This window comes from Colias eurytheme, chromosome 15, assembly GCF_061535395.1.
Source record: "Colias eurytheme isolate Ceu_HAF_F1 chromosome 15, ilColEury1 Martin Lab GWU primary, whole genome shotgun sequence".
NCBI classification, from domain to species: Eukaryota; Metazoa; Arthropoda; class Insecta; order Lepidoptera; family Pieridae; genus Colias; species Colias eurytheme.
The window spans coordinates 10,012,938-10,255,152 of NC_142994.1; the positions used below are offsets into that span (position 1 = coordinate 10,012,938).

General features: G+C 34.6%; 4 protein-coding genes and 1 long non-coding RNA gene across 11 annotated transcripts; 2 read left to right on the forward strand and 3 right to left on the reverse strand.

Moving 5' to 3' along the window:
- Positions 1-345: 345 nt before the first annotated feature.
- Positions 346-19,029, reverse strand: nej (CREB binding protein nejire). Its single transcript, XM_090110478.1, has 23 exons — positions 18,464-19,029; positions 17,026-17,237; positions 16,390-16,585; positions 15,645-15,811; positions 14,462-14,776; positions 13,876-14,091; positions 13,138-13,276; positions 12,696-12,842; positions 11,954-12,189; positions 11,286-11,404; positions 10,555-11,038; positions 9,370-10,188; positions 8,605-8,762; positions 6,416-6,526; positions 5,808-6,126; positions 5,449-5,592; positions 4,858-5,331; positions 4,280-4,513; positions 3,058-3,852; positions 2,594-2,797; positions 1,977-2,156; positions 1,221-1,397; positions 346-1,016 (listed from the first exon to the last, which is right to left on the reverse strand). Exons 1-23 carry the CDS (start codon positions 18,546-18,548, stop codon positions 639-641), a joined length of 6,309 nt encoding a protein of 2,102 aa, XP_089966604.1. The 5' UTR covers positions 18,549-19,029; the 3' UTR covers positions 346-638.
- A 794-nt stretch (positions 19,030-19,823) lies between these two features.
- On the reverse strand, positions 19,824-22,592 carry ArgRS-m (arginyl-tRNA synthetase, mitochondrial). Its single transcript, XM_090110440.1, has 3 exons — positions 22,455-22,592; positions 21,266-22,364; positions 19,824-20,332 (listed from the first exon to the last, which is right to left on the reverse strand). Exons 1-3 carry the CDS (start codon positions 22,488-22,490, stop codon positions 19,833-19,835), a joined length of 1,635 nt encoding a protein of 544 aa, XP_089966566.1. The 5' UTR covers positions 22,491-22,592; the 3' UTR covers positions 19,824-19,832.
- Positions 22,593-27,472: 4,880 nt separating this feature from the next.
- On the forward strand, positions 27,473-54,834 carry Oseg6 (intraflagellar transport protein Oseg6). Its single transcript, XM_090109866.1, has 21 exons — positions 27,473-27,611; positions 27,686-27,843; positions 28,008-28,232; positions 33,537-33,747; positions 34,017-34,297; positions 34,610-34,869; positions 35,210-35,430; positions 35,867-35,989; positions 38,818-40,052; positions 40,767-40,973; positions 41,333-41,544; positions 42,047-42,134; positions 42,358-42,636; positions 42,931-43,815; positions 43,894-44,002; positions 44,461-44,610; positions 45,090-45,183; positions 45,501-45,610; positions 46,003-46,170; positions 47,898-47,974; positions 54,292-54,834. Exons 1-21 carry the CDS (start codon positions 27,597-27,599, stop codon positions 54,401-54,403), a joined length of 5,220 nt encoding a protein of 1,739 aa, XP_089965992.1. The 5' UTR covers positions 27,473-27,596; the 3' UTR covers positions 54,404-54,834.
- A 4,042-nt stretch (positions 54,835-58,876) lies between these two features.
- Prosap (SH3 and multiple ankyrin repeat domains prosap) lies at positions 58,877-209,626 on the reverse strand. 7 transcript variants are annotated; one of them, XM_090110484.1, is made up of 25 exons: positions 209,507-209,626; positions 177,258-177,288; positions 145,432-145,585; positions 136,045-136,062; positions 85,834-85,959; positions 84,975-85,155; positions 82,477-82,796; positions 82,023-82,217; positions 81,420-81,486; positions 80,782-81,015; positions 79,997-80,167; positions 79,012-79,133; positions 78,532-78,632; positions 76,627-76,831; positions 73,639-73,744; positions 73,134-73,247; positions 72,474-72,566; positions 72,017-72,112; positions 71,590-71,719; positions 71,006-71,135; positions 70,471-70,612; positions 61,570-61,709; positions 60,773-60,871; positions 59,923-60,047; positions 58,877-59,503 (listed from the first exon to the last, which is right to left on the reverse strand). In XM_090110484.1, the coding sequence occupies exons 3-25, from the start codon at positions 145,570-145,572 to the stop codon at positions 58,954-58,956; spliced, it is 3,606 nt and encodes a 1,201-aa protein (XP_089966610.1). In that variant the 5' UTR covers positions 145,573-145,585; positions 177,258-177,288; positions 209,507-209,626; the 3' UTR covers positions 58,877-58,953. The 7 variants fall into 7 exon arrangements, with proteins under 7 accessions (XP_089966610.1, XP_089966609.1, XP_089966612.1 ...); XM_090110483.1 differs by having other exon boundaries at positions 209,478-209,624; XM_090110482.1 differs by lacking the exons at positions 177,258-177,288; positions 209,507-209,626 and adding an exon at positions 168,861-169,113 and having other exon boundaries at positions 58,879-59,503.
- LOC149902552 (uncharacterized) lies at positions 151,977-154,255 on the forward strand. The gene is made up of 3 exons (XR_016457531.1): positions 151,977-152,553; positions 152,677-152,738; positions 152,813-154,255. It is a non-coding gene; the product is annotated as an uncharacterized LOC149902552 (long non-coding RNA).
- Positions 209,627-242,215: the final 32,589 nt, after the last annotated feature.

The window sequence follows — 242,215 nt, forward strand, 5'->3', positions numbered from 1 at the left end:
GACTAATAATAATATACTAGGTAATAGTATTTAAGAACCAAGTTTTGTTACTTTATTGAGACTCAGCAATTAGTGCAATAATTTGGTTTAGTGTGATTTTTGTAAATACAGTAATTAACGTAAAGAATTCAGTTTCAATTAAGGCTTTATGGACCTTGATGGCAAATCTCATATTTTTATTTGCTTGTTGTATTTTTTATTTGTGTTATACAATATTTTTTTTTCACATATACTGCCATTTTAAATGGCGTGCAAAATTCTATAATATTATATCTTCCATAATTTGATAGCTGTTATTGTAACTTTTCATCGGAGTAGACAGGGGTAAAAACTAAAACAACCATGTATAATATCACATAATTATATTATAAAATGATTTAATTACAATAAACAGAATAAGTATCATAATGTACCTACAGTACGAACAACTTACAATTACGTAAAAGCGGACAGGATGTACTCGTTTCATATTTACATTTTGTACATTGAGCGCTCGATTCGTTCATCGTAATACTAACACGTCCTTCGCGACGATATCAATAAATAAGGGGGATGGGGGGTAGGGGGGGTAGGGGGTGGGCGGGTCGGCGGGGCGCTAGGCTATATGGTACAGCCCGCCGGCCGCGGCGCTATGTACACTACAACTGCTCCACGAACTTGGTGAGCTGGTCCTGCGGCGTCATGGGCGGCAGCTGGTCGTCGGGCGGGTGCGGGGCGGGCGGCGCGGGCGACTGGCGCAGCAGCAGCAGCTCGGAGGGCGTGGGCGGGCGCGGCGCCGGCGTGGCGGGCGGCGAGCGCTGCACCGCGCCCGGGAAGTAGCGCGCCGCCAGCCGCGGCGCCGCGCCCGCGTACGCGCCGCGCATGCCCATGGCGCCGCCCGCCGCGCCCACGCCCACGCCGCCCACCGCGCCCTGCGGCTTGAACCACGCGTTGCCGCCGCCCGCCATGCCGCCCAGCCCCACGGACGACACGCCGCCCACGCCTCCCACGCCGCCGACGTTCGACACTCCGCCGACCTGACGATACAATTTTTTATTAATCACTTGAACAAAGTAGATGTAATAATACTTTTATACAAAAATGATAAATATATGTACAAAGTTTTAATAAAAACTGACATTTGAAGTGAATCAAATTCCAGTCTGAAAGAAACCTATAAATAAGCGAAAACTGTAACATTATTCAAAGCACGAATATAAATTATTGCGACTAATACTTACTTGTCCCTGTTGTGGGATCATCTGGTGCATCTGCTGCAGCCGCTGCTGCTGCGGCTGCATCATGTGCTGCAGCTGCTGCGGCTGCTGCACGCCGCCCAGCGCCACGTGCCCGCCCACGCCGCCCACGCCGCTCACGGAGCTCACACCTCCGCTCGCTTGTTGTTGGTTCTGGGCGTTCTACACGACAAACGCATAACATTAAACACATAAGCTAAATCGACAGTAAAAAGTTATTTTATGGAATTTTCTAGACATCAATATACAAAAAATACATGTTGATGATCTTGTTTTACAATGTCTTTGTATTTTCATTAAAAACTACTAGACACACATCATCTAAACAGTCACATAAAGTCTGAATGTGTTAAAGTAAAATCAATCTTTTTAGCATTACATGCAGTCAATAAATTGTATTAGCATAAGCTAAATTCAACCTTATTTGCATTTGTTGCACGTATAAAAATGTATGTATCCAAACTGTGGATAATGTTGTTGGTTGGGCAGTTATACCTGTATTTGAGTAAGTTTTATTGTACAATTTGCCACTGTTCTGCTGTTTATTATCCCTAATAAAGAAAAATAGAAAAAAAACCTTATTCGAATGAATTAAGATCAGATTTATTAGTTATTGATCTAGTTATTATAAATTATTATGTCTATAGACATGGTACACGTGTGTCTAATCAATAATTACTTTTTATATCAAAATCTGTATTTCCTTGCGTCAAATTAAATAGTATGTAGCCATATATTAACCTGCGCGCGCTGCTTGATGAAGGCGGCCATGAGCGGCGGGTTGGACTTGAGTATCTGCAGTATCTCGTGCTGCTGGTTGGGGCTGGTGGGCGAGCGCAGCGTGGCCATCAGCTGCTGCAGCGCCTTCTGCTGCATGTGCTGCGGCTGCGGCGCCGCCGCGGGCGCGCCCGCTCGCTGTTGCTGCAATTACATTATAGTGAGTATAGCGTGTACACAATAATATAAGCAAAAAGGTAGTAAAACACAATATTCAATTTTCAAAAACGCACTCAGAATTAGACGTTGCCATGTTCCAACTATCTTGAAAGAGTATTTCAACTTGCCACTTCTAAAGCGTTAATAATATATATTATTTTTTTTTTTACAATTTCTTTGCATGAGCATAAGTGGAGTCCAGTAGCTGCTTCTAGTATACAAATGACCTGCATGTTGAATATTAACACTGGCACAGTAGGTACGCAACTAAGTGCGCTTGACGTGTCAGGCAGTTTGGTATCACTCAAATATTTGGAGTTTGTTGCGCGGAAAGTGTTCTATATGCGGACATTCACGGCGCGCGCGTCTCTTGTGGATAAACAGCTACCACACACACAAGGTTAGTACACACTCACACGTACCTGCGGCGGGTGCGGGTGCGGCGGGTGCTGCACGTGCGGCGCGTGGTGCGGCGCGTGCGGCAGGCGCGCGTGGTGCGGCGCGTGGTGCAGCGGCGGCGGCCCGCGGTAGCGCGCGGCCCAGTCGGCCCGCGCGCCGCCCGGCGGGCCCATCGCGCCCTGCTTGCCGTACGACGGCGCCTGCTGCCGGGCCGCCTCCTCTTGCACCTGTAGCGGTTTGCACTTATTGTACACTAAAACATTTTCTACAGCACGACTATCACATTCACACGTTCTATAAACTTTATTACTTTAGTCTTGAATTTTTTAGCTTTATTTCATATTTGAACTCGAGAACTTTAAGTTATTTTTATCGCGAAAAAGTTAATTCATAAAAAAATTACAAAATAGTTTAAAATATCTATCTGAATATTGAATCTAAGTAAATAAGTATTCGGAAGCATGTAAGTATAGGAATAAGAAGTCACCTGCTGCAGCGCCTTCTGCACGTTGTGCGGCAGCGCGTGCGCGGCGGGCTTGGCGGGCGGCGGCGAGGCGAGCGGCGGCGCGGGCGGCGGCGAGCTGGGCCCCGCGGCGCCGCCCCGCGTGTTCATGGCCGCCATGCGCCGCCGCAGCAGCTGCTGCTGCTGCACGCGCTGCTGCACCTGCTGCTGCTTCAACTTCTGCTTGATGCTGCTGCAGAACGGCACCGAGCACTTGCTCTCCTGGCAGTGCTTCGCGTGGTAGCAGCACAGCGCGATGAGCTGCTTGCAGATCGGGCAGTCGCCCTTGGTCTTGCGCTTGCAGATCTTGGTATGCGTGACGACGCGCTTCATCTTCTGGCAGGACGGCAGGCGGCAGTTCGCGTCGCGGCACTGGCACGCGTGCACCAGCGACTGGATGCACCGCTGGATGGACAGCTTGCGCGCCTCCTGCGGGTTGGCCTGCTTCATGTCGCCCGGCGACGAGCCCACGTCGAGGTCCAAGCCGAGCTTCTCCATCTTGTGCGGGTGGCCCTCCTTGTCGTAGCAGGGCACGCACAGGTCGAAGTCGTCGCACACGGTGCAGTGGTAGCGGGTCTCCACGTGCGACTTGCAGCTGTTGCACGTGTACACGAACTTGTCCTGGCCTTGGTTGTGTAGTTCGTACAACATGCATAGCGTTGAGAAGAAAGCTCGTCTCGTCGAGGAGAATTCGTAGTGTCGGTCTCGCGCCATAGTGAGGAAGGCGTCGCGACCGTCCATCAGATCACAGTTTATTAATGGGTCGGGGTCTTGAATAGGCTGTAAGGAAAAACATTAACTTGTTTAGTAAACCCCAAATAAACTTAATTAACATAGACATAATGTATGTCTTAATCCCAATGATACAGGTGTAAACAATCATATGATTGAAGGTTTAATTAATAATGGACCATATTTTTTCAATAATTGTGTAACTTAGTTGTTTAACAAAAATACAATGTGGAAAAGAAAATAAACTAACATATCAAGTTGACAAAAAAAGCATCCAAATTATTCAAACTGACTGATATAATATATTCAACGTTAGTTGGTGATTAAAGCTTTGTCTGATATTTTTGAAAGTTAGAACAAACTCTGCATTCGTAAAAAGAATCTTAACTGCATCAGATGTGAACATAAGTTCGATAACCAAAATGTCTTCTATTTTTCAATAAAAGATTATCCATGAACAACACAAAATACTCACAGCTAAACTAGCGGCAGACTGCGCAGAGTGCAACCGAATCACAAAGAACACCTCCTTGTGCTTCTCCATGGTCGCAAATATCTTCGCGCTGAGATCGCTGCCCTGCTGCTGGTCGCTCTGCTTCTTGCTGTTCTTCCGCTGCGCCGCTTTCGATTTGTTCGACTTCTTCGCTTTCTTCTGCCCCTTCTTCTTGCCGTCCGGCCCTTGTTCGCTCTCTTCTGACGACTGAAATACCTAAAATAATGTTACATTTCGGTACAATGTTGCAGTACCCAATTACGCGTTGGTAACCAAATTGGAAAAATAAATGAAACAAAGAATGCTATTTTAACGTGATAACGTTTTTAAAATCGTTTTAGTCGGGTGACATGTTCAGAAACTTGTGTCACACCAAAACCTCACGAGCGCGATCGCAGGTATAACGAGAGAGAGACGGACCGATCTCCCGTCTCATCTCAAGCGCTGCCACCAATAAGACGTTATCACGTAAACATCTCGATCGTAAACCTACTTTACAAACAACCAATTTTTTTTTAGTTGGGTTGCGTAAGTAATGATCTAAAATATAGGATACTGACCACTGCCTCGGCGGCTTCAGCCTGCTTCCTCTTCTCCTCCTCCTCCTGGTCCAACTCCTTGATAGACTCTTCTAAAACATTCGGCCAAAAGTCCCCCTCAAAGTACGGCAACTCCGCCGCCGACGAGATATTGTCCTCCATGGCTTGCTTTAGAATATCTTTATAATCTAATATTATCCTTTCTATAATTCCTTTATCTAACATTTTCTTATACCACTCCTGCAATCGCTTCGGTTTCGGTATTTTTTGGTCGGGCGGATGGCAGTGAAAGATATAATCGTCGCCTTCTGAAGGCGGACAGGCCCAGATGTGGGCCATAGTGTAGCCTAATTGTTTGGCGTAGTCCAAATAACCTAATAGTATTTCGTGATACACGGCAGTACGGTACTGCTTCGGTTGGAAGAAATGTACAGAATCTAGATATGCTATATATACACGCCTCGTATTCGGCGACGGACTTTCGCTCCCGTATTCCTGTAATAGAATGAGATTCATATCATATTTGTAAAAATGTTAGTTAAATAGATAAAAAACTATTTTACTGTCGTTGAGAGTTGTTAAGTTCTCATGATTAAAGATTGTAATATTTACCTGCACGTGCATCCCGAAAAAACATACATCACTACCGTCTACTTCTTCAAATGCAAATAACGCTTTCGCTCTATAGGGGAATTCTGACGCTAACTCCCCGGATTCTACAAATCGCGATCTCATGCCTGGCTTCACTTCTACAAGCTAAAATGGAAGAAAAAACATATAAATTTTCGTATAATATTTTTAATGAATATCGAAATAGGAATATTATGGAATAGAATTGTTACAGAGTTACAATTTGAATATTGAGGTTTAAAAATCCAAATAGACTAAAGCCATAAACACATGGTTTAAAAATTGTTTCTTTTTCGATCCCAAACTAATACCACATTATAACAATAAGTATAAATCCATACCTTATCCGACGACGCGACCACCCTGATATGCACTTCGCCAGCACCAGCCTCTTTTTTCTTAAGATAATTATTCACTCTAGTCTCAATAAATATGCCGAGTTTCGACGTCGGCAGTTTCTTAGCGCTGAACTTGTTATCTTTCCGTTTGGCCCCCTTCTTCTTCAAACAATTATCACAGCAGAAGCCTTGAGGCCAAATCGAGTCGTGGTGCAGCACGCATATCTGATGCTGCTTCCTCCCGCAATCTGTACACACTACGAACGGCTCTTGTTCCAGATGGTCATTCTTCATTTCTTTGAACTGATCTTTTTTGATTGCGCTGAAAAGTAATTTTGTTTTATTATTCTGTGAAGAGTCATACAAGGTAACAAGTATATTGTAGTTTTTAAATGTACTAAAGAAAATTTATTCAATATTTACATAGCGAAAATGATGACTATTTTCATTCGGTAAGAACAACATAAATAGTGCTGAACGCAACATTATTAAGAATATTATTTAATATTTAATCTTACGAAAGTAAAATTTAATGAATCAATTTCTCAATAAATTATATAACAATTTACACCTTATAATAATAACAATAAAAGATGTCGGTATATACTCACGTCTGCGGCTGCAGCGGGTCGTCGCCGAGCGTGACGGTGTCGCCCTGGATGTCGTTGAAGCATTTCTGGCAGAAGGTGTATCTATCGGACACAACCCCATATGCTTTAAGACTGTTTGCGCAATCCCAGTGAGCCGTGAGGTGAGATGTGAAGCGTGACGGGAGCGTGCGGGGCGTGGACGGGCCAAAACAAATTAGTAAGCGATAACAACATAAAGGGGATTAGTTCCGTGGCGCTTTGGCTCGGGACCTGCAGCAATACACCCCAAACCAACACACACAGTTAAAATGTACACACGTCAACTTTGAACCCCGTACAAAGCTTTGAATGTAGACTTCTGACTTAGTAAATAGTTCACAGTTATTGCTACAGGTCCATTGTTATGTACAAGCCAAAGTAAGAGGACATAGTGACAATTAGAAATGGTAGATTGTATGAGCTGTTGATGTCCAGTATAAGTGTATTTTTATAGTAAGACAATTATACTGGATTTGTTGATATTGCCATGAAAGCAACAGAAAGCCTTGTAACATAGATACAGGACATGAATTCAGACAACACTCAGTATGCATTCGTCATTACAATATATTATGCAGGATAAGAAACACAGATAAATAAAGTTTTAAATTTTGTTAAGAATTAAATGGCAATTATTTTATGAAGAATACACTTTTCCCCCAAGTACAGACAGTAGTTTAGTCACACATAAACGTTCCAGACAAGTTATCTTACAAGCTTCATGAATGCACAAAAATGCTCACTTTTCAATTTCAACATTTCAACATTTACATAAGAAGTCTTAAAATACAGTGTTAGTTCATGTTTTGGGGCTTTTATTTATTAAACTTTACAAAAAATATAAACAATCAATAAATGCACTTTGTTTTCAACATAATATGGAAAACGAATAATTTCCCTATCTACAATAAAAAAAAATATCCGACAATGCGGTCATTCACTTTTATATTAAGAACAAAGGTATTGAATCACGTATCGTGTTCATCATTATAGTGCATGTTAAAGTTTCCCATTAAATTAGGCTTCATTGCACTTGAGTACACGGTGCGCTCGATTTACCCCGTCTCGGGTTACGGCGTAATGTCGCATTGTCTTTAGACAGCGTTGGATATCGGCGCGGCGCCGATTAAGACATAATGTCTTTCTTAATCATTATGTGGCAAGCTAAGTATGATAATTGTAGCGCTAGTACAGTACTCCCAAACTGATAATGCGCATAGAAAAATTCGTCACTGTTCGGCAACTGTCATATTCCCCGAGCCTCCGAAGACGATATGTATATAGAGTGGTTAAATGTATTTTCTTCATGCATAATTTATTAGAATTATGAGTTTTATTGTGATTTTATGGTAAAAGAGTTGAGTAACGAAATTTGTTTCGATAATTCAATGTAAGTTAATAGCGAGGATATAAAGCCACATGATTGCGAATATAAATTCTGATGATACAATTTTTTTTAACCACAGAACATGAACAACACATAAAAAAATTGATAGACATGTTAATATGTTCCAAATGAAAAAGCATTTCTTTAAATATTTTTTGCTTTAGATTGATTGATTTCTCAAGTATGAATGAATGAATGAGTCTTATATTCTAGACATATCTAATTTTTAAATTTTATATGTACACTTAATAATTGATTGAAATAGATAAAAATAGATTCTGAATAACGCCTGCAATGCTGATAATGTACACACACAATTGAATAGAATAAAATATTAGGTCCAAGATCCATTATTAAGTGTTTATTTATTGAATATCTCTTAATATCTTTCACAGTGTCATGTCCAGTTTCTATAATTTAAAACTGAATTACCTTTATAGATATTCTGAGCACAAGTAGAACATTTAAGAATATTATTTTTTGGAATCTTAAAGATTTTCGACATACTATTTGTAAAAGCTCAAATAGCAACTTTCCGACACATTTTCAATATATAACCAATGAGCCGCGCAGTATGCTGATTTGCCCTATCTTCTCCGTTATTTTTTTTATGTAAAAAAATATTATATAATTTAAGGGTCAATTAGTTATTAAGTTTTTTTTATGTGTTTTTTTTTTTTGTTATATTGTATGGCATATCATTAAATGACAATAAATTTCTTTCTTCTTCTTCTAAAACATTACAGAAACTGGGCACAAAACTGCCCAATACACGCATACACACCTGTTCTGATAGCTGAAGTACTTCGCGTCCCGCGGTATGGTGCACAGCTGCTTCCCGTAGCAGCAGAGCACCTGCGGGTTGAACGTGTACTTGCGGCCGCAGCAGTAGCCCAGCGACTGCATCACTGGGTCTATCTCCACCTCAAACACTTCCGATAACTGTGGAGGAGGGCGGGGTTAGATGGACTGGTACAGAATTTTTGTGCTTTTAAAATGATAGAAAAAAACAAGTGATAACTGCGTTAAAAACAACCGACTTCAAACTTGCACTTGCAACATTTACAAATACAGACAAAAATGCTCATAAAATAAAAACTACTAGGCCTATCCGAATAAAATTTTTATGGGACCAATTCGACACCATCCCGCATCGAACAAAAAAAGAATCACGTAAATCGGTTCAGAAACCTCGGAGTAATCGGTGTACATACATAAAAAAAAAAAAGCATACCAGCCGAATTGATAACCTCCCCCTTTTTTTTGAAGTCGGTTAAAAAGGAATATTAGCAAGAATATTTAATATTTTTAGCTTATAAGCAATGCTAATAATTGATGCTTGAATTATTTAACACTATTTGGACTTTTTTCTACTTTTCACTTCGTCTTAATTATTGGACAGATATAGTTCTTTTTCCAATAAGACAGATTTTATGTAATGTTAGAACTTGAAGTTACAAAATTGAAAATATAAAATAAGTTAGATATTTAAACAATACTTTTTTATATAGTAGCAAAGTGCTATACAAAAGCAACGATAAACACTCACCTTAGTACAATATCTATACACTCGCGAATTTTTCCTATTGTAAAGCCACGCATTATCGAACATTAACCACACATCGTCCACATACTCCCAAGGGTCCTTATATTCACCACGGTCTAACTTCATCTTAATGGTAGATAAGTCAATGGGTTTCGTCACTATATCGAAATAGTCCGGGATGCCGAGCGCCGTCGCGTCGACGGGCTGGCGGAAGGGCAGCGACTCGGGCTCCAGGCGGAACAGCTTGTCCAGCGTGGGCAGCAGCGCCTGGCGCAGCTCCTCCGCCTTGAACACGAACGGCGTCTTGGGCCCGCGGTCGGGCGGCGCGGGCTCCGGCGGCGGCGCCTCCGCGGGCTCCTCCTTCGGCTCCTGCTTGATCTCCTGCTTGACCTCCTGCTTGGCGAACGCGTCGGCGCGCTCCGCGTCCCGGTCGGGGTCGGGGCGCGCGCCCTTGCCGCCGGGCCCGCAGCTGTCCTCGTCCTGCTCGTCCCGGGGCTCCACGGGCTCGCGCTTCACGTCGGGGCTGGGCGGCGCGGGCGGGGCGGGCGGCGCGGGCGCGGGGCGCGGCGTGCCGGGCGCGGGCGCGGGGCTGGCGTGCGGCGTGGCGGGCGCGGGCGACGGCAGCTCGCGGAACGCGCCGCTCGTGAACGGGCTCGCCAGCCGCTTGTCGGGCTGGTGCGGCGACGCGAGCGCGGGCCCGTTGCTCTGCAGCGAGTACTGCGCGGGCGACGGGATGGGCTGCCCGAACGGGGACATGCCCGGGTTGCTCACGCTGCTCACGCTGCCCACGCCCACCGTGCCGCCGTTCGGCGTGTGCGGCATCTGCTAATACACACATTTACAGTCAGACACATCTCAAATACATGTTATCATTATATCGATGAATGTTAAAATGAATTATGTGTATTTAAAAAAAGACAAAATGTATATTAAATAATTCAGTTTATAATAGTTACACAAACACTAATGTGTATTACTTGAATTCCATATTTACAGTTACATGTTGCTAAACTCAAAACAAATTTTTTTTAATACTTAATATAATTAAAAAGTCTTACTAAAATACTGAACATACAAATAACTTCAGTTGCTTAATATTAAATTCAATATTTTACTTTTTTTTACAACACTATTTAACACACATTTAAATACACAGGACAAAAGAAAAGAAAATTTAATATTATGTACCTGATTAGGACTAGGGCCAGGCGGACCAACGAGGTTAGGCTGATACGTCATTCTATTCGCTGACATAGGCAGGTTCATGCCGGGCGAAGGTATTCGCATGGCGGGCAAGCCGGCTTGCGCGGGCAGGCTGGGCCTACCGACGCCCACGCCAATGCCCACGCCCACGCCCACGACCGGCGCCGTGGGCCTCACGCCGCCCATCACACCCCCGCCGGGCAGAACCCCAGTCTGCTGCTGCTGCAATTGGTTCTGTTGCTGTTGCGCCTGCTGCGCTTGCAACTGCTGCTCTTTTCTCTTCTGTCGTTTTTCCTCCAACTCCTTCTGTATTTTGTATATCTTTTCGGCTAGTAAATGATAGTATTCCGAGCGCGTACTAGCCATTTCATACATGTCGCCTTCTACTTTTCTCGCGTATGCAACTAAATTGTGCATACGTTTGTCTTGCATTGCCGTGGGATCGGGTGTCGGGAAAATGGCTTGAACCCTGTTAAAAGTTAAAATGTAAATAACATTATAGTACTATGCTTGATACATGATTTAAAATACCAACGTACGTGGCACGTACGAACACAACGTATTAACGTGCGCTAATTAATTAATTTATTAATTGCTATATTTGTTTGAAAATAAAAGTATGAAAAACATCGAAATAATGATGATTTCGATGCATATTATAAATGTTTTTCCTGAATGAATATAATGTATGAGTAGGTAATATTTGCTTCACTTACAGTTTATGCACGAGGTGGTTTCTGAGATCAGGTGTTATAGACTGGTGCCACTCCTTGGTGCCCGACACGGGATTGGCCGTCACCGGCCCGCCGCCTAACTGTAATCCCCCAGCACCGAGCTATACAAATAACAAAAGATAATTTAATGCTTTGTTTTGAAACATTTAAATGCTATATAAACAAAAAATTTATAAAAAAACTCGCTGCGCTCCACGGTTTCACCCGCGTGGCTCCGCTCCTGTTGGTCTTAGCGTGATGATATGCCTTCCTTGATGAATGGGCTATGTAACACCGAAATAATTTTTCAAATCGGACTTGAGCGCATTTAAAGAAACAAACAAACTCTTCAGCTTTATAATATTAGTATAGATTGAAAAAAAAAAATCCAACCACGAGCCGGGATTCGAACCGATCGATTTTTTTGCATTTTGCATTCTTTAAAAATTTCCCGAAATTCGACAATGTTTAAAGAAAATACATGATCCTTTGTTCTAAGACAATCGAGACATAAAATTTTACAAATTTAATTGTTGTAAAAAATATTTACGATGCACACATTCTGATACAAATAAACAAGTGCCAATTTTTGTTTAAGTTATATTGGGTAAAAAATTATAATTTGCAAGACAAGTCGCATAGCCACACTAGCGCCAAGTGTAATCACTGACCTGCTGCTGCACGTCCTGCTGCTGGTGGAACAGCTGCTGCACGGGCTGGTGCGGCGCGGCGAGGCGGGCGAGCGGCGCGCGCGCGTAGCCCATGCCCGACGTGGGGCAGATGCCCAGCCCGAGCGCCTCGTACGCGCGCTTCAGCTCCGGCGGGCCCACGCCCACGCCTGCGCCGACGCCCACGCCCACGCCGCCCGCGTTCGCGTTCGACGCGTTCGTCGCTACGTTCGCGCCGCCTGTGTTATGTGATGAGTCAGTAATGCCATAGAATAATGGTTGTGGAATATTTAAAACTATGTTTTTATTTAAATCAATCAATTTTTGAAGTGAACACTTCTTTAGCGGCATTGGGTATAAAATCTTAAACTCGCGTCAGGACACGTGGCCTGATCGAAAAAGCGTAAGACGGTTTTTTTTTAGCCCTTATATTCCATGCGTAAGACGGATACCATTCCAAAATATCAAACATGCTGAACGTTAATAATCAAGTTTTCACTTCTGCGGGCTCTCCCGGAGTGCAATCTCAGTGTCTTTTTTTTTCTCTCAATTGTATTATTTTTTTTTTCTATTAATATATCAAAAATATCAAATTTTACTTTAGCATTCTCTAAACTTGAAACAGTATAAGAATAAAACTTCATCATTGAATAGTAAAAGAAAAATAGCTATATAAATGTATACTTTACAAGAACCTTGTAAAAAGCACGTTAAGTTCAATTTTCAAGTGAAATGTGAATTATACCTTGTAATGGGTTGACGGGCGGCAGCGTGTTAGGCGGTTGCGCGTTCACGTTGACGCTGACGCCGCCGACGCTGGCGCCCGCGCCGCCCACGCCGCTGACGCCCACGCCCACGCCGACACCCGTTGTAGCGTGGGACACGGCGGCCGCTGTGACCACACATAGTTATAGTTAAACTGCATTTTTGAAGTGTTGTGTTCAGTTAACTTTTTAGGTCAAAAATGTACTTTTTAAAGTTGTGTGTATAGTGCGTAGATGTTAAATGTGTCTACTTAACGATATTTTGTGGTAGCAGCAGCAGTGAATATTGATAATTACAGCAGAGAAGCACACACAAAACATTCCAAACCCTCCCACTCAGATAGTAAATGATAACAAAAACTTTTAAGTGGAAAATTTGTTTCAGCATGGTGTATAAATAGGTCATTTAGAAGATACACTTACCATTCATAGTATTAGATCTACTCCTATCTGCCTGTTTGAGTGGTAGACAGACAGGACAGTCATTCTTATTGCAATGTTTCCAGTGATTGATGATTTGTCTTGATGATGAACAGTGAGGTACTGCACAGTTTTTTCCCGCCTAAAAATAATAATATTGTCATTCTCAAATAAAAAATCAGGTTCAATTAAATTGTTGAAATTCATAATGTAAAAGTAGAATAAACAAACAAAAAATGAAGTGTTCATTTTTACATCAATATTAATGATTTTATGTAGAAAAAAAAACTGTGGTAATGAACAACATTCTGAATGAGACATTGATGGGAGTGTTCAGATTGCATAGATTAACATAATATAATGTTAGCATATCTTATGATGTAGTAAATAAGCTATATTTGTTTTAAGAAAAATTCTTCATCTAATTTTGATTAACACTTTTTATAAATCTATGTTATTAAATTTTGTTAGTAGGTATAAATTAATCTGTTGTAATGATTAAACATGAATTTTTACATCTGTCATATTATATTATGAGTAATAAGCTTTTCAGTTATGATATTCAGATCATTTTTTTTTGGTGTTAAAAAACAAAGGCAGGCAAGTATGCTCAATAGCAAGATAATAGCTGCTTATACGATTTTAATAAATACAATGTAAATGTAGGTGAATTTTTCCGTGTGCAGCCGGCGCCTGTGACTGACACCAGGGCACGCTCATTATATCAGAGTATCCACAAACCTGACACGACATCATATGGTTGAGCACGCCCTTCATCGTCTTGCAGTGCGGCAGCGTGCACGTCCACGTCTCGCCGTTGGCCTGCGACTCGCGGCGCTGGCACTTGTGCGCGTGCAGCAGCAACACGAGCTGCTGCTGGATCAGCTTGCGCTTCTCCGGGTCCGCGATCGAGCCCGTGCTCGGCGCGGCCGGCGCCGCCGCCGCCTGCGGCTGTGACTGACACCAGGGCACGCTCATTATGGTGAACGGACGAGATATGCTTTTACAAGCGTTTGTTGCTAGCGTTATAAATTACTTGGGCGATATCGTTTATCTTTACTTTACTCTTTAATTCATTTTAATATCTTATGACCCTTATGGGCACATACTTTACTTATCTACATTTATATAAATTCTTTTTATGTAAGTTCCTTATTTTAACTATTTTTTACTTCAGTGAATAAAAAATAATTACCTCCAAGCTACACAGCCTACCACTCAAATCAAATACGAAATCTTTACATTTCGGCCGATTCACAAAGGGACCAAACAAGAAACAGGTGTAGCCAGTTGCGGTACAAGTGGGTGCATGGCTGTGATCGCTCACCTGTCCGCCGGCGGGCGCGCCCGGCGTCTGCGGGGAGGGCGCGGGCGGCACGGCCTGCGCGGCGCCGCCCCCCGCCTCGGGCGGCGCGCCGAAGCGCACGCCGGCCGCGCGCTGCACGCCGCCGGCCGCCGGCTGCCCGTACGGCGGGTGGTACGGCACGAGCGGGTGGCCGCCGCCGGCGCGCGCGTGCGACATGCCGTGCACGACGCCCTGCCCGAGCCCCGAGCGCATGGGCGCCTGCATGCCCACGCCCACGCCGACGCCGACGCCCACGCCGCCGACGACCCGCCCGCCCAGCGGCCCGTTCTGTATTGCCTGTATGTTAAAATATAAACATATAGCCTATGCAAGAAGATTATACTTGGTCTGGTTGATAACAAATTATTGGTTGGTTTAAACAAGACATAGATGGAATTTAAATGCTGTAAAATATTATTATTGAGGGGATATAAAAAGAACATAATATAACATGTAATTAAAAAAGCTACCTGAATACAAATATACAGGCAAAAAATAAGGCATGTTTATTATTGTATTATGCACAAACAATTGCTATTTTTTTGGCATGTCAATTAGTGCACTTACAAATTGCTATAGTAATTTTTGCAATCACAGAAAATTATTCTAAGGAAATCCTTGAAATGTTTAGCGCATATAAGTATGAATTATCTAAATTTACAACCAACCAAAAAATCTACATACAACATTAAACAGTACAACAGTATAGCTAATATTTTATGGGTGTGTCACTACTAGCTTTTTGTATGTATGTTTAAAGTAAATTTACGATTCTCATATTTTCTCCTAAATAAAATCCCAATTAAAATTTAATAAATCCTATACAACAAGAGAGGCCAAGTCAATTGGAAGATGCCAGAGCAAGATAAAACTAGCTGCCCAAAATCGACATGCATGGCAGAGTACTGATGACGCCCTTTGCCCCATCTAGGTGCCTTAGGATATTAAGTATGTATACAACATTTCTGTTATAAACTTGGGAAAATCCTAAATCTTTCTGATGAAGTAATTTAAATATTTTAATTTGATTCAAAAAATACAAGTATATTATTTATAAAAGGCTCACTATATATGCTACAAGTTTTTATTATATCTTTATGAGTTAATTCCACACATAAAATACATCTTCAAGAGCAAAAATCAATACTTAGAAATTCCAACTAACCTGTGCATGCGGATGATGCTGCGCGTTTGGGTGGTGATTATTGCCCATGAGTGTCGGCAGCTGCTTGTTCACATTGTTGATCATCCCACCGCCCAGCATGCCAGCACCTGACATATTGCTGTTCGTCACCACCATGTTACCACCCACATTCGCTACATTCATACCAGCTGCGGATTAAAATGATGGATATATGTTCATAGGAAAATTTATTTCTATAAGGGCTGATTTTTCAATCCTTGGTTAAAACTTATTCATCAAATAACGTATTTGACAGTATACAGGTGACATTTTAATATGTTCATGTAATACTTTATTGGACGGATAAATTTTAACCAACAATTGAAAAATCGGCCCTAACATAACAGTAAAATCGTGAAGTGGGTATTTGCATTAATTGTAACTCTAATAAGATCATGGAAGGCAAAACATGTCCAACATTAATGTTTATATAAATAAATCTAACGAAGTAATACATTATATTCAAGTTCAACTTGATCAATTTTAATTTAGCAATGAGATGATAGATTTAAAGATATTCATTTTGTTTATTTTTATAAGTATTTAGATTTTAAGTATTGCTCTTATGCATAACCTTAAATATTTTGAATGCATATAATCAAATATCCTTGCACACTTATCTCCATATATATTTCTATTAAACTAAACAACAATTATAGGCTACATTAAATATTAATTATTAGTAGTTTTAAAACAATTTGAAGCTTAATTTAAATAATATACATACCTTGAATAGAACTCATAGGCATAGTGGAATGCATTTGATTGGGATGACTTGTATTTGGTATAAGTTGCTGATGCATCCCTCCCATGAGATCCTTAGATACAGAGACGTTAGGCGGCGATTGTAGATTGGGACTCTTACTACCTAAGCTACCCAGTGTTAACGGGTTGTTGTGGCCAACTAAGCCACTCTTATTGCCCTGTGAAAAGACCCGCACACGAAATAATACACTATTAGTATAGGTTGTTCATCTGGTTACTGTATTTATTTTTCATTGCAATTTTAAGATATTACATTAAAAAATAGAAAGAAATGAAAAACTTAGTTATTTGTCACCAAATAGATGATGATATTGATAGTGCGTTGAAAAAATTATATTACATGGAAATAATTATATCTGCATAATTTTTAGCAACATAAGAATGAATTTTTTTAAAACTAATACAAATAATTAAAATATTATTATTAGATCATGTTTGTTTTAAAATTAGTACTCATCTTACACATCATCTATAATAACTTAATATTATTAATTTTCTTTGATTAAATCACTATTTTACCAACAGGTTGTTATTAAAAAAAATAAGCAACATGTATTATTAAATATTGTGAATAATTACATCACTCCCAGATACTCACTTGTTGTATAAGATGATTATTAATTTGCCGTTGCATTGCAGCAGTAGGATCATCCCCATTCAGCTGCTGCTGACCCATTTGCCCCCCAGGCCCTGGACCTTGGGCTGGAGGCTTAGGGCCTGTGACACCGGGCTGTTCACCCCAAGAACCCCCCATCAACTCATCAGGGAGGTCCTTTTCAAGGTCGAACATGTCCAGGTTCGAAAACCCATCTGCTAGAACAAATGTTTATTTCTTATTGTTGAACAAGAGTATTGTTACAATGTTTCCCCAAATGTGAAAAGTATAATTTGTATATTATATACATGATGCCTCATAAAAATATTTGAAAAATCTACCAGTAATAATCATCATAAATATATTTGACTGATATTCTGTGTGATTGCTTTTAAAATTTATCAATATTATGATTACAAATTATAAAATTACTTACATAAATAAAAGCTATCTAACATCTTACTAAATTTAAAAAAAAACATTATATTCCTTCTGAATATAAATTACTACATGTTTTCGCATTTTTCATTAAAAAAAAACCGAGTTAATAGCTATTAGTTTAAATGTCTGTGTGTTGTATGTATATTATTTTGACTGAAGACATTAAGAAAGTTTTCAAATACATCTTACAAATGGTTAGAAAAATAAAAAGTTTCATCTCTTTTCATTGGACTAAGCCGTATGTATTTCATGTTATTAATTATAAAACTAAATTGTGTTTATTTATTTAATGTTAGTTTGACAGAAATTAGAGGTTATGTGTCATGTTGTACACATACCTACATAAATAAATCAATTAATATTTGTGAAAATATAATTTTTCTACACAAATAATTTGCAAATATCGCATAGAATGGTATTAAAAATAGCTAAAATATCATATTATAAAATATAAATAGATTTTGTAAATAGGTCATTTATAAATTTGGAGCAAATAATTTGAAAGTCAAGACTTCTGTGAAAAATAATTGGTAAAAGTTAAATAAAAAGCCAGAAATTTACGATTGTATGGCTTTGTTCAGTGTAACACATAATATGATCAGAGTGGCCTAATTTATTAAATTATTTTTTTTTATAAATACACAAGTATGTTAAATTAATATCCCGTAAACTTTCACTTTTTGAAAGATTGGGAGATATGTTTCTAGTAATCGGGAATATTCTAAAAGTTGTTCAGTTTGATGTTATATATTAACAAGTTATACTGTGTAAAATTAGTGTTTCGCAGACCATATTAAAATTTAAAATAATAAATTATTCAAAATTATAGCATAAAAACACGTTTTTTCTTATTCATTTACTCAAGAAATAATAAATACGACGCAAAACTTGCAAGGCGCTAACAAGAACGACGACAAAATGTCAAAATTCACAGTAATAAAGTAGTGACAGTAGAGTGCTCAAACATCACAAAACTTTTAAAATATGAAAAAGTACTTACCCGCGGTGTCCGATGGACCCTGAAACGGGTCCCGGATCATTTTTGCCCGCTTATTTGGCGGCTCATCCACATGATGATCGGCCATGGCTCTGTTTACTAAACGTAAGCCGTCGTGAATATTTCGGCCCGCCGATTCAAATAACACTTTTATGTCTAATATCTTTAAAAAACAACATTTTAGAGCGATTTGTCATTCATCACAATATAATTCACCCACATCCCGATCGTTCGATGTCCTTCGAACCATTGAAGGCACATATTAAAATTTCTCACTCAAGTATTCGCCATTACAAAGCTCCGAATCGAAGAGCTACACAGACCCTCTCACCATCTTCCGACGGAACTAGCACAATAAATGAAAACAATATCACCAGATTTTTGCTACTTTATTGAACTTATTTTAGCGATCCTACTACACTATTTCACTTAACACTTGAAAATATAGGGAATGGACAAGTTTATGATAAAATGATTAAGAAAAAACAGAAAATTTACACGACAAATTCCGAAATACTTCTCAGTCTCTCCAGCGCAAAATGGCGGCTGTTGATGAAAACTTTTTCTACGCTTGTCAGAAAATGTCGGCCTATAAAGAGACAAAGCGCGCTGATTGGTTGAATTGCACCACGTGACTAACGGAAGTGCAGTCTTGACGCAGGATCGGTCCGATTGTTCTGACGTCAACGCGTTTCGAAACGAACAATGGCGACGCCAGCCGAGGATATTTTAAAGGTTTAAAACTATATCTAAGAGCATGTAAATTTTACTTTACATTGTAGATTTATTCAAAAGTGTTAAAAATTTAATTTGATATTCATAAAATAGGGTATTTTTGTGAGCATTGCGTGAAAAATATTAAAACTTCGAAGTGATTTAAAACTCCCTCCAATTTCGGGAGGGGTCGCCATCAATACAACGTGTCTCTAGTCTATGCTTTCACGGACAACAAAGAGTAGGTAATAGATATATTATAATAAAATGTAGTAGAAATATAATGTTATATGAAACAATAATGACTATTATAAATTTTTTAAATTATATCGTTTTTACTTATAAACTGCTCTATTTGTTATTTAAAGCTTTCTTTTTATTTATTACTGTTTGTCGTTTATATGAATTTAATATTTATATTGTCTTTTTGTCCGATACAGTCACGATAAAGTCAAGTACTCCATTGTACGTGTTTTATCTTTGTTGTATGCATGTTGTATGAATTTTCAAATATTTTTATAGGCATTTGTCTGAATTCAATAATAATGTGATTTTTTAAACTTTTTTTTTTCGTTCCCATCATTCCATTCTAATATTTAAAATGGTAGCATTACGTTAAAAATAAATAAAAAATACATGGAATAAATTATTTATTTATTTACATTTCATTTAGGGGTTTCACTCCCAATATTTTAAGAGCAGTATGTACAACTTGCCTCACAGCAAAGAATACAAGAAGTCTCTGCGAAGCTACATCATTACTGGCACCTTTTACTCGAACTTCATTGAACATTCTGTTAACATAACGAGATAGTCTAAAAAGATAGTTGACAAGAATACATGCTTCATTTTCTGTATAGGCTCTCTGTAAAATATTGTCAAATTTCGCTAACTCTGCAACCACTTCACCAATAATTTCTTCTTCTAAGTACTCTGGGTCACAAAAATCTGGAAGACCAACTCCTGAATTTTTCTCTAAGCTCCATAATCTACAATGAAGGTATTGGAGCTTCACACCACTGTCTCCCTCACTTTGAAGTGCTCTATCCCAGTCAAATACATAATCTTTCTGTCTTTTCTGCTTTAAATCATTGATTATTACTGCTGTAGTGCCGAGTATATCACATGTTTCTTCATTCATCGCTGATGATCTTGTATCTGTAAAAAGAAGATAATATTTTTATGGATTTATAAAAATAATTTTGCAAGTTCTTTTAATATTGTCCTCATTTAGATCAGACTCATTTACTATTTTCTGATTCAGACACCCTTAAGTAATTGGAAAACCCAGGATAGGTACATATATACAAAACAATTGGATAATGAAGCTAATTATGAAATAAAAACTAATGTACTAATAAGTTTTAATTGATATTTGTAGAATTCAATCATACTTAACTCTTTTTTTTTTAATTAGTCACCCATATACCTTTTTTTGAAATACAATGTGTACCACAATAGTAACAAGATTTTTTTAATAAAAATGTTCCAAGATAAATATTCTATACTCTGTCCATTATATTATTTGCTTTTTGACAGCTTCACGCCTAAGAAGGATTGTATTGTTTATATTAAAATGTCATACAAATAATTATCGTACTTCATGGACAGGTCCCGCCCACTTAGTGATGTCTACACAGAATTATTCAATGATGGGTCGATGGATTATAATAATCGATAGAAATACTCTGTAAAATATATCCGATACAGAAAAACTCTTCTATTATGTTATATAATTTAAACGTAAAGACAACCAAATTGTAAGATAGAAACCAATAAATAATAAAATATTAGTTTAGTTTAGTTTTAACATACAATGCATAGATATGTGGTCTTATTATTACATATCTTATTAGTACGTTTACGTTGTAATTATTATTTTCGTACCTGATTCGATTTATGATAATATTTTTAATTTATAATTGAAATGGTATCACAATCGATAATCTTTTGAACATCACTTCTGGTATCACCCGTCGAGCTGTCAAAAAGCAATTCTTATAGTGGACAGACTATAAATGCATTTAAGTCTTATGACAGCTTCTCCTTAATATTTAATAATATTTATATAAGTAATAGTAGATAACTTACTTTTTGATTGCAACTGCTTTTCATGCATTTTAGCTTTTGCCTCATCCAATATATCATTTAGAAATATCACATTTCCTTTTCTTGTACTCATCCCTTTTATTCTTCCAAATTTGATGTGTCTACAGCCCGTCACACATTCAGTGTTAAATCTTTTAACAATTTCAAAAAGGACATTAAAATGATCCGTTTGCGCATTGTCAACAACGTACAGCATTTCATCATATTTATATCTCTCATATCTACTAAGTAAAGCAGCAATATCTCTTGATAAATACAATGTGGAGTTGTCACTTTTAAGTACTGTTACTTCTCTATCTTTTACTGTGGCAACCTTCTTCCCGGACTCATGAGTTGTTATAATTTTATGTTTTTCTAATAATTGCATTAAATCTTTAATAGCACCTCCATTGTAGTCAGACTCCCACTCATAATGATCAAATGTTATACCTAGTCTTTGATAAACATTTTTCAATTCTTTAACTGTTATATCCCTTATACATCTCCAAGTTTCCAAATCTGCATTTCCCTGTTCAATATCGGTGAAATATTTTTTAGCCTCGCTTTGTACTTTTTCATCAGTAGCTGCTAATTTATTTGCTTCAACATACACATTGTATAAAGTGCTAAAAGAGTTATTTTTTAATTCATCTACAGTAATATTCCTAGCTTTAAGCCCATATTGCAATAACCCAAACTGCGTCCCCCAATCACCTAAATAATTTAATTTAAATACTTTATTATGGAAATGCGTGTTTATATTTGCAATAAAATTACCGATTATAGTAGATCTTAAATGACCGACGTGGAAAGGTTTTGCTACATTTGGTGAACTGTAATCAATCACAATCCTTTTTGGGTTTTCTGGTACTACATTCTCCTTTTGTTTGATACCATCAAGCACAGTTTTAATAACAAGGTTTCTGTCAACTTCAAATAATAATGATTCAGAGTCCCTTTCCTTCTTTGCTTGCTCGGAAATTACTGTACTATCACTTGGAAATAAGTTCACCACATAGATGTGTTCTGTGTGTTTATAAGTTAAGTGAAAGTTTGTTAATCTTTTTATCGTATCTTTCTTAATCACAGGGTGACTGACTAGCTGAAAGTAGTTAATACAATGTTTAATATATAAACAGGAGAACAACACAATAATACGAAGTTCGTTTGAGGTTATAATTAAATTTTATACCTGGTCTGCAAGAATTGACATTAATCTAGTGGTCATTGTGTATTTCTATATTAACTTGATATTTTATTAACTAGAAATCGAATCTTCATACATATTTATTGTTAAATTATTGTTTATTTATAAATAAATAAATGTCAATGAAATGTTGCCATTTATTAAAATTAATAAAAATTTTATCGGTATATGGCAATATCAAAATGGCAGTTTTTGGTTTTTTTTTACAAATTATAGAAATAAAAAAATTGTGTAATTAAAATTTTTATTTTTGAATTTGCGATTTCATACCATACATTTTAGCATTTTACTCTCAAATATATGAAATTCTTATGTATCATTATAGCACAGCTTTTCAGTTTTTCATCATAGGAGCGTTTTCACATTATCCGATCCGTATGTACACCGATAGCCTTAAAGGGGTGACAGACGTACGAGTAAGTACGCGAACTTGTGGCTCGACGACCTTTTTCGCTCGTGTGTCACCCCAAGTACGCGTACTTAAAAACCGTCGAGTAAGTTCGTTGACGATCCAACATGTTTGAAATTTTACTCGTAGCCCGCCTTCGCTCGCACGTCTGTCACCGCCGCGAGCCGCGAGCCTAGCCTGTCTAGCTATAATAGGTGTTACTAAGTGCAAAAGTTCAATTAATTTCGTCTTCTTCTTTTAGTTTTATGAAAATAATTTAATATAATTAATATGAATGAATATAATATAATTGAATATTGGCGAAGGTATCTTTGAATCACGCCAAGGAAGTTTCACTCCTGACGCGTGGGCTCGGCGCACACGCTCTTTTTTTGTAAAGTACCCTCAAAATATAATAGTAAAAACGAAAATACATATATCCTTCAATTTTTGAACATTTATTTTGTTAGAATGCTATTTACTTAAAAATAAGTGCTGGTTATTAAATTAAAAATGTCTATATTTAATTCCTGAATAACATAAAATTCCCTCTGTTGATGACATACTACATAGAGACATTCGATATCGGTGACACGCACAGACATAGATAGACTACGCAAGTACCGCGATCTGTATGAAAACCAAGCGTGTCATATTTTTTGTACTGACCTTGACGCGTTATGACGTCACGAGCGCTTTTTAGTGATGGTAATTTCATTTTACGCTAAATCGATTAGGACGCCACTCGCGCGGCGATTCTAGTATCGTCCTATCCCATCGAAGTAAATCGAAAGAAATCAGATCAAACTAGATCTATGTCTAAGAGGTAATTAAATAAATGAATCGTAATCGATTACTAAATCGATTCAAGGCAGAAAAATGATAATTACCATAGACAGAGGAATGATAAAATAAATTTATAAACCTTTTAATATTCTAACAAGTAAACTAATGTGTTTTAGCTTTTTCTTACATATGTCCATTGAGTTACCGTGTACTACGTACTAGAGAGGCCATCGAAAGAAAGTAATGAAACTGTCAATCAATCAATCTTTATGTCCCGTTGCATCAATCCATTTTTCTTTTATGTTCGGGTTACTTGGAAAACTGAAAAAACAAACATAGTCTAAGCAATAAGGAGTTTTCTTAAAAAACTCCCAAGATGACACTTTAACTAATGGCGTCCATGTCATAATATTTATTTTTAGTACCTTTGTATTAAAATACTTAAAAGTTCTAGGTCAAGTCGTATTAAATGACAAAAAAAATCTATGCCTTTTTTTCTGAAAAATTGCTCCTTCAAATTATCATTTTTCTGTTCGATTATAAAATCGATTAGAATCGAGAACTGTTGCATCAAATGAACATCACTAACCACAAAATTGGACAGAAAAATGAGAAGACGCTATTCATTGCTTGTTATCATACGACTCGATCTTTACCGTGCCAAGTAAAAGCCGCAATGTATTCCGAATCATTTCGTATGATTTGGTATCCGTGTTTGTCACGATCGTTTTCCACAGATATTCTTTATTTGATTTTAAAATAAATAGTGCATATTCTGATTAGAAAATTACTTACCGGTGGAAGGAAACATCTCTGCTAACTCGGCCACTCACAGCTGTGGAGTTTCTACAGTTTATAACGGCGTAATTCGGCATTTTACTTTATTCAGCTTCACGTCTTTCCTTGGCGAACTGCAAGCGCGGACTGAGTGTAGGCCAGCGTCAAGTAAGTTTCATAATCTTAGTTTGGACACGGGAAGTACATACACTCGCTTAGTCTATCTTGATACATGTCTGTGGTGACACGCGAGAAGCTACTGACCAAGCTCTTGCGTGTGTCACCGACGTCGAGCCGAGTAAGTACGCGAACTTTAAAACCGCGGTTTTAAAGTTCCTACGTGTATCAGCCCTTTTAGATCATTAAGTTACTTAATGATCTAAGCCGATAGCCGATATCCGATATCGGATACAATTTGGTCTTTCAGTTTTCACATTTTATCCGTTTTAATCGTTCCGATATCATCATGAGTGTGTGACAACTATTGGGAGGATACATATTTCCCTCAGTACTACAGTAATGTACCACATAGTTTATCCAATATTGGGACACACTGTGGGGACAGAGTACCTTCATATTTTAACAGTTAACATTTTTGTGCTTCAATGTATATTGAAAAAGAGTTAAATGACAAAATAACTTTTTAAAAATAAAACGGGAAATATCCAAAAATTTTCCATCAAACACCCATATATTTGGTATGAGATATTATGACTATCCCAAACATGTAATTATTGAAAAATTTTGTTTTTGTTGTTTGGTTTTATGCTTAAATTACTTCGCAAATTTCAATGAAAATTCATTTAGAAACTGTAAATTGAGCTCTATGTGGAATACAATGGTATTCCAAAATGAGGACGTCACTTCGAACATTTGCTTTGAACATAAAATGTACGGGAATGTAAATGTATGGGACTGTTTTTGGATGGTATTTCATTTGTAATTTTACTTCACAGTTTTACTCATTATGGTTATGTTCTTTCGTTATCAGTATAAAGATTTTTGATATCTGTAATAGTTATGAAATAATCGCCTTTTTTTTATGTGAAGAGCAGGCACACTTATCGATTACACCCGGTATATGTGTACTGTGGTGCACTGGTAAATACTGTACTAAAAATACAATAAAATTGCCTCTATAAAATTACAAAAATTACCGAAATAAAATTGTATATAAAGTACGAAATTTGCGAATTCCTCTTCGTATTTAGATGAAAATATAATTGTATGTTAGTATTGGCAAAAGTAATATAATATAACTATGTAGTGCTTAGATTAAAGTTGCACAGTCTAAGAGCGTTTTCACATTATCCGATCCGATATCGGATATCGGACGCCGATAGCCGATATCCGATATCGGATACAATTTGCCCTTTCACATTGTCCGATAAAATCGTTCCGAAATCATCATGAGTGTTGCAAGAAATTTTTAGAGAAAACTAAACTAAATTGCCAGTTGATAAAAAAAACCTTTTTAAAAAAAATCAAATGTTATTTAAATCATAGTTGTACATGTACATTAAAAATAACTGCGATAAAGAAAAACAACTTCAAAAAAGAAAAGTAAAATATAAAAAAAGATTTGATATCACAAATTACTGCATATTATTTAGACGTGATATTTACTAAATAGTTTTGATATCGGTCATTTGTATAACATAATAATATGTATACTTATGTAAACACATTATAAATTAAATAAATTTATATCAATACCTACTACAACCTAGTATTAGTTAATAGTTTTAGTAATACATATTAGTAAATACCTTTCAAAATCTATAAAATGTATTTTTAGCAAGACGTACCTAGTCATTTAGTCATTTTTTCACTACATACATTTATAAAAGTTCATGTAGTACCTATGATAAATTTATTAAGTGATACAATCTTTGTTCACATTTTCTTTTCTTTTTCTTATTACACTGTAATATCTTAAAATGATATTGTCACTCGTTCAAATATATTTGTAATATGATTGTTGTAATTTCCTGTAAGTAAAGATACATAAATAATTTTAGACTTAAGAGTTTTCAAACTTTGTATTCTTTGTTGTAAATTCAAAATAAAAAAAAATCGGTGTGAAATCTCCTCCTTTTTTTGAAGTCGGTTAAAAACAAAGCACTCAATGACAACAATACAATAAACAGCACAACCAACATCCGAGTAGGAGGAGGAGCGAGGCAGAATGAGGTAAAATAAAGATGATAGACACTAATGTTTTCGAAGATAGATATTTGAATTTAAGAACGCAATATATTTTTGTTTACTTCAGTTCAGCCAATTGCCGTATATTTCAATACGGCAAATAAAAATACCTGCCGTATAAATCGTATTTTAAATGCCTATAAATACTTAAATGTGTGTTTTCTTAATAAAAAAAGGTTTCTTTTAATAGAAAGGGTTTTAGGTTAAAAGCAAAGAATTTTTTTAAAGATTGAGCGCCCTATAAGACTGAAAATACACAAACTAGTGCTTTTTTCTGTTGGTATACTGTCTTTTCGAAAATTGAGTTGGCAACACTGAACATTATCGTCCGATAGCCACTGGGAATATCGGTGTCGGCTCCAATATCCGATATCGGACCGGACAATGTGAAAGACAGGCACATATTTCATACATTTTACTTCCCTCCGATATCGGATATCGGCTATCGGCTTCCGATATCCGATATCGGATCGGATAATGTGAAAACGCTCTAATGCTCGATATGTACTGAGACCAGGAAGGGAAAAGAAAAGGATTCATAATTTTTGATAGATATATTAATGTCTTATTTTAAGAAAACTGTTTATTTGCTATATTTATTGTGTTATTGAGATTTAAAATATTTTTGTAGTATATTTTATAGGCTTATGTTTAGAATTTATAATCATGAACGTAGCCTAATAGCCTCGGAGCTAAAAGCTGTCACTCGGTATGACATTTTTTGAGTTTTACAAGCTCAGAGGAATATAGGTTTATTGCCCTGAGTTTACAAGAGTTTTTTTATACTCTCATTTTTATGCTTGAAAATTGACATTGTCAATGTCATTAAAGCTGAAACTTGAGGGCAAGAAATGCCAATTTGTATCGGTCGCCTAGCAACTTAGAATAAAAAATAAACAAACTGAAGATGTAAAACTAACATCAATACAACTAATAATTCATGTGAAATAAAGCGAAATATTATCAATATGTCGGCACCGAAGGTAGTGTGTTTTTAAATTCAAATACATAAGTACAATAGGTAATTCGGTTATTGAAGTAATAATCTTGTTTTTAGTTATTGTATACGATAGAGCAGCCTCACGGGTTAGGTGAGCTTTACTTCATGTGGCAGAAGGGTGAGGCTGGCTCCTTGCTCGCTACAACTGGAACAGATGCCACAGTTGCGATCCACGACCGATCTGGACAGCTTTTGGAAAGAATTAAATTACCTGGGTAAACAATTGTTTGAAATGACATATAAAAATACAAAATTAATTGCATAATCTTTCTTTTTCTTCCTATGTCCAATGTAATTCTTTTAATTTAAAGCAATTACTTCTATAGTTTTCTTTTTTTTTATTTAAAAAAAGTTTATTTTTATTTTATTTTATTTTTAGATTATGTGCTGGCATGGAATGGGACAATGATGGTGATTATCTCGCTATGATAACACCGAACAGCAACTCAGTTTTCTTATGGGAATGTCATGCCAATAAGAAAATAAATATAGACACAGGGTTACGAGAGCCACCTTCATGTTTGGCTTGGTCGTATGGCGAACCGCTTTTAGCTGTTGGTACTCAGAAAGGCAATTTAGCACTGTATCATCATCATACAACTAAGTATGTTTTTATTGTTGTTACTTTCAAAATTATTATTATTAGCCTTTGTTCGGACTTTACATATGTATGTAGTTATATATGCTCGGTTTGACCCATTTTTGCGTGTCCGTTTGCCAGTTGGCAAAGGCCTCCTCCAATCTCTTCCATTCGGGTCTAACTAAGGCCACTCTACCCCAGGCTGTACCCGCTACCTGTCTAATGTCGTCATCCCATCTTTTTTGGGGTCTCCCTCTCTTTCTCTTTCCTTCTCTTGGGTACCACTGTGTAGTAATTTTGCTCCATTTTTCTTTACCCCTGATCATGTGCCCCGCCCATTTCCACTTTTGCCTTCTTATCTTCAGAGTTATGTCCTGGACCTTAGTCTTGTATCTGATGCTGCTTTGCTTTATTTTGTCTTTTCTTTTGATGCCAGTCATGCTTCTTTCCATGGAATTTTGACAGATGCGGAGTTTATTTGTTATGTTTTTTGGTAGGGCCCACGTTTCACTTCCATACGTCAGCACAGGTAGGATGCATGTGTTGAATAATTTAGTTTTAGTTGAAATGTGTAGGTTATTGTCTTTCATTACTTCTTTAAGAGACCAGTACTTTTTCCAGCCATTTATAACTCTTCGATCGACCTCCTTGCTTTCGTTGTCCTCTGGGGATATTAGTTGGCCGAGGTAGATGTAATCTTCAACATATGACATTTGTTTTTGTTCCACTGTTACCGGGTATTTTTTGCCATTGGTCATAATTTTTGTTTTGTCCGGATTTAGCTTTAATCCTGCCTTCGCACTTTCAGACGCTAGGTCATTTATCATCTTGCTTAAGTCCTCTGGTGTTTTTGCAAATAATACAATATCATCCGCGAATCTAAGGTGCGTCAGCGTGCGGCCATTTATCAGTATGCCCATGTCTTTCCATTTCATATTCCTGAAAATCATTTCCAGTACTGCCAGGAAGAGCGTTGGTGATAGGGGGTCGCCCTGTCTCACACCCATGGGCGTAGCCACGGTGGGGCAGGGTGGGGCACTTGCCCCACCCTGGCTCTAGCCTGGAAAGTACCTAACCAAATCTAAAAAAATAAATTAAATTATCAAGTACCTACTGACTACAAAACTTAGTATCTGTAAGAAAATTCACTCTCGAAGTCGTCACACAAAAAAATGCGATCTAAACAAAAAACTTGCGCACGATTGACCCCATGCGTAAACAAACGTAATCCTTTTATTTTTCGTTTGTGTGTTTTTAGCCGATATCTCGGAAACTATCCGTTTAAAGGCAAAAGTTATTATGAATTTTTTGTAGAAAGTAAAATTTCACATCTTTTATTCCTTGTAAACTTTTTTGTAAAACGTACCGTTTACTATTTATGGCCCATTTAATGAACAGATTTATCGTTTTTGACTAATAACTCTTAAAATATTGGATTAATTAATAAATTACGTCTTTTCATTTTTTAAATTCACTCTATTCTCTACAACTTTTGCTTGAAACTTTTTTTTAGGGTCCCGAACCTTAAAAGGAAAAAACGGGACCCTTATAGGTTGTTGTTGTCCTGTGTTGTTGTCACTATGTTGTCCGTCTGTCTGACTGTCAACACCCTTTTTCTCCTCCCGTGAACACAGTCTTGAAATTTGGTAAAAAGCAATGTCTTATAGCACAGAGAAAGGAAAAATTGCTAAAACATACATTTTAGAGTTACAACATACTAAAAAGTAGGTTTGTTCGGAGCCCTCGATGCGCGAGTGAGACTCGCACTTGGCCGGTTTTATTTCTAATGCCCATAATTTTTGAGTTATTTAATGTTCAATGTTGGATTACAAAGCTTAAAATGAAGAATTTCAAGGTATGCATACCATATAATGCTACAAATTTAACAAACTTATTGAAATAATGTCCTGTAGTACTTCAAAATTAATAGTTTGTTTCCTCACCTGCAATAGACTTTTAAATATAGACTTTTAAATATTTCATTTTATTATATTTCGTACAACTAAATAATATTGAGTATATTATTTTATATTCTGATGCAAAAATAAAATAGAAGTAAATGAGAGTTTATTTAGAAAAATGTGTAAAAAAAATCATTTTTCTATAAATAAAATCTAAATTTGGTCAAAAATCCAATTGCATTGGATATCTCTTCTTCGTCTTCATTACATCCTTAAAAAAAAAACTTTAAGGCTCCCGCGTCACCCGCCGAGCGCCGACATTTCTACATTAAACGGATTACAACTCAAAAAGTATGGGCACTAGAAAAGTTTCAAACAAAAGTTGTCGAGAATAAAGTCTCATCTTAAAAAATTGGTAGTTGCATTTTGTTGATTAATCCAATATTTTAACAGTTATTAGCCAAAAACGAAAACCGGTTCATTAAATGGGCCCTAAATCGTAAACAGTAAGTTTTACAAAAAAAGTTTATAGGGTGTAAAATATGCGAAATTTTACTTTCTATAAAAAAGTCGAACTAACTTTTGCTCTAAAGTGGATAGTTTCCGAGATATCGGCCAAAAATTTTCTTTAACCCTTAATAGGGCGGAGGTAAAAAATATTAAAAAAACAGTTTTTGTGTTATTATTTATTCGTATATTAGGACCTATTTTAATCGTATTCAAGAAAATCTAAGAATATATAATCATAAGTACGCGAAAATTGGGTGGTAATTATTTGACCTTAGCCCGTCAAGGTACAAGAACTAGAGCTGCTACAGTCCCTAGCTTCTCTTTCTTCTGGAGCAATATGAAAGCTTTTGAAGCATGGTGTAGCACATAAAGCTACTTTGCAGATGTTACAAATAATTCTCGATCGTTTTTGAATGCTTTTCGTGCTACATAATCGACATCTAGTAAATTTTTCCTGGTTTTCTGGGTAGTGTGGTACAGACGAGCGTCTGATTTCAGCGGGTACTCCGAAATTCCCACCTTGTTTATTCTTGAAAATAATACTTGTTGTTCTTTTTTTGCATGTGAATCCATCTATTAGATTCCGAGCCAAACGCGCATATTTACAGTTAGCACTTTGGTATGCTATGCCTTGGAATCTTATCTGACCAATTTTGTTAGTGCCCCAAAGTGGTTCTTCCGAGATACTTTCGTCACTGCTTTCAATATCGGAGAGATTTCCTTCTAAAATTATCTCGATTGCAGTGTGCGAAAGCTTCTTTTTCTTGATGTTAGTATTCGACATTTTCTGAAATAGCAATTGCGAGAAGGGTAATGGTAACTATATAACCACCAAATACTATAGTATGTTGGTGTAACCAGGCAATGGTATAAGTTTTACCACCGAGTTTACAATGATTTTCTGAATAGTACAAACTTCATTTCAAAAATTACTATAACAGTCATGCAGCTAAACATATTCAATAATGCTACCAAATATCACAAAACCATTTACCGGAATCTTAGTAGAACAAAATTATAACTAACGCAACCACATACCTCCAATTTTCAAATTTTTTCGATACTTTTTTTTTAATTGTTGGTAGTTTGTAAACTTTTTCAGTTACGTTATTGCCAGGTCTAATAAAAGTTTATACGCTATTTACACCTTCCAAAAGATGAATTTATGAAAACATGCATAAAATGTTCCTTGGTTTATGGTCAATAAACTGAGGTGGTAACCAATTGGCCTTTGCCCTATTAAGGGTTAAGATTGCGAGCGAGGCTCCACCTGGATCTGTCAGCATTTTGTGTTTTTATGGTCAGTACTTAAGTGACCCTAAACTTCCCGTGAACCCAGAATCTTGAAATTTCGTATTAAGTTACGTCTTATAGCGCAGATAAAGGAAAAATTGCGAACCCTTTAGGTTTTGATTCCCTTTCAAATGTCGAAATGTGTGAAAATTTGCAACACAAACGGCTGTATCTTTTTAATTGTGTTGGTTTATAACTTTGAATTTTTCACAGCTTCAAGAGTTCGTTTTTTCCTTTTTAAGGTTCAAAACCCTAAAAATTAACCGGGACTAGACTTAGGATAAAGTTGCTAGTTACATTTTTTTTTTGCCCCACCCTGAGCCCATGGCTAGCTACGCCCATGCTCACACCTTTTTGTATTTGAAACCTATTTCCTTCCCTTTCTAGTTGAATGCAAGCAGAACTGTCTTTGTATATGTTTCTGATAATTCTAATATAGTTGTGCTCTATTCCTAGTTCCTTTAATGCTTCCCAGATTTTTGAGTGTATCAGAGAATCAAATGCTTTGCTGTAGTCTATGAAAGCTATGTAGTATGTAAGCTGATATTCTGTATATTTTCCTATGATTTGTCTTACAGTATGGATGTGGTCTAGTACCGAGAAGTCTTTGCGGAAACCTGCCTGTTCTATTGGTTGTTGCTCATCTAGTTTCCTTCCTATTCTTCCCAAAATAACCTTTGCAAAGATCTTATAAATGTTAGACATTAGGCTGATGGGACGGTAGTTTCTTATGTCGCAATGATTTCCTTTTTTGAATATAAGGATAATGGTGGATTCAGTCCATTGTTTTGGGATCATTTCAGTGTTAATTACATTGTTGAAAATATCGGTTAAAATTGGTGTCATGATTGTTTTGGTCAGCTTAAGTATTTCATTTGTTATGCCATCCGGCCCTGGAGCTTTATCAAGTTTCTGTGTGTCAATAGCTTTTTCAGTCTCTTCCCACATGATGCAAGGTATCGATTCATTATCTGGGAGTTCAATTTCTCTTTCATTTGTTTTATATTTGTATAGTTCTGTGTAATAATCAGTAGCAATCTTAAGGATTTCATTTCTTTCAAACTTTCCCGCTCCACTGGTTTCCTCCATTTTTACAATCCATTCCTTCTTATTAGTTAATTCTTTGTATGCCTTTTTTATTCCTCCTGTGCGTCTAATATGTCTCTCTATTGTTTCCATTTGGCGTTGTCTCCTGTCTTTCCTTATATTCTCTTTTATTTCTTTACTAACTCGGGCAATTTCTTTCCTGTTTTTTTCTGTGCTTTTTGCTTTTATTAGGTCTGCTCTTTGTTCAAGGAGGTTGACAGTTTTGTTGGACATCCACTCAGGGGTATCTTTCTTGTTTCTAAATTCTATGGTACTTGTGGTTATTGCTCTTTCAAAATTCAAACTTTCAAAATTAAATGTCAATAAATTAATCATATAAGGGCTTTCAGTATAATTTAACTAACCGGAAAATGTTTACATGTATTGTTTTTTGGTTAAATGTTGTAAAATATATTTCATAAATTATCAAAGTATTACTGCACAATTAAAACAAATTATTTTTAATACAACTAAAAGCATGATTTATAATTAACAATAACTTGAACTAGTAAATAAACCTAGTCTTTAACTTTTGTAGGAGAATACCCATAATAGGAAAGCACACAAAGAAAATAACATGTGCTGCTTGGAATAGAGATAGTATTCTTGTCCTCGGGTCTGATGATAAGAGTTTGTCAATAAATAACTCTGATGGAGATACCTTAAGAGTGATAACTTTGAGAGATATACCAAATGAACTACAGTTCTCTGAGATGAAAACAGATGAAAGAGTTGCTGGTGAAAATACTGTAAGTTTTTTTATGTAAATCTCTATGTTTTATTTATCACCAAATATTATAAATTAACTTATAACTTTAACAACTTGTGAATAAAAGACTGTGTGTGCCGAGCACACGTGTCAGAAGTGAAACTTCTTTGGCAAGATTCAAAGATACCAAAATCATCGCCTTACTCCATGACGTGACAGTATTGCCATGATGCGACCTTGAAATGTTACTTTCAAAGCCTCAAGAAGTTTGACTTCAAAACTGCAAAATTTATTTTTGTAATATTTCAGATAAGTCTCATTGTTGGCAAGCGAACCCTGTACCTATACAACTTGTTGAATCCCGAAAATCCAATAGAGCTGGCATTTCAACAGCGATATGGTTCCATAATCTCATACAAGTGGTATGGAGATGGGTACATTTTGATAGGTTTTAGTGCTGGCTTTGTGATCGCGATATCAACACATATAAAGGAAGTGGGAGAGGAGTTGTTCCAAGTTAAGAATCATAAGGACAGTTTGACAGATGTTGCTATATTCAATGGACAAGCTGCGTCTTGTGGGGATGGACTGTGAGTAACTAAATCTATGTATTTATCTAATTTTATACCGAATTTATTTTGAGTTGCTATTTTGTACATACTCAAGATAACAGGGAGAAATTAAATAAAACAAAGAAATGTCAAAAATCATTTATTAGAAATTATAAATTACACTTTAAATAATATTTTACAATGATGATGGCATTGCTGCATTTTACTCTCATTATATTTTTATGAAATTATTTTTTTAATTATTTATTTATCTTCATAGTTCAACCAAAATGATTACTCATCTCAGATACAATTTTATAACAAACATTAATCTCGTAAAAACTCATCTAGACTTAAACTAATATCCGTGTGGAACAACGGCGAAGTCTGCGGATCAGTCACTCCCTCTGGCGGCGCGGAGCGTTGCGCGTGGAGTTCCGATGGGCGGTTACTCGCTACCGCAGGCCGTGCGTACTTGAACGTGTACGTGACTGCGTTGCCGCCGCTGTACGCTGCGTACGGTACGAGAGTGTTGACGCTGACTAATTTGGCTGAGGTCACCGTGTATCAGTGTATTGCGGTGGGGGATGAGCCGGAGCCGGTTAATAGAGGTGAGTATTTTGTTTAGTTTTGGGAGTTATTTTACACAATGATTTAAGTTAGTAAGTGTGTATTATTATGTATGTATTTATTTATGTTTTATTGTACATACATACCAGGAAAAACATGTATTCTTGTGTAGGTAGTATTAGGAATGTTGATGAGTGAAATAATTGTGTTGCAGAGACCTAAATCCATTAATCCATCTATATTTAACAACTTTGTGGTGGTAATTCAAAGTGGTGAATGTTAATGTGATATTTCTATCAAGTGGGAGTTGTATTATAAACACGGAGGATGGAAAATTTAATAATTTTATTTCGACTTAAAAATGTTCTTTCACCCCACCAGCGGAACCAACAGTCCTAGCGACGTACGCTCTCACAACCGAACCCACATCCATCGCCCTCGGTGGAGCACACGTGTGCTGTGCGAGCGGTAACCACGCGTGGTTCTACCCGCTAGCGGGCGGGACTCCCGTACGCCGCCAGTACCCCGCGCCCGTGGACGCGCTGCGTGTGGCGGGGCAGTACGCGGCAGCGCTGTTCCAGTCCAGGGCTATGTTGCATTCCGTGAGTATACATGTCATAGACAAGATAAGAACAGAGGCGGCGGATGACGGCCTCGCGTTGCTATAGTACCTAATAAAAAAAAAGACGGGTTGCACTCCGGGAGTGCCGGCAGAAGTGAAAACTTGATTATTAACGTTGAGCATGTTTGATATTTTGGAATTGTATTCGTCTTACGCTTTTTCGATCAGGTCACGTGTCCTGACGCGAGTTTAAGATTTTATACCCATTACAGAAAAAGTGCTCAACGCCGCTAAAGAAGTTTTCACTTCAAAAACAGTTGACGGAAGTTGACGGACTATACAAAGCTAAATTCTAAAAAAATGTCATACTTCTTACATCTCCCCAAAATATCAGAGGGCCTTGCGGGTCTCCCGTTGAGAAGATTCGATAGGGTATTTCATGTGAACAAAATATGATAATCACTCTTTTTTTCTAGATCGAACCGCCAGATCCCTCCGAACCAGAGAAAGAAGCTATGTTGTTTCCGGAACCGCACATGGCCACTGCTAAAATAATTGACATACATCTCACGAGCGATTTTTTCATTTTTGTGACTGATGTGAGTGAAAGAACATAATATTATGATTATTACTTAATTTTTGACATTTCGTGTTTGTTACAGTACAAATATGAGTAGAGCTGATATTATAATATGAACATGTTTGGTTTTGAGAAAATTTTAAAAAGTATAAAAAAATTCGATCATGAGTCAGGTTTCGAACACGCGTATTTCTGCCATTCCATGGCCTGACCTATCGGACATGAAATGGTCAAAGGCCAAAAAAAATATGAATTCCGCCTCGTGACAAAAGAACAGGGTCCCACTATCGGTGTACTAAGCGCGAAGGGACTTGTAGTTTTGCATACACTGATCATGTAAAAATTATGTCAACATTTTTTTGCTACACTCTTCACTAGCTTCGCGCAGCCGGCATATACCGCTTCGCTAATGTGAGCATTTTGTCTATGAAAACATAATCTTAAACGATAGATCACGTGCGGGTGGCAAATTTGGGCAGGTTGCTTGTTAGGGTGTACACATAGAGTGTTGAGAATTCATCTATTTGAAAAAAAAAATGTGTCTGGAATTTTATAAGTATTTTTTACGTAGTCAGCGTCTGCAAAATTATAATCTCCTTTGAGCTTAGTATACCGACGGTGGGGCAATCTGTATTATTATAAAGCATTTGAATCACAGAACAGTAAAAACAAATAGAAGTGCTATAATGTCATAATTAGTATGAAAACCACTGTCGCCAAAACCACACATTTAAACCGATAGCTAAACAGTACACACAAGTAAACTATGCCTTTTATTGGACAGCTTTATTTGAGTAAAAACTGACTTAGGTAATAAATTCAGCATTTCAATATGTACCCTAACGCACGATGTTACGGTTTATTTTAGTATAACATCCCTAGGTATATTAGCTGTTTTGTTTCTCTTTGCTCAGAAATTCCAAATTCGAAAACATTCAGCTATTCAACAACAGAGGGCGTTAGTTTTCGATAGATATAACTTTGAACTTCAACACATAGAGATAAGGTTGAAATTTGTGTCACTCTACTTTAATGACATTAACTTGATATTAACTTGATGCTATGCCCTAAGGGATGTCAGCCTTGTTATCGATAATTCACATATAAATAATTTTTTTCTGAGTTTTTTTTACGCGTGCGTTTTTTCTATTATATGAGTATAGTATAATGTGTCACATTTTGGAGTATGTTTATTACTACTAAGTACGTTTTTTTAATATTATTATTATTAAATAAAAAACGGAATAGAATAGTATAAACCTTTATTTGAAAAATAAAAACAGAAAATATGCATTATTTTAAATCTTGGAACTAGCGTACGTATCGGTGGCCTTTGTTAGACTGCTTAGTGCTGTTTGGCATCCAGTTAACTCGTCCCGTTGCATTTATCCATTTCTCTTTTAAATTAGCCTCTTTGGGAAATCTATAAATAAATTGTACAAATGAAAGCTAATGAAAAATAAAATAAAATTTAATATTTATAATGTTTGTCTTTTCTAAAGTATCGATATTGTCGATATGCGCCACAACCGACATCACTAAACCGACATTCGTTTGTTTATTGCAATAATATTCCAGAAAGTCTTGTTTGCTGTTCAATCTATGATAGTACTTATTTCTTATGGATTAAGGTTCATTTTGACTAGATATTTAAATAAATTTTTGACAAATTACGACAAGCGAAGTTATAACATAAAATATATGTAAAATAAATAAAATTATGACTTACCGATGGTATGAAATGCCTCCATTGCTGATTAGAGCAGGCTCCAAGGAGATGTTCGTTTGCAAAAATAGTGGACCTAAATCTGACTTCTGATATGTATTTTATAGATCCCAGACATCCTATAGACAGATGTTGCCAACCAGTTTGGTGTCCCCCTCCCCGCACCCCGGTAATTAAACGTTCAATAGTTCGTAATATAATATAAGTGAGCTATGTGGTGGATTTGATGACCCCACAAAATGTTTTAAATTGCAAGGTGCAACTTTCACTGAAGTTACTGATTTGAAATCTAATCACACAGAGGCTGATTCAAGAATGTTCTGCCATATTTTTCATTCTGTGAAACACAACGACAGTGACACCGATATTTTTGTATTAGGCCTTTATTTCTGGCATAAACTTGAAAATATACTCGCCATCTTTGAATGCTCCCCCCTTCCCCATGCAACTATTTCACTGTACGAACTATTGAATCGTAAACAATGGACTATTGTTAATTATTTAAAATAATAATTTAAAAAATATATTTATGAGTTTTCAATCTATAGTGGTTTAAAGTTAACTCAAAAATGGAGCATTTTCGTAAATTTTCTAAAAAATCTTAGAGAAAGTGTAAGAAATGTTATAGTATGCTATATATTCGTGATCTACTCAATAAGCTCTTTCATTTGATACCCCACACGGCATGTTTTGGAAATTTTTATTTTTTTCTTTGTATGCCATATTTAATTACCGGGGTGCGGGGAGGGGGACCACAAAACTGGTTAGCAACATCTGTCTATAGGATGTCTGGGATCTATACAATATATATCAGAAGTCAGATTTAGGTCCGCTATTTTTGCAAACGAACATCTCCTTGGAGCCTGCTCTAGATATTATTTCGTCTGCTATCGTTTTTCCATTCTAATACCGAACAGAACGTCCAAATTAATGAATAAATATGGAAAAAAGGTTTGACAGCTGACAACCGACTCGAATATTTTTCTGCGCACAACTGAGAGCAAGTTAGGTGATCTTACCTTATTATTGACACGTGGGCCACGCCCACATCACACTTCTATTTGTTTTTTACTGTTCTGTGATTTGAATGCTTTAAAACTAAATATCAAACGGTTTCCCAGGAGGGCGACATAGAGTACATCGGTCTGGAGGAGTGGCGGCGGTGCGTGCGCTACAAGCACTCGTGCGGCGTGCGGGCGCTGCACGCGGACATCAGCGGGGCGCGCGCGCTGCTGCTGGACGAGCGGCGCCGCGCGCACGTGTACTGGCCCGCGGCCCCCGAGCTGTGCGCCGTGCCGGCTGGCAGGTGCGCGGACATCAGCGGGGCGCGCGCGCTGCTGCTGGACGAGCGGCGCCGCGCGCACGTGTACTGGCCCGCGGCCCCCGAGCTGTGCGCCGTGCCGGCTGGCAGGTGCGCGGACATCAGCGGGGCGCGCGCGCTGCTGCTGGACGAGCGGCGCCGCGCGCACGTGTACTGGCCCGCGGCCCCCGAGCTGTGCGCCGTGCCGGCTGGCAGGTGCGCGGACATCAGCGGGGCGCGCGCGCTGCTGCTGGACGAGCGGCGCCGCGCGCACGTGTACTGGCCCGCGGCCCCCGAGCTGTGCGCCGTGCCGGCTGGCAGGTGCGCGGACATCAGCGGGGCGCGCGCGCTGCTGCTGGACGAGCGGCGCCGCGCGCACGTGTACTGGCCCGCGGCCCCCGAGCTGTGCGCCGTGCCGGCTGGCAGGTGCGCGGACATCAGCGGGGCGCGCGCGCTGCTGCTGGACGAGCGGCGCCGCGCGCACGTGTACTGGCCCGCGGCCCCCGAGCTGTGCGCCGTGCCGGCTGGCAGGTGCGCGGACATCAGCGGGGCGCGCGCGCTGCTGCTGGACGAGCGGCGCCGCGCGCACGTGTACTGGCCCGCGGCCCCCGAGCTGTGCGCCGTGCCGGCTGGCAGGTGCGCGGACATCAGCGGGGCGCGCGCGCTGCTGCTGGACGAGCGGCGCCGCGCGCACGTGTACTGGCCCGCGGCCCCCGAGCTGTGCGCCGTGCCGGCTGGCAGGTGCGCGGACATCAGCGGGGCGCGCGCGCTGCTGCTGGACGAGCGGCGCCGCGCGCACGTGTACTGGCCCGCGGCCCCCGAGCTGTGCGCCGTGCCGGCTGGCAGGTGCGCGGACATCAGCGGGGCGCGCGCGCTGCTGCTGGACGAGCGGCGCCGCGCGCACGTGTACTGGCCCGCGGCCCCCGAGCTGTGCGCCGTGCCGGCTGGCAGGTGCGCGGACATCAGCGGGGCGCGCGCGCTGCTGCTGGACGAGCGGCGCCGCGCGCACGTGTACTGGCCCGCGGCCCCCGAGCTGTGCGCCGTGCCGGCTGACAGGTGCTGCTAGGGAATGAGATCGAGATCGCGGAACAATTCGACACAATACCCGCGGCCCCATCATTAATGCGGCTCGACGGAACACAGTGGGGTTTTAGTCAGTAAGAATCCGACATGACCCACGGCTCCTTCCCCGCGGGCCGTGGGCATCTTATGCAAGATTTCCCCACTTAAAAAAAGGGATTGAGATCGAGAGAGATTGAGAAAGGACGTAGCATAGCAAAGAAGTTTCACTTCTGTAATGTATACTTTGTAAGCACGCACTTTTTTTCATTGCAGGCTCTAAGTTACGATGTGCGCTGCATAAAGAAATGAAAAAATGTTATTAATCGATTTAAAAAAAAACGAAGAGGTTCTCAATTCGACTGTATTTTTTTGGCTCTGTTACCTCAGAATTTTTGACTTGATTTACAGATTTTTCTAAATCTTTTTTTTTCAGAGATCATGCCTACCATGTGTTCTCATTTAAATTTGGTTTAATACATACTGTCAATTTGAAGGTGATTTTTAGTTTTTGTTGAAAAAAAAATTAAATTACACATCAAATAAGTAGGTAGAACAAAATTTCCTTATCTTTTTTACCCCAGCTGCAGCATCAAATTAACAGCATACTCGACATCTAATGACCAGCATTTGCACGAACAAAATTTCTCTATCTTATTCCTATTACTTCAGAATTAATAAACAGTAGATTGAACAAGCTATTTTGTCCAGTTGCAAGAGCGTGGTCTGGGACATCTGCCTGTCGGACCGCAACGTGTTCGCAATTCACTCGGGCACCACACTCGACACGTACTACTTCACGCCGCACTCCACGAGCGGCGCGTACTGCACGCTAGTGGCGTCCACGCCACTGCTCGCCGATCAGATACCGCTTATACTGTTTTCTGGAGATGTGTATTGTTATGCGAGTGGAGGGAGGTAGGTTATATTTAGTTTTAAGGATTTAGCTATTTTTATAGACCCGAATAAACCGCATTGGCCAATAGAAATATTATTGTGCAAAAATTATCAACATTTTCTGGATATTTTCAACGTTCAAGTTCACCATGAGAGAACACTATAATTAACAGTGTACCAAACAAAAAAATTAAAGAAGTGAGCAAGGAGTGAGACCCGGTCTTCTATGTTATGTCTTTGCTTGTAGAAAAATACAACAAGCAAACACATAACTCTCTATTGTCCGTGTAATAAGAAAAAAAAAAACACTTGTTTTGAAAAAAAAATCACTTGGTTGAAATATAGTCTGGTAAAAAAAAATCATCTTTTTTCAATTTCAGCGTAATAAAAGTTGCCCTCGAGTCGCACAACACGAGCGGGCTAGCTGAACCCGACACAGAGAAACGCGTCGCCAACCAAAAGAAGCATATCGACAAGTTGTTACTTTTGCGACGTTTTAGTGAAGCGTGGTTGTTCTGTGATGCGATAGACGAACCAGAAGTGTGGAGGAAGCTAGGAGAAGCTGCTATAGCTGATCTTAATGTGGAGTTTGGTAAGGCTCTTGACTTCGGACTTTGATATAAGGTCGATAAAGGCTTTTGGACTTTGATATAAGGTCGTTAAAGCCTTTTGGACTTTGATATGAGGTCGTTAAAGCCTTTTGGACTTTGGACTTTCATATAGAGTCGATAAAGTGTTAGAATTAGGAGCACATCGAAAAGTTGTTACTGCTGAGACAATTTAGTGAGACGTGGTTATTCTGTGATGCGAAAGACGAACCAGAAGTATGGAGGAAGCTGGGAGAAGCTGCTATAGCTGATTTTAATGTGGAGTTTGGTACGGCTTTTGGTATTCGAACATTGAATATAGAATCGATGTTGAAAGTACTGCACCAGAACTAGAAAATTATATAGACAAGGTTCTATTATGGAACTTAGATTTGATGGTAATAAGTCAATGCCGTGGTTTATGGTGAATTTTAAAATTAAGAGAATAGTTTTTAGCCTGGATTTTCTAGTTAAAAAGAACAAGAAACAATTTATTTTAATTTTCAGCTATCAGAGTGTACACAAGATTGAGCGATGTGGCCATGGTTTGGGCTCTGGAAGACGCCTCACATGTGGAAGAGTTACCTATTTTGTGGTATGTTATATAAATTTATTGCTTAAAATTTAGCTTTAAATTTTTTTTATTCTGTATCAATTTGCACTCGATTTTATTTTAGCTGTGCGCAGCGAGCCTTAGAAGAAAGTACACTTGTTTTTAAGTTTACAATTATAGTTAATTATTTATTTTTTATACTTATAGGTTGCTAAATGAAGAAAATCTTTAGCCAAGCCAAAAGTGTATACATTAACTTTTACAGTGGGTTACTCTGCGCGTGCTTAGACAAGGGCGACGCCGCACTACGCTGGCTAGAAAGCAGCGGAAGTAGTGACAGAGAAAGTGCAGAAACCGGTATGGATATTGGGATTGGCTACATCGGGGAAAGTGGTTATAGTGGGGGAAATGTGGGGGCAAAGTATGCGTTGGAACTGCAAGCAGCACGCGGCGAGTGGGCCCGCGCGGCACAACTAGCGCAGACAGCTTGTCCTGCTGCTGCACCGTATCTTACCTTGCATCATGCTGCACATTTGGATTTGACGTGAGTCGTGTATTTTTGCTTAATAATAGTAATCAAATTTGAAAATAAAAAGTAGTCGTCCTGTGTTGTGGGGTGTAAGGCAGTAGGAAAGATGGGTGCATAACATTTTTTGCATTGATCGAATTCTATTTACGGGAAAAGTCCAGTAAACTACACATCGAAACGTACACCTTTTTATTCGACTAGGGATCAAATCCAGATTCATCTATATCAAAAATTAAAAATTGAAGTAAGATACGGTCATTACTCCATCATTTAATAAGTGGACTAACAATTAGTAACAAACTATTTCAGAGCGAATTATCATGATGCACTTGCGACTTACGAGAAAAGTATAATTAATGAAAACACAGATAACGTAAAAGTAAGAGAACACAATGCAAAATGTGAAGCTGGCATCGCTCGGATGGCCATCAGATGTGGTGATATTATGCGTGGCGTCACTACTGCTATGAAATACTCCCACGATGTGAATTTGCTTAAAGACTGTGCTATGTTACTCGAAGAAGAAAAACAGTACAGCCATGCGGCTGCTCTATACGATCACGCGGGAAATACTGAAAAAGCGGCGTCGTTGTACATAAAACTGAAATCTTGGCTGAAAGTTGAAGCCCTTATACCCAAAATCAATTCGCCGAGCATTCACTTGCAATATGCAAGGGCTAAGGAAGCAGAAGGACGATACACTGATGCTCTAAAATCTTATATGAAAGCTCAAGACTATGAATCGGCTATACGGCTCAATTTGGACAAACTTGACGATATAGATGAAGCTGTGACTTTGGTTCAAGAATCGAAATCAATTCAAGGAGCCAAAATGGTTGCGAATTATTTCCAAAACAGCGATGATCCTACATCGGCAATTAAATTCCTGGTCATGTCTTTATGCTATGATGAAGCGTTCCAATTGGCGAGGAAGAATGGCAAACTGCAATTATATGGAGAAATTTTAATTCAGACTTCGCAAGCGAGACCGGAGGATTTCAAAAGCTTAGCTATACATTTCGAAGGGGAAAAGAATCATTTGTTGGCTGGAAAGTTCTACTTCCACGCGGGGGAGTACAATAAAGCGATGTCTCATTTGTTGAAAGTCGGTGGCTCGGAAGACGAGGAAAATGAAGCTATTACTATTGCTATCGATTCAGCAGCTGCAAGTGATGACGAAAGATTGACAAGAAGGTAATGTAGCGCTTAAATTTTGATAAAACTCTACTATGAATAATAAGGAGTGATGTACTAATAAATGGAAATTTCCAGATTGATCGAATTTTTGCTAGGAGAGACAGATGGCAATCCCCGAGATCCACGACATTTGTTCCGTTTATATATGGCTAAGAAACAATTCACGGAAGCGGCTAAAACGGCTGTGAGTATATTTTAAAGATAAAGTAAGACCATCATTACAACCATTTATCACCAAATAAAGTGTTTTTTTATTTATTGTCAAAAAAACTGAAGTTCTCTTATGGTACTTTGAAAATTTTTGAATTCGTTCAATAAAGTTTATTTATGATTCATTTGCATCAATAAAATTGACCTATATTATGCTAAATCATATCCGGTTCGAAGGACCAATGATATCATAATCGTATCGTACCGTAATATGTAATCGTATTGTATTTTTGGTAAAATATTATGAGTATGATATGTTATTGGACAAATATTGTACGTAATAACACCGTTTATTACATTTGAAAACAACGACAAATAGCAAAAGCAACGTCTTTTATAGCCGACTATTAAAAACAAAAGGACGAAGTACTTGCTATATTCGTCTATAATACATAAATTCATTTTTTTTATTAATTGTGGTTTATTATACAGGTAATCATAACAGCGGGTGAATGTCAAGCGGGGCGGTACCGCGAAGCGAGAGATGTATCGCGTGGGCTCGTGGGAGCATTACGGGCTCGTGCTCTGCCCGCACCACGTGATTTGCGCCGTGCGTTGGCTTTACTGCACTCTTATATACTGGTAAAGTTTTGACAATAAATACCAATTATTTGTTAAGTTACGACTTAGGGACCTTCAAGAAAAGAGCGTACTCCTACCTTAAAGGCCGGCAACGCACTAACAATGTCCCCGGCATTGCTGGTGCCTATTGGCGACGCAGTACACTTAACATTAGGTGACGCGTCTGCTCTGTTGCCTCCACATATATATATAAAAAAAAAATAAAGAAAATCACGGTCCAACTACTTACTAGAAGGAGAAAATTTAGACGAGTTTATACATAGGCGCTCAGCAGAAAAGTTGATTTGTGAAGCCGTAATATTGATGCCCATGGTGAAGGATGATGCGTGCCGCGTTCTGACCCTATTTTTCCATCTGTCCGTAAATTTATAATACTGAAATTTATTGCAAAAGTGGAACAAAAAAAGTTTTCAAAACACAACGCCGCCAAATTTATAAATGCTTGCATAATAAATTGTGTCGTTTTTTTTAATTTGTAGGTACGAACACATGTTAAGAGAGGGCGTCATGACTTGGCTGCTAGGCTGCTGTTGCGGACTGCAGCTGAAGTTTCCTTTTTCCCCACACAACAACGTAAGCAATATACTTTTTATTCATTTTGAAAGAATTAATTTCAAATATAATATTTTTTGTTAATTTGCGAGATTAATTGAACTTACATATTATAATGAACACTAAAAAAGTATTTCGGCGTAAGTTTAGACGTTTTAATAACCATACCATATTCTTAGTATTATAGGACTTTCAACTGCATCTACTGCAACTAGTGAATTATTTTTAACATAAAAAACGCAAAACCCAATAGAGGATTTTTTGTGGGTTATTTCTGTACTTTGATAAGAACTTGTATAATTTAATTTTACTTCTATTAGTGTAACTTGCGTTTGTAGATCAAGTGTCAATACTAACGTCGACGGTGATAGAGTGCGTGCGCGCCGGGCTCAAGCCGGAGGCGCTCCACTGGGCACGTGTGCTCATGCAGCCGGAGTATAGGGATCAGGTACTTTATTGTGTACTAGCTTTCCGCCCGCGGCTGCGTCCGCTTTGTATAAAACTTAATTAATTATATACTAAAACCTTCCTCTTTCGTATTTGGGAATAGTTAGTGATCATTTAAAAATTAAGTGACAAACGTTACTTAATTGCGTAACTACTTTCCAATAAAAATGTATGTAATTTTGTAATCTATGTTGTCTAAATAGGTAATGAATCCTTAGATTACTAAATTATATTCTGTATTTTTTTTATTGTATTACAATATAATATTTTAATTTTTATTGTTAATTGAAATAAAAATTCATGTTTGTTAACAAATAATGTTATGCGTGATTTACATTCAAATACCGCTTTTTAGTGTACCGTACATATAGAATAACATCATCTAATTTTCAGATCGACCCCAAATACTCAAAAAAGATCGAGTGGGTAGTCCGCCACCCCCCCCGCACGGACTGCTCCCCCGCTCCCACAGCCCCGTGCCCGCTGTGCGGAGCCGCTCTGCCGAGCGCGGAGCTGCACTGCGCGAGGTGCGAAGCGGATGTGCCGTTCTGCTTGGCTACGGTACGTGTTCGGATTTTGAATTTTATTTTTTTTTCTTCTTTTTTTAGTATGTGGTCAGGATTTTGTTAGTGACTTTTTTTTAACGGCTTGGATTTATTTAGTGATTTTTTTAACGGCCAGGGTTTAGTTAGTCTTTGGTTTAGTTTAGTTAGTCTTTGGTCAGGGTTTAGTTTTTCTTTTTTTGCAAACGGCCAAGGTTTAGTTAGTGTTTGGATTTTGTTTGTGTTTTAGTAAACGGCCAAGGTTTACATAGTGACATTATTTTTGATAGTTTTGTGGTGGCTTGAGTCGGATACTAGCAATATTTTTATTTTATTTTAAAGATAAGGTTTTTTTACTGCTTACATCTGGACACTTTCAATTATTCTCCTATGCAAGAATGTTTCCCTGACTTGGTGCTTCACAATTCAATTGAAAAACTATCATTCGATAGAATGTGTGTATATATAAATCTTAGATTACAAAATAAAATACAGATGGAGCATGTCAATCATTCATCGACCTTGTCAAAGAAAATACGAAATCAAAAACGAATACGTTCCTCCGCTAGTGCCATAGCGATTCTAGTGTCATGCAATACGTCAAAAGGGGTTTCATATTTTAGTAAAAAAATGCTGTCTTGTGATATTAAAACGCTGTAAAACTTGTTCCCGAAAACAAACAAAAAGATAAAACATCGTTTTACAGATTTTCTGTAGATTATTTGGCTTATTTAATTTTGTATACAAATAATAATTTTACAAATACGAAGGAATTCAAAACTTCAACGTATGCTGCCAGTATTTTGAAAATGAATTTGCCATTTTTAGGGGTAAAATGGTTAAAAGATATTCGGGGTAGTGCTGTTTTTCGGGATTTTTCGATCGTGAATGTGATTATTTGTATAGTGCAATAAAAGTTCATGGTCATTATTAGATTATTTTAAAAAGCATTATACATTTTTTTGTTACTTTTATAAAAAGCGTCGTTTTCGCTTGCGATTTAATTCATGTGAACACATGATGGATATGATGAAAATAAAATGTCCAGCATTCTCGACTAAAAACTACCGCTATTCGCATTCATATGTTTTGAAAAATAAAAACTTTTTTTAATGTAATTTATTTAATAAATTTAATGTAATTAATTTAATAAATTTAATGTAATTTATTTAATAAAAATTGAATAAAATTATTTTGTCCATGTATAGATAACTTTAGTAGATACTAGCTAGATAGGTGATAAAATAATTTTTACAATATTATAAAATAATATCAAAAACCCGAATTTATATTAAAATAAAAATTAAAACATGACTGCTAATAATTTATGTAGTCTACGTCACTACCATCACAGCTACCTTCATAATTCAGATGATTGCAATGACACCTCACAAGTCACAAGTCACAACTCAAAATCGATCCAACAGTTTATACTGCAGGGCGTGTCAAAGAAATATTATACATACATACCTACACTCGAAAAACATAACCCTCTTTCTTCCGTAGTCGGGCAAAAATTTGGGAAATTTTTCATTATCTGGTAACATAACACGCACACAGAAGCACCGTGTACGTACAGTGCAACGGCGAAATGACAGCACACATAGCTTTATGGAAATGACGATAAATTATTCGGTTTAGTTCGGCAACGCTCCATCTGTCTTTTATTTTGTAATCTAAGATATAAATATAATCAATTTCAAATAACATTAAAAACTACGTTAAATAATATATTTTTAATGGCAGGGTCTTCATATCGTCAAAGATGATCTCACAGCATGTCCGGAATGCGACTTTCCAGCTATCTTAAGTGAATTTACTGAGTAAGTATTATAATATGTTTTTAAATAAATTGTCATATAGTTTTTCTGAAATACTTTTGAATGCATTGATTTTTAAGACTGTAAAGAATGCATTGACGGACTATACAGGGTGTCCCAAAAAGTAGTGATGAACGGAAGCTGGGAGGTAGAGGACCTAGAGGGCTATCCGAATCATCCCCATGCATGGTATGCGATTTTTCGTATTTTCGGAGTTATGACGTTTTTTTCAATTTTTCACCTATCGCCGAGTACGATGATATTTTCACTCATGGTGACGTCAATTGTTGCGCTAGATGCTTGATTTTTTTTTGTTTGCTAAGCTGAAAGATAGGCCAATTCAGTATGGAATAAAAAAAATAATTAAATGCCAAGAAAGATAAAATTACCCAGTATATTCACCACTTTTTGGGGAACAACACTACTCGCGTCCGTAGGCAACGACTCTAGATACCCTACACGTGTTCCCTGGGTAGTGCCAAATGAGTAGTCAACTGGTGGGAGACCCTGTCGTGGCTTGTAACCACCCACTGGATAGAGACGTGCCGCCAAGCGGTTCCGTGTTCCGGCACGAGTTCCAGTGCTGCCAATTCGGGAGTTTGGGTCTGATCAGTTGTGTTAGTGTTTATTGGTTACATGAAGTATCTTTAGTGGTGCGCCGGGTGCCTGTTTTCGGAGGGTAGCGGGATCCGTAGCACGGTTGTCCGCTGGCCGACCGCTAGTTGTAGGGGGCCCAAGTAGTAGGAAAGCCACCTACGAAAGGCTGCCCCGCCGCTTGCGCAAAATCCCGGAATTGCCCCATCGTGCCGGTTGGCGACCGGATGGGAGGACCCGATGGCGATTGCCGGGGGGGTACGGGCGTCCCCGCAGTCTCCGACATCAGGCCCCCACCAGTGCTCTATTATTGTTTGCTTCGAATTAACCAGTTCACTTCACCTCGATCAACTGCCACTCACCTGCCTATTCACAAAAAAAAAAAAAAAAAACAGAAATGAAAAGTACAAAGAAAAGAAATAAGTTTATACAGCGGTCGCACTTCCTCCCTTTTAAAGTGCATCACTCGAATATTCGTGGTCTGCACTCAAATATCGATCCAGTCCACCACCACCTCGAGACTGAGAAACCGCATTTGCTTTTTCTATCTGAGACACAAATAAAAACACCATCCAGCACAGCATACCTCAACTATCCCGGCTTTGTACTTGAACATAAATTTAAGCCAAAGGCCGGAGTGTGCGCGTATATTAGAGACAATATCTGTTATCAGCGTCTTCGAAACTTTGAAAATCCAGATTTTTCAGTACTCTGGCTCCTTGTTGACTTCGGTGCAGACCAAATAGTTTACGGAAATATTTATCGCTCCCATACAGGTGATTGGGGTACAACACAATTGTTCCAGTACCTAAGCGAAGCTGCTGATTCCATCCAGCAAATATACCCGTCTTCACAGCTTGTTCTCTTAGGAGATTTTAACGCCTGCCATAAAGATTGGTTATTTCCCTATCTTAAAACTGACCACGCTGGTAAGGAATCATACAGTCTTGCAGTGTCGCTGAATCTCACACAACTTGTGAAACAGGCTACTAGGGTTCCCGACGTTGAAGGTCACACAGCCAACTGTCTTGATCTGTTTCTTACTTCTGACCCAGATAGATATTCTACTACCATTTCGTCACCCTTAGGTTCTTCAGACCATTGTGTAATTAAAACCGTAGCAGCATACTTTCCGCCGGATAGTAATCCTCAAACAACTAGGCGCATCTGGCGATATAAATGGGCTGACTGGGACGAAATGCGGCACTTTTTTTCATCTTACCCCTGGCGTCAAATATGTTTTTCTTCTGACGATCCGACAGCTTGCGCTACCGCCGTCGCAGACGTTATCAGACAGGCAATGGAATATTTTATTCCTTTTTCAGAAACCACTGCTTCATATAAATCCCGTCCTTGGTTTGATGCTGTTTGTAAACGCGCTGAATCCAAAAAACATCTAGCTTACTTGAACTGGGCAAATGCTCGTGCACAAAAGTCTTCTGATGTCCACGCTAAGAAGAAAGCTTTTAATAAAGCGACCAAGATGTACAAAAAAGCATTACGAGAAGCTCGCTTTAAGCGTATACGGCATATTGGGTCCAAGCTGGTCTCATATCCATCAGGCAGTAAAGCTTTCTGGACCTTGGCAAAGGCCGTAGAAAACAGCTTTTGTCGAACTTCGCTACCACCTCTACTCAGGCCCAACGGATCACTAGCTCACTCTGCTAAAGAGAAGGCGGATTTATTTGCCTCTCTTTTTGCAAAAAACTCTCATTTGGATGCTTCGCAACTGTCACCTCCTTCTTTGCCGCACTGTGGGTATCATATGCCCGAAATTCGCATTAAGCAAAAAGAGGTACATAAACTTTTGTGTAATCTCGACGTAGATAAAGCTAGTGGTCCGGACGGAATTCCCGCCTTGGTACTGAGAAATTGTGCCCCAGAACTATCCCCGATACTAACTCGTCTCTATCGCCTCTCGTACTCTACTGGAGTCGTACCCGAATCTTGGAAGATCGCAAACGTTCAGCCTATTCCCAAAAAAGGTTCTCGTGCCGATCCTACTAACTACAGGCCTATCTCAATAACTTCTATTCTAGGTAAAGTTATGGAACGCCTACTAAATAAAAATCTCATGTTGTATCTTGAAGGTAACGATCTTCTAAGCGACTACCAGTATGGATTCCGTCGAAACAGATCAATCGGAGACCTCTTGGTACACATGACGCACACGATTGGGCAGGCTATTGATGGACAGGGAGAAGCACTAGCCGTCTCTTTGGACATCTCTAAAGCCTTTGATAGAGTATGGCACGAGAGCCTTTTACGTAAACTTCCATCCTTTGGAATCTGCCCGGACTTATGTACTTGGATTAGTAACTTTTTGAGGAACCGCTCTTTTCAGGTCACAGTTGAAGGATGTTCCTCTGACATCCATCTAGTCAATGCAGGTGTCCCTCAGGGGTCAGTCTTATCTGCAACTCTCTTTTTGCTCCATATTAACGACCTCTTCGGACCAGGTATTTATGGGTATGCAGATGACACTACAATTATAGATAGTTACATATCCGACTCACGACAGAATGAGATGCAGATTCAACAACAGCGTGATGCAATGCTTGATCGTTTAAATATAGGTTTGAACAAAATATCTAATTGGGGCATCGGCAATCGTGTGGAATTTAATGCATCGAAAACGCAAACTTGTTTGTTTACAGCGAAACGAAGTCAATTAAAGTCTACACCAACATTTCACGGAGTATCTTTGGAATTATCCGACAGATTGGATCTTCTTGGTCTTACGCTCTCTCCAAATCTAAACTACAAAACTTTTATTGAATCCAAAGCAAGTGTTGCAGCAAAGAAGCTAAGTATACTTGCCAAGGTAAGGCAGTACTTTACACCGGAACAGCTTCTGAATCTCTATAAAGCACAAGTTCGGTCGTGTGTAGAGTACTGCTGTCACCTATGGGCTGGGGCTGCGAATTACCAACTGTCAGCACTTGATTCAATCGAAAAACGAGCGAAAAGGCTTATTAACAATGACGTATTGGTCAATTCTAAATTGACCTGCCTCGAGCATCGTCGTAAGGTTGCCAGTTTGTCGGTATTTTACAGAATATTCTTTGGTGAATGTGCCGAGGAGTTACATAACTTGATACCGGCATCACCTTTTCACCATCGAACAACCAGACGCGGAGCAGATTTCCATCCTTATGTTGTAGACATCCCAAAAATTCGCACAAAGCGATTCACGTCATCATTTCTCTTGCGAACATCTAAGGACTGGAACTCTCTACCGAATACAGTTTTTCCACCTTCTTACAATCTATCCAAATTTAAAGCAAATGTGAATACCTTCTAGGTAAACATGTTCCAACTTAGGACGCGTTGTCACTTACCATCAGGTGAAACAGCGGCCAAATGTTTACCTATTCATGAATAAAAAAAAAAAAAAAAAAACTTCAAGGGCCCTTAAAAAACTAAAATCACATAAAAAAAAGTTTTCCGTTTGGCTTTTAAAAACTTGCTCTATCTATCAGGTAGCTACCGTGAAAATTTCATTTTATTATTCAGAAGGCTTCAATCGAAAAATTTAAATCTAAATGTGGTAAGTGCAAAAATTGAATTAACATGATGATCAATAAAAACAAATTAAAACGAATAACAAGGTGTTTAATTACCAGAAATTTTTAAAATGACCCCCCTGTTGCTCAGTGCAAGTGCGACATCACCGTAAAAAGTTGTCTTTTAAATGTCTGAATGCCCTTTTATCATTTTTAATGGTTTCTTCTGCTACTATGAATTTTCGGGTTATTTCGTTCAACAAACGGAAATATTTTTTTATGTGATTTTATTTTTTTACGGGCCCTTGAAGTGGTGATGTTCACCACTGGGTAAGTTTATCTTTCTTGGCATTTAATTTTTTTTTTATTCCATTCGAAGATCTAACGATAGTAAATGTTACCACTTACCATACTGAATTGGCCTATCTTTCAGCTTAGCCTGCATAAAAATCTCCGTGTGAAAATCTCCGTGTCTAAACCTGCATGAAAATCTCCGTGTGAAAATCTCCGTGTGAAAATCTCTGTGTGAAAATCTCTGTGTGAAAATCTTTGTGTGGAAATCTCCGTGTGAAAATCTCTGTGTGAAAATCTCTATGTGAAAATCTCCGTGTGAAGATCTCCGTGTGAAAATCTCCGTGTGACAATCTCCGTGTGAAAATATCTGTGTGAAAATCTCTGTGTGAAAATCTATGTGTGTAAATCTCTGTTTAAATCTCGGTGTGAAAATCTCTGTGTGAAAATCTGTGTTTAAATCTCGGTGTGAAAATCTCTGTGTGAAAATATCTGTGTGAAAATATCTGTGTGAAAATATCTGTGTGAAAATCTCTGTGTGAAAATCTCTGTGTGAAAATCTCTGTGTGAAAACCTCTATGTGAAAATCTCTGTGTGAAAATCTCTGTGTGAAAATCTCTGTGTGAAAATCTCTGTGTGAAAATCTCTGTGTGAAAATCTCTGTGTGAAAATCTCCGTGTGAAAATCTCCTTGTGAAAATCTCCGTGTGAAAATCTGTGTGAAAATCTCTGTGTGAAAATCTCTGTGTGAAAATCTCTGTGTGAAAATCTCCGTGTGAAAATGTCTGTGTGGAAATGTCTGTGTGAAAATGTCTGTGTGAAAATCTCTGTGTGAAAATCTCTGTGTGAAAATCTCTGTGTGAAAATCTCTGTGTGAAAATCTGTGTGAAAATCTCTATGTGAAAATCTCCGTGTGAAAATATCCGTGTGAAAATCTCCGTGTGAAAATCTGTGTGAAAATCTCTGTGTGAAAATCTCTGTGTGAAAATCTGTGTGAAAATCTCTGTGTGAAAATCTCTGTGTGAAAATCGCTGTGTGAAAATCTCTGTGTGAAAATCTCTGTGTGAAAATTTCTGTGTGAAAATCTCTGTGTGAAAATCTCTGTGTGAAAATCTCTGTGTGAAAATCGCTGTGTGAAAATCTCTGTGTGAAAATTTGTGCCTGTCGAGCGCAGTCGCGAGCGACAGGCACAGATTTTCAATAAGTGACATTTGGCTTACAGTTGTGCGTAGCAGAGAGTTATATTACGTGATGGTCATATTTTACTAAACTATATGCTTATTTATAATGTCCAAACTCAAGTAGGTATATGAATTCATTCAGAAGTATCGTGAAAGGCCATAAGCACAGATGTAACGCTATGAAATATCATGTAGCTGTAGGAACGCTTGCAATGATTTTTTTAAAGTATAGATACGTCACCCGGGCACGTTTTTTTTATGTGATTTTATTTTTTTACGGGCCCTTGAAGTGGTGAACATACTGGGTAATTTTATCTTTCTTGGCATTTAATTCTTTTTTTTATTCCATTCGAAGATCTACGATAGTAAATGTTACCATACTGAATTGGCCTATCTTTCAGTTTAGAAAACAAAAAAAAAATCAAGCATCTAGCGCAACAATTGACGTCACCATGAGTGAAAATATCATCGTACTCGGCGATAGGTGAAAAATTGAAAAAAACGTCATAACTCCGAAAATACGAAAAATCGCATAACATACATGGGGGTGATTCGGATAGCCCTCTAGGTCCTCTACCTCCCAGCTTCCGTTCATCACTACTTTTTGGGACACCCTGTATATTTAGAAGTATCATAATCTAGGTACAAATATATGATATTGCTAGACAATTTGCGATCTCTTAGTTATTATATAAAATAATATTATATATTATTAATAATAAAATAATATAAAAAACAAATTTTTTCAGAATCCTGCGTGAAGAAGGCAAGTGTCCAATGTGCGGAGAGAACGTGGATTATCGGCGCTTGGTGAAAATTGATGACGTCACACTATACTTAGATCTTAATACTGGAGAATAAGATACAAAAATTGCGGAATAAAATCCATTATGGAGTAAATGTATTTTCTACATGTATAGATATCAGATACTACAAGTGTGTCACTTCTCAAGAACATTGCATTTAATAAAATATTTGAGTTTGGATTATTCGTAGTAATCGTAAGTAAATCGTCCCTAATAACCACCGAGCTTAGAATATCTTTATTTATATTTATAATGCTATTAGGATACTTATGTGAATTGTTTCTTTTCTATAAATCTGTAATTTTACATTTAAAAATGTATAAGTGTTACAACTGTGTTGTAGAAAGTATTAAACTAGTTAAAAAGAATACTGTAAAATTACTGTGATTATGTATCCGTCCAAGTAAAGCCTCACTGTTTTCTTCAAGGCTCTAAATTGTTTACATTCCGTAAGATAACTTCGTATTGTCAGTTAAGTGTAAGTTTTATTTTTGACCGAATAAACTTTTGAAAATTATGAAGTGTTTTATTCTGTACCAATTAAAATTGTGTGATGTGTAGAATATAATACAATATAAATTGGGACTTGAAAATTACGTACAAACTTAAAATTATAAGCAATTACTGCTTCTTAATCTATTAAAAAAACAATATACATATGTACTATTGATTTTTTTCTATTGCATTACTAATAAGTTAATAACTACACTTTGATTAGTATTCAGTGTGGAAATTTTCGATGGGCCCTGGAAGGAAAGTACTAGAAATACTAGAGATAGCAAATTTTGCAGAAATGAAACATTCCTTTATTTTTTAAAAGAAAACTGCATTCAAAGATTTTCGATTAAATTCACTTGCTTTGGCAGGGAACCGAACGAACTAAAAATGTAAAAAAAATCTATTTTATTCTTCATATCGACACGACTAGGTTTATTTTAACAATATTATCCGTAAAATATTAAATCTTTATTATTGAGTACACATGAGCATTGATCCAACGTCTACGAAAAGTTGTTATAATTTGCTTATGAGTCAAAGTAATGACGTTAAACATGTTTGCGGTGTAAGACCGCAATTCACAAAATTCGATTATTATTTTGCCTTTTCAATTTGTTTTACTTTTAATTATTACCAATATTGTCAGAAAAAAATAAATTAATGTATCCAGAACGCGAGTCTCATTTTGAACAATTTATTTGCTAAATACCTAGAGATAAAATCAGTAGCGTTCTTATGTTTACATGATGTTGATGATACAATAAAAATGTTCGACTCCATGATATTTTTAATTCTAAGAGCAAATATTTTTACCAGAAATTAACAATTAATTATCTTTAATATTTTTTGTGTCGATTTGAAAAATGAAATGTGATCTTTTTTAATTTTTAGTTAGTTCGATTCACGATCGAAGCAAGTGAATTTTCGAAAATCTTTGAATGTAGCTCTATTTCTTTTTAAAAATAAAGGAATGTTTCCTGTCAGCAAAATTTGCTATCTCCAGTATTTCTAGTACTCTCCCTCCAGGGCCAATCGAAAATGTCTACACTGTTTAGTTGTTCAAAGTAACTGTTAAGGCTGGTATTCAGACCGGAAATTAAACGACACCTTGAAATGTTATTATTTTGCTAGGTACGATATATCCACAGCATATTATGTGGTTTTACGGTGTATTTACATCAAATGAACATAGAGCTATAGAGCAAGCGCATTCTTTTGTGATCTTTTAGTGTAAACGAAAACTCGTCTTCAGTGTTGTTTAGTAGTAGAAAATTGCATAGAATATTTTCGGTCGCACTAAGAACAGCGAAAGAATGCTCTACGCCTGTTTACACTAATTTGACATAGTGGGGTTAGAATGAGCATTCGCTCGTTTGATGATAATGCATCGTTATAGTATTATAATTATTATCATAGGGTACTTTTAAACTCATTTATACTTGCATGAAAATGAGAATATAGGCTAATAACTGGTGAATTGATATTATGTTAAAAATGAAACACAAAAATAGTGATGAAACATTTATTTTCATTTGAAAGTATACCAAGTTGTAGTTACACGTCCGTTACTGAGATTCAAATGAAATAAAAACAATTGGTAAATATTATACAAAACAACGGCTGGCCCGCCATTCGGCAAAACTTAATAATAATGGAATGATAACATAACAATCACATTTAAAATAGAATACAAACAATAATAATTGATTAAAATAAACATTTTTTTCGAAATTATTCCTTATACAATTGTATTCATAAAATCGTGTTTCATAGATTTTTTTTAAGAAATTTAAAACTGATTATAAACGTAAAGTAACATCGAATAGCAGGTCTGCCGTTCGTCACTCCGTTTACTCTATAATCATCAAATATTGCCCTAATATAATTACCACTACCTATCTATGCCTTAAGTAGACAATATATTTATACAACTTAAATTAATGACAAGAAGAATAACTCAATAATACACCAATAATAAAACATAATTGTGCTAATACAATAGGGTTCTCGACCCGCTACGTTTCAAACGACTCGTGCTTCAGCTGAGTAAAGTTGAGTACAGATAATGTTAGTTCCAAATGATCTAAGGAAAATCATTTCGCGGCATCAATTCCCATTTGTGTTACAAAAGTCAATAGTTTTATAAAAACCGTATTTATCTGTACCCAACTCTATGCATCAAGTATACCGCAATTCCCCACTTTTTAACGAACAAAATCAAATAACATTGCAAACATTGAAAACTGAAAATTATATTGAAATGCTAAAAAATATAAAATAGTCGTATCGATAGGCTGGGAGCGAGATCGGCTTCACCAAATCAATTTGCTAAATAACGAATTTGGTATACGCTTCTCGAGAATGAAATTGCACCTAAGAAATGAGTAACAGTTTTGTAAATTTTCGTTGCGAAAATTGACTCAACACGTTTACGTAGACGATCTAAAAATGCAGTTTAACTCGTTTTAATACTCATATAAAAACTAATATCGACGGTCTAAAGATTTCGTTGGCCTACATCTACACGCACGAGCGGCTCTGCGGCGGTCGAAAGCAACGGTACGCAGTTAAATATAAAAATGTAATATACAATGGAACGGATAAAGCATCGGAATACAAACGCGCCGCGTCTCACGCAATAGGACTCTCTAATATATCATCGTGCTTATATTTCTCAATTTCAATATATTTTGATGGCCGGATACTTTTTGTCTGACGCTCGTCCGCTCTCGACTGATATCGTAGCTCTCGTTAAATATTTACAAATATATATAAAAATATTTAAAACATCAAAGACGCGATGGCACACGGTTGTAGTAGAAATTAAATATACATTTATGATTTTTATAACGAACATAAATAAGGGAACGGCCGTCGCTCGCTACGAATAAATAACGGTTCGAACCGAATCGGCGCGGCGTTACACTAGTTACGAGGGAATGTATAAAAATTAGTTTCGACTATATCAATGTTAACTCCTCAACAATAAATACTATAAATCTTTGGTTTCATTTAGTCATTTGATTACAAAAAAGTATCGCTTCTCGTTCGCGGGACGAGCTAAGGCCTAGGTCCCGCGGAACACTAAACTAGTTCATAAGAACGACACCTAGCAAACGTAGCTCACGTATTCATTAAATCAGTGCATATTATGAAAAATAGTGAAAAATCGATAGCGTCCTGTTATGGAGCGCTTAAAATTTGGCACCAGAATATTCGAGTGTGGTGACGCTTGTCCCAGTGTTGGGAAAGTTTTATTTAAAAACATAGATTAAAGAACAATCCTCAGTAGCCATTTATTTAGTTTGAAAAACTGTGTACAAATTTAAGTTTCCTCAACACTGGTCGAAGGCATTCAATAATTCAACTGTTCTAAATTTCCTATACAAAATCTACGTTCATCAAATTATTAAATGTCTCACGCGCACACTCGTGTGTTACAATAGTTTTGTTGATTTATTTCCTCACATTTGAGTACGTCGAAATATTTTACATCAAATAGATGTATATTGCCCTTATCTCTTACACATAGGAATGGCGAAATTGTTATTTTGGGCTATTTATATGAATTTCACAAAATAATTCTAGAATATACTACTTACTATGAATATTATTTTTCACGGTTGTTTTGGATATAAATTTCAATAAGTTAAATAACATAGTGATCATTGAAGGTTTATCGTTTATAACATTAATCGTTATAATAAAGGTTTTTACGCAGTTTGTTAAATTGTAAAACAAGACAAGGTACAATATACGTAAATAGTATATTCCAGAATTGAGCAGTGAAACTTCACGTTCCAGAACATTCTAGAATATTATAGAGTGCGGCGGGCATTGAGGTATTATTACTAGAGAGGGCACCACGAACAAAATCTGTGAGACAAGCGTGGCGGCGCGGGCCGGCTAGTGAGTCATACACTTTGTAGAGGTAGATATTCTGCCCTCTATTACTTATAAATTAAAACCAATTAATGTAACAAAAAAAAAAATTGAGTTTGAGACGATTGACTCTAACTCGTGTTATAAAATATAGAGTAGTAGCGATGTCCTCTCTAGTACATAGCAACTCAATGGCGGCGGGGCACGGGGCACGGGGCGTAGCGCCTACATGGGGTGTGAGAGCTTGGGCAGCGCGGCGACGACGCGCACGCGGTCGCTGAACTGCGGCGGCGGCGCCAGCACGGGCAGCGCGGGCAGTGCGGGCAGCGCCTCGCCCGGCTCCTCGGGCGGCGGCGGCAGCTCCGCCAGCGACACGGCGCAGCGCCGCCCGGGCGCCCGCGCCACGTCTACCCCCAGCCGCTCCGCCGCCGACCGGCCCCGGGCAACCCCCCGCACTAAGGCTGCAGTGGCCCGCTTGCGCGTCAGCGAGTTGTGGCGCTGCATGGGCGCGAGGCTCTCGGACGACGAGTGCACGGGCTCCGTGCTGATGACGTCGTTGCCCGACTTGACGGTGACGGAGCTGCAGAAGGACACCTTGTCGCGGCGCGGGCGCGCCTGCTCCTGGTCGGACGACACGCCGGACGACGAGTTGTCGCCGTCGTCCCGCTCGCCGAGCTCGTCGCACGAGCGGGACGACTTCAGCCGCGTGCGGATCTTCTGGATCTCGTCCACTGAGAACGAGTGCTGCATCGTGCCCGAGCCCGAGCTACTGCCGCTGAAACGGAGATAGAATACATATCAGTTATGCGAGTGTTAATTTATGAAAAGGAAACAAGTATCAGCGGCGTGGACGAAACGAACATTATCCCGTTGTGTTGATATAAGAAATAATGATAATGAAAACACAAAAAAACACTATAATAATAACACCCACAACGTGAAATACAAATGATGTATGACAATAAAAATATTTATATCACAATGGTACATAAGCGTCCCCCGACATCAATACAAACTTGTAATAAAATACCTTTATCGATATATTAACAAATTATAAATAATTGTAAATCTCCTCGTCATTTTCGATACAAATTGAAGCAAGGGAAAACATGGGCATCCTGGAAAAATGTATTAAAAACACTGTAAATAAATTCTCAAATTATCAAAAAAAGCTCAAAAACATAAATTACTTACCTAGTATTGCTATTGGCGCTAGTTTCCGCGACGGCAGTGGGTTCGATCTTGTGTTTGTGTTCTTCTTCATCAGATTCCGACATGCTGTAGTCTGGCTCGGGGATGGGAGGCGCTGGTGTTGAATTCTGAAAATGAAAATTATTTTATGAACTTTATTAATTTCATTGTTATCTATTAATATCTATTAATATACTAGCGGTCCGCCCCGGCTTCGCCCGTGGTACATATTTACATTTTCTCTACATAAAAACCATCCTCGTACTTCCAGGAATATAATAAAAAAAGAATTATCGAAATCGGTTCAGCCGTTCTCGAGTTATGCGCTTACCAACACATTTTGCGATTCATTTTTATATATAAGAGAGAATATGTTAATAATTATTTTATGAATAAAAAAAAAAAATCATCCCATCGAAAGTTCTAAGGTAAAAAACAAAATATATATATATATATATATATATATATATATATATATATCACATGTGGGTTGAAATGATGACAATAACCAAAAAATAAATAATTTTATAAAATAGTCATGATGATGATAATGTTATGAATAAATTAATGACACCATTAAGAAATAATATTTAAAAAAAAAATGTGTGCGTGTACTAGTGTACAGACGTAAGAAGGGAAACTTCTTTATGACCTTATTTTTCAAAAAATAATTTACTATATGCAACTTTACAGAAATACGTCGAATCACGCGGTGGTAGGGATAAAAAAAAGATGGCGCGTAACGGAAAAATGTCACGCGTAACGAAAAAATGTTACACTAAATTTTTTTCCAACCCCGATAAAGAAGTTTCACTTCAAAATACATAAGAAGTATATTTATTTATCTTCATACCTGTCTCGCAAACGTCTTGTGTATGGCAATAGGCTGCGCGTATTGGTGCGAGCTGTCCGCAGACATCGTGCGCGACCACGCACGGCCGCGAACACTTTGCTGGAAATTGAGACGTGGGCACTTGAGATAGAGTTGCTTTTTGATTGGATTTATAGAATGTATTAAGAAGGGCAATAAATATTTTTGTTAACGTATATGGCTTAACACAAAAGTAGTTGAATTAATTTGACAGTTTGATAATATTTGTAAATGTTGCTTTATTTTTGAAGTGAAAACTTCTTTAGCGGCGTTGAGCACTTTTTCTGTAATGGGTATAAAGTTTTAAACTCGCGTCAGGACACGTGACCTGATCGAAAAAGCGTAAGACGGATACCATTCCAAAATATCAAACATGCTCAACGTTAATAATCAAGTTTTCACTTCTGCCGGCACTCCCGGAGTGTAACTCGTCTTTTTTTTTAGATAAACTTTTGATTAGGGTTTCTACAAATTGAAACGTTTAAAAATTACCAGCAACTAGAAACATGTGTACAAAGTTATTTAACTACTGAAACATATAGCGTATCTGTGTACGGAATATGTCAGCGTCTCACTTCAAGGTCGATAGGCGCTGATCTTTTGCCTCTGTATGTATATGCTTGCGTGTAATTGGGGTCTCGATAACGTGTGCGTGTGTTCGTATATGTGTGAAGGTAACACTGAGTAATGTGCACACAGGTGTGTACACATGGGTTTATGCGGGTATCTCAGGATCGATACTGTATAACGATTTATGCGATGTGTGTGTGTGCGCGCACCTCAGGGTGTCGGTAGGCGACGGGCGCGAGGTCCTGCGGCGCGGCGTACAGCTTGGCGGGCGCGGCCGGACGGAACGTGGACGTCACCGCGCATTGGGGCTGCGGCGCCGGGCCCGAGGGTGGTGGGGGGACTGCGCCCTCTAAGGATAAATGAAATGAAATGAAATAAATTTATTTGTCCATTATATGATTTACAATTAATGTACGACAGTGGGTTCCAACTCCCAAACTAAGTGAAATAAGTAGAAAGTTAACAAGTAGGTAAATAATCTAATGTAATGGAAGTTACATAATACAATTAATAAAAAATAAAAGAAAAACAAAGTACATTATAAATATAATATACATATTCTAAGAACAATTCCAAAGAACACAAGACCTTGACGCAATAAGATATACATATTCAATTTTAAGGTGATTGCAACGATCTGTTCCCAGCCAATATCCCGCTAGATGGCGCTGAATTCTACATTTCTAGTTTATTTGAGTTTTTGCGTAATTGGAATAGTCATCAAACCTAGGAATAGTCATGGCGGTTACTGAATATTATATTTTATTGAAATATGTTATATCATTGCCTTAAAATCCACCCAATTCGGTAAAATTATGCGTTTTAACATCTGTCATTGCATACAGGGTCGTTTACACACACAGACGTATACAAAAATGATAAAGATTTAACTCTAGATGGCGTGAATGTAAAGCGCGTCACACACGGTGAAGATACTACCTATAATATTTTATCTAATCTAGTAATATTTTATATAACAGTATCTTAAGGTATCCGGTATCAGCGTTCTGACCATCATTTTTCTTTTTTCGCTGTAGAACCGCCATCCTGTTACAAATGACCCACAAAGGAGAATGACCACGGGTGGTATCGGTAAAATTTTAGTTGTGCCACGTATTCGTTATATTGTTAATTCCTATTTGTATTTATAATGATCATATGTATCAATATTAAGTCTTAATTAAACCGGATAAATTGAAATAATAGTAAAAGTAAAAGTTTTTCTTTTGAAACATGTATGACTACGTATGGAATCGGTAAAATACTAGTTGTGTCACGTGTTCGTGATATTGTTAATTCCTATTTGTATTTATAATGATCATATTTATCACTATTAAGTTGTAATTATACCGAATAAATAGAAATAAAAGTAAAAGTTTTGTTTTGACACATACCTATATCTATCTCTCTTGCAAACGTCATATGTCATAGTTTCTATTTGAAATGTCAAATGAATGTGTTCGACGCATTGTTCGATGTTATTTTGAAATAATGTTTAAATTACGATTTACTTTTCACATTTGTCTTGTAAATTAAAATATTACCTATGTAATAAATGTAAAACTTAACGTTCATCGTTAGTTTAAACTCGATTAAGTAGTTTTTTGAAGTGTTGAATAAAACTATTGTTTTATTTTTATTGTCGCGAACTGCGGCTTATTTACATAAAAACTTTAATCATATCTAAAAGTACTAACATCAAGCTTTAAATTGAGCTATATTTCATCTTGACACAATAAGTTTGATTGCGATACCAAGTGCCATAGTCACTTGGGCAATCTCCTGTGGTTTTCATTTTTCTGTATGGGTAGACAAAACTTCAAAACGCCACCTGCTATGGTTTATATTATTATGAACGATTAGCTTTCCGCCCGCATTTTCAAAAAAAAACCCGTATAGTTCCCGTTCCCGTGGGGTTTCCGGGATAAAACCTATTCAATGTGTCCAAGTTACGTTCTATATGTGTGCTAAATTTCATTGTAATCGGTTCAGTAGTATTTGCGTGAAACACACACATACACATCCTCACAAACTTTCGCATTAGTAGGAAGTAGGATTGTTATAAAAATAAAAGTTATATTTGTTGGCGTAAACTATTTTATTGTAATTTTGGGAAATAAATAATGTCAAAATTGATTACCTACAATAAAACGCAGTTTTATTTTATTACCTACATTACACTATTGTTTTTTTTTTATCAAAACATGTATTTGAAGTAGCAAATATGATATTATGCTGATCCAAGCATTTTCACTCAAAACTAATATCACTAGTGATTTGTAAAAGTAAATTATTTCAATATACATTTCATAACCAACAAGTAAGAATAATTATTCATACAACAACAAATCAAAAACACTATTTACTATGGGAAAAAAACCAGGAAGGTGAAAAACATATTTACGATTTCGATGCACTCGACTTTTAGTAAAATAATAGGTAAAAATATTATTATGGTTTTGATCACAGACATATCTGTGGTTTTGATTTTAGCTACTAGTATCAGAAAGCTGCGTGTTCAATGCACGTCGGGGTCCCACAACTGTGGAGGAAGGAATACCTCCATCGAATAAGTGAAGTTTCTCGACATACTCGATTTGCCGGCCGGCCTCAATGAAGATTGTCCGAAAGTTGTATATGTGCTCTGTAACGAAAAAATTTCGCTAGCGCGATTCAGAGTGAGGTGTCGTACAATATACCTAATGAAGTTTTTCATCTTTTTATTTTACTGCAAATACAAAATAAAAATTAAACAATGGTAATGTAAATTCTAAACAAACTACTACCAAAATACAATTAGAACAAAAATCATTTGACTGGTTGATTTCACCCAGAGGCCAGAGGCGGCTCGTGACAAAATTGTATGCGTGTTCACTTGAAATAAAACAACGAAAATACAATAGCGTAGCAGGATAATTTATTACAAAAAAAAATGAGCACCACATTTTATAAATGTCTATAACACTAAAAATTACAAAGTACAGGCTATTTCAAAACGAATTCAATGACTAGGTATCAATAATTAGTAAATCACCGAATTTGCATTCGCGAGCGTAGGTATCCATAGTGTTTGTCACTGACGGTCACTGACCTCTATAACTTATAGTTATAGAGGTCAGTGGTGTTTGTTGTGTAAACATGTATGTATTTGAGTAGTTAGTAGCATATTATATTCTGAATTTCTGATCCATGCCTATTCACTCAAAACTAATAACACTAATGATTTGTAACAGTAAATTATTTCAATAGGTAGGTATTTGAACATTTCCCAACAAGACGTAAGAATAATTATTCGTAGGTATACAAGATACAATAACAAATCTAATACACTATTTATTATTTTATTATTTACTAGCGGTCCGCCCCGGCTTCGCCCGTGGTACATGTTTACGTTTTCTCTCCATAAGAAGTAATAGCTAGAGAGCTAGCGCAAAGCTACCTGTATGTATTTGACCAGACCTGGATTTTTGTGTGTTGATTCCCCTATACCTACTATACATGAGATGAGGAGTCACTAAGCCCAGAGTGGTGGACGGGGCGCGCGCTTAGGTAAGACAGGTGGAAATTTTTGGCGAACTTTGAAACCATTTGACCACGTCTGCCATTTTGATATTTGAAAATAGATTATTATTACTATCGGAAAATAACAATGGCAGACCATTATCACGCGGATAACATTCTGGCAGACACTTATGAAAGTGCTGAAAAAAATACAATTTTGAAAGTATTTGACCAGATCTGCCATTCATATATTTTATTTATTAGGGTCTTAAAAACTTATTTTCGAAACGGCAGACATTTTCATTGCGTACAGACTTCAGCAGACAACAAAACTTTACAGACTTCAGCAGTCAACAAGACTTAGCTTCTACATGGTCAGATGTATATATGTATTACGTTCCCTGACCTTACATCAATGATTTACTTTATTAATGTTTTTATGGTCATTTACATTTAATTTTGAAAACTATGGAATAAAATTTATAAATTTGATGATACAAAACTAAATATACATTTGTAAAGAATCTCAAATATAAAGTTGTGTTGCAAATAACAAATCATCATTTAAATATTTAGTTTATTTCTTTATTTAAGAAACAATTAACAATTACAAAACAACATAAAAAAACACGCATGCATTTATTGAAAATTGAAATGTTCATTCATCATCACTATCGTATGGCGTTGTGTGACTCGTCTTCATAATCCATTGAATCGGATTCTGTAAAAGTAAAACGTAAATTATATAATAAAAGAAATGAGTCATTATAAACTTACCTAGTAAGGCAATGCCTTTGATGTCGCACGATGCCGCCGCGCCGCCAGTGTAGGTACTTCTGCTGCTACATGAAAATATGCTAGGGTTGCAACAAATGGGAAATAAAACAATTGTGATTATTACTATTATGATGTAATCATTTATTCATATTATGTACATTCAAAACAATTGCTATTATTAAATCTGATGTAATTATTTTTTCATAAATATATAATTATTATTAATTACATAATATATTGCACTGTGAAATATTTACGTATCACTTTATTTTTGATGTTCTTAATTGTCTTTTATAAAATTTAAGTGACGCATTCGCATTGGGATCAACAACCCGATAAGAAAAGAATGGAGACAACATATACATAGCTTTGATTTCAATTCTACAGATACAAAATATACAATCTATCTAAAATGATACAACGGATGTTTCCTGCGTTTTCTCGTCAAAATACCGAAACAACGTAATTATTGTATAGTAGTTGGGCGTGAAAGTAAAAAAACAAATGAAAAGTGTTTTCCATATGATTATTTATTAAATTTACGCGATTAAGAATAATTTCAACGATACAATTTAGTAACCGAGAATTCAGAGGATTAAAGAAAATACCTGCCTGATCATTTTATCAAACTCTAAAAGAATTATGGTTATTTCGCATCACTCGGTTTATTAGTTTGGTAATAATTATTAAAGGTAGTTACAACCCTAGCCATTGAGTCGAACGGTAGGCAACACAATATCGACTTTGTGCGGGTACATATGGTACATTTCTTCTTGCTGTGAAGCGTAATTATTATTATTAAGATTTTTTAGGCTATTTTGAATCAGCTGTTCTAATTTAATTCTAGAAATTTATTAAAACGTGATTTTTTTAAAAGTATATTATGAGTTTATAAATACCTCAACCAATAGTTATTGTGTCCTATCCTCATTTCTTTATATCTTGGTAGTTAACTAAAGTGTTAAATTTACATAACCTCAACAACAACATTTACACTGCCACTGCACTAAAACTAAACTAACTAGCTCTCTAGCTATAAGAACCATCCTCGTACTTCAAGGGATATAATAAAAAAAGAATTATCGAAATCGGTTCAGCCGTTCTCGAGTTATGCGCTTACCAACACATTTTGCGATTCATTTTTATATATAAGAAGATAAGATTATGTGAAAATAACCAGGAAGGTGAAAAACATATTTACGAAAACATAGTAACATAATACCTATGGCTGTCGCTACAATAATTATATTTCAATTTTATCTTTTTATACCTAGTAGAACTGGCCGACGAATAAAAAAAATCGTATTAGAATAAATACAATAAATTACGGAACAAAAAAAGGATTGTAACTGAATTAGGTATGTTTGTTTCTGGGCGCACCGTTTTCGACGACGCGACGCGCGACGTAAGCGTATAGGTATAGGTACCTACTTTGCTAAAACAAACTAATAAAATTGTGTGTCTGTCTGAAAATTCGGAAAAGCATATTTTGCAAGTTTGTAATTACTTTGATAGTTTACCGATTTATAATAATTGTAATTGTAATTGTATAATATATAATTTGCAATGTGGTGAAATTTCATAAAAATCACGGGCCAATTTTTTGTTTTGAATCCCACCGAAAATATAATTGCGTTATTAGAATAATTAATTACTATACCTACCCACGATCAATTATTACAATATAGTCTCAAATGCATACTAGAGAAATATTGCAATTTGATTCAATTAAAATGCATAGCATACAAAAATAAATTCACAACACAAGAAATTCCGCGCGCAAATCATAGCGCGTGTCAATGAAATCAAGAATGTTTTATATCAAGCCGACGCGGACGACGACGCGACGCCGAACAAAAGTACCTACGACGGACGACCACGCTTCGAGTTGCCAAACAACATGAGTAATAAATTGTTTACAAAAAAAAACAAGTTTTCCATTTTTCTGTATGAGTAGACAGAACTTCAAAACGCCACCTGCTACGGTTTATATTATGAACGATTGTTATAAAAATAAAAGTTATATTTGTTGGTGTAAACTATTTTATTGATCAATAATTTTGGAATTTAAAATTGTCAACATTGATTACAATAAAACGCAGTTTTATTTTATTACACTATTGTTTTTTTTATCAAAACATGTATTTGAAGTACCATATAATATTATGCTGATCCAAGCATTTTCACTCAAAACTAATATCACTAATGATTTGTAAAAGTAAATTATTTCAATATACATTTCATAACCAACAAGTAAGAATAATTATTATTATTCCTACCTACAACAACAAACCTAAAACACTATTTACTATGGGAAAATAACCAGGAAGGTGAAAAACATATTATTATTTACGATTTCGACGCACTCGACTTTTAGTAAAATACTTATAGTAGGTAAACATAATATTATGGTTTTGATTTTTGCTACTAGTATAAGAAAACTGCGTGTTCAAACTACTTGTTTGTCTGTCTGAAAATTCGGAAGTACTTTGGTAGTTTACCGATTTATAATAATATTGTATATATCGTTGTTTAAAAAATATTCAAACACAATAAAATATGATATACTGATTTATCACTGGTTTCAGTGATGAACTGATGAGTCAATTATAGCCACTATACTTTCGTCATACGTGTGTATGATTGATGTGATTTGCAACGTGGTGATATTTCAGAAAAATCACGGGTCAAATTGTCCCACCGAAAATATAACTGCGTTATAAGAATAACTATACCTACGATAAATTATACATAATACAATATAGTCTCAAATGCATACTAGTGAAATATTTTATTTGAATCAATAAAATAAAAAAAAAATAAAAAATAATAATAATACAAAAATAAATTCACAACACAAGAAAATCCGCGCGCAAATCATAGCGCGTGACAATGAAATCAAGAACTTTCGAGCCGACGCGGACGACGAAGGAGCCTAACAAAAGTACCTACAATCATAGGCGGCTCGTGACAAAATTGTATGGCCGTGTTCACTTGAAATAAAACAACGAAAATAGGTACCTACAATAGCGTTAGCAGTACAAAAAAAATGAGCACCACATTATAAATGTCTATTTATACACTAAAAATTATAGAGTATTTCAAAACGAATTCAATTATTATTTAGCAATAATTAGAAAATCCCCGAATTTGCATTCGTGATCGTATTCATAGTGTTTGTCTACACTAATATTATAAAGAGGAAAACTTTGTTTGTTTGTTTGATTGTAATGAATAGGCTCATAAACTACTGGACATTTTACCAATGTTTGCAAGTTTGTGATTACTTTGATAGTTTACCGATTTATAATAATTGTATACTTATATCATTGTTTAAAAATATTCAAACACAATATGATATAGGTAGTTACTGATTTATCACTGGTTTCAGTGATGAACTGATGAGTCAATGTTAGCCACAATACTTACTAATCACTTTCGTCATACATGTGTACGAACTATGATTGATGTGATTTGCAATGTGGTGAAATTTCATAAAAATCACGGGCCAATTTTTTGTTTTGAATCCCACCGAAAATACATATATTACTAATTGCGTTATTAGAATAATTAATTACTATACCCACGATCAATTATTACAATTTACAATATAGTCTCAAATGCATACTAGAGAAACATTGCAATTTGAATCAATTTAAATGCATAGCATACAAAAATAAATTCACAACACAAGAAATTCCGCGCGCAAATCATAGCGCGTGTCAATGAAATCAAGAATGTAATTTTATATCAAGCCGACGAGCGACGACGCCGAACTAAAGTACCTACAGTACCATTTACCTTCAGTGTACAATACAGTTTACAGACCTACGACGGACGAACAATAATGAGTAATAAATAAAAAAAAACATAGTTTCTAAGGTCATTAGTTTTATTTTATTTTATTGTTATTTTCTTTGAACGATTGGAAATGAAATTACTCAATTTTTACACAGAACTTTGATTTATTAGAATTATGCTCATTATGCATAAGATAACGAACGCGAATGCACGACATCTAGCGCGTCAATGTCTAAACATCGCCTTTCGTTTAGACATTGACGCGCTAGATCTGTAATAAGTATATAGTCTATGCGCTAGATGTCGTGCTTTATGTCGTGTTTTGCTTGGCAAAAGTCACGCACACTACTGTAGAAGTGTCAAATTTTTCCGGTATTTTACTGTTGTTTTTCTAAGTAAATATTGTAAATTATTGATTAAAAAGGTCGAACGCGCACACATTTCATTATAGAGAAGTGATAAAATGATTAGTTTTAAAGAAATAGTGTCTGTGTTAAGTGTTTAGAGGTAATCAAAAATGTATGGAGGGACGGTCGGAACATCAACCTTAAGTAAAAATTACCGAGATTGTCGGTAAAATAATGTCAATTTTGACAACACTGATTTTTGGAAAAAACCAAGAAAAAACAAATGTACATTTTAGACAAAATTTATAGTTTTCTGACGAGAAATGAAGATCCTTATTATCCAAGTTTCTATTATGGTGAATAAAATTGACATTTTTAATGAAAATTAAAAAAAAAATCATGAAATATTTTCTTTACTAAAGACCTTAAAATGAGCTATAATTCTTACATTTAAAATATCACAAAATTCTCCATAGATGTTGGGATATTTGATGCAATATCTAATATCCCTTGTTGATGTGTGTATATGTATTATAAATTTATAAAGAATAGAAAAAAATCGATCACGAGGCGGGACTCGAACCTGCATCCTTTCACGCGAATGCCTGACCAGTCAGCCACTCGTGACCCGCCAGAGCGAATTTATTCTATTCTTTCAGTTTTATGTGTCTGTGTGTATATTACCATGGTGCAAGTCGAGACTGGAGCGCGTGCGAGTGGGCGCAGCAGCGAGTGCAGCAGCGAGGTCGGGTGTGGAGTGGAACTCGCGCCGCAGCGAGCCCTCTGCGGGCGGGCACGTGCTTGTGCTCGCGGATTTGCTCCATAGCTGCATGTAATGGATAAAAATGTAATAACTATGTATTTTTTTACTGTTTGCCAGTTAGTTCAGTAACAAAAAATTGGGTTTGATCATATCTTTTGGATTGCAAATAACTTCTTAATTTAAAATAATACTACATAGTATTTTTTTTAATTATCATAAGTAATTATTATTTGGTATGTGATATTATGGAAACTTCTTGATATGCGTCAGTTTGGGTGCGAGTGTGTACGCATATATACATGTGTAGGTGCAGTGCATATGTGCATATGTGCATTTGAGCGTGAGTGTTTACAGACAGTGCGTATGTGTGAGTATATTTACGCGCAACGTGCATGTGCATGTATATGTATGTATGCGTGTACTCATTTATGTGAATGTATGTATGTGTGCGTGTACCTTAGCACGCGCGCGCTTCATATCAGCAACAGACGCGTAAACTCGTGAAGCAAGACGTGCGGGTGATGCTGCGGGTGATCCGCTGCCATCTTGGAAAGCGCTGCGAGTCATCATGCCACCGCTGCCACCACTAGAATGAAAGTAAATAAAAATAATTAAACAAAAAAATTGTTTATTTCTTTTAAACAAATTTTCATCTTGGGTTGGAGGTGCCTTCATTTAAGTGAAAGTATGTCGAGATTACTATCAGGTTCAATACTAGCATAGATTACATATAAAACTGTTACTCGCGTGGTTGGCTTGTTATTGTATGTTTCATTTTAGTAAGGATAAGGATATAATAATACACAAAAATCTACATATAATAAAAAATAGATGGATGTACAATGAAATTAATGAATTTTATTAATTCTTCGCTTTTCAGGATCAGTTTTGGACTTTATAAGTGATATTATCACGTACACTATACAATTATATTAATATCAATTTGGAATGCTGATTTATTTTCCTTCTTTTAAATTCTCATATAAAGAAATGGCTGTTCAAAATTCATTTAAATCGAAATTTAAATGTAAGAAACATACGAAGCATCAGCATCCGCCTGTCTCTGAAACAGCTCTTCAAGTTCTGCTGCCGTGATGCGTGAGGAGGCCGGGCGCTGTCGGATGCTTGCTGTGCGAGGGGCTACCGGGGTACCGAGACAGGGTGTGCCGTCTGGAATATTAAGTTAGTTTTTAGTAAAATTTGGTTTAAAATGTCTTGTAAATTGTTTTCAAGATATCCTGATCCTGAAACAATATTCACTACGATAAGACGACAGATTTTGCTGTTTAATATTTGTTCTCATATAAGTATATGATGGCTTATTAATAATTAATTATTAATAATATTATATTATATCTTACTTGTATCATGTTCAAACACAGCACCAGAAACATTTTAATAGGTCTTTTTGACATTCTTTTTGGCAGAAAACTGATAAAATGTAACATTAAATTAAAGAAAACTTACTATTACTACCAGGATGTAATTGTACAGATTCAGCAGATGATGATTTTCCAGCGACACTGAGTGGTTCGCATGTTTCCTCTTTCTCACCACCGTTTTCTGGAAGTCGAGAAAAAAACGGTAAAGTTTCCTAGAATTCTTTATTTACCATAAACATGGTATAAAGATGGATACATTATATTATTAATAATTCAGTACACACCAAAAACAAAAAGCTTATAGGAAATGACAATGATGATAAATTTATGTTAATTATTTAATAATTTTAGTACGCAATAGATATAAAAACTTTAATAGTTAGTAATATTTTAGCTATAGGTAAGATACACTGAATACTTATATTACTAGAACTGATTTTGACTATTGACTGATTATGAAATAAATGTTTAAGTTTGAGTTTGACACAATAAAAATATAAGTAATATTTGAAAAGTTAAATAGTTAAAATATTTCTTCTTACCGAGTCCAGCTACCATAGATTTGGCTCTTGCTCTGCCCACGCTCAGCGTTGTACGCGGGTCACGCCGTGGAGGTGCCGGCGCGGGGCTGCGGCCTGCCATACATACACATAAAAAAATTATTCGTACATGCAAATTACAAATCTTTGGAAAAGTTTAAAAAATGGAAAAAATATGCCAAGGCGGTATCTTTTTTATATTACATTCCTATTTCGAAGTTACCTTAAATTAATAGATATTTCTGCGTGCAAAAGCAATGTTATTAGAAAAGCAATGTCACTAGAAAATTGTTTGTTGGGTCTTTGGATACATATTTTATAAGCAAAATATGCGTTTTTGTGCCCAAGTTCATTGCTACACGTGCAATATTATCGGTGTTTTTATTTTTTTATATACTTTTAGTAGGTACATATTGTAATCTATATTAACTTAAAATATATAGAAAGCAGAATACACTAATCTAAAACGGCATGCAAAAACACTAATACATTTTAAACGGTACTATCATCAAAAATGGTCCTTCGAGTCGGATGTAGAAAAAACCATATCGAAAAAAAATAACTATGAATCCGTAAAATAGACATTTACTACGATGAATCTAAAAATAGACATCGTTAGACATCTACTACGATGAAATATCGTCTGACATGAGTGTTACATACCACCAGCAGCTTTTCGTGGTAGTGTGGCGGCGTAAGGCCGGCCGCTGGTGGACAGTTGACCCTGCGACTTGCTGGTCGGCACTGTGCATGTATTGTTCACCTCACCAACACCCGCTGCGAAGATAATTCATATCACTACCACATTTTTTGACGTGATAACGTTTTTAAAATCGCTTTAGTCGGGTGACATGTTCAGAAACTTGTGTCACACCAAAACCTCACGAGCGCGATCGCAGGTATAACTAGAGAGAGACGGACCGATCTCCCGTCTCATCTCGAGCGCTGCCACCAATAAGACGTTATCACGTAAACATCTCGATCGTAAACCTACTTTACAAACAACCAATTTTTTTGCGTTTTATGTACGCAAATTGTAACCTAAGAAATTGCGTCGCAGGGCCAAAATTAATGTCGATGTACACTTAGTGGTAATGTGATGAAGTGCTAAAATTGGAACATGACTCAAAATCGAGTAACATTAAAACGTGCATAAAGTATAACTAACCGTGATTATGTAGTGACACTACAGTCATAGAAACGAGGGCGCCTGAACTGCGGATGAGTTCTACGACGTGCTCGTGGGATGCGCCTGATACGTCTTCGCCGTTTATCTGTAAGGATATGTTAAATAATTATTTATAGAAATTACGTTTATTTAAATTAATTTCGGGCTTATTGAGAGATTACTGAATTGAATTTGGATTTTATTCAAATCAGTTGTATGTATTGTGTGAAGTGTTCATTCGAAATGGAAATAAAAAGTGTATAATATGAAAAGCGTCACGTGGATAGTGTCATATTGATAGAGATTATCAGGTTGATGGTGTCAGGTGGGTTAAGTGTCATGCGGCTGATGCAAATCATTAAGTAGGTGGTTGGAATACCAATAGGTCTTATGCGTCTGTTAATTGGGTAGAGGAAGTGTATTAGGTATAGAGTGGGTAGAAAGCATCGGACTCTTAGTGTCAGCTGGGTAAAATGTTCAAGAGTCATGTGGCTGTAGATTCTAATGTCAGTTGGGTGCGGTTTAGAGAGCGTTAAGTGGGAGTGACAGATTGGTGGGATGCTAATTGATTAAGTGTCTCGTAGGTAGCACGTGATAGGTAGATAGAGCGTCAAGTGTATAGAGATATATTATAGTATCAAGTGTATAGTGTATCATGTGTACAGAGATCTGACCGCTAGGAGGAAGTCCCCCTTGCGCAGCCCCGCGCGGTCGGCCACGCCGCCCGCGTCCACGTCGTCCAGGTACTGCAGCGCTATATCATGTGCATAGAGTATCAAGTGTATAGTGTATAGTGTACAGAGATCTGACCGCTAGGAGGAAGTCCCCCTTGCGCAGCCCCGCGCGGTCGGCCACGCCGCCCGCGTCCACGTCGTCCAGGTACTGCAGCGCTATATCATGTGCATAGAGTATCAAGTGTATAGTGTATAGTGTACAGAGATCTGACCGCTAGGAGGAAGTCCCCCTTGCGCAGCCCCGCGCGGTCGGCCACGCCGCCCGCGTCCACGTCGTCCAGGTACTGCAGCGCTATATCATGTGCATAGAGTATCAAGTGTATAGTGTATAGTGTACAGAGATCTGACCGCTAGGAGGAAGTCCCCCTTGCGCAGCCCCGCGCGGTCGGCCACGCCGCCCGCGTCCACGTCGTCCAGGTACTGCAGCGCTATATCATGTGCATAGAGTATCAAGTGTATAGTGTATAGTGTACAGAGATCTGACCGCTAGGAGGAAGTCCCCCTTGCGCAGCCCCGCGCGGTCGGCCACGCCGCCCGCGTCCACGTCGTCCAGGTACTGCAGCGCTATATCATGTGCATAGAGTATCAAGTGTATAGTGTATAGTGTACAGAGATCTGACCGCTAGGAGGAAGTCCCCCTTGCGCAGCCCCGCGCGGTCGGCCACGCCGCCCGCGTCCACGTCGTCCAGGTACTGCAGCGCTATATCATGTGCATAGAGTATCAAGTGTATAGTGTATAGTGTACAGAGATCTGACCGCTAGGAGGAAGTCCCCCTTGCGCAGCCCCGCGCGGTCGGCCACGCCGCCCGCGTCCACGTCGTCCAGGTACTGCAGCGCTATATCATGTGCATAGAGTATCAAGTGTATAGTGTATAGTGTACAGAGATCTGACCGCTAGGAGGAAGTCCCCCTTGCGCAGCCCCGCGCGGTCGGCCACGCCGCCCGCGTCCACGTCGTCCAGGTACTGCAGCGCTATATCATGTGCATAGAGTATCAAGTGTATAGTGTATAGTGTACAGAGATCTGACCGCTAGGAGGAAGTCCCCCTTGCGCAGCCCCGCGCGGTCGGCCACGCCGCCCGCGTCCACGTCGTCCAGGTACTGCAGCGCTATATCATGTGCATAGAGTATCAAGTGTATAGTGTATAGTGTACAGAGATCTGACCGCTAGGAGGAAGTCCCCCTTGCGCAGCCCCGCGCGGTCGGCCACGCCGCCCGCGTCCACGTCGTCCAGGTACTGCAGCGCTATATCATGTGCATAGAGTATCAAGTGTATAGTGTATAGTGTACAGAGATCTGACCGCTAGGAGGAAGTCCCCCTTGCGCAGCCCCGCGCGGTCGGCCACGCCGCCCGCGTCCACGTCGTCCAGGTACTGCAGCGCTATATCATGTGCATAGAGTATCAAGTGTATAGTGTATAGTGTACAGAGATCTGACCGCTAGGAGGAAGTCCCCCTTGCGCAGCCCCGCGCGGTCGGCCACGCCGCCCGCGTCCACGTCGTCCAGGTACTGCAGCGCTATATCATGTGCATAGAGTATCAAGTGTATAGTGTATAGTGTACAGAGATCTGACCGCTAGGAGGAAGTCCCCCTTGCGCAGCCCCGCGCGGTCGGCCACGCCGCCCGCGTCCACGTCGTCCAGGTACTGCAGCGCTATATCATGTGCATAGAGTATCAAGTGTATAGTGTATAGTGTACAGAGATCTGACCGCTAGGAGGAAGTCCCCCTTGCGCAGCCCCGCGCGGTCGGCCACGCCGCCCGCGTCCACGTCGTCCAGGTACTGCAGCGCTATATCATGTGCATAGAGTATCAAGTGTATAGTGTATAGTGTACAGAGATCTGACCGCTAGGAGGAAGTCCCCCTTGCGCAGCCCCGCGCGGTCGGCCACGCCGCCCGCGTCCACGTCGTCCAGGTACTGCAGCGCTATATCATGTGCATAGAGTATCAAGTGTATAGTGTATAGTGTACAGAGATCTGACCGCTAGGAGGAAGTCCCCCTTGCGCAGCCCCGCGCGGTCGGCCACGCCGCCCGCGTCCACGTCGTCCAGGTACTGCAGCGCTATATCATGTGCATAGAGTATCAAGTGTATAGTGTATAGTGTACAGAGATCTGACCGCTAGGAGGAAGTCCCCCTTGCGCAGCCCCGCGCGGTCGGCCACGCCGCCCGCGTCCACGTCGTCCAGGTACTGCAGCGCTATATCATGTGCATAGAGTATCAAGTGTATAGTGTATCGTGTGTACAGAGGTCTGACCGCTAGGAGGAAGTCCCCCTTGCGCAGCCCCGCGCGGTCGGCCACGCCGCCCGCGTCCACGTCGTCCAGGTACTGCAGCGCGGGGCAGCGCTCGGACGGGCGCAGCTCCATCAGCGGGGACGCGGCCTTGGCGCCGCGCAGCACGAACCCGAAGCCGCGCCGCGCGCGGTGCAGCACCACCGTGCGCGTCTCCGTGTTGCCGAACCTGGCATATTAACGTGATAACGTTTTTAAAATCGTTTTAGTCGGGTGACATGTTCAGAAACTTGTGTCACACCAAAACCTCACGAGCGCGATCGCAGGTATAACGAGAGAGAGACGGACCGATATCCCGTCTCATCTCGAGCGCTGCCACCAATAAGACGTTATCACGTAAACATCACGATCGTAAACCTACTTTACAAACAACCAATTTTTATACAATACGTTTAAAATATAACCATAGATCGAAACTTATAAACAGGTTTTACTTGTTACTAGCTGTGCCCTGTGATTATACCCGCAGTGCTCCGCTCCTATTGGTCTTAGCGTAATGATATATAGCCTATAGCCTTCCTCGATAAATGGGCTATCTAACACCGAAAGAATTTTTCAAATCGGACCAATAGTTCCTGAGATTAGCGCGTTCAAACAAACAAACTCTTCAGCATTTCTCTTTCAGCCTATCTTAATACATATATAAATCTCGTGTCACAATGTTTGTCCTCAATGGACTCCTAAACCCACAGATCACAGAAACTAAAGGAAGATATGGTTAGGGGGCGGGGCCGGTGTCGCAGCAATATGTACAAAAAGAGAACAAACTGTAGCGGTGCTGTATACGTACGACACTTACAATCTAGTGTGCGAACGAATAGTCGCTCTCATATTTTTGTGTGATGACACGCACACAACGCGAAGTATTGTTTTGATTTTGTTTACTGCAGTTGTGTGCGTAAATTTTTTATGAGACACGGTTTCGTACTCAGCGCAAGCGATTGGCATCTCTCTAGATCTCTATGCCTAAACCACTTAACCGATTATAATAAAATTCGACACCATGTGCAGTTCGATCCAACTTGAGAGATAGGATAGTTTAAACATGTAGGTACCACGGGCGAAGCCGGGGCGGACCACTAGTGTATTATAGTATTTATAGTGAACAGTTATCGATATACCCTTCCATCATAAAATTAATGATCAAAACTTATAAAATTCATATTATAACGTACAATACAATAAAGATTGCGCCGTGTATATCGCCATGTTGCCGATATTGGCAAGGTACAAGTTCGCAGTAGTTATAATAATAACACAAAAAAGAGAAAAAAATAGTGGGCAATCGAAGAGAGTTAAAGCGTGAAGTTGGCAGACACGTGCTCCGTAGAGGTAAAAAACTCAAAAATAATCGCAACTGAAAGTTAGCAAAATAAGGCTGTTACGTAACGCTTTTGATTGTCAAAAACACACAAAAACCTGTATATCAGAAACTTCTGAAAACATTTCGCGAAATATGTAGATGCGTAACTTATTACAGTATAGCCACTCTAGAATTTAATAAAATGCCTCGGTAAGCACATTGATGCACTGCACCCGTCATAACCACATCGTACCAAATATTTTACAATGCCTTGTTTGTAAATAATATTATTGACAACATTGTTTTGTTCTATGCAATGTTTGTATAACCTATGATATCATAATTTATTCATCTAATATCAGCCTTTGCCTTTATGTATATTATTTCATGTTAATAATTTTTAACTTACCTATGACAAAACTTGGACAAGTTTTAAACTTCTGTGCGTGAAGAATTTGCATTAAACTGAACTTATAAGTCAAATTTCTTTGTAATTCTCTAATGTGCGTGAAAACAGGAGGTCATCAGTCAATATTTGTATATAATACGAAAATAAATAAACTTACGTTTTCTTAACTCTAGGAGCGGTGGCGCTGTAAGTTTTACTGAGTCCGACTTCCCGGCGGCCACTCACTCGAGAATGATGGACTGTTCCCGATGCAACTACCTGAAAGGTTAAGTGTTTTTATTAGGAAAAACATATTTAATATATTGTGTCAGATAAAATATTTATTATATCCCTTTTGAAGATAATATATAGGGGAGCATTTTATATGGGGATGAGTGGTTAATTGTATGTTATTAAAGAAATTTTATTTCAAATATGTATCTGGAAAGTTAAAGAACACAGTGAAATCCGGAATTAACTATATAGTACAAGATCCCGGGGCCTTCAGACCACTTATATTTTCTGACGGAAGAAATGTGGGCGATTGGGTAGTGTTAGTATAGTACCATTGTACGCCTACCCGAAATATTTTTTCAATTTACGAGTACCTAATAAAAAAAAATCTATTTGCATAATATATAATATGTATATAACGCACCTGATGCAAATGCGCATTATGTCTCAGTCGCACTTCTTGCACGCAGTGCGCGGGGAACAGCCCGCTCGCGCCCGACCCGCGCACGCGGCCCTCTAGGTAGCCCTCGTCTGTTGAACCCGTTACTGGAATATTTTATAAAATTTATTTATTTATTTATTCTTTATTGTACATAATATAACAAACATAAATAAGCTATACTATAATTACAATTAAGATACAAAGAAAACACACGGCACATACGTACTAAAAGGCGGCCTTATTGCTTAAAAGCAATCTCTGATTGGTAAGGAATGTATGCTAGAGTAATGTATTACGTAATGAATTACGTAAATATAATAAAATATTATGTAGGTAAACGTGATATTATGTTTTGTGTGAAGTCAAATAAATGTGTGTTTTTTTTTATAATACTTTGTATAGAAACGACATTCTTAATAGTTTGGTAACTACACAATCAATAGTCGCTCAGATAAAATACAGTTTTAAAACGTACAAAGAGGTTTTTAAGCATTGTAATTTGTACTGAAATGCTGTAAACTGCGTATATTCATAAAAAATGGACAAATGTTAAAGTTAATACGACATGACTTGATTCATAAAATACCTTGTGTAATAATTCTATGTGTCATTAATCATTAAGGACGTTTTTTATTTACTTGTGAATGTATATTATGATATTAATCACAATGGTTGTTAGTATGCCTTAAAATATCGCTGCTTTAGCATAAAGGAAAAAAATCTGAAAAAGTGTCATCAGATAAAATAAAAATTAAGTTTTCAAATATCACGTAAAACCATAAATATCTTTTCACGTGAAAAGATTGTAATGTTATTGTAAATTTATAATTGTAAATGCTATAATATAATTATTTATAAAATATGGTAAATTTGTATGTTTTAATATCCAGTTAAAATGTTTTCAAGACTTTGTCCTAGTAAAAATCTGCAAAAATCACCATTTTCATTAATTATTTCCACCACACACCTTCAATGATATCCCCCTGCGTGAGTCGCACGTGCCCGGGCGCGGCGGGCTCGTACGCCTGCAGGCACACGAGCGTGGCGGGCTGCAGCGAGCACGTGGTCGTGTCCGACGTGCTCGTGCCCACGCCGCTCGAGTCCGAGATGATGTCGCTCGTGTCGCCCAGGCTCTTATCTGTCGACAGCCGCTCGATAGCAACGCGTTTGGGTCCAATTTAAAGGTTAGTTTTGAGTTGTGACTTTTTGAGGTTAAGTTTGAATTGAAAAAAAAAAAGGAATTTATATAAACACCGACACACAGATTAAGATTATTTGGATTGTTAATTTACAAAATGAGACTAACGTTCACGTGCCGCATAAATTAAACGGGGCAACACTGAGCACAACAAAGATCTATAGGGGTCTAGAGGACTCTCGGCTCGTCCTCGTTCGAAGCGAAGCGAACGGTGAGAACTAGAGACATGCGATGACGTGTGCGGTGTGCGGTGTGCGCACAGAACATATAAAAGAGGTTAGAAAGGCATTGTAGGCGGGGCAGACGCGGCAAGGATATGAGCACTGCTCACATCATCACCATGCGTATGATTCGTTCCATTTTAAAACGCGTGATCGCGCGGCGCTATGATTGGCTAGATTTGAAATTGCAAATATGTGCGTAAGCGGACTTGCGCGGACTTGGCCACACCCACAGGCGACACCGGTTCTTACAGGAACGGCGAATTATTGCCATTCTAACCTCTTTTATGTTCTGTGGGTGCGCGGGGAGGGCGGGTGATGGTTGCGGCTCACCCGTGACGGTGCTGGCGTCGTCCTCGTGGCTGGGGTGGCTGGCGTCGCTGAGGCTGGAGGAGGCGGAGGAGAAGGGGCGGTCGCTGCAGGGCGAGGGCGCGGCGCCCGCGCGCAGCAGCGCGTCCAGCTCGGGCGCCAGGCGCGCGCTGCTGGCCAGCGACGAGCGGTCGCCGGCCCACCAGCCCCACGCCGAGCGGCGCCGCGGGTTGTAGCGCGGCGGCCCGCGGAACGGCACTGCAACCCGCGCTCTATAGCCCCCATCGAACACAACACCCCCCACATATACCTGCCATTATACGCGCCCCATATCTAGCCATTCGATATACAACCATCACCGTTATGAAAAGCAATGATATATTCCGATTGATGAATGATGGCATGCAAGAAATATGAATAAATTATAAATTCTATTAAATGCTAATATTTCATAAATAAATTATTACACAGTAATACACCCAATTATAAAGCATAGAAATTAAATAAAATATATACTTAATCTATTACTAAAATATGTACAGATATAAAAAAAGTAATTGATATCAATAATAAAACCTATTCTTAACGTCTAAAACTTACATAATATAATATGAAGCACCAGTGAAAGCCATGCAATATTATTTAAAGAATGTTTAACTCACCAACTTCTTCAGTTTTGTAATTCTTTATAACTTCAGCTAATTCTAAATTTCCTGCTATTACAGCAACCTGGAAGTACATATTATGATTAAGAATATAAATATTTTAAATTCAAATTATATTAGAGTTGATGAAATACAATTATTACAGATTTTTGCCCTTCTTGGAATGAAGAATTATATTCTCGCGCCAAAATGAAGTGATGTATAAACAACTCCTCAAAAAAGGCAAATGTCTAATTCAAATTAATTATACTTATTGTTTCTAGAATTCTTACACGCTTTATATTAGCTTCACCTGTATGTTTGTTTGTTTGTAACCGACTTCTCTGGGCGCGATTTTGACCCACTTTAAACGGCCAGATTTCGTTCAAACTTTGTAGATTTATTGAGGACCGATGACAATACACAAATTTGATAAAATTTTCTATTTTTTAGTTCGGTTTTCTATAAAAAGCGTGTTTTTTAGTTTTTTTAAACTATTTTTTATCATTTAAAATTGTTATTTGACAATTTATTTAGTTCATAAAAGTTCGTCATATTATGATGTCGGAAAATTATAAAAAAAAAACAAAGTTATTCTGCATTTTTCCATTCTGCAATTACCTGATAAGGGGTCTGATTAGCGAAATTCAAGGATTCCTTATCGCAGCCCCTGAACAACAACTGCCGCGCGCACGAGTCCTGCGCGTTCACCGCGCACACGTGGAGCGGCGTGTTACCAGACGCGTTCCGACTGTTCATGTCTGCGCCGTAGAACAGCAAGTGGTCTAAGTGCTGGACCAGACCGTTTCGACATGCCTGGAATATACCAATATTTTGTTTTACTACAATGTTAAGCGTAAATCGTGAAGTGAAGATGCCATTTATAATACCTACGCTTATTGCCAGAACAGAAAATAAATGAATAATGCCAAGGTTTAAAATTAAAAAACTTAAATTTTCATTCCAAATTTAAATGGCAGATTGAAATGTATATTTTATAGTGGTAGTAACTTTATAGCAGAGACATTCGTGAGATTTGTGAACATCTAAGAGAAGATAGGTAGGAAACAAGTACCTGATGAACTTCCTGCCACCCTTGTAAATCAGTAGCCCCAATCGTAGCATGATCATGTAGCAACGTTTCACACAATAATGGGTCGGTTTTATTCGTCACAGACAGATATAAGGGCGTGAGTCCCTTGCCGTCTTTGTAATTCGGTGACGCGCCAAGTTCTAGGAGCGTTTTGACAGCTTCTAGAGAGTTCTTTTCGACGGCTCGGTGCATGGCGGTGCTGCCATCTTTAGTTCGATAGTCGAGGAGTGCGCCGCCATTGACAAGCGCTATAAGAATTTTGGCGGGAGTTTTTAGGCCGGCCGCTATTGATAGAGGTGTTTCTGTAATGAGACGTTGGTATATTATGAGTATGCGTAGGCAGAGAAATACAAGAAACAAAAATATTAGTTTATATTACAATTTACAAATAAGTTAAAAGCTATTTTTCTACAGGTGAACTAATTTGTCTTTTTTACCATTTATATTAAATTTTATTCTCTAATACCTGTTTAACTGTAACAAAACCTTACTCATAAAAAATCTATAAAATGAATAAATACATATCTACTTATAATATAAAACAAAAATTTGTTAAAATATAACACGTTAATAATTATATGTGGCTTATAAATTATGAACAAAGCCAGAATCTAAAAATATACCGATTAAAAATGCGTTTGCATAGAATTATGTACAGTCGCTTTCAAGGTTAGAGCATCAATCTCGGATTATACACGGTTTAATTGATACGATTCACAATATTAACCGACTGCTTGCAACACGGAAATGTCAATTTTATTACTGAATACATAAGTGTGTTATTACTATAAATGGCTCTATAAAGAGGGTATTTATCATTTAAACAATAGTGTGTAAGTTATTAGATGAATAGCTTCTGTTTGCGAGACCACGGTTAAGTAGGTAGTGATTTATTTCACGCTCGTGTACACATATTGTTTATGGAAATGTATTGAAATTCAGTGTGTAGCGAGATGAGTGGAAATGTTTTAGGAATTTAGAAATAATACAAATAAATATTAGTTGTTTAAAGAGAATTATTAAAGTTTCAACCTTAATATACAAATATATAAATTCAGAACAATAGGTCTTGGACTTTTTGTATAGAAAAAATTTTTGTAAAGAAAAATATCTGCCTGATTCAGAACAAAAGAAAATTTATTGAGTACTAGGTTTCCGCCCGCGGCTTCGCCCGCGCAGTCAAATAAAAACCCGCAAATAGTTCCCGTTCCCGTGGGATTTCCGGGATTGCGTCATTTTCCCGGGATAAAAAGTAGCCTATGTCCTTTCTCGGGTATCAAAATATCTCCATACCAAATTTCATGAAAATTGGTTCAGTAGTTTAGGCGTGATTGAGTAACAGACAGACAGACAGAGTTACTTTCGCATTTATAATATTAGTATGGATTCTAGACATGAGTTTTTAACGAATACCAAATATCTGTTGGTATGGCAGAGTCTTAAAAGTTAAAAGCCACAGATATGAAATATGCCTACAAACAACTGTTTATAAATTATAAGCTTTTGTTTTACAATGAATACCTGTATTTAAACTGATTGGATTTCCAAACAAACTTCCATTAGCTTTAGTAATTTTATTGTTTCGTTATCAAACATCTTACCGATCTCGCATACTTGAAGCAAACAAAAGTATTGTATTTATAAATACCTATCTCGGTGAAACTATTACGGGTCAGTGTGTTGCATACAATCGAGTGAGAATGATCACAATACTTGGTTTTTTATATTGAAACTCAGGGACAGATATTATGGTTCCCACGTACGTTTTCAATGATATGCCTAAAGGAGAAATTAATCACTTGATAGATTCTAAGAAACCATTCCCTTATTTGCCTAATTTACATTTTTTTATAAAAGCTAATTAGATTACAATGGTACTTGTTACTTTGATTTAGATATCATAGTAAAATGAAACAGAGTACTATTTATAGCTTATGAAGGTAAGATGTACGTACGTAAGATGATTTAACCTAAGAGTATCTATTTGTGTAGCGGTATTCTCAAAATTAACTCCCATATTGGGCTTTCATTGTTAAGCCTTAATTAGACCGCAATGTGTTTCTGCTTTATATAATACCCATAGATTACATTAATTACGAGAATTATTGCGCAAGCTAATATGTTGAGTAATCGCATTGTAGCAAATTAATTCTCGCGGTTTAATGTGCTGTAGTTCTTGATAAGTAGATTTTATCTAACGAAGAGAAACCTTAACTATATTAGTCTCGTAATATATTTATAAGGCTTACAAGGTATTTATAAACTTGAATATTCACAAGTATTCGTAATAAAGTAAAAATATGAATTTCCATTTACTACAAGGTAGAAATAGTTACTTAAACAATGTATCGTTTTGTAAAACAATTTGGCAAATGAGAGCTAAATGAATTCCTCTTTTTATTACACACGCTTAAATCCATTAGAGAATTCCCAGTGCTTTTAGCGTTGCATTAACGTACCACGAATACTAAATAGATTACCTCCAGTTTCTTGGCAATGGAAGTTAGGGTCGAGTCCCTTCGCGCACGCTTTGGTAATTTTGTCGATTTGTCCGTGTTGCACGTGTTCCAGAAACCGCCGAAGGTTCGCGCGGGAGTGCAGCGCTTTCAGCGTCTTCTCGTCCAGCTTCAGCATCTTGTATACTCGACGCTTGTATTTTAGCTGGAAAATTTGACAGCGCTTTAGCAGCTTGAGTTTGTTAAGTTGGTCTAGGAACGTTGGAATACAACGGTATTTGAGAAGGATAATAATTTTATTTAGAAAAATATTAATTGAAACAAATTTCCATCATATCTAAGCATAACACCACGCTTTGTCTTATATTAATTTTAAGAGCTGAGTTCTTCATTAAAGTTGTGAATTAATCATGACAGAATTGCAACTCAGCTAATGAAAACAAACAGTCAATTAACTTAAATTAGTGCTCACTAATAAACTTTAATACGCAAAAGGTTATTTTCTTGGCAATGCAAATATCTCGGCTGTCAAGCGGTCAGCGAGAGACAAATGCGCGAGATTTAACACGACTGTTGAGCTTTACGGCTGACGCAGGATTTCACAAGATGGTGGACCGGGAAATTATAAGTTACTGTTGTTGTTTTAGTATTGATTGAAGATTTAGTATCAAAAGATATAACCGGACTGTATAAATAGATATAGCATGCAATTATTAATGAAGAGCGAAATAGATAGCTTACTGGATATCACCTATCAATTACTAACTGCAGGATATCACCTATCAATCGACCTAAAGACGATTGATTAATGATTACAATGATTTTTTTTTAGTTTTATAGAACATGGAATGGAATATTGTTAATTTCAATTGTGGACACTCACCTCCAGATAACCAACAGGTCCGTTGAAGGGGTAGTCGCCGAGCCTCCGCTCTTCATCCAGAAATTTCCCGGCTTTGCCGTTGACCGGCGGACAGAATAGGCCATAGTTGAAGCTCTCTTTTAATTCCTGAAACAATTTAATCGACCATTAAATAGGTATAAAGGAATAGAATTGCTAAATATTGCAAGATTAATGTATGGGCTTATTTTGGCTTTGAAGTTTGGTATTTCCACTGATAAAAATAGATAATTTCAAACGTTAAAAATTTATTTTGAACACATATTTTCATTTAAGTGATAAAGTTCTATTAATAGTATATCTATAATCACTACAAAATACCTACATACTCGTAAAATGACAAAGTAAAATTGATCAAAACAAACGATCCATTAGCTTCAAAGCGAACTTCTCAACTTAAGGGCTTGCTTCGTAGAATACCAAGCGTTTGTTGTTATCATCAATCACTTGTAGGGAACTCCAGGAACGTAATATTTATTACATTACAACAATTAATCTTAAGTGATCAGTAATTAAAAGTACACTCGTTAGCGAAAGTAAAAAATAAAGTACGCCTGGGCGAACGTCGGCTTAATTACAGGCTAATGTTTGAGCGCTTAACCTTTTGCGATTTATTTGTTGCTTCATATTTATTGTTCCATTGAGATAAGAAAACATATCTGTCTGTCGCTATGAATTAGCCCTATAGAGTTGACGATTTATGGATGAGATATTTTTAACTAGCCCTATAAATTTGTGTAAAAATAATAATAATTTTTGATTCTATGTGATAGCAGATGAATAAAGTCGTGTATTATTTTAATAAAAAAATCGAAGCCTGTAAAATTAACTTAACTTTATGCCCAAGAAAATGTAATAAAAAACTGTAACGTAAACTTAATTTTAAGTATCTTTTCGTATAAAAGATTTGGCGTAAAAAAACTTCCCAAAACAAAAATCTGAGAACATATTCCTCATTTACGACGACGTACATACTTACATTTTTGACGACGCGGTTGGCGCAGTGGTAAAGTAACTGCCTACTGAGCCGACGGTCCCGGGTTCGATCCCCGGTCAGGGCAAATATTTGTGTGATGAACTCAATTATTTGTTCTTGGGTCTGGGTGTTATCTATATACTTATGTATTTATCAAATATTATATTTATCGTCGCCTAGTACCCACAATACAAGCCTTAATTGAGCTTACTGTGGGACTAGGTCGATTTGTGTAATAATGTCCTATAATATTTATTTATTTTATTTATTTATTTATTTATTTAGGCACAGAAATCATCCCATCATTCTTAAATAACATAGGACGTAAACAGCACAAAGCCTACATTCACTCTACACACAATCATTTGTTTATCCGTTCATACAAATAACGATAAACATCGATTATAAATCACGAAGCTCCGACCGATTTGCATCCAAAGGATTGATGGAAGCGCCGTCAGAACATATTGCATAGAACACCGCTGCCACTCCACGTTAGAAATGATTCACCTTATAAATGACCACACGCGGTTAATTTATGACGCAATAGATGTAGTCCGAGCGCTGGCGAGATTATTATCGAAGCTTCAGATTTTTCCCGATATTTATGATTGACGAGCCGTACTTTATATTGAATGTTGTGTCGTTTCAAATGTAAGTGTCATAAGTTGGTCACATATTACTTACACTTTGCATTTTTACATTGGCCATTTATTAATGACGTGTTTTTGAAAGTGTATTCCAAAAAATCGTAAAATAGTTTATTATAAGTATTCAAAACAAAGAGAAAAAGAGATGTTGCGCTTAATCTAACGTTTATAGAGGAAGAGCATTGAAAAGTAATAGGATTATTTTGCGAGTTGCGACATAGCAACTCATATATCGAGGAAATCTTATTATACATAATCTGACCTTTGCAACGTAGATATAAATAGAGTATTATAAGACCTATAAAGTATTAAATATAATTATTTTTAGAACATGAACTTGAGAGAAAAGTATACGAACTAAAAATATATATTCAAGCCGCCTCTCAAACTAAATAAACGTATGGAAGTAATTAGGTTACATGAACGCAATATAATCCTTTATTAAATGGTTAAATAATAAAATAAACATTAAACGTTCCCGTTTTCATATAAAGTTTATTGAATATTCTGAATGTAGTTTCTGCTATAAATCGTAAATAATTGCCGCTTTGTTTGTAAGTTGTCGAATAAAATGGGCAACCATTTAATGTATATCTATCTATACGTAGGTAATAAATAAGAGAAATGTTTAAATTACGATACGAATAATGGTTAATAAATACCGTAAGTGGAAATCCATTTCTAAATCGCATAAAGATAATAGTGCTTTGGATGTGGATATAATTTAGATGGGAATTTGGTTCGTAAAATTAATGAGCTGATTCTGTCTATGTCTGATTAAATTGATGCTTGATTTAACTGGGTAATCGTTAATGATATCGCTACTGGTGAAATAGTAGTTTTGTGTGATAATCGTAACTAGTATATAAGCAAAGTTAAGCTTTTATTTGTAATTTTTAATATGTCGTTTTCAATACAAGTAAAAAATGAATACATATTATAATTTCTAGTTGAGATTAGTTTGGCAAAACTTTCTATTCATGAGCGATTTTGTATTATTTAAGAAAAGTTTAAAGAAACATCCAAAATTTGCTACACGTTAAAAGGCATTTGACATCAATTTAATTTCAATTTAGCTCTACAATTCTTATTACATTTTTTCTACACTCTCAGTTCTTGTAACACAACTACAACTTTTATCAATACAAATGAAATGAATTTATTTCGATTTATTCATATTTAAACCCAAGCTTAAATCACAATGCGTACTCTCAAAACAAGAAAATTGTATCATAAATAATTACACAAGTCCTCGTTTTGTAAACAGCTTTCCTTGTGCTTCGAAAACAAGCCTCGAGCAACTGTTGTATTGCAACGGACAGACAGATCTACAGACTTGATATATAGAAGCCGACAACTTCATGCAAACGGTTAAATTAAGATTACAATTATAATTTAATATTGTTTGTTGTACGAATGTTGTTTGCTTTCTTTAAATAAATAATTACATCTGAATTATGATTGGTAATAAATTAATAAATATTATTCTCAGGACGTGCTGTTTGTTTATTTCTGCAGTTTTATTGAAATGGTCCGTTATTTGGTTCAATATTTAAATTGCGAAATTTACAAGTCGATAGGATCTTATAGAAACACAATTTGGGTACCTAACACGATTATCTACTTAGCAGTACATATACAAATATCTTTAATTTCCTTATAGATTATAACTACTGTAGTTGAGAGTAACAAGAAAACAATGAGAGGATGTGCTGCAATGAAATATGACATTGAATGGCCATATTTATACTAACTACTATTTGCATACCTTGAATTATGATGTTAATAAATTAAAGATCTCAGTACAAGCAGAAAGATTACGTTCCATTACAGGTACATCAGTTAGCTGGTAATTTAAAGGCTGCCATTAACTGAAATAGCAAGCTTGTTTGTTCTAGTTCAGAGCGTGGGTTACACTTGATTTTTTTGTCCCCATATAAGGTCTGAATGGGTCCACGTTCCTATTACGGTATTTCCTCGTTTTTATAGCCGTCATATCTACCAGCTACATTCTTGTTGTTGCTGTAAATTAAATGTGAATGGTGGATTTATTTTTAATGAGACTAAATTGATGATTGTTAAGGATATTTTAACAATTTTCAGATTACACTTATTAGCTTAGCTTATTAGATACTAGACCAAAACCTATATAACAGTACGCTTTAATATCTATTAAATTGTATATTTATCTTATAATAACAGCTGTTATTGATAATAATCTGCTAGTAGATACTTATAAACTCTAGAACAAAAGTGAAGCTGGATTAATCCATTCGGAATATTAGAAACCGATACATACAATTTCTAAAGTACCTTTCCCACAATTATACATTAAGTGACAGCTATATCACTAACTCGAATCGTTGAGAGAGCATTAGCATAAGCATCTGTTGGCATCTGTATTAGTAGGCGGTTGTTACCTTTGCATACAATGTGATTTTGTCATCTGAACACATTTCCACTTAATGCGCAAAATTAAGGTCATCTAGTGAAATTAATTTAGATGTAATTGGCAACGGCTTGTGATACGAGTATTACATTACAAGACCATGTTTTGATTAGAAGAAAAAGTGTAGTCAGAACATGGGTAATCAATCTTGGAGACATGTTTTAATTATTTGAGAAATGATTTAAATTAATTAGATTAATTCTAAATGAATTAGCGAAGGTGCAATCTTAGAATACATATTAGTATAGCATTTGTTTTGCGATAGTTATTGAATATTCGTAAATCGTAGCTATGCAAAAAACAAGTTTTAAATATCATTGCAAGCCACATTATGAGTGTTGGTATTTTTTATAAAAGGGACTGCAACCATAATCATGTGTTACGACATGTATACTAATATTTCACATCCACTTCACATAATAAGAGAATGCGTTTTTATGATAATCTCGCAGTACTCGACCCAGTTCAGTTTTAAATTGTAATATTTCATTATCATACATTACAATAGCATAGAGAGATTGAAATTGAAAAGAGTTTAAGAAAGTGTTCAATTTTATATTCAAGGTTGCCAATATCGTTTTGCAGACTTGGAATACATTAGCTGATTAGGAAAATATCGTTGTTTTCAATTTACCTGTTGAGGCGCATGTAATTAATACTGACTGATAAGTTATTCTATAGAATCATAGTTTATCTGAGCGTGAAATTGAATATAAGCAAATGAATCGAGCGCTTTGCAGCAATCAATTTGTAGCGGTTCGGAATTCGGATGGTTCAGTAATTGATGCGCCGGTCGCTGAGAGACGACTGACCGACAGCCGGAATTGCTAACTTGTCTAACTTCGATAAATTGACTGTACTTGGAGAATGTACGTAAATAGTTTGTATACGAACATGTTTAAAGACGTTGTGGGAGAGTATTTTGAATGTTAAAAGTATGTTTTGATTTATCCACAGAATACTTAATAAAAGCTAACACTAATTCATCTTAAAATTTGGAATTGCTCATTTACCTTATTTACTCATTTTGAAAGGACAAGAAATTGTGACTGTAAATAATACACTAGAATAGGTATGACTTGAATATGATTTATATGATTACGAAAGTTTTCTATCGTGTTGTGTTTAATTTGTAAACAGCAAATGTTTATAATTTGATAAGAAAATTTTATTTTAACGGCGCATTTACATCAAACGAACACAGAGCAAGAGCTAGAGCAAGAGCATTATTTCGTGATCTTTTAGTATAGGTAAATGAAAACTCGTATTCAGTGTTGTTAAGTATTAGAACATTGCATTATAGGATCTTTACGAACGCACTAAGAACAACAAAACAAGTCAATAACTGCGTTAAAAACAACCGACTTCAAACTTGCACTTGCAACATTTACAAATACAGACAAAAATGCTCATAAAATAAAAACTACTGGGCCTATCCGAATAAAATTTTTATGGGACCAATTCGACACCATCCCGCATCGATCAAAAAAAGAATCACGTAAATCGGTTCAGAAACCACGGAGTAATCGGTGTACATACATAAAAAAAAAAAAAACATACCGGCCGAATTGATAACCTCCTCCTTTTTTTTGAAGTCGGTTAATAATGCTCTACGCATGTTAACACTAAGAGAATTTGACATACCTAGTGGGGTTAAAATGAGCATTCGCTCGTTTAATGTAAATGCACCGCAAGATATACAAATTACACGTTATAATACAGATTGTTGTCTGTAGAGGTAATTTTAATTTCATTGTGTGGGTTATTGATGGCAGCCTCTCGTTATGTTGTCAGGCCTTACAATAATGCTAAGTAACAGTTACTTTACATTATTAAATTCTATTTTCAATAGAAGCAGTCAAATCAAAGTATAATAAATAAGGCTTGGTTCCGTAAAGTTTGCATTCGTATTTCGTTTGCTTGTTAAAAGTTTCGAAGTTGTCATACATCTTCATTAAAAATATTATTTGGGTTGGTAGTTATATTTGTTGCTATTTTTTCTCAAATATGCTTGGCGAATCAAAATATATATTTTTGAATATCACACATCTATTTTTACTAATATTATAAAGCTGAAGAGTTTGTTTGTTTGTTTGAACGCGCTAATCTCGGGTACTACTGGTCCGATTTGAAAAATTCTTTCGGTGTTAGATAGCCCATTTATCGAGCAAGGCAATAAGCTATATATCATGACACTAAGACCAACAGGAGTGGAGCATTGCGGGTATAACCGCGGAGCACAGGTAGTAAGAATGTATAATCTTCTAATGATCTACTTTGAAAGTAGAGAAAGATAAGAAAGAAATACGGCAATTTCTCATACCAAATTTTTCAATAACCCGTGAAAATTTTAGTTTATTTAACAGCTATCTTTCTTTAGCTCGTAATGAGCAATTATGACCGGTGGCCGGTATTGAGGTTACTCGCCAAGTTGTGTAAACGTAGGTACCATCAATAGTGATTGGCCAGTTATATTACTTGTCATAGTGTATGTAGCAACGAATCATGTTGATCATGTTTAATGTACCATTTAATTTTTCTTGTACATATTTTATTAGGAAAATGTTAAAATGGAAGAACTTTTCATTTAAATGAAAAGTTCTTCCATTTTAAATGAAAAGTTTCATTTAAATGAAAAGTTCTTCCATTTTAACATTGGTAGTATATAACTGACATTTGGTAGTATATAACTGACAAAAGTTGAAATTAGTTGAAGATTAAAAAAAGCATATATGGGTAGTTCTACAAAGTATGGAAGAAAATGAGTCTCATTTCGGCCCACATTTTTTTAAACGTTCTGTTTGCGGAATTCAGTCTAATGACAAGAGTACAACGTCTCTAAAAGTATATAGAGCGGAACAGTCAGAATATGTAATGGTTTTCGATTTATGACCATTTTAAGGAAATCAAGCCACAGGAAACTGAGCAGGTCACCAGGAAACTGAGAAAAACAACAAAAATCGGATCGAGATCAACGTTTATTTATCATGTTTTACATGAATTTGTATTATTCAATAAATTTTTAATGGTACTAGTACCTTTAATAATATCGAAAAATAGCTCTATGCTTGGCTTACATACTAATTCTATACTTGAACAGGAACTCTATTCATCAAATGATCATTGAGCATTAAGAATTAAGTAAAATCTAATTCTAAGTTTAATTCAGTAAAATCTTCTTAAAGATAGTTAACAACATGAAAATAATGAAGTCTGAGACATAATGACACTTCATACTAGCATTGTACTTAAATCTAGTAAAAATAAATAATAAAAAAGGTAGGTATTAATAACTTTGGCGGTTGAAATTGATATTTTTTGTTTTATGGCATTCAAATGCTTTATAAATATAAATTTATATTTCTATGCTTTATAAATTTATATTTATAAAGCATTTGAATGCCATAAAACAAAAAATATCAATTTCAAAAAATAAAGGTCGTGTTCCATCGTTACAATATTGTATTCACTGAAAAGTGTTTCATATTGGTTGAGATGGTTGTTAGGCGCGCGGTGTGTCCCTTAGACACATAAAACTGAAAGAATAGAATAAATTCGATTGCTCTGGTGGGTCACGAGTGGCTGAATTGGTCAGGCATCCGCCCCGGAATGGCGTGAAAGGATGCGGGTTCGAGTCCCACCTAGTGATCTAATTTTTTCTATTCTTTATAAATTTAAACTTTGGCGGTTTCAATACTATATTATTTTTATGCTAAATTTTAAAATCACAGTCAGCTGAGCAGTCAGGGCATGTAAACAATATAGAATCGCCTTTAATGCATCCATCATGTGCCCAATTATTGCATACTAGACACTGGAACCAGTCATTTCCTGTAGTATCTTCGCTGTGAGACCACCACAGATAAGGCACTCACAGTCAGTGTATTTATTTTCCTTTCCATTTTTTTTCTTTGCCTCTACATTTCTTGGAATTCAATTTTCGCTTCTGTTTTGAGTCTGTTTTTTATCGTAGTCTGTCTTTTTTCTTTTTCAGCTGCCAATCTCAGGGGATCTATTTTAATTTTTCTTACCTCAATATCTAGCTTTTCTTTGGTTTCGCAATTTTTTCTGTACAACATAATATAATATTTAGTGTTCAAAATACAGTGCAATGCAACCAACTTTATTTTACACTTACATGTGTATAATCATTGTTATTAGACTATTAAATATTTATTTTTCTACTAAGTCATGACATAAGTTAAGTTGTAGTGTAAACACCTACAGTCAAAATAGTACTAGGAACTGCCAAGATCGGTAAAAGTAATGTTTTATGCTTTTTTCCGAAGTTTCTAAAAGATTACGTGCATGCTTAAAGATGACCATTACCAATACTAATTATCTGTAGATATTTAATTACTACAGCTACTCAAATGATTTATTTCATTAATTCATACGTAGTTTAATGTTTATAGGTAGAACGTTTTAAATTATCTTACGCAAAAACAATTTTTTAGTGTGAACTTATCAGGATCCTGGATGGTCCTCAGTATCCTGGCTTTCAATTTGACAGGAACCTGAGACCAGGATCCTGAGAATATCTGTCTAATATTTAAAAAAACATATCAATTTACAACATTTAACCAGAATTAAGCAAAACTAGGCCTTTGCGTCAGCATCTTACGTATCAAAACGCTATATTTCCTAATATTATTTATTAATTACGTAAAAAATATCTTACCAGGATTCTGGGAACTTCACTGATTACGAGACCACTTCCCTTACTTACCGCGCCGGGCTGACTGTACTACGCGCTAGGTGTGAATAGCTAGATGATATTCTTTGTCTCTTTCGTACGTCTGATTGACTCAGCTGAACGGCAACATCGCACGACAAAAAACCTAGCTGTTATTTGCTTATTTTACAGCGACCAGGATCCTGATATGAAAGCGTGGGGACAAAATGTTGACAATATTTTTTTAATGTTTTTTTGGGAAAATAAGATAATAATTATTCTACCTAGCAAGAAAACACAGTAAACTCACCGATTTGGCTTTCAAATTACCTTGATACAGAAAAGTAAATAAATCACGACGAACTTTAAACCAGAATTTGTCCGAGGGACAGTTCAGGATCCTGAGAATTTGACACTTTGAACAAAGATTTAGTGGCATAAATAAATGTTTTTATTAATTATTTTCAGTGACCAACAAGAAGCAGCTTTAAATAACAGTATTCCGTACAAATTAATTACCTTGAAACGTTTTTTTTAGTATAATTTGGCTGAGCCGCTAAAAATTCCTTACTTTGTAGAACTACCCATATAACGCATATAACGAAAACTTTTCGTAAAAAGTGAATCGAAAGTGTTCTACAAATATTACAATAACATTGTCGAAAACGGTATGTTAAATATAACCTTGTAATAATTTGGTTTTGGGAACATGTGGAGGTAGGAAGGTAGCATTCCTGCGTAGAGGAGTATTTACAATGAATACCGTTTGTGCCTTATCTATACCAATATTATAAAGCTGAATAGTTTGTTTGTTGAACGCGCAAATCTCAGGAACTACTGGTCCGATTCGAAAAATTCTTTCGTTGTAATGCTGTACCTGTTTCTTGAAAAATAAATTTTTATTATTATATTTTTTTTGTTGTTAGATAGCCTATTTATAGATGAAGGCTATAGGCATTATATATGATTACGCTAAGACCAACTGGAGCGGAACACTGCGGGTAAAATCGCGGAGCACAGCTAGTACAGTTATAAAGCCAGAGCTTTTAAGTGCAAAAAGAGACGAAAAATTGTTCGATAATTTATCGCAATAATTATATACGTGTTTGTGAATGTAGCAAGCGATGCAGTGATAAGATGTTTTGATAATAAGTTTCGTAACCGGTGAGAAGTGTACTGACACAGTTCTAGTGAACCGGTTGTACTCGCTGACTGATGTAAGGGAACTTTGCTCACTTTGTGAGAAAGATACATTTTTAAGGTGTGATTATAATATTTACTAGCTGCGCTTCGCGGTTACACCCGCGTGGCTCCACTCCTGTTGGTATTAGCGTAATGATATATAGCTTATAGCCTTCCTCGATAAATGGCCTATCTATCACCGAGAGAATTTTTCAAATCGGACCAGTAGTTCCTGAGATTAGCGCGTTCAAACAAACAAACAAACTCTTCACCATAATATTAGTATAGGTTTAGTATATTTACTTGACTACTTATACAATATACATCTATATGATTGTTAAATAAATTGAACTTAAAAACTCTGTTAGTATCAATAATTACTAAATTCATATATTCTGGAGCTAGGTTGTGTATAGGTATCTACCAAGAGGATCTGTCTTATGACGATCATCAGTGGAGTAAAATAGGAGCGATTTGATATATCATATAATGAACGTGTAGCAAATAGTTACCTATTGTACAATATGTGTTGTCAATTTAACAATCAAAATGTTAAAGAAATTGTATTAAGGGCTAATTTTTCAATCCTTGGTTAAAACTTATTTGTCGAATAATGTATAAAACTACCATTTTAAAAACGTATTCTAATTGCCCATATTTGACAGTTTACGTGGCATACTATCGTGTCATACTTTATTGGACGGATAAGTTTTATCCAAGCATTGAAAAATCGGCCCTTAAGTAAACAAAGTTATAGAAGTAGTTCAGTTATATTGTTGTCAAGCGTCTATTTAAGTTGAAGTTAAAATCTCTAAACGAAAAAATATAACAATAACTTCAATTCGATACAATGGCGTGAATAATTGTAAACCAATAAACCAAAACATTAATATCTTATCGTTACAATTTCGATTCATTTGATTATAAATCAGTTGGCCTTTCTCCCATATATTATGTTGGGCTGTTCTTAAGCCTTATTTGATTTATATTTATTGAATTAGTGATTAACATACAATCACTATGCCAATTTTTTGAAAGAGACGTTCTATTTTCTCTTGTGGGAATGGAATATGTTACACATGATTTTCACTGACCGATTTCTTTACATAGGTACCTACCCTTAGTTTTAAACCAGGTTCGTGAAGATTTCAGGAACCTTTAGTTTTATGCTCTTTTTCTAACCGTTATTTGTGTACTAACACGACTTATTTTTAAATTTTTATTATAACTTAAAAGAAAGTCTTGCATACATAAGATAAGATGCACATTGTACAATAAAGAATAATATTAAAACTGCATTCTCAAATAAACTAGTGAAGTACATCTTAAACACTATTGTGCACTCAGCTCAAACAACAATAAATAACAAACGGTAATGCGTAATAGTCTTATCAAAGAGTTATTGTCGATTCGCCACGGTACATTGTATGATAATTGATAAATAACCAAATTGCTTCGACCGGAGAAAGTGGTACATGAATCAGTAAGTGTGTATCGATCGTGACTGGAACTTAGATGGGTGTATATTCCGTTAACTGTACTTATGTACCGGTAAGCTAATTTGTGGACATGATCCGATAGTATTATGTAGATCAAGGGAAATGATTAAGAATTACGCTTGCATTTGCTCACTATATAAATGTAAAGTTACGGATCATCATCGGAATTAATACGGGTAGAGTGAAGTCTGATATTATGTATGTAGAAGGTCAAAAAATACATTAATCCACTAGGGTTTTTTCCCACAATTAAAGACGTGAGATTTTGTAGGCGTCAGTTGGCGAATGAAATTTCTTTTGTCGTAGAACTTATAGAGTAAGTATACATTCATAAGTTTTATGTCACTGTCTCACTTTTGTATGCCTATTTTCTTATACCAACAGAATAAAAGGCTACGAAGAATATTGAGACACACAAATTTATTCCAGTAGTAAAAACGAGCCAACAATATTTTCTCTATATCAACGTGGAAAAATAAAGATTCGTGCGACTGAAGTTTGCAATAACGAAGTTTGAATGTGACTGACCTAGATGTTCTGATTTCTGGCTAAATTAAATGGTAAAATCCAACATTTACTCAGCTACCTTTGTACCAAAAAGCAATTTCCGAGATTCGTTTTACCGGGATGAAATAACAGAGAAATCAATTGTCACCGACAGCTATTGTATGTACATGTTTATGTTAATTAGATTGTATTTATGTTCGTACATTGTAATAAATGCATTATACAGTGACTAACATAGTTAGTTGTCGCTCCACTAATACCGCTAAGAAATAACAATATCTCCAATTTAATTCCTCTTTGATTGATTATTTTTTGTATAAAAGGTACACAAAACAGAATATGTAAACTTCATACAAACACAATTATATTTTCCATCAAAGTTTATGCTTTTATTATAAAGTTGTAACAATTGTGGTAATCTAAATGTATTTAATTCGAAGTTTAATTACACACACACAATATGAACAATTTAAATATTTGGTGAAATTTGTTAAATGAACATACAACAAAGCTTGATTAAATTCCTCACAGTTCAATGAAACCTACGCAGTTTTTCATATAATTTCATACAACGTAGTGGCACAAAATACCACGGAAGTATATAACCAAAAACACATTAACCAAATTGATCCATTTCGTTAATAGATGCAATTATTTTTAACATGCGGATGCTAGTACTATATTAATGAGTGTCCCAATACGAGAGAGTTGGCGGTAAATACTATAGCTATGGTTGTGTAACGTGAGTGGGATGCTGTTCGTATTTGTGCCCTTGTTAGGGGACTGACGGAGAATATTCTGTATGGATTATGACGTTTGGTCCAAGTTATGAGATGGTGCGAATTTTGGTGATGAATTTTCAACTTAGTTTTATAGTTTAATGCGTTATCTTAACAGCAAGACAATCAAGCCAGATAAGACAGTTTTGTAGAAATTAAGAATACGATCTTATTTTGTTGACACACTTTAATAATGCGAATTAAATTCAACCATTCCTCTGCGCGTGCAGTTAGTAGATACCCAATCACATAAGTACATAAGTTGTTATTAACCAGCTTACCAGATACTAAACCTACCTACCTAGTTCGGAGCATTCTAGAAACATGCATGTACAATATTGCAGCGTCAAACGATGGTTCAGCTTATAAAAAACACATATTATACCAAACCAAAGCCAAGTCAAGCATAAAAACTTCAACAAACATGATTGAGGACCAGCAAGATTCATGAGAAACTCCAGTCTGCGTTAACACAGATTACTAAATACTAAACTACGTATTACTCGCGCCATCTCGCCGTGCTAATTAACTTTGTGCTGCCGTCCGCCCGGCCGGAAACTTTTAACTGGCTAATATTTTCTATAACTACCGACAGAGTCATTTCCTAGGAGACATGATGTACAGGAAATAGAGTAATGTTTTAATATGTATGTTGTGGTGACGATGTTGGCAGTGGCGATTTTGGAACTGCGGAATATTTGATAAAGTTATTAGGGATGTTCGAATATTTAGTTCAAGAGGATCGCTAAACAATTATTAATTACGTATATTTTAAATACTTTTGTGTATGAAAAGCTTTGAGTATCATGTAGAGAAATGTTGACGTGAATTTCAAAATGAATAATAAAACATTTTCTACCTACGGGTTATTCGTGGAATCCTCTGAAATTCACGTATTGTTATGTTTTCATACATTAAAATGCTACACAAGGATTTATCTATTAATATAGATTAGTCCGGTTAATTAAATATTTAATTGTATTTCCAGCTAAGTGATTTACCCAAATTGACCATTGTAATTTTCTATAATTCAGGTTTCAATTTAAGTGGGCCTAACTATAATTTCAACGAAATCCGTTTCATACCTATGTATGCATTTTATTCGTGTATGTTTAAATGTTTTTTAACATGAAAAAACATAAATATAGGCTCTTACATTCAGAATTAAATTGGAGATAAATTAATAGAACCTTAAAATTTCGACGACGAAATTACGACAGTAAAATTAGGCTACGTTCAATAGTTTAATTTTCATGGTGACATAATTAAGCGAAGTAATAAACGGAGCCGATAATTAGACAAATAAAATTGATTTATCAGAGACCACGCATTTCGCATATTTAACGTTTAATTAACAGCCTTTTATATATCATAAGAAGTCATCCCACTCACGACAGTAGCGTGGTTTGCAGTGGGTGGTATTGCAAGAGGAAATTATAAATTGACTGTCTGAATTTGTCGCTAGTAATATACTTGTATTAGCGAAGTGTGGAATTAGTATATGAAAAATTTAACGTACAAGAAAGTATTCATGTTTTAGAAGTAGTTGCAGGAGTGATGTGTTCATTAAACACATTCTAGCTAAGAAGGACGACTATAAGATGAAATAGAGCAGTTTTACAACAATCATCAACCACAAATAAAAATAAACGTACGACTTAATTAATAAAAAGCCAAATTAATAATTAATGCGTCTTAATTGTAGGAAATATTATTTCATATCTATACCAGAAACATATCTCACAGTTGTATAACAATAATACTTTGACGGTCTGTTAACTAGACTTAGAATTTAATAAAATATTCAATAACCTTGTGAGCGAGTTGCAAAACTACTGGTTTTTCATTAGTCACCAGTTTTGAGAATTAAGCTTAACGTTTGATATCGCCGCTGTATCTCGCATAATAAATGCTCCTATTATGTTGTAATGATAATGATCGCCATTTAAGTTAACTATATTATTTATTGGGTGATAATTCATAGAGACAGGTATGTGTTGCTACATGGTAACTCTGATTCGCGACTTGATTTGCCTAGAGTCTAGACTGTTAATAAAAAACTTGTTTTCTTTTCATTCAAAAGTCGGTTGGTTCGTTGTATATTTAGGATTTTCTTCAATTTAAAAGTTTAATAAATAGGTACTTGGCGTTATATGTTACTAGATTTCCGCCCGCGGCTTCGCTCGCGTTTTCAAAGGAAAACCCGCATAGTTCCCGTTCCCGTGGGATTTCCCGGATAAAACCTACCCTATGTGTTAATCCAAGTTACCTTCTATATGTGTGCTAAATTTCATTGTAATCGGTTCAGTAGTTTTTACGTGAAAGAGTAACAAACATCCATACAAACTTTCGCCTTTATAATATTAATAGGATTTCATGAAGTTCATTTTGAGTAAATGAACTACATACATACAACTACTTATATGGACGCTGCGGGGAATTTCATATTAGGACAATGGACATTCCTTCTAGTCCTAAACCAAGTTAAGCTTGCACAATGGAAACTAGACACAAATAATAGAAAATAAATTTATTAAAATTCATACCCATGACTATGATACCTATGGTAGTAGGGGTCGAACCTGCGACGAATGACGTAATTGTTAGGGTCACTAACCACTGCCAACTAGATATCCAATGAAGAAGATAATTTATTCTAGCGCTAACATTACATCCTATTACATACTGTTCAGTTTTAATGAATATCATCGATTCATCGCGAATGCTTTTTGTAAAGCTCTTCCATCATGTGCAATATCTACGTGATTAAATGGGAAAATACCGTATCATTTATTGTTAATATTTATTCAACTTAAATTTAGGGCGTTCATAGAGGTATAAATTATTTGATAACTATCTTTTCCAAGTTTTGATCATTTCGTATCTTCGCAGAAATACCGTCTGCAGTAAATTCAAACTCGTACTGAAACATTTAAAATATATTATTTGCATTATAATTTTATTCAATGTCAAAAACTTTCTTTCTATATACGCAAGCTGTTGAGAATACAAGCAAATAGACATTTGACCTCTAGGTTCTCGCAATATCATGTTCAAGTTTCTTATTATTGTGCCCTTTTTATCGATTGCAAACCTCAAAGCCGCTTTTTATACAGCGCTTTCCTCATTTAAGACTCTCATACTTTGTAAGTACATTTGGTCCACTCACGGAACAAGACCATAATGGTTTGAGTATACTTAGTAATGTACGATAATCAAGGGACGATCTCGACGATTAGAATGGCTCTTATATCACAATACATAAGGTTCAATTTGATACAAGTAAGTAGATACTTTTGCACTGGAAATGGCTTTCTAAGTGGCGACAATCGCATTATGTTACTGTTGATATATTTAGTACATTATGGGTACGTTTTGATTCGGTTTATAGTTTGGGTGTTGTGTTTCATATTGTTTATATGAATCTTGAGAATGGAAGAGAAATAGACATTATAGTTAACTCCTTAGTTGACTACGTGCAGACAATAAAACGTGCAGACCATAAAACTCCTTAGCGACAATCGAGATCACTTATTTGGTACTGGCTATTTCGATAAACGATTTTTGATAAACCGATTTGCTAGAGATGACAATCGACGGCTTACAAAAATATATTTCATGTCAGAGTACCTACACAAAATTAATATGCTCGATGAAACCAGCGATATTCCTTAATACATCGCTAGCAAATCTGTTTATCAAAAATCGTTTATCGAAATAGCCAGTACCAAATAAGTGATCTCGATTGTCGCTAAGGAGTTTTATGGTCTGCACGGAGTATATAGGTCTCGAGCAGCTGCGTTATTATTATCATACAATGTTTTGCAAACAAAGGTACATGATTAATTGTAACACGCCAAGGCGCCACTTCATCAAACGTTTGGTCACCTCTATATAAAGGCGGCGTAATTTGTAAACAGTTCGTGTTACAAATTAGGCTAATAGTGTTAGTTAAGTGAAAGGGAATCATTATATTATCGTTACCGTGTGTTAGATTATTGCTTCTCAGCGCACTTGAATTCTAGTCTAATCGACATACTAGACCTAAATTTTTAGCCCTTAACATGAGAAATAGTGAATGGAAATCGGCTCGTCATCGCGTAATGATGAAATAGATATAAACAGATCTATAAAAATTAAAAAATAAGCTCTATATTTAAGTAAGGCGTTGCAAGGTGAAATACTCAGGTATTATCTGAGCCTGATGATTTTTAAATAACGTATTAGTGGTTCTTAAAATTGATAACTTGGTCTTAAAAACTGTGTAAGAATATCATAAACTAACAATGTTTCTGGTTATTCATTGCTTACATCAATATTAACACCAACTGTCCAATTTCAAATAATCCAAACTATTTCTTATCCCAATCCTAGACACTGATTACCCTACAATGTAAGAAACGTCTAGAATTTTCCAGAACATAAAGGAACACGCGTGGTCCACAATTGACGTGCCTCGAGATGTGTAAGCACCCGTAATTATGTCATTTGAATGTACCGTTAGCATGTTCCGTGTCCGATACCAGGAAAGTACGGTGTGCAATGCAGGGAAAAACACGCCAGGGAGCTTTTAATTGTGGCCATTTTTTGCGACGCGAGGTGTTTAAAAGTTGCGTTCTAATATTTATGGTATTTCGCTGTAGGGATTTTTGTTATTGTGTCCAGTTTACGGTGAAGTAATAAAATAATGAAAATATTTTTTATTTAATTCGAGAGTTTGTGGAAAACACCTTATGCCAGGATTATATTCGGGATTAGATCGTGTTAGATCTGTTGGAATAAAAAATTCTAATTCTAATACTATATATCAATAATTTATTTATTTTCTGTTAAATCATTATATCAAATAGACCAGCCTTTCCCAAACTTTTCCAAAGGTGGACCCCTAGCGTCACCTTACCAGGATCCGCGGACCCCTAGCCCCACCGTATCATGATCCGCGGACCTCCAAAAAAACTTATTCGCATAAGTCAATCTATATTATTTTAAAAATTGATTGTTTTCTTGCAGTGTTTTGTATGAAATAGCCACCCATCATTTAACAGATTATTCCATCTTAAATCTGAAAAATACAAAGTCCGGCCGTCAGAATAGTCTGGTCACTAAGGCTTTCGTAATTTTCTTGATTTGTCTGCGGACCCCCTGGGATATGCTCGCGGACCCCAGGTTGGGAAACGCTGAAATAGACTATTCAAAAAGAGCAGTATTTTTTTAAATCATAGCAATGTAGGACACAAGCGTATGTTGGAAGGCACATAAATCGCAGTGGAATGAAGTAGACGGCCAGAACAAATAAGGAAAATTATTTTACGTCAAGATTCTTTGCTATGTGTTATTTAATTGTATATTTTTGTCTGTTTTGATATGATACGACTAGTAAGGAATAGAGACAACAAACTGACTAAAATTAGAACATTTAGAGTTGTAGGATCAAAAATAGCACAGGAATTTTCCTGCATTTGCCTCCAGCGATATTCAGGGCGGGCCACAAAAATAATAAACAATAGCCTTTTCCTTTTCGTTATATTTCTAAAGGATTGTCATTTCGCCAACAAATATCGTATTGAGAGTCGTGTACAATAAATTGTTCCTATAATATTGCGGGTATATTTTGCGTCTACTCGAGGATGTATGACAAGCAATAGCGGTATTTAATCCCTACGTTATATCATCAGACAAGATTCTTGCGATCTCTAGCGAAGATCTCAGTGTATTTGTTTTATTGAAGTGGTATTAATTTATTGGCATAATCTTCTTATATATAAAAATGAATCGCAAAATGTGTTGGTAAGCGCATAACTCGAGAACGGCTGAACCGATTTCGATAATTCTTTTTTTATTATATTCCTTGAAGTACGAGGATGGTTCTTATGTAGAGAAAACGTAAACATGTACCACGGGCGAAGCCGGGGTGGACCGCTAGTTCTTCATATATCTAGTTAAGATTGTTACTTGTTTTTATATATTTATTCCTTCCAGTAATAGGAATAAATTTGCTTCCTGATCTGATAGTGGGGAGGAATGTTGGAAATAATTTCTGTAGTCTCGTGTATGTTTTATCAGTTAATTAATATTATAGATTACCAATAGAGTTAATTATAGTTTTTAATATTGGAGACGTCGGTACAGTAATAGATGATATTAAGATATATTTATTATTTTTGCATTTACAGCAGGAATATTTCCAAAGTAAATAGAGTCAGATAAAATATTTATGGCTCTTTGTTTTTTTATTATATGATTAATCTCTACAATACACAATCGAAAGAAGTCGGTCAAAAAGTCTTTGGGAATATCATCAAGCTTTTTATATTACACCTATTAGAAACCGCACATTTAAAAATACTATGTCGCTCTAGCAATAGCAGTAAGGCACTGCTTTGCGTACTACAATATACTGTATATGTGTATTATGTATGTATATAACCGGCAAGGATGTTTGCGAAAAGCATAAAGCATAACAAAGAGATAGTTCAATTGAACCGTCAAGAAAGAATTTACGACGGTCGTGTCACAGCGAACGTGAGTCTCGACCGGACAAACGGACTGCAGATGAGGACTATTATGGTTTACAATATATTGGTTATGTAATTATAGACGAGGAAGTATATATTAGTAGTAATATTTATTCTTACAACACCTTATAACCATATAGATGAAGATAATGAACAAATTCTGGATGCCGCGGCCGCGTCGATATCTTGGAAGTGATAAATTCATAAATGACTCAAAAAATTATCATGTGATTTCCATTCTATTTATTTATCCCGGGCAGTGAAAACACGATTATAAACGAAAATGTTTATTTACGTTAAAAATGTAGATTCATTGATTTTTTTTTCATATTAGCCGCGAATATAAGTAATTTTAATTAACTCCTGTTATTTCAGAGGACTAAAATTATACGAATAGCACGCCATTAGCAATGATTATTCTTATCACCAGGCACAAGTCACACAACATTTATTTACAAGCACTTAGTGTACAACGGTGCAAATTTTATGATTAAGATTTAAGATTTAACGGCAGCTCTGTTATCGAGTGCTGTAAATGTCTAGTAATATATTGAGAGCTTTGGTACTCTTTGAACAGATAGCTTTTATTGAGACACTTTGATAAGTAATATTTACATTTATTGTAGAATTTACTTTCAGTTGTAAACCGAAGCATTCATATTCTAAATGTGATGTATGAGAGAACTATACCTAAATATTAAACTGTTACTTAGTAATAAAATTAAAAGTGTCTTGTTTAAATCATGCTATAAGAAAGGCATCTCAAATATATTTCACTAGAAAGATGTACACGATACATCCATTAAACATAATCTAGATCAGTCAACACAAGACAGGAAAATTGTGTTGCGATATACTCGCTATATAGTTAAAACAAAGGGGATCTTAGCTCCCGCGGATACGTCCAATTATTTAATTAAGTTCCATTAGCGCTTAGTGGTCAACGGTACCACCACCAATCAGCTGTAATCACAAGATACTTAAGTACTGTTGGCTTTTGCTTTTTTGTTGACTGTCCCGTTCGAGCTCGTGGGATATAATAGAATTCATTCTGTTTTTATTGCGAGTGATGAAATGTAACTTCAATTAAACTGAAAGCTGGTTTTTCTATGATTGGTTTTACAATGGTGAATAATACTCAATTTGTATGGAAAAGAAACGATGTTATAGTACCGTTTGTACAAAGAGGAATTCAATAAACAGTCATGACTTTACTCATGTCTTGTTTTAACTGTTTACTGTACTATCCATTCATATGAACTAAAAAGTATCGTTTATAGACAAAATTGGAATACGAAAACTACGTAACAAATAATACAATTTCTAGGTACTGTCATGGTAATAGTTATTCATGAGATCCATATTCCTTCTCGATGAAATTAATTTTGTATCCGATGCCGTAGATGCCCGAATGGAATCATATTACATACTTCTTTCGAACTAATAAAAGTTCTGAATCATGTTGAAGACGCAAAACTATTTCAATGACCTACACCCAGACAATCCTACTTAATCGAAGCCTTATGACCGTATACGCCTATACAATATTCCGACAATGATCACGTAGCAGTCGACAAGTTTTCTGATTATTGCTTCCAAACTAATAAACCCTTCTTATATACGGAAAACTTGAAATGAAAGTGCTGAAAGAAATACAGCCTCCATTTCTTGGCGAAGTCCCAAGTGTTACGCTAGAATAGAAATAGGTGTTTTGTGATATAATGTTGTGTCAACGGTACTGCATAAACATTTGTAAGCCTTTTTCGGAGACGTAAAACATTTTCTTATTTGGTGGCAAGAATTCTGCGGTACGGGAGGAAACTATGTTGTCCCTCATTTGTCTTGCTGGGGTCGTTTAGGTTGATTTATCTTGGCCGATATCATCCGGAGTGTATCTTAAACACATGATAGTAACAACGTATTATTTAAATATTAACAGGCAAATTTATTTTTATTTGCAAAAGTGCTGAAGCCATTATTCGTCAGCACTAAGATAAAATTAAATTATTCGTGAATATTTATTCCAAAATGTTTACGTAGTAGGTACATATTTCGTCTTATCTTCGTTCTCGAAATCTCAAACTTATAAAAAAATGAGGTATAATTTATATAATGCCAACATTTTTCGAACTAGAATATATATTTCGGGGTAAAATTACGAATATGTGAAGTCAATTTCATATTTAACATAATCGTAACGCACACGTGTTAAAAGGAGCTTCAAATTAAATTTGTAATATCCCAGGATCGAATAAAACATTAGCATAGTTATTCTCGTAATAACTCAGCCTCTTCACATGCCCTTACGCCATCCGAAATCATCTACATAATAAACCATGTGTATTAAAATATTCCATAGATTGGAACGATTACAAAATGATTTTAGTTCGTTGTTACCGCACTACGTATATTAATCATATAGCTTCCTATTAAATGTAATAGTGTTGTTCTTAATGATTCTGTCAACAAATAGATTTATGTATAAACTGTGAGTTCGCTATAAATAATAGCGATATCTTCATCCCACCGAGTTGTAAATCAAAAGCAATTGGTTTTCTTTTTATGTTCAGCGAATGCGGTATTGTTGCTTGCTCTTTGAATTATTTCGAATGAAAGGAATTTAATTGTTCGTTTGCTAATATTCTTTGCAAATAGTTTTGTAAAAATACTGTGCTTCAGTTATTTCTGTTGCAAAAGCTGTTATTATTAAAACTTTGGTTTGAAAAAAAGGTATACCTACGTATGGTTTAAAAAATTGCAAGTTTTCTCATTAAGAAAATCTATGTATTCATTACTAATGCCATGATTAAAGCGAGGCAAATAACGTGGGAATTGTTAGGTACATTGCATGTATGCCTTATGTAGATTTATCTATGGTCTACGAATGACCTGAAACCTACTTGTAAGCATTGAGTGCTAAGCCAATTACAAAATAAATTCCAATGAACATCGCAGCGCCCATCCGCTAAATAAATAACAAGAAAACAACGAAGGGAAAATAGATAAAAAGAAGCGCAACAAATCGAAACGCAAACCGCTGAGTCAACAAAACATTTTCAATTACCATCTAAGTATTGTGTTCCTGAGATATGAAAAGTGTAGGTCATGATGCTTACCGTCTGACCCATTTAATACAAAACGGCATTGTTCCGTGTGGCTCTTCAGAGTAGTGAGCTTTTACAGAAAACACTGTTGTATTTGCACTATTCTGCATTGAGCATAATGTTGATTCTCTCCTGTAGGGAATTTGGGGAGCACAAATGACATCTAGTTAGTTTTTGTTTGAATGGGGCCTCATTTATCCTGAATGGTAATTGTGAGCAACCATTACCATTTTTTTGTAAATCATTCATTTATATGAAAGCATCAAATGCTGTGCACTAAGGCATTTAGTCAGTTCTGTGGAGAATTTCCTAAATTGAGGCCACTATCCAGTCTAGTGTCTAGTGGGAATATAAATAAACATGACGTGTCCTAATATGATAGACTATTTCACACACGAAATAATATAATAAAAATCCAATTGGCCTATGGTGAGAAGAGATAAAGGCTGGTTGGGGACGAGCCCCTGCGGAAGCTTGCAATCAGCGGTTCCGTCGATAAGTAATTTGCGACACGCGGCCGTATTAACGAGTTACCGTGAAAACGGTACGGAATCATTTTCCATCTCCGGTTGCAGCGCTGGGAGCAATTTTCAGCGTATTTCATATGAGAAAACATGCATCTAGAGCTAGTACGTACTACACATTACAGGTAGTAAGTGTTTGGTTGGTAGGTAGGATTTAAAACTGACATGCATGAAAGAACCTCTAGTGAACAATATTCTTATTCAACATATTCCTCAGTGCTTTGGAAAACAAGGTTAAGATATTCCTTAACAGGAAGGATCCAGGAGCAGACAACTTTAAAGTTTAAGGCTTTCGCAGTAGCTGTACGTGTAAGTTGAAGTTTTGAAGATATTCAAACATATCTTAATACTAAATTGTTTTAGAATTCTGAGTCATTTATAAGAGGTTAGTAGCCACACACCACATTCATCGTTAATGTTGTGATTAGGGTTAGGATAGTTTATTTAAGGTTACCAAATAGTCAGGTCACTAAGTGCTATGGTCAAATAAGGATTATTTTGTAACAAGAAACAAGGAAATTACGGAGTCTCAGCCCTACATCTTTGAGACGTGTACAATGTACATGTGTAACCCTAGAGATTTTACTCAGTAGAATATGTACACAAGACTTTGAAAATTACCAAAACATTTACTATATTCGTACAAATAAAATTATGTTTAGGAAAATATCCATCCATCCATATTCCATACGAGTACAGTCTGAAATACAAATCTAACTTTGATATTACAAAATTCCATTATCACAACAAAAATTATCTTCATTAAACAAATTTTAATAATCTACGCAAGCCCATTACAGTCTTTATTAAACGGACATAAATCTTCGTAGTCTTGACCCATAACAATAAATTAAAGGCAGTTAATCTTCTTTATATATAAAAATGAATCGCAAAATGTGTTGGTAAGCGCATAACTCGAGAACGGCTGAACCGATTTCGATAATTCTTTTTTTATTATATTCCTTGAAGTACGAGGATGGTTTTTATGTAGAGAAAACGTTAACATGTACCACGGGCGAAGCCGGGGCGGACCGCTAGTAAGGAATAATTCCGTTTAATTACGCCAAGTTATTCTGGTGACGGAGGAAATGTACTCCGCGAAGTATTCCGAACTTTAATCTTGTAAACAAGTTTGCCACTTGGCAATTCAGTTTTGCGGAAACAACTTCGATGAAGAACAGTTCCTATTTTATTTACTCAGAAGTTTATTGTTTTGAACAATTAAGAATTTCGAGGCACGAGGGGCAAAAGGCAATGCGATCCAAGGATGTAAATATTATTTTGGGAATTGTGAGCATTTCAGTGTAATTTGAACAGATTTATGCGAAGACGTTACATTTTATAACAGAGTGCCGAGTGGCTGTGTTTGTGTATATCACATTTTATTTGTTATACGTTTCAAGTACGTTCTATAATTATGATATTATTTCCAAGTTTGTAGAAGGAAGGAAGGCAGAAAATTACACTAATTTCTTTATAAAAACCGACGATCATTTACGTACGCATATAAAAAGCAAATTGCATGCAGAACATGAATATCACGCTCATCGAGAGATAGTAGATAAATGAGTAAGATCATGCTACGTAAACACGATGCTATTTCCTGTCCGGCTTCCTGTTGAAGAAAATTACGCCTTGTTTAAGTTGTTATTGTATGAAAATGATGTCACGATGTTTGCAAATAAGGTTTATTTTATTAAGGGCTGATTTTTCAATCCTTGGTTAATACTTATTCGTCGAATAACGTATTAAACTTCTATTTTAAATTAATGTATTCTTTGCCCGTCTTGGACAGTTTACGGGTGACATTTTAATATTATGATGTAATACTTTATTGGGTGGATAAGTTTTAACCATGGATTGAAAAATCGGCTCTAAATATAAGCCTAGTGGATAAGGAGATAACTTTACGATGAAGTTAGGGTTTGTTGGAATGGTAATCACGATAAAATTAATTAGTTTAAAAATAAATTTGAGAACATTATCTTCACTTGTTTCATTTTTTTATTTTAGGTTGTATACCTCACATGTGTGTTAAAAGGTGACTCATATTATTATCAAAACAAACATATGATTAGTCAGACAAATTGTTATCATCATCTTAACAACGAACCTAACTCTCCAACGAGCACAAAAAAGAAAAACAAAACAACACATAAAGCCATATTCACGTTATAATTAGGTTTCTCAACAAGCAGCTCAATTTATGTATTTCTGGTCAATGGAGCTGTCATTACTTGCCGACGATCTTGCGAAGTCGATAATTGTGAGCTGTCATTTGGTAGATCAAGAGGCCATTTCGAGATTGCGAATGCAGGACATATACGTACTTTGTTTTAGTGTATGGGTTTGTGATTTACCGCCAAGGTGAAGTATAATGAATTGATAGAAAGATAATGGACTATTTGATTGTAGGTTTTATGCAACTAGGTAGGTCAAATTTTTATCAAATAGGTATGTAGGAAATACTTGTATTTAATTTTTTAAACATTGTTCAATTTTAGCTATTTTATTGACAAAGACGCTAACGAATCTTTAAATAATGAGAGGCAGAGAGAATTATTGATTTTTGTATTTGCTAGGTACCTATTTATTCCATGCCCTAATAACATAAATATAGGACAAGCGACAGTAGACATCATTACTGAACTATTTGTGGAAACTGCAATAACCATAAACATTAAACTAGACCCAGTTCGAAACACAACAAGAAAATATCCGATAAATTATAACTTATTACTTTGCCTTTCAAATCTGGATTCCTACCATTAGCATTATTTATTTCAAACAGTCCTAATTCTGTTTTGACTACTTATCAGCACGAAAGCTTGTTAATTTCGAAATGTGTCGTATTGCGTGTGCATAAGGTTGATGTTGGCGATAGCGAGTGAGTGTTGCAATTAAAGTTGCAAGATTATTCTCTCGCACTAATCACTATTAAATTGATTTGTTCGCTCTACATAACTAGTTAGATAAGCGATCGGCATGCGATATGACGAATTGATGCTTTATTGTTTCATATTTGCGATACTCTGAATATTTGGGACACATTTCTAAGCTATATTTGATTACTACACTTTGCTTGTATTTGTGCAATGTGTTGCGTGGGTGTTTTTTATATAGCTTTGCAGGTTGAATTTCTGTGTCAGGATTAAGCTTGTATTTTATAACGGAAATGTACATTACTTAAAGTTTATTTAGCTTATGAATAACATTTTTTCTTTTGCATTTTTATTCAAATGACAATTTTAGAATATTATATAAAAATACCGAGATCACAGACGACGAGCTAAATTGTTTCAAATGAAAAGATGGCCCAATTAAATGTTTACAATAACAACTCAAGCGAATTAAAATTAAATACAACCATTCAAACATTCTACACTTGAACTAAAATATAAAAATAACTAACAATAATGAAAAGAAATTCAATAGAAATGAAAAGCACGTTCCGTAAATACAAGTGAAGTTACATAAATATGCTTTGTACCGGGACAAACGCCCCGGTAATCGGCCATAATTCAGCTTGTCTTAATCTTGCTGACCTATTACGTTATTGGATCATCGTAACTTTCACCTTTATTGTGGTTATAGTACAGCATGGTAATGCGGTAACTAGGAAATTCCTTAACACATTAGCATAGCAGACCTATTTGAACTGTAATTTCTTGCAATTTCCTATAAATTTATGACCTTAATAACTAATGCAAAAAGTGTTTCTATATAGAAGATGACGTAGGACGACGTAGGATCATCTCACAGGAGGCTGTGCGGGGAGTTACTGTTCAGGGCGATTGCCCTCTTCAGTAAGTTGCAAGCGCCGCCCGTCAACACGGGCGGGTCAATATAGAAGATATCTAAATACTTATATTATATAGCGATATACACAACCGAAAGAGAATACTTTGAATAACATTAATTAAATAACTTCCCTAAATACTGTTCAATACTCACAAAAATATTCACAGACCATCGAATTCCATGTAAAAGTACTGCTAGCAAAAAAGTTTCCAAAAAGTAGCGCTTTGATTAAGCGAAGGCTTCAAAGGTTGTTCCGGAAAATGAGATTTCAGCGTTTTGCAATTCGTACCTTAGTTGGGCTTTCAATTTTTCAGAACAATGCATGTTGGGGTTTCTCGCTATGCCATGTTTTGCTGTTTAATTACTGAAACGTAGTATTTTCGTATCGCTCGGAATCTCCCTTTTAGACCACATACCAAATAGAACTATGAACTATCAGAAAACGTACAAAGGTTACTGATATTGTTCTCAAAGTATGCCAACTCAAGTGGAGATGGGCAGCCATATGTGCCGAAGAAGCGACGGACGATGGGCGTTGAAAGTAGCGGAATGGAAACCATGGAGTGGTCGATGTAAGCCAGGCAAACCGAAAGCTCGGTGGTCCGACGATATTTCTAAAACAGCGGGTAAATTTTGGATGCGTCTGGCCAAAGACCGCAAAAAATGGAAAAAACATGAGATGGCCTTTACCCGACTATGGGTGAATTAAGGCTTAAAAGAAGAAGTATTTTCGTAGAAAATAGTATAGAAATCAAAAATATAAAAAGAATGTTTAAAGAAATAGCTTAGACGTAAGGTCAAGGTAGGGAAAATTAATCAAACTTAAGTTCGATTCTCAAGGTACAGAATATGCTCAAGGGAAGAACATTTCTATTTTTTTCTTAGAAATTGATCAGCGACGTATTCTTCAAAATAATCCTTGCGGTATTATGAAAATGAGTAATTCTAGGGTTGACACCCCGAACCATTATTAATGTTCTCTCTACTAAGTTTATGAGTAAGAGGTGTTTCATGAATTTAAGTTGAAATTAATAATTAATTGATATTTTTTATATTATGTTCGTTAACTGTCTGCGCCGTATTCACTGGAATTAATTTCTCGGGTTAAATAATAATTAAACTGTCTGTTTAATCCTTAAAACAGTCAATATTATTTTTAAATTTGTTCTTCCGTTACATCTAGTTTTAGTAAAATTCCTGGATTAATTAAGAGGACATTAATTGTGGCGCACGACGCTGTGGCATAAAGGAGTTGGCGAAGGGCCAGATCCTGAACAAGGCACGTTCTTAGTTGAATAATCTCTGGAGAATAAAAAGTTATAAGACCTAGGATGTATGTAATTGTATAGGTATTGTTTCGTAGTAGTGATTGTTTCTACACTTATAAGTTTACATCAAAGATGGCAAGATAAAATATCCCTGATATCTATATGTGTAATAAAGATGGTACTGCTATTTATGGCTATGTTTTTCTTTACACTTTGTTAGAAATTTCTAAGCATTAGCGGTCCGCCCCGGTTTCGCCCGTGGTAGATATTTACGTTTTCTCTCCATAAGAACCATCCTTGTACTTCAAGGAATATAAAATAAAAAAATATCGAAATCGGTCTACCCGCTCACGCGTGATGCCGTGACCAAGGAAAACGGGTTTCATTTTTATATATATAGACTAGCGACCCGCTCCGGCTTCGCACGGGTGCAATGCTGATACTAAATACACTACAGAAAAACTTTTAACGTTGTATATAAAAACATAGCGGCCCGGCCGGCCGGTACCGCCGCAAACGGTACGTCCCGCAATTTTTAAATCTGTAATATCTTCGAAAATATTCACTTAAAACATACGGTGTAAAGGGCCATATAGATCTATATTAAATGAACAATGTATTCAAGGTATTTAATTGGTTAAGGATTAATGCTGTATTGGTTAAAATCGCTTCGAAAATTAGCCATTATTTGTCGTAAAAAGTAAATGACAAAAAAAAGTTATTGTGGGTTATCCATAATAGATAGACATATGCCATCGCGGACTTTTCTGTAGACCTTTTCAATGTGTACAATACTTAGTACATTATTTTGATAAAACTCGTAGGGTTCAGCCTGCGTTTGCAATGTAAGCGGAAAAAATGTAATTATTTACGACATCACATTAGAAACCTCAAAAATAACAGTACTTCTCCACTATTTAATGGATGTTATTATACATATAAACCTTCCTCTTGAATCACTCTATCTATTAAAAAAAACCGCATCAAAATCCGTTGCGTAGTTTCAAAGATTTAAGCGTACAAAGGGACATAGGGACATAGGGACATAGGGAAATAGGGACAGAGAATGCGACTTTGTTTTATACTATGTAGTGATTACCAAAAAGTCTATATCCAATCTTTTGAGTGGTCTTTGTAAGAAATCATGATGAAATGACTGACTACGTAAGTACGTAACACAAATCTGTTCACTATATTGATTTACTTATAAGTGTTATAAAAAATGTTCTGAAGTGGAACACTGATCATTATCTAGTGAATAACAGTTATTGTGTATGAATGCCAAGGTTATACCACACGCTGGCCGCTTATTACACACGGATAAGTAGACGGTATCTATTAAAAGTATTCATGCATGAAGTTAACATGAAAGTAAATCATTTGTATGTGCTCGCCAGCATTGATTTTCAAACGTATTGTTATTGTGAAGACTCTAATTTGTGAGGCATTTCACAGCGGTTTCATCTGGTACATTTTTAATGGATAAATCGACCTTTTGTGTTCACCTGGATTTTTTTAGTCTAGGCACGGGGGTACAGAAAGGAGCTTTTAGGGCTGTACAAACAGTGAAAAATATTAACGAATCAGTCAATATACAATAATATTTATAGAATAAATGTGTTTTTCGAAAATATATAGGTATTATCTGTACTCTGTACTCAATTTCAATAAACCTGCTGGTCATAATTTGATATACCTACGTACGAAGCCAACGCAAAAAAGAACCAATATAAATCGATATTGTGACAGGCGAACAAATCGCTAAATTATTAGATCGACATTTTAATCACCAACGCAATTATATCACGTGTTTTTACATTTTAATGTGAGTGAATATTCAAAACAACCTTATCTTACTTTTTTATAAATGCTATAATGCTATAACAAAATCACCCTAAAACTAATAGATTTATTTCTGTAATAGAGGTGAGAATCGTTAAACTAGTTATTGAAATTGTAATATACAGGTGTTATTTCAAGGTTGTGCTTTATTGGGGCTTGAATATACTTATAGGAATACTAGCGGCCCGCCCCGGCTTCGCCCGTGGTACATATGAAAAATAGATGTTGGCCGGTTCTCAGACTAACCCGATATGCACAGAAAATTTCATGAGAATCGGTCCACCCGTTTCGGAGGAGTATGCAGACTAACATTGTGACACGAGAATTTTATATATAAGATGTAGTTCTCATGACTACTTACTATAACCTACATTGACTACTCTAGAATGATGTAACAATTAAACGGTGATATTTGTGTAACTGTATATCTGTGTAGATATGTTTAAATCCTTAAAACACAACCACGTCGTAAAAAATCATGTATATAATGTACAAATCCCTAATTTATAGAAAACAAAATTGAAGTACAACTCAAGAAATTTATATCATGTTGAGGCATTCTAACAATTAAACACTAATTAAATATGTTTTGTTTACTAATAAGCCTTTCGAAAACCTAAAGAAATAAGAGGATATTTCTGAAGTTGCTAACAAGGAAAAATATCGCATTACAGAAAGGGAAAATTTCTCAACTCTGTGTTAAATAAGATCTCTAAATCTATCCAATTACAGAATAAAGGGTGTGATCTAAAAATAACTTTTTATCGCGCAGACATCTTTACTTAAAAAGGGATGTTATTTAACAATGAGTATTTTGAATGGTGTACTTCGGAAGTATATAATAATATGCTACATATTATACAATTTATACAATAAAGTAATATTGAATTCTTATAAGATTAACGACTCATCATATTATGATGACATTGATTTCAATGATGTACATATGTTTTTGATAATTAATATCAAAACGCATATTTCGTTCAACTTTTTGGGTCATAATTTGCAGTTGAATGAATGAATAAAATTCCATAGCAATTATATGAATAAAAATAGAACGAAAACGAGTCGAGACGACAAGGTCAGGATAAACTAACAATCAAGACGTTGCGAATAATTGCAGATAGTTATCAACATAGCAAGGTGAAGTACTTAGTATGTATTTATGTTATTGTAATGCCATCTTAATAATTAGACTTGAATCAAGTATGCTGTGAATACTGAGCGTTCTTGTTTGTTATGTCAATTTTTAGCTCCCAACAACGCAGCAACGCAGGTTTTATTGTTTCGATAAGGTTTTCTCATTTATTTTTAAACTAGCTTACCGCCCGCTTTGTCTAAAACCTGATAAATTATATACTAAAACCTTCCTCTTGAATCTATTAAAAAAACCGCATCAAAATCCGTTGCGTAGTTTTAAAGATTTAAGCATACAAAGGGACATAGGGACACAGGGACAGAGAAAGCGACTTTGTTTTATACTATGTAGTGATTGCATAATTGATAATTAGGTATACGATATTGATTAATTTTTTCGTTCTTCTCATCGTTCGGGAGTCGAGACCTTCATCAAGTCTCTTCAAAGTCGAGGCAAATTGAAATCGAAATCAACCGAAAGAATGTCATATGGCTTGACTATGACATTCTTCTGACGAAGCTACTTTTTTATTAGTTGCAAATATTATATTTATTTATCTTTCCATAAATTATATTGATAATATGAAAATATAATATACTTAACCATATTTAGGTATTACCTAGTATACAAGAATAGACGTTGCGTCTTTTTGTAAGATCATCAGTGATCTCAATAGTTTAATAATATATTACGTAACCAGTCTTACCAGGAAAAGTCTAGAATTAAAAGATGATTATAGCTTACCTGCAAACAAATAAAAACATTATTAAATTATGTTGTCATAAAGGCCGAGAAAATTAATATAATATAATAGATAAAATAAATATGGAAAATTAATTTAAATAGTTTTTCAATGAAAACTACAAAAATATCATTTTATAAAAAATAAAAAAAAGACGTGTGGCACTCGGGGACTGCCGCGGTAAAGCTATATTGCATGCTATGCCATCAAGCCACACCTCCGCGCCCGTCGGAGTGGGGAGCGAGAGGTTTTTACTTTTTCGTTACTAAATTTCTGGATTAGGTCCCCGCGCTCAAGGCCCACGATAGAAGGTCGGCTGCCGAGTAGGTATACCTACCTACTCGGCAGCCGCGATACACGCGACATGCGCTACACAGACCAAAAAGTTTGAGACGATGTAATAAAAGTTTCACTTTAAAATTCTTGTTCATAACATTTTTACGATAATTTACAAAATATAAATATCATCATAGCATAGTATAAACTATAAAGATACCTACTCTTTCTTCAATACTATGATCATAACTATATTGTAAGTAGACAAATGATCTTTAAGCATTATTATTTCCTTCATTACCGAGAAATGATTTAAATATAGCTGTCGATGTTTAATTTGAATGTTTAATAGAGTAGATTAATTAAAGATATATAAACTGGGGCAAGCTAAACTTGGACCGGTTTCGGCGGATAGCTTTATTACCCATTTTAGGACAGTGCCCTATAAGTAGACGTACAATTAAATGTCAAATAATTTAATTTAAATAATTTATAATTAATTTTAAAAGTCAAATCGATTATTTCTAAAATTATATAATCGAGAACTAGTTTTTCGAGTGAGTTTTGACCGGTTTCAAGAAAATTGATTTAGATGTTCTGACTTTTTTGATTTTTCGATAGTCAGGAAATATAAATTACATTTTTAGCCTTTTTACGATTTCAATAATATGTCAAATAAAATATCACTATTTTTAATAAATATTACTCACTCATTACTGCATAAATCGATCTTTAAAACATATACGGCTCTACCATTTCTAATGTACCTAAGACAAATGTTTAACATAACGTTATGTCTAAATCAGCCGATCTCAGTTGAGTAACCTTTGATAAAATGTATTACATAAACTAACCTATGTAGTGGGATATGATCATAATATATTATTTGGTATATTCAAAAATCTAATATTCAATTGTGAAAATAAAGTTAAATTATACCTAATTATTATTGTTTAGTTTTCGTGTGATTTTTAACCGACTTCAAAAAAAAGAGGAGGTTATCAATTCGGCCGGTATGTTTTTTTTTTTTATGTATGTACACCGATTACTCCGAGGTTCCTGAACCGATTTACGTGATTCTTTTTTTGTTCGATGCGGGATGGTGTCGAATTGGTCCCATAAAAATTTTATTCGGATAGGCCCAGTAGTTTTTATTTTATGAGCATTTTTGTCTGTATTTGTAAATGTTGCAAGTGCAAGTTTGAAGTCGGTTGTTTTTAAGCAGTTATATAGACTTGTAATACGAAAATTAATATTACTAGTGATCAGTAAAATTATAATGATGTTTTGCGATTATTTGCATAACGTCCAGTGGTTTCATAAACAAAACATATGACATAGGATAACATTTACGCTAACATTAACCAGATAGTACAACAAAATCATTCAAACATACGAACAAACCAATGCGACGCACTGAAACATGCATTATATATACATTCTAAATCTCTAACGCAGAGTCAAAATATTCTAAATGCTTAATGTAACTGCAGATCTCTTCTACAAAATCTACATCAATTATGTATTCAGCAATATAAATACGAGTAACAAACACTGTGAACATAAGCTAATGCCGTGAGAGTACGCGCGAGGAAGCGTGTATTAGAACCAGATAAGTGGGTCACGTGATCATTTACACATGTGTAGTGAGAGGAAATGTTGCATTATTTTTCATACTATCTGATTTATACTATCTATTTTACGAACCGTTTGAAGTTGTATGATAAGAGAAATTAATGGACGCACGTGTCCTGCAGATTGAGGCTTGATCGGTTTTGGAAGTTTCGATTCTTGGTGTATTTGTCTTCGACGTGTTTATATCAATAAGTGGACGTAAAAGGTGGAAAACTTTATGTCGTATTTATATAGACGTAGAATAATTTTTTAGAATAGTGTCTATTGCGGTTTGGTGTTACAAAGACTAGATATAAGGTACCATCCCAGCGTTACAATACAATATAATCTCTATAAAAAATATCTCTATGAACTAAATATTCCTGGATTTCATACTACTTTTCCATATCTTATTTGAGTATCAATAGAAGCGTGAAGCGATTCTCTAAATGAAACTTATTAGTAAGTACCTTATAAAGCAGTAGTGGTCTCACTTCATTGAATCCCTCTAATACGGTTATGTACTCCAATAAGTAGTAAGGCTATCGATGTAGCGATAATTATAAGTTGCCAGGTGTCGATCTGAACCCCGGTTAGTTGCTAGTTGCGCAATTTGCACGTGCGCTTGTGTTTTCACTTACATTTTTCGAGATATTATCATTTTACGTGTTATGTGTCCGAGTAAGCATTGTTTTAAATGAATATATGGTTATTTAGTTGAATGATAGCTGTTAAGTTTTGCTGGTGTAGTTCGTGATGCTGAAAATACTTTAATATTTATGTCCTTTTCTAATATGGGTTGTAGGTATATTATAGAGCGTAACAAATCGATAAACAAAGTCATATTTGATTATATTTAGTTTGAATTTATAAACTTACATTTTTAAACATTCGTATATAAATTTAAGCTTCGAGTTATCGTGCTGTACTTTAATAAATAAAATTACAATAGAGCCTCCGATAAAACAGCTTATTAAAACAAAATTTAATTAAACATGCGCGATATATTTTCCGTTTCTACAGCCAAATTGCGTGATTCCACGAGTAAAAATTTAAATTGTTGCATAAGTTATTGTCACTTTGGCTTGTCTCCAACATGGCTTGCGTTTTTAATAACTCGCGGGCAAAATCAAGTATTTCTTGATATCATGTGTTGTTCTTATGTGTAAACTTTACCTTATATAACCTATATTACTGTAAAGTTCATCCAAATCTTTCTACTATATTTTTGGGAAAGAGCTTTTTGTTTCAGCTATCCATCTCACAAAGTTTATTTTATTAGTAGTATGGGTGGTTATTTATATTATGAATAAAAAAATCTAAAAAGAATGTTTTGTTTAACATGCATTGCATGCAAATTGTGTCCCGCGAGTGTAACGTGCTAACAAAATTGAATTGCCGTGAAATATTCTAGATATATCGGCTTCGCTAAACTTATAAAGCCTTTGTGATGTATGGAATTTATGAATAAATTCTATTTTGTTATTGGCAAATTGTTAGTCGGCTGATATGGCAATCGGTTCCTGAAACCTGCTTTTTGTGCGGTTGTAAAATGTAATCTCTAAAAGCTATCATATAAATTGTGAAAAGTACTACGTCAGTGGGTTAGTTGATAATTTTAATTTTATTTTCTTCTTTTTAATAATATGTGTACATTTTTAATTTGTTATTGTCATCAAATGTAATCCGAACTATATTTAGCAAATAATGTATACAATTGTGACTTCTTGTTAGATTTTATGCGATATGTAACCTATATGTATCTAATTAGACATTTCTTTCCTTGAAGCAAAGCTATTCAAAACATTCACATTTTCTTATCAGGATATACCTAGGTACATTTAGTAATAAGAAAAAAACAAATCGAGTATACATCCATTAAGCTACTCACGTCAAATCATACACAATAGAACAGTGAGGCTATTGTTTTAAACTTTTTGAATTAAATCGCCTGGCATTTTGTAATTATTTCCTAGATAAGCGCAACTAATCAGTTAATAACAAAACGAAATTAGATTCGTTTCGCGGCTGATATCTTTTGTTTTCAATAGGAGTTTGAGATTAATTCCCGCGGCTACGAGTTAGGTGATTTCCTCACTGCACGACTTGCCGGGATATCACTTGTTAACGAGATGATTAACATTGGTTATACGTACAAATACAATCCAGAAATAAAAGCTTAAATAAAAATTATATTATACCTTATTGGGATTGTGTACTAGGTATTTATTAAAAATCTATGGTGGCATTTATGCGTCAACTCTTATCGAAAAAAGTTCCTCCTACATACCTACATTTCATCTGCATTCCCATAACATAATCAATGGAGTATTCAATGAAATAAATATGGTTAACTGTACTTATGGTTAAAATACTGCGACAGAAAAATCGCAACAGCTAACAAGCCTAAACACCGTAGGTCGTTCGTCCCATCACGACAATGACCTGTCTTCCCGACTCAGATACTGCTATCTAAATCTGCGATTGGGCCACGCTCCCATTGTTAAATGGTGGTGGAAATTGTGCCTAATTAATTGCCGGTGTTAACATTTAGTTTCGCGACACGCGACACGAAGTCGCAGCGTTTTGCATACACGCTGTATACTAATTAATGAAGCTATACATATAAATGGTTAGATACGGTATCTTAAATTATAAAGTGCCTTAACTTAGAATAATGTACGGAACGAATATTACAGTCTAATTTTGATTGAGTAGCGATAGGTAGATATACAATCTAATATCTAATATATATTATAAAGGCGAAAGTTTGTAAGGATGTATGGATGTATGGATGTTTGTTACTCTTTCACGTAAAAACTACTGAACCGATTACAATGAAATTTAGCACACATATAGAGGGTAACTCGGATTAACACATAGGATAGTTTTTATCCCGGAAATCCCACGGGAACGGGAACTATGCGGGTTTTCCTTTGCAAACGCGGGCGAAGCCGCGGGCGGAAATCTAGTAGATAATATTGTAAAGATTAATATAAATTTAAATGAAGTAGTTTAAAACAAAAATAATCTCGTGGAATATGCTAGAAAATACAACACAAAAGCACTTCAATTCAGCTATAAAATGAAAATGGCTGTGAATAAAACGGTATGGAAATTGTTTTCATATCTCAAACTTGAACAAAGTAAATTAAATAAATATTTATAAGTGAATGCTGTTTTTGATAGTATTATAGCAATTACTATTTAAAATGACTGTAATAGAATGGAAAATGTTGTTGTCTTTTAATATATTTTCAGTTGTAGGTACGAATAATTATGATATCTTATAAAATCTATCACCATAGCGATTTTAATAGTTTCAAAAATGTGTATAAACATGGAAAAATGCAACACGTGGATTTTGATAAGTACCTTCACTTATGCCTGGTTTAAAATTTCATTTATTTTTATATAATAGAAATAAATTAACACCTCTGAGACGGAGTTTTTTGCGAATTAATTAAATTCGTGCTATTATTTCCATAATTTCAATTTATCGCATAATCGTGTTTCAGCAATAATCATTAAGATACAATAAATATACAATAGTAAATAACAGGAAATTGATTCTATATTCTATTTTATAGTAGCAATTTACTGGCTATTTAAATTACTCATTTATCGATACCTTGAAACGATTACGTGTAAATCTTTTTATGTGCAAATTAGAATTGTGTAATACGTGGAAAGTTATAGGGAATTATTTTATCTCGAAGTTTTCTTGTTCGGTGCTACCTATTTTTTTAAGAGCTATAAAACATAAATTGGTCGTTTTATCTATGCAATTCATGTTTTAACCCATTGACCACCGTAAGCCCCGATCGGGGCGCGACACAATAGATTTTCTATTGTGTCTGTGATTCCGAGGACTGATGGATTAAATTCGAAATCGTTTGTTAAACTTGCAAAATAACGAAGATATTAGATTAATATCTGCATTAAATTAATATCCACGGGACTTCAAATCCAGGACTTGAAGTTTGGGCAGAAATGAAATCCCTACGTCTCGTGTGGTTTCAATAAAATGAAATTTATTTTCAAATCCCGTAGCTTCAGGCACGTGACATCCGGATAAAACAAGATATGTGTGTTATTTTTATCCGGGTACCAATGAGACTAACGATATTGCAAACTAATCCGGACTATATAATCTCTCTGTGTTTTCATTCGGGTCCGATGAACCGATTTTGCGAAAGATAAGTGACAAACATCTGTCCATTCTCACAAGTTCTTGCGTTAATATGAGTACTGTCATTAAGGGCCGATTTTTCAATGCTTGGATAAAACTTATTCGTCGAATAATGTATAAAACTACCATTTTAAAAAAGTATTCTGATTGCCCGTATTTGACAGTTTACGTGACATTTTAATATTATCGTGTAATACTTTATTGGACGGATAAGTTTTATCCAAGCATTGAAAAATCGGCCCTTATAGGAGTAGGATTAAAAAAATAAGGTATAAATTAAATCTACATGAACATAGTCTCAGGTTGTTTTTATTCATAAAACAGTCGACTGAGCATATAACAAGCTGAGGCTGAAAACGGATAACAATTTTTCCTGGGATGACACCGGGATTGATTTATCACTCGAAATATTACAGGGAGCCGTTACTTGATGTTATATTTTTTATGCAAGAATTTGGAAGCCCTATTTTACACACTTTAGGTTAGAAAATTACTAGTAGCTTCCACACAGTCACAGAGCGAACAGCCTCGTGAAGCAATTGCTGCGCGAAGCAGCCCGGTCAATGTGGACGTGACTCGGAAGAAGAAAACATGTTCGCTGTCATTTTCCTCTGCCGAGGCATGTGCACACTGACAGAGCTGCTTCGCGAGGCTGCTCGCTTTGTGTAGAGCCGTCTAATGACGTGCTATATTAATTCCAAATACATTTAATAATGGGCCTAGGTAAAGATCATTTCTATGTGATAAGCCATTACTTCTCAAAATAAACTAGAATTCAATTCAAACACCCATTTAATCCTTAACACAGCCCACAGGGGTCAGCTAGTTACATAATATACAAGAATAGAGGTTAATTTAAGCAAGATATATGATAATAAAATACTCTGACATTATCTGCACGGTCGAAGAGGAGGGTCTGAATATATTGTTAGCATTCGGCTTAATGTAATATTAAAATGGTTTTATAGGCCCTGATTTAGAAGCCTAGCCTTCGCCGTAACCGCAGCCCGGGGCGATTTTATTTAAATAATTGAACATTTACATTACATGTACGCAGATTATGAATAAATTAATGTTATTACCTGGAGGATGTGTGATAAATATTCTTATCAAGTTTATAGCACTTGTTTATTCAATGTACTGTAGTAAATATTAAATAGGTTGTTAGGTAACCTTCTTGAATAGTTTAATAACGTTTTGATGACTAGCACGAAGCTTTAGGTTTATTTTTAGCCTAATCTATTAACCATGTTCTTGATATAAGGTTAAGCGCCGACCTAGAGGTTCTGAATCGATGAAAGGTAAAGGAAAAATGCACTAATGAGACGCACAATACATTTTCATCGTCATAAGTTGGAATGTCAACAATGAATACCCATTTGAGTAGAATATCCATAACAAAGATAAATTTTTCGTTTGTATAAATATATACATTAATAAAACCTTCTCCCATCAGTATTTTAGATTTAAATTTCACCTAAATAATTTTTCTTTAATCAAAATAATCACAATCAATAATTACAACGCTACACCAATGTCGCTCGCGCGACTAACTGTCGCCAGCATTCCCACGTAAAAGCAAGTAAACAAACTAGCCAGCTAATGGCCCAATAGTTTGACACCTCGTAAACTACGCCATTGTCTTGCCACAATGCTGTCGATCTGAAATATCGCCAGATCCGTGATCGTGTTTCGGTGTTTTATGATGTCGGGATGAAGCCAGTCTTGTTAATTTTAATAACTTATACATTATGGTTGCAGAGCAAATAATGATGGGATAGTGAAAATCCAACAGATTAAAAACTTGTTGCTAAAAATCCAGTTTTTTTAGTTGTAAGATTTTCACACCGACCACTGCACCTGTCAAGAAAGAGTAATGTATGGATGAATGAAATATTTTCCGAACTAAAAAGCAAAAGTATAACATGAAACAATAGTTTCAAAACTGAAGATTGTTTTACGAACAACAGTGCAACAAGTGGAAAGTCGAAGAATGAACAATAACTACTTGGAAACAATAACTTCGCAGGAAAATACTTCAACACCTTCGTCGTAATCTGTTCAAAGAAGGTTCTGGAATAGCTTCCATAAGAATTTTTAAATAAAATCAAGTCTTAAGACTAATTGACGGGTATTAGAAAAATGAGAGGCTATACAAACAACTGCCGTATCTCCGTTGGACACTAACTACAGTCCGTAATCAGAATCTGTTTCCAATTCAGGTCTAATGATCGATCATACCTATAGTTCTAATTTGTCAGAAGTCGCTGAGAATTATACCATTGTCTCCTAATTAAGCTTTTAGATAATTCTGCAATACATATGAATTGAACATAATTATCTAAGATGCACACCGCATTAATGATGTAATACCGCTACTTTGCAAGTCCAAGTAAAACATCTTCGCTAATACGCAACAAAGATAAATCAAGGTTAGAGGTGCGTTTTAAAGTTTCAAATCAAACAACTAAGCCAGCTTAGTACTAATCGGGCTAAGCTCTGTTTGCTGAAACAATATTGGCTTAGTTTATCACAATGGAAAACAGATTCTTTTCTTTCTCAGGGGAGCAAATATTGACGTCATGTGTACGAGGTGACCTTTGCGATATTGTCGCGAGATAATTTTCTAAGAAATATTGGCTTGGGCTTTGAACTTTCATAAACTTGAAGTGTCTTTACTGAAATTGATAGTGTTCAATCTAGTCTAGACCGAATTGGCGGTTTTGAAGTGATTATTAAAGCAAATTTGTACAATTTTTAATTAGAAATTTAAACTTCGTTAATTAACACTTTAGGCTGTATTATTTTAAGCATAACAAAAAAATATATTTTATTATATAATTTTGTTTATCTTATACTTACAGTTTGTATAATTATATTATACAAAAAACTGGTATGCTACATTATTTGAACGATTGTAGGTATATTTGTAGAGGTGGTTGAAGAAAAGCTGCACTGAAAGCTATCAAGGCAATTTTATCTTCCAGTTCTTATTTTAAATTCAGTACATATTTGGAAATTATTTCTGTCTGGGACACAATTATTATCGAGTCTGCATCTGTGCCACAACAGTCAGATATAGACAAATTTATAATATATTCTATAATAACGAATAAATTATTGCAGCGATGACTAACTAGTTGGAATTGTATTTGGCTACCGATACCAAATCTGGCAATGCAGGTAGTTGCATAATTTAAATTAACCTAAACGAGTCCCGCTGTGCCGGAATTAAAATTAATTGAAATTCTGCGTTATTGTGTAATTATTTCGATGTTTCAATTGGGATGTTTTGCAATATGTTATAATATTTCAAAAGATCTGTAACCTGTACTCTTTCTGTGCAAGCAATATATTTATGACGTCATAAATTATACTACTTTCTGACAACAATCTCCAAGAGTAGTTCAGTGGTTCAGATTGCTGGCGGATTCCTTATTGGGTTATTGCTTATTACTTGTTACATTATCACTGCCAACAGCTGTGATTATCAAATTATGAAATGAGTCAAAAAGGGCTAGTATCTGAAGCATATACCAATATCAAAATTCATAAAATTAACAGCTATGTGCTAATTATTCTTTCCGTCGGTGTGTATGTCTTCTTATTTTTATCTTTTATTTCTAGAGTGAGCCGGTTGCATCATACAATGTAGAACCTTTGTGTCCTTAATTATCTAGATACGATACCAGTAAAATTTCTCACACGAAAACAAAAGCCTCTATTCTGGCAACCTATTATGGATCTTATTAATTCAGCTTAGAATAGAAAATTGAACAGCGAAAGTGTATTGAGATGCCGTTTCTGGCAATTGCTGGACAAACACTGATGCATTCTGTATACCTTTATGTTTGTACAGATGGACCGCTCGGAACTTATATCGCCGTTATGTAAACTTATGTATGTATGCGTAGATTCTATCGATGGGAAATATAGTGATGTTTAGAATTATTGGAATGGCTGCTATTCATTTTAGAACGAGACCATTCTACATTAAAGTTATGGGATAAGGGAAGCTCAAAACTTTGGTTTAGACATTAAGAAGTTTCCAAAAGTACCTGCATATAGAAAACTTACAAACTTATCAAGAATTTTTAACCCATTTTATGTCCGAAATATTGCAACAACATATAAGTATGTTTACATTTTGTGTATGTTAATTACTGTGCGATAAAGTACCTATGTATTACTAGCTAACAAATTGTTTTTGAGCCCTGTTTTTTAGTAAAAGTATACATATTTATATACTCGCTTTTATCATAAAAAGCTTTATAAAATTTAACATACCATAAAACGTTTCTGATATTATTAACGTTGTAATGCGATCGTGACATAGTTCGCGCCAATCTGCTCAACTTCCACTCGAACGTAATGAAAAAGGGATCCGTTTAAAATAAACTTAATGAATTTCAATCAGGAACACTGAATTGTTATTGGAAGGATAAAGTGCTGTTTGTATGGAAATATATTCAGTATTTTATTAGTTTTATATTGTTTATGCTGATGGCAAAGTGGATTGCATAACATCCGCGATAATATTGTGATTTTTTTTATAATATAATCATAAAAATGTGCGAGGAATAATATAAAAATACTTTATTTACTTCTTAACATTATACATTAATTCCTAGTTAAAAGATTTAAACCATACGGAAGTTTTTAAAAATATTATCTGAATCAAGTTTAATAAAGAAAAACTATAGTTCTACCACTACCTATTTGATTTGTAAAGTTTATAATTTGTATTTAATTATTTGAAACTAAAAATTTAACAAAAAACACTTAAATCATAATTTTAATTTAATTTATTTTATTTTATATCCAGTTTAATCCGAGACAGTTTCCATATAAGTATGTGTCACAGTAAAGTGCTTCACGCATGAATCCAGTCTCGCACATGCAAATTTAAGTGACATTTTAATTAATTTCTAGTGCAAATTTATTCTAGGAAATTGTATCCCCAGAAGTAAATTCCGTATAAGAAACATATTCTATTGAAATCATATACCAGAAACTTATTGAGATAAAAACACAACTGAAGTATACAGTTTTGTTCATAAAGAAGTGATTACTTTTTGTTTGCCTAAGTACTGTACCGAGTAGAAATTAACAAAAAACGTTGTATACAGTTTACGTTACTTAAAATTCCAGTAGTCGCTCTGTCTAGACTATAACCGGACAGACATTTTGATTTTATCTCTCCTGCATGTCACACAAATTTTACGATACGTACCCATTGCCGAATTTACATGTCCTACTAACGATTAACTATTGAGTAATCCTATCGGATCCTAGTTTGTAGAGGGCAATCTGAAGGACAAATGTACATAATATCATATTATAGGTAGTTATAGTTAATATATCATAAATTCGGAAGTAGGAAATTCTGCCACCGATATTATATTATGCCTGGGACGAATCAAATGTATATCAAAATGTATATTTGTATTGCGTATTGAAGAACGAAATGACTCCGTTTTATCATGAAATACTAACTAGAAGGGTGTGAAATAAGGGTCGTAAATTTGTATGGGGAACAATTGTCGCTTGGTAACGTGAATACACGCGAGCGACGGGCTAAAGGTAGTGCAATAAAGAGGTGTCACTGACAGATTTGAACGCAAAATAGGTTTAAAGAATCATTTATTCTCATTTAAAGACTTAAAGCTAATTACATGAGAATAACATAACAAAGTAAATAAATAATCTAACATTATTGTCTATAGAACCTTCTAATTCTATACATTTCTGAATTCCCGTATTCGCAGTTATCTTATTTCGAAGAAAAGTTGAATTAAGGCGTTGCAAACATGTTGTTAACATGTTGCGACCAAAAATGCGTGTTGCAGAGGTTGTAGAAAAGTTCTCGCCGGAGGAGCGAAAACATTTGACAAAAAATGTTTTCAGCAAATTGTTGATCAACAAATGTTTACCATGAATCCATTATGGTGGCTTTAGTACGTAAATAGCAGTAAGGTATTTTTGAATTGTTAATACGGGATAGTCGTGTATTACAGTTAGTTATAAAGACGGATAGGGGTCACCTGGAACAAGGTCGCTCTTCGCTCGTATATCGAATGTCTCCGAGTCTCAGGTGAACTAACGATGATAATTATCTTGGAAATCTTAGGGAAAATACAGCGCGCGTCGTGTTTCAGTTGGATCGGGTTGTAGTTTCTCTATATTAAATTGCAAATTACGTAATCAAATCATTTTGTCTAGTTGACGCATACTGCACTGTTATTTTTCTTGTTTACCATTCGTAATTTTCTAAGCTATTTTCTCCTCAATAAACTTTACAAAATGTATAACCAAAGTCAATTTTATTATTATCAAATGTATCGTAGTTACGCGAAATAGTTTACAAAAATACGAAGCAAGACAGCACCTTTTAACAATTGCTAATCTTCCAGTAGTTAATAGCTGCGATTCTATTAACAAAACATTCCCATTGTTAATACATTACTTATCACCACAATTCCACACCAATTATTCACGGTTCGAGCACATGAACACGAACATGCACGTATGTATTCATATTTCTTCAATTTGCATGATACCGTCCTTTGCAACCTGTTAAGTGACGTCACTCTATGATGCAATTCGCTAAATTTTATGTAACATACTATTTACGTACCATATATTTGATGATTAATAGCTGTTGTAAGATGAATTATTTGATAACACGCAGCCGACGGACAATGGGACGCAGTGGCAACACTTTTAATCATTTATTATGTAAGTCGGCCAAGTAATATCGTGTGGCCATGGTTGGGAAAAATAAACACTTAATTGTATATGCTCCAATTTCATGGTTTGTTATTTGGAGTGATTGTTCAACGCTTAGTTACACATTTACAACTGAGATTGACACTTATAATGTGCTTATAATTTAAAGAGATGAATGACGAAGTTTTGATGGGATGATAAGCCAAAATAACTTTATAAGGACGCTTGATGTTGAATACCTATAAATCGTGGATATTGCGATATTAATAAGGTTTTTATAAGAACAAAAGAAACAGAACACACTTCCAATTGCGAAAATGAAAAGGGCAGTGAATAATTGTTTGAGTTTCATAGAAAACTCTCGACATGTAACATGAAGCGATGAGAAGCCGTGGGCGGAAAGATAGTCAATTACTGCAAAAAGTTTTTTAAACTTTTTCAACTTGCTATTGAAATAAATTGGTAATAAAATACCCAAGCTTATTTCTGTTTGTTTAGTTAAACCGAAGTTGATAACATTTAATAATTTAAACACCGAACTGGCGAAATTGTTCAAATTGCGCAAATTGTTGAACTCCACAAAATCGAATTCGAATCAATCAGCGCGAAACGAAAATCTAATTTATCGAGAAAATTTATGATTAAGCTCCGATGGGCAAATTAAATAAATGTAAGAAAATATTGGGGTAAGGACAAAATCTAATTTTCTACCTAAGTAATGTTATTATTGGCCAGATTTGTATGTACATGCCGTGTTGAATTTTAAATGGAAGCGCAAAGTTATAAGTCTAGAGACCTATTTATTCCCCGACCTAACTAACATACTTATGAGACTCATTTGACAACCCTTGAGCGAGTAATGAGATCCTCTGAGTTGTGACAACAACGTAGATATACTACTTGATTCTTTTTACAAAAGAGTGATTTACTAGTGTTACAGCATTAATATGTTTGTATGTACATTAAAATTAGAAGTAGTAAGTAGTAGCAACTGCTGATTTCTCTTAAAAGTTGTTTGAAACATATTCGTGTTTTTCTTTACCCACATTTATTTTAATCCATCTATTTCACGCATATCTCGTTTGATTTCCATGATGTTAAAAAGCTATACAAATCTACACAAGCGTAATGTTCCGACCATTTCGGCAGTTCTGACAACATTAAGATTATTACAGTATACTTTCGCGAATTACATTATCAGGAGAGGTCTTAATAAAGCAGTAGTCGTCAACATTTCCATATAAGTCGCAGTGAACTTTTTTGACCGACTTAAAGCGGACACGTTTTAACGGGAGATTAAAACCTGAACATTACATAAGCTCGGTTCTGGTTATCTTTTAAGTTTGCTCAAAGATACAATTTGTACGCTAATCTTCACATTGAGTTGAAGTGAGTGAGTTGTCGGTATGAGTTGTTTAATACTGTAACGGGATCTTATTAAACAAGATGTCATAAAGTGTGGTCAATGCCGGAAGAGTAATAATATGTTTGTTTTTATTTTCTGCCAGTATATTCCATTTCCATGTGTGATTTTGCTGTTGTTGATTTCCAAATGGCTGTGACATTATCGAAGGACTGGCTGTGACTTTTTTTCATAAAATGCATGCTTTTTTGGGACTGCTTACTTTGAAAATTGTATTCTTCTTTTTGGAGTGAAACTTCTTTATCGGGGTTGGAAAAAAATTAAGTGTAAAATTTTTTCGTTACGCGTGACATTTTCCGATACGCGCCATCTTGTTATTATCCCTACCACGCGTGATTCGACGTATTCTGTCAAGTTGCATATAGTAAATTATTTTTTGAAAAATAAGGTCATAAAGAAATTTCACTTCTTACGTACACGCACACATTTTTATTTCATTTCATTATGTGTTTTTGTTATTTGTATATGTCTTAGTCAAATTATACGAAGTATCGTATAAATCCGCAAAATTAGGTCTTCGTTACTTTCATTTCATTATTAGGTTATATCCAAAGTTTTAATCAAAGATTTATCTTTCATTCAAGTTCGTTAAGCCTATAAGGTAAACGGTCGCAAATTGTAAAATCGTCTAGACTAAAGGTCCAGGTTGTTAGTCAGATGAGATGACCTAGGGCATTCGATTCATCAATCAAATTAAGAGGGGAGTTAGGCCATTACGTTGTCTAGATAGCTTTTCGATTCTTCTGAGCTGGGTACATACATTTGTATGCAATTTACAATGTTGTTTGCTTGCTGAATATTAAAATGTGAATTTATTGCCGCTATTTACATAAATATTTGGTGGAATACATTATGCAAGTCGATATAACAAGTTATATCAAGTTTATACGATATTTGGGTCTGTTACTTTTATTATTGAAACGATTTTTATAAAAATTCAATGTTTCTTAATTTGACTTAAATGAAAGTAAAAAAGAACGGACACGTTCCGATCAATTGGTTTTGTAGTCGATTTAACAACAAGCAAAATAATTAATATGACATGGGACTCCTGTCCGTCTTTTAACATATCTATCGAGTATTATGAAAAGCATTATATCATACTTAATTGCAATAAAAGAAATGTATCATATTTCTTGAATAATTGCACTACCTAATATAGTTTAATGATACACGTAAAAGGTTTCTAAATCTCTTTTAAGACTGATTTTAGTCTAAAGACTTAATCCTTCAGGGGTTGAAATGAAAAGATTAGCTTCACATCTTATTTTTCAAGTTTCATCCGCTCATAATAAATCATAGATGTATCGATTTTCAGCGAGCGAGCCGAGTGTTCGTAACTCCGTCTATTCAATTAATCACTGAGAATCGATATCCAATACTAAGGAGGCTTTGAAAGCACTAGTCTATAGAGTATCAGTGGCCATTGTTTTAGTTATAATTGAATTTAAAACTGAACTTTTTTAATTTTAAACACACGTTTTATTGCTTGTTATAAATTACTGTAAATTAAATTTAGAAATATGCATTGCTATATTATAACATGTGTTGTAAATGTTAATGTTTCAAATGATGATTACATAACATTCTTCAGGTTTTATTGCAATCGTAAAAAGTAGTGGCCTTTATGTTACTTATCAATCTCTATTAAAAATAAACGTAAGAAGGTATACGTATTCTCTATACATAGTAAGGTTTCTGTTAAAATTGCAGCCATAACATGATAACCATCAATTTACCCTTGAAATAAATCTTTTAATCATAATATTTTAATTTCCCGTTCAAAGCCTCGAAGTAAGCTTAACAGTAGTTGATATCGATTTCCATACACCGTATTAAAGTAATATGATGAAAGTAATACAAGAAGTAATACACATATTGTGTTTCGGAGCAGCCTCCGTGAAGTTCAGTCGACCTTGTGTGTGTTTCGCGGAACATTTTCTTTAGGGGTAATAAATATGTATATGTCAAGATATATGATAGGTATACATACGTATACGTCGGAGTATTGATAATATAATACTATATTATCAATACTCCGACGAATTTTTAAATACGCGGAGGTAAAATACAGGTCTATCGATGTACAAATTGATGAATTTGATATTTTTGGTTTTATGGCATTCAAATACTTTATAAATATAAATTTATGAAGAATGGAAAAAAAATATTTCTGGCCGGAAATGGGTGGCCGAGTTGGTCATTCATCCACCCCGGATTGGCGTGAAAGCATGCGGGTTCGAGTCCCGCCTCGCGATCTAATTTTTTCTATTCTTTATAAATTTATATCTATATTTATATTTACCTATATGTTACTGTTAAATACAATTTACAGACATTGATGCAAACATTACTTATATTTTGGTAGTGGTAGACCGAGTGGGCTATAAAAAAAACTTGCCAGAACGGTCCCGTCAAAAACCAATTAAGCTATCACAGTTACACGAATCCAGAACGGAAGCTGTGCACAGAAACACGGAGTTTTAAAACAAAACCCTTCAAAATTGGGGCATGTCGCTGACGTTTTTATACGAATACGTAGATTGTAACTTGGTGAAATTACAAAGTGAGTGCCGTGAGTGCCGTGAGGCCGTTGTAATGTAATGAGGGCTATTCTTGGATCTAGGACGAGCCTGGATGCCTATCGAGCCTTAACTGGGTTGTGGTGATGGCTAAGTGAGCTGTGAACGCGGAAGAGTTAAAGGATTGTGCATGCGTGATATTGTATTATTTGTTTGAAAATTTTATGAATGGGAGAATGGGTAATCGATTTCGTGGTTCGTCTGATGGCAAGCGTTCTACCGTTCTATAGATGTTTCTGATGATGTGTTTGCTGTCTTTATTTATATTGTTTGATTGATACAATAATTGATAAAATATATTGAATATTGGTAGTTTCATGTTGACGTTTTTTCCAACACTTATTATTGCTAATTGCATGCTACGCAGTCCTCATAAAAATGCCCCCATCGTCACATAATATTAATTATACATCAAACATCGATTACATTTACAAAATATACAAATAAAATACAGATAGACCAATCTATTATGTAGTAGAATAATCATGCTCTTGTATACTTGGACAATGGTTGCTCATTGCGAAGGAATGGAACAGACATACAAGACGAAATTAACATAGCTTGCTAGTACACACCATAAGGGAATCAATGAGCAGCAGCCAGCAAGTAAGGACTAAGGACATCGTATTAGGTACACTGGGGAATCAAATATTAACGAGGCAATATTAGGGTACCAAATGCTCTGGTCTACTCTGAATGTTACATTATTAATTCGTTGTCTTGTGTTGTGATGTATCATAATACACTGTAGTATACCTAATGCAGATTCCTCAGTCACAGAATCAAGAGAACTTTTAAAAATATTAAGAGAATTTTAATCTTTCATTGATAAACAGTCAAAAAGCAAATTAGGTTCGAGTAGGCGGAGGGTAGAAGCGAGTCTGGTAGGAAATTATATCGATAATTAATTTCTTAAACCTTATACCGATAAATATTTAGGTTGCACATTAATTCTCAGATAAGATATAGTCTTAAAAGGTCCATTTATTAAGACAAAATAATATAATATGTACACATAGAATATAATTTAACATAACACATATACTAATACACATAAATACGAACATAAAGAAATAGAAGTGATAGGAAGGAACCACCGGTATCATCGCGGGGTTGCATGCTTGGCTTCTAAAGAAATGTGTTGTTTACTGACATATAAAATCTTAAAAAATGCATACATAGTGCTTCTATCCTTGTCTATCGCACACAAAGAAGAGAGATAGCTATAGCAACTGCAACAAGAGGTGCGAGTGTTAATCAGGTGACCCGCATGTTCATTTCTTTGATAAAAAGTGCAAACTTGAAAGTACCTTTCTTGCATCTAGGCTTGGAAATTGTTCTACATTGATATATGTAGGTATCATTTCGTTTTGCCTTAGTGTCTCTGATAAAATAAATACTATTTTACTATTTTTGCTCAAAACTATTGCCCCGTGAAGTTAGTTATATTTTCCAATGATTCAAAATTATACTTTTTTCTTCGGAGCAGCAAAGTTATTTTCAATGAAGTGATTCGCATTCATTGACATCAAACCAGCAATTCGATAATTGAATGCATCCATCAAAAACTACACAAACTAAACTATCCTGAAAGGTTCTTGTATTTACCCTCTGCCCTACTTTCCAAGCTCATTTCAACACATTCCTCAAGAGAAGCCATAGGTACATGCGGACATTCCTAGTAAATCGCTGATGCATGCAGGCTAGGGTTAATTAAGTCACATACCCGGTACCAAGTGGCCACCTGTTGGTCCAATCACCACCGGAAACAATATACATACATATATTAATCGTTATTTATACATACATGGTAAAATTATATATAATTTAAGGTTAGTGTTGTTATTTTGATATTATTTAATGATTCACAGGTTTAGTCCTAATCTAAACGAAAATTAAAAGTTTAAATATCAATAGTGGAAATGTTTCAATCTAGATTTCTAACAGACATATAGGAAGTTCATTCATATACCCATTTCTACAAGAACCACATGACTCTTAAATAGGTGTGTCAACGTAGGTTGACACACTCTTATATAGGTGTTTTAACCTACGCACACGTGGTAAAACCTACATAATAATATTAAATACATAACAGGTAATAAGTACACATAATTGGATTAATTGTAAGTTTAATTAAATTATGAATATATTAATAATGTGAAAATGATAGTACATTTTTCGCATAATGTCGAAATTATGCTTTAAGGCTGTTCATATTTTGAATTCCACTTAAAAATTTAAATTATAAACGTATACAAAGGCAAAAGTATGGGAATGGTTTACAAACACCGTTGAAACCAGTGCTTATGGTTAAATATTCTCAAATTATGTCCAAATAATGACTTAAAAAGCTGTTCGTCCTTTGAATTCCACACTGTATAAACTATCTTAGATAGTCTATAGTCTATACGTACCTACTATAAGTTAATAAATAGTATGGGAATGGTTTTAACAAACACCGTCGAAACCACTTTACACTGCTATGGTCTAATGCGAAATCCTTGTACAACGGAGCATCCCCATGCGAGTTTTATTTGAACTTTGAAGTTTGAAGTACGTTTTTGTAAAACATAAATAATGGTAGGTATGTTAAAAATGTTGATTTATGTGAGTATATAAAATTAAAATATAATTTTCAATTCAATTACTAGAGATGAAGGTTATTTGTGTATCGTTAATTAAAATATATTATCGGTGAATGTGAAATATTTTATTGTTGAAGGGTGAATAATCTACTTTTTTATTTTTATAAAACAATACTCTAAAATATGCATATTTATTTCTATTAGCTATGATGATAGAGAGAAAGTTATTCAAATCCTCTGTTAATTAATCGCAGTTTAATAAATGTAAGTACCTTCAAGTAAATTAAATAGAAAACAAAAAAGAGTAAGGAATAATGAAAATGCAAATTAAATTATAATAAAGAACGAGGGCAATGAGGAAGATCCTTTTATACATAATGTTTTATGTAGTTAGATAATTTTACGAACAATTATAATTTTTTGTCCTGACTTTAACCAGGAAATTTCAAACAGCAATTAATATAATATTACAATTATATAAAGATACGATAAAAACCATAGATAGTAAATTACAAACATTTTAATTTTATAATTGATTTATCTACAGTGGTCATCAAAAAAATCGACCCAACTGTATTTTGACGGAAAATTGCGGTTTTCTCACAAACTAAAGAAATAAATTGCTTGTAAACTGAAATTATTAATTAAACTTCCATATTTACACGAATTTAAATACATGAAATTATTACAAACATAATGAAGGTGGGTCGATTTTTTTGATGTCCAGTGTAGTAAACATGGTAGAATGAAACTTGCATTTTCTACAAGACTTCGAGAGTACATTCAACTAATACTTTTTTCGGTATTAACACATAACTGTAAATCTCAATATATCTAGTACTCTCATTGTATGTATTAATTTCCCACACACGGAACAGTTAGTGAGGGATCGGCGTGACCATCGGCCACGCTTGAAGAATTAGATAACGGTTGAACCGGTCTAGTGTTTGATTTTTCCTAGAAGAAATCAAATAAGAAATAAATAGGTGGTTGGGAAGCGCTTCCTGTGTAGTATTGTTAGGGTATATGCTTGGTTGTTATGTGGATCTTTCTTATTATAGGTGTTTCTGGAGTTTGAATGTACGTAAGAATCGACATAACTACTGCTAGAGATAGTGAAATATCATGTCTCCTTCTTTCTATATTCAAGTGCTGCTATTCGAGGTTGAATGTACTTAAAATAATCGATATTACTACTACTAGAGATAGTGATGTGTCGCGTTTCCTTGTGGTAGATGCATCATACTTGTACAATGTACATGTGTTACAATTTTGGTTAGTATCGCGAAATAAAACTAAGGACTCGGTTCTACGGTAAAGCATTCACTATGCGAAGGAAGTGGACGAACATTCTATTCAGTAATTTCTAAAGAAGTATAAAATAATAAGGAAAATTCTATTGATAGGAAGAAGCATTTTCGAATCACTGTGTCGTCTCAACTAGGCCAGTAGGCTAGGTGGAAATAAATTATTAATTTGCATAAATCTATTCATAGTTTATCAGGAAAAATGGAACAAGACTTTTAATTATGGCGGTATGCATTGTATATATTTATAAGATAACAGCGGGTTGTTTCAATTAATTGAAAATAGCACAATTAGTTTCATCCATACTAATATTATAAATGCGAAAGTAACTCTGTCTGTCTGTCTGTTACTCATTCACGCCTAAACTACTGAACCAATTTGCATGAAATTTGGTATGGAGATATTTTGATACCCGAGAAAGGGTTACCTATCTTAATCTCGAATTTTTATATTCCGAATATCATAATCCAGAAAACGTTTGGACATTTTTTCATAACCCCGAATTTTAAAATTTCGAAGTTTTGTTTGCCATCGCAACTCCGAATTTCATTTGCCCATTTCTTTATTTGTACGACGTTTTACAATCCAGACGAATGAGTTCCAGACATACGAAATCTAAATGCACAAAATCCAGATGACCGTAATCCATATGCACGAAAGCCAGATTTTTAAAACACAAATTTTTGAAATACAGTTAATATATATCCAGACAAACAATGTCCAGATTTTTGAAATTCAAACAAACGATATCCAGCAAAACGTAATCTTTCCAGAGGGTCGCAGCACGAACCTAGAAACTAACCTTCTGAATAGATTTTAACACTTTAACCTTTCTGTAATGGGCAAGTCGGTTCTGGCACTCGCCGGCCGCTGCCGCGGCACGCTCGCTTCGCTCGCTCGGCTTGTGCGTAGGGGGTCACAGTTCAAACCTAACCTAACCTACTGAGTCGAATTTGACACTTAAACCTTTCTGTAATGGGCAAGTAAAACAATCCTACTGAGTCGCATTTGATACTTAAACCTTTCTATAATAGGCAAGTAAAACAATAGCGAGTCAGTTCTAGCGTGGGAGTCGTAGTTCAAACCTAACCTACTGAGTCGACTTTGACACTAAAACCGGTCTGTAATGGACAAGTAAAACAATAAATTTACTTACTGACAATGTTTATTTTCAGTCGATAGTAAAGGTATAATCACGAATCACGATTGTATGGAAATCAAATAAAAAGATTATGAAAATCTGGCAATAGTTTATCTGTTATACGATTATATGGGAACCAAATAAAAAGATTATGATAATTTGGCAATAGTTTATTTGGAAAATGGTACGATGGGAAACAAAAAAAAGTATTCTGAGAATCTGGTATAATGAGATCTGTATTATGAGAATACGGGAAACAAAAAAATACTTTTTAAAAATCTGGTTTTGGTGCATCTGGAAATTGATTCATCTGGGAAATTAAAAAAGGAATTTTAAAAATTTGTCATTCATTACATCTGTCTTTTAAAAGTTCTAACAACCGTTTTCGGGGTTTTAAGATTCGGGTAATAGAAATTCGAGTTTTTAATAGGTTACCCCCGAGAAAGGACATAGGCTATCTTTTATTGCGAAATATGTACCACGAGCGAAGCCGGGGCGGACCACTAGTAAATAATAAATTTATAATAATAATTATTAATGCATATGTACATGATAAATAAAGGTATAGCGACAAAAGAAATATGTATTTGTAATTACAAAAACAACAAAGCGATTTAATTGAAATAGAAACACGATAATTAAATATTAACACGATTGATAAAGAAATAATTGAGAGCTTACATGTACATTAAGTGTAAAAATGTGTAAAATAACAAAATTCCAAAGATTACAAGTATAATATGATAAGTAGATATTTGACTATTGTTTGATTAAATTTTTTTTCATACTTGATAAGGTTTCTAACATTACCTACGAATTTATGGGTAACTTTAATAGGTACTTTGTTCATTTATGATTAACTATCCTTCCGCCCGCGACTTCGCCCGCTTTGCCTAAAACCTAATAAATTATATACTAAAACCTTCCTCTTGAATCACTCTATTACAAAAAACCGCATCAAAATCCGTTGCGTAGTTTTAAAGATTTAAGCATACATAGGGACATAGAGACAGAAAAAGCGACTTTGTTTTATACTATGTAGTGATAATATAGGTAGGTACATACATTCCGAAGTTTTACCAATTAAACATCCCAGTATTTATTGTCAATCTGATGTGATAAACACAGAAATATACCCAATATTTAATAACAAGTCAAGTAAAGTTCGCTCACTACCCACGGACAACATTTTGAAACTTGTAATTCCTTCACAAATTAAACAACAATGTAATGTTGAATAATGTACCTACAATTAAGCAACACGTACATACAAATAAAATAAATTTATATTGTTGACCAGATTTGCAAATATTAAACAATTCTGAAGATTGTTTTTGTAAGCCTTGTTACGAAGAATTACTTCCGAGTTTGGGAAATTTATTAATTTCAATTTTATATTGTCAACTTTTTCATAAAACTTTTAGCTTCAATTTAACTTAGTTTATCCATTTATCATCTATCTATCAGGATGTATAAGCAAAAACCTCAATACGCATGAGCATTACACAGCATACTGCATAGCTGTCGACAGCATTGGATAGATGATGTTATAATGCAGCTTTTATAACTAAAAGGCTTCCCTATACGGAGCGTTTTATCAAATTAAAAGATTATAAAATGAAGATTTAATTATAAAACGAGATGTTGTAAAAAGAAGTAAAATATTTACGTAATTAAATTGTAAACGTTGTTATAAAGATTGCGCAAAAACAGTATAAAACATTAACTTAATTAAAATGTAAATATTTATTGTAAAGATTGCGAGAAAAATAAATGTTTATTTTCAATGACAGTCCATTAGCAATGTTTACAAACATTACAATAAATGTTTATAAAGTTTCAGGTATTTTTCTGATTAAGTGAATTAATTTAAGGAAAAAAATTGGAAAATTTTTAAAGTGATTGTTAATGATAATTAATGGAAAAGATCGCAATCACATAATAATATAAAACGTGACCTACATAGTTCATTTTATTATTGAGATACATATTATAACATTGTACGCAGTTAGAGATTGATGACAGTTTGTCGTCGACATATCAATATATCATCATCTAAGGTTACATACTCATTTAAAATTATAGTGTATACTGCAATCAATAAATATTGAATCTGGCAAACGTTCATATATGACACTCCCAACAAATACATAATATTATATCCTGCACTTATAAACGTAATCTATTTAAATATTAGATTTTAACACACTTTAAACGTGATCTATTCATTATATTAAATAATAGAAAGATTCGACGTTTCCAAATAGACGTAAAATATTCGCGAAGTCTAAATATTTACCACCAATGTAAATAAAAAACCCTGTACGCGTGTAGGCTTCTGTAATGTTACATTAAGTTATCCTCGTGTCCCTTTATTAACAACATTAATAAATTAATTTAGCTACTAAAGAAGCGTTTCCACCGTTCGTGTATATCAAGCCTAAGAGTTTATTGCGATTTACGGCTGTCGTCGGCGTTGTCCCGCCTACAGTCGCGTGGGCCATGGATAAGGGCTATTGAAAATAACAAACTTAATCCCTTTGCTTTATGATACAGAAGCAAACATTCCTTTGGTATTTTATTGATTTATTAAGCGCTATTTATGGACTTGATATAAACAATTTTGATATTAATAGCCTTTCAGAAAAACAAGTTACATGATATTTTCTTAATTAAACCGTAATGAGACAAGATTACTGAATTGGTTCAATTACGTCGTTTATTAAAACCTACACATAAAAAATCTTCTAAATAAGGCATTTTTCTAACAGTTAACAACAGTCAATATTACAAAGTACCTAGCTAATTATTTATCTTATTTTTACTTCATCATCTTGATGTTTTTATCTTTTTTACAGATAATATAAACAATATATGATCAAGTATATCTATAATACATATAAAAATGAATCCCAAAATGTATTGGTAAGCGCATAACTTGAGAACGGCTGAACCGATTTCGTTAATTCTTTTTTTATTATATTCCTTGAAGTACGAGGATAGTTCTTACGTAGAGAAAACGTAAATATGTACCGGGGGCGAAGCCGGGGCGGACTGCTAGTATATTATATAACAAATCAGGTAACCAATTAATAAAATATAACTCATAGAGGTCTATCAAAACATTCACTTAGCAGATCAATAAGGAAAACATCAAAAGCATATTCATTAGAACCATCATGGATTACACTTCGGTCCAAGTGTAATAGGGATTAGTCATTAGACTAATACAAGGGAATAAACCACAGAGTATTTGCAATTCATTGGTATTGATTATATTCCAATTGTTCAGATTGAGTTATTGAAATGTGATTAAACCAATAACTGGGTAATGTTAGGGCTTCAATGAAAAGATGAAAGTTTGAGGATAGAAAAGCTTGGACTATGTGGCCTATCCTAGTTTCTATCTATCACATAATATTAAAAATTTGCATATATAGATAAACATACTAGCACTAGCACTAAAACTTCAAACTGAAGTTCAAGATTCAAATCAATTAAAACTTTTCTTAAACATAGATAACACGTAGATTCTTAGTAACTACTTCACAGTCAAATACAAAATAATATTCGCATCGTATTTTATTCCTTATCTGCGAGAGAATAAGATTAAAAATAATTTATGGACCCGCAGATAATACGCCAAATAAATTAAAACTTTATTCCGCGAACAAATCTAAAGGTGATCGTCGACATATTATTATGTAAATAACTTCATTAACATTTCGTTAGAACCGAACTTGAACCAAAATTGGTCGTAAAGTTGAATATAATCAGATGAGAGATAGCTTGGGAGCATTATGTAATACGGCGTATCTGAGTAACATTCAAATGATTAAATAAATCTAGATGTACCTATATGGTGTGAAGAACCATAAATACATAACATGGTGAAATCACATGAGTAGAAAAAATATGTTTTCTAGTTTCTTGCTTCGTAATATTTAAGTTTTAGTGCAAATTTTTGCAGCTAAACTCTTCAAGCTTATATAACCTTTCTTAATGAAATGGACTGGACTAAGCATCTCCACGTGCGTTATATTGTTTTTCCCCGTTCCCGCAAGAATTTCGGGAAATCCTTTCTTAGCGGATGCCTACGTCCTAACAATTACCTGCATGCCAAATTTCAGCCCGATACATCCAGTGGTTTGGGCTGTGCGTTGATAGATCACTATATCAGTCACCTTTGAGTGACTAGATATAGATAACTAATGCCTATAAGAAATACAACTTACAAGTTAGCAATGGACTATGCTCCCCTATTGCACTTCATTACACGGTCGTTATTGCAATGCCTTATTCTGGCCACACAATCAAAGTGTATCTAACGTTGCGAATACGAGCGTAAGGTCCCCCTTGACCACCGAGCGGCCCGATCGGGCCGCGACACAATAGATTTTCTATTGTGTCTGTGATTCCGGGGACTGATAGGTCATTTAATTAGAATCTCCTCCCAATTACGGGATATTAAACTCTGAATTTATTCCGCTATATCAAATAGACTAAAAGTCTTTTCTTTCCTATTAATCACATATCGCAATTGCAACATAGCTCCCGATAAATTCCCTTACCGGCCGCCACTCACACCGCTTGCACGTGGCCGGCGTGTAAGACGTACAAACGAGACCTTATACAGAACCAGGTCAGCAGCGACGGTGTGATAACCCACTGCAGAGTTAATTGCATACCGATCCGAACGGCCGTCCAAAGCGACATTGCGATTTCGTTTCTGATATTGTTGAGCTTTTTACTTATGTTGAGACTAGTACTGTTAATTATTTTTCCTGTAATAAAGTATTGTAGAGATTTACTATTTATTTGATTTTTATATGTTTAAACTTTAAGGTAATTAAATCCATTTGTTATGGGGGATTGAAAACTAAATTGATTTTTAAACTCAGGTTAAAACTTACAAGCACACACACATACTATTATTAAGATGAGAAAGCCTATGATAAATGATGAAATATGATTCAATTAAGTAGGTATAGTTTGCAAAAATTTTATGTCAAATTTGGTTTCCCTAAATAATTGTTCCCGTTGCATTATGTTCACTTTACAAGTGAACGTATATACGAAAACACTACAAAAGTGTTACAGTTTCACGTTAAACATTTTTATGTCGACACGAGTGAGTAAGTACAATATTATAGTCCACTTAAGAGCTTTAAACAAAAGCTTAAAAACAAAAACGCAAACCAGAGGAATGGCGTAAAACGTCACAATTATAACTCTGAAGTAATACTTTCTGGATCTCTTTGTAAAGTAAATGAGAACAAGATGAAATGCGAGATCGGGATAAACAGTGAAAAACAATAGCGAGATGGAAATGAAATAATTAAGGAGATATGAAGCGATAGATAAATAGACTATTAACTGAGTTTCGTTTATCTTTGCAACTCGTAAAGTCGAGAGTAATGATATAGAATTAAACTGTGTTTATTGTTTCTCTCCTAATACTATGCAATTATGCATTTTCGTTTATACATCGATAATCTTGCAATCTAAGACTCGTGCTCTCCCAAATTTTGTTGGTATTTTCAAATAATATCTACATTTGTTTGTTCTTCTATTTTTCATCTTAAGCAAAACAAAAAATAATCGATATATGTTGCATAAAGCTCAAATATTTATGTGTAATTAAGAATTGCTTAAAATAACGTAACATATTGTTTAATAAGTACCTTAACAGATCAGCGGTGAGGCTGCTTATCTATTATCAATTGAAACTCCTCACAAGACAAGGCGTACTAAAATTTATTACATATACCTACTGCTTATTTATTTATTTATATATGTATAGTGCATTTGCATTAGGGTAATTCCGGATGTCGGGTAATTCGGAAAATTGTGAATACAACTTCAGAGCATCGTTTTATTGTGAGTATCGTGAAGGTATCTTATGAAAATAAACGGGTTTGGTAAACATAGCATTCATATTTGTTTAATCAGTCACTAGTTACGTATTAATTTAACATTATTGTACTATACTCTTTATTGCACACACAAAGTTTGACAAAAGCTGGTTATAGAAAGCAATTGGCTTACAACATCAATGGCTATTAAAAGTACTGACCTTAGGCAAGGCGGCGAGGCACTGCTGCTTGACGTCCCACACGAGCTGGTCGCGCGAGAACTGCAGGCTCTTCTGCACGTTCAGCTCGGGCACGTGCACCCGCACCAGCAGCCAGCCCTCCTCCGAGCACTCGCCCTCCATTACTTTACGCCATCTGCAAGGGAATTGTGCTTTAAGAAAAGGGTGTAAGGCTCATTGTTGCTTGGTAGTTGGTATTGGAGAATTGTTGGATATCGAATTCGGAATCTCTCAGTATAATCAAAACGACCTAGTTACTGTCTATTATCCACACCAAAAATACAAAGATCATTCGTGTCTAAATCTTCTGTTACTATCTATTGCACGCCTCATAAGCGAAGCGTTGAGGTGGGTACTACTGTCACTTCGCGCAAAACATCTGATTTTTCAAACTTAAAATGTCTTTATGTATCATACATTGCACTTGTAAGATAATACATACACACACATATTAAGAAAAAACACTATTTTTAACGTTCATGATATTTTTGATGTCATTTTTGTTATTTAAACTAGTTAAAAAACAGTTTAAAAAAGTTCTGTCTTGGACGTCCGTGTGTCTGTATGTGCGGATCCTTTTTCTTGTTAACACGATAGCGACCGAAATACTTTACTAATCGAGTCTTTTTTTTTCTCTTACGCTTGAGTATGCTCAGGAATAGAACCCTTTCATTTTTCAGGGTCTGATTCGAGGTGGTTTAATTGTTATTAAATAAACAAAAATAATAATTAATAAATATTTATTACAAAAAAATTATGAGGCGTGCACTTTTGGATTTTCCAAATTATTTAGTTTTATTTTCCTTGCTAGTAGTAAGGGGGTGATGATATTTTAAAGCTTCAGTGTTTACCGTAAAATTTCTTTGGGAGTCTGAACTATACTAAAAATTGAAATGAGAACGTCTGTGGAAGTCTAATCGAAAAATTAATCAGTACAATAGGTATAACTTCCAAGAAGTTTTTATTCTACATCTATTTATAATTTCCTTAAAATATTAATCCCGAGAACAGAAATATTTATTCCATGCAAGGGTGTAGCGTCCGGTTCCATGAAGGAACCACAGATATAATACTATACAAGTAATATTAGGAATTCAAGAGGCAGTGGCGCCATAGTGCTTCTAGAAACAATCGCGATAGTAAATTAAACATGGCGACGACTTGCGAACGAAGCTATAAATCAAACGAAATAGCGTGCGAGATACATTGGATGTAACCGGTAATTCAATGTAGCTAATAAAAGCACAATATCTTAATACAGAATTGTTTTATTAGTTGAAATGTAGGAATAAATAGACTTTGTGTTGAGATTGTTCAATTGCATTCATTTTATCTTTGGTATTTTATATTCGCAAGACATTAAAGACTTTCATTAGAGGTTCAAATTGATATTTTCACATAGAAATCTAATCTAATATCTAATATATATTATAAAGGCGAAAGTTTGTAAGGATGTATGGATGTATGGATGTATGGATGTATGGATGTATGGATGTTTGTTACTCTTTCACGTAAAAACTACTGAACCGATTACAATGAAATTTAGCACACATATAGAGGGTAACTTGGATTAACACATAGGATAGTTTTTATCCCGGAAATCCCACGGGAACGGGAACTATGCGGGTTTTCCTTTGCAAACGCGGGCGAAGCCGCGGGCGGAAATCTAGTATAGATATATTATTAAGTAAGTTTGTATTATTTTTATGTAAGTTCATCCTATTAATATATATTAGAATTAATTAAAAATACGGGCTTAATTCATCAATTAGTAGCAATTTTTAGCTAAAAGGTAAATATCAAACTTATTAATATATGGTAACATAAACATCGAACTGTAAATTGCTTGAAAATCAATTTAACATACCTGTTTTTTGGTTTTTATAAAAAGTCAAGGTTACAATAATTGATAAGGGGTAAAAGACTATGACTATATACTTTTTCGTATTCATATAATTTTTACATGGAAAAAACTCTACGTAGGTGCCGCTTTCACAGAGTTACTTCTCATTTGTTTTTGAATCACAAATTCAAATCACATTTTCATTAATTTAAAATAAAAATCCTATAACGTATATCTAATTATGTTATATGTTTGATTTTAAGGAATATACAGAAATGTTTTTCTCAACATTATCAGCCCACAACTTACCCAATTAGTGAGATCGATCAAATTATTATCAACGGAATATAAATATCTATAGTTTATAGATATTTTCATACGTATAGTAATTTGATATATGATAAAGTTCCGATAGTTGTTTATCTTATAACTGCTACCAAATTAGGTATAATTACATATTTATGTACTACGGCACAGGAAAAACATGTGTGGGTGTGCAATTAGCAAAGAGATAATATTTTTTATTACTTCTTATGTTGATACTTATATTTGTTTATTTGTTTAAGTATCTATCTAATACGCAATGAATATTATTGAAGTCAATTTGAAAATAATATAAGCTCAAATACGTAAAAAAATTCTAACGTAAACTAAACGTTAAAAAGTATCCTATTATTTAGTGCAACAAATACACAATTTTGATAGACGTTTATTATTACTTTTTCATGTAAAAACTGTTGAAAATAATTGGTAAAAACTGAGATTTAAATATGTACAATAAATTGGTACACACAGGGTACTTTTCACCTGTATACCACTTGAACAAACCATTTTTTTATGTTTTTTAAAGTGGGGAAATCTTCCAAAGATACCCACGGCCCCCGGGGAAGGAGCCGTGGGTTATGTCGGATTCTTACCGACTGAAACCCCACTGTGTTCCGTCGAGCCGCTTTAATGATGGGGCCGCAGGTATTGGTTGGAATTTTTCCGCGACCACTAGAATAAACCCTGGGCTGATCTCATTTTCATTCAAGTCTATACTAAGTAATATTATAAGAAGGAAAGGTTTGTATGTATGTTTGTATGGTTTTCACACATAATCTACTGGACCGATTTTGATGAAATTTGGCACAGATAATCTTTAGACCCTGAGAAAGAACAAAGGCTACCTTTTATTGCGAAATATGTACCACGGGCGAAGCCGGGGCGGACCGCTAGTGTTTTATAAAAAAATGCTTTCATGGTTGCGTAACTAGGGTATACTATAATCATAAATAATAAAGATAAGCCAACTTATCTAAGCGTCTCTGTAGTGATACCGAAATTCTGGCGTTAACTGATAAGAAAGTTTCTGCTTACAAACTTTTATCGTCTAATTTTGTGGAATTTTCGTCTTGTTACAGAAATGTTTGATTAGGTTTCTTTGTAATAATACTTATTGCTCATATTGAACCTATTTATATGCACTATTTGTTAGATGAAATAGCGGCCGTTAAAATAATAATGACTCAAGTTATTCTAAAATGTTTATGTAGTTAAGAAGAAATTGACACAAACATCATAAAAAATGCTTGTCCTTCTAAAATTTTTCTAATTATTAATTATTCTATTTAAAGAGAGTGATAAGAATAATTTTGGCTCTGGTTTTTCCGTTAATGAAACTTCGACTCACAATGTCATGCAAATGTAATAATTATGAGTTTTCTAAAACAAATTCAATGTAAGATTAATTGCTGTTACAATTAATAAATAAAGCAATTTAGGACACGTTAAGATAAAATATGAAATAATGACAAATTGATTTGAACAATTAGGGTCACGCATGATAGTAGTGAGAAAATTGATAACATATTATTGTAACGATGAAACTTATCTATATTCAAATTGATAACAGTATTTTGTGGTCTACTATCTCTACATTAACTTCTTCATTTTCTAGATTGTACGTTTGTACGTCCATTATTAAGAGCAATTAAAAAAGGAATTATATTTTAATCACTTATAATCATCGTATCTTTAATTTATAATTTAAATCCTATTAATATTATAAAGGCGAAAGTTTGTATGGATGTTTGTTACTCTTTCACGTAAAAACTACTGAACCGATTACAATGAAATTTAGCACACATATAGAAGGTAACTTGGATTAACACATAGGGTAGGTTTTATCCCGGAAATCCCACGGGAACGGGAACTATGCGGGTTTTCCTTTGAAAACGCGGGCGAAGCCGCGGGCTGAAATCTAGTTTATCATAAGTCGTTAGATATAACAAACGTTGTAGCGAAAAAAAAACCAACCATAAATGAATACTGGGTCAGTCTTTGCGGTGTTTTGTAAGTTAAAAAAAATGTATACACATGCACATTTATGACAGTTTTGAATTCGAAGAAATTGCTAGTAGATACGAAACAATTATTATTTCTCTACATTTCAACGCATTGTTAATACTTAATAGGATCCTCAACTAAGCGACACAAGCAGTTCTTAAATATTATATTAATAATTTAATCAACACTTATTTATATGGCATTATGGAAATGCGAGATATATTCAAGATTTAATGATACCCAGTTAAATGTTAAAATACGTCAGAGCGGGCGGTATGCAGTTAGCGACCTTCAGTGGACATTCTGAATGGCCGTGGCGGTAATATGAGGTAAAAGGATCGATTTTTATTTATTTCTCTTATGGAGAGAAAGGAGTATAATTATAATCAGAGTGGTTTTGTGAGATACTGTATTAAATGTTGTCCTTTTTCGATTTGGTTTAAGTTTTAAGATATGAGACATTATACCCACTATTGTATGTACAAGTCCACAGTCATATAGATCATCATAATCATAATGGAACAGGATTCATGATGCTTACATCGTTTTTTTAATTCAGGAAAATATTGTTTCGTTATCATTTTAGAGTCATCATCATTACTAGTACCTTATTTGTTTCATTTCGTATTTTTTTTTATTTAAGAACCAGTCGTTTAAACTTTAAAGCAATAGTTTAGCCCACAAAATAAGACATGTGCACTGTGCAGGCAAATTCTGCTAAATAAATATGAAATTCACATGACGTCAAACCTAATATGTGCATATTTAAAATGAATAAGATGACAAATTACCCTGATAATCTTCTTCTTATATATAAAAATGAATCGCAAAATGTGTTGGTAAGCGCATAACTCGAGAACGGCTGAACCGATTTCGATAATTCTTTTTTTATTATATTCCTTGAAGTACGAGGATGGTTTTTATGTAAGGAAAACGTAAATATGTACCTCGGGCGAAGCCGGGGCGGACCGCTAGTAAACTATACAAAAAACAAACAAATGATTGACTGGTTAAACAGAACATAATACTGGTATAATCACTTATTGTTCCCAACACGCTACGTGAAACGTGATTTATCAATTTTCAAGTAGCTGGTAACAAGTGGATTTAGCATGTGAACTAATGTTCACATTGATTCATCATAATGGTGATTTATTTATCACTAGATTTCCGCCCACGGCTTCGCCCGCGTTTTCAAAGGAATACCCGTTAAGTTCCCGAACAGACTTTGGCATTTATAATATTAGTAGGATTTTTTAGTGTGAGTACGCGGTTTTTTCCACAAAAAGTCAATTTGTTTGCCCTTTTTCTAAATAATGTATCGCCCTTTTTCTAAACAAAAAGCATCCATGTTACTTCTTATAATATCAGCTTCTGAAAGTACGTAAAGCAAGTAAGCAGACTTAATTATAATACGATGTATCACTAAGATACCTCACACACTTTCTTATGCAATTTGCATAGTGGGTACCTTCAATAAAAGCTGTTAACTGTTACAAAGGGACAATTTGATTTATTAGTATCGATTGTTTAAACAGAAATTGAGAACACTTTTAAAGCGAAAGTGTTAAGACTTACGACTGCCTATTTTTTCTGGTTTATGAAAATATACCGTAGCTTATTCAATTTATAATAACAAGACCCAAGAGGAAAATAGGCAAACAATTTTCTCTACAAAATATTATTTTATTTTCTTTGCATATAAATTTTAATGGGAGTTTTGATAAAATTGTTTGACGAGGATTTATGGTCAAAAAATGTTGGGTTGAGCTTGATTTAGGCGTGTCACATACCGCTGACTGTGCGACGTTGAGGTATGCTTCATATTCGTAATTTTAGCTAGCTCGGTAGTTAAATGATGCTTTTTTTGTTTTATAAATTTACTAGATTTCCGCCCGCGGCTTCGCCCGCGTTTTCAAAGGAAAACCCGCATAGTTCCCGTTCCCGTGGGATTTCCGGGATAAAACCTATCCTATGTGTTAATCCAAGTTACCCTCTATATGTGTGCTAAATTTCATTGTAATCGGTTCAGTAGTTTTTACGTGAAAGAGTAACAAACATCCATACAAACATTCGCCTTTATAATAGTACATATTAAGATAAATTTAAACAAAAACATAAAATTAGATACTAAGCTTTCCGCCACTGGCTCTTAGGTGCTATTAGTTACGTTATCGTGCCATAATCGTTTAAATTTTCATGTATTCTTTTCAAGTTTCATTTTCTTCAAAAATATTATAGTCAAATTCTTCCCGTAGCTGTAGGTTTCAAATTTATATATACAAATCTACTCAGCCGTTTAAACTACATAACATTAGAGACAAGCAGATTTGCTTGATCCGCAATCCTATCTTAAGGTGATGAATTAATTTTTCTAACATTTACGGCCCTTTTCAAACCTTCGTAATTTTTATATTATTAAAGTTGTCGTGATGAAAATTCTTGACAAGAAAGTTCAATAGTAACACAATACGTCTACCGTTTTAGAAACATGATTCCATGATATTTTCTCGATAGAAAAAAAATACAAAGTTCTCATTGTTATTTTTTTATAATCTCTGGCATCTTCAAAATAACAAACGTAAAGTTACGACTTTTTGGATATTAACTATAAAATATACAACCTATACGTCTACCGATTTAGAATTTTGAAATATGCGATGGTTTTGAAATAAACAAGAAATACTTGAAATTAGCGCGCGACCAGCCAATATAGCGAGAGCCGCCCTGTACCTTCCTACCCCGATCGCTGCACGAGTCATTCCCGCTACGGCCGTCACACGGGGAACTTGTGTCGCTCGCGCAATCGTAAAAAAGGGTGACAACACGATAAGACAAAATGAGACAAATGGGGACAATAAAGAAAATAAGAAGAAGAAACATAAAGGTTGGAGAAAAAAGAATGCTTACAATTGGAACAAATTAATGAAGAAGTTGGTTTTATTTTAAATTTGATGATAATTGTATTATAGACAATGTTTGATATGTACCCCTGTTTTAAGTACATAACGAATGTGTAAGATTTTTTTCATTTATAGCATAGATAATCTTTTCAGAAATCCGGAATCCAGAAGGAAAATAAACCCACTGATTGTTCACAATGTGAACCCACTCCTTCGTAAGTACCTTTATTCAGTCAAATATGTATGTTATCAACGTTCTACTGGTTTTATCGCATGATTCCATTTTTAGCAAAAAGCAACAAAGTGCAAAGAAATAAAAAATCATGGTGAACTTAGTGGAAGTATGGCGGACGTGATATGGAACAGGAGCTCATTGGAGTAGTATTATATTTAAAAAAAATACGAAAAAATTTCAAGAATTACATTTCTTAGTAGGTGGTAGATAAGTATGTTGTATAAAGAATTTGATGTGGATATTTATTTCATTTATACTTACTACACCTGTGCGGGAAATTGCTTAGTACTAAAACAGGTTTATATTCATATTTACATAGTAATGTGAGTTTTAATTTCGAAAAATTTTGTGTAAGTATATTAAATTGAGTTCCTGGGTGATCTGGAAACACAATTGGGCCCGGAAGATGGCGCTGCAGTCACTCCTCCTAATCACATGAACCGATTTGGATGAATATTTGTGTGCACATTTCATTGTTGTGGGATGATTGGTTGATTCGTTTTCACATTAGCTAATATTATGTATTTTTGTTGTAAACTTAATTTAATGTTTATAATACATTATTATTGGTATAAATAAGCCAGTGTTCGTCTCACATTGCTGTACCTGCCTACCTACCCTACCAGGGCCTAACTTTGTTCTGGCTATTTTATTTTGTTTATTTGTAATGAATAATTACAATTATAATAGAGTGCAAAAAATAAATACATGCGTCAATATATTTTGTGTTTTTTTTAAAACAATTTTTCTATTTAAAAAAATATCATTCCGACCGCGGCTTTGCCCGCTTGGAATTAGGTTATATCGTGAATCCTGTTTTATCCCACAGAAGTGTTCAGTTCGGATAAAAAGTATCCTATGTGTAAATCCAGGCAATTAGCTATATTTTATCAAAATTGGTAATGTAGTCTTGACGTGATTAAGTAACAACTAACAAAAAATATACAAATTAACATCCAAAGTTTCGCATCAGTTTTACTGTATTAGTGATATCTTCCACTCTTGACTTTGACTGAGAAGAATTAGGGTTTATAACTTCTTTCAGAAATAGTACCTTTCATTTCTGGGCATGATGTAATATCTACGTCAGCATCAAATTCTATCTAAATCAATTCAGTAGTCCGCGTTATTGATTACCATTTCATTTTTTCAGAGTAACAATATTTTTTGTTATTTTAAAGATTATTTATAACCTGTATTATTTTGTAATAAAGTAAACATTACGAAATAATAATAATTATTAATAATGTCTAAGTAGTTGTTGGAAAGAAGATTATTTGTTTATAAGCAAGAAAATAAAACCAATAAATCAACAATTGAATAAATGTATAACAATATTATAACTGTATGACGACTCCATACATGTTTGTCCCGAGTCGGCCAGCGGCAGCGCGGCGAGTTTGCAAGAATGACTTCGCGCACACCCGCGTTCGCGATAGCGAGCTATTAGACTCCGCCCGCCAAGCAGTGGATTTTTTTTTTGTGTATCGTCTTAATACTATTATAAAGGCGAAAGTTTGTATGGATGTATGGATGTATGGATGTTTGTTACTCTTTCACGCAAAAACTACTGAACCGATTACAATGAATTTTAGCACACATATAGAGGGTAACTTGGATTAACACATAGGATAGGTTTTATCCCGGAAATCCCACGGGAACGGGAACTATGCGGGTTTATCTTTGAAAATGCGGGCGAAGCCGCGGGCGGAAAGCTAGTTTTAATATAATATAATTAATTTCGCAAATATGCGAAGTTATACCTACTTATATCTGGTATTTACATACTTAAAATATTCTTTTTTGCATTTTATCTGCGTTGGCATTTTAGATTTTCACACTCAAGCACCACTGGTATCAAGTATTCGACATTCATTTTTAAAGGGCAAAATCATTCTTGTGATTAAAAACTTTTTTGCATATTTTTCTTTAAAAAAAATTTTACGTTGACATTTATTTAAATGTAAATGTTTTTGCCTTTAATGACACTGATTATGATAATTAAATGTGAATTAAAATTATATTGCTAAGTAAGTAGGTACATACGTAGTACCTCATACTTAAGTAATTTTTTTTTTTGGTAACGGGGAGGAAATCTTCAAAAGATTCTCTCTTCTCTTTTGGAGGAAAAGAGAGCATGTGGGATTCTTACCCACTCGGCCGCGGCGGCCAAACCTCATAGGTCAATCTAATGTTTCAACTTACTAGAAAGTAGAAACAAAACTAATGTAAATACCATGCCAAATATAATATTTACATAGTCAGAGCTTTTAATAAATCTTCATTCCATATTATGCAACACCGTTATATTATAAATAAAATCAACATATTTAGACTGCACTGCCACTAAAGTCTAATAACCGATCTAGTTTAACTTCTGCTCAACAATTTGTTATGATGACCTGTTTCGTGACTTCGCATCGTTAGCAATGCAAATATTTCCCGTGGTACATAACCAATGCTGGTATCAAACTTTCATATTAGCGTTAACAATATTAAAAACTTAGATATTAAATACTACGTGTAAAATATGATTTATTAGTAAGTATCAAAAAGTTTTATTAAAATGCTTATCTACTATTTCAAACATCAATCGTCAATAATAAATTGTGTAACACCAATATCAATACAATGCTTCGTTTAAATCAAAACATAATACTTAAAAATATTTTTATATGACTGTAAAAAAAAAACAGAAGAAACTTTTACTTATTCGCAATTTCCCGCCACCACAGATTAGCCAAACATTCGAAACATTCAAAATTCGAACAGTCCTCATTGAGGCACAGATAAAGCCGCGTATAAACTAAGCGCGGCAAACCATCGAACATAGGCGCGCGCGGCGGCCGCGCACTATGTAGACGGGATCGCCGCGCGCGGCGACGCGAACATTGCCGCGCTCGAACGTGCCGCGGGGCGATCCGCTCACTGTCGGTTTTTGAGACCGCATCAAAGGAGCTTCAGGCGTTCGCTCGCGCGCCGTGTGGACGGTTTGTAGTTTTGGTGATTCGGCTCGCGCGGCGTCTACGTAAAAATGGACAACGAAAAGTGCCGTTTACTAATACAATTGTATGGCGCTAATGAATTTTTGTGGAACAGCAAATCCTCCCAATACCACAATAAATCGCTGAGGTATGATGTGTGGGTAGAAATCAGTAAGAAAATGGATATACCTATTCCTGACTTGAAAAAGAAAATGACTACACTTTTGGCGTCCTACAGAAGAGATGTTCGTGATGGATCGCCTGCCGCGCGCGGCAACTACGTTCAACTTAAAATATATCTACATATTGGCTCGCGCAGCAAATGAACGTCAACTCTGGTCGAACATTGGCTCGCGCGGCTGCCGCGCTTAATTTATACGCTTTACACAAGCGAGTAGATTATACACCCTTTTCAGTACAGTATATCACGTATGCATGGTACGTATAAATATTCTCATTTCATTTCATTTCTCACATTAGAGCTGTGAATACATCCCAGTATTGCATAAGGAGTGTAAATTCTTAAATGTGTCAATTGAGAAGATAAATAGAAAGGTACGGTGTGGAAATCTTGAGCATCGGTGTAACTTATAGTGTGAATGAAGAATGAAGATTGAATTAAACATGTTGATTTGGTTATTTGAATAAAATTACAGTTAAAAGCGGATGAACTTATTAAGAATAATTTTCGATTGATTTTCTATTCTGCTGCTGCTAATTTAATTAAAATAATTGATAAAAATGTTATGATTGATTGCGTGTTTTTCAAGTATTTCGTTATTTACCTACACGAGTGCTGTCGATTTCTCATAAATATCTTGTTTTATTTAAAGAGATCCTCTACGAATTTGGAATTTCACTTTTCGGGTCGTTGGTAAAATTACTCAAAGCTCACAAGATTCACGATGATATTAGCATATATTATCCTTGTACACAGCCATAAAAAGTATGATTTCAGAATACAAACAAAAAGATTAAAAGATATGGATTATTAAGTCATATATAATGTTAAATGATCTCATCCTTGTTGATGGAAAACTTGAACTTGGCGTGTTGTGAAACGTGGAAGCAAATTACATCAATTTACATGACATGCATGTATTTAGCATAATATTTATATGCATGCACTTTGTAATGTTATTTGAATATTGATTACATATAAAAGTCGCTGTATGAAGTAGTATGAAGGAATTTATAGTGAGGACCCAGACACGTCTGAGGGCTTTCATCGTCATATTAAGTTTTAAGGCGTTACCCGGCAATTTCGACTATGTTCAACCTCTATAAAGTCTGGTACAACATAAAGCACAATACCGAAAAAAATATATAAAATAGGATAGTCTTTGATCTTTAATTGCTCGCGAGGACTTTTTTCCAAAGTTAATAGATTTCTAGAAAAAAAATGTGCCGTGGTCATCGATTTTTCCGCAAATACTCTATAAACTTCGTAACCTGCTGACTTAGAGCTCTGAAAATTTTATGTTTAATAAATTATCAGTTACACAACAGTCCCTGACGAGGATTTTTTGTTTCACTGATTGGTATCTTTTTAAATACAAAATGCGAGGAAAAAAGAAGGTGCAGCGGGAGAGGTTTGAGATCCGTCAAGTATGGTCAAGGTTATTAGCGCATGTATAAGCCTTAATCTAATGTACTTATATATATTATGCGATATTTCGCGTGCGTGAAAACTCAATTCTGATTGATATAAACTATACTCTATTTTTTATATGTATGGTGCAAATAATCAAGTACAAATCCTACTAATATTATAAATGCGAAAGTTTGTGAGTATGTGTATGTGTGTGTTTGTTACTCTTTCACACAAATACTACAGAACCGATTACAATGAAATTAAGCACACATATAGAGAGTAACTTGAATAACACATAGGATAGGTTTTATCTCGGAAATCCCCCGGGAACGTGAACTAGGCGACTTTTCTTTGAAAACGCGGGTGAAGCCGCGGGCGGAAAGCTAGTAGTAATTATGCTATGTGAACATGCAAACCGTATCATGTTAGTTGGTACCTTATAATAATATTAAACAACACGCAATAAAACCTAATGAAAAAAAAAAAGATAAAGTTCGATATTTTTGTCAAATAATAGAATTAAAATTCATTTTATTCAATTACAATACCGCTTTAGTCATTTATTCAATAAAAATTCTAATTCATAACTTAAAGTAAACAAATGTTGAATTGAATAGAATATTAAAGCGACTGAATTATGTCACCAATTAACAGTCGTACGCGAAATGGGAAACATCATTGTTTTAAATAAACTTTGCGTTATTACGAACCAACTTTAATGGACTTGGAGTTTGGGCGTTGAATGTTGAAACTGTGTGGTTTGATTCATGTTTAAGTACATTTTCAGTATTAATAATTATGAGATTTTAAGCGAATACGGCTTAGGTAAAGAGCTTTATGTGATGTTTGTTTGTGTTTCTTGGCGTTTTGTGTAACTGGAGTAAGACTGCTATCGATACGTAGATATAATAATAACTGCTGAAGAATTCGCGTTATACATATATAACCAAGATATGCATTTCTTTTCTATTAATGTTATTTTTGTCATAATTCAGTTTGTGCAATATAAATAAATAAATACATAAAAGCTTCTATCCGTTTGACACATAGGCAGCATCTACGAAGGATCCCACGTAGTACTAACTAACACTGATGCATTTAAAGATATCTAGGCCATAACTACGATCAGAACTTTTAAGTCATAATAGAATCTGTACCTCCATTATAAGCTAATATCTATAATCTACACATTACGATAATTTTCGATTTATAAGTATCTACACGTGTGAGAGGACCGGCCTTGCTCAGCCCAGCTGTATTCGCTAACAATAGAGCTAATACAAAACACCGTATTATCGGTTGCAATAGTAATTATAATTGTGGGTATTAATAATTAGGCCCTGCTATTACTTGTGTTTTAATTGCATAGATTGCTTATGATTTATTGTATCGCACTTGGAACGTACAGAATTAAATAATTATGTGTTTAGGACAGTAGTTGGAATTATGGAAATTACATTTTAATTATTATTATAGAATGTGTAGCCTTCACTGAAAAGAGTAAGAAAAAAAATACGTGAGGCACTCGGGGACTGCCGCGGTATAAATAAATAATAATATTTATTATTTTTTATTTTTTTTATAAAACTATTGCATGCTATGCCTTCAAGCCACACCTCCGTGCCCGTCGGAGTGGGGAGCGTGAAGTTTTTTCGGGAATTTCTAGATTCGGTCCCCGCGTTCAAGGCCCGCGATAGAAGCTATGCAATAGCTTAAAAACATTCAATTGTAATACATAAAGTGCTATCTAAAATTATACTTTTTCTGTGTTTCCAAATTACATAGTTTGTCGTCAATTTTATGGCACATTTATTATTATTATTTATAGCTACAATCTTGAAATGCGTATCAAACGTACTACGATAGTATGAATAATTTAAGTTAATATCAATTTAATAGCTACTATCTTATCACAATCGTTGTCAATGAGCGAACCACTTGTCTTATCATAAGTACTTGGAGCATAAATTATCACAAAATTTTCGTGAAAACAAATACGCAATCTGTACGCAAACTTTGATCTTTGATAAAAAAAATACTTTATTAAACCTAGCTATGTTATGATTTAGGAGAAATTTTTCTAAAAAATGTTAATGATTCTGTATAAGAAAAAAAAAAAATAATGATGGGTTTTATTAGTAAAAACTTGAGTCAAATTTTTGGAACGACTGACAGATAAGTTTCGTTTCATTGTGTTTTGATTATTCAACCGTAGACGCCGCGGGCGGTCGGCGGTAGCAAAGCAATGCAATGCATTGCAATGTTTATAATTATTTATTGTTCAATTTATTTTCAAAGCTATACATAGGTAGGTACCAAATTAAAGTGTATCTTGACGTTTCAAATAAAATAACGTAGCTATAGATTTTCTTATACACGTATGAAAAAGTCAAAAGATATGGTTCTAATTGGAAAATATAAAAATAAGGTTTGTAATAGAGCCTATGCGTCATTTCATGACACAACATAATAATAAGACGGCCTAAGAAGAGATACTGTACTACGTAGATATAAAGATGATAAAAAATTAAATCGTAGACAAAAGGTACTTTGATTAACGCCGAAGGACATTCGTGTACAGAATGTGTAAAATATTTTATAAAATATCGTGTAACGTGTTATACTTAAAAGCATTCGATAGGATGATAATGAATTATTAATTTAAATATTTTGTGGATAAAAAAACTATGAAATACCTATACAAGGAAAAATAATTTGCAGTTATTTGTGAAATTAGCTAATCACTGCTGTAAGCACTAAGCTTTACCAAAATCTGTCTCTCGCATTAAATATCTGCAATAGCCATTTTTTTCAGCCTCTCTTGTATGCGGTTGTTATAAAAAATGTGGCAGTGAACATAAGCAAAATAGATAAAAAAAGGCATGTGAATTTCCGACACGAACGAAATAATGTATTTGCTGACATATTCCGAAAATTTGATATAAATTAAAAATATTTACATAGTTCACTTCCCCACTCGACTGTACGTTGTGACAAAAACTGAGAGCGAACTAAGTATTCGTACATAAATTGAATTGTGACGAGCCGATCGGCTCAACGAACCTTCCTGCTAATGAACTTATGTTTGTCAAGGTGATGAGAATTTTACACTTTAGAAGATTTTGCTTCGAGATTCCTTCAAAGAATAAAATAGATTACAACATCTCTCAAGGACTGAATTACCAATTCCAAGGTTTCTTAATAGTAACATGTTAAAAAATAAGAACGTTGTTATGTCAGTAATGATAGGTGATATTTATTTCAAATCGTACTTGTTAGTGATTTCAATGTAGGTAAGCACCTACTTACAATATTTCATAATTTCGAGCTTGCAGTGGTGGTTGCACACACATTTATAAATAAGAAGCTAATCGAGATGTTATAATTACTTTTCCGAACTGTATTTTATTTTCATTGCAAGATTAGCATAGATTTACGGTGCTTAACTTACCAAATATGTTTATACAGACATTGGACAAGTCAATATTTTAATGTTGATAAAATATAAATATCTAAGATAAATATATACTAGTTTATTCTTCTTTATGTTCAATGTGAATAAATGTATTCAAGCATATTATACTTACATCACCCCTATGTAAGGCTAAGTAGAGAAGGTCTTGACTTCCTACGCAAAAATGGACTATAAACCAAATAAATTTAAATGATACTTTTACGATACGATAATTACCTTATACGGCTGACATCACCTTCTTGGTACACTTTAATTAATTCATTTACTTTATTTGATACCTAATACATACTTAGCTATGGCTATACAATCAGCGAAGCTAATAGCACAATGGGGAACTAATGAGCGTGGCATAAAGTTTCTTTTTAAATTAATAGCGTGGATTTAATTTCCTTTTAACAGTACTTTTTCGTGCGATTTATACCAAAGTAGCTGTTGGAAAGAATTCTCTTTCGCTAAGTTAAAACGTTTCCTTTAAGAGCTGATCAGTATCTTTTAATTTATGTTATGGTTTATGTTGATATCCTGGTAGAAGTTAGGTGGATTTATTTTCCGTTTCGATCCGTTTTTAAAGGTTTAAGTAAAAAAAATATTTTGTAGTAGTTAGTAGTTACTCAGACATCATGGGCGGTGATTTCAATACATTTTATCTCCGTGTTCTACGCAGACTTCAGTGTTCGAAGCACCATAAACTTTACAATGAATAAAATGCGCTTTACATCCCTTATGTACTTCGATTTCTAAGCATTCAACAACAAAAGTAATTCGCGTGTTTCATAGCTTCTCAATTGTGCCGTGGGTGGACCGGTGTCGGGTGGTAACGACTCTAAGGTTTCACTGGACGGTGGGTACGGTTACATTGAAATTTTAACTCTGCATCCGACGTGGCAGCCTATCTTTCTATACTACCTTTAAATTATAATATTATAAAGCTGAAGAGTTTGTTTGTTTGAACGCGCTGATCTCAGGAACTACTGGTCCGATTTGAAAAATTATTTCGGTGTTATAGCCCATGTGTCGAGGAAGGCTATAATCATCACGTTAAGACCAACAGAAGCGAAGTAATGAAATTGAAAGCACATGATACCTAATCATATCCGCGTAATAGTTGGTAGGTATTTAATAGTTAATAGGATTTGCATAAGTAGTAAGTAGGTAGGTAGTACAATCATTTGTTAACGTCATCCGAAGTTCTAATAAAATGAGCAGTGTACTTCACATATCAAGCAATCATAATAGTTACTTTGGAAAGTTACATCATAATCTTACTTTTTTGTTTTCAACTAGTTATTATTTTGCGGTATTTAATTTCTAAGAACAGCACTTGTCGACAACATTTAAACTAACATGCTGTTAAATGTTAGAAAAATCAAAACCTATTGCGTATTCAATACCTACAAACAATTATCCGTATACCAGACCGTTACACAAACCTCAATTCATTCAGCCGTCTAATGCACTTTGACAATTTGCCTCGTTCCGTAGATCACTTCGTATCGAATATCGTGATACGGATCTCTAAATTGCGAGTATTGTTCATTGATATGCTGAACAAGTCAGATGTTATAAAGTTAGCTTGAGTATATAAAAATGTACGTTATGCGAAAGATTTCAATCCTATTAATATGTATTATAAAGGCGAAAGTTTGTATGGATGTTTGTTACTCTTTCACGTTAAAACTACTGAACCGATTACAATGAAATTTAGCACACATATAGAAGGTAACTTGGATTAACACATAGGGTAGGTTTTATTCCGGAAATCCCACGGGAACGGGAACTATGCGGGTTTTTCTTTGAAAACGCGGGCGAAGCCGCGGGCGGAAATCTAGTGTACTATAAGTACTATAGCATTTATCCGTTTCATATTGTTCAAAATCTTGAGCCTACAATTGATATTGTTAAACTTTAGGCATGTTGAATTTAATCACCAACAAGCATCCATTGAATATTCTGAATATTCAATACTTCAAGGCCATAGCTTTGAATACAACCAGGTATTACCTTCCTTAGAATACAACCAGGATAAACGTACTAAATTTTTTATAAACAGTCTTGATAACATTTAAAATTCCTTCCCCCTTACATCACATCATAATTAAACAGAGCGTGGTTCGCAAGAGCAAACACTTCAAATAAATTGTATAACAATATCACTAGAGGGAATTACTCAAAAAAATACTATAGGTCATAGCAACAGGCTTAACCATAATAAATTATCTGTGATGGATTAAGCTCTCAAACAAACAAACTCGTGGACAATACTTTCAATTTAGTAGAATTTGCGTACGAATTTTCGGAACAACTTTCTATTGACAAATCAAATTCGACATGTTCCCGTTTTGCATTCACCATAATCAATTACTTACGTTGATTTCATGTTAATTCTGTCAACCGATAGCTTTTACATTCATATTAAATTATATCTTCAAGGTCAATAGCATGTATATAATTTTTTGTGGATGTTTTACACGATCAAAATAGCTTCAATGGCACTATAGAACTCGATAAAAATAATTATTATTAACAATATACGAGAAGGTTGCAAATAAAAAGAGCCATTAATAGAGTCTATGGAAAATAAATGTAATGATAAATGAGATAAATCTTCGGCAAAGTTGTTTTTGCCTAATTTAAGTAGGTAGGTTTATATTGAACCCATATTTTTTTACCTTTTATTTATAACCGTGTTTTTATATCATATTGTATTTAAATGAAGTTTTTTTGCATGTTAACAAATGGTGTGTTCGATTTCAAACGTCACCTCTTTAGAGCCTCATAATATACGCCTACTAAGTGTTTTTTGTTGGCGAAGATAACACAATTAGATAAAAGTCTCTACTTCAATTCTCTCTTCGATAAACAATCGAATAAGAATTTGATATCGTAAATATAATTTGCATTTAATGTAGCGTGTGACTTTATTAAACATTGTTACAGGAACTTGGCCGAAAAAAGCGTGCCTAAGATCCATGCTATATAAGTATAATATGTTCTATCCCTTTATAATTTTATAATTTCCTAAACTTGACATTATTGTGAATCGTGTGCCTATAAACAATAAATAAAATCGAAAACCATACCTCTCCTATACTACTATCAAAAAATACTAGATAGATATACTTAATACCCACTGTAAAGTTATTCTTTTAGGTTCAAAAAGCGTAAAAGCTTCGCTGTACAGGATTTCTAAATTCAATTTAGAGCTTTGGGCGACATCAGATTAATGTCACAAAAAATCATGGCAACGGGCCGGAACCAATTTCCAAAATAAACCAGAGTTTGTAAAAGCCAATGGATTTACGACGAGCGAAATTCGACGCATGTGTTTCTGCGTCTTTTGGTTTGTGGTTTCCTGAAATTTCCCTTTAACAAACTGGTTCATGAATGTCACATAGTTGGGAACTTAACATACATGTCATTAATTGGCTATTGTATTTTTTATAATAATAATAGGTATTTAAAATGTATCGGACAGTAACGGAGTAACTGAGAATAATTCATAAGACGTGCGTGTTTATCCATGTTATCACTAAAAGGACATGAATCTATAAGAACTTATTTAGAACACTTGCAATGATTTAACTCTAAATTATCTCTAATTGATCTAAGGATTTAACATTCAGACAAACAAATTCTCATGTCTTTCAATTATCATTCGCAAATCAATAGATTACACAATGATAAGATTACAAGACCACATCAATTCCCATGTGAAAACTACCCATTAGTTCACTGTTTCAATACTCCGCTTGTCACTAATTTGTTAACATGATTAGTGTATACCAGGCCGAGAGTAGATTATACCAAATTCAATCAGGCTATCCACCGCTGACGTAACAATGTGATTTATGGCACACTCAGTGGGTCAGTACGTGCTAGCATCTAATGAAGTGTACCGCAAACTTGGTACACCCAATTTACCGTAACGGCCATTATAAACGGCTCGAAATGGTCTGTTCTTGGTAACACTAGTATTGGTTTAAGGCTATCAGGTTGACTGTTCTTTGCGGTTAGACCACGGATTAATGACGATGGAAAACAGCTCAACAGGCTATAATTCGATTTGATGGCAGTTATGTACCTACATATTCATGATAATATGGAGCTTATTTAATGAACTATAAGCAATTCTGGAATGGTTGGCTTATGTGAAAATCAGGCAAGACTTTTAAACACATCTTCCGTAGTTCCTAGAGTGATCACTAAACAACTATCGGTTTTAACATTTGGCTATACAAAGCAATAACATTATTGTTACAACAGATTAATATTGAAGCGGCCTTAGTCAATGAAATTTAATATCTATAAGATTAACTACTAATCTACTAGCTTTATTATTAGACATATTTTGGCAATAAACTGTTGTAATTTTACAACCCTGACATAAAATGTTATCAAGAACTTCTATAGTAGGAATTTTAATGATTTTGATAAAATTCACTGTATTAAACTCCGCTTTATCATCGATTATACCACTGGATATCAGATAAGAGTAATCCAGTAGATAAATAGTCATTTTCATGCTTTTTAGATAATCATGTATCGACAGAGCTAAATCGGTATATTTAAGTAGAAACATTGATAAGACGTGGACATCTAAATCTGGATTTGATATGATCCGGTTCGACTTGAATAATCTACATACAGGTAGATTCTGTTCACGGTTATGTAGAGTTATTTGAGTTGTTTGTTTGCAACCTTTAAGTCGATTGTGACGCAACGCAACTTTGATTAATAAGATCAAGATCTAGTGACACAAAAATTTTGGAAGAAAAATATCTTCGTTATAAACAAAAGTATCTTCATCGCTTGCACATCGCATTTTTTGTCAAGAAAACTAGACTCATATATTACGGATACGGAATAACTAGTTACTTATTAAACCAATGTGTGTCATAATTATAGAGGACATAATATTGGTAATGTTTTTCAAATAATTTGAAAAGTAGCTTTCGTAGAACTTTAGCTTAAATTGAAAATGTACACAAATTTATAAGGAAATTGTCAAAAAATAACTTCGCAGGCTTCCCTATTTTACAGTTCCAAGAATATCATGACTAATGAACGTAAGTATTTATTCGATTGACGTTGTGATTTTTGATGAGACTGGGAAATAAGATGCGCCAACAGGACGCCAGTAACTTTGGAATGTATTAAATTTGCGAATAATAGCGTTACAACTATGATGAGGGTATGACGCCAGTTAGTAACAAGTTTAGCATTTCAGAAGTGATTTATTATTATATAGTAAGTTTAATAAATTACAAGATATACCTATAGATACTGGAACATAGTCTAGAGTTCGGTATGAACATTATTTATAACAAATTCCATAGCAATATAAAAATCTTCATGACTACAACTTACAAGTCTACAAAACTATGAGACTTGTAATATTAATAAGAAATACCTATTAGAAAAAACAGCATAATTATTTCAAAAGCTTTTTTGAATGGTCTCTACAAAAAGTCAAATAGATCAGATTTAATACACATTTTTGGAAATAGTGATTGAGTAAACAGATTCAATGATCTTGCTTTAATTTTGCAAAAAGCTTGCAACACTGGTGGAATGGTGTGTGGGTGGCACTACTGTCATGCACTTATATCCAACCTACACCTGCATTTACTGTCTGTGTGGTATGATACGCTATCACTCATATTGAGTAAGCTGTATATGACAATTGACAACCGATAGTTATATAATTATTACTTTTAGCTCTATAATTTATAAGATTTGTGTTTGAATAATACACAATACGAAATTTATCAGTAAAGGCATTTTGTACGATAAAATTGCGACGAGGCGGATCGACCTATTAATAAAATGTACCCATAGATCACTTTCACAGCTGCATTGCGTTAAGATAAATGATATTCCTCTTAATTTTACAAAACGTACATTTCTATAGACAGCGTTTTACATACTGGCAGTGTTCTAACAAACATGCCGATACAGCCTCTAAAAGGAATTTATTTAACTTTATAAATGACCGACAATATTATTGTTTTACGATCGACAATCTCAAGCGATACGCTATACCGTATTCAGATTCATATTTTGCAATCGCGAATGCGTTTCGAGATAAAACTGCCTTATATTTCTTACGTCTTGGATCTAGATAGCCTCAGAAATGTAGGTGTTATTGTTCATGGTGCATTGCATGTGAATAACGAATAATATGAATATTAAAATAGAACATCGTCTATAGATTATCTGTATAGCCGTTTTCCTAGAAGTTATGCGTCTTGTGTTTGTGCTCTGTGGACTGTGGGTTGAGGCCTTTTTAATCTCGTAGCATTTCTTAAATCTTTTATTCCTGCATTCTGCAAATATGTCACGCTTACGCTATAAAACTACGTTTCATTGCTCTGTATAATATTAGTCAAATAAAGTTTATCTTGGTAATGTAATAAATACGCACAAAAAGAGATTGTTCGCTTTTATATGACACTTCTTACTTGTTTATTTTTGTTTGTTCAGTGGAGGATAATGACATATACCTACATCATTAAATATTTTTTTTAAACTGGGTGCTTTACATTGCTCTTTAACTTCCTTACTGAGGTAGGTACCTACGTAGGTAGACGATTTACGGTGAAGTTAGTTAAGTAAACTTTTCAATTTTAGCGTGTTTTTTACGCAATAAAGTTAAAAATGTATGTCAAAGTTCGCAAAGTTAGTAGACCCGCATTTTTAAGCGGATCCAGGTGGTCTGTGCTAATGTGAATTGTGATAAAATAATGGCCTTAAGTAACTCCATATTGAGAGAACTGCACCCACTTTTGGTCCATAACGGTTTGACCTTTATTCTTACGCTTTACGTCTGAGAAAATCGTAAAATATCATAATTCACGAATAATAATGAATAAAGCAACATGTATTATCATTGTTTTGCATGTATCCTGTTTTTCGAGTGATTGGTGATAAAGGTTAATCGTTCGTTGAATATAGTTAATTAAATATAGTAACAAGAATAAACCGAATTCTCTCTAGAGTAGGTACCGAGACACAGACAGACAAACTTTCGAATTTCATAATATACCTACCCATTAGGTAAGTAATAGCTAGGTTATATTTGTCTATGGTAATAGGGATTTAATTTCATACAATGATACCTAGAATAGGCTATCATCCTGGATTAGGATTCTTTGATTGAAAAGATTTTTTGCAGATAGAATTTAAAAAGGTTGAGAGCAACTTACAATAATTATAAAAATTTATATGAGTCAGTCAGGTAGGTAGGACATTTAATCCTATTAGATTTTAGGTTATCGGAATAAGCAAACAGAATAGGTACCTTCCTTCCTACCTATCTCTGAACAAACCCAAAAAGATACAGGTACCGAATAGTCTTTGTGACCCCGTTAAACGATAGTTACCTATTTTTATCATTTAGGTAGGTAGGTAGTACCTAGCTGTTTTTTTTTTAGTTTTTTTTTTATAGACGTTTCCCATAGAAACTTATTATTTTTTTTTAATTGAACAGGATTCGAAAAACAATTAAAGTTAAACATTCTTTCGACATTCGATTTTTAAATACTTGTTCGAATTCGGAATTGTCGAATCAAAAGGTACCTAGGTTGTGGCTAGTTCGTACCGAAGTAGGTACGTATATTTATAATGTATGTACTTACATAAAATACCTAGTAGTGTGCTCAAATCTGGCTTAACTTAAATACCTAAATTGAATTGAATTATTCTCGTATCATGCCTAGAACTACACTCTGGATTCTAGTCTAGGCGCTACGTAAACGTTCATGAAAGGTAAATTAAGCGATAAATATTCATGAAATTGAACGTTTCGAGTACAACACCCACCCAAATACACAAATTTATTCGCTGTTATTTTTTATAAAAGTAATTGTTTCTTGTCAAGTAAGTTTTATCAAACCACTTAATTGTTACATACGTTTGTTAGGTATGCGATAATATGAAAATGGAAGGTCAACGGAAAAGACCGTCATTAAACTCACACAAAAAGTCACGGAACTTAATTCAAACTGTATGAACATTTAATGAAAAATAATCTTCGATCTTGATACATACCACAAAAACGTTAGCGTAGAAAAAATCCAAGTGGGGCACACAGAAAATATAATAACTCGTATCACAAACACTGTATACAAGAGTAAACACAATCCACTTATCTATAACACAAAACAATCTAATGTAGTTTTTTTAATCACGTTAGATCCAATTAACGCGTTCGGAATTGTTACGCGGGATTTCAAACGGAACGACATACAACCACCAACTGACACTTATCAATCGCGACTGGCGAGCGAGCGAATGAAATGAATCGTACCGCGTACGGCATTCGAATGGAATGTCACTCGCAGTGTCGACCGCGGAGTGGTGACCGAATGAACGAGATACCGAAGTCTGCTAGCGGCTAGCGCTGACAGCATTCAGCAATTTAATAATATTCACCGATGATGTTTTCAGTTTTTTTAAACAGTGTAAAGTTAAAGTATAAAGTTTTTTTTTTTTAAATACTCAAACATGGAAACGAATCTTCCTGCAATGTTAATTAGGTATTTTTGGCAGCCTTGATAACGTGACTCCACACATAAAAATGTAACAATCGAATTTCATAATAACGTATGAAAGCTCTATGTGAAATACGAGTCACCTACTTTCATAGTTTGTGTGTTAAAATGATTATCATTACCGCGAGAATTGTAAACATTTGATGAACTTGTAAGTTGTAGCCAACTATACTGATTCGTACCATCCTTGACTTAAAGTTGATATTTGCACACACATACATCCGCGCCATTTCCTACCTCGATTCACGCATGCGTATTTTCGTTGTCTTAGTAAATAGATTTTTTTAATAATGGCTTATTCATGCGTGAAGTAGCGTGCATTAAAACGGACATGAGTAGGCGCCTTAAATTTTATGGTCATAAAACAGTGGAAAGTTATGATTTGTAGGTCCGGATAAATTACCTCTCTTACATTAGTAACATTTAATACGACTTTATATTGAATTAGGTACCTACCTAATGTTATTTATGTTACGAAAACTTTCGTATATTTATAATTTATATGGATATCAAACGTATTAATCGGTATTAGGATATAGGTTATTATTTCAACCATACAGACCGCAATTTTATATAAGTACGTTTTTAAAATGGTAGTTTTATACATTATTCGACGAATAAGTTTTATCCAAGCATTGAAAAATCGCTCAAACAACTATTTAGTGCTTTCATACCTATTTCCTTCATTTCTTCAAATACTTTTTGATAATTTTTATAAGTCTGTGCTGTATGTTCTAATCCAAAGACTTATTCAAATGTTCTATAGTCTGTGGTACCTACTTAAAAGTATGTTAATGTCTATCTCGGAGCAATTATCAAGCCTGGAGAAGTAACAATTAATTGAACGTTTCTTATATAGTGGCTCTCTTTTATTCAATACCCTTATTAATGCGATAGAAAGAGACAACACACTATTATCTGCTTGGCATTCAAATCCACATGTAGCCACTTTTTGTTCTAAAAAGGTAGTGCTTGACACTTCGAATAATAAAATATCGATAAATAAAAAAATTAAGATATAAAATTGCTTGAAGATAATTTAAGATTCGTTTAATTTTGAATTATGGATAGGTAATTCCAAATTTTAAGATTCTTTTAATTTGGAATTATTCATTTACGATGCGTATTGACTGCCTTGCATTGTATGGTAGTGGTATTTATAAAAAATATTATTAGGTATTTCGGTTTAGGTTGTTTTTATGGTTTCGTAAAAAGGTACGTATTTTTTCCTGTTTTCATAGATTCATTAATAGAATTATACCTACGGAAACGGAACCCTTCGTGCGCGAATCTGACTTCCACTTGGTTGATCTTTTTACAAATCAATAGTCGTATCCTACTAATATTATAAAAGCAAAAATATATAAGAACTAGAGGTCCGCCCCGGCTTCGCCCGTGGTACATATTTCGCAATAAAAGGTAGCCTATGTCCTTTCTCGGGTATCAAAATATCTCCATACCAAATTTCATGCAAATTGGTTCAGTAGTTTAGGCGTGATTGAGTAACAGACAGACAGACAGAGTTACTTTCGCATTTATAATATTAGTATGGATGGACATTTGATACTCTTTCACGTAAAAACTACGAATGAGTTTTTATGGCTACAATTTACCGCGGGAAAATAACTCATTCCCTCAGGAAAAAAATGGTAAAAGTTTAAAATAAATTGCTTCAAATAAAACAAATAAACATTTATTTTTTTAACAACATTTTATTTCGACACTTAATTACCAAATTACAATATTTATTATTTTAAATAGATGCCACCTTAAACTTGTCGCACAGCATCTCTGCAAAGCACTTTACTTTTCTTCCCGTCTGATTAGAAATGATTTGAACAAGGCCGAGAATGTTTTGAAGGCTTCCAATTTTCCCTGTGCTATAGCTTTAACCCAAACATCTTTTAATTGTTCTCAAGCCAGAAACCTGCAAATAACAATAAAATCCATACTTAAATAACTTTTTTCTCCTAACCTATTTGATTTAAAGCAGTCATTGTAAAAGTACCTTAGCAAAGTACGTATATTTGAATATTTCGTTTCTATTAAAGTATCGATAATTGCACAACACTATGGAAGTAATATTTTGCATTTTCTCTCAAAAATAAGCTAATTATGATTTCATTTAAATGATCAAGGGTAGATAAAACATAGATGATTTAGAAAATAACGCAAATTCACTGATTTATAATACAATTAGCCAAAAATTGATCAAAATCACTAACCTGTGAAATGACAAATTTCTATCTTCGTCCGATTTCACATTACTACGGATTTTACAGCCGTAAGCAACACAAGCCATGTTATCTTTAGTTAATTTTCTTTTCATAAAATAACAAATTAAACTAAAACACTCGTTTTTCACTTCAAACACAATAATTAAAATAACCAAGCGATGATCACCAGACTGGTGATCAAAACAAATTGAAATGGGCCATGTCATTTCAAACTGTCGAACTGACATATATCTGTTCTCTTTTTTCGCATGACATTTTGCCATAAGCCAAAAAGGCCAAACTAGTGCTTTATTGTTCAATTAATTGTTACTTCTCCAGGCTTGATAATTGCTCCGAGATGTCTATGGTTAAAGTTTATTGTTCCCGTATGTATTACTTTACTCTTTGGTTTATTGCAAGCCAAATGTACATGACCATAGCCAATCGGTCGGTACAATGCGTCGGCATGTCATGTCCCGAGAAAATAAGTTAATGGTACAGTATTTATAGTTGTAGTATAGCTTTGTTCCATAGACAATTATTTGTTTTCTATTGTCTGGATTATCTGGTCACAGGACAAATATAAAAAAGTAATAAAATCTGATTCTAAAGCATCTAATCTAAAAAATACGAGTAACTACCTAGTAGGTACCTACTTTTAAAAAGATTACCATTAGTGAGATTAGTCTTTACTTATAAAAATCTAAGAAAAGACGCAAGAACGACAGAATAAAAAGCTAAAATGTCTGAAATGTAAATCGCGATAGATATAAAGGTAATGAAAATGTAGGTGAAAGGTTTCAAAGAGCGTAATAAAGTTGACCTACAAGACCCTTCGGATCTCAGCAAATAGACGGAAGCAAACACTGAATTTTCACTTGAAACGCCGAAATGAATTCTAATGCGAGCCTTAAAAGGGCTATATTTTAAACGTTCTTAAATGAAATTTTACCTGGTTTTTATTATGGTGATATTTTGATGGTAAGTGGCCTTGACCTATGAATAAATACGCAATGTTAACCATTAATCCAACACTATTCGTAAACATTAATTTGTTCATTAGTTGTAAATTGTAATATATATAAATTGATGCCATATATCTATACATTCAAATGTAATTATGTGAATACATTTTAATTATGTAAAACAAATGTTATGCACAAAAAATGTAATATACTAGGTATATAGTAAGTAAGTTACTAGTTAATCGTCGTCACAGCAAAATTTGGCCAACCAGACTAGGCTAGTTTTCCGCAAGTATCTAATGTATTTTAGACAGCTTGAATAGCTTTATTGCATGTGTTTTCCTCCAAATTGTATTATATAATATAAAATAAAATTTTCCTCCGACAAAAATTTAATTGGGTAACAATCTTGAATGAGTTAGCGCACTTTTTAGATGCAACTTGCATAAAAACTAAAGTTTTATTCTCTCTGATCTGTGCTACTACTATGAATTCCAAGTGCCAACTTCACAGTCCAAAGTCCAGTTCGCAGGATCGATTCCCGCGTTATCAGAACAGTCGTTAATCGTGCTAGGATATACATCGCCGGGCTTATCACATCGCCGCTCTGACACGCTGCAAGTACTGTTACATACTTTGATTATGCAAAGATTAAGCGAGTTGCAGATACTGCTGATGGAGTGTCGCGTTTTCGGCTATGTTTAAAAAAGTTTTTAAATGAACTTTTCTTAGGACCATAGCTTGTAGTTTTAGCTCCATAGGTACTTAATACAGATAAATAGTCCCGACTGAAAATGAATGTACACAGGTGTACCTCTTTTATTTCAACAATAAAAAGGCAATGGGTAAAGAAATCAATGCCAAAGAGCTTCCTACAATTAATATAAGTAAGTAATTTCAGGAAGATTCCACAGTCCGCACTGTTAATCGACTGAAAATTATAAATCATAAATATACTTTACCATAAATTTCAAATTTATAATACAAACACAACCTAAGCCCTGGGCCTCAGAGAGAAATATATTAATAGGCAATAAGCTCCATAACATGATCTATCCTTGTTTATTCTACACAATTGTCCAACTCCCGTTACGTTCGATCTCCGAACCGCAATCTTACGATTGGAAAATTATCGACGACTCCGTGCGGGGTCAGCACAATGGCCAGAAGAAAAACTAATAAGCATATTGAAAAACGGCCTCTATCTTATCGCAATAGATGTGAAAATTCCGTGCCGAAATCAGTACATTTATATGTATTGTTTTTATGTCGGTTATTTCATTCTGCGGTGAGACTGAGGCTTTTTATTGATGTTTAGTTTATACTTTATCGTCATGGGTAAGGGCACGGAAATCGGTCAATGAACACGTAGTAGCGGCTAGATACTGTTTCCGATATCTAATATAATATTACATGTAAACCTTTTGGTTCACAACTTTCTATCGAATGGGGGCATAATAATGTGATCTTCAATGCAAATTTTGAAACTTTTTGTTGAAATCTGTTAAAAAAATCTTAAAGCGATGTAGATATAAAAAAAAATATTTGAAAATATTACCAAGGCTTATCGTAATCGCACTGTGATTGCACAATTACGACTTATTTCAAGCAATAAGCATGTCAAATGATCGAATGAAGTTTTTATGGTCCATGAATGCAAACAATTTATCAAAATTTTCTGTAATTTGTGTCACATAAATGCTTTGATGAAGGTCAGAAATCACTATAAATTATGTGACTGGTTGACAAAACGTTTCTAGAAATAAACAAGAACTACAATGAAACATTGTAGGATGTTTGTTCGTGTTGTTACCATTGTTGAAAAATATGTATTTGTTCGTAATACAAGAACATAGTATAGATGGTGGCTAAGGCAAAATTAACCAAGTTGGCCAAGAGCGAATTGGTAGATGTCGTATTATGTTGTTGGATATGCACATTTTACAGTATCGTTCCAGCATTGATCATGACCATAGGTCATGACGTTATATTTGTGATATGAATAATAATGTATAAAGATGCATTCATTTTTACATTCAGTGCAAACTACGTCCTCTTTATAGTGTGGAGATCGTAAAACTTCTTATTTATCACAATAGTTGGAACTTTCGGTCCCTGAAGATCAATTTCCTTGGCTCGAGGTTCCTATATTTCTACATATAATATGGCATTGCTTTACCAAGTTTCACTGGTAACAACGCAAATGCTATGATTTGTTGACTTCTTTACTTCTTCTTTGTTTATTCCTGAATCATCACGTTCGGAGTGACGTCATGCGCTTTTTTATTACGATCTCTACTATGGTCCGGGAGCCAGCAGCAGATTTTATGACCAAGTTCCTCTCAAGCGGTAATTAGTAAAATGCATCAAAGTATAGTATTATGAAGCCTCGTGAACGTCAGCTGGAGCTCGGTTGGGGGGAAGAGCGGTTGTAGCCTCCCGTATCAGCTGACGGTTTTTCCACCAAGATACAGCCAGCTGACATATATATTTATCCACAGTTACATATAAGCTATCCTCAGGTAAATTTTTGTTTGAGAGGAAATAACGGAAAATAAATTTTTCTTTAAATTTAACTTTCATGTTCGAGACACCAGCTGACGTATAATACACCATGTTGTAACCAGCTGACTATTTTTTTTCGTTGAGATATTGGGATAGCTACAATTTGACAAATTTTTAGCTGAGAGGAAATGAATGAATGAATGTATTTTTTTTCCTATGTGCGTGGGAGGCTTCAACCGCTCACCCCCCCAACCGAGCGCCAGCTGACGTTCACGAGGCTTTATAATACTATACTCTCATGCGTCTGACGAATTATCTCTTGAGAGGAAATAGTTAACCAAATTTGCACCTGGCTCCCTAACCACTAGATGAGTTTTCTTTTCCTGAATTTCCAGTGTTTGTAGAACGTTTAATAAATAGCCTTTATTAGAGGATTTAGATTTGTTTATATTGCATTTCAAAAGAGATCTCTTGTACTATTCACACAGTAACTTACAAAAATATCATCAATTGCTAAACATTTCAGTTTAATTAGACTGAAGAGCTTTTACTTTTTTCATAGTTTAAATGTAACAGCTATTGAGACTATTAATTGCATTTTGTAACAAATTCTAAATGTAATTATTAATTATAAATAGATATAAATTAATGACTTTTATAAATTAATTGGTTCTGACTTCTGAGGTTTGCGTGTTTTGCTTTGCAAAACTGCATTTCTTTAGGGAATTACTGATGTAATCTCTTTAATAAGGTATTAGAGCTTTTTAGGTTTTTGGGTCAATGATGTAATTTACGAAATTAATGAGCTGTTCCGAAGGTTCATATAATCATGAAAAAAATCCATAAAAAGTCGCCGCAAATTAGATTTTATGATTCTTTTGTCATTCTAATAATATAGTAGTGACTAATTTGAAGAGAGTTAAATCGATGGTGAAGGGATGTACAAAACGGCAAATAGGCGGAAAATTTGCTACGTTGTTACGTTCCGTATTTTGATTAGAAACACATAGGTTACACCTATAGTGTTGTGGAGATATCATTGATATGACAGTAATAGAAAATTCTCAAATTAATAATGTAGAAAACTTCTTCTACATTATTAATCTTGAAATGCAGGTCCTTCACCATTTTTGAAGAAATATCATTTAAGAAGATGTGTACTGAATGTACTCGGGACGGATTGATCTCATCAGTATATGGATTTATGTAACTAAATGTGTATGTAGTTATCTAGTTAAGCCAGATTACCGCCTACACCGGGCCATGCAATTTGCTCACAGCAATACTGTGCCCGCTCGAATTGTGATTATGTGCGTCCTCTTATTATTTACATACTTCATAGAGGATTGTAGTTGTAGGAAGAATAATTCGGATATTTATAATTGACAGTTTTCGTAATAGAGATTTAAGAAGGAATGAAACGATGCTATGTTGGTTTAAAATATACGCTATAGTTTCGGATATATTTTCACTATTCTTGGAAATATGAGTTGTGTTTATTCGTTTTATTTATATCTAACACGCACTTTAATTAAAGATAATTGACTATTGATAGACACTCAAAGTATGATTGATACGTTATAAACATATCTGTGTCACTTCGAGATGAATAACACGCGGACTAATAAACGTTTGCTCCAATGAAATCTCATGTGGTAACTGGTAACGTCTTTCAACTTTCAAGGGACTCGAAATGGGTAACCATCGTATGTAATATCTCCTATACGGTAGCAGACGATAAATAACGCAGGCATGTTTTATCAATTGCCGGATTATGCAAATAGAAAGGCTAACTCAGAAAGCCGGAGTCACATAGTCGTATAACCTAATTGGTTTGGTAATTGAATTCGCGAATTGCTTAACACTTTATAGCTTTCATAGACATGTTTTAAATTGAACGAATCAAACGAAGATCGATTCAAAAATAATGTTGCAAATGCCAAAAAAAGCTAGTGGCGTTAACACAGGGCGTTAAAGACTGTGCGTGACAAGAAACAGATAATCTGACAAACTACCAACTGAACATCATTCGTTGTTGAATTTTTAACGTTGCTAAACATCAAATAATATTAATTTTATAGAAATTAAACACTTGCACACAGTCCGTCTTTTACCACACTCAGTGTCAAAAGGTGTTGTAAATACAAACATAATAAAATTGCGTTTAAGAAGTTTTCTACTTCTAAATATTAAAAAGTTGTCGCTTACATCTATCCCGCGTGCGCATCCCGGAAGCCACCTGAAACAATATCGCATGAATTAGTTACACCGTCCGCCATTAATAAATAATAAGCACCTGACAGGAGGCCATTACACCCACGAGGTGGAGTGTGGACACTTTTGGGAAGGTATGAAAAAGTAGCTTTTATAGAGGTATGTTATGATATAAGTTATGTATGTGTTTTTGATTTAATAAAAAAGTTGTCATAGAACAACTGATTAGATTTTAGAGAACACATTACACAGTGTGGAAATTTTCGATGGGCCCTGGGGGAGAAAAGTACTTGAAATACTGGAGATAACAAATTTTGCTGAAAGGAAACATTCCTTTATTTTTAAAAAGAAATAGAACTGCATTCAAAGATTTTCGAAAATTCTATTGCTTCGACCGGGAATCGAACTAACTAAAAATTATAATATTTTTTCTTCTTTCCGCTGTGCAGTCTCTCCTATAACCAATATAAACGAATTCCTCGGAATGGAGTGCAGAGAATATACATGTTTATAATTAGCGTATAAAATTAATATCTCAATCACGTCCGCTAATCCCATAGCCGCATATCGTCAATGTATTCAAGACAGCGCTACTTAGAACAGTGCGTCTAGATAGTACACCGCGCTGAGGAATTATATGAAGATTTATGAGGCGATTAAAGCGCTGCACGTGCTAAATCATCGGCGATGTTAATTTTGTTTGTGAATTTATATAAATTATTAATTAACATTTGTGTGGCGCTGTTGCTCAATGTTGTAGTGTGTTCTAGATGTTTCTACTAGATTTGCCTAGAGGTCAAGACTGTCAAATGTTTTGGCTACTGTTCCCGAATGAGGACACTATGAAGCAAGGAAGTCGTATTTACATGATGCAATTTTCTTGACCTGAATATGGTAGAGAAACGAGTAGGTATTTACCAGAAGTGATACTAAATATATCGTAATGATTGATATTAGAAGTAATGGCATTCAGGTTTTTCATGATATTTTACCTAAAAAAATATTGTCATGAATTATTTTTAATTTAAGTTGTCGAAACTATTAAATTCAGGAATGTAAGTAACCCTTTTGTTATTGTTATTGCAAAACTATTACTGTAATTACGAAATTATCACAGTACCTTCTAAATTCATAAACAATATACCTACTGACATTTATCAATAAGTAAATCAGTAGTCATGTTACACATCCCACGGTTCACAGAAGCATGTTCTATGCAAAACCATTTATAGACTAGTCACTAGTGTATCGAGTGAGAAACAGATGATTTAGTGTACACGAGTGTTCCGGGGTGAAGTTGCTATGCGGTGCAGGCGCAGCGCTCATTGGAGAATTTGAATTTAGAATTTTGTATTTTTTGAATTAGGAACTAATTTTGAAATTAGATGTTTTTTTTTTAGGAATATTTTTAAGATTTTTGTTTTACCAGACTGTTGTAGGCTGTAGCACCTACAAAAGGTACCTAATCATGTTGCGTTTCAACTTCAATGGCATCTATCGAGTTGAGATTATTTTCTACATTTACGAAATACATATTATGTACAATAACTATATTAAGCTTATGTTAAAACCTTAACATAAACTGCACTGTAAAGTTTTAAAAGCTTCTTTATGTAAAATAACTGAAAATGTATCTGATACCTATTAGAAGTAAATCTCAAAATTTTAGTTACACACATTCCTAACTCACAAATATCCGTCCAGTGTACGGCGAGCCTTATAGGAAATTATTCGTAATTCAGAGTGTAACATCCAACATCGCTGTGTAAACGTACCCGGCAGCTAACGCCTGTGTTATTCGCTAAATTGGCGTGTTAGCCCCAGCCTCCACTGGTTGATATGATCATAAACTGTATAGAAAGCTAGTGAAAAGTTACACCTGTGACTATTTATCTGCGTGCCATATTACGACGTGAAAAGTCTAATAAGTTTTAGCATCGAACCTTAGTTAGTATTTAAAGTAATCTCAATCTAGTTTTACCATTTATTTTTGTTATCCGATATTGCAACGAATGAATAAATATTAAATATATCTACCTACTCAAATAATTTTATTTTACTCTTGTGATAAATATTGCATTTACTGATACAAATAATATAATAAAATACAGCGAATAACGACACAAAAAGTTGTAATTCCAATAGCATTGAACAACATTATTAATATTCCAATCATGGATTATCGGCATTCATAATATCGTAGTATTCTAATATCTGTGATAATATCAAGTAACTTGCAGTGGAAACCAGCTTTAGATAACTGCCCATTTAAGTTTCAGCTCTCATAAATGATGCTACCAACCACAGAATTGCATGCAACAATGTACGTGCATACCTAAAAACTAATTTTAAAGCACAACGGTAAGTTAGACACGTAAGATAAATATTGTATCTAAGAAATGTTTGTCTAGTCCTTCTTTTGTTTGGTTTTTGTCTAGCAACTAATCCACTTTTTAGTAATTTATTAAAATTACAACCAACTGTTGTCCTACATCTGTAAATCATGTAACAATTTACTGGATTTTTTTTTCAATTCATTTCATTTCAGCTTATTTTTTTCACTCAATGTAGATAATATTAAATATCGTGTATGAGTAATTAGTGATAGTTTCTTTGTCTATTTGTAGGTATTGTTAATTTTAAAATAGTTAAACATTTCCATTTCAATTAATTATTTTTAAGTAAAGGGAAGCCAATATCCAACGACATACAAAATACAGACATTTTTTTACAAAAAAGGCTGTCCTCAATCGACATACTCGTAGGTACACCGTCATCCGGCCTTTTTTAATATAAGTATTATTAGATAATCACTAGTTTTTACGTGTAGGCTCGTTTGGTGTTTACTCTGTTAAAAAACTCTCTACTGATATTTGCTTTTATTCTTTTTTCTTGTAGAAAACAAATCAAAATTTTAACATTTCAAAACCAATTTGTCCGTCCATCTTCTAACAATTATATTTCCTGTTAAATACCTACTACCATAATCTATCTGCAATATTCTTATTTTTCGTAAATAGTACCTACCTATAGCTTTCTGTAAACTTGTTCCATTGAAATTAATGGTTTCGATAATGGTCACTATGAAATACATAATGGTAATTATAAGCTCACCAAAACATACATATGTACTAGAAAATAGAAATCACATAGAACTTAAGAGGCAATTATTTCCAAAAATCAAAAGAACTACGTTACCACCCCAAAATGACAAATAATAAAAAAATCATACTGTTAATTCGAAGTTGGTGCTTCATATATTTTTCCTATTTTTATCATAGACTTGACATCCTCGTCTACCTTGACTGTCGTAAGCTGTCGATCCTACGTCTAATCTCATGTCGAATACTCCCATGGGTCGACAGTTATGGAATTGAGAGAGAATTTGTATTTTCTCTTATATAATAATATGTGAACTATAATGTCTCATAATATAGTTATATGTTGGCTGAACTCCATTAAGATAAGGTAGATAGTATTCGGATATCATGGAGCCGAAAAGAGAAGCCACTAGCTGAAACTAGTCTTTAATAAAAGAACGTAAACATACGAGTAAACTGCATTATTTACTAAACACATAGAGGACTAATTAAATACAAACGGTTCGGACAAACTCTTCTAAATTTACCGCAATTAAACAGATAATTAGAGTCTCAAATTTAAATTTGCACTTCTATTAGAAATTCAAATAAAAGTAGTGTTTATGAAGTGACTGTTTAATAATCTGTGCTACAGCTTTCTTGAGTTATGATGCAAGTCTGTGATGATGACTTATAGTAGCAATTAGCATATTATGGTGTTTTACTACTTCAAATGAAGGAATTCATTATAGAAACATTATCACGGTTGAAAATGTATATTTATTCTACTCCGAGCTCTAGAACCCTTAGATATAGTGCCGGCGTTAGGGGGGGGCGATGAGTTAGATAGTTCAATCATATTACTAAAACATACCTATAATTCTTTAATCTTATCTAGAATTGATATATTTTCTTCTTTGCTCTACACATGTATAGCATGAAGCATCCCTTATCATTTCTTTGCAAACTGTATAGCAAAATACAACAGAATGTTATTGTTAGCGTGCTTAAAGGAGCCCTTAATCTCAATAGTGGTCGTCTCTCCAAGCCGCACGTCCTTTTGTTTTTGAACAATACAATTTTCGCAACTTGAGCACGTTTCCTGCGGGAGTATAGAAGCATACTGTACTCCGTATTCACATGGATAAGAAAGGTTTGTTTGAGTGTCCTTGGGAGCAATTAGTGTAGGATCTAAGGAATAAATAATCGGGTTTATTAAGTGAACAGCTCGCGTAATATTAGGTTAGTTACTGGCATTTTTATAAGTATAGGTAATAGTTAAAGTTTTCCTGAAAAAAGCCAAGAAATAGATTATTTTTTAAATAATTTATACAATTTTAATCACACATTAGAATCGTTGCAATATAGAAACTGCAATAGCCAGTAAGCTGCAATAGATAAATTATAGTTGCGTAGTAGTAACAGAATCTGCAATTATCAATTCTCAACACAAAAGGTACCATAAATACATTACGAGCTATTGAGCCGAATGACAACAGGCAATAATGTCGAGAAGACAGCGTGTTCCACACCTAGCAGAGTGGCCTCTCGGAAAGCGCTAACTGTCCTCTGCCCTCTTGACCGATACTCGAGAGTTGAGGCGCGTTTCTTATAAAATTCCTTTGACGCAAGCTACGGGAACCAGCGACAAAGGCAATCGAGTCTCTTTGATCGGGACGTCTTTCCGGGAAGTTGTTGGCAGGAGTTGAATATGTATTTTGATATATTGCTTCTATTGCTACATTTAGTTTGCTACGATTCGAACATTTTATTTGAATAAGGTATTGTTTTCAATACCTTATTCAAATAAAATGTTCAAATAACCTTATTCAAATAAATGAAAAAATGTTGGTCCATTTATATAAATGGAACAACATTTTTTAAATTTTAAGACTATTTTTTTTTTTTCTTATTTGATGTATTTTGTTCTTATTTACAACAAATTCCGATCTGTAAACGCAATAGGAATTTGTTGGACAAGCGTTCTCATCCACTTTTAATACGAAGTGTTACTAAAGATGTAATTTTCGATCATCTCGATATTCTTTGCTTTAATACTATCTCAGAGATCATGTAAGACGTAAAGAGAATTCGCTAAAGTCTATATCTTGTAATACAGTCATTACCGCAGCTTTTTGCAAGACTTGCGAGCGTGTCGATTCAGTTAAGCGCAGTACCACACAACACTGATTGTCAGTTGATGTGGTCACACTGACACACTTAGACCTAAGCAATGACCTAAGTCTAGCTTATCTGGGTTGTATAATGGTATTACTTACTAGCCTTTTGTTATTATACTGTAAAGCCGTCGATATTACGACAATATTGTTATTAGCTGACCCCATGTTGCCGTCTTTACTAGATATTAAATGCGAGTAGTTTAAAGACTTGAATTTATCTCAATATTGGTGCAAATTTTTTAGTTTTCCTTTCATTAGATCATTATCTTGACAGTAATTAACGTCACAAAAAATAATTATCGAAATCGGTCCTGTACAAACGGTTTTAATATTATATTAAAAACAATTTTCAAATTCGGATACGAAATGAATTACTTTAGGCATAAACTATAAATAGATATACAAAGACGTAGCATTTTCCTTATTTCCACGTGTGTTGTGCAACAAACAACAAAAAAACTTTTTTATAACGTTTAACTGGTATCACGTAGTCGGTATAATATACCAACTCACTTCAACAGAAGCATGTTATTTCTAAAAATTCACTGACTTATCAAAAGAGAATTTCGCCACATTAATAAGCCGCACTATCATCCCGCAAGATAAAGCCAAGCAAGCGCACACACACACACAACACAAAACAACCATAAGACCCCCCGTGTACCCATCGCCTGCAAGGACCTTTGACAAAGTAATGACGTACAGACAAAAGACCTACCTCCTAATCCCTCCCAACTTGAAAGTTGAAACCCCTTGAGTAGGGTTGCTATGTAAAAAACGGGTGGGAGATTTTTTACAGAATTTTTGTCAAGTTCATTGACTTGAGCTGTTTAAGATTTGGTTTAAATTAACAGTGTGCCTTCTTTTTTAACTGTCACAAACATTATGGATATTTTGATATGAGTTAACACGTGTTTTGCTGTGGTTTCGGTATGAAACATCAACTATAATTTTAGTTTTTGGGTTTTATTTATTTTGTATCTATAAATAGAGCGCTTAAAAAGCATAAAATGTAATATTCATCATACATAATGTTACGTCAATCATTGTACGAAGCTTTTAACTTGATACAGTATTCGTGGAAGGATATGACCTCTAAACATCCTTGCCCGTCTAAGGCGCGGGACATATACAAGCGGCGCGGCGCGCATCGGGCGCGCTGTTGGCGTCCGAAAATGATATTTATATAGAGTGGTTAAATGCATTTTCTTCATGCATAATTTAGTAAAATTATGTTTTTTGTGCTAAAAGAGATTTGAAAGTAACGTTAATTTGAAAGTAACGATTTTGTTTTGATAATTCCTTGTAAGTAAATAGCGAGGATAACCCCACGATTGCAAATATATCTTTGTTGGAAATGTTGGAATTTACTTGGAAAATTTTATAGTACTTTTAAAGTAATTTTAAAGTAGTACTGGTGTAATGATGGAAGAAAAGAAGGTTAAAATAACACAAAATTTATATTGTACTAGCGGTCCGCCCCGGCTTCGCCCGTGGTACATATTTCGCAATAAAAGGTAGCCTATGTTCTTTCTCAGGGTCTAAAGATTATCTGTGCCAAATTTCATCAAAATCGGTCCAGTACCTAGTTTATGCGTGAAAACCATACATACATACATACATACATACATACATACAAACCTTTCCTCTTTATAATATTAGTATAGATAAAATATGGTTTTCAAACACAGGTTTACATTTAAACCATATAAATCTTATCATTAAAATCTCAGTTCAAAAGTATTTACAGTACTGATCATTCCACAATATTATTACAATTACAAATAAATAAAAAACACAATCAAAATCAGGATTATCTTTATTTCTGACATTGTAAATACATGGGAACTTTCATTATGCTCTTCTTCATTTTCACTTTCCCTACTGCCATCACCTGTGTAAATCATTTCATCGATTAATTCAATTCACCTTTAAAAACAAAACGAAGAAGGGTATGTAATAGCAGCTCTATATAATTCCACACAGAGAGAACACATTTTTGACTGACAGGCTACCGTCTCCTATAGACCGGGAGATACTGACACAAAATTTCGAGTCATTTGTAACAGGATGGCGGTTCTACAGGGGTCTTAGTACGCAATGACAAAAAGAAAAACGATGGTGTGAACGCTGGTACCGTCGGCTTAGTCGCGTGGGCGTTAGTCGAACTCGTCGGAAAAATAGCGAAGTCAAACGATTTGTAACACAAAAAATTTAGAATTTACCGATAGCCCATAAAAAAGAAGTAGGCGGTAGTGTCATGCCATACTTTTCCGGTGTGACTTACAGCCCGCCATACCGACGCGAATGTGTTGATTTAAAAAAAACAATTCAACCATTTGTACCAGGCTAACTTTTGCACAGGTAACCATCGTCGTGCAGCCATTTACGAAAATCGCCATGCCATACTTTTCGGACGATTCCAAATGGTCGCCATACCGCCGAAAAATCTGCAAATTTTTTTTTTGTAAAAATTGTAACAGACAAATGACTCGAAATTTTGTGTCAGTATCTCCCGGTCTACTACCACCCGATTTGTTTTTGATTGTGTATGACCGTGAATTGACCTCTATTTGGATGCGATGGGGGAAGCGCGCCTGCGGTACGCCTGCGGTACGCCCGCGGCGCAACCGTGGCGTGCCGCCTCGTCGCCTTTCCAAAATTATTTCATACAAAATGTATAAGAAGGACGTGGTGCAAAACAGATTCAAGAGGTGCGCTTATGGCGCGCCCGCGCCCGCGCCGCTTGTGTTTGACCCGCGCCTAAGGGTCAACTGACCTGTAGGTCGCATGTTTAAAGGATTACAATAATATTCAGGTAAAAAACGTATTTTTGATCCAAATGGCTATTTAAATTTCAATATTAATTCTGTTTAATGTTAGAAAAATATGCATAAGATAAATTAAAAATTCGTAACGTCGATATATAAAATACAAAACAAAAGCCAAAAACATAAGTGTCTCTTATATGTTTCACATAATTAAAAATACGAGTCTAAAATAATTTTCCACAATATTTTAATTTTCAATACCAAATTTTGAAGTCATTTCCTACCACAATATCCGCATAAACTACGTTTTAAATTATCCCAAAAGACACTAAACGGTAGCCACCCTAGTCAGCCAATGCAGGCATTTGAGACGGTTTGATTCGCCGCCGGGATGCGAGTCCTCATGGTTACCCTCCAAAACGGTATTCAGCCTTCAGGTATTGTAACAAGCACAGGGTGCTCCTTTCAGCTTGAAATATCCAAGTAACTAGGTACGCTGTTTTGATATTGTGGAGTGCCGTTGAGTGAACTCCGTATGTTATAAGTACCTACTCTAGCTTCTCTCAATTCAATCTTTGTTTTTGACTTAGTACTTAGGAGTATTTTAACTTCCTATAAAATGATTGTTATAGTGCTGTCCTTAATATATTTAACTCAATATTCAATTTAATCTATGAAAACAGAGTATTCGAATTTACTATGGTTCTATTAGGTTAATTTTGTGGAATTAATGTCTTTATACTGTCAAATTAAAACAAGAATTTCTATGAACCCACATGATTAAAAATTATCCTGAAATAGTTTTCTGCTCTAATAGTTGATGCATTTAATCACACCACTTTATACCGGTTCAGGTCTGATTGTACATAGCAAACAAAAACAGGACAGTAGCCATAAAATTGCTCTGCTATTATCCCAATAGATCCTGTGCTATGTGACAGATATACCATCATATGGATACAGATGACAGCTTTTTTGCACTGCAATCGCTGTTATGTACCGTTATGTATGTTTAAGCGAAGGTTCGTAAGAAATTATGTGTAATTAATTGTTGTAAAAACTTGTGGTACTGCGAGTCTGCATAAGTTGGCAGTGCTCTATAATGCAATGCACTGCACTATATTATTCTGGATTTATTTATGAATTGGCCTTGATAGAGGTGGTTAATAATTGCTGTTTCATTTGTCTTTTGTTAATAGTTTTATTGTTTATAAAACGTTAAACTTCTGTGATATTGTTATATTATTATTCATCGTCTACTTCTTATGATACACATTACACGTGTTATTAATTAATTATCTATTACTTGTGTTTATATAATGTTACAATAGGTTTATTAAAGAAAGCTCATTGAATAATTGGCCTCTAATTACTTTTAAGAAGTATTAAGATTTACATAACCGCTTATAATAATCTTACAATTAAAAATGTTTAGGAATTATTATCCTATTGTGAACAGATGTGAACTAAAAATAAATTATTAATTAATTATTTGATGAGACCAAAAGCACAAAAGTTTTTATGAGTAAAATGCTTACAAAATACTACTTAGATATTTATTTATGTTAAGCATCACAACAGCGATAGCGCTATCGAACATGTAGATTTTACTCGAGGCCTATTAACTGAGCATTGGATGTTTCTGAACTTGGCATGTCTTATTCTATTCAATTATTTTCACCGCCAAGACAACAGTATGCTCCCAGCTCCATTATAATAAAGTATGGGAAATAGCGTGGGGTTACCAAGCACAATAATTTCTATTTTATTAAACAATATTTTATATCTTGTGTCTAAAATACGTTTTGGTCAATAATTGTTCCTATATGATAATAATAAAAAATGGAATCGCAAATGCGACAAATAAAAATTTGTATCTTCTTTTTACTATGGAAATACGTATTAAAATTAATCATATACATATTTACAATCTATGTTTTATTTATATTTGTAATTATATTTCAATGAATAATTTCAATTTTTTTTTTATTTTCCCGCCTAAATTATATTATTTATCTGTGTTTTCTTCCAATTTCAAAAACATTCGATTCGCGCTTTAAAAACGTTCGATTTGCCGCCAATCATGGAATCATTCTTCTGCATACTAATTTAGTACGAGTATTCGCTACACATGTATAGCAACCCTACGTTGCTTGCGGGCTATGCGTGTCGGCTGATTGCCGTGTCGCCGATGGGTCTCTGACGTTCACGACTAACATACGCGGTAATTGCAAGTTGCATTGATGGAAAGAGAACATTTCTGTAGTTTTATACTTATTGCAGATATGTAATTGGTGAAGGTGAGATTAATTTTATTGTTTTTCTTATTTGCTGTAAATCTGTAATCTTTAGTAGGTTTAGTTAAACAAGATGTTAGGTATTAGATAGAAGTTAAGTTATAATTAAATATTTTGTGATGAAATATTTTTAACGACGTAGAAGATTTTGAACATGCCATCAGAATTATTGTAATTTTGATATTATCTTTACACAGCTAGCCATTACCTTCGTCTGACAATGTAATTTTCAGTTTTCATTTAAACTACAATTTGTACTCCTACATATTTAGAAATATATGTCTATTAATTATTTGTGCATTCCCAACCAAATTAGCCTATATTGTATAATATTCCTGCCTACACTACGCTTTTCAACAATTGCGGTCGCTTTACTAATTAATTTGGATCAACATGCGTTTTCGCACACACAATGTAATTAACAAATTATTGAACCGCACAAACCGCTAATTCATGTTCTACAGAAGTCAACGACCAGGTACACTTCTTAATTGTCCTATTGTCCAGTTTTTTGGATTCCATGAAGTTGGCAAACCAGTTGAGATGGTATCTTCTTAACTGTTTAGTTTGCGTAACACTGGACACTACTTTTTGTGAATTAATAACTGTATCTTTAACTGAGAGCTGTCGCGATAGTCATTCTTGTAGGATTTAAAATATGTATGACTGATATGTTTTAAAAGAGCAACTATGGAGTTTCTTGCCGGTTCTTCTCCATAGATACTGCTTTCCGAATCGGTGGTAAATGTAAAAATATGTATTGACGTTTCAAAAGTGCTTCTCGAAGAAGTCTAATTGAATAAATAAATGTTTGAGTTTGAGTTTATGTCTTTGTATGTTGAATGAGCATTCACATTGCTCTTCTGTCCTTCTGTAAGCTTTAAGCTCCAATAAGTTTAAGTAGGTAGTTGATTTTTCTGTAGTAATTTTTTAAAACCAAAGAGCGCGTTATCATTAGTTGGAAAATAAATTGATAAATTAAGGCAGTAAAAAGAAGAATATTACTGCCAAGAAACAATTTCATCGAGATATAATTGATGTGTTAGAGAAGAGCTAGAGAACATAACGAACTTCAACAAGAGCGGTGCCAATTTAATAAAAATTCTTTTATAAGATAGAATTAAATAAACAAACAAATAGACAGAATTATTATGTGCAATGTCAATTTAATAACCAACTATAGCACACACTGTAGCCTATAGGTATCAACTATCAACATAAGTTCATGTGTAATAAACTTATTACACATGAACTTATGTTGATAGTATAATTAACTAATTATCGGTAAATTTCATATATGTACGTAGTTTCAAATTATTGGTCTCAACTCTCTGTAACGTATATTCAACTTTATATCGATGAAATTGATACTAAAATAGCTTGACCGATATAAGTAAACTGAACGTCATCAGTTTGTTTGTTTACTCTGCCTTAATGGCTTTCTAATATCCTACACATTCTCAAAATAGGTATCGCATAGTGCACAGATAAGAAATAATATGAAATATTATTTCTTATCCAGTCTTACCCAGTCTTTACTTGGGAATCGGCTATAATTTTTAAAATCAGGATTTCGAATTTCTGAGAGTTAACGATGTTTAGAGAAGCGTGTAGTAGATACTTACATTACATGTGTGTAATATAAATACATACACATACGTATTTAAATCCAAATATGCCCATTTCAGAAAATACAACCCAGTTTTAGAAGGTACGCACTACGCACTAATTGGTATAAAAAGACTTAACTTAATTATATTAATTAAAATCGTCCATTACTCATTGCAGTTGAGATAAACGTTTAATCCTTTATAAATCAATAGCAAAACCTTTTTTTTAACATGCCTTTGATGAATATACAAAAACTAAAACAAAATTCGTTTTCACAAACTCTGTGATCCCGTTTTCGGCACGTATTTCGGATTTTTTCACAACATTGAAAACACTCAAACGAAACTATTCAAAAACTATCAAACAAATATCTATCCACAGTATAAAGTACAAACATAGCAATACGAAAGCAAAACCATTCAAAAGATATTGCACCCTACAACAATCAGCAAGGAATAACATTAATATTTCACACCTGTCATCGCACAAGTGCACTTAAATAACTCATTGAAGGTCCAAATGAGTTATTGTACGTTGATGAATGATAACAACTTGAACAAGAGTTACGTGAATTATTCGCATAATAACCGGTGATATCGGATATTATCCGCGCCCACATTCGTAATGCATCTTCCTCAATCGAATTGCTCAGTAATAGCGTGAAACCACGGCGTGTTGCGGATTGTAAATTGAAGCGTTTATTCGAATGACTGCCTTCCGGGAGTTGTGGTAAAAACTGCTCAGCCCTTTCCTACGATTTGATATTATACGTACCGTTATACCTGTGCATTATAAAAATGATAGCATCGATGTACAGATGAATCCATTATTTTATGTGAGTATATTGTAGGTATTATTTTTATAGAGATTAGCTCTATAATAGACGATTTATTTCGACAGTTATTTTTCACAACCGTTTTTTCTATGGAATAAGTAGCTATAGCGCTATAAAGACAAGGACAAGGGTATACCGCATCATAATGATTAGTTACTTCCCTATAATTATTTTTTAATTATCTATAAAATGCATGCAAAAAAACTAATGAATGTTCGACCCAAAAACTTGATTATATTTGGCCTAAATAACAGAGCTACGTTACCATCCCTAATGATCTTCAGTACGTAACGCTTGTGCAAAATGCATGCGCACGCCTGTCGGCTGTCCTCACTCGACCCTGTTTCCATGCTTTGCTGTTCCGTAAATACTTGATTTCGTACTACATACGCTAATCGAGATTTAGTGCTGTATATGTTACTGTGATCTGTGGTCGTAATGTATCTGCATGGACTGAAGAGTGTTAGAACTTAGACGTTACAATGTATGAAACATTTATACCAGCAAAACAAATACAATGTTTAGATATTTTTAAGACTTCTGATAAAATGAAACTTAAATCACAGTGAATTGATCAAACTAAAAATTGATGTGAGACAAGACGATGATACAGTAACGGTGATAATAATGATCAGTGCAATCAATGATCAGGATAATCAATAAACATTTTAAACTTTATCTCATGCAAAAGAAAATGTCAGTATACAAACGAACACACACACAATACTATCAACCCTCTAAATTCTAAAAGATATAAGGATATCAAATCCCAAATCAAACACCGTTATTCGTAAATTGGCTCATACAGAATGATTGTGCTGACTGAAATATGTACTTGAAATAAGCAGTAATGCCTGTAATAGGTAGCCAGATGAGATGTCAAGATATGACACAGTGACAGGAAGAGTTTTCCGATAAACCCTTTGAGCTGACGTTAATCCCGGCTTAGCATTGATTCTAATTGTGTCCACTCCGTATTGGAGATCTAGTAGATTCCCTAGAACTTGTAATTAAGTGTCCAGGCAGATTGCCACGTTTGTAATTAATGTCTGTTTTGTGTTCTTCGAAGGAATCTCATGTGATTTGAAAGTTGTTTAGTTGAGGCGTGCATATAAATTATATCTGTGTAAATAGTGTGTCGTTTTCTTGTAGGTAATTTGTCTTCACGTATTGCGATGATGCATGTATATTATATTTTATAGTGATCCTGAGATGTGGATATCGCACTATCGCACTATCTCGCCTACATCTTCGTCCTATGACACAATATTAAAAAAAATCCACACATTTAACGTTATAAAACAGAATCTCGAACATCTGCAGCCTTGAGTGTATAAACGCGCCCTAAAACAACATCTTACAGATTCCATAGTGGACTTTATTGAAAAATAATAATATACTCACTAATACAATAATTTTCCTCAATAATAATTTCACTTATCTTACCTTATGTATCAAAAACAATCTCTCACAGCCAATTTTAAAGCCCAATAATCTACTTTAGAATCAAAAAGCGAACGATTGAAAGCTATCCAATTTACCTGAATAAATTCTTCTGAGGAACTTATTAGGTATATCTTTATTCGTCCTTATATCTATCAAGCTAAGGGTGATAATTGCTCACAGTTTGGCAAATAAGATTGTTCTATTCAGGGTTGGACTGGCATGTTAAATGAAAATGATAGTACTTGTGATATTAAATTGTGAAAATCAATACAATAATCCTGACGTTTCCAGTAAATTACATTATATTTTAATTAAATTTTGTCCAATTTTACAGTGTATGTGATATGTATAATGACGTTGGAGTTAAAGTGAGTCTGTGTAAAGTTTATATGTTTAGGGAAATCTCGTAACTGCCTGTATGTACTCTTATTATGAGGAGGAAAGTATATTTTTTTTGTTTGTTTGTAACAATTTTACTAACCAACATATTCGATTGATTTTGGATATTCTTATGATCATTAGCAAGCAACGTCTTTACAGAGTAACAAGTCTTTTTGATCCCAGGTTTTACTAACAAATATTTGAATGAATGAATAAAACTATAACTAAATCCGGTCCTGTGTGTCTTATAGAAAATGGCTTACCTCAGTAAGGTGCCGCAAAGGACCTTACTGCCTGATATTATCGCTAAGTGCTGGAATCGGTTGTTACGATATATCCTTTATCTTCGATATTGAGGGTTATTTAAGAACCTCTTTTTTAATTGCTCTTTGCAGTTTATTAATTCGCTGCTCTTTATTTAAAAGCTAAATGTTTAAACGATGTTTAGTTTAATTTAACGTAAAATATTCTTCATACGTCCATGTGAAATGGTGAAAAATCTAAAAAGGTAGAAAGCTACGAATTAGGAATCTCTGTCTCTATGTAAGTAAGTGTGTATAGTGTTTAATAAAATTATCTTTATATTTGCTAGATATTTCAAGGCATTAATTACAATTATGTATTAGAATTTAGAAGCATTATCAGCCACAATTGGTTTGCTCGATAAAATGAAAGGCATCTACATATTTGTGCACATTGTTAAGGCGAGAACAAGGGCCGGTCCAGTGTTGCAATACGAAATTCTTTCCTCTTGTTAATAGGAAATCATTACAGACACTAATATATTTATTACTGTTGTTGCACAAGTATGCCACGTGGATTAATACATGAGATAAACGCGATTTGAAGCTTTGAAACTTTGAATTTACATATAGGTACATTGACAAATTATACGCATAGGTAGCTGTAGGTGATATGAAATATTATTTCAGGCGAAAGGGAATGTTGTGAATGATCCCTTACTTCCCTTAATGTGCGTTAAACTACTGGTAGGTTCCCATGTATCGCCTATTTTCAATAAATAAGTTATTTTTTCGAAATTATTGCACACTTAATATGGCATAAAACATGTAAAATGTATAAAAAGTTGTTTTATTAATCTACCCTAATTAAGGTTAATTGGGGTAAAATAACTTTACAGTTTACAGCTCTGAGAATTATTACAAACAAAATATTATTCCGCCTCAGCTTATAACTTGTTCCATTCTTCGTCTAGCTTTCGAGCAGTCAATACATTTGGTCCGTTCACGCTACCGACCCATTACCGAGATTTGTTCGCGCTTTTCATGTAAATTGCGTGTCAACTAGAACTTGTTGTTTGCTGATCGATAGACCTTATTATAGTAGGTGCACTTTTAATGGATCCGGGATATTGATGCTCTAGTTTTAAAGTTTTGCACAACTTGCTTTTGACAACGTTCATGTTTGGTCAAGTGGGTTTCGAATTTAATGGAAATTTCAAACCACAAGAGAATTTTGTTCTAGTTATACAAATATCGGATTTAGGTTATGACGATGTCACGTTCAAACATAAATATCAATTTCGACGACTTTCGTTTCTGAGCTCATATTATTTCACATGAAATTAGTAGGTTGGTGTTTTTTCTAGTGAAAGATTTCGTTACATAAAAATAACATGAACTAGAGCATTTTTATACAGCCAGTAAAATTATCCGATATTTTTGTCCGTTCCGAGGTTTTTGCGAATTTGGCAACATTTCATTACACAATAACCTTTTTTGCATTAATGAAAGAATAATATACTATTCAAGGAAATATATCGATTAACGAATAAAATTTTACGAGGAGATGAATTTTAATGAATTTAATAAAGCATTTCAGATTGTATAATACATAAATAACATGAACTCAATTCCCATTAAATAAATTGTATGTTCAGTTATATAAGTAACCTTTTCAAAAGTGAAGGAAAATAGACGAGCGAAGGAAATTGCGTGAAAGAACTGAGAATTGTCATCAATCCTGCTATGATTTATTGCGCCCCATTTGTCCGATTCAAGGTTTTATGTACATTTATATTCTAATGTAGGTGATATTGAGATATCAATTTAGTATAAAATATGAGTTCAGCGGTTTTAATCTATGAATCCAGTCAAAAAGTCACAGGTTCGACGTTCGAGTCTACTACAAATAATCAAATAAGTATCTACTTATACTCAAATCCTGAGTAATATCGGACTTGTCTAGATATTAGGACATTTCAATTCATTTCCGTGGTTGATTGACTGTAATAATTGGATACCATATTAAATATACTTAAATTAATGCTGGAGCAGTATTAAGAATATTCGCATAATAATTCTGCAAAGTTAAAAATATCGCAAGATAATGGATCCATCGTAAGTGCTATTACGCGTTGAGGTCCTAAAATAGCTTCCTAGCTTAATAGCACAATAATAAAATTATTTTCTCCTATAATGCATATCGTGTTCGACCTACAATCGACCGCTTCATCATATAAATAAGGGTGGGATTCGATTGAAGATAAATTTAATACGGTGTTCGTTCTTTTTGTTAGTATCATAATGAGTAGAATGTGTCCAATGTATTTTCTTTTATATATTTTCGCAATATATATTCAGTTTTATGTGAATGTACTGTTTTATACTTGTTTTTGTTATTTCATGTAGCCTGTGTTTTGTTTTATAATGAGGGTACTATAATAAAAATATGTAATGATAGGTCGACAGTTTTAAGAGCGTAAAAAGAGATGTACCTATTCATTTAATTAAATGTTTTTTTTTTTATCAATACCTAGTATTTTACCTGGAAAATATTTATTTATCCATACTAATATTATAAATGCGAAAGTAACTCTGTCTGTCTGTCTGTTACTCAATCACGCCTTAACTACTGAACCAATTTGCATGAAATTTGGTATAGAGATATTTTGATACTCGAGAAAGGACATAGGCTACTTTTTATCCCGGGAAATAGGATAGATTTTATCCCGGAAATCCCACGGGAACTATGCGGGTTTGTCTTTGACTGCGCGGGCGAAGCTGCGGGTGGAAAGCTAGTATATTCTATAAATACATCTAATTAACAGGTTTCGGTGTATTTGCACAAACAAATGTTCATTTAAGACGCCGAACAACAGGGCATTTCTCACAGAGGTGACGGATGCAAGTAACTAGCTAAATCAACGCAAGTCTAGACCGGAATGTGCTACAATGCATGAGAGCACGCAAAGTGCGGACTTGAGACTCCTGTCGAGGTGTGAAATGTAGATATGCAGCTATGTAGTATGTAATGTATCCACACAATAGGTGTTGTTTAGTTGAGTAGTGTATCAAAGTTTCAAAGTCGAAATATTTCGCTCGTTGATAGGTAGGTACATTTAGCAGTGCTTTAGTTTTTCTGTAGTACATTCAGAATGTGATTTTGTTATATAAAAGTATCGGTGTAGCCTAGGGGTGTGATTTTTATGCCGATATACCATCAGATCACAAAGTGATATAATAGTAGATAATGTTTTTAAAATACATAGATGGTCTAAATAAATTACCATTTAAAGAACCAAATAGGAAGTAAGCTATAATACTTGTGGGAAATTATATACTCTATGTTATAGAATTTCGTATTAAAGTTTTTGCTTCTTCGAAAATTTACCAATTAAAATTAATAAGTTCCTAAGTTCGAAGCTTCAGTGATCGAAGCAATTAAGGGGAGGCGCGCGCCATAAGTCTCCGGGTTAAGTGCTTTTGTAATAACTAATATCTATACGCTTTTATATTTTAGCCTCTAGTGTTGACTTCTGAGTACTAACTTGCTATATTTATAGGTACTAGATAGTACATACTACATACCTAAATGAAATATGTATCCTGAGCAGACAATTTTGTGGTACGTTATATTATTTTAAGTATGCCTCTCGAAAAGTCCCTAACTATAGTTTTTAGTAAAGTTTCTTTTTTAAAAAACAAATAAATTTCTATTTGATGTCATTTGATGACAATAAATCAGTTTTATCTTACCGATAGGTAGCCCGTATATTATAGGAAGAAAATAAGGCAGTTTAGGATTTTCGATTTCGCTTAAAACGAAATAACATTAGTGCCCAGTAGAAAATGAGAAAATGAAAAAAAGAATCTGTTTTTTCGCAGTCTATTAATAATAATACACATATAATTAATTCAATATACCAAGGATCACGTACAGCTATACACCGGATGAGTGATCAAGTGGCACCGCCACATCCGCACACACACGTTATATAAACTTATATATATATTTAAACTGCGTGTAATGACGTTGTATATCACTTTATTATATTTTAGTAGCAATTAAATTGTTTGAGTGCTTAATTGGATTTGTTATAGGTACGGAATTAGATGTCTATCATGTGTAGGCATGAGGCAAAAAATGTAAGTGAACCTAAAAAGCATTTTTAATGGTACCAAAATAATGTAATAAATAAATAAAAATTCCTATACGATTAAAGTATGTCTCAAGATTAAACTGCAACTTCTAATCTACACTAATAGTTTAAAGCTGAAGAGTTTGTTTGTTTGTTTGAACGCGCTAATCTCGGGAACTGGTCTGATTGGAAAAATTATTTCGGTGTTAGATAGCCCATTTATCGAGGAAGGCTATAGACTATATTATATCATCTCGCTAAGACCAACAGGAGCGGAGCACTGTGGGTAAAACCGTGGAGCACAGCTAGTCAATTATATAAAGATGATAAAAATAAAGCAGATACGTCACAAACCAATAAATTGTAATCTACTACATACACAGCACAACATTCTACCTACAACAACTAATCAGCTTTATTGACATTTGTCAATAAATCTAATTATACTGTACAAAGTTAGATTATTATTGGATTAATTGCAATTCAATCAATTTCTATATTCTAAAAATAAAAACAATAGTAAAATCTATACTAATATTATAAAGAGGAAAGGTTTGTATGTATGTATGGTTTTCACGCATAAACTATTGGACCGATTTTGATGAAATTTGGCACAGATAATCTTTAGACCCTGAGAAAGAACATAGGCTACTTTTTATTGCGAAATATATACCACGGGCGAAGCCGGGGCGGACCGCTAGTGCTTTATAAAATGCTTCTTGCTAATTACCAGTAATTCTGACCCTTGTATAATCTTCGAGAAATTCTTTGAATAAACATTAATTCACGGAAGTCAATCTTTGTAGGTTCAGCAAAAACAAACAATAGGTACTTTCTCGGGATTAAAATGCCCATAATAGGAGTAACAATGCGTAACTTGTTGTCTTTAAGAATTTAATCATGGCTGCGTTTGATGGGACTTTTCACATCTATCCTTTTAACTTTCAATAGACTTTTTAGTAAAAGATAATTATATTTCAGTGAACTGACAAAAAATGTTGGGCTATTAGGCCACAGACCGCTATTCATCTTCTCCTTTTTAAAGAAACGGTTCATGAAAAAAAAAATCATATGCGTCTGTTCGACAACACCTTTAGCTTCAACTGTACAGAAACAGACAAAGGGTATTCAAATAATATATCTCAACACAGACTGTACAATATAAGGTACAATAGAAGATATGTATTATATAGAAAAGCGTGACGCAAAACCCAAATACAAATCAATCATCATAAACTTCCAAGAACATGACGGATAAATTTGAAAAGTCCCGCGGAATTTAATAAACCGATCACATCCGATAGAGCGTGGATAACAATAGGCTTGAAAGGGAAACCGCTGACAATAGCGGGGTTCCCGTGGGAGGCGATGAGCGGGATTAGTTCACAATCGTAAAAAAACGTCAATATTTAACAAATACGTGAGAATAACCAAAAAATAATTAGAGAAATTCTGGGATGAACGAATATTTTCAAAAAGCAAATAATGCGAAAAGTTTTTTTTGATCTAGTTTTGATTGAAATAAAAAAAAATGTTGTCAATGGAGGTTTAAATATGTAGACAACCCAAAAGTTGTTTTCCAACCCTATAAGTCAGATGTTAATTTAGTAACCCTAGTTGTATTTCTATTCTGTTCTATTTGGTTTTAAAGACTGCTTTAATTGCTTTCGATTTTTTCAGGAATATAGATTAGCGACTTTGAAAAAATTTATCAATTTTGACTTGAAAACAATTAAGGGAGTGGAAATAAGGGGTGGAATTTTATAAGACCAGCTGTGAGCTGCTGTTGCGCGATAATTCGAAATCTATGGGCGTAAAATATTGTGAAATAATATCTACTTCATAAAACATTTTACCCCTCAACTTCTCTAAAACGTGTTTCTTCTCCAAAATGCTAATATCTAGCAATTTATCTTTTATTCTATTTAGGGTCGATTTTTCAATCATTGGTTAAAACTTATCCGTCCAATAAAATGAGTACACATTAATATGAAAATTCCACCTGTAAAATGTCAGAAGATGATGTATACATTTTTGAAATGGTAGTTTCATACGTTATTCGACGAATAAGTTTTAACTAAGGATTGAAAAATCAGCCCTTATTCTATCTTTTATTATCCTCTATAGCTATATGTAATTATACAGTTTTTCGTTTCGTGGTTTGCGGCTTCCCCTAGCGCTCCCTTCGTTTCCTTTTCCTGTGTGTTTTTTGGTAATTACAACTTGATTACTTATTCATTTGTTGAGGTAATCAGATTGATGGGGTTGTTTTATCAAATGTTAATGAACGTGTTGCTAGCATGAAATCATTTAAATCATGAAAACTAAACATTATGAAAACTAGCAATTCGATTATTTCTAAAGAGTAAAAAGTGTTTCTTAAGAGCGACCCATGGACTGCCGTTTCATCAATATTTATGATTAAATAAAATTGGGTTTTATCATTGCCATAAATACATTGCTAAGTCAAAAAACTCTTTATATAGAGCCTGCATAACGAACGAGTTATCAAATATTCAGCGCAATTTTGTAAACACAGACCGAAAGCAACGATGTCACAACTCACAAGGTTCGTGTATCATTCTATGAACGAAGTGTTTTGACAAAGAACAAAACAATTGCGTTATTCGAGCAGTATGTTTGTTTATTTTGATAGTGTCGCCGTTGTTATGGCAACGTAATTGGTACGAACATGTTACCCGTGCCGTGGTAATATTTATTTGTTATAGCTGTATACAAATAGTTTATGTCATCGGTCATTTGAGAGCACTTTGAGAGTGTTTATCTATACATAATATTATAAAGCTGAAGAGTTTGTTTGTTTGTTTGTTTGAACGCGCTAATCTCAGGAACTACTGGTCTGATTTGAAAAAATATTTCGGTATTAGATAGCCCATTTGTCGACAACAGGAGCAGAACATTGCGGGTAAAACCGCAGGGCACAGCTAGTAAATTGATATATGTTGAGATAATGTATGACACGGTGTTATGAGGCCACAGTTACATTATGAAAATTATATAAGAACAAATGAAAGCTTAAGTTTGACCTCTTGTGACCCGGGCTTTGCGTGTAAATTCACATGATCCCGAAATATTTTAAAGTAATTACTAGAAATAAATATATAAAAAATATTCAAATGTGTAAATTTTATAATTAAACAACTTACAGACTAAACTCTTATAATTAAATTAAATTAGCTATCCACCCGCGGCTTCGCTCGCTTTGTCTAAAACCCAATAAATTATATATGTACTAAAACCTTCCTCTGCAGTTTTTTTTAATAGATAGAGTCGATTCTATTAAAAAAACTGCATCAAAATCTGTTATGTAGTTTGAAAGATCTAAGCATACATACATACAGACAGACGCGGGAAGTGAATTTGCTTTATACTATGTAGTGATATTAAATCTTAGTGTTTGAAATATTAGATTTCAGGAAATATTTTCACAACGCACGTATACTAGGTATATTATATCTACGAGTATGAGTAGGTATATTAAGTACTACAGGGTGCGAGACATAATTGCCTGTCTGGACTTATTACGACCCTCGTTGTTTGAACAATTGCCTCTCTTCTGTACTACCTGAATTTAAATAGTTTAACTTAAATTTGCATTTTCGCTTGTTTGCATGTCAATTGATGCTTTGTGATTTTGAAGTGTTCAGCGTTTTTATTTTCTGTTGAAAAATCATAAAAAAATTATAACATTGCTTATATTGTGTTTTTTATAGGCCATTACTTAAAATGTAAACTGTTACTGTATCATGTAACCTTGTAGTCGTTTATACATTAAATATGCTTCCTTCTTTATTTCAAACTAGCTGCTCCGCGCGGTTTCACCCCCGTGGCTCCACTCCTGTTGGTCGTAGCGTGATGAAATATAGCCTATAACCTTAATCGATAAATGGGCTATCTAACACCGAAAGAATTTTTCAAATCGGACCAGTAGTTCCCGAGATTAGCGCGTTCAAACAAACAAACAAACAAGCTCTTCAGCTTTATAATATTAGTATAGATAAGTGTAAAGATATAAAACATTATTTAAACCAAAATAACCGTCTTATTCTATCTATATTATACAAGTTTCAAATATTTATCATATATTTCCTTAACGGAAAAGCTTTTACCGTGAGAGCTTCCTATTTATAAAGGCAAGGCTTATCAAGGTAGCATCACCTTATCAGTATGCAAGGGACTGAGCAAGCAAACATATCCTGTGTATACCACCCTCGCTTGGTGCCCCTGCATTATCCTCTCATGTTATGCACCCTTTGTCTTGTTAAAATTTATGTTGATGTTCGAAATTGGGGATAGTATTGGTTACTGAAAATCAGTCAAGAAGCCTGATTTAATAATATTCAGTAGTGTGGGCTATGTGGAAAATTTTGGGGTGATTTTGGGCAGCGAATTTACTTTAGATATAAATTTAAGTTCTCACAAACTAGGTGACTTACTTGCTATTTCAGAAAATTGCTTGAAGTAAGTTATAAGTATAGCGTAAGTTCTGCTTTTGTTTCAATTATTTTAGAAGATCACACTATCAATTGTTTTAATTATGTACTGAAATTAAAATTATTATCAATACTACCTATACTATAGTCTATAATACACATGAAGAAAATTACGTCATACATTTGGCTTTGTCTCTATATTTGTATTCCCATCGCAGTATAGTTTACAAAAAACGATAGATCTATTACAATGTATCAAAATAAGTGTAAATTATACAAAATATAAAACCGCTTTTTTATTGAACAGCAAACACAACCTTTGGCATTTACTATCTCGTAATTTAATAAACAACACGAAGAAAGTAACAATGTAAGAACTGTATAGATTCAACTTTCAAAAGCCTATGTTGTGTCATAATAAAGATGCAATAGTGTACAAAGGATGCATACCTATGCGTCGATCAGTAGCTAGGTGCATAGTAAGTGCTAGCTGATATCTTATGAATACGAAATGTAGCTATTGTTATAATACGGAGAAGAATAGGATGTTGTGATCTTTATTTATTATCAAAGCGACATTTACATTGTTGAGGCAGGACTTTGGTGAGAATTCAACGGCTAGATTAGAAATAACTTTCGTATTCTTATTTGATACAAGAACACAAATATTGTTGTAAATTTAAAATATATTATATAAAATGTATAAGTACTTTATGTACTGAGGGATACCTACAAAAATATGTATTCCTTAGCCCTTAGGATAATAAAGGATGACTAGCCATTATTTTTGATGATAGAATTGAACTACCAAATATTTATACTGTGGATGCAAAAGTTATATTGAAAGGAGAATAAAGTTAATAAAATGTTAAGTCCCTTGACGTAAAAATTGCTTTATTTAGCGAATATTTTAATCCCCTATCAAAAGTTTACAAAATAAAGGATACGAATTGAAATTCAACTTTCAGAAGGGCCCTTACCTAATTCCTGTTAAATTAAAAGCAAATGTTAGAACCATTTAACCGCTGTCGTAACCTTATTTACTGTGACTTTAAAATGGAATGGTACACGTTAACCTATAATGTGGTAGTTTGTTTTAATTATGTTTTAAAGTTGCTAAAATGATACTTTTTATTTGTAAAATAACGATTAGTACTAGAAAATTGACAAGTGATAAGGTTTCTTTGTGCTTAGCTCTAATTAAAGCTTTTATAGTTTATCACATTTTAGGTAGTCTATAGTTAAAAATTTTATTATACTTGCGACTTTTACATAAAAATCCTAAAACTCAGAACGTTATTATGAAGCAATATAAGACTAAAACTTGTGCTTTAAGATAAAAAGCCGAAAAACTAAGGTTATCTAACTTTATAATTTCGCGAACATGCTCCGTACCTCCCAAGGGCAGACTGGAGAGTGGAGAATATTAATAATTATAGGCCATTTTTTTTGGCGTCTAAGCTATGTTATGCGTGGTTATGCTAAGTAATGAAGCTAAAAAAAGAAATAATATTTTTTAAAAGAAATTTTGAAGTAACGTTTAAAAAAATAGTAAATTTATTAAGACCGGTAATCACCGGGTAAATAGGGTCAAATAAACTTATTTATTTCTTGAAAGATTCTTTTTATATAAATAGCTGTCTGTCAAGCCGCAGTTACTACCGCAAAAATAAATATGCATAAATCTCAATCAGAAAACCCACGGACAGGAGCTAGTGAGAACATAATAATTTTAAAGTAGAGCACAAACCTAATTTCATTATAACAACCTCACCAACGAGACTTGTTTACATTTGAAACATATAATTAACGAAAATTAAAAAAAAAACAGTGCTGGTTAAATTAAAAATTAAAAATATAAAAATAACAACCATTGCTCTCATTACAACCTGAATTTAACCCACATTTAAGTAGGACGAGCGCGTCACAATTCGCAAAAACAAATACATACAAGAGACTTGAAACATTTCAACAAAAGCTTGTAAAGTATAATTTTTCACAAAACCCAATGATCGTGGCACGTTCACAAAGTGTACAATGAACAACATTATATGGGTTACTGTAAGGCTTCAGGTCGAGGGGCTCGTCGCGTCATTTTATGCATATTTTATTTAGCATTGTCGAAGACTTCGCTTTATATAGATGAAAACGTAACCTTAATGTGTCGTTTATCCACCATTAACATAACTATTTTTGGAATCGAGGATGCATAGAAATATATGTAAGTTTAGAACAGAACTCTTATTTTATATAATGAATAATTATTGAGCGTATCAACGTTATAACAGATTATAATTCATCTGTATATTGCTGCAAATAAAGTAATTATTAAAATATGAACCTATATATGTATGTACCTACTGTACGTAATGAATAAGATCTTTTTTTGTTTGATTTTATTTATTTTATTTTAGTCTCATTATTTCGTCGATGTATTTACTTCAATAAGCAATCACGAATCAGATATGCTATACTATTGTTCCTACAAATACTTCTTTACCAATTTTATATTAATCACTGACCTATTTCGACGATATCTCTATAAAAAGAAAATCTTAACACGAGATCATGTATGAACTTATTAATAGGGATTATTTTATAAGCCTTGCATGAAGCCTTGCAAATGCGGACGTTTTTATAAACTCGTGATGCATGTTATTTTAAGCTTTAATCATAATTAGCAATCATTATATTTTACATTATTAACTAATTTTGAAGATATGTTTATCACAATACATCTACGAACATAATTCACTAGAATAATTAAAAATAATCTATCTATGATTATAAATTTCTACAATCATTTCATAAAATTTACTCAAATACCAAATCTAATCATTATCATATTTTGTATGACATTCACAAAAACTCCATACTCATCAAAACAAATCCAAAACGCTTACCATTCTATTAACGTCCCGAACTTGACTTTGACTAACACTTCCAACCTTCCGAATGTCTAAAGACGAAATAAAAACAGAATACAGTTTACCAATTAGTGTTACTAATATGGCCGAAACACCGTATTTTTCTTTTATTGACCAATTTGCTGTTACATTATGGGACAAAGTAGGGTTTTATTCGTTATTTATATAATTCGCACCTTCGTGGAATAACTGCCAGTCGATTTATAAGGATCTAACGGTCATTTGTCAGGATTTAGAGCAAATCTTAAGTTGGGATTGGGATACTAAATCGACAAGTACTAAGGATTTATTCAGAACTCAACGAGTGACAAATGGATTCGTTTTACAGACTTGACTTAATTTGTAGAAAAAAATTAAAGAAACCATTACTCATTCATATTTGTTATGTTTCTGAAAATTTTGTTTCGAAGAATTGTTATGATCATATTTGTCTTTAAAGTCGATAAAAACATCGGAAGAGGAATAGCTCTTAAACTGGCGGAGTGTGTAATGAGCTTTAAAACTCAAGATACGCATATTTTAATCAAAAAAAATTTAATCAAGATGAAAGAAAATTTATTCCTTTTTCTACTATGTTTTTCTCAGTGGTTAATTACGTCCACCGGTTGCGAAGCTCAAGAGCTTTTAAGTCCAAGGAACTATCTCTATACTCGTTTTTATTCAAACTAGTTCTTGGAAGTTACATAATATTTTACTAAAAAAAAACTTGAATAAATAGTAAGCATGCCCATTATGAGTTTTTCTTGTGAATATATAAAAGTTGGATAGAAATAGAATTTCTAGTTATTTTTTTGTGTGGTGTCTCTCAATGTTCTACATTTTAACGCGGACGCGTGGGTGAATCGCATATTACTAAACAGATTCATATTGCAAATAAGTTGAAGTTTTAAGATTTAAAATTATAAAAATTCACGACCAACAAAAAATAAAATGCAAGAAGGTAGACATTTTTAAAGACTGAAGGCGCACAATATCATTCAAAAGATAGTTCATCTGTTTTAATAAAAATAGCTGGCGGTATTTCTAGAAGATTCAGGCAATAATAAGTATACTTACCTAACTAAAAAAAAAGAAATCTGAAAAGTAGAAGCAATGTATTGCTAAAGAAATAAGCTAAGCTAAGGGAAGCTGGATCGCTCCTACAAATTAACATTTAATGAAAATGTCTTGCTTTGATCTCGTTGTTCCGTTTTAATATCATTCTTTTCGAGGATTTAAGATAAAATCACTTCAAAGGGGCACTTAACTAAATTTAAAATAGAATTCATACAAGGATGAATCGTGAAACAATTTTCCTCGAAGGCAAAACACAATAAGCCGAACCTGATGAGCGTATAATAAGTTTTTTCATTGCCCTTATAAGGTTTATATTCTACGAAACGGATCGTTTTCAATACGGTAAGAGGGTGAAGCGGTCATTTAATTATTTTTACCTTTGAGGCATATTACGTATGCACAAATTTGAAAATTCTTAACTGATTGAGATAAGTTACGTGATTTTGGTCACAATATTACAATATTTGTTTTGGTTTTGAATAAAATATTTAATGATTCAACTCTTAGTACCTACAGGGTTAATAAAAACATATTTTATACAGATTGCAGTTTCTTTTTCCATTCGATGATTTAAATAGCCTAGTATAGCCAAGTTTTCTAGCCTATTTCTGGATGTAAAACAATAAAATAATTAAATTAAACCTCTTTCGTCATTGATGAAAAATATAGCAATATTTAATCGACGTAAAATGGTGAAAATGTATGTTTTAATTTAATTTATAATATTTCATTTATGATATACTAGTGTATCACCTGCCTAAACGCGATTACCGGCGCTAATTTCTGCTACCGAACAGTAATGGCCCGATGCTAATGATCTGAATGATTACCTCGGTTTAACAAGACCGCGAACCTCTTTAATTTACCTTTATAGCATTACACAATTGATGCAGATTATATTTTAAACTCTTATTGGCAGTTTACTAAAATATAACCTTATCAAAAGTCCACACGCATGTCAAAATCTCTTAATAATCGCTAGATGTAAAGTGTTCTCGGGAACCCATTAAATATCGGGTCGCTCACGTCCCGTCCCCGTAGGTATTAACTTATTATCCTAATGATAAACCACGCCGCCAAATAACAGGCTGCACGACCGTTTTAGCCTTTCTATCCGGGAATAATGATCTGGAAATAATTCTATTAAATTGTTTCTTGATCATGTGAACGCTCCGGGCTCGCGTTTTTGCGTTCGCTAGTTTGCGAACTTTAATTCACACGACAAATTACTTTCTTGGTATGTAGGAGTCATTTTATTTTCACTCTCGTTATGGCGTCCTTATATATCATGCAAAAGAACCTTTTTTAAAAGATATCGCAACTTACATTTTCCCCAATTATTTTTAAAGATGTACAGAATTTTAAGGATGTACATAAAAAAATCCATAGTTTGCCAATACAGTTCAATAAGTACATATAAGATAAAAGAATACAAAAGTTTATTGAACCCACAATCAATATGAGCAAAGCTCAGCCAAACAGCGTCGGGCAAGACGTCCCCCAGTATAAATAGAGATAATCCACATGTAAGGGAAATCTTAAGACGTCAAAACATGCAGTACGCATGCGCGCAGCCACCCCAGTCGCCAGCATGGCAGCATGGACGTTCACCCCGTTGCGTCATGCCGCGCCGCAAGGTCGTCAAACAAATATACACTAAATTCTATTTTTAAGTACTATTAAATATCTGGAATTTTGGTTTGAAAATGGAAAACGTTTTTTTTATGGAATGTCAGAATAGAAAAATGCTGTTTTTAATCTGAGGAATGAAATACATATTAAAAAAAAAGTTAATGTGTTTGGTTTATTAAGGAGATATGTATAAGAACAGAACCTAATGTTAAATAAAACTAATGTAATATTAAAGTGTTCATGAACTTCCACATTAATTAAAAACTAAAAAGTAACAAGTGGCAAGTCTAAAGTCTGACACTAATTAAGTACTATAACTCCAATTAATGTAGCCACGAAGTTGATTATAAGATTGTTCATTAACTGCCTCAAAGAGAGAAAGACATATTATATTAAAAATATTGTAATATAAAGCTAGGCTGGAATATAAGGAATCTTTACCTCAAGAGCGCTTCCCATTTCCAATGTAAATTCGAATATATTTCCTACGTTCATATTCGCTTGACTAAGTTCGCGAGACGCGATGTGATCTTCGTGATTTTACTTTCCAATGCGTCCATTTAAAATAAGGTTTTATATTTTTATTGCTAAGGTTTAAAAAGTGTTTATAACTTTTTAGAATTGTTGGAAGCTTAAATATAAAATGTTTAACCTACTCTATACAACTATAATAATTATTGTTCGAATACATTAACTTTTAGACATAAGAAATAGCTTTTTAACTTTTTCTAATACTATCGTATTACATTCAGCAGAGTGTACTAATTCTGGATAAACTCAAAGAGTACACTCATTAAAGACTAAAAGAATAGCTCGTCTAAAAAAAGTAAATAAAATTGATTTATTGAACGTTTAGAGCTTTTACGCTATCAATTCGTTGTTTAGCTTATTTAAACAAAAAGGTAAAAAAGTATTTATTCGATCTTTGACCTTTAAAAATAAAAATGAATTGCGAATCAAACTCTAATATAAAGGCCAAATGTTATGACCACTGACACGAAATTCTGCGGCGAGTAATATTATAATATACATGCATATTATTTCAATCGGCTACCTGTGGTTACGGACATAAAACATGAATAAACAAGCAATAATATTTTGTGTAAAAATACGCGTATTCATAGATAAAATGGAAGCTTTTTCCATAACACTTTTTAAATTCTACATATAAAACAATAAATATTATAGTGCCACAGAATATAAAAATTAAAATATAATCTCTTTTTTGTACCAACTTCAAAGAAGCATGTTAATTCATAATTGTTTAAATGTTTAACACATAACTCAAGATAAATTAGTAAACAAACAATAAATATAATATAACTGTAATTGCTACACATAACTTCACAGCGAAGAATGTGTAACATATCAACAATAAATCACGCAAAGAAATCATAATTTATTTGCCTGAAGATACATCACTGTTTCTTTTTTAAATTACTTTCACTATCATGTACTGAGTATAATTTGAGTGAAAATAGTTTATGAAATATGTACATAATTATCTACATTTACTTTTTATATGTTTCGAATCGATATAATAATTATTTATTAACCAGTTTAAAATGTTTCTCTTTTTTAATAGAATTAATGCATTAGTAATGAGTGATATAAGCTATATTTTTTTTTACTAGATTCACCCGTACGAAGCTGGGGCGAGTGTCTAGTTTTTTCGTCTGGTAGTTATACGTTCGCTTCGCTCTCGTGTCTTTTAAGTTACCGACAGCTTTTCCCCATACAAAATCTAAAACAACTAGAAATAGGGGTATTTCTACCCAATTAGATGTAAATATGTTTTTGACTACTATCTATAAAAACAGATTTGTAGAAATTCAGATATTCAAGAGTGAGAAGAGAGACGTAGAGTCGTAGTGATATTATATTAAATTACGATATGGATCCATAATAATATGTACATGTTTTCAATTTATCTTATTAAAACGATATGTATATGTTTTAAATTTTAATCAAATCGAATTGAATAGCTTATTATATCTTATAAGCTATTATATTATAAATTGAATCAACTCTACATTTTGCTATTGAAGTATAACACAAATATTTTTAATAGAGTTTGAGAAGCCATAACAACAATTTTTATAATTGTTATCTGTCTGTTTATCTGATAAAATTACGGAAAAACTGGATCTAAATTTTGCCTACGTGCTGCTACAGCCTTAAAATACAGCCTCTACTTGAAGGGTATTTAAGTTTTAAGGTAGTATGAAGTATCGTAGTATGTTTTACATCTGTTTTATTTAAATAACGTATTTGTATTACGTTTCTTCATTGATTTTTCTATATAAAAAGTAAACACCTTCTAATTCACAGGAAAATTTGAAAAAGCTCATGCAAAAATCGTCAACATAAATTGGAATACATTTGCCTCGCACCCCAATATCCTGTCACATGCCGACACGGAATTATATCGACGCAATATCTACAAGGTACACGAATCACCATTTTATTAAACGTACATCTTATACAATATAAAAATGAATCGCAAAATGTGTTGGTAAGCGCATAACTCGAGAACGGCTGAACCGATTTCGATAATTCTTTTTCGGTTTTCTTTTTTTATTATATTCCTTGAAGTACGAGGATGGTTCTTATGTAGAGAAAACGTAAACATGTACCACGGGCGAAGCCGGGGCGGACCGCTAGTTTATATATAAATATATATATATATATATGTATAATGTATATACATACATGGTAGGTACATACATTCTTGTAGTATATTATATTCTCTTTATTTGTGTGGAATTTATCAAACTGTCAGCAGCTTCATAATTATTGTGACCTGATACTGTGTCTAACAGTGTCTAAAACTTCGTACATCTATGAATACAGAAAATATATCATAAAATTGTAAATTAAATGCGTAGATCATACATAGACATATAAAATATTTTAATTAATACTAAATGTGTATAAAAAGCTCTATAATAAATTTAATTCTAAGTTTTGTTGTCAATAATTAATATAAAACGTATATTTAAATGATACCGTACATAGTAACAAAGCCTTTGCACTCTATGGAGAAATCGAGTAAACATTAAGTGCTTCCCGTATAGATTCAACAAAGGACACCAATTAAAAAACAACTGTCCACCAATAAAAGGCAATAAGGGTATCTCATCTTGCGCTCATTAGGACCTACCGTTCAATACAATCTGGCTCCCAACTCACCAGCAAGAATAAAATCCACAGATTATACACAATAATCACGTCACAACACTACACTGGTTTGTTTTTATTTTCGTCGCGATTGTACGGAGCGCCGGGCTGGGCGCGTATCGAACCTCAACTGAGATATCGAGCGACGGCACACCCCGCGCCGCTCTAAACCAATTTATAATACATACGGAGACGCAGCATCCCTGCCCGAGTGTACAAACTAATTTCGACTGTATACCGTTAATATAGAACGCAATATGCAACGCGGATTGAATGCCGCAGAGGCAAAAACGCTGCTAGTTTTTGCTGGATCGCGAAGGGTGCGAATTGTGTATTTTCGCCGGTTTCCGACGTTTGTAATTGAATTGCGCGCTCAGCGTGACGATCGCATGTTTGTTGTGATACGGTGTTATTAAAATTAAGTATTATTTTATGTTACATTACTTACATTGTGAATTTATTTTCAGAGGAAAAACTTTCAGTAACATATTGCATACTACCAGCGAAGAAAAACAATCAGAATTACAATTCCTTGGAACAGAATTCAGCCTACCTAGAGCAGAACATTTGAAGACTTGAAAACGATCACATATGCATGAAACTAATATAATGGAGCGCAAAGCAGTAACAATGCTCAGAATAAAACGATTCTAAAGAGGCTTTACCCAAATATACGTTTCAAGGTAAATCGGGTTGTTTTATCTGCAGGAATATACGCCGCTTGAGACGGGCTACATTTGGCAATATTTCAACTATATGAACGTTCCACTACAGAAATGTTTTGCTTTATTCCAGAGATAGCAAGTCTGAATGCCCTCTGGGTTTAAATTGCGTTGAGTTTATCAACTTTGATGACCGGGTTACGGGTAACATTTTATTTTTATTTTTTTCAATCTGGTTGGCTTGAATTTGAATTTGACTTTATATCATACAGTTCACTAAATTAGATTTCTTATAAAAAATACGTTTTTACGTAAGCTTACTTCAGTTTTAGATGAATTAAATTTGAGATAGAGCTATTTGTGGTAGAGCTATTTTTTAAGACGCATGAAAAAAAAGCTGTGATAGATGACCAATTGAATGAAAACGACCATTTATAATTTTCATTCCATCCATTCAAATATGTGACTAATGTGCTCAATGTGACTAACATCCATAACTCTGATAGTATTGAATATAAACTATATCGTTGTCACTTCCGTAAATTTAATATCAAAGTTCCTCACTGAACCGTTGAGGAATCCTCTATTATGTATGCTAATCTAAATACGGATGGAATGGTAGAATTAACATCTATCAACACCAACATATCTTGTAGGTACTTCCATCATCCATTCCTTGAGCAATATGTCTATATGAATTTACTTTTGGATCACTTATGGTACCAAAATATAACGTCGTGTATTATTTTTATATAATGGAAAAATTGTTTGCAAATCGTTTAAAATCTCTTCGTGGTATTAAAATGAATTATTTAATAACTGTTTTATTAGAAACCGTTGTTAGATGTTTTTATGAAAATAATGTTTATTTTATTTAATACATTTTCAGTTAGCACAAATAATATCTACTTACCTAATATTGAACGAGGCGATAGGCTCTCAGAATTGACCTATTAGAATAATATTATAATTGTTTAAGATAATTCTTAGAATCTGTTCTTAAACTATACAAAAACAACTGAACTTTGTATAAATTAAGTACACAGAGGAAAGCAGAGATTCTGAACATTTATTATAATAAATTTACCCTCACATTGCTCTAGTGTTATTTCCATGAAAAAATATATATTTTGTCATATTTCTACAAATACAGACCACACTCGAGCAAAAATAATCTTTCTTCTTACCCATAACTTGATATATTCCGATCTTAATCAGTTTCCAGAAACCCATATCAAATTACGAAGCTCTGGGCTGTGAAGCGCCAACCTTTCTGTCTCTCTCCCTCTTATGCTTGACCATTGTTAACGAAAAGAGAGGTAAGATGTAACATGAGACGATAAAAGATTATCTTTTTGTGTCTCACTTGTCTAATAGAAGCTTCACAATGGCTTAATGAAAACTGCTCTTTGCTGTCGGACACTTGCTTTGTTATAACAATATATAAAAAGGTACAGGAAAATAAATATAAAATATACATGTACAATGTACATGTTTTTTTTAACTTTATTTTATTAATTTAATAAAATGGTATCTATTACGAGACATAGGTATCACAGACTACCTATTTATTATGGTCTGATCTTCTCCACTGAAAGAAAAGTTTTCCAAGCATAATAATATCTATAAAACGTAACGTAAAAATGAATAGATAAAAATTACAATAAAATGTAGACTGTAGAGCATTATTAGCTAATAAAATTTTGACGATACTAGCGAAGGACGTTATGACTTTTACAGACTTAGGTCCTTTATTTATTTTCAGCTTATACTTCCAAATTTGATGATAACTAAATAATGGATAAGTTAACTTGAGCATTATATCAAAGACTTTTGTAAAAAACAAATATTTTTTCTTTGTTTAATTGGAATGCTACAATTGCTTCATCAAGAAGTACGTGCACTGAATGCTGATAATTATTCCTTAATTAATAATCTTGTCAAACAAGACAACTTTGTTGCATGTCTTGTTACTTTACCCAGTGATTTTTTTTAAAATAATGTTCTCTTTTATATATTTCAACTTGTATTAATTATTATGATTTATTTATATATTTTTGTCTCTACAAGCCCAAAATCCGATTAGTATTTAAGAAGAAGACCATCATATAAACTAACTAATAACGAATATAATAGCAGAAATGACTTTGAACTGTATAACTTGTATAACACTCGCATAAAATATACCGTATTCAATCACAAAAATTTATTTTTCATAAACCTAAAATATTAAATGAATCTACAAATCCTATTGAATAGAAGTTTTATAATCCGAACAGTATGGGGTTTCATGGAATTTATACCCCATATTTTTGCAGAGATTGGCGTGGAGCCAAACTATTTATGAGTTTCTATACAAGGGCGGGAATATCACCTTGACCGATAACTTCTATTGCCCTCAGAAAAATGCTATTAGTATACATTTGTAATCGAAACTTCCGATCTAATTAATTATCGAAATGATAATCACTCTACTCATATCTGCCAATAAAATATCTATAACCATTGACACCATGCACCCCACGCTTTTTTTTAAATAAAATAATTTTTTTTACTCACACTATTATTAATTTATATTCATTGAAATTTTTAACACTATTTTCTTAATTTAAATTCATTTAAATTTATTTTCTATTTTTTAGTTCGGTTTTCTATAAAAAGCGTGTTTTTTAGTTTTTTTAAACTATTATTAATTTTCTACTTTTTACTTTGGATTATTTATAATAGCTTGTTTTTTTTAATTTTAAACTATTGCACGACTCATGATGCGAAGCATCAGAGAGTGCTTTACGATCGAAAAATTTTTTTCGCCTTATTTTGGCAACTATTTTTAGTATAGCCATAGACAAATATACTCAAGGTATAGCCTTGTTAAAGGAATGAAGATATTTTGCATACTATTGTCGAGATAATTTAACGGAGATTAATTCTATACTTGCTAAAAATTACTTTAGTGCAATAGAAACGGAAAATAATTAAACTTACAACTTAGTCACAGAGACGGTGGCGGACTCTTCGTGGCTCGTGAAATCTAAGTTACATGCACGCATAAAAATTATTTGTTAGGACAACAAAAACAGGGATCACAAAAAAATATGCTGTGATAAAAAATGAATTTACTTACAATAACAAATCAACTAGTTTATTTAACAAGATGAACTAAGTTGCAATAACAAAATAGTTTTCTTATTAATAAAATTTGTTACTTGAATAAGCTTGCTTTAACAAATCGATTTATTACTTCAATAAAACTATTTTTTTTAAATAATTGAAGGATTCGGTTACAATAACGAAATAATTTTGTTGAGTGAACATATGATTTTTAATTTTTTTTTAAACTATTATTTGTTTTGGAGAATTAAAATTCTCTTTAGTATACAAAAATTTGTCAATATTAGAGAAAACGGCTAAAGATAATTATTAGAAATAAAAATTAACATCGAGTCCTGCCTTATCGACTGTAGAGAAAAATTATAGAAAATTTTATTTATTTTCTTACCTTATCGACTATAGATGAAAATTATATAAATTAACAAAAATCATATTTTGCAAATTGAAAAATAGAATAATTTTATCAAATTAGTGTTAGAATAATTTTATCTACAAAGTTTGAACGAAATCTGGCTGTTTAAAGTGGGTCAAAATCGCGCCCGAAGTCGGTTACAAACAAACATAGAAAACGGATAAAGATAATTTGTGTTGCGTGTTCGTGTTCGTGTTCGTGTTCGTGTTCGTGTTCGCTGTTCGCTGTTCGCTGTTCGCTGTTCGCTGTTCGCTGTTCGCTGTTCGCTGTTCGCTGTTCGCTGTTCGCTGTTCGCTGTTCGCTGTTCGCTGTTCGCTGTTCGCTGTTCGCTGTTCGCTGTTCGCTGTTCGCTGTTCGCTGTTCGCTGTTCGCTGTTCGCTGTTCGCTGTTCGCTGTTCGCTGTTCGCTGTTCGCTGTTCGCTGTTCGCTGTTCGCTGTTCGCTGTTCGCTGTTCGCTGTTCGCTGTTCGCTGTTCGCTGTTCGCTGTTCGCTGTTCGCTGTTCGCTGTTCGCTGTTCGCTGTTCGCTGTTCGCTGTTCGCTGTTCGCTGTTCGCTGTTCGCTGTTCGCTGTTCGCTGTTCGCTGTTCGCTGTTCGCTGTTCGCTGTTCGCTGTTCGCTGTTCGCTGTTCGCTGTTCGCTGTTCGCTGTTCGCTGTTCGCTGTTCGCTGTTCGCTGTTCGCTGTTCGCTGTTCGCTGTTCGCTGTTCGCTGTTCGCTGTTCGCTGTTCGCTGTTCGCTGTTCGCTGTTCGCTGTTCGCTGTTCGCTGTTCGCTGTTCGCTGTTCGCTGTTCGCTGTTCGCTGTTCGTTGTTCGTTGTTCGTGTTTGTGTTTGTGTTCGAATTAAAATTCGAGTTTGTGTTCGTGTTCGTGTTCGTGTTCGTTGTTCGTTGTTCGTTGTTCGATGTTCATTGTTCGTGTTTGTGTTTGTGTTCAAATTAAAATTCGAGTTTGTGTTCGTGTTCGTGTTCGTGTTCGTGTTTGTGTTTGTTCACATTCACATTCACATTCACATTGTTCGTTGTTCGCTGTTCGCTGTTCGCTGTTCGCTGTTCGCTGTTCGCTGTTCGCTGTTCGCTGTTCGCTGTTCGCTGTTCGCTGTTCGCTGTTCGCTGTTCGCTGTTCGCCTTTCGCTGTTCGCTGTTCGCTGTTCGCTGTTCGCTGTTCGTTGTTCGTTGTTCGTTGTTCGTTGTTCGTTGTTCGTGTTTGTGTTTGTGTTCGAATTAAAATTCGAGTTTGTGTTCGTGTTCGTGTTCGTGTTCGTGTTCGTGTTCGTTGTTCGTTGTTCGTTGTTCGTTGTTCGATGTTCATTGTTCGTGTTTGTGTTTGTGTTCGAATTAAAATTCGAGTTTGTGTTCGTGTTCGTGTTCGTGTTCGTGTTCGTGTTCGTGTTCGTGTTCGTGTTTGTGTTTGTTCACATTCACATTCACATTCACATTGTTCGTTGTTCATTGTTCGTTGTTCGTTGTTCGTTGTTCGTTGTTCGTTGTTCGTTGTTCGTTGTTCGTTGTTCGTTGTTCGTTGTTCGTTGTTCGTTGTTCGTTGTTCGTTGTTCGTTGTTCGTTGTTCACTGTTCGATGTTCGCTGTTCGCTGTTCGCTGTTCGCTGTTCGCTGTTCGCTGTTCGCTGTTCGCTGTTCGCTGTTCGCTGTTCGCTGTTCGCTGTTCGCTGTTCGCTGTTCGCTGTTCGCTGTTCGCTGTTCGCTGTTCGCTGTTCGCTGTTCGCTGTTCGCTGTTCGCTGTTCGCTGTTCGCTGTTCGCTGTTCGCTGTTCGCTGTTCGCTGTTCGCTGTTCGCTGTTCGCTGTTCGCTGTTCGCTGTTCGCTGTTCGCTGTTCGCTGTTCGCTGTTCGCTGTTCGCTGTTCGCTGTTCGCTGTTCGCTGTTCGCTGTTCGCTGTTCGCTGTTCGCTGTTCGCTGTTCGCTGTTCGCTGTTCGCTGTTCGCTGTTCGTTGTTCGTTGTTCGTTGTTCGTGTTTGTGTTTGTGTTTGTGTTCGAATTAAAATTCGAGTTTGTGTTCGTGTTCGTGTTCGTGTTCGTTGTTCGTTGTTCGTTGTTCGTTGTTCGTTGTTCGATGTTCATTGTTCGTGTTTGTGTTTGTGTTCGAATTAAAATTCGAGTTTGTGTTCGTGTTCGTTTTCGTGTTCGTGTTCGTGTTCGTGTTTGTGTTTGTTCACATTCACATTCACATTCACATTGTTCGTTGTTCATTGTTCGTTGTTCGTTGTTCGTTGTTCGTTGTTCGTTGTTCGCTGTTCGCTGTTCGCTGTTCGCTGTTCGCTGTTCGCTGTTCGCTGTTCGCTGTTCGCTGTTCGCTGTTCGCTGTTCGCTGTTCGCTGTTCGCTGTTCGCTGTTCGCTGTTCGCTGTTCGCTGTTCGCTGTTCGCTGTTCGCTGTTCGCTGTTCGCTGTTCGCTGTTCGCTGTTCGCTGTTCGCTGTTCGCTGTTCGCTGTTCGCTGTTCGCTGTTCGCTGTTCGCTGTTCGCTGTTCGCTGTTCGCTGTTCGCTGTTCGCTGTTCGCTGTTCGCTGTTCGCTGTTCGCTGTTCGCTGTTCGCTGTTCGCTGTTCGCTGTTCGCTGTTCGCTGTTCGCTGTTCGCTGTTCGCTGTTCGCTGTTCGCTGTTCGCTGTTCGCTGTTCGCTGTTCGCTGTTCGCTGTTCGCTGTTCGCTGTTCGCTGTTCGCTGTTCGTTGTTCGTTGTTCGTTGTTCGTTGTTCGTGTTCGTGTTCGTGTTCGTGTTCGTGTTCATTGTTCGTTGTTCGTTGTTCGTTGTTCGTTGTTCATTGTTCGTTGTTCGTTGTTCGTTGTTCGTTGTTCGTTGTTCGCTGTTCGCTGTTCGCTGTTCGTTGTTCGCTGTTCGCTGTTCGCTGTTCGCTGTTCGTTGTTCGTTGTTCGTTGTTCGTTGTTCGTTGTTCGTTGTTCGTTGTTCGTTGTTCGTTGTTCGTGTTTGTGTTTGTGTTCGAATTAAAATTCGAGTTTGTGTTCGTGTTCGTGTTCGTGTTCGTTGTTCGTTGTTCGTTGTTCGTTGTTCGATGTTCATTGTTCGTGTTTGTGTTTGTGTTCGAATTAAAATTCGAGTTTGTGTTCGTGTTCGTTTTCGTGTTCGTGTTCGTGTTCGTGTTCGTGTTTGTGTTTGTTCACATTCACATTCACATTCACATTGTTCGTTGTTCATTGTTCGTTGTTCGTTGTTCGTTGTTCGTTGTTCGTTGTTCGCTGTTCGCTGTTCGCTGTTCGCTGTTCGCTGTTCGCTGTTCGCTGTTCGCTGTTCGCTGTTCGCTGTTCGCTGTTCGCTGTTCGCTGTTCGCTGTTCGCTGTTCGCTGTTCGCTGTTCGCTGTTCGCTGTTCGCTGTTCGCTGTTCGCTGTTCGCTGTTCGCTGTTCGCTGTTCGCTGTTCGCTGTTCGCTGTTCGCTGTTCGCTGTTCGCTGTTCGCTGTTCGCTGTTCGGTGTTCGTTGTTCGTTGTTCGTTGATCGTTGATCGTTGTTCGTTGTTCGTTGTTCGTTGTTCGTTGTTCGTTGTTCGTTGTTCGTTGTTCGTTGTTCGTTGTTCGTTGTTCGTTGTTCGTTGTTCGTTGTTCGTTGTTCGTTGTTCGTTGTTCGTTGTTCGTTGTTCGTTGTTCGTGTTTGTGTTTGTGTTCGAATTAAAATTCGAGTTTGTGTTCGTGTTCGTGTTCGTGTTCGTTGTTCGTTGTTCGTTGTTCGTTGTTCGATGTTCATTGTTCGTGTTTGTGTTTGTGTTCGAATTAAAATTCGAGTTTGTGTTCGTGTTCGTGTTCGTGTTCGTGTTCGTGTTCGTGTTCGTGTTCGTGTTCATTGTTCGCTGTTCGCTGTTCGCTGTTCGCTGTTCGCTGTTCGCTGTTCGCTGTTCGCTGTTCGCTGTTCGCTGTTCGCTGTTCGCTGTTCGCTGTTCGCTGTTCGCTGTTCGCTGTTCGCTGTTCGCTGTTCGCTGTTCGCTGTTCGCTGTTCGCTGTTCGCTGTTCGCTGTTCGCTGTTCGCTGTTCGCTGTTCGCTGTTCGCTGTTCGCTGTTCGCTGTTCGCTGTTCGCTGTTCGCTGTTCGCTGTTCGCTGTTCGCTGTTCGCTGTTCGCTGTTCGCTGTTCGCTGTTCGCTGTTCGCTGTTCGCTGTTCGCTGTTCGCTGTTCGCTGTTCGCTGTTCGCTGTTCGCTGTTCGCTGTTCGCTGTTCGCTGTTCGCTGTTCGCTGTTCGCTGTTCGCTGTTCGCTGTTCGCTGTTCGCTGTTCGCTGTTCGCTGTTCGCTGTTCGCTGTTCGCTGTTCGTTGTTCGTTGTTCGTTGTTCGTTGTTCGTGTTTGTGTTTGTGTTCGAATTAAAATTCGAGTTTGTGTTCGTGTTCGTGTTCGTGTTCGCTGTTCGCTGTTCGCTGTTCGCTGTTCGCTGTTCGCTGTTCGCTGTTCGCTGTTCGCTGTTCGCTGTTCGCTGTTCGCTGTTCGCTGTTCGCTGTTCGCTGTTCGCTGTTCGCTGTTCGCTGTTCGCTGTTCGTTGTTCGATGTTCGATGTTCATTGTTCGTTGTTCGTTGTTCGTTGTTCGTTGTTCGATGTTCATTGTTCGTGTTTGTGTTTGTGTTCGAATTAAAATTCGAGTTTGTGTTCGTGTTCGTGTTCGTGTTCGTGTTCGTGTTCGTTGTTCGTTGTTCGTTGTTCGTTGTTCGTTGTTCATTGTTCGTTGTTCGTTGTTCGTTGTTCGTTGTTCGTTGTTCGTTGTTCGTTGTTCGTTGATCGTTGTTCGTTGTTCGTTGATCGTTGTTCGTTGTTCGTTGTTCGTTGTTCGTTGTTCGTTGTTCGTTGTTCGTTGATCGTTGTTCGTTGTTCGTTGATCGTTGTTCGTTGTTCGTTGTTCGTTGTTCGTTGTTCGTTGTTCGTTGTTCGTTGTTCGTTGTTCGTTGTTCGTTGTTCGTTGTTCGTTGTTCGTTGTTCGTTGTTCGTTGTTCGTTGTTCGTTGTTCGTTGTTCGTTGTTCGTTTTTCGTTGTTCGTTGTTCGTTGTTCGTTGTTCGTTGTTCGTTGTTCGTTGTTCGTTGTTCGTTGTTCGTTGTTCGTTGTTCGTTGTTCGTTGTTCGTTGTTCGTTGTTCGTTGTTCGTTGTTCGTTGTTCGTTGTTCGTTGTTCGTTGTTCGTTGTTCGTTGTTCGTTGTTCGTTGTTCGTTGTTCGTTGTTCGTTGTTCGTTGTTCGTTGTTCGTTGTTCGTTGTTCGTTGTTCGTTGTTCGTTGTTCGTTGTTCGTTGTTCGTTGTTCGTTGTTCGTTGTTCGTTGTTCGTTGTTCGATGTTCATTGTTCGTGTTTGTGTTTGTGTTCGAATTAAAATTCGAGTTTGTGTTCGTGTTCGTGTTCGTGTTCGTGTTTGTGTTTGTTCACATTCACATTCACATTGTTCGTTGTTCCTTGTTCGTTGTTCGTTGTTCGTTGTTCGTTGTTCGTTTTTCGTTGTTCGTTGTTCGTTGTTCGTTGTTCGTTGTTCGTTGTTCGTTGTTCGTTGTTCGTTGTTCGTTGTTCGTTGTTCGTTGTTCGTTGTTCGTTGTTCGTTGTTCGTTGTTCGTTGTTCGTTGTTCGTTGTTCGTTGTTCGTTGTTCGTTGTTCGTTGTTCGTTGTTCGTTGTTCGTTGTTCGTTGTTCGTTGTTCGTTGTTCGTTGTTCGTTGTTCGTTGTTCGTTGTTCGTTGTTCGTTGTTCGTTGTTCGTTGTTCGTTGTTCGTTGTTCGATGTTCGTTGTTCGTGTTTGTGTTTGTGTTTGTGTTCGAATTAAAATTCGAGTTTGTGTTCGTGTTCGTGTTCGTGTTCGTGTTCGTGTTCGTGTTCGTGTTCGTGTTCGTGTTCGTGTTCGTGTTCGTGTTCGTGTTCGTTTGGAACTAAAAATTGGAAATAAAAATTAACATCGAGTCCTACCTTATGGACTGTAGAAAAAAATTATAGAAAATTTTAATTATTTTCTTACCTTATCGACTATAGATGAAAATTATATAAATTTACAAAAATCATATTTTGCAAATTGAAAAATGGAATAATTTTATCAAATTAGTGTATTGTCATCGATCCTCAATAAATCTACAAAGTTTGAACGAAATCTGGCCGTTTAAAGTGGGTCAAAATCGCCCCTAAAGAAGTCTGTTACAAACAAACATACAAACATACAGGTGAAGCTAATAAAAAGCGTGTAAAAATACCAATGAATGGAGAAAATTCTTATTGAGTACCTTCAAACTTTTGCACCTACTTGGATGTTTTACTTGAATTTTATTTTGCCTAGTCATCAAGTTTATTTCAATTTTCAAATTTAAATGTATGTTTTTATGTAATGTTAACATTAACGACTTCTGCGAAAATTTAATTAAATTTGTAATAAATAAAGAGGTTACAGTTAATGTAGTTCATGTGGTTCTTACGTGCATACAGTTTTTTCAGACGCCATATTACATATTTTAATTTTATAGACGACCTATTTACCAATTAGAGCCAGCGCGCACGAGCAACTTTGTCTCCGCAACTATTTTGTCTCTCCCATCAATTTGTATGGGAAGTTGCGTCGCTACGTGCGCGCACTTTCATACTAGCCCATGGGTGGGAGAGACAAAATAGTTGCGGAGACAAAAAAGTTGCGGAGACAAAGTTGCTCGTGCGCGCCTAGCTTTAATTTTGTGGGAAAATAAACAGTATTGTAATGCCAAAGGTGTCAATTTAAATAAAATAAACAATGCCGATTAAAAGGTTGAACGGTAGCTTCTTTGTTGTTTTGCCTAATTAAAAATGCGTTTCGATTTGTAATCCAATTCGATTTTATTGCACGAATTGTTTTCGATTCGAACCATTTCCTTCTGTGATCATAGAATAAGTTGAAAGACTTTGTAGACATATACAATATATATATATATATCAATATATATATATATATATATATATATAAATAGTTTATATCAGGAAATATTAAAATATTATTTTTGGAGCAAAATTGTCCCCAACACCTCAATTAATAACCTATGTATTTTTTAATTTTCATACATGCTTCATTAATAAAAATCTGTCAAATTTGTAACACAGTAATTATACAGACAGGTTTTGTAACTAGATTATTATTTTAAATAGCATAAAATATAAAAGCCTCCGTTTTTCGATTCAACATGAAATACTTGTTGAATTCGAAATAATGTAACATGATGATTAATAAAAAAAAATCTATCACTTAACTATTGTCTAAACAGTCGGGCACCACGCACCCTTTTTTTCCTATAAAATTATTTTTCTCTAATTTGGTATATAACTAATTAAATATCTACCCCAGCCTACTCCTTGCTCTTATCATGTGCGTCATCAAGTGTCGGCGCCTGTAAGGTGCTAACACATGAATAATTGAGAGAAGATATCGGTCCATCAGCGACTTGAGTATTCTATACAAAACTTGAAGCTAACTAGTATCTATATTGTTCTTGTTTTTAATGAGCTTTGAGCCAAGAGACTGGCAATATCGTGAAATCTAGAAATAGGATTCAGTATTTCTGTTTTAGATTTTCTTGTTGTTATATTATGAAGATTTTATTTGCTTTTTCTCTTAATTAAGCAATACATTTAATTAATTTATTGATATTTTCGAAACGAAAGGAAGACCCGGGAAACAGCATATTAAACGCGTAGGTATTCGTTGTATCATTTAGTTTATTTTAAAAACAAATAGTCAAATTATTTATTGATTTAGTCTGTGTTAGTCCGTATCCTGAATTCAATTTGTTGACACAATATTTAATACACCACTTATTCAAGTTGAAAACTTTTAGAAGTGAAATTGTTAGGAAAATAAAAATATCCTTCTATTTCCAATAATGCTCGCCTTTGTCGATATTTATGTTGATTCCCACCACAGCTCCAATATTCTGTATTCCAGAGACGTTGTTATTTAAATTGTATTCACCACCTTGGGTTTAACGATAAGATACACTCAGATAAGTGTATATAGAAGGAATAACTAGGACTGTGTTACATTTTAAATTCTAGTCACTTTCGAAACCACATTTCAATTATTTTATGCTTCCTATATGTTTACTTAAGAGATTTGACGAAAATACATTATTTAACTCACAAACGTACAACTTTATTTAGTAATGTAATAATCGTAATGAAATTAATAATTATGTTTCAGGCAATTAGCTTGCTCTACTTGTAGGGCCATTCATTTGACGGAGATTATAAACTAATTACAAGGATTACCATGCGGTCCGTTGGTACACACACTAAATTAGGTATTAATTTTATTAATTCATGAAGCTCACAATTTTCATTCAAATAAATAAAATGCATTTTTCCTGCAAATAATTAATTATTCATAACAACATTTTTAATATTGATATATTTGACTATGACGGACCACCCGGTTAATATATTATTGGAAAAAATATACCTACGACAATTTTATTCTAAAAGTTTCAATAACATTTCTAAGCAAGTAGATACAGTCTCACCGCATTTGAAAATGCTACCTACGTCAGTTAAAATCTGAGGCTAGGCTTACACGAGGGAAATATCATCCTCCCAATTAGTTCTATTACTTACTAGTGAAGATTGCCAAGTCACAGTTAAATAGTTGCTAGAATTACATCATTATTTAAACATAATATATATAATGTAGTAACGTAAAACGCTACGTAAAATTGAAATAGGTACATATTTGTTTATAACTTTTCAATAATAATAAGATTTATTGATTAAGTATTAAGATTAACATATTAAAATTTGTATGTTTGTTATCGTGTCGTTTTAGTGTTCAATAAAATGTATTCTTGTTTCTATATTTAATTTAAAAAAAATATTGCCAATGCAGAAAAAATAATGGCGATTTTTACCACTAATTTAAAAACACACTTTTATTAGACTAAAGTTCAGTCAATAAAACTGCTAGTAACGATACTAGTACAACTAAATTCTTTAATAAACTTCGTAGATCAGTTCCAATCACTACATACTTCATACACTATACACTTCAGGTTTTAGCTTCATTGAGCGCATCTCTTTTTATTAACTTTCCTTGTCTATGGAGTTTGAAACTAGACGTGGGTAGATTTATTAATAAACCGACCATGATATAAGGAGGTCATAAATTCAACTATATGTTTGTAATATTAGCCACATACTCTGTACTCACATAATAGCTCATCTATTACCGAGATTATAATATAATTTTAAATACCGCAGTATATCTACATTAGGTATATGATCCATCATCTTATTTTACTTGCCTTTCCAGCTTTCCATATTCGTCAAACTAACTTTATCTTTAGTGCCTTTATTTTTATCTTTTACAATTTAATGTATGTAAAATAAATATGTATAATTGAAGTAGAGCCAAAGAGTTTATAATAAGTCATTTTAAATCTACATCATCTTTTTTAAGAAAATATGTCTTGATAGACCCTAATAATAATGATAGATTATCACACAAGAAAAGCGTCATAAAATTGTATTGAATCATCTTAAAGGATGCGTAAAGGCAGCTCACGATAGCTATCCACATAAAAGCCTACATGTTACCAGAATGAGCCAAGGTACAGTACAATAGCCTCTCAAACGTACATATATACACATATTGTTAATTTCCCACCCCGAGAAGGGTCTCCATTCAAGCGAAAACTACACAAAATAGCGCCTCAGGACTCTGTTTTGAGGGCCCTATTTCATATGTTTGACGGATGGTGAGGTAAATAGGAGTATGTATGTAGGAGTAATTATGTGTCATCTGCATTTTTAATTTGATAGTGAAGGTATCGATATATTTTATAAATGAAAATAACATTTAATAAACAGTTGTTTAATTTAAAATATTTAATATAATATAATTGAATGAATACTCTGAATTTGGAAAGAGCTTTTACAGATATTATATTGTTTCAAGAGAAAGAGCTTTTTCAGCTATTCCTAGCGTATAATTATTTAACTAGTTTCACGGTTTCAATAAATCCGTAAATATTTCTAGCTTCTTTAATAACGACGTAAATAAGTGCATTTTAACAGAAATAAACGTAATATTTTTAATACCATTTTAGTACGTTATTACTCGTATTAAGTACCGTACGCTACAATGTGCCACAACTACAATTCAAGTAGGAAATAATGTTTAAAAACAGATCCAACTGAATTACTTTCTAAGAAGATTTTCTTTAAACCACTTGCCCTCAATGTACTTGCGGGCTTCCATCGCTATTCTGTGAAACGATTATAATTCTCAACTTATGTTATTATAAACTAGTTGCCCCAGCAAACATTGCCCCAAGCCCCTTCTTACTTTTTATTAATAAGAACCTTTCTTGTGCCTTTAAACAAAACGGTAAAAAAATTGCCGAATTGGTAGAGAGTTATCATTTCCTACGATTCGTTTTTATTTTATAGATAAATAATATGATAAGTATAATCTTTCTCTATGCATTTTTTCGTATTCCAGTTAAGAATTTATTAAAAAAGGCTTTAGTTTAAATTTAAGTTAAACCAAAATAATATTTTCTATGCAGTTTAGTGCTTGCTGTTACGCACTTAGAGGGTTTTCATATGGTAACAATTAAGTATCGAAGCCTTTCCTCTTTAATCACCTAAGGAAACCAAATTGTATTGAAATTTCTTGCAAGTTAAAATATCAAGTTTCTTGTTATGAAAATATTTTCTGATTTATAGCATGTTGTTTTGTATCAACACCTGAACCTCCCAATTTATTTTTAATCACTCACTCAAGGGATCACGGCGAATATAGCTAACAAAAAAACCTATAACAAATTTTAATTTACTATAATACCACACAAATAAAATTTTCTAGAATAGTGAACCGCTATGAATTGTATTTTAAAGTCTTGCAATTTCACCAAATAAACAGAAGAAAATTGTTCATTTTAAAGCTTTATCTGCATTTCGAAATATTTCCAGAATGTGTTTTATCTTTCTACATAAACTTAACAACCTAGATATTTTCACTTCTATATTTTGAAATAATTCTGAAATACTGTTAAATGAACCTTCCAATTTATAAGGAAAATACCACATTTAGATAACATCGTCACATAATTATATATTTTTTTAATATACACATACTTACTTACTTACTTACAAAAATGTATATAAAGAAAGCACCGCACTTTGTATTTTTATTTTCTAATAAAAATGCAAAGAATTCACCCGAAAGTTTTCAAACTCAAATCTAATACTTGTTAAAGAATCTGCTAGTAAAATTCCCTTACAGAATGTTGATTTTATTCCACAACTACACTGTCTCCAATTTAACACGAACTAAGAAATTGATCTGAATCTATTCCATTTAATTGATTGCTATTATATAAATCAAAACAATGTTTAAACATTTAACGATAGCTTCTGTTACATTTTAGATCATTAGTAAAACAAACTCAAACTCAAACTCAAACATTTTTTTATTCAATTAGACTACTTTTAGTAGCACTTTCGAATCGTCATTACATAAGTATTTTTAAATTTTACCACCGATTCGGAAAGCAGTATCTATGGAGAAGAACCGGCAAGAAACTCCATAGTTGCTCTTTTAAAATCATATTGTCAATATTACATAATCTGTAACTTAAATCTAACTACATAATATATCATAATATGCCAAAGAACTGTCCTGTGGTTCTTACGCGACAACCCTCCATGGATTTTCATCTTCCATATATTCCTTAATGCTATAATAGGCTCTCTGAACTAATATATTTTTTACATAAGTTTTAAATTTAGCACTACCAAACTCTTTAATATTATGAAGAATTCTATTGTAAAAGCGTATACCTTGACCCATAAATGAATTTTTAACTTTAGCTAATCGGAAAAATGGCAATTCAATTCTATTTCTGTTCCTTGTGCCATAACAGTGTCTATCTCCTACTCTTGTGTGTACGTCGGCATTTTTGTGTACATGCAAAATATTATTAAATATATACTGTGATGGTACAGTAAGGATACCAGTATTCTTAAAGAGATCTCTTAGTGAGTCCCGAGCACGTAAATTATATATAGAGCGAATGGCTCTTTTCTGTAAGATAAATATAGTTTCTATATCTGCTGCCCTGCCCCATAGTAGAATTCCATAGGACATAATACTATGAAAGTAGCTGAAATAAACCAATCTAGCTGTATCTTCATCGGTGAGATGCCTTACCTTTCGGACTGCATATGCTGCTGAACTGAGCTTACCTGCAGCGGTGTTGACATGGGCTCCCCACTGTAGTTTCTCGTCCAATGTTAACCCAAGAAATACAGTCGATTCTGTAGGGTGTAATACCTCCCCGTTCAAGGTAATATTTCTGCTCAACTTTTTAACGTTAGGTAGTAAAAATTCAACACAAGTTGTTTTTTTGGCATTTAATAATAAATTATTAGCAGTAAACCAGTCGGATATGTGTAAAAGAGTACTGTTCACTTCGTCAACATTTGGGTCATGCCTATCCACATTGAATATTAATGAGGTATCATCTGCAAACAGAACTATTTCACACCTATCCTGTAAATAATAAGGTAGATCATTGATATATACCAAGAACAAGAAGGGTCCTAAAATAGATCCTTGTGGAACACCAATGTTAATTGACGCACCGCTAGAACGTTCTCCATTAACAACTACAGTTTGTATCCTATCATGCAGGTATGAGGCTATGAGGTTCTGAGCTATCTGAACAGTTAGTGAAGTGGTCAATGAACTTTTTCCGGTGTGGATTTGGAAAAATATTCTGTGGGAACTGGAATTATACTTACATTTTGACCGGGTTCATAAGTGTATTAAAATATTTATGAATTTACGATTATTCATTTTTGATGGGGATGACATTCTCAGAGCAAAGGATTTTGCTTCTTCAAACTCAAACTCAAACTCAAACATTCATTTATTCAATTAGACTACTATTTAGTAGCACTTTCGAATCGTCATTACATAAGTATTTTTAACATTTACCACCGATTCGGAAAGCAGTATCTATGGAGAAGAATCGGCAAGAAACTCCATAGTTGCTCTTTTAAAATCATGTCAATAGACAATATTACATAATATGTAACTTATATCTAACTACATAAATCTTATCAAACCCAATGATGCGCTGGATAGGTATACCAGCTAGCACGCATAAAAACGATGAAATCATGTGATGGACTAGGATAAAATTAACAATCGAAAAGATGCATCGTTACATTACAAGTAAATGTCTGTATGTCCGATAAATTAATCCATTTATTTTTAAAGAACACAACTTTTCATTCCTCCAAAAGAAAGCATATTATCCTCTCCAAACAGCAACGCTACGTAAATCAACAAATAATTTCATTTAAACGTTAGAAACCGACAATTTCTGGGCCTTGAACTTATCTAAAGCAATTTATTAGAGCAGGGCTTGTCCAATTTACATAAAACAATTGTCACATTTCCGTAAAGACTGCTTTCGGTACACAAATTACTATTGTTGTAATTTCCTATAAGTAAAGAAACATATATTGTTATTATACGATAAGCAATTTTAGTATTAAGAGTTTTTAAATTATGTTTTCTTTGTTGGAAATTCTTAATAAAAATAAATAAATAAATAAATCGTTAAATCTAAGTAAGTTGAGTCTTGAGGTGTGAGTACAGTAATTGTTAGAGTAGTGACAGTTTATTTTATACTTGAGCATATCCTTTTTTGTTAAGGTTTAGATAAGAAAGTGTCAATCACATAATTTCGTAAATCTTTTATGATGTAAAACCAGACGTGAGTACGGATAAGTTTTGAGGATAAACAACCATTAGCCAACCAACTGTCTGCCTAAGATTCGATAATGTTTGCTAAGTCTTTTAAATTAATTTACCTCATCCCTATTAATAACAACACTGCCTATTAAAAACTTTATACTCAGGTTAATTATTCTTAATTTTGTTTAATCCTATTATAGCATATTGAAAAATAATTTCCCCGCTAAATCCTATTATCATGCATAAAATAGAATGCAAATTTTAATTAACCTTTCCTAGAACTTTCTAGTTCATAAATAACGGATCAATAGCAGCGAATATGCCTATTTTTAAAGAAAAAGTTCATAGTACATTGCCAAAGCACGGTAGACTAATTAAAGCAATCCTGCCATTTCTGATAGGTTTTGGCAACCCGACCAAACACAGGGGACACACATCCGTTGACTAACTGCCTATAAGTTAGTCCTGGCGCGGGTTGGAAATGGGAATAATTTCCCCAATTGTACTTCCCGACTGGCGGGGACGGAAATTACCCTCGAATGAAGCTAGAAGTCTATCACGGACTGAAAACTCCTCCCAGTCTGGAGAATATTTCCTTGGAACCTTATATTATTGAGGATAGAAGGGTGTTTTTTTCCAAATTACAATGTAAGATATTACATATATATACAAAATACAAAGAATCGTGTCCTTTGGTTGGGTTGTTAATATAATTATATGATATGACAATTTCCCCTTAAATTTCAATATTATATTTCATAGTTATAGTCAATTAGGTACTACATAGTTATCGCTTTCTTCAGAGAGCCAAATTAATAAAAAAAATGTGTGCGTGTACTAGTGTACACACGTAAGAAGTGAAACTTCTTTATGACCTTATTTTTCAAAAAATTACAATTACAAATTTACTTTATGCAACTTTACAGAAATACGTCAATCACGCGTGGTAGGGATAGAAACAAGATGGCGCGTAACGAAAAAATGTTACACTTAATTTTTTTCCAACCCCGATAAAGAAGTTTCACTTCAAAAGAAGTCAAGTGGAAACTTATCAGAAAAATACCACATTCTTTATTTCACACAAAAGAACTAATTATCTTTAACTTTATTTCCGAAATTCTGCTCACTTCGTAACAGGAACCAGAGCCAATTGCGCGAACAAGGCGTAATAAAAGGAAAATATTTGACCATTACAAGCGTACGACTACAAATTTATGGGCCGCTATATCTCGGCTGCTTATCGCTACCATTATCTTCAAATTCCCAGACTAATTGCAAACTATTAACATAACATACAAACCCTATTCTCTATGATAAGAAGGTACGTTGTATCAGCAATGATCGAAATTGTACGACAATAATATTGTAAGGCAACTATAATTGGTTGCATAGATCGGATAAAATAGACATAAAATTGAGAACGTAGCAGTTGAACAGATCAATTCTAATTACACTCGGCAATAAACAATTGCTATATATTACTTCTCTTTATAGTGTAGTTTGTGGTCAATTTGTTGTTAAACTTAATCAAGTTCCATGGCATTTAAATGATGTAGTAACGACCCTTTAATGATGCCAAACAGTGAACTGATTAGCAGTTTACTGATGGATAAACTTTCTATATAAAGACTGCTGGGACTTGTGTTGTATCCTAATTTAGGCTAATTTCCATGTAAATTTCTCATATTATACGCAATTAAATATTTAAAAAAATAACGACTTCGAAACTTTTGATATTTTTAAAAGTCGACTTACTAATTTATTCCTACCTATAACATTGCAACAGTAGGTACGTACCTATATTTACAATGAGTCAAAACAAGAATATTTTCCGGAACTTTTTGTTAGAACATTCTTATTTTACAGTTTTCAATTCATATATAATGTCAAAAGTAAAATAATATTTTACGGTAAGAATTCTATTTGAAATAGCGCGCAGTGAGGGGTTCAATACACGCGCCTGAGGAAAAATAATTTTGCGGCCGAATGATACATTCTACTTTTCATTTCCTGCTATGTAAAAAGGGAAATAGAAAGAGCGTTTTTTTATAATCGAACTACTTTACGAGTAAGTAAATTTTTGTTATTTCTTTTTTTATTCTTTGAAACTTTATAAAAATAAACATCCGTATATTTTCCCTTACTGTTTTTAAATATTGTTCTTGTCCAAGAGTTGCCATCTGAAAAATATAATGAATCGAAACAAACATGAAGGTCGGATGTATCCTACCTAATGTATTGCAATGTGCTTTTAAAAATAGATCAATTTTAATCACGTAAAATAAAATAAATCAATTTGCCATCAGAAAAAGCTCCGAACAAAATTACGCTTAATTCAAAAATATTTTAATACGGCTCGAGAGCGATCAGTAATAAAAAGCACTCAGACACAGGTCGCTGCTTCCAATAAAATAATATTGCTCGTACAAGAATTGGACCCGACGCGAATCGTAAAATGAGAGGATGGGCCGAATATTGAGTTCGGGAAATCTATTGATAGTAGAATAAGCTCAGTAAATTTCGATGCACGTGGCTCTTACGACCATAGCTTTAATCGTAAATCTACACTACATTGTATAAAACAAACTTTCCGCCGTCTGTATATTGTATACTAGCTGAGAAGCGCGGTTTCACCCCCGTGGCTCCACTCCTGTTGGCCGTAGCGTGATGATATATAGCCTATAGCCTTCCTCGATAAATGAGCTATCTAACACCGAAAGAATTTTTCAAATCGGACCAGTAGTTCCCGAGATTAGCGCGTTCAAACAAACAAACTCTTCAGCTTTATAATATTAAGTAGTATAGATTTGTATTCTTAGATTTTAAAATTACGAAACAGATTTTGATGTTTTTTTAATAGATAGAGCGGTTCTTGGGGAATGTTTTAATATAATATGTACCTATTATAAATAATTTGTTAAGATTTCTACAAGGCGGGCGAATCCGTGCGCGGAAAGCTAGTTACATAAATTTTATCGGATTGTTTGGTTCTTCGCGCTCAGGAACTACTGGTCCGAATTAAAAATTTCTCTTTGTGTTGGCAAGAGGATTTATGGAGGAAGGCTATAAGTCATCTCGCTACGACGAACGTCAGTGAAAAGTGTTGGAACTAAAATGGATTCTTATTGAGTGCTGACGGGATTGCATGGGTCAGCTATTCTGTATTTAAGTATACAAATTCATTTTATAATATTTACAATAACAACTAACATCTTCTTCTCCTTTACATATTATTTCCACTTCAACTTCAGGATTTAAAATATTAGAAAGATGTTCAAAGTTAAAGCGTCTTCTTATGCACATCGTAACTTGTGCGGTTTTTAGCCGAGCGCAACTTTTCAGACTTCGCTGTTTTATTTATGTGTTTTAACTGAAGCAAATAGAAGACAGGTTTAATATTGTAACAAGTCTACAAATTTATTGCTATCCTTTAGTTACGATAATGGTTGTTAATAAAAAATAACGTGAAGTAAGGGTTAACTTAACAGTCTTTAACATTTTTGTAATTTATTATTATGTGTCTCATTTGCAGTTTTACCGTGTATAAATTGCCCGTCTACATTACATAGTAAATTTGAATATAATAAAATCGAAAGTAGATACTAGAGCGCTTAAAATAAGAAAGCACACATCTTAAATTTCGAAATGCACATTCCGAAGCACAGAAATTATCATCACATTAAAATGATTCCGGCAGTTCAAACATTCCCCGGGATGGCGTTATGCAACCCTCACAGGGACAGGAAAATCCGGCTGTAGCAATGGCAAGGTGACAAATTATCAATTTTAGCCCCTGTCCTATTCATCGTTATGTAGGGTTGTGCTGACATAATTTTAATGCTAATTGATTTAAAATCAATACGTAGGAAATATTTTATTATATATTTTTTTTTACATTGGGAAAAGTGACTTGACTCTATTTTTGAGACGTAGAATTCACACACAAACTAATAGATAGTGAATAGAAAAGAGAGTTTCAAATGAAGTCGTAAAATGCACATTAATCGATATACTGTATTATTCACGCGTTGTCTAAATATATTTTTTCGAATACACATAGCTAGATTCGGTATTTTTTATTAATTTTCTCACTTTATATACTTAAATTACAGAACTGGCAGCCCTACTTCCCCACCCCGAGACGCGGGGGGTATCGATTGGCTGCAGCGTTGCCTAGCAACGGCAGAGGCGTCGTGACGCCACCGCTTACATCAAACACTTTATGGGGGTCCCGGTCGTAAGCACGGAATCATTTCGGCTCAGCTGAAACACAAGGAATGGTCCAGTGAAGTTTATCGATCTTTTATGGCGTCCCACTATTTGCGGCAATAAACAGAATATAACCGGCGCGGCGCGGCGGCGTGATTTAATAAAGCAAACAATAAGTCACAGACATGTCATATTTCGGTCCGGTCGTTGGAATTCTAATAATAAGTCCGAAAGATGTAATGTTGTTGCTCTTTCTCTCAATGACTACTGTGGTTTTATTTTTATAGGGACTTATGCAAATTAATGTGGATGACTTCTAAGCTTTTATCGTGGTACCCTTCCTAGGAAATTTATTTAATACAAAATATTACAATACATATATCTTATCGTGTATATTCCTAATCATGATGACGGTTATTTTTTTCTTGAATATTTTTTAGGGAACATATAAACAATTTTGCAACGACAAGATGTTGTGTTCTATGGCATTTATCAGCTGATGAAATAAAAACTCACTTTTACATCTTCCGTTTTAATTTTACAGGTATATCTCGCGCAAGTTTTCGTATTTAGCTGGATATCAGCGGTAAGATATAAACGAGGTATTATTCAGTGGAATGTACAACAAGACAGTGAGATTTGTATCGAAACGCCGATATGCCGAGCCAATCAACATTTTACTATCAGCACAGCTAGCAGTTAGAATACGCCATGTTTGATCTTTTTGTAAATGTTGAGAGAATAGCGAATAATAAAATCCTTAAAACGACTGGGTTGTATGTTTTTATTTTTTGAATATAATCTATCATTAAGTTTTATTTTTTGAATATAAACTATCATTCAGTCAGTATAATTTTTATTTTATATATCAGAAGCTTCACTCATATTATGGAAATACGAAAACGAAAAAACTTGGTGTAAAACTGTTGATTTGATTCGAGTGATGTTTCGTACTGTAATCGATTTTCTCCCAAAATAACTACTATAAAATGAATAATACCATATAAAATATAAATAGTTATCTTTTAGTTTAAAATTATGTGTAATTCGCTAGTGCCTATGTCGTAAACCGTATTACATTTTAGAGTCGCGAGCGGGCCCAGGGGCATTATATTAGATGATAGACTTCATCAGGTAATATAACAAACTTTAAGGGCATATATATTACAATTATACTAGTTACACTAGAGTTAAATTATTTAATAAGACGAATAGTTTAGGCAAATTTATTCATTATATTGTACGTACTGTGTATAAGCAGAAATCATGATAAGAGCTTTATATTATAATGAGAGGTTTTTTGCTAATAAATTCATCAAATATACCTTAGAATTATCAATACTGAGTGAATCAATATGAGAGTCAAACAGAATATGTATTAGACTTGAAAAATTCAATTATTTTTAATAAATTATGTATAATTTACATTATGTATGATGCTGTTGTTGATTCGTTGAAATTATACCAAAATGGCATCTTTTATGCTTAGTAACATTGACTCTACAATATGACCGTATTGTGTATACAGACTAACTTTATACACCATCATTAAACCATATAAGTACATTTATATTATAGCTTGGATAAAACATGACTATTGACTACTTAAGTGTTCGGGGTCTGTGGTTCGGGTTAAGGGTCCCTTACCCGGGCGCGTCCCCAAGGCGCCATCTAGCGGCGAACGAGCTCACCACATTGTGATAAGCCCCTGGCAAATCTAAGCAATTTGGTACAGGAGTCAGAAACTCAGGACCCTCCGGTTATTTCCCCTACTAAGGATTCTAAATATCTATCGAGTATGATTGTGAATTGTGATAATACAATTTCTAAAATTATGTTGGATACCATTTTACAACGAGTGTGGTTACGAGCATACAGTCTGTTAAAAAGTTTTCAGTTGCCAAAGTTCAATGAATAATTTGTAATAGTAATATTTTTATCAATCGTAATTGCAAATCAGTGTAATTAGATTTGCAAATAATCAGCAACTTAGCAAAACAAAAATTTTCACACGTATTAATCGCAAGACAACCAAGAAAAAGTACACCGATGATTCTCTTTTATTAACAAGTAAAAATCGTTTCAAATAGAATCTACAGTTGTGTATTATTCACGAAAGTATGATTGAATATTTTTACATGAAATACGATGTGACGAATATTTTACAGAAACATTAGTAGGGGTTAAATTTTTATGCGTAAAAAATTATGCATAAAGATTGATAGTTCAAGAATTCTGGGGAAAGATAAAGGGGCTTTCAAGGGGAACAATAATTGCATTATGCATTAAATGTTTGTTTAAATATTTCACGGGGTTCCTAATAAATTGATTTCCCTTGTGGTGAATTAAGCGGGTTATAATTAAGGGATGGACGGACAAGTACCTATGTGACATTTGCTTGGGTTTATTAATTATTCCTAGGATAATTATGAATATTATAATCAAATATTTTTGTGGAAAATAATATTTGTTTAAGTATCTTCTCAACTATGGACTTCTTCAACTAAAAGTCAAAACCAAAAGAAGAAAAAATATACAGTAGAACATCAAACCTTCTCCTTTATCTGTTGAAAATAATTAGCAACGAAAATGAAATAATAATACCAAATGAATAAAATCTGACGATTGAGCTTTATTAAACTACTAGCGGTCCGCCCCGGCTTCGCCCGTGGTACATATTTACGTTTTCTCTACATAAGAACCATCCTCGTACTTCAAGGAATATAATGGAAAAGAATAATCGAAATCGGTTCAGCCATTCACACGTGATGCCGTGACAACGCGAAACGGGTGCAGACCCGCCGCCTCTTTTTATAGCTCCCGCCGCGCAGCGCGTCGAACGCGGCAACTGATACACAAAAATAATCCTTATGGCATGATTCTGTATTCACGCGCGATGACTTATAACGTATTTCATGTATAACTTTGGTGTTTCTACACCGATTTACATGATTCTTTTACTATAACCTGCCCAGGAGTATGAAGAATAATTGTGCCAAATTTAGTTAAAATCCGTCGGGTAGTTTTTGTTTCTATAACGAATATACAGACAGACAGACAGACAGACAGACAGACAGACAAAAATTTTACTGATTGCATTTTTGGCATCAGTAGCGATCCCTTATCACCCCTTCATAGTTTTTTTTGAAATATATTTCATGTACAGAATTGGCCTCTCTACAGATTTATTATAAGTATAGATTAAATCAGCATTACCTTGCAGCACTTCATTATGAAATTTAACTTCGATAATCGAGCAATGAACAAGCGCATAATAACGTTATCTAAGACCTAATCTTACATATCCACCGCACTAAGTACTATATTAAACTGTTCAAATTTAAATCTTTCGCTTAGAAATAAAACATAGTATAATATCGCTATCCTATAATCTTGGCCGCAAATCGCAATGTTGCAGTCAATACGAACTAAATAATTACTCCACATTGTTGAGGTAAATAATTTATTCGCAGTGTGGTGTTGGAACATTTCAATTCGATTGCGATCCACTAATTACTAATTAGTGACAAGCACTAACTCACTTATTGGGTCTATTTTCGATAGGGGAATAAATCAGGTCTATTGGTGCAGGTTTGTGAAAATAAAATGGCTTTAGAATTGTTTATTTTTTTAATTGTTTAATGTTGAGTTAGTTTAACACAATAGTACATAAGGGAAAATAAGCATAGTTACATACTGAATAAAACCTACACAATTTGCAAAATAAAAGTTACGCTTATTACGTGTGTAAAATTGTGTGTGTCAATTTCAAAAGTGTTGGAATTACTATCATAATAAAACTATAAAAATCGTCAAAACTCTTAATTCATTTGTTTATAATTAACAACCTCTATAACACTAATTATCTCACCACGTGTTCTCTACGATCAAACTACGGGAGCTCAGCTGCTATCACTGGTTACTGCAGTTGCAACTATAACTTTGTTATCAGCTAACATCAGCAAGCTGTAAGTGAAACTAACACTTCGACGCTTCTGAGAAATTGCCGTCTCTTTAGTTATTACTAGTTACCTAGAAGTTAGAAGTTAGAACCTAGACAATTACGCCTTTCATTTGTTTAAATTGGCTGTAAGTTGTCGTTGAGGCTTTTAATACGTTGATGTTTATGTTACTGGGTTAGTGGGATAAGAACTATGTTCAGTTAAATGATACACCTAGTATGTTTCTCTAGTACTGAATAAACTTTTTGATTTCATAACTTTGAATTCCAAAATGTGGCAAACTACAAAATATGTAGTGTATTAAATAAGTAATATCTAAGTAATCGTTTTTTATCTATCTTACCTATAATAATTACTATTTTAGATACTTTTTAAGTCCATTTGTTATCTAATATTATTTTCTAAGTTCTTTAAACTTTATGCTAGCAAAAATCTAAACAGTCTAACTTAATAAAAAGTCTAATCAACATTAAAGGTAACTACAACTATTTAATCAACGAAACCTTACTTTGTATATTTCTATAACAATAACAAGCCATAATCTAGATATCCGGTAGGTAACCTACAGATTGCAAAATGACGAAATTTAACACCATCGAGTGATCACGTAAGCTTTGTATGTGTGATTGCTATGTTATAGGTATGTAAATAAAACGACCATAAAATAATACGTTTATTGGTAATGAAATATGTAGGAAATAATACAAAACATACGTTTATAAGTTTACAAACAATACGTAATACAAATTAATAATTGTGAACAATAATGCTGCAATATTTTTCTTAACATTGTTTTCATACGACGAAAAGGGTAGAGTATTACAATAATATATATTTAATTAATACAATGTAAGTACATAAATAAACATGAACGAAGTACGTACATAAATAAACATGAACGAATTGAGGACATATGAGGCAAAAATAATAAAATATGTACACGAAAACAAATAAGATACATATAACATATTTCATAAAATAAACCAGCACTTCTCAATAACAATAAAATTATCGCAATTTTAATATTTAATCAAAAACGCAATAAACTCTCTCTTGGCTCTCTCTTATTCAATGAAACAAAAATGTTTAGAAAAAATAGATATGGAAATTTTTTTTCTTTACAAAATACAATTGTTATAAAATACCTTAATTATAGATTTTCAGGATGTGTTTGAAGGTCGTAGGTTCGAATCGAAACTTCCACTACGTCACATCACACGTTGTAGCATCAAGACCACGTGATTGTGAGGTAATGGCTATTTCAATCCTGAACTTTCTTCTCTCTTCTGTCTTCTCTTCTTTTCTATTATAATTTAAAGAGATAGACTAGAACTTTTATTTTACCTTACGAAGAAGCTACGTACCTGTAATATAAAAAACTAATATTAATTTTCTTTTTCAAGATATCTATTCCTGGTTTGAATCCTATTTAAATTAATAATAGTAAAAAATGTCGAAATAATTCAAATATTGTATATTGACAAAATTAAAATAAAATATCTATTTGTTACTTTAGAAATACAAAACTGAAACTAAAAGAAATGTATGGTTTTCCAATAATTTATCATCGGATTAAGTTTATTCTAAAATTATGGAATAATGAAATACCAATGGATTACTACCTGTAGCTTTATACTTAAGTAGGTACCTGAATCTACTTCCACTGTTAACCCAATGTTACTTATTTCATAGAATCTATTTTGTTATGTCTTTAAAAAATTCAGTTGAGCTTTCATAAAAGCTGCATAAAATTATTTTCTTTTCCTTCAACCTATTCCTAAACATGTCCCTAGCAACTTTCCGAAAAAAGGCCTTCAATTTCGAATCCCAAATATTTATAATTGATAATTAATCAGTAAAATATGTATATAAAACTCACATGACGGGTGTCCACCCGGGGTGTGTGCGCAAGAGTGTGCGGCGGCCGGGAGGCGCGCCCACGTTCCTGAAGATTGCTGACTTCGCAACAGCACAGGCAGGGCTCCGCAATACGATCGAATGAACTTATATATTTTATTTTTTTGAATCGATTTAAAAATGAGTGTAATGTAATGCTTTCATGAAAAATCTTTTTATTCATAACCTTTTTTAGTTTATGCAAGGACACTGAAGGACACCATATCTATGATGTATGGATATTGGATGTTTAATCACGACAAAACACTGAACAGATTTTGATGAAATTTGTCAGTATGAATATTTAAGGTATAGAAATGCTTTTGCCCGTGATCCTGTGTGTCCTATAATTATGTTGTAGGCTGTAGCGCTACAACGTACATAAGCCCATGTGAGTAGCATGAGGGCGGCATGTAAAGCATAATTCATTCATTAAGACAAAAGGGAACTCGAACTAGGCCAGACGAATGGACTCGCGGGAAAAAGCTAGTATGTCTTTATTTATTTATATGAACTCAAAACTACAGAAGGGATGTAAATTTATAGGGTATAAATAAATAGAGATAGGTACTTATAGGTACTGAATGCATTGTACAAACTAATTTCTAATGAAGAAAGCTCTAAGTTAAGCTCTTAGCGTAAAGCCTAATTATTTTCAAACTAATTACCTATACTTAATACTAATTACCTATGCTTACAAAAAATCTCAGTAGCGATAAAATTCCAACACCATAATGTAAGATATTATCATCATTTTCCATCTATGTCTCAACAAGAACACATCATGCATACAAAATATAGATGTGGAGATCTAAAGAATTTTCCAGAAAGTTCCCAAAGCGGGATATTCGAATCCCACAAATATAATTTAAGAGTGTTCGTCGAGTCTCATTGGAAATGTAGACGCGTTTCAAGATCCTCAAGTTGTTCGGACCACTGAAGCCTGAGTTCGGTTGAGATGAATATAATTTCCAACTTGATGACCCTTGGGACGTATATTTGTAAAAGGTCTGTTTTTCATGGAACTTACTCGATTTTACCCGCATTGCGTGACCTACACGTGGAAACGGAGTTAGATTTTTGTTAAGTTTGTTTTTTGTATATCAATTAATGCGTCGTAAATTTAATAGGTAAATGCTTTTATTGTATACATAGCCAGGACTTCATATTTTGGTTTAAGAATTTGAAAGGCAAGATCAAAATACCAAATTGATCGACATGAATTTGTATGCAGGCATCTAGGTATTTAAATTGTCTTTTATTAATTGATAACGTAGGTAATTTTTTTGAGTCAATTTATTGACTACAGAATTACACACTACACTTTTTGCCTTGTAAGAATGCGTCTTAATTGCTTAACTGAATAAAAACAGAAATAATAATTTGTAGGTACTTAGGTACACAAATAAAAAAAATGTGGCAAAATAAAAAATGTATTGTAATTCGGTCTCGCTACATTCATGAAAGCTGTCTTTGCCACGAAAGTCTTTTTGTATAACATTATTAAAGGAAACACAAATGAACGTTTAATTACACTAATAAAGTGTTGGCGACTCCTGCCGGTGTCATATTGCCTTGTGAAACGAAAAAGCAAGCGTTCCCGCCATGAAATTACAACTGCATTCAACTTAACTCTATCGTAATCGCATTTTAATAACAACACAATGTAATGTAATTGGAAACTTCCTCATAATATGCCTACTTATTTTTATTTATTTGTTTCATATAATATGTTGTATTATCTAGTTTTATTTCTAAAAGTTTACAAAGTTAATAGTACCACACTCTCACGGAACAATAAAAAAATTTCTTTATGTGTGATTGAATTTGTATTACATTGTCTATAACGGAACTTACATATTTCCATGGTGAATACCACAGATCACAGAAACTAGGGTGTATGTACAATATGGTATGACACCTATCTTCACTAGACCGTCACAAAGGCATACCTTTAAGTTCTTGTTTGGTATGAACGCTTCTTGGTATGAACCAAAAGTTCTAATATAACCGATTTTGCAAATTATTTTATCAATATGATATAAAATATATCTAAATTCTAAGCACATATTATTCCTGAGTACAGGCTTGAGTAGGGGAGACCGAGGGGAGTTGAAACAATTTTCACGTTTTGTTTAATATAACTCATACTATTATCAGAAATCTTACGGTACTGGTACCAATCGATAGGTTATTCTATACACTTGCGAATGGTTAGTATAAATAAACGGTAAGCGTTAAAAATGATGGTGAAAAATTGACTTAATCGCAACAAGTCAACTTGTTTCAATTCCCCTCATACCGAGGTAAGATGAAACAGAGGTCGAGGAGAGTTGAAACATTATGATTCTGGGGAGTACTAGGAGCTGCAAAATAAAAATGTTGATTTGATTCAAAGGTTTTAATTAAAACTTATATTTTCAAGTGATCAACGACCTTTATTTGTAATATTTTAATGACATATCAGTCAAGTAGGTCTAATACAAATAATAAACACTTAAATTAATAAAAATTAACATGCAAATAACAGTAAAATAACAGTCAAATCAACAAAATATTTTACATTTTTATAAAATTAAATCTTTGACATAAAATAGTTAATAATCAGTAGTTTTTTTAAGTATTACAATCAGTACCTACTATAAACTATTTAAGGAACAATAATTTAAAAAATTTCATAAACAAAGTTCTCCACCAGCATAAGCTTCATGAGCCCGAGTCCACAATTGGCATTTCAGACATTGAGCCCACTTTTCTTTGGATCTGTTATTTGAATATGATTCCATACAGCAAATGCAGCAGGATTCCTATTTTTCTTCATCACTATCTTCTTTTCTTGACAACCTTAACCTTTTTAGTTTTACAGCCTGGTTTTGATCTTTTTCTTGCTTTAGTTCCTCCAGTAGGCATGCTAAAACAAATAAACACATTAAATCTATAATCAAATCCTATATCTTCGTACTTTTTAGCTATAATCAGATATTAAATTGAAAACAAGGAGAGTTGAAACAGTCTGTTTCAAATCACCTCGGTGAGAAAAAACCTCCCAATTTTTACTCAAATCACGATCAAGCAGTAAATACACAGAAATCAAATTTACCAAGTATATTTCAAGAATCTATAGATAATAAGTTTTTAAAACGTATATAACTCAACCCAAAAAACAAAACCAATATTAAAGTACAAGCATCGTAAAAAATCATGAAATACTTACTTTTTGCGATTTTCGGCACATGTCATTCAGAACTACAAAACTGCACAAATGACGTTACCGGCGTGAACTGACGTGATAGCTGGTGGCGGGAGGTGGTTAAAAAAGACGTTGCCAGATCGCTAAAGGTTTTAAGTCCCGAGAAATCGGGACTGTTTCAACTCACCTCTGTTTCAAATCCCCTCGGTCTCCCCTACAGGCTAAATGTGAAGAGAACTTTAATTTGTTAAACAACGGCACTACTTGATATAAGATATTTAACAGTGCATGTTCATCAAACGAGTGAATGCTCATTCTAATCCCACTATGTCAATTTTTTTTAGTGTGTTTACACTTTTAGTGTTTTCCGAAAAGATTCTATGCATTTTTCTAATACTGAATAACACCGAATTCTAGTTCTCGTGTACACTTAAATATCACGAATTTTTCGTTCGCTCTTGCTCTAGCTCTATTTTCGTTTGATGTAAGTGCACTGTATAAATAGGAATATGCTCTTCATTTTTCTCTCTTACAAGATGATTCATCTTTTTCTCTTATTTCATAGCCCCAATCACTCAAATCTATTACTTTAACCTTTATTTTCAGCCAGTGATGTGTCTGCTCGTCTGCTGAAGTATTTTACTGCTGTTATATTTTAAGGAATAACGTACAAATAAAAAAACAATTTCTTGTTAAAATATTTTAATGCATTATTGTGTATGATAATAAAAATTACACTTACAAGCTCCTTTTTATTTTATGAATTATTTACTAGTTAATAGACACAATTCATATAACTGGAATACCTGGCTTCACTCGCGCTTAAGTACCTAGCCTATAATCTATATCTGAAGTCTGCAACCAATTTCATATGTGTAATTCCAATTTCGCATAAAACATGTAACTTATAAGTGACAAAGACCCGTATATTCCGACATACTTTTACATTTGTATACTTAATACTTATATACTACTTATATTAGGATTATATTATTTCTTCGCCCTAAATTGGTTATATAGGTATGATTTCTTCAATATATCACAAATCACAACAAACTATTCAGGAAGGATCAAACCCATAGAACAAAACTAGTATAAAATAATTTTTGTGCAATTCAAAGGAGACACGCGGTATCGTGTGTCGTAACTTTGCTGATAGCACGAGGGAATGCGCAGGCGTCGTGTTACATGCATCTACGGCCTTGGACATATTGCAGCTTATAATATATAATAACTTTACTAGGTACCTACTTACACATGGTTGATCTGGGATAAAAAGGAAAAAGTATATGTAACTTACGAAATAAGTTATCGAAATAAATAGACATCAATCTTTCAGATAGATCTTTTTTTGTATTTCTTTAATATATGCATGTATTTACGATAAAGTGTAATAATAATTAAATACATATCTACATAAAAAGGAGCCTATGTTGCTCAGTAATAATGTATCTCTGCACTGGTGATTTTCAAAATCTGTTATGTAGATTTTGAGTTCCTTTAAGGGAATTAAAATTGGCATGACGATATACATATTTTAACTCTACTATTATAAATAAGCTTTGAAAGGTGTTTTTCGTCAGCAGCAAGCCAG

What these genes read in the sequence shown, in the direction of transcription:
- nej (XM_090110478.1), bottom strand. Translation starts at nt 18,548, where the DNA reads ATGGCCGATCATCATGTGGATGAGCCGCCAAATAAGCGGGCAAAAATG. An exon ending in GGGTCCATCGGACACCGCGG is followed by an intron (nt 17,238 to 18,463) that starts GTAAGTACTTTT and finishes TTGTTCTAGCAG; the next exon opens with ATGGGTTTTCGAACCTGGAC. An exon ending in GACCCGCTGCAGCCGCAGAC is followed by an intron (nt 6,127 to 6,415) that starts GTGAGTATATAC and finishes ATTACTTTTCAG; the next exon opens with CGCAATCAAAAAAGATCAGT.
- ArgRS-m (XM_090110440.1), bottom strand. Translation starts at nt 22,490, where the DNA reads ATGACCACTAGATTAATGTCAATTCTTGCAGACCAG. An exon ending in TGTCAATTCTTGCAGACCAG is followed by an intron (nt 22,365 to 22,454) that starts GTATAAAATTTA and finishes AACTACTTTCAG; the next exon opens with CTAGTCAGTCACCCTGTGAT. An exon ending in AAAGCAGTTGCAATCAAAAA is followed by an intron (nt 20,333 to 21,265) that starts GTAAGTTATCTA and finishes TTCTTTTTACAG; the next exon opens with ATACAAGATCATCAGCGATG.
- Oseg6 (XM_090109866.1), top strand. An exon ending in GAGTTGCTGGTGAAAATACT is followed by an intron (nt 33,748 to 34,016) that starts GTAAGTTTTTTT and finishes GTAATATTTCAG; the next exon opens with ATAAGTCTCATTGTTGGCAA. An exon ending in TTTTCATTTTTGTGACTGAT is followed by an intron (nt 35,990 to 38,817) that starts GTGAGTGAAAGA and finishes ACGGTTTCCCAG; the next exon opens with GAGGGCGACATAGAGTACAT.
- Prosap (XM_090110484.1), bottom strand. Translation starts at nt 145,572, where the DNA reads ATGGAGGGCGAGTGCTCGGAGGAGGGCTGGCTGCTGGTGCGGGTGCAC. An exon ending in GACCTGTTGGTTATCTGGAG is followed by an intron (nt 85,156 to 85,833) that starts GTGAGTGTCCAC and finishes CAAATTTTCCAG; the next exon opens with CTAAAATACAAGCGTCGAGT. An exon ending in CAGTCTCGACTTGCACCATG is followed by an intron (nt 61,710 to 70,470) that starts GTAATATACACA and finishes ATTTATCCTTAG; the next exon opens with AGGGCGCAGTCCCCCCACCA.